The sequence below is a fragment of the Megalops cyprinoides genome, chromosome 15 (genome assembly GCF_013368585.1).
Source record: "Megalops cyprinoides isolate fMegCyp1 chromosome 15, fMegCyp1.pri, whole genome shotgun sequence".
NCBI lineage: Eukaryota > Metazoa > Chordata > Actinopteri > Elopiformes > Megalopidae > Megalops > Megalops cyprinoides.
This window is the reverse complement of record NC_050597.1, coordinates 23732201-23997133: the sequence shown is the minus strand read 5'-3', so window position 1 is coordinate 23997133 and position 264933 is coordinate 23732201. Positions and strand designations below refer to the sequence as shown.

At 46.6% G+C, this 264933-nt stretch overlaps 8 protein-coding genes across 8 annotated transcripts in view; 5 read left to right on the top strand and 3 right to left on the bottom strand.

Moving 5' to 3' along the window:
• Positions 1-49488: 49488 nt before the first annotated feature.
• LOC118790494 lies at positions 49489-63354 on the bottom strand. The gene is made up of 5 exons (XM_036547428.1): positions 63115-63354; positions 53227-53368; positions 50748-51202; positions 50238-50466; positions 49489-49644 (listed from the first exon to the last, which is right to left on the bottom strand). Exons 1-5 carry the CDS (start codon positions 63211-63213, stop codon positions 49490-49492), a joined length of 1080 nt encoding a protein of 359 aa, XP_036403321.1. The 5' UTR covers positions 63214-63354; the 3' UTR covers position 49489.
• A 289-nt stretch (positions 63355-63643) lies between these two features.
• prkn (parkin RBR E3 ubiquitin protein ligase) lies at positions 63644-124620 on the top strand. The gene is made up of 12 exons (XM_036547107.1): positions 63644-63741; positions 78053-78216; positions 87385-87604; positions 90012-90130; positions 94472-94555; positions 94830-94945; positions 96795-96931; positions 115126-115187; positions 116561-116710; positions 121101-121187; positions 121815-121932; positions 124306-124620. Exons 1-12 carry the CDS (start codon positions 63735-63737, stop codon positions 124413-124415), a joined length of 1374 nt encoding a protein of 457 aa, XP_036403000.1. The 5' UTR covers positions 63644-63734; the 3' UTR covers positions 124416-124620.
• Positions 124621-127785: 3165 nt separating this feature from the next.
• On the top strand, positions 127786-136180 carry LOC118790365 (transient receptor potential channel pyrexia-like). Its single transcript, XM_036547272.1, has 19 exons — positions 127786-127809; positions 128303-128390; positions 128864-129003; positions 129112-129198; positions 129429-129579; positions 129849-130010; positions 130547-130656; positions 130940-131060; positions 131316-131344; positions 131851-131942; positions 132266-132380; positions 132513-132683; positions 132939-132946; positions 133344-133511; positions 134111-134229; positions 134668-134872; positions 135381-135588; positions 135670-135755; positions 135958-136180. Exons 1-19 carry the CDS (start codon positions 127786-127788, stop codon positions 136178-136180), a joined length of 2307 nt encoding a protein of 768 aa, XP_036403165.1.
• A 3053-nt stretch (positions 136181-139233) lies between these two features.
• Positions 139234-171800, top strand: ubr2 (ubiquitin protein ligase E3 component n-recognin 2). Its single transcript, XM_036546477.1, has 47 exons — positions 139234-139329; positions 144804-145063; positions 145976-146054; positions 147672-147782; positions 148665-148795; positions 149405-149543; positions 149963-150025; positions 150667-150787; positions 151113-151220; positions 151539-151627; positions 152600-152698; positions 153307-153470; positions 153779-153878; positions 153967-154095; positions 154818-155001; positions 155309-155370; positions 155933-156043; positions 156202-156267; positions 156363-156485; positions 156771-156834; positions 157185-157309; positions 157609-157661; positions 157753-157855; positions 158032-158080; positions 158946-159100; positions 160001-160103; positions 160429-160538; positions 161373-161453; positions 161806-161987; positions 162395-162594; positions 162801-162894; positions 163220-163378; positions 165568-165659; positions 166013-166091; positions 166566-166714; positions 167241-167296; positions 167750-167846; positions 168087-168154; positions 168471-168606; positions 168800-168896; positions 169013-169143; positions 169254-169362; positions 169586-169642; positions 169769-169846; positions 170031-170201; positions 170356-170457; positions 170706-171800. Exons 1-47 carry the CDS (start codon positions 139246-139248, stop codon positions 170845-170847), a joined length of 5265 nt encoding a protein of 1754 aa, XP_036402370.1. The 5' UTR covers positions 139234-139245; the 3' UTR covers positions 170848-171800.
• A 5373-nt stretch (positions 171801-177173) lies between these two features.
• LOC118790229 (peripherin-2-like) lies at positions 177174-182571 on the bottom strand. The gene is made up of 3 exons (XM_036547123.1): positions 181991-182571; positions 179347-179593; positions 177174-177383 (listed from the first exon to the last, which is right to left on the bottom strand). The coding sequence occupies exons 1-3, from the start codon at positions 182569-182571 to the stop codon at positions 177174-177176; spliced, it is 1038 nt and encodes a 345-aa protein (XP_036403016.1).
• Positions 182572-185512: 2941 nt separating this feature from the next.
• Positions 185513-187112, bottom strand: LOC118790411 (tubulin-specific chaperone C-like). Its single transcript, XM_036547314.1, has one exon. The coding sequence runs from the start codon at positions 187035-187037 to the stop codon at positions 185961-185963; it is 1077 nt and encodes a 358-aa protein (XP_036403207.1). The 5' UTR covers positions 187038-187112; the 3' UTR covers positions 185513-185960.
• Positions 187113-190410: 3298 nt separating this feature from the next.
• On the top strand, positions 190411-203184 carry bicral (BRD4 interacting chromatin remodeling complex associated protein like). The gene is made up of 13 exons (XM_036546112.1): positions 190411-190476; positions 194178-194226; positions 194762-194807; positions 195092-195140; positions 195782-195847; positions 196337-197893; positions 198735-198816; positions 199072-199151; positions 199740-199789; positions 200351-200496; positions 200590-200684; positions 200895-200997; positions 202541-203184. The coding sequence occupies exons 3-13, from the start codon at positions 194767-194769 to the stop codon at positions 203026-203028; spliced, it is 2757 nt and encodes a 918-aa protein (XP_036402005.1). The 5' UTR covers positions 190411-190476; positions 194178-194226; positions 194762-194766; the 3' UTR covers positions 203029-203184.
• Positions 203185-255106: 51922 nt separating this feature from the next.
• Positions 255107-264933, top strand: part of pkdcca (protein kinase domain containing, cytoplasmic a) — a 21594-nt gene continuing 11767 nt past the window's right edge. Inside the window, exons 1-2 of the mRNA XM_036546818.1 lie at positions 255107-256162; positions 264452-264574. Coding sequence (XP_036402711.1) covers positions 255371-256162; positions 264452-264574 — 915 coding nt within the window. The 5' untranslated portion in view covers positions 255107-255370. The remainder of the gene's footprint in view (positions 256163-264451; positions 264575-264933) is intronic.

Here is a 264933-nt window from a genome sequence, read left to right as displayed (position 1 = left end):
ATCAGTACTAATCTAAATTTGAAGTATATGAGATTAGTATTATTTCCAATGTCCGTACTCAGAATACAACCATCAGCAGACTGGTGACTTCAGCCATGACCACCTATTTTGTCTTACTTGTATGTTTACACAGATTTACCCAGCTCAGTCACTTTTTCCTTCACTTCCCACAGATTGCTGTTCCCCAGGATTGGAGCATATTTCAGGTCAATCTCCATGGCAGCTAGTCTGCATGTAAAACAGGCGCAGTAATTCTGCTGCTGGGATGTTGGAATGACAGTGTGATTCTTTGGGCCCGTCTCTCCATTATTAACTGCTGCTGTAATTGAAAAAAGGACCTGGGCTAACAGCTAACAAATAATGCTCCAGGACATTACTGTAACGCTCTAACAATGTTATCGCAGTGGCGCTGTACCTCACTGGCACTGTCTTTGAGGTCATGCTGGGGTTGTGTGGGTCAAAGCTATCAAGCCTGTTTAGAGCTCAAAAAACATATGTTTGTCTCAGTGTTATCTGTGTAGTTATGTCTACATTTTAAAACAAGTTATGTGAGCTCTTTATTCTTTCTTCCATCATATCTATATCGGTAAATATGAATGAGATAAACATTAATTTACTGCATTTGCAAATGTATGATGTGAGAAATGGACAAATAATGTAGAGTTGCAGCGATTGCACTGAGTTGAAGGCTCAGATTGCATTCCTGTATCAACTTGTGGTAAAATCAGTGGTTTTAGCCCGAAACACCATTTGATTTTTTTATCATCACTGAATTAAACATACTTTTTATGATGGCGCTTGCAAAAATGTTCCCATCAAACTTGGAACTTCCCATTTCAATGTGAGTATACAAGGTTCTCAAAAGGCAATTGATTGCAATGGTCAAATGCAGGAATAGCCACAAACAAGATAACTGTATTGTGTGTTTATGAATTGATCGAACAGATGTTTATGAAGATGGGTTCATTTTGAGGAGGAGTGCATGAAAGTGTGCTTCATGCTCCCTGTGTTTAACTCCTAAAACAGTGTTCTTTGGGTTTGCGAGGCTGGTTACTGTGTGCTTCAGCAGCTTCTTTCATCAAATGTGTCTTGCTGGCCCTCACAGACTCTCATATATTTGTCACAGAAACCCTTTCCCGCACAGTACTGAGGTAGCTTCATGAGACCCATCTTTCAATCTGCGGGTATTTTTTACGACAGCAACCACTCTCATATTACATTTGTGAAATGGACCTCTCTGGTCCAAAGTAAAGGATACAGATGATAGTGCCTTCTACAACTGCAGCACACTGCATTTGCTCAGGAAAGGCTCTCATATGGGGGGACTTGCATGCCATTTCTACATGCCCAGTTAAGCAGTGTGGTATTTTCTGAGACAATCTGGGTGGAACTCCTTGCCCAAAGGTACAACAGCAGTGGCCCACCTTGGATTCTAACCAGCCATGCCGTTTAGTACTACACTACATTGCTGGTAGTCGTATTGTTACATGTGGATTTGACTAATATAACAATACAATGTTTTACACATGTATGAAAATTCCTGTCATCTAAACATCTCCGATTTTAAACACCTGGGCATGCGCATACTCAGTCCTCTGAATAGGTGTGCATGCAGGTGAGGAGATTCTCCTGGCGGTGTCTTAAAGATTACTTTCTAATAATTTTATTTGTTTATTCAATTTGTTTTGTTTCATGTGTAACCTACTCCAGCTCTCTCAAATCAGCCCAGCTTGTCATGTTTTTAAATGCAATTTAAATTTTTGGATCAGGTGTCAGTATTTCCAGATCTGTCAGGATGAAAGTGCTCACAAAAGTCAATCAAAAAATCAAAATGCAGAGCTCAAATTTACTCATTTGTGATTTGAAAAAAAAAATGGACATACAGTAGCTAGACAGGGAATTCTGTGCACCTCTGCTCCCCAGGGGAGAAACCAAACGTCAATAATATCCCCTTTTAAAGAGCAGCAAAGTGTGATTGACTAAATGCCAGAGCATATCAGGACGGATAGTGCCATTACACTCGAAGGAAAACAAGACATTTATCTCAATAGTAGCACTTCCCAAAAGGACCACTAAACAAGTGAAGATGAAGTCCTCCTCCTTTTTTTTTTTTTACAAAAGCCATGAACTTTCCTCTGAAATAATTGCTCATGGATTTTTGAAACTTTCAAAATTTAGTTAGGAGTCAAAGATGGGATGGTTCAGATCATTCTGAAGGACTACATACATGGTGTGGTACATGGTGATACAACACGTGATACAATTGTGTATTTGAAATAAAAGATAAAATATGTTTCTTTGTTCATTTTTAATTATTTGCCTCTTATATACAGTGCATTATTAAAAGCTGAAATAGGTTTATACAGCCTGTGGTTGGGATGTGAATCTGGACTATTGAATATAAAATGTTCTAAGTGTCCTATGTCCTAAATAATAAATTCATCCCCATTAAACCTCACTCTAATTATAAGGAATTATAATTATATAATTATATAAATAGGAACATAAGCAATATTTTAATAACATCTTGTGTGTAAAACTAAAGTTTCAACAATGCAAATAAAAGTAATGGTAATTTAAATTTGGTTTCAACTTGTTGGCACCCATTTCAATGATTTCATCATTTTGCCTTTTTGCTTCATCCACAAAGCTGTCTGTGGATACTTTGAAAACGTTCCTTTGCCTTTTGTTTGATGTCAAGTTTCTCGTCGTTTCTTTGAGATGAAGAGAGGAAAAAAAAGAGGCAAAGTTTGGACCAAAAAAGAAAAATTAATAAATAAATAAAACAAAACACCCAAAACAAAGTGCAGAAGAATTTGCGAAAGGGTCCGGGCCGAGGCGCAGCGCTGACAGGAGGGGAAAATAAATGACCTGGGAGAACAGGAAGGGTTTGTCCTCTGTGTTTCCCGCACCTTTTCATCCCTTTGTGGTGGCGGGGCCTATTCTGATGCAGATGGACCTCGACGGGGCCCGCGCCGAGCCTTCCGTACCCCTCGGCTCGGGAGGCAGGAGCGGGGAGGGGAGGGGGGGGGAGCTGTATTTATGAGCGCTCGTCTCCCCCGCTCTGTGACGGCACTCTTGTTTGAAAGTGGCGGAATTACGTTAATGAATGCATGCCTGAACACATGGACTCTGAATCCAGGCAAAGAGAGTGCCCCCATCTTTCTCTCTCTCTCTTTCTCTCTCTGTGTCTCTCTCTTTATCTCTCTCTCTCTCTCTCGCTACCTCTCTCTCTGTCTCTCTCTCTCTCTCTCTCCCTGTCTCTCTGTCTTTCTCCAGTTTCCCCCCTCACAGACATGGCATGTGAGCCCGTGCGCGGCAGAGCCCAAAAATAAAAGCAGACCTATAAACTTATGAAACCGGATCTGAACTGGAAGGGCTTGGGGCTGGAAGGGCGTGAGGTCATGCCCTCACCACGGCAACATGCCCCAAAGGAGTTCGCCCGCAGCACCAGCTCTGTTGGTGAACAAACAAAGATTACAACTGTCGCTGCAATTCATGAATGAAAAGAAGAAACCCTCCCTTTTTATTTTATGTGGGCCTGCCTTTTTAAGAGGCAATAAGGAGCGGGCTGTAACCATTAGAGAGTAGCACTCTGAAGTAATTGCATAATTAAATGCGCAAACAGGAATTACAGCTCAATATACTGAAATATCATCAAGACACCATTTAAATACCATTTAAAAGTAAGTGCCGCAATTAATTATTCAACATGGGACAACATTAAACCATATTAGATGCAGATATCAGATATCACACGCATATAAGAGAGGACCAGCACAATATAAAGTAATACCATATTACAATCGATTAAAACAAAGCATAATTCATTATTTGAATATGTTGTGCAGAAAACTGTCACGAACAATGCATTCCTGCCTTTAAATCTCCACAGTTTAGCTCACAACAAGTATTCCTGTGATGTTGTGCATGTTAAATTTTGATTACCTCCATAAAAAGAGAACTAATTTAGCGTGGACATGAACCCCAGCGTGGCCATGTTTTTCACAGCATTTAGCGCTGTCAGCGCTTGGCCATAGCAGGACCCCGGCCTAGTGCAGCAGAGCTGTTTCCCCAACACGGAGACGCCGCACCACGTTCACCGCCACCACGCGGTCTCCACGTCTCTTTTTTTGTCCTTTCTTTCTTTCTTTTTTTGCTGTAACCAGGTTCTTTGTATCAGGAACCTATTGGGTGCTGATTTGACGCGCCGTTGAGATGAAAGCGGGACTCATGTTAGTTTGGGCATCAGGGGATCGGAATGTAGGCTATTTAACACGGGAGTCAGACAATCCTCTGCCCGAGGACAGCCCCCACCCCGGCAGATCCACTAAATAAATAGAGAAGTAATTAACAGTGCGCTGAGAGGGCAGGCTGCATTTCATTACAGCTCCTGCAAAACAGAGAGGGAGAGAGAGAGAGAGAAAGCGAGGCGGATTCACGCTGTGGCCCGCTGTCTCTGTGCAGACCGAGAGCCCTCCCTCAGACTTGGAAAGCCCCCCCAACCCCATCCTTACATCCCCTCATGTTCTTGTTTAAAACTGAAGGATCAGAGGACCTCAGAGACAGAGTCTCAGAAGCAGAGGCACTGAATTCCCCTCCATTTCATTCTGTTTCTCCTCTTGCTAGTGGGGGATCGTTACGGCCTCGGCACGTCGCCGTCCCGTGATCTAATGTGACCTCTGCACTGCAGCGGGGCAGCGTGTTGTTGTGGTCACATACATTAAACACGAGTCCCACAGCTTGTTAAAGATGCCTTAGGTCAGGCCGGCTCCCTCAGCATCACAGGAAAGCGCACCGCCTGAGGAGTCACGCCGCTCTGAGTTCAGCTGATTTGGACGTCAATCCGTTCCCCGGGCGTCGCAAGTGGATGTCTCGCTCGGCGCTCGTTTGCTTTGGACTTCGCTCCGCTGGTGCTGAACTGCACGCCTGTGTTTCTAATGGTGTAATGAGATTTGTAAGAATTATGAAACAATTGAGCCACTGTTCCTCGCGCTCGTAGTAAGCAGAGAGCCACGCCGCAGATGAAATGCGTGGGTCATATGCCTTTTGACGCTGTTTTTTGCTACTGTTGATGCTGTTTTAATGCATTACTTCACCATCCTGATGAGGAAAGGACACACAGACAAATGACTAGGCATTCAGCTGGGCTCTGGGTTCAGAAGAGCATGAGAAAATTAAGTCATCTTAATTTATAGTGCTCGTTCAAAAAAAGTATACTTGAAAGCAGACACATTAATCCAGCGACGTTTTCTCTGAAATCAGTTTGGCACTTTTGATTGAATCCACATGTCATTTTGTCATAATAAGGGAGGGCTTTTTAAATTATAATAGTGCTTTCCCTCAGGACAACTTGGCTGTTTTGATTGAATCTGAGGGTGTGTCTCCAACAGAGCTCTTGAGATGGGTCTCTCCCATAACGCATTGCTCTCAGATGACAGAATGACTTCATAATGTAAAGGAATGACTTGCTGTGCACCGGGTATGTGGGCACTCATCTTAAAATCCGCACTGACAGGGAGGGAAATAGGATTCCTAACTGATGCCCTGTTCCGTTTCCACCGCTCTCAAATTTCACGAACGTGCTCAACATCAGTATTGGAGGCTGAACATTACCTGCATTACATGAGTTTTATCTGAACTAGTCTTCGTGGTTGATGTTAAAAATTCATTTGCTTCCCTTCCACCGGTTTGGTTAATTTCAGATTCTGATTGTTTGCATCTATAGAGTGCACAGAATTGAATGACCCATTTAGGAGCGTTCTCACCTTGGTCCCGCTTGTCCTGTGATTCGGCGTGTAACATTTTTTAGATAAAAAGGTGAGGTGAGAAGGCTGTGTATCATGCATTGTGGTTGTACTGTGGGTAGATGTATAATCAGATGCAAAAATAAAATAAATACCAGTGAAGGAATCTGAGGTCATGGTCCTAGTCACAGATATATATGTGTGAGATATACAGAAATCGACCCCTGTCTCTGAGTGTAATGGCATAGAAGAGAAAGCTGGGAAGCATTTACATTCACATTTACATTTACATCGGACATGAAAGTGTACCCTTCTGCACCTGCTGCAGTGAGATGAGACAGGCTCTAGTTACTGTGCCTCCTGAGTACTGCTGCAGTAAAACACCTTCAGTGCTGTGGCATTGGTGTGTGCATGCATGTGTGTGTGTGTGTGCGTGTATGCATATGTGGGTGTATGCATGTATGCGTGCTTGCGTGCATGCGTGTGTGTGTGTGTGTGTGTGTGTGCGTGTATGCATATGTGGGTGTATGCATGTATGCGTGCTTGCGTGCATGCATGTGTGTGTGTGTGTGTGTGTGTGTGTGCATGTATGCATATGTGGGTGTATGCATGTGTGCGTGCTTGCGTGCATGCATGCGTGCGTGTGTGTGTGTGTGGGTCTGCATATGCATACATGTGTGTGTATCTGTGTATGTGTGTGTGTGTGTACATATGTAGTCGTGTGCATGTGATCTGGTGTTAGGCGCATGCCGTGATCTGGTGTTGACTGCCTTAGGGTCGCCCTCATGACTATGCCGGTCCCTTGCCTCCCATCCCCTAGGTATACTCCATAATGTTAGCCTGCCGGAGTTTTTTCCTTGTTGCACACTGGTACCTTTTCACTGCCCCTCCTCTCCTGCCTCTCTGTTCTACATCCCTGCCATTCTTATCATCCACTAACCACTGTTTTCTGTTTGCTTCCTATCCCTGCTCCGGGCTCCTGTCCGGAGCTTTAGCCCAAGCGTCTCATCCCGATTTCCAGTCCTGCTACCTCGCTGCCCTGCCCATCAAAGCCAACTGCGTTCCAAGAGCCGGACATCCTAGGAGACATTTTTATAATCACCCTGCTGTTAATTACTACTATCAATTAATACTATCAGTCTATCAATCTTAAATGTCTTAAAGTACACTGTATAACTTGTCTTTAACTCTATCTGCCCAGTGCCAGCCAGAAGCAGATGGGCTCCCCCTCTGAGCTGGGTTCTCCTCAAGGTTTCTTCCTGATAGGGAGCTTTTCCTTGCCACTGTTGCCTTAGGCTTGCTCTCAGGGGGTCTCAGGCCTGGGAACAATGCAAAGCTGCTTTGTGACAACTTGTGTTGTAAAAAGCCCTATACACATACTGTAAAAATGAATTGAATTGAATGTATGTGTGCTTGTTTGCATGTATGAGTGTCCATGTGTGCATGTGTGTGTGTACGTGTGTGTGTGTGTGTGTGTGTGTGTGTGTGTATATATGTAGGCGCGTGCATGTATGTGTGCTTGCGTGCATGTATGTATGCGTGTGCGTGTGTGTGCGTGTGCATGTGTGCACTGCAACCATACAGCCTGAGCTCACGCTGACTCGCGCTGCCGCCGGAGGGAACAGAAAGGGGGATTGTTCCGTGTGGGGAGAACACAGGGTGCCATTGTAGCCCGCAGGAGCAGGGCACAGGGACACAAAGGCAATTAGCGTATTTCCAGAACTGAGGCATCACTACAATGGTTACTTTCAAACAGGGACACAAAGATCCTCGAAAGACCATCCCTGTACCAGGAAAAGAGAGAGCTTTTCTACCAGATCGAACTGCACGATGGCAGGGAGAAATCGACTGAGACTTGGGGTTCATTGTTCACTCTCTCTGACTGTGCCTTGCACTAGACCCCAGCAAAGGAATTCCTCCATGTTTGTGTCCCATTACACATCTGTCATTTGAGACCTATGACATGCTATTTGAGCTGTTTGGTTCATAACTGTTTTGGTGGATGTGGCATTTGCCCCCTCTGATGTCCCCTCAAATTTTCTGACAGAAAATGACATCACACACAAGTAAGATGGTGATGAAAGATGAGCTGGTGCTGTTGATTTGAGAGTGAAATACAGTAATTGTACAATGTCATGCGACCTTTCCATCTGTCTGCTTTCATTTTCTGAGTAAATGACTCACGCTGTATCTCTGGCTCAGATATACTGTATCACTATCCTGTAGTGAACCCACTATCACACACAGTTCCCTCTGTCCTTATATACCTTTACCTCTTTCTGCACACCCTCCATTTCTACATGCCCACCTCCCTTTGTCCCCAGTACACTAATCCTTATTGTCATCAATTCACACAGGGGCATCTGTGTTTCAAAAGTGGTGGTTAATTCTAACCACTAACCACTTCTAACCACCAAATTCTAGCCACTTTTAATTTCATCAAAGTCAAACTACAGACTAGGGATATATACTCTTCATCATGTAAGTTTGGATTTCTTTATGCGTTTGTGTATGCTTCTGTATGCATATGGGTTTATGTGTTAAAGCAGATAAAATTATGGCACTGTGGGTGTAGGAGATTGCGGCCTTTGTTTTCATTGTGGGGTGCTCTGTATCCATGTTTTTGTGAGGTACTTCCGCCATGGCGGTGGAGCACAAGAGATTCGCCCCTTTAGCACCAGCCTCAGGGCAGAGGTGAGGCTTGCAGCACTGGGAATGCTGGGGGCTTGGGTGGTCCAGGGAGTTGGGGGAGGGGGGTGGGGGGTGCAGGGGGCATAAGGGAACAGGGCGGGGAGCACAGCTCCTCCAGCCTTTTCTTCAGGCCTCTCTCCTCCTGGTGTTCCCCCCAGCTGCCACTTCCTCGCTCTCATTCCATCTGATGCCGCTCTTCCTCCTCCTCTTCCTCCGATCCGCCGGTCTCTCCCCGCTCTGGCGCTCTGTGCCTTTAAGTCGGCCCGCTGTTGTCTGCGGCCAGCGGGCTGAGGAACTCAACAGGTGCAGTGGAGCAGAGAGAATACGCTCCCCGCCGCTTGCTGCACATTCTTTCCCTAATCCAGTCAGTGCGGCATTCCGCCGGCAGGTCCTTCCATCAGCAGGCCCGGTGAGTCCCCCCTGCGTCACCGCAACCGGGACCGCCGCCTGTGACACGGCACAGGGGAACAACCACGTGTCTGTTTGTTATTTTATTTTGTTTAATTTTTTTGCACAGATTCCAAGCAGGGCACAGTCTCTGTCTATCCACCACGTTCCCCCATCACCAGGTGTGACCATGTGACCGTGCATCAGACCTGATCTGCTCTGTGAGCGTGGCGATGGTGAGGTGCCAATCAAGATTAGAGCTGCATGTTTCAAAGGATGCAGAGCTGATGTATGTTTCCGCGGTTCTCTGAGGGGATCAGCAGGGGTGATACATACAGATTGTATAATTTCCACTTCCTGTATGGAGGCCTGTTTTCCTTTCCTTTCATCCCCAAACCCTCTCAGCCTGCATATGTTTATTACATATAGCCTTTTATATGGACTCTAAAAGAGCGAAAAATGTTACATTAAGATACATTAATGATAAAGTCTATAAGTACATACACATGTATGTATATGTATGTAAGTAACGGATGTAATATATGTATATTTATAAATGTATTCCTAGATTATGTACTGGAAGGTAAAACCAATATGGGTGCACAGTATATGACGTCTGATAAGCTATTTTCCAGCCAAAGTGCCCACTCTCTTCATTGCGGTGGTCTGTATTGGACTGCATCAGTCTGGTTTAGGACAGGTCGTTTAAGTGCTGGGAAGGCTTAAATGGGTCAGTGTGGGCTGGCCCATGTCTCTCAGCACTGGATTCCTGGAGATGGTGTGGTTCTTCAGTCAAACGAACAATAAAGTCTGATCAATAAGCCATTTTTTCCACTGGGGGAAAGATTTCACACACTGACGTGTTTCAGCAGTGAGCCAGGGAAGACTCTAATTAACAGGAGTGTTTGGTTTCAGAGGGTCTTGTGCTGTACTTTCTTCTGTATACTGTCTGAATACCTTCTACAAATAGTACTACATAAATCTACATGAAGCCTTCGTAGGGACTACATAAACATTCACAGAACCTTGTCACAACTGACAATAACTATCCTAAGGACATTACAAATGATGCAACCATGGTATATTGATTTTGTGTGATATTGTAATTTCCAGCTGCCCAGCTGTATAAATTGATATGTAAGGAAAAACAAAGAAATGTATGTAGGTCATTCTGGATGGGGAAATCACATTTTTAATATAAGGGTAAGTAATGTCATGTAATGTAATGTCACCCATGATATGGATGATGACATAGCACAATCTGTCTATGAATACCCTTTGACAGCTCCTTATTATCTGCCCTTTTCTAGTCATGTAGCCAAGGACAATGGTGGACATGCTCTATTAATTATTGTTCATTCATTTTTCTGTGTGGCTATCTGCATAAGGGGAAATGTCCCTGTGTCCACCACAAAACAAGCCCTTATTGATTTGGCCCGGCGCAAGTGAATTCATTAACCTTGCAGGCGAAAGAGGAAATATTTCAACTGCCGCGCTTCGTTAACGAGGGGGGCCACCAGGCGATGCGTTCGTGCCGTCTGCAGCGACCGGCGGGCGGGGCGCGGCAGTCCTCCGCAGCTGTTGCCAGGCCGACCCATTGTGCTGCTCCTGCCAGATTCCGAGAAGCTCCAGGATTCCGCGGAATGTTCCGTCTGGAGACCCGGCCACGTTTAATTGGGATTAGGCTGATGACACGGCCGTGGAGCCCGTGGTGCCTGTGGCTCCAGAGCTGCAGTGAGCTAAGTCAGCCAATGGGGGGGGGGCTGTGGCTTTGGGGGAGGGGTCAGCATTTCGGTGAGAGATCTGGGATGCGATCGTCATCCAACCCGAACACAAATGACACCAACCCCAGCATATGGCAATGTTGTGAAGTGGCTGTGCTTTTGACTGGATGTTTTGCCCTGTGGCAACACTGTTGCCGTCCTGACTAAGATGTTGTGAGGATGTTGTAAGGATGTTGTCTCAGCAGTCTTGGCCCCTCATCCATTTCTTCAGTTTGTGCACAATAGTAAATAAATAAATAATGTTAGCCATTTTTACAGTTAATCTTTTAAAGTTTTCCCACCCTTTTATGCAGCCCTCTTCCGTGATTAGATATCATATCTCACCACCACAACAACTGTGCTAACGCAGGAGCGCTGGGGCACTGTGAACGGAATCAACCGATCCGCTCACAAGCAAGTCCCCGGCGCTCTACAGTGACCTAAGCGCCAATCGGAGGATGGGCGTGGCTTCACTGACATCATCCGAGCAGCCTGCAGGTGCCTGATGAGTGACAGGGTGAGAGCAGCAGGCCCATTCATTCCGCCGCCGTGAGCTCCCGGTCATCGTTAGCTGATGACACAGCTGGGATTGAACATGGGTCGTAGAGCTTAGCCTGTGGCCACATCGAATGCCTTAACCACAGAGTTACTTGGGAGCCCTTACCGTAGAAAAATGTAGAAAAAAATCTGTGTATAATTGTGGCCACAGTCACAAGGTGCTGTTCTTTCTATAGGTTTTAGCAATTGCAACGAGCTCAAAATAACATTTTCATGTATTCTTCAATGCAAAATGTAATAACCCTAAGCAGCTAATTTGACCAATACACAGTGCTGCACACCATCATTCAGATGCACACCTATTACATTTATTGCCTGGGCTAACAATAGCAAGCTATCTCCCTGCAATAAATTCACACAAGGTCTCTGTCAGCTGGAAGGTGATCAGAACAGCAGTGGTGATGGTAACCTTATTTAGCCATTAAATCCACAAGCAGGCTGCCTTGTGAACGCTTTATCTATTTGTAGCTGCCCATCGCCTGTCGCCGGCTCCGACCGAAAGCAGGTGGACTGCTGGTGGCAGGTGTCAGGTATGGTTGGGCAACGCTGGTATTTTTCACAACCCCCCCCCCCCCCACCCACCCACCCTCCTAACTGTGTGGGCCTCATCCTTACTTTGTCTGGTCCTCTGTTTATCTGTCACTGACAAATAAATAAATTGCCGCGCAGCAAAAAGTGTTGATTTTCTCCTCATTCATTTCACAGCGTAGAAAAAACCTTATCTGCGCTGTCACCTCTCATCTCATCTCTCCACGGAGAGACACACTTCCACAGAGAAATCCGAACAGACAGGAAATCTCACGCCGGACGTGTGACAATCTCAGACAAGGCGGCCTGCGCCTCGCATCTAATGCTAATTTTTTTATCATCTTTTTCTTCGTTTTTTATCCCATAACTTCTCTGTTGTACAGGCTAAGACTCTATGGGATTAGACTGGAGTAGGCCACTTTACTATGCAGTTTTTAGATCTCCCAAAGAACTAATTTTGGGATGGTTCTTCTGGCATTTCCATCCGGATGAAGCTATTCTTATTCAACCCCCAAAAAAAGATGAGGCTGTTAATATGTAGCAATAGTGCACTGGCATTTGAAACTCTGAGCGAGATTATCTCTAGCTAAGAAGCTATCCATACGTTACTGTGCAGCACACAGTTTAAAAACAAACTGGACTTCATGGTTAACCTTGATTGTCAGAGGTATCTTTTCTCAGCTGTTCCGATGTTGATCCAGATGGAATTTTGTAGATCTGGTGTGTGGTGCGTTGGGCAGAATTGTTCTGACAAACTAATAAAAACAACAGACAATAACTATTCAGAGGGTGCACACATATATCTTACATTCTACTGAAGATACCTTTGGAACATTTTTATAGATATTTTTAGTCACTCATTTAATTTAGATACCCATGGCATTGGAAGACCCACTCAGTTCCCCCAACACAAATGAAACAATAAATGAATACCACACAAAAGGGTGCATCAAAGCATCCCTTTTTAGTTTATTAATATTCTGTGTCCCTGTAGCAATATTACTCTTTATTTCATACAAAATTAATTGTTGCTAAATGAAAGCAAGTGCAAGCGCTTAAAAAAGTATTTAAAGAATTACTAATAAGGTAATGTTGGCGGTTATGTAATGTGACATTTGTCTCTAGTTTCGTTTGCCAATCACGCGTGTAATGCGAATAGAATTTGAAACACCCTTCTGAATATTGATCAAGCCGTTCAACAGAAGTCCTCATCAGGGGGTGACTAGGTGCTGTGTTAAGTCGTCCCACGGACAGCACAGCATCGCACACCAAAACTGTGCGTGCAGGAACTAAATAGGTAAAAATGAAGCTGCTGTACTCTTGTAGAAAATTCTTTTTTTCTTTTTTTCAGGGGGGTTGGGGGGTTGCTTTTGCTCTCAGCCACAATGCTTTTTTGGAGGTTTGATTCTACCCTTGTGTTGGCCACATACCATGATGAGACAGATACCCTGTTAAGTGACCTGCCATGTATGTGCCAATGTGATAATGAAACACATTGAAGAAACTGATGATACACTTGTTCTCAGGCATATGATAAAAAGATGACCCCTGATCCCTGCCCATTGTCTGAGCAGACGTCACATTTGCCAGGCTGACAACAGTTCACGTGTGCAAAATGGCTGAATGTCTTAAGAACAATGGTTGCCATTCATGGTCATTATAACACCACCGTGTTATTTCCCTCATTTATAGTAATGGATGAAAGAGGATTGCCCTTGAAATTACCACCGTGCAACAAAAAATACATCAAAGCGTGAGTGCCTCCTGTAACTAGCAGGAGACAATTATATATCCTGTGCGTGGAATGGAAAGCAAGGGATGGATTTTTCCCTCCTCTCTCTTCCTGTCAAATTTAAGTGTGAATTTGCAATTCTTTCGCTCTTCAAACATCCGCGTTTCATCAGATTGCAGATTACCTGAGATTCACCAGAAGCAGAAGCCTTACCTTGTGCTTGGATTGAAAAATAAAACATATGCACACACACACAAACAGCAATGCAATCGTAGACCTTCACTACAAGGGAGTGTGAAGCACCGAGAGCAAACACTGCCTCCTAAATGTGTCCTCAGTTCAATGACTGCTGCGAACAGGTGGCTTCCTCAATCACGTTATTTTCTTGGCACATACCCTTCTCCATGCGGCTTACATAACTTCGCCTGTTTGTATAGCTGGCCCCTTCGCTACAGCAGTGCGAGTTAAAGGAGTGGCCTCGCCCCTTCTGGGGTTCGGACCCGCAACCTTTACGCTTCAGGCGTGATTCCCAAACCTCCACGCCGCGCAGCCAGCCTGCAGTCCCCTCTGTATGTTTACATCTGTAATCGCTCATCATCGCACGCAGATCCTGAACGGTTTGGCCGCTGATCTTTGGCGCCAGACTAGACAAAGGCTGCAGTCAGTGCCGCATTCTTGACAGCTCAGGCTGCCTGCTAAGAATAGGACCTGTCATCCACTGACTCCGGCTCAGCCGAGCACTTCACCTGTCACCTACGGGGACTCGTGGGACACCTGCTCGCTGCACCCTCACATCCTGCCAGGCATTCGTGAGGCTCGCGTTCAAATTAGAGGCTGCCAGAGCGATCCGCGGCGAACGCTGTTTGCTCTGGCGTTGTCGGCGCGGAGCCGCAGCCATGTTACCGCGTTTCGACAACAGCGACTTCGATTTGCGGGCGCGGCCCTCGTTACCTGCTGTCTGGGATCTGAAAAGTGGTGCCATGGAGTCAGAGGAGGGGGCACTCAGTCTAACCGTTATGACACTCAGTCGCTAACTTTGAGTAAAAGAATGTAAGCAAGTTCACTGTATTGCTAGTCTGCACAGCCCACTCTGCATATATCAGTATTATATTCTTTCTCATGGATTATCCTTTTAACTTAAAGTGGGAATCAGGATCCAGTTCCAGGTCAGAATAAATGGTAAAGACGACAAAAGTTTCTCTCTGCAGTGATAACCACTCGCGTTACATCAGTCACAGTTTTCATTACAGCATTACGTTCAAATATAATCAATTAATGTCCCCTCTACAACAGCACGACCCCTCTAGGTAGAATGCATGCTTGATTTGGGGTCCCCTCTTGCATTCAACAGCTTTGTATTACATCAGTGGTGCTTTTATATCCACACAGTGTGTAACACACTCAGCAAGTGAATTACTGTCCCCTGTACCACAGTAGGTGTTTGTTAGCTCAATTTCAACCCTCTCTGACACCGCGCCTGTTTTTAACACAGTTGTATTGATAAGGTGCGAGGTTCTTCCGTTGCCTCATCACACAAAGTGTCAGGCACAATGGCAGTTTCCCTGTCCCCAAGGACACGCAGTGTACTCAGCAGAGCAGCCTTCACAAGTTTGAGCAGTGATGGAAATCAGCCTTGATTACTCCGCAGCATGCAGAGCTTTGCAGCGCTGAAAAAAAAGAAATCTCTGGCACAGGACGGGCATTATGTAATCATGGTGTTTGTTTGTCTTCGCCATGTCAGTTTGCTTTAAGATGCTTCAGACATAATTGCATCTCAATTTTTCAATTCCGATGCTCTCGCATTAATTCCTCCTGCTGGAATTCAGCAGCATGACTCATGGACGACTTACCACTCAGGGTAATCCTAATTGTTGCATTATCATATATTTATGCCACGCAGTGGTTTCAGTACGGGTGGGTGTTGTTTCTTTTAATTAAGCTAGTGAAAGTTGGCTGCATGTGTCACAACATCCCAGGGAGCAACAGAGTCTTACTCAAGGCTGGGCACACTGTAACAAAATGTTATGGTAACATTCCCACGCATGGATGGATTCGGGCACATTTTATTTTAAGGGCCTGCTTATGCTGTCAGGAAACATTTAAAAGACATATTATTACTCATTAAGAGTGAATTGTTGTTTGATACAGCTTATAAACACATCATAAGCAGGTAGTAAATAAGTAATATAAGTAATATTTCCTTATTTTATTACTGGCACTTTTGTCAAAGAAGTGACTCAGCTGTTAGAACCTTAAATTCATAAATTCAAGTAAATAACTGAGAACATATGAGAGGTGCATATTGAAACCAATAACTACTAAATAATTCACACTCTAAAACTGGAGGTTTATTATTCTCTTACTACCTGTTCTACATCTGTTGCTGACCGTGTTAAAAATAAAGCATAATTAATCAACAGGTTGCAATCTACTTGCAAACTTCTCAGAAAAAGTATAAAAAAGGCCTTTAAAATCAGCTTTGACAAATTGGGTTTTATTCATGCACTCTCTCTGTGAGTGACTGACCTGTGGGAAAACTTATAGTCCACATAAGAAATATTCATAGATCAACAAAAGAAAACCTCAGGAAGGTGAATACTGAAATACAGCTGCAAGTGTGAAAGTAAAATTGTGTATTTTATTTATTTTTTTTTTGCAAGCGCAAAAGTCTCTCTCCTTTCCTCACCCTCTCTGAAATGTCTCCTTTATCAACACCCAGTTTGGGATCTGTATGAGCAGGAGCCTATACCATATTTTTCTCCAGAGTCAATGACTGCTGAACTTGTAATGATATATTAAAAAAAAACATAGCACACTTGAACTGGTTACTGTAATTTAATGACAGTATGCCTTGGAGGGTAGATCAAATCTGGGCCTGAGAAACTAGCGGTAAGCATGTACAAGTGATTACGCATTACAGATTCCACATCTGTAAGCAAAAATGACTACCTGATAAATCAGTAAAGAAGAATGACATGAAACCACAATTTTCAGTCCCTTCCCTGAATTGATGCCTGGAGGAATATCACAAAATTTCAGATACTTTCTGAAAACTTTCCGAAAAATGTGCAACGTACAGAAACTGTTATGGAGACAGTTCATGCTGACATTTTTGGTCGCATTTTATTTTACGGGCATGTTTATTACTGGTAATAACAGTTGATATACATACTGTATCTCGTCAATTAAGCAGAACATCACTTTTAAAGTATCTAGTAAATGGGTAATAAACTACCAGACTAACATAGAATGATTCAGAAATTATTGTTAAGTCAGCACACTGAACGTTCACAAAATTAAAGCAAAAACAGCACAAAAATACAGCACTGTGCAAGGACACTTCTGACCAATATAAACTGACAATGCCACGAGGGACCAACTGAACCGCCCCCCCTCCTCGTCCTCCAGCCTGAACCCCAAAAAAGCTCATTAGAAATGGATGAAGTGGGTTCATGAGAACACAACATTGTACCAACATACCGGATGGCATCGCCAGGTGTTTTTGTTTTATATTTTCATTGGTCCTTTTTCTTTCTGCAGGCATGAGATTAGGCAGGTTCAACTGATAACCTGTAGCTGAGCACCTCCCCGACCAATGAGGAGACTTAATGCTTCTGCAATGGTCAACTTCACTCCAGCGTATCACACTCAGTCATGAATGATCAGCTAATTGAACTGACACCACCAGAGATGTAATCAATACTTTAAGCTTGTGTGCCTCACTTTTCTAGAATCCTGCATGGGCATATTAACTATTTGGATCAGCATATAATTCTGTCATCTACTGACTATTGTGATGTTTAATAGTACTAGTATATATATAACAGCTTAAGATAAAACATAATTAAAACATATAGTTGTCTTACATGTTTATTGCAAAAACACATAGGTTATGAGTTAAATTATACAGTATCTATTTATGGTTTCCTAACAAAATGAACAGGCCTGCAAAATACAGTGGGACCACAATCACTATATGGCAGTTGAAGTACTGCCACTGTTATATAATTCTTTATTCAGGCCTGTGTGTGCGCAACATTTTTTGTTACTAAGTGGCTTTGGAAAGTTAAAACTGACTGTTGGTCGATGCTTATTGATTGAAGAAGTGATCTCCTAAACTCAAACACACACTCTACCTTTCTTTCCCTGTCATTCACATCGTTCTTATTACATAACATCACATCAATTCATATTCTCTAATGAAGTAAGGCAGAAACCCCAGAGACAGAGAGATAACACACTGAATGTATCACCTTTCCTGAAATAGATTTATTGCCAATCCATTACGTATTGAGGATAATATGATAAAATATTTTCTGCCGGCTGCATTGTATTACTTTGGCGGGGGAGGTAGACAGGTGTGAACAGAGCAAAGAGAGTGATGAGGAAGAAAGAGAGGGATGATGGAGGAAAGAGAAGGATGAGAATAGGAGACAGGGGATGGGGAAGGAGAGAGAGGCATGGAGCCATGGAGGAAGAAGGCTGAGAAAGTTATGAGGATGAGAGAGAGAGAGAGAGATGATTAAGAATGGGTGAGAGGGATTAAGGAGGAAAAGAGGGAGGGATGAGGATGGAGGAGAAAGAGGGATGAGGGAGAGAGAGTGACAAGAAGGGAAGACAGAGAAAACTGAGAAAGGGAGAATGAAGGGATAACAGGAAGGGAGGGAGACTGCTGAGGACAGACTCAGAATGTAACTGCGCCCAGACGATTAAGAATGGAAATTGTCTGTCCTGCAGGGTTTCTTGGAAGCCATTTTACCTTATCTCCTAATTGTTTAATTGAAGTAATTGTTCAGATCCTAAGCCAATCCAGGCAAGATGGCGCATCTGGCATTTCAGGTGTAAATCTGTGCTCAAGTGAAATTTGATGGGGAAGTGTCCGAGGAGACAGCGTCCCTTCTCTCCAGGGAAAGTACAGAGGTGGGGGTTGGGGGGAGCGGGGGCGCGGGGTGGGTCCTATATTTAGCGGCGGGAAAACATCTCCCCTCACCTCACCTTCGCCGCGTTCCGCGCACATGTTAGCCGCAGCCCCAAGGTCCCGTCGCCCTTGTCAAAAACTCAAATGAGAAACAGATGGTTGTTAATCAAGGGCTGAGAGTGGGTGAAAGCAGAGCGGTGCCAGTGTGTGATCTATTGGACAGTCGTCAGCGGGAATTTACTTCTTGATTACGCGGGCACATTTCAGCCATTTTTAATTTTTTAATTTTTTCCCTTTACTAGAACCACATAAAACTAATGCCAGCTGAAGGCCCTGTCAGCCTGCTCTCCATCCTTTAACTGATGCGGAATCAGTTTTAACTGTGTACTGACGGAGGGTCACAAAAACACTCATATCAAAGGGAACAATACATTCATAACACGCCACGCTCAAAGCTTCAGGTGTCTGATGCTGCCTTTAAGACGGAGTGCGTTCGCCTGAATTTTGATTGGATGCGCCGCAGTATGACAGCGCGGTATTCAAATGTAAACTTGAGTCATTACTGATAAGGCCTTATCAGCAAACAGGTGGGATCAGGCAAGGGGCAGTGGGGGAAAGGGGTGGAGCTTCTCCGTCACAGAGCGGGAATGTAAAAGAGGCAGCTGTCAGGAAGGAAGGACCTGATGGATTGTATGCTTGTATGCTTCATGACCAAAAAGTTTTCAGATGTGATAAATATGATGCTGTTGGTTATTGGACTCAGATATGATTTGTAACTGGTAACATATATGATGGTTATGGTGATTATGTATGTGGTTATGGTGATTATGTATGTGGTTATGGTGATTATGTATAACGGTTTGTCCTGTAGACAAAGTAGACATTTACCCAGTATTTGTTCCAATCACTTGGATTTTCTGACAACATGTTCAGCCAGAAGGGGAACTAATTGGTGAAATCAGCTGGTTCAGTGTATGGGTGGGAGAGAAGCAAGCAGGTACTTCAGCTTTTCAGGACTGGGGTTTGCCACATTTGCACTCTTTGTTTTAAACTTTTTTGGAGGCTGCTTTGAATGCAATGCATAAAAAGTGATATATAAATAAAGTTATTATCATTAGTATTGTCATTATGAATTTGTGAAAACATGCAGCCCCTGCTCAGTGTTTTCCTAGACATTTTTGTCATAAACTTCATCCAGAATTCTTCTGGCGTTCTATCCTGTTTTCCATAGACTCATTGTTATAAGCAGGGCTTCTGTTGCTGAACACATGCGAGACATTCTTCACACAAATAGGATAGATGCATATAGGATCAAATAAAATATTCACAACAAGCCTTTACTATGCACATATTTTACATTTACACAAGACGATGCATGAGGTACAACATCAGTGTTGTGACAGAGAGTTTGACGTTTTGGGTATCACAGGACAATGGGTGCAGTCAGGCACAAATTGCAGTCATTGGACAGATGTTTCTTATAAGGCCAGCAAGCCAGCGCGCAAACTCAAAAGATAAAATAAATACATCTTCGGCTCTCCCTCCGAGGGACAACAAAACAAACAAAAAACCCAGATGGGAAGAAAAAGTCTTTCTTGCATTTTTTTTGCCTTTTTTTCTCACTTGTTTTCTCACTCCTCAGCCGCAATTGTATCGTCTCAGGATTTGTCATAAAATAATTGATGGAAGGGTTTTTTATACATGTCGTAAATGTGGGTTGTTGTAAATGTGGGTTGTTGTAAAATGGAGATTGGCTGTGCAGTTGATGTATATTCGCATGCAGTCTTTTCCCCCCTTTTTTTGAAAGCCATATAAATTACCAGCATTTCAGTCCCCTTATCTGTGCACCTTAAATTCTGAAGCTATTGACATCCAAATAATTCAGGTAATGGCAATAATTCAAGTAAAGTAAAGACACACAATCCTTACATGTCTCTCCCTCTACATGAAGGAGAATGGAGGAAAGGAATGAGGACAGGGAGGAAAGAACAAGAAAGGGCTTATTGGAAGGGGAAACTGTACCACTGTGGGTGGTATTGGTATGGGTCAACTGGGAGGCTGTCAAACATGCCTGCCATTTCCCATGATACCGAACAGCGAGAGTCACACTGGACGTGCATGTTGCTCATGAGAACCTCATGAGTTCATTCAACAGCCCTGGGGTAAAATGTGTCATTGGCATGTTACTGAAACAACCTGTGTGGGTCACACATAGGAGTCTTACAAAATACCCAGCATTGCTATTATGTTTATGTGACATCACTGTAACGTTGAGGGGCTGGCTAACATCTATCCACTGCATCTTACCACCACAGATTAAAGCTAAAAATAATGCATTACATCACTGGTGTGGGTGATGACCTTGTGACTGCAGTAATATATCTGCTGGTGTGATGTTCATCTCGCACCTTTCACAGGGGTTTTAAGAGGTGGGGTTTTTTTCAAGAGCCCCACAAAGACACTCTGTACAGTGCAGGTTCAGGTTTAAGGGTATATCATGTCCTATCACTTAACTGAGGATTGTAGTGTCTGCCAATTACAGCCCATTCCAATGATGTGCAAACACCCACTTCTCTGACGGTTAATGACATGGATGTTAATGAAGGCCTCTTCAGAGGTGCACTGAAGAAGCTTAATGAAGGGCCGTGCCAGAGTTCTCTCTCTCTCTCCCTCTCTCTTTCTCTCTGTCTCTCTCTCATTCTCTCTTCTTCTCTCTCTGTCTCTCTGCAGAAAGAGAAAGTCTCTGCTGTTTTGGGCCCAGCGCTTCTGATCAGATGCATTAAAGTTTAAAACACTTGAACAAATTACTTTGGCCTGCAAAAGTACAACTTTTTTAATTGGAAAAAAGCGGACGGGTACTTTCTCATAGGTTAATTACTGCTAATGACTTTGTTTTGTTTGAACAGTTGGAGATGTCGTTTGAAGGGGTGTCCCTTCAGACCTGCTGTTATAGCTCTCGGAGCACATTAGCAGACATTCAAACTGGCTGCCGGGTTTTCATTAAAATGTATAGATACAGCGTGCTCAGGAATTCAACTCTGCTTTTTCAAGTTTAATTTTTAGCACAAGGAGATTTGACCAAAGGTAACAAAAAACTGCTCAGGATATTATTCTCCTATTTTAAAAAAGTAAGATATTCAGGTATACTCAAAAATGTATTTTCAGTTTGGGGATTTCTGTCTCATGAGAACAGATGGCTCTTCAAGCTTCTGTGCCTTGGATTTAACTTCACCTTAAATTATGGTCCATATGTGTTTCCAAGATGCTTCCTTTAGGCGTTGTGCTATAGGTGTCTCTCTGCCTGGCGATGAGATCAGCGTGTGGCAAGCACATTGCTGGGTTATCAAGCGAGCACCCTCAGCACTTTGTCCACGAGCCCATAATGTCTCAAGGTATGGGTCAAGAGTACAGCATGTGCAGCGCTGGGCCTTTGAGTCCAGTTTCCCTGAATTTGCTACCAATCCTCAGCCCACATGCACCAGGTGAACCAAGACCCTCCATCCTGGTTGCTGCACCTCACACACTCAAACACTCAAAGACTCTTCCTCCCTTGCACCTCACTGAGAGTGCCATCAAAGGGCAGTGTAAGTTTCCACCACATGGATGAAACACTGACTGAGTATGTCTGAACAAAGCGCATAAATCTTGCTCAAGTCCATACCATAGGTGAACAGCCTATGGCGGGTTACAACAAAGGTTTGGAAAGTCAGATCTGTGACTTCAGAATAAGGAATGGTTCTAAAAGCTGGGTCGGAGGTGATGATCTGGGTAGAGACCAACTTCTGCCAGCCTCTTTTCCAGTCTCTGGCAGCTTCTAGGTTCCACAGACTGTATTTATGGTAATAAAATATTTAACAAAATGGCTTTCTCAAATCTACTGCAAAAAGCACTGTGTGAACTATGTGTTTTCATCATAAAAATTCATTTTACTGCAGTCAGAAAAGATTTTAAAGCATTTTCAAATATTAAAACTTTCATAATATACAGAAACTCAGGATGGTCATCACCTACACGCTATGCCATCACAATTCTGCACTATATCTTCATGTGCTATTTATGCATGTAGTTTGCTGTTTAAGTTGAAAATATTTATATTTCTGTCTAAAAACTCGACCAGAAAAGCAGGTTCTACAGCAGGTATTTTGAGTGAACACCAGGGCTTTTTGCCTGGAAGCCTGTGTGCTGGATAACATTAGCCTTTCAGGCTGAAAAACACAGAGCTAATTCTTTAGTCTAGCTGGCAGTCTGACATTCAGGCTACAAGTCTGTGGCAATTCCACAATGTTCAGACCTGATAGTCATCATGTCCTGGTGCTTTGTCTGTATTTTCTTTCTTTTTTTTTTTTCAAGTTGTGATTTATTCAGCTGAATGCTCCAGGTGGTAGGAGCTGGGCCAAGCAATATGGTGGTCACTCTTGTAGAAAAAATAATCAGAATGGTGATACAATAAGAACAACAAATACAGAATTATGTTGAAAACAGCCTCCATATTCTGGACTTGACATGTTTCTGATGTGTGATTATGTATGAATCCGAATGCCCGGCTGACCTCTGTGCTGACAGCATTAACGTGTTGGGCTGTGTTTTGCTTACTCAAGATGGAGGAGTGTTTTAATTAGCCCCCTACAGAGCTGATGAATGGCGTGTCTGTGTCCTGCCACAATGCAGCAGCAGGACTGATCCCTCCCAGGATCTCTGAGACACCGAGAGTCACCCTGCCAGCTCGCCCTCCATGATCACACGGCCCCTCCAACTCAATTCTCCAGCAAATACTCTGGCAGTGTTTTTCTGTTTGACTCTCTGTCCGAGTGTTCCTCGGTGCTCTGGTTTTCAGTGTGTCTCAGTGTTCTGTTTCCCAACTGGTCTCAGTGTTATGTTTCTCAATCGGTCTCAGTGTTCTGTTTTTCAGTGTGTCTCAGTGTTCTGTTTTTTATTGTGTGTCAGTGTTCTGTTTCTCAGTTGGTCTCAGTGTTCTGTTTTTTATTGTGTATCAGTGTTATGTTTCTCAGTGTGTCTCAGTGTTCTGTTTTTCATTGTGTGTCAGTGTTATGTTTCTCAGTGTGTCTCAGTGTTCTGTTTTTCATTGTGTGTCAGTGTTATGTTTCTCAGTGTGTCTCAGTGTTCTGTTTTTTATTGTGTGTCAGTGTTACGTTTCTCAGTCGGTCTCAGTTTTCTGTTTTTGTGTCTGACTCTGTCCTGTATGTCTGTGTCTCTGTCGTTTCTCACTCATCTCAAACACACCGTTTTTCGGTGTGCCATTGTATTCCGTTTCTCAGTCGGTCTCAGTGTGCCGTTTTTCAATGCGTCTCTGTGTTTTTCCTCAGCTGCTCTCACGTTTTTGTTTTTCTCTCTATCTCAGTCTTCTGTTTATTATTGTGCTTCAGTTTTCCGCAGTGCTCCGTTTCTCAAGCCTACTGTGTTTCAGTGTTCTGTTTCGGTGTCAAAGTGCTATGTTACTTACGCCACTCCATAATTTTAATATCAAATATGCCATTCGTTTCTGTTGCTAAGGTGTTACATGTGTAGATGATGACATAACACATTAGAAAAAAGTCAAATGAAATTAATGTCCCCCAGTCCCCAACCCCTGGCCACCCCCCAACCCAGCCCCAGCTAGATAAAACAATTTGAAAGACCAAAGTAACAAAACTCATTTGCAGAATTAATGGACTTTATTTCAGCAATCTGTGTCACAGCGCTTTTCAGTGTACTGTGTGAGTGAGTGTCTGTATTTCTCTGTGTTCTGGCTCAGAGTTGTGTATATTGTTCTGTGGATCCCTGCTCCATGATGTCACAGGTGGCTTGGATGGAGGCTTTACCAGGGGGGGCCTTGTGTGTGATTCACCAACAAAGCACTCAATGACCTTCCATATATGGCAGAGGTTTCAGGTTTGTTGTGAACTCTGTGGTGTTAGTCAGATCCTATATATCACATTATCGCTGATTGTAATCACACAGAGTTGCTGGAGGAATTTGTCCTGATTTTCATGTGGGAAAATTAGAAGCTGGGCACTGTAGCACTACCAGGCAAGGCCCAGGTGTACAAAGAGTAGTATTAGGCCCTGCATTCATCCAGTCAGCATACACCATCAATTTAATCATCAGAAGTGTCAGAAACGAAATCGTTCTGTCTGCGAAAGAACTGGAACCTTTGACCAAGTATCCAATCATTCTGTCACATCTGGAATGACAGGGGAGTGGCACTGTCATCCAAAAGCCACCCCTCACCCACTGCTCTCTCAGAAAAAAAAATCCAATGGAACAAGCATTGCTTTGTGACCGCGTCTTTGTTGATTGTTGAAAATATTTCCTTCTCATTTTCCATGAATTTGGAAAGTCAGCAGAGCCTGTGTGACTCAGTGACTGTCAGGAGGCCCCAGCCTTTGCAGTTAATAGAGAGAGTTCATGGCTGGGCAGCCATCCCCACAGTAATCAGTTAGGACCGGTACCACCTCCCGGTCATCCTAACACACAGCTTTCATACCGGTTGCACAATTCCAGCACATGACTCTCCTATTACCTGTGAAATTAATGTATATGTAATTGGAGCTTGAAACTATTTGAAAAAAAAATCTGAATTAAGATCTCTGGAAATGAATATAGGGGAACACATAAAGCACACAGATAATGTGTGCCTGACCAAGCTGAGCTACTGAAAAGTTGATATGACCTTTTTTGAGGGAAACCTTGAACCAAGACGCCCTTGAACTGGTCAGCGGTATGGCAGGTACAAGTTGGGGAGTACAAGGTCTGCAGAGACGCACATTAATGCCATTTCACGAAGACAGCACCACATGCGGAGAAGTCTGTCCATGAGATTTAGACACTCCCAATGGGGGACCAAGGCACATTCAGCCCTTCTCTCACCATATAGTATCACTTGTGATAAAGACTTCATACATGTTCATTCATGCGTAATGAAACAGACTTATGAGGACAAGAATCTCATTCAAAAATGCATAGACCATGCTCAAGATATCTGTGTCTGCCACTTCAGAGACCTGATTGCTGTGATCGCTTTACTAACGAGGCCCTCGTCAACTTTACCGCTACTCAAAACGTCCCTTCACCCCCACACCGCCCTCAATCTCAGGCCGGCGGGGCTACTGAAGGAGTCTAATTGAACCGGCGCTTTGAAAGCTCCGCTTGACTCCTGCTCCGGCCTCCACGTGAGCGGCGCTCCGAGGATACCAGAATACCCACTCACAGAGCCACAGCTGCCATTACGAATTCCAGCCTCATTATTTCAGCCTGAGGAAGGATTCATGAAATTACAATGACCATTCAAAGAAGAGAAGTATTGCAGCATTTGAGACGCTGATCCATGTATCATGGATGAACGTTTTGTGGCTTCCCAGTCCCAGGGAACAACCGTGCCATGCTAGTTTTTGTGCCAGTTGAGCTAGTGAAACTTGATTGAGCTGTTTGCTGCTATCTGCCAGAAGTCCTCTTTTCAAAAAAGTTGTTTTTTTGAGACAGAAATAAATGTAAAAAGATGAAAGTAAATTTTTATTCAGAACATGTTTTCGCAAACGTATGTCTTCAACAAAATGGCAAGAGATATTAGAGTTCAGCTAAATTTTTAATTAACAGTTTGAGTGCCTAACGAATGTTTTAAAAGCAGCCGAAAAACAATTAACTTGACAAATGTAAAAAAATACGTGTCTTTTCATGAACACACACAAACTGCAGATTTCTGGGCCATGGTTTTACAGCAGATCAGAAACAATCCAGATCAGTGTTCAATGAATGATTTAACCCAGCATATTGACCGAGAGAGGGCTGAGTGAAAACCACCGTGCAGCACACACAGAGACTCCGGGACCGGCATCGGGACACGCCAGTCTTCAGGGGGGCTCCTACGTCTTCCCCTCCGTGCCGTGCAGCCGCGTTCCAGGAGACGAGGAGGGGAAGTGTGACCGCAGGCGAGAGGAGATTCGCATTACATCATAACCCAGGAATACCCGGCGCAATGTGTTGGCCTGGTGCGAGTATTCCATTGAGCCTGGGGGCATATGAAGAGGGGCACGTCCGAGCCCCAGCGCCTCGGGACTGTCTCAGGCATCTGTTCGAAACCGCGCTCTTCGCACACAGCCTCATGAATATCACAGCTGTGCTCAAATTCAATTACGGTCAACTCAGGAATGTCACACACAGCCTATGTCTGAGCACGTGAGATGATCTGGACTTTTATATACATACGCAAGTATATATACATAGATGTACATACAACCACTTACAAGGGTTGAGTCTGGGAACTTTGATTTGGGGCTCAGGAACAGCTTAAGGTTCAAGCATGGGGTCAAAATCAAGGTACTTCTTCGCTCCTGTCAGCTAAACTCGGCCAGCGCTGGCAAAAGAAAAAAAAAGTGAAGGCTGTCAGTGAATGAGAATCTCTCCCTTCTTCCTCAGTCACCCTCTATTTATAGTGATGGAAGTCTGATCCCTCTGCGAGTGGCTGTCAGGGAGAGTGTCGGCCCAATACGTGGACCTGCGATCGATCAACACCAATCTGGAAGGAAATCTGATAGCGGGCAACATGAATAAACTCTTCCTCCAGGCAGGCCTGACATCAATTGCTGCCTTATGAATGCGAATGGCAACGCGATAGGCTCGGGCTGTGTAAATAGAAATGACTGTATTGTCGTGATTTTCACGGGGCCCGCTGTTAAAAAATGAAACATGGCAGCAACGGAGCCGTCACCAAAACAAGAATCTGGAGTCAAGACTCACAAGGCTGTAATGGAGTACTGGGGAGTTCGGGGGGAGGAGGGATGGGAAAGTGTCAAAAAAGGGGGTATGAGGACAGGAGCTAGAGAAAAGACAAAAAAGAGGGCAAAAAAACTGACTGAGACAGAGGAAGTAAAAAAAAAAAAACCCACTGGGACATTGGCGTAGAGATAAATGTATTCATTCAGAATAACAGAGCTGTGCTCATTGATCATGTTCCTCTATTACAAAAAAAAAGTTTACTATGTTTATTTTTTCCTGCACAGGAATTTTTCTATCAGCTTTTTTATGAGCTAATTGCAATTGGAGGGACACCGTTTGTAATACTCAGGTCTGGAATATCAGAAGGCTCAATTTCCCTGAGGTTACAAGATAAATAAATGAAGCAAAGTTGAACAAAGTAAAAGAATAAATCAATTTTTTTTTCTTCATCTTTTCGCAAAGTTGAGCCAATTAAATTTCAGCGAGCGTGGCTCATTTTGTGCATCTGAGGTTTATGGCACAGGTCTCCTGTTCAACCCTGGTGGCTATTAATTATATAAAACATGATTTTTTAAAAAGAGCAAATGTCGTAGCTCATGATTATCAACCATAATTGAGGTATGGAGTGAGACAGAGAAAGAGAGTGTACACATATCATTTTCACATACAAAACATAAACAATCAATGTAATTAATTATCATTACAATATGCAGTATTCTATTCTTTTAATTCCCTCTTTCATTGTTAACTGTACTATGAACAAGAATATACATGTTATGACTATGAGTTGTGATAAACACTTCTACAGTTCTTACTTTGCAGGCCTGTAAGTTGGCTGGTCATTGCACCTATATTCAGTTGTTTGTTGTCTCCTGTCACTTTGACAACACTGTCTTGTGATAACTGTAACTGAAAGAGAGAGAGAGAGAAATGCATATCCGGAACCACACTGCCGGTGGTGGCATTAACACAGAGGTAACACAGTTGTGAAGCAAAGAATTCATGTGTTGGAGATTTAGGTTAGAAATGACCAAGACCAGTCCAGTCAGCACTGCCTTACAGTGACAAATATCTGCTACTGTGATGCTTAAAACAGCATTTATACTTTTACCCAGTATTTCTTGGATTGTTGCTACACCCCACTGTGCTGGTAAACGTAACACTGCAAGATGAAACCTACTTTGCAGTGGCAGTGACGAGGTACATATTAAAAGCCCATGCTCAAATTGCCAGAAACAGTCAATGTGGAAAAAGGGGGGAGGGGACAACAAAAAAAAAACAGGAACGGTGCTTTCGGTCGGTTTGTTCCGTTTTCGGCGGCAGCGCGAGGGAGAGGAGCACGCGCCTCCGTCGCCTCACCTCGGGAGAGGGGCTGCTGTTTACCGGAGACGCTGCCGGCGCCGGGACGCGGCACGGCTCGCATTCCGTCAGGGCTCCGCAGTTCTAATTGAAGTGGTTAATTAACTGAAAAAAACACATTAACACCTTTCCAGGCCATTAGGAGATGTGAGGAGGGTGTGTGAAAGCTGCCATAAAGCTGTCTGAAGTGCGTTATGTTTCTCTCCTCGCAGTCAGACGAGAGCAGGAGTGAGGTGGGGGGGGGGGGGGGGGGGGGGCTGGGGGGAGTGGCGGGGAGACTGGGGTGCAGGTGTGAGGCTAGACTCTGTGATTCACACCACTTCAGTCTGTTTTATGATCCTGCAGCGTTACACAGGGGAAACAGAGAATGGTTTAAAATATATCATCTAAATAAAACCCTTAAAGATGTAAAGCAATATGTAACTAAATGCTTACATGTCTCATTATATTATATTATATTATATTATATTATATTATGTGTAATATGCAGGGTTTGCACACCAGAAGATACAAAATATAGATTCAAATACACAACATCAAAAACATTACAGTATATCTGTTTTGTATGTATTTAGAGGGATGTTATATCTGTTGAGATATGTAGAGAACTGTTGAGAACCCCCACTGAACAGGCACACAGAAACACACACACACACAGACATATAGACAAACACACAAAGTACATACACACGCATACACGAGCACACACACACACACACACACACACACACACACACATACACACACACACACACACACACACACACACACACACACGTACACTCATGTACTTACACACACACTCACACATACACACAGGCACGCACATACAGATACGCACACTGCACACAGACATCGCTGGGTAATTCACAGCAGGTGAGGGAGACAGAGAAAGATGGCAGGAAAGAGAGAGAGAGAGACGAGAGGGGGGTACGAGATCTTCCTCTGTCTGCTGATCCCGCTGCAGATAAATACCCCTTTTGAGAAGCGGAGCACGGAGAGACAGAGGAGCTGTAAACCCGGGCCCTGTGAGTGGCCTGTTTGTGTCAGCGTGCTGGACCTGCAGTCCCCCGGCCCATCGATCCCCCCTACGGGCCCCGCCGCAGCCTCCATTCAAGCCGGCCAAGTTGGTACCAGCGCACCAGTGGAACCGAGAGGGACAAGACATACGTCCCTACGTGCGGACAATCATCCGTCTATGCGTGCTGGCCGCCCCGCTCTGGGGGTCAGAACAAGCCCGCTATTCTCTGTCAGGTCACAATGGTTCACGTGAAACAGAAAACGTGACAGAGAGAGAAATATAGAGTGATAGAGGGACAGGAAGTGTATGTTTGTGTGTATGTGTGTATGATGATGGGGAAAGGTGTTTTTCTTTTTTCTTTTAAACGTAAACAGCCTTGCACCCCCTCCCCTCTGTTGCCTTTTGAAACCCCTCACGCGGTCTGAGGGACAAAAACACACCATTCTCCCATGTTTTTAATGCTAATACGCTGTTAACATTTGCTGTGTGCGTTTATTTATTGAGGGACTGTCCGGCCTTTGACGTGCCAGCCCGAACAAACTATGAGTTCTTTTGTAGCGGCTAAGAAAAATATGTGCGCTGGAGTGAATATCCATTCTGCAAGCTACACCTCCAGCGCAGCGCCTCCCACACCATTCTCCTGAGAGGGAACAATCACTCCATGATTCCACGCGACGGACAAAGGGACAATCGCCGTCTTATCCGTCCGGTGGCCGAGGAGGGGGGTTAAGCATTATTATCAGCTGGAGAGAGCGCCCGGCTGGCATTGTGTGGGCATCGGTGGGTGGAGCGGCCATTGTCCTCTCATTCCACCCAACAATGGCGCATTTTTGTAGAGATACATTCTCCAGGAACAAGTCACGGACTGTACCGGAGGCTGACCGTGCGCGCACAAGGTCAGGAGACAAAAACGACGTTTCACGGGCAGCATCAGAGGACAGGGCCTGTTTGGATAAAGGTCTTTATCCGTAGTCTCTCTCTCTCTCTCTTTGTCTGAGACAAAGCGCATGATATTCCAGCCTGGTACCACATATGTGCCAGGGCTCATGTTTTAGCGCTAAAGAGTCATTCCTTACTTTTTAATAATCTGTCTCTGCCCTGATCCCAAATCAATGGGTACATTTAAGGCTGGATACCCAGGACCAACAATATGTGAGCAGAGCCACCTTTCCTCACCCTGCATGCATCAGCAAAGACCCTTTAACCATTGAGCCAACCAGAGAGCAGGAGGGTGTGGCTTGTGGAAGTGTAGTGTAAACAGCATAAACAGTGTAGCTAGCAGAAGCAGCACTGGCTGCACTCTCAGCGTTCGCCGTTTAAAAATGCAGGGAAGCAAGCATGAAACATTCTAAAAATCAAAGGATGGCAGTAGTGAATTTGCAGGGTATGTCACTTTACCCTCTACTATGGCTGACGCATATTCTGCCAGTCAAGCATGAAGCATTGACCTGAATGTGATTACATATCTTAGGTAGCAAGTATCATGAGGGAATCTTATCTCCATCTGTGGTAATGGAATCTTCACGCACACATTCAGATAGGATTGATTGATTGATGACTCGGCGGTGGCGTGACCGTTGACATCATGGCCGCTATTGTGATGTCACAATGGGTTATGCGCTTGTTTCTCCCGGCAGAAGGCATAGGGTTAAACTGTGGGATGTATGATATTTCTCCCTGTACCCCCCCCCCCCCCCCCCCACCCCACCCCACCCCACCCCACCAAACACCCCTCTCACTGTAACTTTCCTTGAGACAAATCTGCACGCTGTGTGGCGTGTGCCGCAGACGACGGTTACACAAACGCTCTTTAAACGTTACAGCGTGTTTCCGAGAGCCAACAGTTCTGGACCATTTAAAGAAGCAGAGAAATCAATATTTCTTATTAGGAATCCCTGTTGATGTGCCTGAGGCCACCTATTTTTAAAGCTTTTCTTCTTTGTGCGGTTTGAGGAAAACTCAGAGGGATGGCTTCCTACGGTCGTGTTCATTATGTGCTTCAAATAGTCTCACATATATAGAGGGGGCTGATAACAGTTTTTATAGATGTATTCCCTGGGCCACATGCTCTCAGCTGGGCTCCCCCCTGCAGTGTATCGTACAGTGCAGGAAAATTACACTGCAGGCAGCATTGTGGGGTAGGGGTTAGGGGACTTGGCGTGTAACCAGGAGGCTGTAGATTTGAATCCTGGGACTGTTTTGCCGTTGAGCGAGGTAATTACCCTGAACTGATTCAGTTAAAATCTGGCTGTACAAATGGATGATGTGTAAGCATGTAATCTATGTAATTCGCCCTGGAAAAGGTCATCTACTAAGCAAATAGGTCATGTAATGTAATTGCCCAATCTATAGCGGCAGAGACTTGGTGATCACCCGACGAAGAGGCTTGGCAGGTCTTGATGGAAAATCAGAGGTAAAGTAGTCTTGGGAAGGACCATGATGAGACATCAAAAGACAACCACTATTGCCAAAGAGATGATGGGAAATTAGAGGCACTGCACTCTGAGGAAGGGGATGGTGGGAAATTAGAAACACGGCACTCTGAGAAAGGGGATGATGGGATATTAGAAGCATGGCACTCTGGGAAAGGACACAATGGGATATCAGGAGCACAGCGATCTTGGACAGGGGCATGATGGAAAAACGGACAGCGTGACACATAAGGGGGGAAAAAAATGCCACAGAAATAGACAGAGGTGTCGTCCTTGCCAGGGATAATTGGGTTGTTTCTCTGTTTCCTCCTGGGTCGTTCTGCTCGCTCTCTCCATTTGCTTGGCAAAAGAAAATTGTTTACTGGGGAGAAGGTTGTGGGGGGGGGGGGGGGTATGGGCTTTCATTGTGATTGATTGAGAGGGCCATGGGAAGGGGCCGTTGGGATGAGCCACACAGCGCTTGGTTTTCGGTGCCTGCTTGCAAGTCTGCACAGGTTTCTCACGGAACGACGTCGTAAAAGTTGGCACACAGCAGCATTTTGGGGCTGAAATTGGACAGAAGCACACCGTCGTCTGCACTGTTGAAAATTTACACTATAAATACTGGCAAATAAGATGCAAGCGGAAAGCCAATCAAATGCATTGGCTTACTGGGTACCTGCTCCCCAACACAGAGGCACTCCGTGACTATGTGCAGAATGCTAGTGCTCTTTTGGACTGAGCAGACATGCTGATCAGTGCACTACTGGACTAAGGCCAAATCCACACTTCAAACAGAAGAGTGTTTTCCTCAAAAGGATGAAATGAAGGCTACTTATGATCAAAGGGGGGTGGGGTGTGGTGTGCAAGGGGTTGACTCCATTCACCAAATCCTCACTGGACTAATGCCTTCAATGCATGTTATTAGCCCCCCCCCATGCAGGTACGAAATCAGACATGATATTCTTTACTTCCCAAATTATCTGGCTTATATTCATTTATTCAGTGTGTCACGAACTCCATAGTTTTTTTTCTGTGTCATGTTCTCCTTAATACAGTGTGTCATCCTACCTGTTTGTCCAATGTTCTTCATTATACTACAGAACATTTAGGATCACAAGCTTTCCACATTAATGGCCTTTTTTCTGGGTTAAAAAATACAGCTGCATTATTTACGTTCCAAATGAGGATTCAGGAGGAGAATTTGAAAACAATCCCTATGCGATTGACCAAACCTATATGAACCGATAATATCTAATAGTGTAAAAGTCCCATTCATCACTTCCTTCCTGTGTCAGGTGTTCTGTAACCCCCCTTCCATTCCATCTCCACCTCTTTTCCTTTCCTGTAGGATCACCCAGCTTGGTTTTGTTTCTGGCATATTGTTTGCCTATTTCAATACTGGTGTGGCAGGAATCCATTAGTAGCCTCAAGCCTAAGGAATCACATATGCTATGCGGTTCTGGTACAGAAACACCATGGCTATCATGCATGAATTGTTGCAAGTGATTCACAGAGACATTTTCCTATATTTCCTGTTGTATTCCTCATGTATTTTGGTCAGAACAGAAAGTGTGCCTTATTGCCTGCAAGCACTGCCTTTCCGCTTATCTGCCCTAACCCTCTTTGCATGTCACAAAGACATTGATTTACTGAACATTCCACCTGATCATTAAAATGCACTTATTACCCGAGAGGGGTCTTGAAATTTCAGACAGCTGGGCATAAAAACACATTGATTATGAAATATTGATTAGGGAAGAGACCTTAAAAAACATCAGCTGCATGCACGACAAGGTCACCTCGTGGACTGGATGGTTGATGAAAATTAAACCAGAGATATGCAGGTATTTGACCTCTGTTGTCATGCTGACGGCTTTCCCTGTGAATTCACGGACGATTGCTTTGAATCCTTGGGAATTCATGGACTTGAGCGAGGCCGCGTGCCTCCAGACGTGTCCCACTTCTGTCCTTCCTCTCGCTTTGAAAGGGAACGCTGGGTTCTCGGGCTTTGATTTTTGGGGGCCTCTGAGAGGGGGGACATGTCCTAAATGTGTCAAGCGTGATGCGGGCGAATGGATGATCATCACATCATACGCCTACCTTGAGAGGAGCAAATGACCACAGGTGGCACCAATCTGTCGACAGCTCCACCCACCGCAAAAGAGACCTCTTATAGAACGCGTGGGTCGCGGCAGAACAGAGTGAGATCGACTTGGCAGCTCCAGCACGGATTGCGCCTGGTCTGCCACAGATCCAGGTCAGATACACGGATCACCTGATCCCATCCTGCGAACAGACTGTGAAACAAAACAAAACAAAAAACCCGGGCCGAGTTTACCCAAACACAGCCTTATCCTAAATACAACTGTTGGATTTGAGAGAACGAACATAAGCCTCGACAGGAAGGGTGGCATTATTCCAAGTTAATATTGTATGAGAAACACACGGCGGAAGGGAGAATGCCGGTGGCATTAAAAAAAAAAAGAAAGAAAAGAAAGAAAGAAAATTGATCAGCACGACGGAGATGCGGGTCCTCTTCCGCCACTTGGCATATCACGCAGCGCGCGTCTGATGCCGCTCGATATTGTCACGGAGACGTGAGGCAGCGAATCCAGTCGCTTTCCCCCCTCGGGCCCGTCTCCTGTCCTGTCTCCGCTCCGTCTGTCTCGTCACCGCTCTCCTCTACCGCGATGTTGCACCCGTCTCTCTTTCTCACTCCCCTCCTCCCCCGAGGCCGCCCCCCCCTCCCGAAAATGAGCTCTTTCAGAAGGCCCGTGGTCTACGTACATGCCTGAACGCGGCGGCGCGACAGCCTCGGAGTGACTAACGTCTAATTATTCTCCTGGATGTTTGGGGTTAGACGATTCTTACAAACAAAAAAAAAATAAGGCCCTGGGAGAAGTAATCGTATTGAGCGATTTCATTCCACTTAACTGGGGTTCGGTCTACCTGCTCAGTGCAGCGGCGGGTAGCCGCGCTCTTCCCTCACAATAGCGTTAGCATTAGACATGACAGCAGATCATTATGCAGCACCGCTGCATAGTGATTATGAAGGGACGCCTATGGAAGGCGAAAAAAAACACAGAGCTGTTGTTGTGTCAGCAGCACTCAGTCCTTTATTTGCACTCTACTAAATAGCAGACATTAAGAGGACTCAAGAAGAGGCCTTTAAAAGCACAACAGACATGTTCGGTCCTCGCATCGCTTCAAAATGCAAGTCGTGTTTATGTATATGTTTTGGTCCTTCGGTTCCTGGTGCTACTCTATCATCTACTGTATTGCCTGCTATTATCTGTGTCTCAACACCTGTGTCCTTCCGTAACCACTGCCTAACTCCCGCGCCCCGCTGCTCAGTCTCTCCAGCCCGTGGGACACACAGCGCAATCAGCACAATCCTAACCCTGGTGAGATCCTACAGACCAGATTAGACTGTGTGTGTATGTGTGTGTGTGTGCATGGGCATGTATATATGCTTAAGCAGCATGTGAGAAAAACTGCGTGTGTCAGAGAAATGGTGTGCATGCATGCGTGTGTGTGTGTGCGTGTATGTATCTGTGTATGTGTGTGAGACAGAGAGCTGATGTGTATGCATATGTGTGTGGGAATGTGTACGTCTGTGTGTGTGTGCACTCACCTCCAGTCCTGAGACTTTGAGGGTTGGATGGGAGCTTAGAAGTCTGCTCTTCCTGACAAAAAAACATTAATTATCATACCAGGATATTAGCAGAGTGCCATGTGTGGTGAGTGGAGTTTACCTGATGATGTCATGCTGGCTTGGTCAGGGAGAAACTTGTCTGAACAGAATGAGGGCGCCACCCAACCAACGACAATATATAGGGGGTGGGGGGGGGGGGGGTTGGGTGGGTGGTAAGGGAATGATCTCACGGGATCTTCAGATGAACAAAACCAAAAAACCAGCACCATGAAAAGATGTCAGTCAGTGCTACTGTGCAATTTTGGACACAGTCAGTCAATTCTGCTGAATGCATGGTCTATCCAGTGGCACTGCTTTAGGCAATTGTGCCAGCTTCTACTATCAAGCATTAGCGTTTGCAATTTTGGCCCCTCTGTGAATATGGGGAATGTTGCATTTCTTATATGTACATTTTTGGCAGAAAAAAACCTTATAATTGGGCCCATATGGTATTTGGCCAATATCCTCACTTCATTTTTTTTCAGAAATGAAATTCTACTTCATTGATGCAAGGCAATCCTATCTATATACCATCCAGTCTCCCAACAAGAAGTGGCAAGCGTATGACATTGTTACGTATTAAAAAGGCATGAGCAGAGTGACATGATCACTGTTATATTTAGGGCTGATGCTATGTGACTGTTCCACAAGACCCCTCCCCTCCCTACCATGCTCTGTATGTCCCAACCGAGGAGGCTGGGTCCCAACCGAAGTCCCACTCAAAGCCCCCCGAAAACCTAGAGCTTGCCCTGCTACTAAAATAATGCAGATGGAAATGATTGCTGAAATGACCTGTACTACAGGAAATCATTTCAAATTCTATTTGCATGTCAAACAGCTCACCTGAACAAACTCTGATATCTCTCTCATTTTTTTACAACCACCAAGAGAATACTGATTGATTTGCCCTTTTCTCCTGTTATTATCAGTAGCAACTGTGTGTGTGTGTGTGTGTGTGTGTGTGTGTGTGTGTGTGTGTGTGTGTGTGACCAGGGCTGAACGAAAGGCTTTTTACAAGCCCCCAGGGAAACTTGTTTACTTGCAGTCAGTACGGCAATATATATAGATCATTGTCATTTAAATGAGCAGCAACAACAATCAAACAAAAATGTAATTACATTTTTACCTCTCTAAGAGATAGAATTGATTTGGTTAGCTCGGAACATCAGAGAGAATCAGAATGCCTCTTTAGGATTCCATGATGAAGCTCTTCGCTAATGCACTCTGACAGGTGAATGGATTCTGAACAGAACAACATGGCCCACACAGGGTTTACAGATTGATTAAATTGAGGCCTGAGAAATATCAAAAAAAAAATCCCATCCTCCCCCCTAATCTGTTCTTCAGCTGTTCTCCGTAATTGGGTTAGAACATGGGAGTCCATTCTTACAAACAACCTCTCTTCAAACCTCACACTGACAAAATGTCACGTCGGTATGGGGTCTTCTGTAAGCACACATAACAATTACACTTTGGACCTCTTAGCTCCCCCAGCCATTTTTCACAATTTTTGCTCGTTCTCTCTATCCTCCAAAGAACAGTGTATAACTCTCAGATACTGCATGGGAATACACATGGGAAAATTTAAAAAAAATTTTTAGAGCAGTTTTGCTTACTGCACATATCAAAGTCGCAGTGTGCTAGATGCTTTGTTTTTGCTTTCAATGATTCCCTCAGGTGTCAAAAAACTGGATCTGATTGAGTGAAAAAAGAAATGATATTTTAATCTGGAAAAATCTATGTACAACAATGTACAATGACACAGAGTATAGTTTTACTATTTATGTACAGTTTTGAAAAATGATGAAAATGTTGATCCTCCCCCATACTCTGGGGGGAGGGGGTGTTGTGGATGGATGGGGTGCTGCTTTTATTCTGATTTAATTTTGGGCTCTCAAAAATAATAAGAAGTAATGTACAAGTTGTAAGTGTCAACTTCCTAGCGCTGCGCGACAAGGGTCATGTAATCATGTACTTAGTGCGGCGGAGGCCCTCGAGTCATTCAAGAGAGATACAAGCTACATACCTATGAAATGACATAGCGGGACTCACAGCCCTTCATTAACATTCAGAGGACTACTGAATGGCATTCACAACTGTTTATAAACATTCACAGCTGCTTATTATAACTGACATAAACTGCCTTTGACCGTGACATGTTTTCACCAGGGGAGAGGATGCCGTATGACCCTGGGTGTCCGTGGTGGTGAGCGGCTGAGGGAAAGCTCGCGAAGGATGACGAACGGAGCTACGCTAGCCCGAGGAGCGCTAATAACCGGTTTACGAATGACGCAGCAAGATCTTGATGCGGAGCCCGGCAAACGCGGTCCGCGGAGACGTCCCGAATTAAAAGTTTCCCCCCCTCCCTCCATTACGCTGGGGCGAGGAGAGGCTCCTGCTGTCCCGCCGGTGCACGGTTGAACGGAGGCGAGCGCTCCTTCGCTAAGTGCTACTTTGTGTAATCAGCTGTGCGTCAGCAGAACGGCGCTTGGCCCGGGCCGTGGGTTTCAGCTGTAAATCAAGCGCTCCCTTAAAGTCCTCCGCTGGAGCAGCGCTCTCCCAGGGCCCTGCTGCTGCATTCTCTCCCCGCGCCCCCACGGGCTCGCAGTTGTGCACCTGCTCACTAAAAAGCAAATGTCCTCCCTGTTTTGTGCTTTTGGCATTTGTCTCCCGGTCACGTAGAATGAGAACACCGCAAAGCTCTGGCCAAGCAGCAGTAGAGTTGGGTTTGGAGCCAGATAACTAACCCCCCCGCCCCTCCTCCTCCTCCTCCTCCTTCTTTCGCTCATTCTCTCTCTCCCTTCTCTCTATCCCCCTGCCTCTCATTTCTCATACCCCAAATGTTTCCCTCCCACACTGTCCTTAGCCAGGACAGCCTGGAACCCAGAGCCATTTTGGTGAATATTCAGAGCGCTCCTTTGTGGAAAATAACATGGACTACATATTGATTTGTCTTTCAGATTGTATTGAGGCCTGGCCCTAGACACTTAGCCACCCAGAGAAGCCAGGATCCAACACACAGAGGTAAATCACTAACACAAATGCTGCTGTCACCGTGAGCGCAGTTTTGTAATGTGCTGATTAAAAAAGACACTTTGTCACCGGCTGTAAACCTCATTGATTGATTGAACCAGCTCTACCAATTCTCCATGAAATTGAAAAGTTTCCCATAAACCACTAAAGCAAGGCTGAAATTCATCTTTAACCGCTTTGTTCTTGTCTGTAAAAAACATTACTGCACTACTCATGAGGAATAGGAGATAAGAGCTCCAATAGGAAGTACAAACCTTTGTGCCAGTCAGGAGAGTTGAGACTGTGGGGTGGCCTGAAAGGAGATTAAACATGAGGTATCTACACAGATACAAAACATCCAAAGGGGCACCAGAGTTAGTACCCAGCTAACACATAATAGTGTGACAACATCGATGAAACATTGTAACAATGTTGTGTCACAGCAACATCATCATGCATGAAAACATCATGTGCTGGCTGGGTAACAACTGCCAAGCTCAGCTTACTCTTTTAGGACAGCTAGATCTTTTATATATGCATATATAGATTTATAATATAGATGTTTTACATATATGAAACATTACTGAGGGTAACACAAAAAAACCATTCAAGTTTTTTTTTCCCATTTTGGTCCTCTAAGGACAGAAATCAACCAGCAGATAAAACCATACTAATTGTTTACACATCAAATTTTTTACATTAAGTATTTTTTTATATCAAGTATTTTTTTGAAAGAAGTTATCTCCAGCTTGTTTAATATTTAGGGCCAGTTCAAATATCTGGTACCAAAATATTTTTTTCTTGGACTAACATAGGTAAAAAGATTACCTCTTGTTTGATGGTTGTGTCTGCCGTAAGTACATTAAAGTTAAAGTTACATTTAACGTTATCATGAGAGCAAGCATTGCAGATTTTATATGTCATTTAGTATGAACTGGTCAAGCAGTGTTGCCAACGCTACAGCCAAGAAGCAAAGAAGCATTACTATTACAATGCTCTCTTATGAAATTCTGTTTGCTAAGTTTGGAAAGGAATTCACATCAACAGGGGGTCTATTTCCCAATACCCTCATCTCTCCCCTTCCAAAAACAGCCCAAAACATTGATTTGATTATTTATATGCTCAGTGACTGCCCTTATTCTCTGACGGCTTCCATGGGGGTACATATTCTGTACCAGTAATGCATAATTACAGAAGCACTTCAGATATGCTATCTTGCACAAGGACAAAAAAACAAATACCCAATCAAAATCTGAACTAGCATCTTTGTAATTACAAATACATGTGCCTAACCATACCTCCACAGTGCTGTGCTGGGACTCTTTCGTCATTATTGGAGAGGACTGAGAAACCTGGTTGCCAACAAATCCTTTCTGATGATGATGATAATGATGATGATGATGATGATGACGATGACGATGATGATGATAATGATGGTGACACGATTATAGTGATGCAAACATTACATAGGCTCATTCCACACCTTCAGGCCATTAGTGGCCGTTGGACGTTGGTCTGGGCTGTAAGAAAGGTAAGCGGAACAGATCAGGAGAAAATAGTAGCCAAATGTTATTGTGGTCATGGAGCATCTTAAGTGCCCACCCAAACCTCTCTTCATTCCCTCAGCACCTCAGTATGACTTCTTTGTTGCTGACGTGCTGATCCTGACACATGCCTCTTGTCGGGTTTATCTGCCCGATCTCACAGCGATAACTTAATCCCGTCTCTGGGCACCGCAAGCCCCAAGCACTCCCGGGCCTGGCAAACAAATCCATATCTGAAAAAAAAGAGAGGAAACGGTAGATGTTTTCTCTGCCAGTGGCACCTACCCCATCTCCCTTCCTTTCAGAAGGCCTTATGAGTGAGAGAGGAAAGGGAAGACGAGGGAGGCAAGCATGTGGAGCCTCTCACAACATGGGGCCGGCACACTGCTGCTGCCCCCTGCAGGCCAGTCACGTCCAGAACCCACGGGCATCCCCCACAGAGATCAACAGGTGCCTTCACATCTACGGAGCTTTTGGCATTCTGTTAACAGAGCGTCTGAGTCGGGTTTTACTGCAAAAATAAATGCGGGTTTTGGTGCGATCCGGTGGTATATGGCTTCATTTCGATTCTAGAGGCATGCCGTGGAATGAAAGATGGCCACACACGGCAGTCGGTTAAGCACCAGAGATTCAGCGGGCGGGCCCATTCCTCTGAGCTAACACTGCTTTCTCTCTCTCTCTCTCTCTCTCTGTCTCCCCCCCCCCACTTTCTCTTGCCCCAGGTGATCCAGGTTTCTCTGCTGATACCATCTCCAGCCTGTGTTTTGGCTGCCAGCTCCTGTTGTCTCTGTACATTTCTCCTTATCTCTCCGCTGTTCTGTGTAGGGAGGCAAAGCCAGGAGACGGTAGGTAGCCTGGAGTCATGTCCCTTGAAGAACTATGATCCAATATTAGGAGGAGTGTAATGTAATATTACGATATATATGTACAGCACCCAAACTGTTTTTTTGCGTTTGAATTAGATCATAAAGGAGTGGCAAATGTAGGAGGACAGTCTTTACAGTTGACCATCTATGGACTTGAAGTAATTAATTAGCTTAAACAAAGACATATGCGGAGCCCTTCAGTGTGAGGGATACTCCCAGGGGTTAAGGTGGAGCAGATAAAGGAGAGATAGTGGGGAAGGGAGAGGCTGGAAACAAAGATGTTTTGCTTTAACAAAGATATTTGAGCTGTTTCGATTTGTCATGAATTTCTATTCATTCATAAACTTAAAATAATAAAGCAACAGATCTTCATGTACCAGTCTCTGCAACTAGACCAAAAGAAAGCATTTCTTAACAGTGTTTTGCTTTGATGATGAATATACACAGCATCAGAAGCTGGATATGTCACATTATAGGTACCGTGCCGGCTCCAACATATGACTTTTCACACGAAACAGACGTACAGATTACGTAAATGTATGTGCTCTGGAAGCGTGTCCTCAAAAGCTACGTTTCTGTGAGGAGCCGAGGCGGTTCACAGCTCGTCAACAGTGCTGTCGTCGCATCGCTGTGGTGAGATACCATCCTTCTGGGAACGAAGACGAGGCGCGATGAAAGTAGCGATCCAAGGGATCAAACACGGGCCGCCGGGGGGGGGGGGGGGGGGGGGGGGGGGCACCGGGCCGAGCGTTCGTTCACAGGCGTCACTTCAAAGAGGGTTGCCACGCGGACGCCCTATATTTCGTCACGACCAACTGATCGTGGACACAGATTAGCATACTGCTAAACATGCGTGTGTGGAGTTGCACAGCGCCTGCTTCAAACTGATGCCTGTGAACATGCAGCATGTCTGTGCAAGAGAGCAAAAAACTCTAGTCCACACACACATTCCTGCCTGGAACTTTTTTTTTTTCATTCTGGAACCTTCTTTCAGAAAAGGGACACCTTAAGTGACTTTTGGGGCACAGGAAATCTCTTGAGAATGCGGCTCATTTAGTCAAGTTTTACTTGTACGGGATTTGTACAAATATCATGCTTCCCAACTGCCAGATCCCTGACCTAGTAACAAGATTAGACTCTGGGATATTGAGGTGCAGTGGGGGGGGGCCCTGTCTTTGCCCAATCATTGTGCAGCAGCCCAGTCAGTGGTCACTGGGAATGGCCAGCAGTAGAAATCTTTACAATGTTGACTTCACTGAAGAGTTCATTTCATTCTACATATATCAAAACCTCAAAGACCCCTCTACCCCCACAAGCGGAAGGAACGGCTGACAGACACAGGGCCCTGAGTAAACACAATGGCACTGGGGGTCAGATGAGGCTGCCCCTAGTATTGTCGCTCTTATTATTACTGACAGTTTTATTATCAATCCCTATTGTAATGACCGAATCCCTCAGGGGCAGATAGCGCTGAGGCGCATACGAAGAAAGGAACGCCGCCATAAACCACAAGATGCCATTTTGAGTCTGTCACACTGCGATCCTTATTTCAGCCCCAGATAAAAATCATGGGAAGTAGCTTGTGCAAGTGCATGGGCACCATGCAATACAGAGCGTCAAATTCATCTTTCCCGACTAGATGCGTATCGCACGGCAACGGAACATGTATTCATCCGGAGACTGTTATTTTTTTCAATTTATTCCTTGATTTATTTATTCAATTACTTCTGAGTGTACCACAGCCAGGCAGGGCTTCTCTCGAAAAAACGCCTGCTCTCACCGCTTGCCTGTCTGTGACATCAACAGATGCCAAAAGGACAATTCATCCTCAGAGACAAAAGACACGCTCAAGGTCTTTCCCATTACTAACAACCTTCCTGGAAGAAGTACTCACCTTATTATTAGTATTATTATTATTTTTGAAGGCCCGGAAGCTGACCTCATGGATAATTTTCTGTATTGCCATGATTTGTGAATGTACCCATTGTCCTTTGACATAAAATGGAATCACAAACGAGCTGACTTGAGTGGCTGGGCCTTCATCCACCGTATTGCCTCCAGTTGGATTTTAAGTCAAAGATAATCCTGTCTAATAGAGGAAACGGTGAGGACCTGTCCTCTTCTGAGGAGCAGTGCAATGCTCACAGCGCAGTCACGGGGTTGCACCCTCACACGATGTTAAGGAGCAACTTCCAGTCCTAATTCCCTTTGTGACTGATCGCTATGATCTACAGCAAAGGTAAAGGTGGAGTCTACCAAGACTTACTGTATTTCTATCTCTGGTAGGACCGCTAAGTGCATACACAGTAGCCGCAGTAGCCTGAGGTACCTGAAAGGGTTCAGTGTCTTGCCACTTGTCCGCGCTGCACTGATGCAGTGGCAACTGCTTGAGACATCTTGAAAGAACCTTGCACCTTCCTTAGGGAGTCCATTAATGTCGTAGGATCCAGGGATGAGGGGAGAGGGGGCGGTAAGGCCCACACCAGCGACGCCTGTGAACCAGCAGTGTGCGGTGATTAATTGGAGCTCATTTTGGCGACCGCTGCACTTACCCAGCCCAACCCCTGCCCCCCCTGCTCTCCACCCCCCCAAAAAGCGCTGGCATTCTTCACAGTCCCCCCCCAAAAAAAACCTTGCACCTCCGCTGGCAGGCCCACGCAGCTTCATGCATGAGCGGCAATGTGATTGAGACGGCTTTTTTCGGGATTTCATTCGTCATTGTAATTAGCTATAATCACGGGCGTCCGGGGTGCCTGAGAACGTGTGAACGGCCGATTCACAACCCCGGCCCATTTGAATATGAATCTCCACAGTAACTAACCATAAAACGGGGGGAAACAAAGAGCCTCTCACTGGAAGATTCTGTGCAGTCCCCCCTCATCTGCCAGCCCCTCTCACCCCCCTGCCACCCCCCTCCCAACCCTGGCCCTCCCCCCCAACCAGCATCTCTGCCCTCTTCTCAGGGCCCAGGCTTCCTAAAACAAGGGCCGCTTAATGAAGACAATATCGTATTCTTTCTCCTTGAATGACACAGAAGGGACTGAGGCTCTTTGCAGCTCTGCCAAGGACAGCGGACAAAGAAGCGAGGGAGCAAGCGAGAACACTGCTCCCTTCTGAAGACCGGGCATGGAACTGCATGGAAACCCAGGACACAGGCTTTTCCATCTTTCAAAAAAAAAAATCCCCACAGTGTCACACACACTTGCTCTGTCGGTTTGTCCCCTTCTCTCACACGCACTCTTTCCACTTACCCCCCCCTCAAAACCCAGCCCCCCCAACCCCATCTTCTTTCTGGAGCCTGCCACAGAGGAAGAGGAACGGCTCTGACGTGAATTAAAACCTCTCTGCTTGCACCAAAAGAAACAGGAAAAGGGGACCAAAAGGGTCTTTTCCGAAAACGTGTGATTCTTCTCACCCGTCTTTTTCTTTTTTTTATTTTAAATCATGGTCCACAATTGCCAAGCTCTACTCATTTTCTTTGTGGTTCTACTTCCTTAAATCCCTCCAGTAAAACGGTCCCAGAGGACCATAATCCCATGATAAACTGGCCCATTTTATGGCAAATTGACAAATTTAGTAAACTGACCGATTCCACAGGACAGAGAGACTCTGATCCACAGGCTCCTTATTCTTAATTATTTTGCATGAAGTGATTAGGCAGTCTTGACAAGCTCTTTTCCCATCCAGCTGTGATTAATGGAGATCCCCTGGACCTTGTATTTGAAAAATTAATGAGAGAAAGCAATAATTGCGGTGAATACGTTAATACTATTACACTTGCAAATGAGGTCGCCACATGTAAAAAAGGACACGTTAACTAAATTCCTGCTAAAATAAATTACCGCCGTTTGTTTTAAATAGTCCCTGCATAATTCATGGAATTATGAAGAGTCTAACTGAAATACTGATGGATTAACTGAGGGAATAACCGGTGAGCTGCATGTTAAAATGGAAGAGGCAGAACAATGCAGTGCTCTAAGTTTGGTCACCCTTTTCATAACAGGGCTGGTTATTACACTTTCAAGCCATGTCATCTCAGAGCCCATCCATTGTTTGTCCAAAAAAATATGTATTTTCTTCTGGAAAAAAAACAAAAACAAATTTTAATGGGCTTACCAGTTGTACATTAGTTAGTATGTTAACTAATGTTGTCCTTATTGACATTTGTTATCCTTATGAGCAAAACATCTGCATTCATTGAGAACAGCATGAACTTTAATTTATAAAAACATACCTAGATAAAAACGACATCCAGGCAAGGAAACAGAAAACCAAATAATTGTTAATTATTATCTACTGTTAATAATTATTGTGTGCCGGTCTGTGTGGTCAGCTATGCATGTGTGTGTCTCTACTCTTTCCCTCTCTCAGCCCAATCTCCCTGTCTGCCCCAGGGAAGCACCAGACTTAGTCTGCCACCTACTGGTGAGAGGGGTTTGCTTCCCCAAACTTTAAGAGAGGAGCACTTAGAACAAACAGGCCAGAAAAGGCAGACACCAGTCATCCACTGTGCCAACAGGAAGGCCAGAATATTCATGAAAAGAGAAGACAAGCCCACACACGTGGGCCTTTTTTTGCTCTCCATTTAACAAGTATATTACATCAGGTCATGGTCTAACAGAGCGTTTGCATCTGGGCCTACAGGTCATGGGTTTGGATCCCGGGTGAACCTGTTGATCGAGAGTAAGACTTACAGCAACTGTTATTTTATGTTGTGTCTAGATTACCGCGTGCTGTACCCAATGTCAGCGTCACATTGAGTTGTTCCACACACTGAGATAGTTGCAGCGTGATGCACCTCACGCCAACGTGATGTTTTGTGCCGTACCCTACGACAGCGTATTTCTGCCGATCTCCGTACGTCACACCAGACAGCCTCTCGCTGTGCGATGTCTGCTCCAGTTCTCTCTCACTCTCGGGAAGCAGTGCCATTATTTCCACCCATTTATTATTTCATCCATTTTTTTTTTTTTTTTGCTGACATTCAATGATTATTGACGACGTCTCCCGGCTCGCTGTGTGTCCACCTTTGACCGGGGGGGGACACATCTTGTTTCACGCAGATAAATGAAAACATCAGGACTCGTATCGATCGCGTGGCGAAAGGCCAGACGCGTTGGATTGTTTTCTCTCCTGTCTGAAACAGCTGCCTGTGCTGAGACAGCAGGAGATGGGGGGCGGGGGGAGGATGGACAGGAATACAACGAAATAACTCATTAAATTATTAATTGGACCAAGGTGATGCTGGGCCCTCCTGAGTCTGAGGATCAATACCGAGCTCCCTGGGACTGTGCGGAATTCTCCCTCTCCGAGAGACAGCTCGACTATCTCTGCCTCCAGAGACGGACGCAAGGTGCGCGTGGAAGGTTACAGGTTGGGGGTCTCCGCACCTTGGTGGGGCGGGGTGCGGTGGGGGGAGCGCACCTCTCCTTGGGGTCAAGAACGGGCTAAGAGACAGGATCATCATCCGCATCCCTTTTTCAGAGTCGAGAGGTTGAGTTTATCCCCCCCGATAGGTCACCAGGCTCGCGTGACTTCTGGTGCTCAACACAGACAACCTCCTGCGGTTCTCCAGCTAGCACGGCGTCCCTCCCGGAGCCGAACGTCTTTATCCCGGAGCGCAACAAATCAAGGATCCAGTCCCCGGCTCTCTGCTCTCCTGGTGATAAATCGCGGGCTCCGGGGCTGGGGACAGTGGCACACTCCTGGGACAGAGAAGCAGATGGGAGGCTCGGGGGAAGATTGTTTCTGGAGCTCGGCTACAGGCGGCCGAGGCTCTGCAGTGGGGAGGCGTCGGCGTTGACTCCCACATCAATTACGTGGACAGGGAGCGCAAACCCATTTCTCCGAAAATTTCTCCTTTCCATCCCAGAGGTCACGCGGCAAATCTGAGCAATTGGCTCTCTTCAACGAGCGACCACGCTTTGGAGCAATGTCATTGGTCGGCCATGTTCAATATTAAAATATCACAACTGATCTGTGGCTACTTTGCATCTCTTCAAGTTCTTTAAATTGATTATTTACTCAATGCTTTCCAGTGAGGAATGATGACTGAAAAGAAGAAACTTGCCCCCAGACCTGGCGAATCTATCAAAATGGTGAAACCCATTTTTCTTTCTGTGAGATGAGAGTAAGATCTGTACTTCCCTTAGGGTCCCTGTCTGTGTACTGGGCCCTGTGTGTATTAATCTGGTGTCACAGGGACAGACTACTCCAAGACTTTTTCATTCCTACCAACAGAAATACATTTTTCCAAGTAAATAATCACCTTAATCCCTGTGATCTATTGATAGAAAAATCAGACACTATGCTCTTTTTCACATGTGCAACCAATAAGGGACAAGATACCGGGTCATAATGTCAGAACAGAAAGTCCTTGGGGAATTCTCAACAAATTCAATATGGATGTTATATAACTATACCAACCACACCGGGAACATCCAGCACATTAAAGTAACTTATAGCAGGGTCTTTTCCATAAATGTCAGTTACCTCAGAGGGTCACAGAATAGGACAGAGAGAAACAGACCTTCAAAGATTCATTACTCTCTTTTATTGACACGTTTTTCATCACACATGCAAAGGTAGAAACGTTTCTGACATGTGGCGCATGTATGCCGAGGCGACCCCTGCTGTCTCCCTGAAGGGGAGCTGTGGGGGGGATGAGGCCCGGGCAGTGGGGTGCGGGGAGGCAGCCGCACACCAAAGTGCGAGAGAGAACACTGCACGCCCCTCCAGCCAGCGTGGCGTGGCCAGTAGCTGCCTCTGTTTCAGGGCTGCGGAGTGATGGTTGCGAGCTGAATCTTGGTCGCCTGTTGTCAGGAGAGTGCTGGTGACACATTGTCTGTCGCCCCGCTGTCACGGCTGTACTGGTCCCTCCGGAGTGTGTGACAGCGATAGTGTCAAAGTCTCTTTGTGTTCGGGAATGCGTCAACAGAAGCGCAGCCTCCATTACCCCCCAAAGCCACACAGACTATTACCTCACTGACACCCCCACCGCCCCCCTGCCCCCCCTCCACGCCATGACAACAATCAACTTAATCACTAAACCCCCCCCCCCCCCCTTCCCCCCCAAACCCCTTTCCCATTACAACATCAGAGCCCCTCTCGGCACAGTTCGCTAGAGAAATCTCATACCGTTTAAGCGTATTAAGATAAATTAATTTCCCCTTCTCCCTCCTCGAGGCGTTTCGCGCCTGGAGATCCATTAGGCGGGGGAGCGATGACACCTCCGGGGCAGGATTGATGCTCATTCTGCTCTGTGGGTGAAGGAGGATCAGGGATGGTAATGGAGCGCCCGCCGCACCTCTCTGTGGGTAACGCCGGGGATCGCAGAAATCGATGGAGAAAATATCATCTGGCCGCCATCCAAACCTCTCCGCTTTCCGAGGGGCCCTATAAGAGGAGGCGGCTGGCCTTCTCCCACGGCTGGTGGACTCCTTCCACATCGGCGAGTTATGTCCAGGTGCCTTTGGGAAGCTCCCCCAGCTGCTGTTCCTGTTGTCTTTCAATCAGTTTTGTCCTTTTGTTTCCCCAATGGTTTCCTATAAGATTTCTGACTTTTTATGAAACGGTCCCGGGCATCACCATCTCCCTGGAGAACAACACCATGATACCCTGTCCACCCAACCCTCTTAGACCAGCAAAACCTTGGTTGCATTACTCCTCCAAGGACATCACAACCCTGACCTGTACCTGCTGCTTCTTTATGGAAAACATCAGGAGAAACCACCCTTTCTTATTACCAGTCCACTCAGCAGCTGATCCAGGCCTTGGTGTTATCCCAGCTTGATTACTGCACCTGCCTCCTGGATACCTCCGTGGCCAGACTGGTCTTATCTACCCACATCTATAATAGGGACACCCCTCTCTTCATCTCACCCCCACTGTTTGGCATAGTCAGTATCCATCTGAAACTCTACCGGCATAGCATGCCTTCGGCTACACTGCCCCCTCTCTCATTTCTCCCTGCGGGTTATAAGGTGCTCCTTACTGCTCCACCACTGTTTTCCCCTGTCACTCCACTATGATATTCCATACTGAGGGCCCACTCAGCCTTGGCCCCCTAGTGGTGGAACGGGCCCACCTCTCTCCACCAGCACAGCAGGGCAACTCAATCTTTAGATGGCTTCCGAGGACTAACAGCTTCAGACTGCACATGGGGTGTTCCAACTTGGATCTTCCCTAATCTGCTGGTTGAACTAAGACCTGTAGCGCATAAGCCTGCCATTTTTTTAGCTGTACTGACAGTCAACAGCTACCTGTGGCCAAAATCCACATTGAAGTTCTTTTACTCCTCAGGATTTTTGATGCATTTAGATAAGATGAGTCTGTGTGAACTTTTAGGTAGTTCTGTGCTTCAGGCCACATTGTACTTGCTTAGTGACAATTTGTTTTCTGCACTGCACTTTCCAATGATCCACAGGTCACATTGGTTAAAGATATGTTTCAAATACATAAAAAATAATAAAATTAAATAAATAATTTAAAAAAATACAAAAAGAAATCAATAAATAACAGGATAACCATGAGGTGGCCTCTGTTCACAATTTTCTCACATCTAAATCCTCACAAGTGTATAATCCTCTCCTTTCCCGGCTGGCTCGCCTGGATTTGAATCTGATCTCCGACAGCTTGGAGTTGATCCCGGTGCCTATCTGTCCCTTCCTGGCCAGCGGGAACTTCGCCAGGGTGGCATCTGGAAGAACAGCCACAACAACAGTTGGTGAAGGAGACGAGCAAGCCAATGGCGAAAAGTAGCCATTTTCCGGCGCCGCCAAACGCTGTCAGAGCACCTCGACAAATGATGATGAATGGGGATGGATTATTGGATCGGAAATGCCCCCCGCGGCGGCGTTAACCTTCTCAGCGCTCGTTTGGCATGCACATGTTACAGCCTGTTCTGCATTAATTGAAAAGGATCGATCGCCTTGACGTGAATTGCACTGACGCTGCAACTTGACACGTTTGATACATGCAAGCAGCACCAAACTCTGCAGGAATATACAGTTCCTCCCCATAATGCATTAATCCACTCTGGTTCATCCAAGGCAGTGGGACAACCTCCCACGTTATTAGTTTACGTGGAGATAGTGCAGTAAAGAGACAGGAATGACAGTGTGAGTATGAGAGTGAGTGAGTAAATGAGTTAGTTAACATGGATATGAATGGGTTAGGGAGTGAAAATGTGAGTGCATACATGGCTGAGAATGAGAAGATAAGAACGCATGACGAATGCATGAATGAGCATGAGAAGCACATGGGACAGTGAATGCAGTGGGGCAAGTGTACTGTAGATGGCGTCCAGCTTATGGGGGTCAAGGCCTGCGCGGTGATTTGGGAAGGTGGGCCTCCTGCTCCGCCCTCCCCTCAGGTTGCTGTGCAGCAGGGTGTCCATGTCGAAAACGCCGAGGAGCAGGGTCCGCGCCATCGCCGTGGGAGACTGTGCCTGAATCGCTGCGTGCCACGCCCGTGCCTCGCAGAACACGCTGGAGCCCGGGTACACCTCCACCTGCCTCACCTACAGAAACAGTGACCGAGAGTTAATGTGTGTGCGTGTGCTTTTGAGTGAGAAAGAAAGGAATGTTGCTGCAGAAATACGGACAAAAAGTCACCATATATGCATATTGTATGAGTCCACCATGGATAATTGCATTGACACCATCCAGCTGCCTGTTAAGATGCCTGTTAAGATATGCGGACAAAGGACTACAATCTGCTGAAGCTGAGTAGCCAGAAAAAACAGCAGATCTGCCAACCCCATGTTTGTCCTTTCCCTCCAAGGAGTATTACCGGACTTACATGGGCGCGGTCACGCCCTGACACGTGCAGATGCTCCATCTCCGAGCAGTCCCTGGCCGGAGGGAGGTCTGGTGAGCTGCAGGCCGAGCTGGGGCACGTGTGACAGTCCTCGTCGGTGATGACCACGGGGCAGACCACGCCGCCATCTTCGTCGGTCACCACGTACTCGCCGTCATCCTCCATGTTGGCCGGCACCGTCTGCATGTATTCCACCCCTTCTGGCCTCCTGCCGCTGTTTGACACCTGCATGAATTCCGCGTGCTCCGCCTTCCGGGCGCAGGCCGAGACCGTGTGGACGAACTCCGCGCTGTCCACTCTCCCCATACCAGCTGACATCGGCTGGGTAAAGGCAGCGCCGTCCACCACAGAGTGTGGCTGTGCGAAGTCCAAGCTGTTCCCTTTTGTTGCGCAAATAGACATGGTCTGCTTCATCGAGGAAAGAAGAGACGGAATCTCTGGAACAATCAAGGAAGGAAAAAGGAAATGAAAAATCAAGGAGAGGTCGCGAGCACACACAACCCAAGAGGATGAAGAGTTAATCATATCACTCCATAACAACTTGCGCAGTGTGTACACTCATACTGACATGCTCACAAATAGGCTGGTGGGGTCAGCCATTTTGTGGCGAAAGGCCAGGCACGTCTGATTGTTTTCTCTCATTCACTGTGGCATTTGGGCTTAGGGGCAGCATCTCCCAGTTTCACTCTCGCCCAATAAAACGCTTTCAGGCCCACTCACACAGCCAAAAACCTCCAATTGGCTCTGATTGTTTTGGCCCAGTTACACAGCGAGGTTGCCTGCTGGATTTGGCCCTTTGTGCAGATCCATCGATTTTTACATTATCTGGATGGCCACATACTGGGTACAGATGATTAGATAAACCACCCATAAAACACAGAGATTAATGGATCTGCCCTTGCATGCAGTGAACTTGTGGCACGAAAACAAACAATAAGTGATGTGATCGTTCTGAGGTCTGACGTCTCCATTTACGCAGTACTTCTAAGGGCTGATTGCTGTCATCACAGTGGGAGGAAGGATGCAAAAGTAGGAAGTTGAGGTAGCTAGCTAGGTCAAAGAAATTAAAAGTTAGCTGGACCATTTGTTTCTAATCACTATACAATTTTTTGCTTTTAATGTGAAATAATGAAACACGCCATTACAGGTCTTCACCTTCGCTGTGGCCAGCCAGTTTCCCCAGGAGATATTTAGCTAACTCAGACAAAATTAGCTAGCTGTTAGCAGATATTAGTGGCAGACTACTGCCAGCTGTCTATTGTGTTAGTGCAAAACCTAAATAAATCAGTAAGTTTTGTGAAATATTTCAAAGTACAAAACAGTGAGATGGAAAGGTGATGATGCAGGAGAATGCCAGGGAGAGATGCGCTCAGCAGTAAGGGAAATACTTCTGTCAGGTAGCAAACTGGAGAGGTACAAAGAGGACAACACTGCCCATGACACTATGATTCTAGCTAGAGGTCTACAGATATAACAGTTTAATTTGTGTTAAATAGGACTTTAATGGTTAATGAGAGGCAAGGTGACAACACTGTCAGTTGATGTGAATGATCAGTGATTAATAAACCATTGCAAACTACCATCTTATTGATGGGAGCATCTGTCTTTGTTATTATTTGAAACAATATTTTAAAGGAAGAGCATCATATCATATTAATGAATTGATTACTAGTGGAGACAGTGAGAGAAGCAGATGAACATCAGGTAATCACATCCTGAAGCGGTTGAGTAAAAACTACAGAAATACAGCTAAATCAGCTGTATTCAGTACATTTTAAACTTCCTAGACCTCATCACTAACATTAAGTTAAGCCTGGAAAAGTAAATATCAGAATTTTCCTGATAGTAAAAAAAAAGTATCCAAAAAAGTTTAGCAGCTTCTTAAATGACACAGCTTGACCATATTTACACATATTTTAAATCAAAGGTTTGAATGCACTAAGAAAATATGGCATCTTCACCAATAGTTTGTCCTCCTCACTGGAATCCATGCCAACATTATACAGAATTTTAATGGAGTCATTTTATGGACGATATAATCTTAAACATTGATCAAATGGACACATGCCTCTAAGTCAAATCTTTTTTAAATTAGTGTCATTATCCTTTTCTGACTTTCAAAGTCTGTGACCAATGATTGTAGAGTCAAGTCTCACTCCCAGTTATTTGTGATAGCGTAACCCTAGCAGAAACGAGACACAAAAGTCATAATAAAAAAAGAACTTTTGTGCAGATAAATTTCCCACAAAATACACTTCCATGCATGAATCTGTCAGTAGAAAAAAAGGAACTATTGATATGAAAGAATAGATAATGTGTTTCTCAAAATCTAGGTCTTCAGTTTGCACACAGCACTCCCACATTGATTCTTCTGTAGAGCGCACGTAATATCTTAACAACATGGACACTCTGACAGCATCCCTATAGCACAGGCTGGCCCCCCTGCTCAACACCCCCTCACCGTTCACAAGCATGTCTTTCAGCCGCTGATTCTCCGCAGCCATTTCGGCCTTTTCCCTCTCCAGCTCCTGAACACGCGACCTCAGGAACGCCAGCTCCTCTGTGGGGGACAGGTTCACGTAGTCTGGCTCCACTTTCATTCCCTGCATGAGACAGTGGGGGAGGGGACAGCAGATTGAGACCTTTCACCAGTGCTCCTCCAAGGGGCCAATCTTAAGGTAGACTCTGGACCCACTGACATCATGTCTATCATTATTGACATCATGGAAACAAACAGAAGAAAGGCCACATCCATACCTTCCCTACTACATATATTAGGTGCACACCAATACAAGAGCTACTGTAAGACTCATTTCACATGCCCAGCCATGTTTCAGGTAGTATGCTTGCTTACTAGTGTATTCTATGTGCCTTTAAAAAGAACTACGTAACACCTTCATTAAACCTACAAAACACTTTCAAGAGTACTACTTAAGCATTTAAAAACACTTATGCCAACCAACATAGGCACCCAATGTGCAACATCAACACCCACATAAAACATGGTTTTTCCATCCAATCGTAATGGTAAAATCACTTAGGACATGGCTGGTTAAAATGGACATGTGGTGAAGGCAGCAGGTGAAGACTGGCGTGTTTATGCAGCACTTATAAAGATGCTGCGTAATTCTTATGTCACACTGCTGCCATTAGCATTGGTGCAGAATATTAACATTCACTGATAGCTGTGCTTCACGCTCTTCCCTGCAACAGTCCCCAAACCGAAGGTGGTAAACAGTGCAAGAAGTAATTCAAGAAAGATACCGCGTACAAGAAATTTAATTAAGCTTCAAATGAAAACATTTGTAAAACTGAAAATTCCAGCTCCCTAATTATTTCATTACTAGCAGATTAAATTGGATCCAACTGCACAGCGGAAGCAGGCAGATATCAAACAAAAGCTAATTTAGACTAACCCTGTAACATAAAATAATAATGACTACATTGGCGCATTAATCTTAAACAATAGCCATCGTAGAATCCCACGCATTCTCCTCATAATTTAGGTTTGACTGCGTTGATCACGGAAAAAGCTTGATGGTTACAACACTTGGATTGTTCATATTTCAGGCCTGTTGTGAAATGTGACAGAAATGGCTCTGACTGTATGCAACCTCTGTACAACCCTGCAGAAGGCCAAACATGAATGGTATGACCAGTGGGTGATTTGTTCATTTTTAACAGGGGGGATGGCAGATGCACACGCAGCACTCTCTCTGCTACTAACTAGCGGATGGAGAAGGGGGGGGGGGGGGGTGGCAGGTTAACAAGGGAGATGCATTTTGGTCATTTTGCTAACAAGGGGGTAGTATCCCCCCTCATCCCCCCTCAAATCGCCTACTGGGTATGACCCTTCCCATATGGAAGTGTCTTGTCACATGATGTCAGTGAGGCAGGCTACTGTTGAACTCCTGAGCACATAAAACTATTTGTTGCAACCCAGAATCCAAGGCATTCCACCTGCTGTTAGACTTAAAATGGACATAGAAGACAGGTCTGATGTCCAAAAGCCTGTTGTCACCACTGAAATATTACATATACATGAATGCATGTACACGGTGACAATATTTTACAGATGCTTACGTAAAGTGTGGCAGATTTCAATGGATTTGATCAGGCAGCAAAATCCCAAATCCTCGACCACAGAAAAAAACTGGCGCGAGGCATTTGGCCCTTTGGGTTATTTCTAATGCAGTCTGAAATGACTGCTGCACAGACTGTTGTGGTTTTTCTGTGTACAGACAACAGAAAATTTTCCAGCCATGTCTATGAAGTCAAGGCTAAGTGGGCTGATGTTCCGTCAGATATCTAACCACGTTTGTATCTCATGCTCACGCTGCTTTATTAATCAAGGTGTGCTGTTAATCAGTACGCTCACGCCTATTGATTACCGACACTGTTACTCCTGCGCAAAATATTTCCCACCGCAAACACTGTCTACTTAAGACAATAACGGCAATATATCCATGAAAACATTTATAAGCCTACCTAAAATTGACCACAGTTCCAGACTGCAACCCTTTATCGGTCACTTACAGAGCTTGAGATTAAAATGCCATGTGAAAGGTTTACATAAGAGAGAAAGCTGTGAATTGCCTTTGGAACTGAGGACTCCAGCTGTGCAGAGGTCCATATCTAAAAACCCCACACAGGTGAATGGCAAATGTACTGTATAACAGGAGCATAAAGAGGCTTTAAAATACCTCATGTGGGATCGTTCTGTGGTCTTTTTCACAAAGAATCCATATGTCGTGCACAATATAAAAAACCTCCTTCAAGACGAATATCCCATAAAACACATTCAGCTTATTTCCGAGCTGCTAACTATAAGACACTGCTGCTTTCTGCAATGAAGGAAGGAAATCCTTTTTTTATCCTCCGTTGAAGCAAGCGCCCACCTATACTTATTGTGTCAAACCTACGCAAGGGCCATGGACAGGACAGCTGGCAGTGACTGCTGTTAACAAAGTATGCTGTTCTATTTCAGATCCTGAACAATTGCAAGGCACCAGTGTTAACAGGGCCTCCAAAGCACCATTTTGGGTGCATGCAGAGGAGCTTTGATGTGATCAGATCCCCTCCTAGGGACCTCAGGTCAGATAAAAGGTCTTCACGGTCTGATCAGATCAACATAGTCCCCTTACAATCTGAACTCTGGCATTGTTTGTGAAACGTGATATTACTCTCTGTACCATAGTTAGTATTAAACTGATTGTGTACTTGCATATTTTTTCTAGTCATTTTCGTTACACTTTGTTACACTTTCACCATTCCATATGTTTCATATTCCATATTTCACCACCATATAATTGAAAGATAAAAAAACTTCAGAGATAGTCTTTCCTGTTCACATCATGCGTCAAGCCACTTGTTTGAAAAGGATCTCTCACACTGTTGCCACTCTGTACTTGTATTCAACATGAGGTGTTTGATTGGACCCTGGCCCAGAAAAGGCATTCTGTCACATGTAAGCAATGCACTGAGGCTGAACCATTAAACCACCTAAACTGAATCTGGGGATTCCTTGCACATTGAGAAATTACTTACTCTGCATGCTTTGCGGCTGGAGTGGCTGCTTCAGGGAAATATTCAGCTAAATTAACCCTCTGCAAAACGTTATAAGTAATGGGTAGCAGACTTCAGTGTGCTTCTTTTGCCAAACTGTTCTTTGTATGTTTGTTCCCCCTTTTTCACTCATAACATTTGTAATCACCATTTATATAGTAGGTATCACCCACAAAAATGCTGAGATATAGCAAATACAGTCCTCCCATACACATACAAAACTACCATATCTGTTTTTTCAGACTACAAGTCCCACAGTGCACCAAGACAGCAAACACTAAACAGAGGGTAGGTGCATCTCTCTCGCATTTGTGTGATTCACCTGTCAGGGTGTAGAGAGAGGTGCGACAGGGAAAACCTTCCTGACAAAACCCACCCTGCCCCAGAAGAACAAAGCCAATTGTATTTTGCCACTATGGATTCCCAACCATGCCAACTCAGACACGAGCCTTGCTCTGATGTGTAGAACTCAGCCTGTGCTTTGAACGAGTGTCTTAACGGTCTGCGCCACTCTGAGGCCCCTTTTTAACAAACTGTTGAAAAGAAGAAGCTCCAAGACTTTGCCGTCGGCACATGTAGTGGAAGGAGAGCAAATAACAACTGTACTCGCAAACACTAGCCAGAGGAGGGCATACAAAATTCTGTCTGGACCAGTGTTGAAACAGCTTGGAAAAGATGATTGCAGATCCCTGAAAATCGAATTTAACATTGAAGTCCCTGTAAATACGGGACCATTCTAATGTGGAAAAAAAATGCATAGCAAACTTAAAAATCTGAACTTTGGATGGTTTTCAATTGCTCAAATTCTAACACATTACAACTAGAGAAACTTTTCAGTGTTAACTTTCTACAGTAAAACAAGTGAAATGTAGAAGAGTATAATATTTCATCCGTTCTGTATCCAGGGTGACTTCATATGTGCTATATGTTGTATGGCCACAAAACAACAGCACAATTATGACTTTAAATAAAATTTATTTTTAATTCAATTACAGGTTAAAAGACTACACATTCATCAGAACCCAAGCATTTATTTCATGCTGTGTGATATGAATCACTCTATGATATGTAAAGTTTATATCTGATGACAATGTAAAAAGATCATGGTAACAGAGCTTTTTATGGGAGCTCATTCACACCATTTTCAAAAGTCGAGTCATACAGACACCGTGAGAGGAGAAAATTAAAGAGAGAAAGTGGACCAAAGAAAGGTCATGACAAATCAAAAATAACACAGAGAAAATATCCAGAAAATAACTTACACAAGATCAAAGAAAAACATTAGATTTAAGATCTGTTTCTTTGTTCCAAAACATAAAACACCGCGCACCTTTATTGCATGAAAGGAAAAAATCATGCCACTTGAACTGCAGAGTAACCCACTTAATATCCCCTCTGCCATGCACAGCAAATATTTTATACTGGGCGTATGATTTTAACAGGGTTTTAGCATGATGCAACGTCACTGCCATTAAGGAGAACAAATAATGTTATTTTAATCATACGTAGAAATGCATTCCACAGTAAGATAAATTTAGGTTAGACGGCATTGAGTATGCTGAGTATATTTTATTTACCACAATTACAGAATTCCAATATATATTCATTACTCTTAATATATCTTGGGGTGCTGAATTTATGAAAACTCACTTTTCTTTCTAGCCAGAGCACTGTCATTCTACATCGACTGCAGAGACTGCACTCAGGGACCACTGGTGGAAACATATCCAGTGATGCAGGCAGCAGAAAGGTTGTAGAATAGCAAGCTAACATTGTTGGTACAGTTTTGAAGTGCTTGCTGACCAGTGTTAGATTAGCTGATGATATCTCTGGGGTGTTTCGCCAAATCATCACAAAGACTTTGATTAGCTGTTCACAATATTTCAGCTAAGCTAAGCATAAGCTAAGCATGGCATTATTGTTTAAATCGATTATTTTGAAACTATACATTTACGACACCTATACTCTGAATGTCAGCGGGTACGCATTTCTTAGCTGCAAGAAAAAAATCATTAATGTAATTGTTTTAGTACCAGTCCCAAGTGTCCCATTTTCTGTTTTTTAATGGCCGCAGATGGAGGGGAAAAAAGACCTATTTATAAGTACACGCCATGACAAAGTAAAAATCGCAGGCTGAATCTGACCCAGGACATTTCTATTCTACTCACGCTGGAAGGAAAATGTCACTATACAGCTTTGATGAACATAAGATTAAATCAAGTTTCATTGTTCTTTAAGTTATTGGTTAGTTTTTTTTAAAGGAAAAAAAAACAATCATCCACTCCATGAAAATAAATGTCTGAAATTATGGTTGCTCCCTAAAGGGATGGGGGGGAAAGGGCAAATATTATAATCTGTCATCTTACTCATTAATATGCAAATTGAATCGTGCTTAGTCAATCATTTTACCATGCAAGTTTGGTTGTAATATGCCACATCATATTTGAAGAGATGGAGAAAACATTACATTGATGCATTTTCAATTTGAATATTAATGAAGTTTGCATCATTTACTGGTCCCGGGATTTTAACAGGTCTGTGCGTTTAATACAGTGTACACAACAAACATTTCCACACAGCACTGCTTCAGACAGGGCACACCAACACCTATGGGGTAATGGATTTTTAAAAGTGTGTCCAGCCTCTTTTGTTAATCTTTTGCAGGATTGTGAAAGCTAATGTTAAATACATCTAAAATTCATGTAATTGAGGCAATACTAATATCTTAAAAAACATACAATAATTACAAATACAAATAGTGACCGCAACTGATTACTCCATACATGTATATTTGAAAATAGTCACTAGGCTTTCAAGCCAGCTTTACCAAATGCTCATTTATTAATTTTTTTCTTTCCCGTTTCATCTTGCTCTGATGTTGCTACTTTGCGAATAGATTTTGCACACTTTTAGGTCATAGCTCATACATGCATACAGATCTAGAGTCATGCACAATTGGGCAGGAAATTTTTCACATACACTAGCGGTCAAAAGTTTTAGAACACCCCCAATTTCTGTAAAGGAAAGACCTACACTTTTAAGGGTTATAATGTTCTGTCTTTCTTCCTTTGTTAATTGCCTTTTTCTCACCATTATGACAGCAATATACTACTTCCTGCAGTGCAACATTGTGCAAATAATGCTTCAGAGAGTGTAGTAACATAGTCTGTTCTAACACTGCTTTTATACAGAGGGTTTGTAAGTAATCAACAAAAGTCAGGACACCTGTAGGAACTGTTTGCATCAACTTTCAAGCCTTAATTTACTTCCATTGCTGCAGAAAAGCTGTAAGTTGTTAACCCATTACTTGTTCCCTGAAAAAGGATAGTTATAAAGTATAAAGTTATAAAGTTATAAAGCCTTTTTTATAACTGAAATTTTTCAATTTTTGGTAACATAAACTTTTTTTTAACCTCTGGCAGTTTACCACTTCCTTTCCTTCCATTTCAGGTCATTCACCGGACTTGAACCGCTTAAATTTCAATAAACTGGAAAAATAGAGGTGTTCTAAAACTTTTGACTGGTAGTGTATATCAATCAGATTTGACCTCAATTTAGTCATTCATTTTGCATTTGGCACATTTATACAGCATGATCTTTAGATTCTTTTGATCTTTTAGATAATTACACATGCTTGTTGGCAGAGCGCTTGGTCCCAGGCCACACCCTACACTGTTTTTGTATAGATTTTCACACGCAGCATGATGTGCTTCAATGTTGCTCCCTTATTGCCCAGCTTTCATACACATTCAGCTGTTCAGCTAATATTGGTCATATTTCTCTATCACTATTTTGACACCACACCATGGTTAAAAGTCAACCACCATTTGGCTTGAAAACCTTGTGGTTGTCTTCAGTCTTTAGTCAGCAGTTACTGCACAGTGTTAGCATTATAATGTACTAAAATACTCTAACTGTAATTTGCATTCTTATATTATGTATATATTATAAAGTACACTGTATTACACACTTATTTTAAAGTAATGCTCTGTACATTGTCTGTCTTAATATTACTAGTATTAGTAGTGGTACCAGAAGTAGAAGTAATAGCTATTTTATTCAAGATTTAAGTGTATCCAAAACTGTAAATAACATCAAACACTTTATTTGCATTTGTTGTATATTGGGATTATAAGTATACCGTCTGGACACGATATGGGTTATGGGGGTGGCACACTACATTAAACAGAACAGAGTTAAGGTCTTTTCAGTGTTTCCTATAGAAATGACAACAACGAACCTGAGGTCTGAGTCTTTACAAACCTGTATGTCTGCACCATCTAACCTCATTTAAACACACAGAATTGAGGTACATCTTCATAAAGACACATAACAAATGGCCAAACCTTGGCCATTTTACACTCTATTTTCTTCTTGTGCTTCTTCTTCTCCATCTTAATTGTCCTAGTTTTTCTGCCCAATACATTGTTGTCAATCCTTATCAACACTTTTCACCATTACTCTGTCCTAGACAGCCTGAACTTCATAACATTCAGCCTTTGGCAACCTCAGTTCACTGAAGCCAATTGAAGCCAACCCAAGTTTGCCTGTGCAAAGCATCATGGGTGACATTACACGTACAGGTTCCCGTTGATCATTTTTTGGGGGAAACAATCTGATTGGAGAGTTATGCTTTTAGTGGAACAGAGGGAAAACAGTTTTTGCAGAGGCCTGGAGAGTAGTCATACAAACTTCTTTATGGGACATTATGTGTAAAATGGGGCCAGATTTGGCCTCACTCTATCAGATCAAACACACTGTAGGCATAAAACCAATGTTATAAATAATTTCTGAGATGTTTACTGTCTGAACTGCCAGAAGCACAGGCAGTCTCTGCTTCATGACGATCTAGTCAACACACATCTTAGTTTACAACATTTATGAAAGTGCCACATTAATGGCTTTATGACACAAAATCCTGATTTATTATGATAGAGGGGCTGGGAGTGACAAAAAGAGGTTGGGGAAAAAAAGAAAAAAAATAAAAAGTAAAAAAAGGGATTTTATTTGTTATTATTATATTTCTGTTCACTTGATGAGGGGGAACTGAAAGTCTTATTTTGGTCTTTGAGTGTGCCGTCTCCCTTGCCCTGTAGCTCAGCTACACCTGGTGCACCTGGCCAAAGACTGATTTGCATCTTGCATGCTCACAAAGTGCATGACACCACAATGACCTTTTGTACTAAACTTCAGGAAAATTCAAATGTATAAGTATTCATTCATTATAATATGCTGTAAATATTTGACAGAATCCCATATTTAGCCTTTTTTTGTGGAAAATCCAATTTCGTGTCTATGTTGAGGGATATAACCCTGATTGTAACACTGGGACATTGCGAAAATTGGACACAATTTCTGACGATCTGTTTTACCACAGGGTTTCCAGGAACGCATCTGGTTGTAAAAGCAGGGACGGACTATAATGAGTTTTTGCCGTTTTATGCCTTCCCAGGCCTCCTTCAAAAGTGTGCTGACATCTGCAGGTCCAAGATGCATTCAACATTCAACATTACAGTCAGTGTGGTTTTAGCTTTTGAACCTCATTTGCACAAACAGTAACTAAAGTTTAATGACAAATAACCTATCCATTATATGTCATTTATGTTTATATAATTATTCTGCTGTCGAAGGAAGTGAGTTGTTGAAGAATACAGTTTACCACGAAGGAAGACGAAATTGGCCACATTGACTACAAACAAATGGCTTTAAAATGTTACTAATTTAAGAATCAGGTATGTCCAATAAATTCAGGCTTCTATACATTATATACAGCATACGTAGCAAACAAAAGGCGCCCGAATTTGAGTTAATTGAATAGAGCCTACGCGTCAAATGAATGACTGAGGAATGTGTGCAAACAACGTTAAGAGAATCTGAGACCAATGTGCGTGAGGCATGGGTTGATTTGGGATGAAGTGCACCAAACCCTTCTCTCCAAGTCACACCAACACTTCTACACGTGCAGGTAGAGAGTAGGTTACACGTTACACACGCAAACCGTATATTCAGCATGTCGGTACATGAGCGTTTTTTTTGTTTCAATATACCTCTGCCTCTCTAAACTACTGGCATCAAAACTAACAATTTTGGGCGCACGCAAACTGAAGAGGCACCATTCTCAACACATGCTACCCAATGTTTCCTTTCCCTCTAATTGTAAGTCATAGACATACCATCTGTAAATCGAGTGTATACGATTCCTCCTCCTCCTGCTCCTACTACCACTACTACTACTACTACTACTAATAATAATAATAATGATAATAAAAATAAATATTTCGGTGCATCGACATCTAAGAAAAAACATACCCATATCTACTGCGGTCAATCATTTAGTTAGCGAATTTGACAGCCCGTACGAACGCAAAAACATGCGCACCCGTCTGGTCTCCGTTCATGGTCCTGAACCCGAAGTCAAACGTTTCTTACTAGCTATCTTGCCAAGTTGTGGAGGGGACAGTTACAGATATAATTTCTCACTACACACCACACGTAACGCTATCAATATCTACAGCTGCACTGATGTTACGTACAGAGCTACGCGATGCACACATACACACGCGAAAGAACAGTGCCTCACTTCTGAAGCTACCTCGCTGGCTTGTTTGCTTTTTGTTCATCAGCAGCTGACCAGCTGGCTAGACTGTCTGTTAACTGGAGAAGCCGACTGATTACTCCTAGCCTACAGATAGTAATGAACGTATACGAAACCGGTTAGCTAGCTGGCTACTTATTATGAAATGCTAAACCCAGCATTATTCGTAAGGAAATATAAACCGCTTACTCTACTTGCAGTTGCATTCCTCTTTTGTCCTATGATGCACTCATTGTTCCTCCGATCTGCTTCAGGTTTTGGCAGTTGTGTCTCTGGAATTTCCTGCATAACGTGAAAGTGAATTGCTGGTTATTTGAATGAAATAAGATAACAATAGAACTGTTTTGTTTTCTTTTTTTAATGGTTCACTAATTTATTAGGGGTCTGGCCTGTCTGTCAACACTGAGCATTCAATCGCAACATGTAAAGCATGCTGCTGGGAGTTGCTAAACTAGCTACACAATATCCGTCGGTCTGCAAATCGGTTTCCGGTATGACGTAGTTTTAAACTAACCAAATGTAATTCTAAATCGGAGATGTGTTTTTATTTCTTTATCATTATTTTTGTTCACCTAAAAACGTGCCTAACGCATTACATCTCTACATTTATATACCTGGCTCCCTGCTCGCTGACACGTTGAAATTAAGAGAACAGAGAGACTACATTTCCCAGAAACCACCATTTTTACAAAACGAGCCCAGTTCACTCACGCGCGCTGCAAACGTAAGGCACAGAAGTAGCAACAAACATTCAATGTCATGAAGTTCTGTGATGTTAGCTAGGGACAGACGACAGAAATCTTCAAAACATGATAGGTACGTGCCCGTGCGTTGTGTCTAGCCACTATTCCTAAGCCATTAACTTTGTGTTGGCAATTACAGTTTGCGGCAAGCTCTGTGTAGACTGACATTTTGACATTGGGTATTTCTTCGGTATGGTATGGTAGCAGTAACAAATTTTAATGCACTAAAGCACAAGATGTCTTGAATGTAATATCAGGACAGTGAGACCACTTGTAAGGTCAACAATTAAAACAACAACTACCTAATCGAAGTTGCACAACAAACTGTAAATGCAAACCCGCATGTATTGAGGACGAGAATAGTTATCCACCTAGTCCAGGCGAAGAACGTTAGCTGCACCTGACCATTCAAGAGGAACCCGTGACATTTCCACACGACACCTCTACACTGGTGTTGCCTGTCGCCGTGGTGTATCTTGCGCGCACTCTCCAAGGATCTGCAAATTCACTCACTTGTCAATGGGAATTGGTGTGGTAGCGTTTTCTTAACAGTGTTACAGCTATTATAATGCTGTCAAAATGCCATCACATTATCAATGTGGATTGTGCCAAATGGGATTTTCTTTGATTCCGGCTGTGTTATCTGAATCCGAGCTGTAATTTGAGCGCGAAATGTCAAAACAGCCCGTTCTGATGTTCCCGAAACGCTGTCACAGACACATAACTGTTTGCATGCATGGAAAAAAAAAAAAAACATATTCATGGGAGGTTTTTAAGACATGAAGTCTGTCCTTCCCTCATCTTCACCAGTTTGACACCTTGAGCGGTGTAGGTGCATTTGAAAGGGTATTAAGTAGGCGTACTGTTTACGAATACGATAGTAATTGCATGCAGACTAGCGGTGAATCTGAATGCAGCGCTTTCTCCTGTTAGAACTTGCGTGTCTGGTGTCATCAACTTGGTTGCCTGTACAGTGACGCAATAACATTATCACAACCAACCAGGGAAGATTGCTCTACACTATTTACCAAAACCTAGCTGCGACTAGGCTTTGGCCTTCCTCATAGGTACCTTTTTAATTACAATTTAAGATTGCAAGAGAGATGTTATTTGTCAAGCGTGTCATTCAGACGTCAGTGGAAGGTGCCAGTGTAACAGATGTCCCCAGGGAAAAAATCTTTTGGTCACATTCCAACCCTTAGGAAATATTTATTGTCACTCAAGAAATGGGTGTGAGCAAACTTACCCTAGTAACACAAGGTGGGACTGTATGCAAAATATGTGCACCCGTGTTCATTCCAGATGAATATTATATATATATTAACTGGCATCAGTTGGTTAAGCTCTATTATTCACTGCCATCATATTAATTAAATGTTGTCTTAAAACAACAAGGATTATGTTTCCATAGTCTTTGACAGGGCATATTGAACGCCCTTAAACTTAAACTTTTGTCTTAGAAGTTTTCAGTTTTTCAGTGATAGTCTATGGCATACTCTCCGGGCCTAAGACGCCATGTTGGTTTTGTGGCCGTAAGGAATAGGACAGACAGTCAAGATAATGTATATTCTCATTCACACCTGCCTGGATTCAAATAATTGGTGTGCTGTTTTACTAAGGTCACCAGGTCCACACTAAAATAGGTGAGGAGCAAAGAGCATCTAATTTAGGATGCTCTCGCCAGTGTCTGTACTACCACATTCATCATCAGGAAAGGCCTCTGCCACAGAGCTCTTTACTCAGACTGCGGAGATGGTCGGAGCAGCAGCTCGTATGTTGATTGTACCTGGATAACAAGCTATATGCGTAGCTGTTGGCTTTTGTTGTAATGTGGAACCTTTTGGTAAAGTCCATTAACCTCTAAGGTAGTACCTAATGTTCCACAATCACTGAACGTTTGTTTGTAAGGTAACTGTCTGAATAGTTTTCATAATAGCCTTAAAATAAGCTCTTTCTGTTAACTATGGACGCAAACAGATCTCTCAAAACCTTTTTCAAGATAGAATTTCAACCATCTGGAAGAAAACAACATTTTCGATCAATATTACTTTGCTCTGTGCAGTGAACGGTAAGGATAAAAGATTTTTTCAGTACGTGTGTTTCTTGCAGAGTTTTTGTATATTCTTTTCTCATAGTGAGATAATCAGGGCTATGAATAAATGTGGTGGGCACTGTGTATTTATGTGAATATATTTACATACATAATTATACTCACGCACACACATATCGGATAGCATTGCAGATTTTGTATTCTTGCAATGTATTAAGTGAAGCAGCTGTGTTGCAGCAGCTAAAGCAGTGTTATTAGGGAACCATCCTGACTCCAGCTCAATTTGCACCAGTATTTATGTGTTACTTAATATGGAGGGAGAGAGGGGGAGGCATGTTAAGTGCATTTATGAAGGAAAATAAAGTGTCAGTTAATGGGCCAGTGCACCTCTGGGACCGACTTAATAGGCATGGTGAAATGAGATGTACTGTCTTTCAAGGATCATTCAGGAAGATGTTAATGGGGAAGGGCAACTTTTTATTTATTAGTACGATTCAGCAGCTCACAAGGTCTCCAAATGTTTTTTTATTTTTTTTATTTTGGTTTTATTGTTTTGATCACCGTTAAAATGTGTTTGCTACAGATCTCTGCATTGTCCTTCAAAGCAGCAATTAAGCAAAATTCGCAAGTGGCTGTTTGTGTTGACTAATGAGTTCACGGCTTATAAGAAAAAACACCTGGTTGGATTTGACAGATCTAGAAGTGAGAAAGCGGTGTTGTCAAACCAGCCTTTTGCAGGCGCACCTGCTGACCCCGGATGCATCGTAAGAGTAAACTTAGAGGTGTCCTAGATGAGGGCGCTGGAACTGCCCGAGCCAGCCTCTGTCCCTGTGCCAGGAGGTTCCCGCTTTTCCGCAGCAGTAGGGTCATGTGCAGTGGCGTCACTCAAAGGTTTTGCACCAGTCAGGGTCACACCCAGTTCCGAGCGCCGCTGGAGTTGCAATGGCAGTGTGAGGTAATGGTAAAGAAACTGGACTTTTATCTAAAGTGTTGCATGTTCACATCCTTGTTTGGGACATGTTGCTGTATCCTCAAGCAAGGTGAAAGACTTAACCTGAGTTGCTGGATGAATTTAAAAAGACAATCTATGTATGTTTTGTCGGATATCGCTGCTAAGCAAATAGCTACTGAAGTGTGCAGTGTGTGGAAAGAGGATTTTGCAGGAGTATGAGTGCACGTTTCCCAAAGTTGAGTAGCAACTTTTCGGATGGGGTCAGAGAGGACTGAGGCGGGCTGTACAGAGAGAGCGACGCCAGTGTGCTTCTGGGGACAGTATTATTTACTCGCTCTGTTTGGAGCCCAAGGAGAGAATAAATTGCTATTGATTTTTGGTACATTGCAGTTAAGTGTCTTTCCTGCCTTTGGAGTGACTGGGAGCTAAGAATAATTTTCTTTAATATTTATCCACATTCATCTTCTCCCGCGTTTTTTTTTAAATCTCTGTCCATTAGAATTTTTTGTTTTGATCCCTGTATGACATGTTTTGTGCAGAAGTCAATATTCTTGATATGAGCCAGAGCTCAGAGACAGTAGATGGGAGAGGACTGAGGTCAAGGCTCAGAGGCAGTAGGATGGGTTAGTATACAGACAGAGGGTGTCACAGCAGTTAGTATGCGGACAGGGGGTGTAGGAGGGCTTAGTATATGGACAGGGTGTAGGAGGGGTTAGTATATGGACAGAGGATGTAGGAGGGCTTAGTATATGGACTGGACAGACGGTGTAGAAACTCAATATACGGACAGAGGGTGTGGGAACAGTTAGTAAATGGACATAGGGTGTAGAAGCTGTTAATATATGGACAGAGGTTGTAGGAGGGGTTAGTGTATGAACAGATGGTGTAGAATCTCAATATATGGACAGAGGGTGTAGTCCAGTTGGTATGTAGACATAGGGTGTAGAAGCTGTTAATATATGGACAGAGGTTGTAGGAGGGGTTAGTGTAAAGCTTGAGTGGAGGAGGGGTACATATATGGGCAGGAGGAATAGGAAGTGTAGCCTCTCACGCATCATAAGAGAGCAATTGCTTGCATGATGGATGCAAGTAACACCGATCCGGCCATTCTACAGTCCTGTATGAGCACCACATTTGTACACAAAATACACCAGTAGCCGGCGGAGGAGGCCACCTGTCCAGCACAGAGCCCGCAGTTAAACAGTTTAAGGAGCAGAGAGATGAGGAGCAGATGGATGAAACGGAATGAAATGAAAGCCCCTGGAGGACGGCGATTGCCTCTCCTCGTCCGCGCCCTCCTCCTTCGCGAGGATTGCTGAGGTGTCTCAGGCCCCTTGTGCTAATCTGCGACCTCCCCGGTTCCATGCTGGCGGGTTCGTGAGAGCGCCGGAGAACAAATGCCACTTGGGGTGGCGGCTAATGACGACGTTAAGTCTGCTAATCGCTCTTCGGCACATTCTCTACGTGTCGCTGAAGGAGGCTCCCCAGTAATTGAATCTGCACTCATGTTGATGGAGCAGCCAAGGGAAGTTACTGCACCCCTTCTACTCTCCATTAGAACCATAAAATTAAAATTCCTGCCAGAATGTGACCATTTAGTCCGGTATTGTTCGCACTTTATTAAATATGATACTCTAATTATATGAGGGCTGGCTTCCCTGCTAAGCTCTCAGGGACCAGTTTTATGTTGAAGTGCTGGAGAACTTTATTGCAATGCACATGCTGGTATTCAGCACATATCAGGGTATCCAATCTGTAAATTAATTATGGTACATTACATTTAGTCCACATTTACTCCCCACTAAGCCTTCTTTTCAGTACTGCATTGTATGTAGTTTCATTTAAATAATAGAGGACTTCCATCTAGGAAATGTAATTTCATATCTTATTTCTTTGCTATGAAACAAGTATTGTGCTGCTCTCTTGTGCCCTGTTTTGAATTGATTCAGATGCCTCAGAATCGTATCAAATTGTGCCAGAATCAACCTGGGAGTTATCCTTAGCCCGGTGCCTTACGTCAAAGGAAGAGTTAGCTTTTCCCCCATTAACAAAGGACTTAATGATACCTTTGGGGCTCTGATCGCTGACTCTCGCCTTCTGTATAGACCAATCGATTGAGCAGAGATCAGTCAGTTTGTCTGTAAAACGCTTTCATCATTTTACCCATCTGCTGCATAGACACCATTTCCCGGTGAAATCACACAGGCCTTCAAAAAAACAAGACCTTTAAGATATATCATTTTGATTGTCGATCCCAATGTGTATAACAGTGTAATAGTGGTCACGGTTGTGAAAAAATTCCAGAGGAATCTTCTTTTTTGGTGGAATGCTGCTTTAAATATGGTGCAGGCTGGAGTGGAGAAGCGCAGCTGCTTGGTGTATTCTTTCTTCAGTGATTGAATACACCCTCATTCATTCCTCTTTTCATATCAAGCATTGGTATTCCTGAGTAAAACTTGGGTGTTCCAGAGAAGGCACCAATTTAGTGTTTGTTGGAAGAGAGAGCGGCTTTAACGTGCTACTGTGTGTCTGTTTGTGGTGTGTGTGTGTGTGCTGTGGGAGACATTACCACCAGTGATGATAGTAGCTATTCAGTATGTGTACCACATCAGAGTGAGGGTACTAATATCGAAACTAATCTCAAGCAGTACCAGTCAGTTGGTAAGATAAGTCAGAAGCTTGGGTGAAACAGGTGTCCTTGCTTACAGGTGTACTTATGTATAATAATAGCCAACATCCTGTGCTGCACCATCCCTCTCAGCCCCTCCCCCTACCAGCTTATCAGCCTATCAATACATAAAACTCTCCAGGCACTCAAACCTCACACGTCTCTCTCTAATTGCCGAAAGTCATATTACCGCGGTAAAACTCTGTCTCACTGGCTTGACTCGCTCTTGCTTTAAATGAGGAGATGAAAGGACATGTGGTAACCTGGGACCCCTCTCAGCTATCTGGAAGGGAGCCGATAGTTTTCTACTTTGTAGCCAGTCTTATTTGACATTACACACTGCAGTCAAACTATGACCCCACGACTTCATCACCATTTTACCAAAAGAAAGTAAGTGCGCTGTTAAATTTCATTTATCTCTGTCAGCCAGCTTCTCCACAGTCTCCATGGAGTCTCCTCCCCTCTTGTGAAAAAATTATTATTTTGGTTTTTTGTTATGGTCATATATAATCAGTCTGTTTTCAATTCTTTTGTGTCTCATACTGTTCTTCTTCATTTTATAATACATAAATATGTAGAAAAAAGAAGCAAGAAAAAAAATCAAAGATGTTAATAATATAATGATATATAATGGACACAGAATGCACTTCCACTGTCTCCAGAAGAGTACAGTCTGCTCCCCCTCTGCCTTTCAGAGGAGTTGCTTTCACTGCCAATAAAACCCACTTATTTCTTTATTCCAGTGATATCGACCCTTTTTTGACATTTGTAAAGACTTTCTGCTCAAGCGTAGCTTGACGGACTGATCAGGATATCACAGCTTTAGCATTGCTGGGCTTACATCGCAAATAGATTACACAGAGAGGCCTTTTCCTTGCTGTAAAACAACACCCAGTGATTAGCTGGAAAATGGAATGCAACAGTCTCTCTCAACAGTCAAAACTGTCAGGCTAGTTTTGTATTTACCTATAAATGGCATATATCTAATTAACTATCAAAAATTTAATTTACCATATAATAGGCAGTTAAATTGATACAGTCTGAACAAATAGACTTTGTTACGTCTGTGTATTTTGCTCTGTGAAGGTGAGTGTGAAAGAGCTTCGTGGCATCGGTTATGGTCACACATTGATATTCAGTGCCTGTTGGAGTACTTTATCTGTATTTCAAAATCTTTTTATTCATACTTTTGTTTATTGGGTCCACAGAGGCACCGAATAAGCTGAGACCTTGAGAAGTCCGAGCTGTGGCGTTCTGGCAGGAAGGAAATTGGCATGTCAATCATAAGTATTCATATCTCCGAGCGAACTGTCACGAGAGAGAGTGAGAGTGAGAGGGAGAGGGAGAGAAAGGAGGGGAGCTGTGAAAAGAGAGGGAAAGGAAGGGAGTGAAAGGGACAGATATTTAGATAAAGCTGACTAAGTCATGGTGCCTAATTGCCTCAGGATATGTTAGCATCCTCTCTGAAATCCAAGAGGATAATGACAGCATTACTGTCAATCAATAAAAGTTTGCGTAAGGTAAATATTTCCTATTGGGGCAGGCATGGTGGGGCAGGGGAGGAGGCAAGGTAAGTGCAGGTCCTAAACAAACCTTAAATCTTTACAGACCATATGCTGCAAATATCTGCCCTACATAGAGAGTAAATAAACTGGTAACCTCATAACTGTGTGTATGTGTATGTGCGTGTGTGTGTGTGTGTGTGTGTGTGTGTGTGTGTGCGTGGTTGGGTAGGTTGTGTGTATTTGTATGGATGCATGTATAGGTGTGTGTGTGTGGGTAGGTGTGTGTATTTGTATGGATGCGTGTATAGGTGTGTGTGTGTGTGTGTGTGTGTTAGACTGTTAATGCGGCCCAACACCAGTCTCTTTTCTTTTATTACCCCCTGGGACACCAGTACCATTCACAAAGCACCGCTCTCTGTGATCCATTTTCACTGAATTAATGTTTCATTGTTTAGCAAATGATTAGCCTGGAATAATTTTACGGTTCAGTTCCACCGACACGCAGGTAGCCACCTGCACTGTGCTCAGCGCCTTTACCGAACGCGGCACTTTATAATTAAAACCTAAAGGGGGGACAGAAAACATATCCTGTCTCAAATTGGAGCTGGCTACAGTGGCGGTACACTCATGCAATGTGTGTCACCAGCAGCTCTAACGGAGAGGAAGAGATGAGGGCTTAAGTGATGAAAAAAAAAACGAAATGAAGAACTGGTGCTGCCGACGAACAGGAGAAACAGAAACATCAGCCTGTAATCTTCAGCCTATAGGAGAGAGCACAGTTACCGCCTTCGTCATCCTCACAGCTGATCTCGGCTTATTTCATTCTGTGCTCACCTGAATTGCGAGTTTTAAACCTCCTCCCCTCCATAGGTCAGCTGTCTCTGAAATGGCGGGGAGGACGAGATTCTCATGACAGAGGGTTTCTCTCATGTGTCAGTAGAGAGGGAACAGTTCATTTATTGTCATCTGTCTGTTTGTAAAAAACAGTTCCATTTTTATCATCCATCCATAGATATATGCTTTAGTTGTTGTCACCTGTTTGTGGAGAGAAGAGTTATTTTGTTCTTACCTGTCTTCTGTAGGGAGAGAGTTCGGTTGTCATCTGTCGGTAGGGAAAGAGCAGTTTTGGCTTCTCTTGTCTGTCTGTAGTAAGACAGCAGGCCAGTCTATGGGAAAGAACAGTTCAGTGGCCAGTTCCTCTCTTTAGAAAGTGAACAGTGCAGGTTTTCTCACCTCTCTGGGGGGAGAACAATTCAGCTGTTTCCTCTCTTTAGAGACTGAATGGTTTAACTGTCTGCAGAGGCAGAGTAGCGTGCTAGCATTCATTTCCTACATGTGGAGAGTGACTGCAGACGAAGGAGCGTTTTAGCAACGAGAGCATCGTGTTTGCACCTCCACTGCATCGAAACCCCCCCCCCCCTTCCCCGCACACACACAGCTGAGCCTTCTCGCCGCTCCCTCATCAAGAATCCCATTAACAAACTGGCAGGTAGCACACCGCCATCCGGACACATGTTGCCCGGGCTCCCTCAGGTGCAGCTGGCGCCAGGCGCGGGCTAATCGTTGATTACCTCCTTAATTACCCCCGCTGTCTCAACTTCCAGTCCTCTCCGAGATGGAGCTATAACAGGCAGCAGGTGTGGCGGCCTGGCGGAGAGGGATGGAAAGGCCGTGTCGCTGTCAGGGCTGTCCCCCGTCCCCTTCGTCCTCCTCGCGCCCCGTCTGTTCAGCACGTGCACGGATCTGCGCCCCACAAACGGCAGACTTTCTTTACGCACTCCCACGCTTCACAGTGGCCACCTCTGCAGTGCTATTGTTCATAGCGCAAAATTAGCATACAGACAGGAAAAGTGAAAGGGGAGTGCAACCTAACAGAGTGATGTCACTGGTTAGCATTTTCCAGGGCCGTGGGTGCAACCTTATGTGCCAGTGCTGGACACAAAGAAGGTCTGGTGTGTATATGCAGGTAAAATGCATACCTGTTTTTGGAATAAAATACATAAACAGATTTATTTTGCAAATATTAAAAGGCGTGGTGTGCCCATGGTCAGTATCATTAGAGGGTATAGGCAGAGTTATAGATTTATTCCAAATATGAACGGTGCTGTTTGCATCCTACTAAGGCTGTGCTTGCTCTGAGCACACTGTGTTCCTCCCATGTTCTCCCCTTTGCTCAGCAGTAGACACAAGACGCAGAGCCGCGGAACTTACAGAACATTACCTGGGTAATGGAAGACCTCTCCCTGCCGGATTACGCTTGTTGTGTAAAATTGCTCAGCAGGTCCAGTAATGCGGTCGGTTTTTCAATAACATGACAGATAGTCCCACATTTGTGTCTGCTCCGGCTGACAGCGTGTAAATTCTCTTACCACCCCGCGCCACGGCGTAGAGTTGTCCCTGATGATATTTTATGGAGGAGTAATTTCCCTCTCCGCTGGGGGACCTTTTTTGTCACGTTTCGTCGGGGAGGGGGGGGATACAGGGCACCCGTTCCCGCGCGTTCCCTCCGCCGCCGAGCGCCGCCTTTGTCAGATTAATAAGAAAGGACAGATTGAGGAAATATATTACCGCCTTTTCCGTGGTTTCGCCGCCGGCTGATAAATAGCGCGGACCGGAATCAATTTCGCCATTGATTTGTAAGATAATCCTCTCCAGGACACCGGGGCCCGCAGCCCGGTCCTGTCCGACTCGAAAATGAACGACGGGCCCCGGCCCCTGCCTCGGGAACCGCACGGAGCCCGGCCGCCTGTCAAGCCCGTAAGAACGCTGCTTGACCTGCGATTTCACTGACAAAATGAGGACAGTGACAAGAAAGGAAACAAACAAAAAATACAACCACAAAAGCCCACCTTCGACGGGGCGGAAGGGTCTTTTACTCTCTTGATTGCTCAAAGAGAGCTCTGGAATTGAGGGATCAATCTTCTTTATTGTAATGTGCGGGGAAATTAGGACGGCGGAGCTGGCGGTGTTTTAGGACAGGTTTGCCAGGCTGTTTATCGCTAATCGATGGGAGGCGGACTGCGCTTGCGTGGGGTGCTCGGAGGATCCGGAGGCGTGTAATCCTGGCTAACGCGGAGCGGCCTCGCGGCGGCACGGCGGCGTGTGTATCCCGCCGTCACGGCCGCCGGGGAGGTTAGTGCGCTGATTGCGGTTTGCCTCCCATGTGGAAGACACTGTCTGCCCGCTCTCTGATCAGAGGGACTGGAGTAGCTGTCAATCACGCATTTATTATGATGAATGAGGTCCTCAGACACAGACAAATCTTTAGTTGCACCCCCCCGTCTCTCTCCCCTCTCCCTTTTTCCCCCCGTGTCTGTACATTTTTCCCTCTTTCTCCGCCCCATTTCTCGCTGTCTTTCTCCATCTTTGTACCATGCCCCCCCTTCTGTCTACCCTTCTCTCACACCATCCCTCTCCGTACCCCATTTCTTCTTTCTTTTTCCTTTCCCATTTCTGTCTGTCTTCCTTTTCCCCTCTCTTCCCTAGCTCTAGATTTTCCCTCTTTTTCTGACCTACCTCTCTCTCTTTCTTTCTGCCCTCTCTCCCCCTCTGCCCCCCTCCACTCCCACCCTCTGTCTCCTCACCTCTCTCTCTCTCTGCCACCTCTCCTGCTCCCCCTCTCCGTCTCCCTGCCCCCACCCCCCAGTCTGGCTCCTGCACTAAAGAGTCCCCAGACCTCCTTTCCTCTGACGGTGCAGTTCAGAATTAAGCCAATCTGTCTTCATATTACCTCTCCTGTGTGCCTCACATTGATCTGGCAGCCCGCCTCTCCACCCAGACAGGAATCATTGGCTGCCCACCATCCTGTGCCTCCCTAATTTGATTGACAGAACAAGTCTTGTCTCTGCCTCTTCCACGCCCCCCCCCCCCCACACCCAACCTCTTAGAATCACTGTCGCAGGGTTTTATCAGTAAATAACACACATTTCATTATTCTGAGTGGGGGGTTCAAACTGGCGGCTAGATTTCCCGTCTTCTTATTAATGTCCTACTTCTCCTCCTTGGTTCAAGCACTGGGGAGCCCAGCTCCTCTAGGGGAATCTGAATGATGCCAATGACAGGAGAATCATATACATACATACACACATATACATACCACACACACACACACAGACGCTCACAAATACCCTGTAGGTGTAGGTGCTGTAGGTGCTGATAGAGAGGAAGAAGCTGGGGCACTGTTGCTGTACCCTTGGGCAAGGTACTTAACCCACAATTGCCTCAGTAAATATCCAGCTGTATAAATGGATCTCATTGTAAAGAACTGTAACCTATGTAAATCGCTTTGGATGAAAGCGTCTGCCAAATGAATAAATGTAAATGTCAATATATTTTGTGTGAAGGAACAGTAGGCACAGAGCGAGCTAGAATGCTAGACTGTAGTCTCAAGGGGATGGGTTTTGTTAAAGTATCAATGGATTTTACAATGTTTTAGATAGTACCAAATGAACAAAACACAGTAAAGGCTAAAGTATTAAATACTAACATTGATATTTTACTTGGGAAAGGGTATCTGCTGGGCAGGAAAGCCTGGATTCCTTGAGTAGAGGGATACAGTGAATCCACTTAACATGGACACACGGGATTAGAGTATACTGACATTGCCATTCAGAAGACTCCGCATCATTAAGGTGAACTAATGCCTTCTCCATGGCCGCGTCTCCGGACCTTATTGTGCTGCGCTTTTGAACCTGTGGGCCCCCGAACGCGGGGGGGGAAGATAGATATTTATCCTTGAAATATTTATTTTCTTCTCCACTCCAGCAAAATCTTCTAATATGTCTGGGGTTTGAAGCTGTCAAGAATGCGTTTCTCTGCCGGGGTAATCCAGTCTGGCAGACTTAAATGATTGCATTCTGTCATTCTTTCCCCAGAAAGGACTCGGGGAATCCAGGCACGTAGAAATTCCCTCAGAAAACTGGCTGCTCTTGTAATGGAACATGACAAAAGAGGAATTTACTCATTTGTTATCCACTTGGATGGGATACAAACAATGAGGGAGATTATGGAGATCACAGAGGGGCAAATCATGTCCCCTCTCGACGCGGGGCTGCTTCAGAAGTCCGGGGGGCCTTCTCGTTGCTGGGATTCTAATTTTCACCGTGGCGACCGAGGGCGTGTTTGCTTCGCTGGTTAAAACGACACAAGAGAGCGTGTGATTTACATGTGAAGGCAAACATACGAAGCCCGTATGGTTTTTAGAGCCTATACCAGGGTTTAGGGCTACAGCAGACGGGCCACAGGAAAGTGGTGCTGCATCTTAATTCACAAGCGTGTCTTCTTTGTGTGCTTAAATGTGCGAACACTCCGGCACCTGACAATCGTTTGCATTTTGTAAGTTGTAGCCGTCCTGGTCTTGCAATCATCATTTCCTTTCTGCGGAGGGAAGCTTGAGAACGCTAGAAATGCTCTCTCACTTTTCGAGCTACTCTCCTATCACTCGCAGTTGGGGTTGTTATGAACTCGGAGGAGTTCATTTTCAGGGTAGACGGCCCGGCTTTCCTCAGGCCATATCGGCTTTAATCCGAGGAGTTCAGCCGGGCTCACTCCACTCACAGGCATCAGCTCAGCGCAGGCTTTCGCCCTGTATAGTTTCTGGATGGGCTGATAGTGGACGCTGATGATTAGATTGGGATATCCATGTGAAATAAAGATTAGTGGATCTACGCAGCGCCAGTACTGAGCTGGTGCCCTTGAGTAAAGCAGCCTGGACTCCTACGGTGTGCTCCATACTGAGTCAGTCAAAGTGATTCACCCACATCCTTCATGGTTTGGTGCAGTTTCCACGATAAAGAAAATTTCATACTCACATACTTTCTGTTATGCTCTAAAAGAAAACAGATTTATTCAAACACTTTATCAATAAAGCAGTTTCTTTTACAGCATACAGTAAGTGTGCAAGTTTTATTTTATTCAGCATACCACTGTATTATGTGGAGTATATATGCCTTTTTCCTGTTTTCTCATGACTAGGAATTTACAGGTTTGTTTTAGTTTTGCCAACCCCCCCACCTTTGATTCAAGTGTCAGTCTGTCTCAGAGTAATTCGGAAAAAAAACCTTTTTATTGGAGAATGTCACACATTGGTAAGGTGCAATCACTCAGAGCCCTCTTAAGGGCTGAACTGAGAACTTTCTGCTTCTGTCATTTATCAGCAATCAGTGTTTTTATTTCTCTCTCAGTGCTTAAGTCAACAGCATCTGTAGATGCAATTTTCCTGGTAGGGTTGTGCTTGACTGAAGCCACGGTCCCCATGTGCATGGTGCATGCTCTTTGTGTGTGTCTGTATGTGATTATCTCTTTGTGGTGTGTGTGTGTGTGTGTGTGCGTGTGCGTGTGTGTGTCAGAGAGTGAGGTTATGTCTCTTTGTGGTGTGTGTGTTTATGTGTGTCTATGTGAGTGTGTGGGTCTGTGTCAGGATGTGCTCTAGTCAAATAAAGAAGTGAGCATGTCAGAAGACAAGGTAGATACACACGTATAGTTTAATAGAATGTTAGAATTTGATTTCAGATGGCTCAGGGGCTTTACTGTAACAAATCTGCCATTTACAATTTTTGGACTTATCTAAAACCCTAGAAGGGTTCTGTAAAGGTTGTCTCATTTCAATTAAAATAAGAAGCAGAAAAGATAACAGAAAAAAAAGCTCTTGGGCTCAGTGTAAATTCTTCCAAATGCTTCCATCACTTGTGGGTAGCCACTTTTACTTTCTCCTCTCTCGCTCTCGCTCTCGCTCTCGCTCTCGCTCTCTCTCTCTCTCTCTCTCTCTCTCTCGACTTCAATCTCAAGTTCAAATCCAAATTCAAATATAACATAGTATTTATTGCCAGAGTATTAACAAAACATTAGCAATTACAAAATGAAATGTACAACTCTTTCTCTCTTTCTCTCTTTTGCTGTCTCCTGCTCTTTCATTCTCTCCTTCTCATACCTGTTCCTGCTCCTCCCTATATATCCCTCACCTGTGTCCCGCTTTCTTTTCTTCTTGCATGCTTTTCTTCTCTCACACACATCTGGCACCTTCTCTGTTACACCCTGTCCCCTTTCTCACCACACACTTGTACCCTCTCTCGTGCACCTGTGTCTTCTCTCCACACGCCCCTTTTACCCTTTCCTTACAGGTTTGTCCCTTCTCCGGCCCTCGCGCGTGTCCCCTCTCCTACCCGTGCGCCCTCTCTCTGACAGTCTCTCTGTGCTGTGTGTGTGTTTTAGTGTTTGTCAGGTTTAACTCCAGCCATGGCTTCCCGGTGGAGCTGGAGGAGGTGGCGAGCGTGGCCGAGTTAAAGGAGGTGGTGGGGCGGCAGCAGGGGGTGCGGCCGGAGAGGCTGAGGGTCATCTTTGCTGGAAGGGAGCTGCGCAGCGACTGCACCCTCCAGGTAAACTCCAGGGCCCGAGCGTCCACGCCAAACAGGGCTGGGGGGGCGTCACATCTGCGCTGCCCTGTTTGACCGCGCTCCTCCGCACGTGCTTTTTGCTCGTCTACGTCTGCCTCTTTGCTTTGCACCACGGCCCGCCGGCGTCTGCCGTTTACTCCTAACTTTTAATCTGCGTACGTCTACCCAGGTCTGGAGGTGTGCCTGCCCGCCTGCCCGCCTTCTCTCCTGTCTGCCCTCTCCCCCCGCACCCGCCGCCCCAGGTCTCCAGCCAGGCTGCACTTGACATTCTTTTCCTCCAGAGCTGATGGCGTAAACAGAGCCTGGGGATTCCGTGAACTTTACTCCACATCGCTTCATTAATTTTGACCTTCTTAATTATGCATTAAAACAGCCAGAGCTACGAGGAGAGGCGGAGGTGGCGGTGGGGGTGTTGCGGGGGGGGGGGGGGGGGGGGGGGGGGGGGGGGGGGGCACGGGGGGTGGAGGGGCTCAGGAGCCGAGCGAACAAACGCTCCCTGACTCCAGCAGCCAGTTTTGCTCTCTCTGCACATTTACCTCAGCGCCGTGCTCAATTTCCCCCTGACAAATCGCACTTGAGATTGTGGGGGTAAGTGCAGGACTGAGCCGTTAGCGCTGCGGCTGCCTGCGCGCGCGCGGGGCGCGACTCGACGCTGACCCCTAGAGCGGAAGCGCAGAACTGCAGGTGCCGCTCCACTGCGGACCGGCGGGCGGGGGCCCTGACAGAAACAAATGAGCACCGGGAGTGTCTCCCCAGAGGGAAAAGGGCTTGTTTTTTGCATCAGAGACTTTCCCAGGTGCGCGGCGCGGGCCGAATGCATGGAGTAATTTAGAAGGACAAGGCAGCCCACATATTTCTCTCTCCGGTGCTCCGTTGGACTTGGTGAGCCGTGAAGCTCGGCGGACATGGAGGTGACCCCAGTGCGCGTCGGCCCTGTGCCACGAGGCCTTTCAATGCCACGGAGGCAGAGGGACGAAGTCGAGCTCCTTTTCCACTCAAAATCTATCGGTTCCCTCTTTTTAGTCAGATCAATGCAGGGATAGATAAAGGAATTAAATACTTATTCCTTTTTACTTAATACTTAGCCAAATCTGCCAGACCCAAATCAATCAATCAAGTCTCTATCTTTGGTTAAGTCGATAGCTATATATATCACACACACACACACACACACACACACACTCAAACTGCTGTGCAAGTATGACATGCATTCACAACATGAGAGGTGACAGAAAAGAGGTAACAAAATAGATTGACGATAGAGTTAAAATGGAATGTGTTGTTACTTAGAGGCAGCTTTCATCTCACCCATAAAAACACACAGAAGATGCTGTTCTTACATTATTAATTGGCCAAAAGCTTGGTTTGGGGATTCTGGAAGAATTACCTGTTACAATGAATTTTAAAAGCCACCGCACAGCTGAATGTTTCCATCACTTGTGGAAACGTGTCTCTTCTACATGCTCTTCTCTCTGTCCCTCAAACTCAAATTTAAATCCAAATTCAAATACAACACTGTACATATCGCCAGCTTAGAGTCAGTAGGTCGAACTCGATTCCACTGTGCCATTTATTAAGTACCAATACTTCATTTCATGCACATTTCATTAATGCATATTTACTTTTGAAATATCAGAGCCAGTTTTGTGGTTACTGAAACATTGCCATTCCTCTAAATATGGAATATTTTCTCTAAGGAAATGTGAATTAATAGCAACTTGATGAGGTAATCAGTGGTATACAACTTGAGAGTGACAGGGTACAGCAGCTACGGAATTGTGGTTACTCCATTAAATTTCCCCAAATCTAAATTCAGTCATTTGCAGCAACATGTTTTTTGGGAAGGCGTTTAACTGTTTTAAAGGGGTCAAGGAGGGAGTGTATTTTACTGAGAAGTACATTGTAAGAGCTCTGCAAAATGTATAGGAGACGTTGATACACAATAAAATAATAGCAATTTGTGTGTATGTGTGGTGGGGGTGTTGCTAAGGTCACTGAATAAAGTCGCACATATATTTTTAAGAAACTGTGCCTCTAAATGTAGCTACAGTTAGCACAGTTAGCTGTTTTATAGAGGCCAGTGTATGTTAAGTAGCTCATAAGCTAGAGGTGAGCCATCTGTCTGCAATGAGAGGCAATGACAGCTGCATCACTTGTCCGGCTCAATGCTGTTCTTTCAGATGGCACAGTGAGGCTAGAGCAAGTCCTTAAATGCTGCACCTACATCAGCCTTGTAGTTCAATAGCATATTATTAAGGTGAAGATTACATAGATAAATCCTAGCCCAGTGCATGGGGACTCTTCGATTTACACAGCGCCCCTCTGGTCAGACGCGTGCATTACAGTAAATCAAGTCTCGTACAGCAATAATTTATAAAGGCAATTTAAAGTAATGACAGAATTATGGGACCTCCATGTCATTTTTGTCAATTTTCTGAGCTGGCAGTATGAAAAAAAACACGCAGGCAGGCCGCCTGGTATTTAGATGGGATAGGGGATCTTGTATATGTATTCAACTTAATCACCAGATAAGTGAATTCAACATTTGCTCCTGCTTATTGAGGGGCAGCGTTTCCGGGGGTGAAACTGAACGGCGTTTATGTTCCCGTGTTCTCCACATGTCGGCTCTGAGCCGTCCCCTTTTTCGGGATTGAATTTGCTCGTTATCCCACCCGGCGCGTTGTACGACAGGTTCCCGAGAGCGAGCAGGAAGTCCTCGGGTCTCAGAAGTAAGGCGGTGGAGATGTGGGAGTGGAGACGGCAGCCAGGAGATACAGTTCGGCGCGCCCCTCCGCAGCCAAAAGGAGCGCAGGCGCGAGGGAGAGCTAATGGGTCATTAGAGAGGTGTTTAGCGGCACTCAAGCTGTTTGTGTTGAAGCTGCAAAATCCTCACAGTGTGATGCTGTAATCAACAAACCCCTAACGCGCTCATCGAGTTATTCACTTACACACTGAATTATAGCGCAATATTGTTTTTTTTAATTTCGATTAAATTATATTAGCCTCCTCTCTATACTCACAGACATTTGTAAGATCCCCCCAACACACACACACACACACACACACACACACACACACACAAACACAGACCCCACCTTCTGTGGTTTTCTGAATGTCTCATCAAGCTAGCAGGACATTGTGTTAAATCATCCAGCACCATCATCCTTATGAAGCAGTGAACTCTGGGAAAGAATGGAATTGCTGATGTTCTGATACCCCCCCCCCCCCCCCCCCCCCCCCCCCCCCTTCATCAGATCTTCTTGCCATTGAGCATTTACTGTTTTTACTGTTGTGGAAAATCTTCTGTATAGACAAGGCTGAAAATTGTTGTTGTTTTTTTCCCCCTGTTTCACGCTGATTTTGGAATTACCAGTTGTGCATTAGGTTTGCCTCACTGCATCACATCCTCTACGCTCAGGCAGGGGTGCTAAAGCGCGATAGATGCAATGCTCTAATACACCTGCATGCCACCAGTATTTTTCACCCTACAAGTCCCAGGCAGCGCGGAGGGTGAGCACAGCTCTCTCTGACATCACCTGAGGAAGTCATAGGTGCTGAGCAGCACATCGAGGGGATGCTGGCCGACGTAACCCAGCCCACCTCAATCGAATGAACCAGTTATGTTCTGCCATTGCAGACGCGAAGTCATTATTGTCTAATGACATAGACTCTTGCGATGTCTTGGGAACTGCCACCACTGACTGAGCCACTCCAGAACCCTACACGAAAGGTGTCGTTTAGCCATTAAAAACTACCTCGCCTCTTCGTTATACCCATGGATATTTCCTCACTTTTCTTTTTCGACTGTGAAGTTGATGTCTAATTAGCCTGTGTAGGCTTCACACAGGGGCACTGCAGATAACGTAATGATGATATCCATGGCACACATGCAGTGTTTGCAGAAGTGCGAGTGTGTTATAGGCGCCAGTTCAGTAACTGGGTTAATGCTGGTGAACTCAGCATATGTAAACACAGAACCCATGGGATGTAAAGCCACTGCTGCGTCACGCTTGATGATTTCACTGTCCTTCCTCCTGAGGGCCATCACTGAGATGCCTGGCATGTTCACAGACATACTCACAGACATTCTCACAGACATACTCACAGACATACTCACAGACATTCTTACGGACATTCTCACAGACATTCTCACACACATTCTCACAGACATACTCACAGACATACTCACACACATTCTCACAGACATACTCACAGACATTCTCACAGGCATTCTCACAGACATTCTCACAGACATTCTCACAGACATACTCACAGACATTCTCACAGGCATTCTCACACACATTCTCACAGACATACTCACAGACATACTCACAGGCATTCTCACAGACATACTCAGTCATTCTCACACACATTCTCACAGATATTCTCACAGACATGTTCACAGGTACTAAACAGGCATATCAGAGGCATGAACTCTGTCATAATGGTGTTTGGATAATGAATGTGTAGTTTATCAATGCCTTTACCCCAGGCGTTTTGAACAGAAGTAAGTGAGGTGGGGTAATGAAATGATGTTGAAACATGTGGGTCTGATCTGAGTGCCTGTAGCCCTGTATTAGACTATGGAGCATTTTACTCTGATGCCAGATTTCATGTAGCAGGTACCGTACCCAGAGCTTCCACAGCCAAACTGCAGCAGCACAAGTGTTTTACCAACCATACGTGATGATCAATACATCTCTTCTTTTAGAGAGAGAAACAGAGGCGCTCGTCATTGTCGAGTCCCCTCACGTCTCTGATCCCCCCAAACAGCTCAGGGCCCCAGTATCTCGCCGCTCGGAGACTCGCTGGTGTTTATATATGTCACAGTCTCGGGAACGAGCGTGACATTTGTAGCGATGAGAGAAGCCTTCACCGTAATGTGTTCCATTAGTCCCCGCGTCCCCGAGGACCGGCAGCGCCTGTGCCGTCCCCGTCCTCCCGCGCCAGGCAGCGCTGATGGAGCAGACCTCCCTCGTGGGAGGAAACGGGCCTCGCCTTCACAGGAAGGTCTCAGCGTTGGGGGCGGGGACTCGTGTAGACCCTCGTGCGACTCTCTGGTGTCGTCTCTCCGCCTGGATAGTGTCTCTCGCTGTATGCCACACCCCGGTCTCAGTGTCTCAGGTGCATCTCCCAATATGTTATGTGTCTCGTTGTCTCAGGCCCTTGCGTAGGTATAGGCTTTTTCTGGACGGCCCAGTTTACAGGTGCATGTGTGTTTTTCAAGTGCATCCAATGTGTCATGCATGTCTCTCACCTTCTCAGACGTGTTCAATTATTCGAGTGTATGCAAACTGAGGTGTTTCTTACGATCACTGGTGCATCTAGCCTCTGTGGTGTCTCTACCTCAAGTGTGCCTAACTTGTTTGGCATGTCACGCAGTCTCAGATGTGTCCCACTGTCTTGAATGTGTCTGTTCTCTGTATGGGTTTATTTCACTCTCTCAGATCCATGTCACTGACTGCATCAGGCACAGCTTTTGATTAGTTTTTTTTGTAATTATGTAAAAATGATGCTTGAAATTACATTTAAGCCTCTTCACTTTCGTGAGAAGATATGCCACTGGTGTTGGCGGTTCACTTTATCAGTGTGGCTCCCTCATCCTGTGCTTGAGCCATCAGCAGCATTCCCACAATTCACTTTGGTTACGTTATGTTTATTGGCCTTTTTGTGTAATTAATCAAATTAGCCCGCAACATAGTCTATTCATCACGCGCTGTATTTTTTGTGACGATAGAAGCCGAGTGTGGCTTTGAAGGGTGAGTTTTAATTTGCAGGCACATTTCTCAGCAGTGTCTGCGCGTCTATACAAGAGCTCTGGGGAGAGGAACGGTTTGGACCGACAAAGCATTCATAAACCAGCCCGGCGAAGGCCAATTTGCTCAGTGTGTGCTTGCTATGTTCAGCTCTCCCTACCTCTCCCCGGGGATCATTTCCAAACGCTTATTGACTTTTTTTTCCCCGAAAACTTAAAATTAATCTCATGCTCCATTTAGATATACATGTTAAGCGATAACTCCGAGGTGAACTGTTGCTCATTTTTCAGAGAATAGCCCCCGCGGGTGGCATTTAGCTGTGGATGCCGCATTTACATGAAGAACTTTTGGTTCCCGTACTCGTTTTCTCAGCTTTTGCGAACCGTTTTTTTCGCCAAGCATTTTTGATGTGTTCTCACCCCCTCCGCTCTCGGTACATTTATGACCTCTGGTGGGAATTTAATCTGGCGCGCTTCCTGGTTTGGATACCCCATAGCCGTCGTCAAAAGAGGCGACACTGTAGCCACTCGCATATTTGCGATTTGCTTCTGTTGTTACTTATGTGATAACTTGCAACAAAGTGCCAGTTAATGTTATATTCATATCATCACAGCAACCGCTCTGATTAAAAAAAAATATGTTATATTTATGAACGGGCCAGGAATTCCGCCGTGACATCTTACGCGGACGGTGTTCAGTCCCTTCTTGTGCTGGCTATTCATGCGTTATTCCGGCCAGCGTTCCCGCTGTTATCGTCTTTTAAACGCCCGCGTGTGGCCTTTACGCTGAATGTAAATAATTGTATGAATAATTGATTGCTTCCCCCTCCCTCTTATTGAAATTCCGCCATGGTACGCCTCTTGTTAAAGAGCCGGTTCATTACTAATGCAGGTCAGATCTGTCTGGAGAATACAGACTTGTTGATCAAGCTCTTCAAAGCTCAGACCATAAGCTGAAAAGACATGAGTATGCAGCTTGAATACAGCAGTCCCCCCCCCCCCCCCCCCCCCCCGTGGGTCCCCCAATGTATCAAATTAGAGTCTGCCTGAAAAACCAGAGACAGAAACCCTTCCTGAAGAAGACCTGCTGGTAAGAACGATTTCCAAACGCGGGAGGCCGGTCAGGGTCAGATTCACCTTAGGTCACACCTGTCGGGTATCTTTCATTATTTTTGCATAATTTAATCTCAGAGTTGACATCCTTAACCAGGGCGGCTCAGGCAGCCTGCATTAAAACGATTACATTCCGACTGCTATGTACATCCTGCCTCAAAGTAGTACTTTGCTCAGGAGTACAAAAACTCACCTGGGAAATACCTACAAATACCTAATGTTATTTGAAACTGCGGCCTTCTGGATGGTGACGGAAGCACTGCTCCACACTTCTTATGCCACTCTCCCCAGTGTTGTCACTGTCACTTCCTGCTTTACTTATCCAGCTGTGCATATGCGTCAGCATCGCTCTTTGCATGTAGTAATGTACTGTTTTTATGCAGATTTTGTATGTTAATGGTTATAACATCAGTCAGGGTGGCATGGGCAGAAACGTACGTGTGTGTGTGTGTGTGTGGGGGGGGGGTTGGTGCACATCTACAATTTAGTTGGGTTATTGAGTGTGTGTCAATTATTTGTATATGTTTTGTTGCTGAATATTGTAGTGTGTGGGTGCTCACACATGTTTGCACATGCATATTTGCATGCAGAAGTAGCTTAGTATTCACACATATGTATTTGTGTAATTTTTGTACATACTCAAGAGTGTATGGTTATAGTATGAAAGTGAATTGCGTATTGTATGTGTATTTATATATTTGTATGCAAGTGCACAAGTGTGTGTGTGCGTATGTGTCTTTTTGTGTGTGTACACGTGTGCGCCTGTGTGTGTGTGTGTGCGTGTGCGCACATGTGTGTGTGTGTCTTTGTGTGCATGTACGTGTGTGTGTCTTTGATGAGTGTGTACACGTGTGTGTGTGTGTGTGTGTGTGTGTGTGTGTGTGTGTGTGTGTGTGTGTGTGTGTGTGCATGTACGCTTGTTTACTCCTATTTTTGCTGCTTCCAGATTAAAGCTGTGCAGGGAGAGGGCTGTCAAACGCCAGGGTTGCAGCTAAACGCTGATAAGACCGCAGCTTTCAGCAGCAAAGTCTGTGAAACATGAAAGTAACCCTGATGTTATCTCCGCTGATAGACGGGCAGCACGTAACATGAGTGTGAGCCGGCGCTCCATTTCCAGCAGGAAGGAATAACAGAACTGACCAAAATGACAGCAAAGTCAAAACACCGAAACTACATTGCGGCCGGATTGATATCGACCTTGGTGCTTAATTAAGCCCATTGTTGAGGTGTAGTGTAACGGCTCAGATATTTGAAATCTACAGCGTTAGTGTCGCATCACCGGTAGATCAGTGTTGGTATTTGCGTATACAGTTTCTGCTGCATTAGCCCACAGTTTGTGGCAAGTCATTTTCTTTGCTCATTTTTATCACTGTCGTTCAATTTGTCCGGAAGACAGCAGCGGAATTCATGACTTTGATTTATGGTCATGACGTAAGGCGTTCCCGGCACTGTGTAAACTGTGAGGCACTCTGTCTCGGCGTGTTCCCTCACTGAACGGTAAGTCCCCCCCCCCCGCGAAGAAGAGATCATTAAAATTGCATTTCCCAGCAGCCTGTTGTGCAGAGAAAATGAACCAAATCGAATTAATTCCGTTTTATTGAGACGTCTTTTGTTCATTCCTTCCCCGAGTCACGGCTAGTTGCACAAACTAGGACCTTCCTTTAATGAAGACCCTTCCGCAATAAGGCCGCCGCTAACGAGGGCCCGTTAACGCCGGTGACTTTGTTTGCATCGCAAATTCCCCTCTCCATTCTCGGAGAGAAATCAACAGCAAATGAAAAAAACAGCAGTACATTAAGATCACAGGATCAATAGGAGAAGCTTTAGAGGCCAGGATGGGAACCGAGTGGTATACTCAGGAAGGAATTCATTAGGAAAGCAAACCAACTACGGGGAAGACTCTGAATTCTGGTCACAATTGTTTGGCTAACTCACAATCCATATCATCACTGGGAGGTATGAATTTTAAAACTTGCTCCACATTCCACTGGTGTGAAAAAAATTGCGTAGCTTTACCTGAGGGAGCACAATGTGAACATTTTAGTCATTAGTTCAGGTATCAGTGCTGCTAGGTGGTATTCATTGCTGCTGGTGTAATATTGGTGTTCAAGCACTGTTAATTTAATGTTCATGCAATCTTGAATTCCACTGCTTGTGTAATGTTTGTGCAGTGTTAGTATAATGTTTGTGTAACGTTGACATAATGGTTACATTTGTGCAATGTTGGATATTTGTGTGTTGTGTGGGACAGCATGTCACAGTTGTCCATCTGATTTCGGCAGGGGTGCGACCTCCCTGAACAGAGCACGGTCCACGTGGTGCTGCCCCGCCCCGGATCGGCCAGCGGGTCGGATTCGGTCCTGCGGACCCGGCTGGCCCGGGGAGTGGACAGCCTGACCCGTCTGGACCTCAGCGCCTCCCGGCTGCCCACGTCTTCAGATGGCCTGGCCGTCATCCTGGAGACGGATGAGCGCAGGCAGGGGGACGCAGCCGCACAAACAGGTACAGGGACACCGTGTGTGTGTGTGTGTGTGTGTGTGTGAGAGAGAGAGAGAGAGAGATGGAGATGGAGAGAATATTTTTCAAGCATGGACATAAACTCCAAAACCATAACTGTTCAGCTCGACAGTCACAGAAGGACAGTTTGCTTTTCTTAAGCGTGGCTATATCCAAACACCCGCTCTCAGGTGGGGCTTGACAACCCCATGGCGAGAAGAGGGTGACGGCTGTTTAATGCAGCCATTGTGGCGGCAGAATGTAATTCAGAGAGCTGCGTCCAAGGCTTCCGCGCGGAGTTGGTTTCGGTGCCGGAGCTGTCGCCCCTCACAATGACATACCTTTTTAAATCCGTCCTCCGTCCGCCCTTTCAGACTCACCTCCGCCAGCCACCGTCCCGCTCCCCGCCACGGAGCCCAATCATAAAGTATCCTTTATCTAACCCCCCCTCCCCGCCTCGCTCTCCGTGTCTTCTCCTCTCCCTCCAGAGGCATTAGCATAATGGAACCCTTTCACAGAAATGATAAATTAGACAGAGTTCGGGTTATAAAATCCACTCTGCTGGATTTATTGTGAATTGTGTCAAAGTATCACGCTTCTCTCGTCCGTCCCAGGCTTTTAGCTCTAATGAGAACGCCGTCCTTCCTTCCCCAACCCCCCCCCCCCCCCCCCCCCAAACCCCCATTCCCCTTTCCCCAGAGTTCCTGCTGCACTGTGAGCATGCGTGTGTGTGTGTGTGTGTGTGTGTGTGTGCGTGTGAAGCTGCAGAGAGGCTGGACGCATCTGCACTTGACTTAATTATCTGTCATGAAGACATCCCATTACCCTGTTGTCTCAGGCTCGGCTTTGCTAATTGGATCCAGTGTCTGTGTCTGTAGGGTTTACCCGTCTGTGGGGTTGTAAGTGATCCCCGTCCTTGTCCTCCTCTTGTCTGGACCCGAGCAGTCACCGGCCCTCTCCTTGTACCTCCCAAGTTCAGCCAGTGATGCGTTTCTTGCCGGGGATCCTCTAAGACGGGAGTAGCCCAGTTTACCTGGAGTCTGAATGTCCTTATAGCATTCCACCAGCAGCGTTTTGCTCCCTGTTAGGGCTCTCATGCTTCTGAGGTTTAGGTTTATGTGTCACTGTAAGTTTGAGCAGGCGAGTATTGCTGTAGTAAGCAATGGCTCAGCAGTCATGTGTTTGTAGCATGGTAGTAACGTAGTGCTGTGTTGTATAGTAGTAGTGTCTCCCCATGCAGTTCCACAGTAATGTCTCTGTTACACAGGTCAGTAATAAGTTCTCCATGTGCAGTTCAGTGATTTAGGAGGTCCCTGCTCGAATGACATAAAATGTTCCTGTAAACCCCATTGTAAATCAGATGTTCAGGAATTGAATGCTGGAATTGAATTGAATGCAATATTATAAGTACACAGGGGTTGCATTCCTGAACATGACCTAGACATTTAATTATTCACTAAGACTAAGATAGATAGATATGGGAAAAAGTCAAATAGTAATAAGCTATTAGTGCTATATAAGTATTCCTATATTTGAATGCATGGTACTATGACACACGGTACCGATGCTCAGTATTGTGACACATGACAGTTCGGGAATGACAAGACACAGAGAACGCAAGACGCAAATCATAGTCTTCAGACAGGTGTTTATTACAGGCGAGTGAGATACACCCGGAGGACCAGATAAATAACCTTCCTCAGCTTCCCCTGAAGAAGCTTTCGCTGAATGGGGACAACAGGCTAGAATCGTAAGGGCACCACGGCTAAGTGAGACGAAGGGCCCCCGACCGGAGAAATTGTCAACTGTTGTGACTCTCACCGGCTCTTTTTCTCGATCGTGTTCTCGCTCCCGACTTCGCCGCTTCTCTCTCCTTGAAAATCTGGATTTTTGTTGTAAAGCAATTAGGCCAAATTCCTGTCATAAACGCAGATGGTTATTAAACGGGGACTGCATGCAATGCCTCTATGCGCGGGTCAGTAGCACTGCATCTGCGGTCAGTAGTAGTAACGGCACAGAGACAAGCAGCAATAGAAATTCCAGTGGCTGTGGGAGGGGGAGAACACCTTAAAATAAGCCACGCAAGGGGAACTGCTAACAGAGTGAGGTCCCAGCGTGACCTGCTTCTCTATTTTCCTTATCAGATGAAAAGATAGCAGGACCGGGGAGTGCAGATGAGCTCTCAGATGAGGGGTCATACGCACTGCCACGCGAATGCATTTGCGGTATCGCTGTCGCTAATGTTGGCGAATGTGTCGAGTCGCTGCTGTAAGCCGCGCGCTGGCGTGTGAGGGCATGCAGCGTGTAGCTGTGAAATGTCACAGGGAAGCCTTAATGCGCCGAGGCTTTTTCGAGCGAATGCGATTGCTCCGTTATCTCTGACGGGCTTTGTTGTGTGTGGTTCTGTGCGCAGAGTCTAGACCCCGCAGCAGCTTCTACGTGTTCTGTAAGACCGTGTGCAAAGCCATCCGGCCGGGGAAGCTGAGAGTCCGCTGCAAAAACTGCAAGCAAGGAACGCTGACGCTGAGTCGGGTAAGAAACACTGACACGGCGCCGAGTAAGTAACACTGTATGTGGTAAGAAAGACTGATACTGTATGGGGTAAGCAACACTAACACTGAACTGGTCTAATAAACATTGCCACTATATGTGGTAAGGAGCACTGGCACTGTATGAGGTAAGCAATGCTAAAAATATACTGGATTAGGGTGATTAGGTCCAGATAAAGAATACTGACACAGAAAGTGCGCCATTTTACAACAAATTAAAACAGGATACTTAATTAAGAAGATGGAGGCATCCAAACATAACTGAGTTTTGCTTGAGGAAGGGCCATTCAGATTAGCCAAATTTTAATTAGGTTTCCAAGAGGAAAATAAAATTAGATTGTATCCTGTGCTGGTAAGCGGTGCCCGGAGATGCTGGAAGAGAGCTCTCTTGGCACCGGCTCAGGAGGAGCTGCGGGCAGCCTCTGTAGAGTGCGGAGCAGCCGCAGTCTGCCTGAAGTCCCCCCTCTCTGTGGAGTTTCCTCTCAGGGCCCATCAGGTGCAATGTCTCCTGCAGGGCACTGTGGGATTCACAAGGGTGAGCATCCTGGGATTCTTCTGAAATGCTGAATGACAAGTTATAAAATTGAATGGCTGCCTTTTACCGCCCTGGGCTGTCTCCGCATTAATGCGGCCCGTCGGCGTGCTGGCATCATACTGCCGGCGCGGCGGCGCTGTGCCGCGTGTAGCGATTACCTTCCTGTGGCTTGGAGGCAGTCCCAGAGCCACCGTCACCCTCTGCCCACCGTCCCCCCCTGTCCCCAGTGAGACAGGGCTGGTTTTCAGCATAGAGCAGGAGGGACGGTGTGAATGCTTACCTGACTGTTCCCCCGGCCTCCTGCCTGGTCACATCTGACCCGCCAACTGCCACTCAGTCGCTATCTGGCGCCGCACAAGTGTCCCTCCGGTGCCGGCGAGCGGCTCTGCCGAAGCCCCACCCGCCTGTGAGCCGGGAGCCGGTCTGCTCACACACATCCTGATCTCAGCCCCCCCGAAGCTGACCTGTCCGTTGTGGCAGGAGCGGGGCAGCTGCTCCGCTCTGAAATGTGACGGGGGGGACGCGGGCGGGGGAATAGAATCCACAGCCTGCTGTCGCCCCAAACACCCCCCCCCCCCCCCCCCCCCAAGATTATTTGAGGTGCCTACTGATCTGCTGAGAGCGAGTGCTGAGATTGCCTCATTCCCTTATCAGTGGAAGTTATGGCGGGAGGCTGCGTGTGTGGAGTGTCAAAGTGGCATTCCTGCGGACTGAGCGTGTGTGTGTGTGTGTGTGTGTGCGTGCGTGTCTCTCTGCAACAGCTCACACTCCACACTCACATATCTGCTCACACACACAAACACACACACACTGTGACAAATGCCTGCCTGAGATAGTTTACCTGAGTTAGATTAAATAATAGTATTTAAGGTTCATGAATGAGGAATTTATTTGAAAAAACATCTTCAAACCATTTCAATGTATTTGAAAACACATTCAGGTATAGTTTTTAAATATTTGAAAGACTATTTCTGCAGATATGAAGGGGATATGTGATACGTTATGTGCAATCGCACAGGTTAAACATCTATACATCTGAGTTTATAGAAAACATGAAGAAACTTTTACCCTCATTTGTATTTATCAGAGATTGTCTGAGAGTGAGGTGTGATTTGTTGTTTCTATTGTGTGAAAGTTACATGTGAAAAATAGCTGTGGCACCTTTTAAATGTAATGCATATGTATGAAACTTATTTGATAAAGGAAGTAAAATGTATTTGGAGAAGCATTTAGTTTTGTTGAGAAGGTATACCCTAAGCCTAACCTTTACCCTAAACCCTAGCCCTAGCCCTAACCCTAACCCTAGCCATAGCTCTAACCCTAACCCTAGCCTTAGTCGCAACTCCATCCCTAGCCCTAGCCCTAACCCTAACCCTAACCCTTACCATGATGCTTATTCTTTCCCTTACTTTTACCTTTTCCTTGCACTTACCCATCTGTACAATGCTGATATTTTCTGTCAGCATTGTACTTGAAATTGCCTTTGGTAAACCTTAAATGTCCTTTCAAATAGAACACACACACATGCTTGCACACACACTCGCAAAAACCACTGATCCTTGTGATCTCATGTATCTCAGCATCACACAGTTACTGTCAGGCCAGTGCTCTGTTCAATAGGCTTCATGGTTGAAAGCTCTCAAATATTCAGAGAAAGCGACCTAATCATACATCACTAGAAACAAGTTCCTTAATGTCATCCTGCGTCCAGAACGAGGTCGATTAGATGAGGTTCCCCTCATCTCCTTGCTCACTATCGATCAATCCTACCGACACCCTCTATCAACACAGCTCTCAACCAGTCAAGATGCAGCTCAGCAATGTCTTTTGCTTTACCGAATTCTGTCTTTGTTAAACAAGGCTACTCAATACGTGTTTATTATTGAGGAATCCTAGGCAATATTAGATTATATTTGATTTTTTTTCTCAATTCCTTGGGGCAGGGGGGCTCATCAATAAATATATCACTTCATAAAGATTTTTTTTATTTTCTCATGTACTATCTGTGATCGCATTGGCTGGTACGGTGCAATGGCCAGAAAGAAGAAAATAAATCTGAAATTGATAAGTCACCATTTGCTGTCCGGTTGTCGCTGTTGATCATGTTTGAAACTGCACGCGCGAGGAGTGTTCATCAGTTCACCGAGCGAGCACATCAGCCAGCACGACTTCCCTACGCGGAGCCGCACCTGTCAGCCCTGCCTCTGATCCTCCCCCACCGATACGTTTCCGTCCCGCCCCGGAGAATGTTAACGCTGCTTTAATTGGCTCGTGCAAGCCCCCAGCATGCTGCTCGGCGTCGATTTTTATTTGCCGTTTTATTGAATCAGCGCGACTGTAATTGCTCGGGCTTGGCGAAGGAGCCTCTCCCGACCGAGACCTCTGGCGGACCCTCGGCAGACCTCTCGCGGGGGCGCCCCCCGAGCCGCCCCAAGACCGCCAGCAGTCGGCTCGGAGACAGACCGTGTTTGTTAAACAGTAATCTAATTAAGGCTTTGGAGATCAAGACGTTGATTTGGAATTTTTAAAATAAATAAAGAAAGGGGGGGGGGGGGGGGGGGGAGCGAGGACTAAATTAACAGTGGGGAAGGCGCGGCGTGAATTATTCATGACGGGCCCTCATTAATCATTTACATTCAGGGGAGGCGTTTTTGTGTCGAACAGAATGCCGGGGGTCCGTGTGACCTTTCCGCGCCTGTCTCCGAGCAGGTGTCTGCGTGTAATCTCTGGGCCCCGCCGCGGCGCGCCGGATCCGGCCCCACCGAATTAGCACTCGCCCACGCTCCTCCCCGTATGGGGGGGGAAGGTAATGATTTTGCTAACCTTTCAGGGGCTTATTAAGGCTCCTGTCAGAATGTTTAAATGCTTATGTTAATCAGGGGCAGCTAAACTGGAACGCCGGGGGAGGAGGTGTTGCGGGGGGGGGGGGGGGGGGGGGGGGGGGTGTCGTCCGAAGACAGTTTGCTGCTGGCGAGTGTCTTAATCTGGCCTCACGGGGGAGGGAGAAGCGACCGAGTGTCCGTGGGGGAAATGGGACCAGGATCCAGAGAGAAGGGGAAAGGATTGATGGAGGACATAGGGCAGGATCGAGGAGGGAGTAAGTTTGGTAGCATTTATGGGGGTGTTTGGGTAGTTTTTAGGGGAGATGGGGCAGTGTCTTTGGGGTAATTGTAGTTATCCCCATGGAGAGCCATGGTGGGGCTAGTTGGGGAGTTGGGGTTAGGTTTAAGGGGGCAGTTGGGTTGTGGTTTATGGGGGACTTAGGGTTAGGTTTTGTGGATGGGGTGGGGTTGGGTGAATGGGGGAACTGAGGGAGGCTAAAGCAGGCAATATGTTGTATGGTACATCAGCTGGCCTCAATCCCATCACTCCTCACATCCTCAGAAGGAGCTTCAGCTTCCTCCTGTTTTTCCCTCTGTTTTCCTCTCTCTTGCTCTCGTTTTTTACCCGCTCTGACTCTCTTTCTCCCCCTCTGATTTCCACTCTTCACAGAAAGACTTTCCCTGTGGTAGCAGAGTTGGAGCCACCTGCTCCCTCTCTCTTTGCCTCTCAAACCTGCCCTCTCTACCTTACTGTGCGGGGCCTTTAATCTCTTCATGAGGGTCTGTTGTAATGGTGGTGAGAGTGGATTTGAGTCTGCGTTGCTACTCTTTACAACCCACATACAGTATCGGAGAGGAACTTTACCAGCATCGTTCAGCACCGAGAGAGAACAAGTCACTCTTGTGGTGATGAGAGGCAGCGAGGCATGCTGGGATTTCATGGTTCTTCTTTCTGGCGTTTCTCTAGGGGCCATCTTGCTGGGATGATGTCCTCCTTCCTGACAGGATTCCCGGACTCTGTCAGTCCCAGGACTGCGAAGGCAGAGTGGCAGTAAGAGACTCTCACCCAGAAAGATACCCTTTCGCCTAGAACTATGCCCAAAACTCACCCTCTCACCCAGAACTATCCCCAAACCTCACCTTCTCACATTGAACAATCCACAGACCTCATTCTGTCACCCAGAACCATGCCCAAACCTCACTCATTCATCCATAACTGTCCACAAACTTCAATTTCTGGAGTAAATGTAAACTTCTGTTGGGCCAGAGAGGTGGAGAGGGTTGCTGAGGGTTGACCTGTCTTACCTCTCCTGTCCCCTCTGTAGGAATTCTACTTGAAATGTGCTGCCCATCCCACCTGTGACGATGACACCTCCGTGGCCCTGGACCTGATCACCCCCAACGTCCGGGGCATCCCCTGTATCGCTTGCACCGACGTTGTGTAAGTGTCCCCTTCTCACAGGCAGCTGACCCAATAACACAGCACACCCTGCGGACACATACCCATTCAGAATGTAGCATCCGCTGTGAAACATGCGCGTTGATACCAAAAAAAAGCAGTGACCTCCGCACAGCGTGGATGAAGGTCTGGACTGCTGTGGATAAAAGGGCCGTGTGGACTCTCCTGCGTTTTCCCATCCCCTCTACCTGCGCCACGCACACAGAGGACGAGGGGAGGAGTCACAATCACCGCGGAAACAATGGAGCCAAATCACTGACACCCCGCACTCAAATCAAGGACTCCGTGGAGCGTGATTGGAGTGGGTCGAAAAGGCAGCGCAATTACCTCCTTAAGTGGGCTCCCTGAAGCCCCGGCTCCCTTCTCCCGTCTCCTTGGAGCGACTCCTTGGTTTGTTTAAAAGGGCGCCGCCAAGGACGCGGCCGTGCGCTCTTTGAGGGTCCGGGGTCAAACTGCAATTGAGTCCCAGCCAGGCGGAAGGAGCCGACTTCATTACCGTAATGGGTTTGCCTGCAGGAAGCTCTCCCTGGCAGCCCCAGCGGAAGGCATGTCTGCTCTATTTCGACTGGACTGTAACTGTAAGACAATGTAGCGTGGAGGGGGTGGGAGCACAGTTAGCTTAAACAGGAGGGGAAACAGAGTGAAATTGTGGGGTTTGAAAACAAGGGGCGCCTTAAATAAAGCATAACTCGGAGAGTGCAAGTTACCGAAAGCCGTAACGAGCTGGGAACTCTCTGCAGGGGAGGTGAGGGGAGGGGGAGAATCACATTTTGTAACCTCTTAAATTCTGCGCTTTTATCAGAAAAGAGGGATGGGAAAGGGAGTGGGGAGAAGGAGGGAGGGGAGGGAGGAGAGGCAGCAATGGCGGCGTGCGGTGCTTTGCCCTTCAGAAACGATCAATAAAATCTGTATCCACCCCCCCCCCCCCCCCCCACCAGCAGGACTGCCTCCTCGAGTCCACCTTACCCCCCTCCCGTGCCTCGACCTCGCTCCCCCCTCCTCGCCCCCTTCTCCGTATCTAAACAAGATCAGCCTTCATGGCCGGCTCTTCTAGGACTCTCACGTTCTCATCACAGTTTTTCTTCCAGGATCTAATCCGTCTTCCTCTGCCTTCCCAGGAAGTCATTTCCGTATGTCTGTAGCAATGTCAAACACACACGCACACACACACACACACGCACGTTATAATGCCAAGCACACAACACAGCTGTGTCACAGTAATAACAACACACCGCACTAAAGATAGGGATGCTGCCGCTGCCGCTACCGCCGTTGTTATTGTCAATTGTAGCAATAGTACCAGCAGTAGCAGGAGCAGTAAAAACTGTAGAACTTGTCAAAGCAATATTGAGGTGTAACTCTTTAATGTCTGACAGACCATTCTATGTAACCGCAGGGGTAACGGTGTGTCCCAGCCGGTGTGGGCAGCGTGAACGCAGGGGTGCTGATGTGCCCCAATTTTGGATTTAGGCAGCAAGAGGCCTCATTCAGAAGAAACCATGCCACTTTCTTTACAAGCTCCCCAGCTCCTCAGCTCGTCTGTAGTCTCACTCTTCCCTCACACTAACCCACTTTATCCTTATCTTTAAACTCATTTTAACTTACCTGTTAGCTTCTCTGCAGGGTTTTCCCCACATGCCCAAGCCTTTGTGATGTCATGTTACCTTATGTTTTCAGTTTTCAGTATTTGCGCATGTCTGTGTTGCTGTCCAGCTACAGTTAAGTGCAGGGACTCTGAGGGACGTTACTTTATGGGGTTGACAGTGAGTATTGTCGTTAGCTCTCCATAGCCCTCTCTGATGCGGTGTGTCTGTGTGTCTCTGGTGTCCAGGAGTCCAGTGCTGGTGTCACAGTGTCCAGACCGCCATGTCATCTGTCTGGATTGCTTCCACTTGTACTGTGTAACCCGACTGAACGAGCGGCAGTTTATCCACGACTCAGACATTGGCTACTCCCTACCCTGTGCAGGTCAGCCTGTAAGCGTGTGAGTGTGTGTGTGTGTGTTAGTGTATAGTATGTTGAATGTGTGTGTGCATGTATATGTGTGTTTGTGTATGTTGAGCATGTGTGTGTGTGCAAGCGTGTGTGTGCACTGCACGAGCATGCCTGGTTGTGTGTTTTTGGGTATGTTGTGTGTGTGTGTGTGTGTGTGTGTGTGTGTGTGTGTGTACAAGCATGCATGTGTGCGTCTTTTGTGTAAGTTGAGCATATGTTTGTGTGTTTTTTTGTGTGTGGGTGCGCATGTGCACATATGTTTGTGTGTTTTTTGTGTGTGTATATGTGTGTGTGTGTGTCTGTGTGTGAGTGAGCGTGCCTGTCTGCAGACAGAGAGAGATTGTGGTGCTCAGAGCAGCCCCGGCCGTCAGTGATTGATTGTGGCAGCTCACACACTGTAGTGAGGCAGAGATGGTATCAGAGTTCTCTCCCCCGAGAGCAGCTCTGTGTGCCCCCCTCAGGCACCCCCTCCATGCCCCCGCTGGCCTGGGACATCCGTAACTGCCAGAGCATAATGGGGCTCAGGAGGAGGGCTGTGGCCCCTCTGTCTCTGACAGCAGTCTCCTGCACTCAACTCCTCCACTCCCTCTCTTTGTAAGAGGAAAGGCTGGAGACGTAGTTACATCAGAGTCTGTCATCTGGCCTCTGATACACACACTTTCACAGCAGTTACCTTCCGCTGTGTTCAGTGAGGCTGTGTGTACAGTGTGTACTGTGTGTTTGTGTGTTACGTTACATTACGTTTCATCACATTACATTGACTTAGCAGACAGGTTTATCCAGAGCGACTTCCAGCACAGAAGAACATAAGTGTAACCATTCGAGTTAAATGAGCAATAGTGTCCGACCAAGCTAACAACACTCCCAGACCAATGAGTATGAGCATGACACTGTTTAAGCCCTACCCTAAGTTAACTTGTACAGTCTACACTGTTGACCGAAGTGTCTGTGTGTTTACTGTGGATGTGTTTGTAGGCTGTATGTGTGTGTGTGTATGTGTATGTGTGTGTGTGTGTGTGTGTGTGTGTGTGTGTGTGTGCGTGCGTGTGCGAGATTCATGTGTCTAAACAGTGAGTGTCTATATATTGTGTGCTTGGTGCACATGCTTGCAGCATATTCGGTAGATCAGTGTGTGAATCTGTATTCATATCGTCAGTGTGCCTGTTTGTGTACGTGTGTGTGTGTGTGTGTGTGTGTGTGTGTGTGTGTGTGTGTGTCTGTGTGTATGTGTGTATGTCTGTGTCTTTGGTCATTTTTCAGTGTGCCTGTGTGTGTGTGTGTGTGTGTGTGTGTGTCTGTCTGTGCATATGTGTAATCTGTGTACGCGTGTGAGATGTGTGTCTCTAGCCATTGTTCAGGGTGCCTGTGTGTGCGTGTATGTATGTGTGTGTTGTGTGTACGCGTGTGAGATGTGTGTGTCTAGTCATTCTGCAGCATGCCTGTGTGTGCGTGTATGTATGTGTGTGTTGTGTGTACGCGTGTGAGATGTGTGTCTGTAGCCATTGTTCAGGGTGCCTGTGTGTGCGTGTATGTATGTGTGTGTTGTGTGTACGCATGTGAGATGTGTGTGTCTGTAGCCATTCTTCAGCATGCCTGTGTGTGCGTGCAGTGTGTTCAGGCGGTCAGCGTTCACAGTGTGCTCAGAGTTAGACATTCTGCCTCCGTGTGTTGAGGCGATCCATCACTGTTTGTAAGATTGCAGAAGGGAGATTGTACAGAAAGGTCAAACTTCACCGCCAAATGCCATTTCCGCTTTTAAATAACTTTTAACCGCCTTGCAGGAACGTGCTTGTCTAAAAGGCTTGGATTAAAGCAGAAAACACAAGTCTACAGAATCCTAAATAAAGATGGGCCGCACTGATAGATAGACGCTGCCAGTCGCGCGCGGCTGACTCAAACCGATTTCTCACCGAAAGTGCTGAGTTTGAACCAGCAGAGATGCCACATGACCTTTCTTTGAAACGAGCGTTCGCACTAAGCCTTATTGCAAGCCCAAAGTCAACTATTTGACAGCATATCTCCATTTAGCATTTACACAGAGGGCATACACTCTCCTTTAGAAAGAGTTTTGCTATACTATATGTATATATGCTTGGGCTGTATCTCTCTCAAGTCTCAGTCTCTGACTCTCTCTCTCTCTCTCTCTCTCTCTCGCTCAGTTCAATTCAGTTCCATTCAGTTCATTTTAATTCAACTTGTTTTATGGAATATACCTATATCTATGTATATATCCATATATGTCTGTATATTTATATAGAGACAGATAGTTTTAGTACTAACTATATATCTATGTATGTGTCTATCTATCTGTCTGTCTATCTATCTGTCTATCTAAACTATACTACAACTATATAAAAATGTATCTCTCACTGTGGTAGGCATTTTGAGCCACAGTTGCATAATTTCTCTCTTTTCCAAGGATAGGAAATATTCTGATGTTTGAATTGCTTGTGTAGTGGGCAGATCTTGTTATTTTTAGGTAAATAATTTTGTCACATTTTCACATGTGGCTCCGTCTCCACCACTTGGATTTTGCAGTGTGGCCACTGTGCGTCTTATTTGGGCAGCCATGTCTGCTTGTGTGCTTACAGAGTGTGTCCATTGTTAGTGTTTTTCTCTGTTTTAAATCTTTTGCTATGGCTGGTCTTGTTTACCACATGTTATTCTCCTTTCCGGGCCAGATAACACTGCATTTTGTGCTTTTGTGCGTAGTATTTAAGCTCTTTGGTGGGTGTGTTATAATTTGGTTGACTCTAATTGCTTGTATTCAGATGTTGTGGTCCTGTGTTTTCAGGGGGTCATCGTTTTTTAAGTTTCTCCCAAATCAGATAAGATTTCCCATTAGATCTCCCTTTTTGGATTTTGTTAATAATTCATAATGGATAATAGTAATAATTGATAATAGATAATAAATAATGGATCTCTCTCTTTCTGTCTCTCTGCCTCCATCTCCCTCTGTCTCTCCACTTCTGTCTGTGACACTCTCTCTCTCTGGTAATCCCTGACTCCCTGGTCAGACTCAGTCACAGGCATGAGTGACAGGGATGATTTGAAACAAACGTCTTTGTTTTCCCTTCCTCAGGAAGGGGCACAGGTCTGGAGTGGATAGAGTGTGTATCAAATAGAAATTGTAAGCTGGAATACCGGATGCGGCCTTGATTTGACCGATGGAGCACTTGCAAGCGGAAAAACCGAATTTAAAATTGTGAGTGGGTGGAGGAGGGTGAGGTGGGGGTCAGATTCTTCCTCGAAGACCACAGATCACCCTTAGCGTTCTGAATCCTGAGGGGATTGGTTGGTCGTTTCTTTTTTTTTTCTGAAGGCAACAAACCAATCCATCTGAACTGGACAGGATGGCCCTGTGTACCAAGCAGACAGGTTGGAGATTGTGTTTCCTTGGATGTACGTTTCAAGGGCACGTTAATGTGGTTCATTGCATTGCGTTGTTGTCATTTAGCAGACAGAGAAACTTACGTAGGTGATAGTTGTATCCATCTACACAGCTGGATATTTTCTGAGGTAATTGTGGGTTAAATACCTTGCCCAAAGGTACAGCAGCAGTGCTCCAGCAGGGAGTTAAACTAGAAACCTTTTGATCACTAGCTCTGCTCCTTGGGAAGACAACATTCCTAACAATGAGTAGGAACATTTATCCATAAGGACCCTTATCTGCAAACATTAATAATCCTGTAAGAACCTGTATCAGTTGCAGATTGATAATGATGTGAGAAGCTGTAACGGTACGGATTAATAACCCAACTGTAACTAATCGTACAGAATTGACCGGCGGGTTATTGATGAGATTGCTTTCACTACCCCAGCACCTGTGTCAGTAATGGAACATTCATATCCAGAGAGGGATGGAGAGGAGAATCAGAGAGAGGGAGATGGGGAGGAGAGAGACGGAGAAAGCAGGATTAAATAGAAAGAGCGTGGTGACTGGGGTGGGGGGGGGGGGGGGGGCGTTGGCGATGGAGGGAAGGAGTAAAAGCAGAGAGAGGTAGAGAGGGAGTGGGCTAAACACGGCTGCGAAGAGAATGCACTCGATGTTGTCATAAAGGGGTGCCACGGTTCAGCGTGCTTTTGTGCGGCTCTTACTCAAACCTTGTCGAAGGGGGCGGGGAGCAGGGTGATTCAGTTACATTGAGCCAAATAAAGGCGATAACTGCAGCGGGGAGTCGGGAGCGGACGGGCCCGTCGGCAGACGCGATCCGGCTTTGTCTGCGCGGTGCGTGGGAGGCGGCGCGGCTCTGGTGTCTTTTGCGGAGCGAGCGGGTAGCGCTTCCTGAAAAGGAGCCCCCTAATAGCGCCAGCGGGGAGCGAGAGGAGATGTCGCGCGAAAACAGCGTTTTGCGGAACAAAGTGCGCGCCTGCCGCGGAACGGGGCCTTTCTTGTACTGCCGCGCTTTCAAAACGTACCCGTCACAGCAGGGCACCCGCGGAGATGAGCGCGGCTGGAAATCACCGGGGGGGGGGGGGGTGCGTGTGGGGGAGGGGGAGTCGTGTGTGCGCAAGGAAGACTTGGTATCAGGGTATCTCGCTCCAGAATGGCGGCCTGTGTTTGGCGACACCTGGGAGCGAGCTCTGTGCTTCATACCCCCCTGCCCCCTCTGGCCCTCTCCTTAAGAACCACCCCCACCTATTCTCGCTTCCCAATACTTCAGATACCCCCACAGAATACCCAGCCCCCAATACCTCAATATAACCCCATAACCCAGGAGACCCTCCGTTAATATTCCCTCATTTCCGAATTACATACCCTTACACATCCTCTATCTCAACGCCACTTTTATAAGTCTGCAAGCGATCACATAAAACCTCTGGCTTCCGATCCCTATTACTTTTAATGGAAATGGAGGAGTATAAAGTTTGCCTCTGAAGCCTTCCTTTGCAGAGATACAGTCTAATATTCCAGGGATAGTCCTCCATCCCCCTCCGCGAAAACGGGCTTCTCTGTGAACTAGCCGCCTTTGAACTGGGAAACCTCAAAGCGGAGATTCTCCACCACTCAGTTCCTGCTCTTTTTTTCATTGTGCGTGTTACATGATAAAACAGCTGGATTGCAGGGGAGGGGAAATTTTAAATAATAGAATAAAAAAAAAACACTTACAATCTCTGAAATACATGCATATGAATGATGGATGAAATGGTATGCATGTTTCAGAGATCAAGCCGAGGTTCGAGGCTCAGTATCAGTAACACTGGTATTTTAACACTGCAGAAGTAACACTGGAGGGGTAAGACTGAAAAGAGTGAAGTGCCTTTGTTGCTTGAGCTTCTTAAGAGTGACTTGTGAGCGGGGAAATATTTAAGATTCGGCAGCCCCCTTCGCAGTGTTTGGTGCTCCTCCTGCCGCCCGGCTTGGCTCCATCCCTTCTGCTAAGGGCTCCCGTTGTGGTTTCCACTTGACGGGGTGCAGGGTATTGCTTGCGAACGCTGTCGCTTGATCGTTAACCCCAGGAAGAGTCAGCGCTCAGGGGCCTCACCTGCGTGATCACCCCTCTCCCTGTAGTGACAACTCTTACCTGTTCAGGGGTACCCCCTCTCGCTCGCACGGTAAGGTTTTTCACCCTCGCGACGGGCTCCCCTCACCTGTACGCCGACCCGCCGGCGTCCGCGTGACGGGACCGCCCCACCTGCGCGGCGACCCGCTCACCTGCTCGCGCACCTGCCCGCTGCACAGCTGCCACCGGAGCGATTAATTGGGCCGTCCTGTCAGCGCGCCGGAGGAAGCGGGGGCCCATTAATCCTCATCAACGTGGCCGTCACTGCCAGGAGGGAGAGGGCCGCACGCTCCTTAATCAAAGAGATAATTAGGAGATAATTAGCAGGTTGGAAATTTGGACTGGGGAAAAAAAAAAAAAAACAAAAAAAAACAATTTCGCTTCTATCATCTGAGCCAGATTGATGTGTGACGTGCGCCTGGCGTTTGGGCATGGCTGGCAGGGAGGCTTGGGGAGAGAGGGAGAAGGGGACGGGCAGAATCAACTGGGGAACGGGGTGTGGGGGGGAGCACTTGCCCGCTGAAGAGGGTAGGTGGGGAATCGGAGCCATGCGGGTCCCTGGGGTCTCCTTCTCCACTGAATGCCCCTCCGGTTCCGCCCACCACACTCCTTCTCATCCCCCCCCCCCCCCCCCCCCCCCCCCGGATGAGAGCAGACGGAGTCGGCAGGCCCACGGGAGAATTGGAGGCTGCGCTAACAGTACATCAGAGAGAGAGATAGAGACAGAGAGAAGATGAGACTTGCAGAGCACCAGGCATCGCAGAAGCACTTTGTTGGGAAACTCCTGGGCGTTTTACAGTGCATACGGGTACTTTACATTATCATGAGAGCAAAAGAGAGGAAGGCAGAAATGAAATATTTAACCCCCCTATTCCCACAACAGTTAGCACCGTCCCAGCCTAATCTGTAGATATGGATGCGGGAATGAAATATTTAGCCTCCTTTTTGTGAATCAGTCAGAGGCTCCTCGTTCAGATCGATGAGCACACTCCCTCCCTTCATCAATGCACAGGTAACAACAGTCCAGCGATTGCAGCTCTGCTCAAAGCAGGAAAGGAGGATGAATTTAAGGGGTAATAGATGGTGCACTGAAAGCCGATGGGGGCATTGATTGGTAAAATAGCAGTGTGTCGGTGGAGGGAATATGACTCCATCGCATTCGAGGGGGAGTTTGTGTGCCGAAGTGATCTCATCTCGCGTGCTGAGAAGGTGTTGACCAGTTTTGTCTGATACTCGAGGGGAGCGCCAGTGAACATGCAACACATTATAATACATTGTATATGCAATATATGTGTATGTAGCTATGCGAAGAGCCAATATACGCACACAAGCAGGTGCGTTTCCTTTTGCCTTGTTATTGTATAGGGTGCATTTCTGGGGAGAATGCAGTCGTCTCTCCAGCCCCCTATGTCCGCCCAGCTGCCCTTCATGGGCTACAAGGACATTAAAAATGAGATTTGGAAACCTTCAATCCCCGTTTATCAGCTGCCGGGGGCCTGAGGCGAAGGCAGAGGGTGAAATATGGCACATATTTATATCTGCTGAGGAGACACTAACCGCGCTTTTATATGAGTATTGATTCAGTGCTCCTCTCTTTATGAAAAAGGCACTTTTTTGTTATCTATTTCAGCTAGTTATTAAAGTGGAAATTGAGTTATAATTCTGATGGATTTTTCCAACACGTTTGGGTCACGGTCGTAGTATTTTTCTCCGTGGCTCACCGTGAACTTGACCTGCTTTTGTTTGGTCAACCCCCCTCAATCACCCACCTGTTATTCTCTCTCCCTCCACCTTTGCTGGGCTATCACGGAACTTAGTTCAGAGTTGAGTTGGAACTGGTCTTGGTTGCTTTTGGAGGATATATTATATAATAGTACTAGATAATAGAATACTATCCTACGTCCACACATGTGGACGATGCTTAATATTAGAGTTGATTAAAATCTTTACTCTCCTGCTGGCCACATTTTTTCCTATTGAAAAGCAATGACTTAGTCATCTGTAATCACAGTAGCTGACATACTGGAGCACGCTGGCTTGGTGAAGCTCTCCCATTGGCTAACCACTTGGAGGAGGGTGTGGTGTGGGGTCACAGGCCATCCTGGAATTTCACATTGGTCCAGTCAGGATTCAGGTCAGGAAATTACCCATAATCCCAGCTGTTGGGATTTTACAGGTTCAGGAGTTTCACACAGGGATGCAAGTATTCTACACCTCACAGAGTTTTTTTTTTCTCTCAGTAGCATGCAATCCAGGTATACTTTGATCTCTCCATGCTTACTGTCTGTTGTGATACTGAACCTGGCAAAGAGGGCTGAACAGAAGTGGGAGTGTTTATTGGGATGCTGTGACATGAGGAATCCCTTTTATAATTAAGCAGCGGAGCCGGTGGGGTTCCCCCCTCCCATCCCATCTGTCCTCCACCCCTCTGCCCCCACCCTTTTATGTGTCTCTTGCTCAAATCTTTTTTTTTTTTTTGCTGAAAATCTGACAGCACCACAGAGAATCGGCAACCCAAGACCATTTTATTCTAAGAGGGTTTAGCGCAACAATAGGAACCCTGAGAACAGGAGTTAAATATAGCAGCCTTAAGATATTACCAGGAGGGAACTTGCCGTCAGCCTCTGTTTTGCACCACTACAGCAGTCACAAAAATAGGCGCGTGAAACCCCGGCATCCTACGGAGTCCACGAACACCGTGTGGTCATCATGAATAGAAGAACATGCGGGAATCGTGCTTTAATTGTGCTGAGGATAAAATCGGAACAGCGGAGAGATATGTCCATGACAACGGAAACTGAGAGGATGAAGAATGTGCGTATGAGCCGCCTTGAGCGCCAAGTTAAACCTGGCGCTGTCGCCGCAGAGGTGACTGGAGCAATGTCTGGCAGGCTTCCATTATCCATGAAGGAGGCAGGGGAATGTTATCTGGAGCTTCCTGGAGCTCTGGATATTGGCCTGTCCATATGATGGGAACACAGTGACTTTCTGTCCCACACTGAAACCAACACAGGAGGGATGCAAAGTTCAGAAGTAACAGACCTTGAGTACGTACTCCAATCTGTGAGAGACTTCAGTTGTTTTCAAGAAACAGTATATTCTTCCTTTTGCTCTTTCGTCTGCTGCATAGAGGACCATCAATTGTCACCACAGGCAGTTGTGAGAGGCCTTCTAATGCAACGTTAGTGCGCGCGCTGTTTCATCAAAGTCATTATTTTCCGTCGCTTTAAAAACGAGTGCTGTGTAAAAACAGTCCACCGGTCTCAAGGCGAACAGTAGACTCGGCGCTGCTGAGGACGCAGCAGCAACAACCGCGAAATTTACCTCAGCGTTTCACCTAAGGAGGTCGGGTACGTGGATGACACTGTCGAGTTTAAGTGACGTAAAGCGCAGGACAGTGCCTGGCTGAGAGTGGAAGACTGCGCAGCGCTCGGTGTTTGAAAGAGAAGCAAGCTCCAACACAAAGTCAGAGCTATCCATTACCCAGAGAGCGCACAGCGGCGTGCTCATTGGTTACTATGTCATTTTCATGCAGTGTTATTTAAGTGCAGCCAGTTACATTGAAAATCTACACTCAGTAACACATGACTCATTTATTTACGCCAGACCATCACCTGATCTTCACTCTCCACCGGATTAAAACCACACCAAGCCGAACGTTATTTTTTAATGCTAATACAATGTCCTTTTAGCCATCATTTTATTGACAAATATCAGCAGGAGAAATGTTTCGTCAGTGTTACTCTCTGTAATGGCACATGCCAAAGCATCCGGAAAACCTCCTGATACACATATTTAGGTATCCCTAAACAATGATATCTGCTTTTCCCACTGGTTCTGCATTGTATTAAATTCTTAAGCTTTCAGCCAATGTCTTCAGGGGAGGACGGGTGGATCTTGCAGATAAGGGGATAGGGCTAACTCATAGAGAAATAGTTTGGGGTGTTCAGCACTTCCTGTTTGTAAACGCATACCTGCATGCACTGCATTCTGAGTTTTTTATATTTATTTTTCTTATTAAGGAATAAAATCTGTTTTTGAAATGAACCTGCTCTGAAAGTAATGCTCGGTAAAGAGCTTTGCCATCAGGAGCAGAGATAAGGTGCACTTTGCTGTAGTGCTTTTAAGTCCCTGAGCCTTTGAAGTGAGGCAATTGGTTTTCACTTCTTGTATCGCCATGGAAACCATTGGATTCCGTCCATGAAGGGTTCCGTAATGTGAGTGCGTGAATAGAGAGGTGTCAGTTTCTCTCATCGTCTCCAGCATGTCAGCTTCTTCTGATCTCTCCCAGGAAAAACTCTGAAAACTCTCTTTCAGCTGTGGGAGCGTGCCATTCTTTCTGTGTCAGGTGTGGGAGTGGGAGGGTGTCACTTTCTCTGTCAGGTGTGGGAGTGGAAGTGTTTCACTCTCTGAAATGTAAGAGTGAGAATGTGTTACTTTCTCTCAGGTGAGGGAGTGGGAAGGTGTCACTTTCTCTGTCAGATGTCAGAGTGGAAGTGGTTCACTCTCTCAAGTGTGGGAGTGTCAGTGTGTCCCTGTCTCATGTGTGAGAGTAGAAGGATGTAACTACCTTTCAGGTGTAATAGTGGGAGTGTGTCAGTCTCTAACATTTCTGGGTTGGAGTATATCAGTCTCTAAAGCATCTGGGTTGGAGTGTGTCAGTCTATAACGTGTCAGGGTGGGAGTGTGTAAGTCTCTAACGTGTCTGGGTTGGAGTGTGTCTCTTTCAAGTGTGGAAGTAGGTCACTCTCTCAGGTGTGGGAGTGGGAAATTGTCACTATTTAAGGAGTGTGTGTGTGTGCCTGCACAAGTGTGACAGTTTCTCCTTGAGTTGCAGAACTAATCCAACTCTTTAACAGCATGCTTTTTCCAGCGTGGCATTATCACTGGAGACATTCAGCTTTGCATGTGTCCTGGCTGTTGAAGGCTTTTTGTTTTGATTATGCGGTGTTGTTTTCCTGTTTCCAGTTTATCTTATTGTGCATTCAAGACTTCAAAGAGAACAGACGTTGCCATTTTCAGGGAAATAGAATATACGATCTCATGTAGATAGCTGGGTCTTTTTTTTGGTATTTGCTTTTTTTGCTCGCAGGGGTAGGAGAGTGTGTAATTTGTCATGTGTGCCGATTATAAATGTATAAACCACGCTTCTCTGAGCTTTAGCAGACAGGCGATGTGGTACCTTTGATTTTAAAGGGAAAGGTGAAACTCGATAATGGAACTCATTTGTCAAAACCCTGACCTTGTCCAAAATTGCTTCTGTCTTTAATAAGAATGTAAAAAAACTATAATATAACGGATACAGACCTCCAATTCCTTACCCACTTCCTCTTGTATTTGGGTCCGAATCGTGAATGAGATTTGGCATGAAATGTCTTGCAGTATTCCATGAGAAATAAGGATATTTCATACACCAAACTCTCCTAAAACTGTCCCGATTCGCTTGAGAATCCACAGAGCATGTCAGATGATGTAAACAGATGGTTGTTTTTGTGAAAAGTTACCGACACAGGCTTCCCAGACCGCATTTCAGTAGAGCTTTGTCATCAGGACAATCCGTCCCACAATGCATCTCACGGGAACGGCCTCCATGTTGTAACTGCTTGCTCCTCATTTGGCAAGCTGCTGCAGCAGTGCCGAATCTCATCAGCCGTCTAGATGTAGATTAGATATTCAGCGAGCCTCCGTCCGCAGCTTTGGTCACTTAAAAATGCTCCCCGGCAGTATAGTTATTAACTGGGCGATTAGATTTACATGGCCTTCAGCCGGCTCGACCTCGTTAATAACCACCAGATTCCTCAAGTATTCATGAATCACCGGTACTGACAGGGAAGCGCAGTGCCTTTCCCCAACAATCAGACCTCACTCGGCCCCAGGGCCTCGTCTCTTCCCCGGGTTATCTCTGTTAAACATCAGTAGGGTGGAGTTTTGTGCTGTGACTGGTGGGTCTGTGAAGTCTCTGTCCCAGTGGAACCTGCAGAGCATGGCACCTTATCTCATGGGAGATTTTTTTGAAGCGTCATTCTCGAAAGTTAATCCTCGCACTGAGGTGCCTGTGGTTTAGCAGTACAGGTGACGTCTACATCCAACAGTTTTGCGTTCTTCAGCTCTGTAGATGAGGGCTAAACCACCTTTTGAGCACGGAAGAGAATCAGATATCAGGTGGTGGCATGCGGTTTCCTTCGAGTGTTCATGGGATTCCTCAAATAGGTTGATAATCCACAGCTTAGAACGACCTCAGGGAAATTGTTACAGAGCGCAGTCTAAAATTGATTAAATGAAAACAAGGGAAAAGACTGACTTTCATTTCAAATCTGTCATCATCTTTTGAAGATACGATTGCTGAACTGTTAGTATTCGTAGCAGGAGCTTGCATGCAATTTGGATTCTGCACAAAATTCAGCATTCTTTCAGTGCATTTCTTTTGATTGTGCTTTCAAATGCTAACCCAGAACGTAAATGACTAATCTGCAATCACAGCTTGATATGTTAACCAATAAAAACAAAGCTTTAAAAAGCCAGACAAACTCCACTGACTCGTATATGGACTCTTCTGTACAAGTGGACCATAGAAAAACGTAACACAGGCATGGGAGACCGTAAGAGAAGACAGATAACCTTCAGCAGTATATGGACTGTCGAATTACCGGAAACCTTCCTGATGTCTCGGTTGGATCTCCTTGAGGTGTGAATCGCAGAAGTCCAGAGAAAACACTTCGGGGACCAGGGCAGACAGTAATACAGATCTGTGAACTTCAGCAGACACTTGTTGTCTTGTTAAACTCACTGAGTGTTCGTATGAGTGATACCGTTGGATGCTTCTATTCAACTAGTAGCGCTGGTTTGTGTCTTCTGTGTTGGATTCCCACTCAGAGCATCCTTCCATTTTACTTTGTGAACCACATTTGGGAGCATTACAGTGGGTGGACACGCGTCATTTCTCTGGGGCACGGTGTATTTTTGTACCCAGCACCTGCAAAGCTCTTTGATGTGTGCGTGCTGTTCTCATCTCTGCTTTTCTATTGGCTGTTAGTGAGGAGGACATACAGTTCATCTCTAAGCCTCCTACCATTGCCAGTCACTTTCAATCTCTACATCTTCTGCCATAGTGGCTTCATGCGATCCTTTTGTGGTGTTAACACAATGCCAGAATGCATCCTACACTGATAATGATGAGAGTAGACTGGCAGAACTCTGCTGATAATGATGGGACCATAGCTGTAACCAGGGTCTGAAAAATAGTGAGGGGGGTGGGGGGATGGTGTTTAGGTTTCGTCAGTGTTTTTGACGAAAACAATTTTTATTGAATAATAAATCATAAGAACATTATCTCTAGAGCATCAAAATACATAGGTCTACAGTATGAAGCATGATAATTAAGCTAAGGTTATTTGTAACCTTAGCTAGCTATAAAAATAAAAGAAAAATGCTTGACATTACAAGCTAATGTTATTATACGCTTATATTCATTCCCAAATTTGGCTTTGAAATGTTTTGTAGGCCTACTATTATTGATACCATCGCCTACATAAGCTGTTTTTTAATCAGTGGCGTTGTGTGAAACATTAGCTAGCCTACTAATATGAAAGAAATAGCCTAGCCTATGGCCAGAGTACACATGTTTAACGTTTCATACAATTGCCTTTACTCCAGACACTGTACCAGGTTACTGTTTTGAACGTTTCTTACAGATGATGGCATAACGATCATTGCTTTGTCGTATTCATAATTCAGATAACAGTCACATTCTGACCTGTGTCTGACGAGACAAACCTGTGTTTTTTTAGTCCTTAAAATGATTTCTCCAAGTGAAATGGAATGGCTTAGAAAAACAAGAAATATTAAGGAACAGATTATATAAGCGATAGCATTATCAAGAACATTGTTAATCCTGTTTTGACCCCTGCCTCTACTACGCAAAGTGCAAAGGACAATAAACAACATGAGCATGTTATCTCATCCAGTGGTAACAAACTCTCTTGGTAAGTGGTAGACAGCGGTAGACTGGCATTTTCAGTTTCACAGTTCAGTTCAGAAACTAGACCTACAAAAGGGAAGGCGTGGGCATTTGGGAGTTGGTAGGGATGGGGTCAATAAATTATAAATGACAGACTTCCTGATGGAGGGTTGTGCTCTTTTGGTGAATATGCTCTAAGGGTGTGTTTGCTGCTTTAGAATTTAGCAGTTTAGCAGCAATTTAGCCCAGGTGTGATTTTTTGCATTTAGATTTGGGTGTACAAATCCTAGCCAAAGGTGGATTTGCGGCCAGCGTTCCTGGCGTAGCTTCCCTATATAAAGTGTGTCTGCCTAAAACCCAGGAGACAAACAGGAGGGTAGATCAGCAAGAGATGAAAAGAGAATAGTGAGAGTGACTGGCTGTCTGTCAGTCAGTTATTGAATGCTTCAGACAATGTGTGTTGCAGCTGAATGTGATACACTCAAATGCAGTACACTTGTTCTGGCTCGATCTATGATGATAACGTGAGCCCTCAATCCCTTTTGTGCTGAAGGAAAAAAGGCGCGTTGATGCAATGGTGGCTAGCATTCCAGGTAGGGAGTATATAGAAACACAACCAAATGAGGGTTTACTGTACTTAGCCGACTAGCTAATAAGCTAACTAGCTAACCTGGCCTTTAGTAACAAACTGCAGCTGCTGGCCAGCCTGTGAGCAGGGCCGGCATTGTCCATGGGCTTGCAGCAGCTCTTGGTCTGTTGGGGTGCCCAAAGCGGTCAACAAACAGTGACCAGTGTGGCTCACACACAGGAGCGGCCATCTGCACCCCCATGCCACCCCACAGGCAGACTAAAGAGGTGACGGAAACAAGATCTTGCTACCGCCGTCCCTGTTTACGCCACGCCCGGTGCGGATTATCGAGCTGTTTTTTTCCCCTCCCGAGGTGACGTTCCCGTGGCGGGGGTCGTTTCGGATGCGGAGGGCGAGTCCCGAAGTTAATGTCCCGCGGAACACGCAGGAGCGAGACGGAGACGACGAGAGACGTCGGCGGGGTGCCACTCGAAGCCCGCCGTCCTCTCTCTTTAACTCATTACACAAAACATTTCACAAACGTCAAAACCGCTGAGCGCCCTGGCAGGAGGCCCCATAAATCAGCCCTCCGCTCGTGCCAGCCATGCACGGAATTTTAATTAATAGCCTAAAATTCTGCCAAATGACGCTTTAACGATCATTCAGAGCTGTTCATTATCTTTTCTGTGTGTGTGTGTGCGCGCGCATGCGCTTTTGTGTCTGTGTGCGTGTGTGTTTGTACAGTACATTAGCAGAACAATGTGGTGGGGGAATTAATGCTTCCCTTTGCCATATTGCCCAAAGACACAACCCCAACGGCTTGATGCTTGATAGTGAGCTTGCCCATGATGCAGAGCACAGAATTACGCACGGCTCGTTTGTAGGCCAGGATTGCATTCTGTACTTTGCAAATAAGTAATGATGACTGTAATGACCGAGGTACTTCACACCTGGGTCAGGTTGGCCCCTGCCGCTCATTCGTGATTGTCGGTGGAGGAGAAGCTCAACGCGAGCAGGCTTCCACTGCTGTGCGTATTCAGTGCGGCAGCGTTAAGACAATTTTACACATTGTTACAGCATGACCAATAAACACCACTGAGCACAGCGGTTAAACAGTATTCTTTTAAGAAGCGCTGAGTGATTTGATTTGATGCTGGCTGAGTTTGCTCGATTCACGCTGGCTGCTCAGCCAGGCGTGCCGCGCCGGCGTCAATCACCAATCAGCCGAACGTGCCCGAGCAGCGGCCTGCCGCGGAGTCCTGCGACAGCACACGCCCGCGCCAGATGAACGTGGCAGACACGGCCGTGACCCACAGTGACCTGTAAGTGCTTGACTGTCACCTTCGGCGTGCCCCCAGGGGCCCCAGGGTTCATCCGCCCTTGGTGGCCGTCACTTGCCTGTCTGACAGCAGTTCTGTGTGTCTGTCTGTGGCCGTGTCTCTGTTCATCTCTGTCATTGGTGCCTGAGCATGTCCATCCAACTTTGTCTATCTGTTACATGTTTGTCTTCCTCTGATTGATTCTCCTCTGTCTCTGTCCATCGCTCCGTCCACCTGCCCGTCTGGGTGTCTTGGCAGGTTCATTCCCGGCAGGTTTCTGTTCACTGCCACCGCGTCGCCATGGCAACGTCAAGTCACGCACCCCCCCCCCCCCCCCCCCAATATCTTTAATTACATTTTGACAAAAGTGAGACGTTTCCCTCTAAAATGTCCCCGCTCGTCTGTCTGATTAGCATTCGTCAGGAGCATTTGCATAATAGGAGTGAAGCGACTGGGGCCCGGGAGAGATTATTGCATTAGCATGCAGGGCCCGGAAGCTGCAGCGTGCCGGATTCTCTCCCCGCACTGAGGCCGTCAGAGCTAGGAAGGGGCTCAAGGCTGCAGTCGCCCACCTCGTCTGAATTGCCTGTGCTGACTACCCCGATGTAAGTCATGACACTGAACTAGCCTGTGGCATGGCTAGGCTGGGCAGAACCCGAGAGTCCTGGCCTGGGCGAGAGCTGCCTGTATTGGGCCCTGCAGTGGATGGCAGTGGTGTGAGCCAGACTGGATTGTGTGCTGGACTGGACTGAACACCAGGACTGGGGCGGATTCCTTGTTGGTGGCCTCGTCACTGTTCCTTTCCATTCACTCTTAACCCTGCTGTCATGTTCATTCACATCAGTATGCTCTTCACAGTGACAGTTCCAATCCCCCTTCATACAAGGATATGATTCATTTTCTATTCTTGAGATAGAACTGACAATTTACTCCAGGCAAACAAATCCCTTTTAGTAGCACTTCAGAAAAAGAGAGGCGCGGTGTGCTCCCTCTAGCGTGTGTGTCTGCGTCTTGAATGTGTGGTCTAGTTCTGTAATGAACATTAGGGTAGGTGCAATGCACTCTGGGAAGTACTGTCTACTGACACGCAGAGTTAACTCAAAATAACAAGAAATGACAGCTAAGAAACATCATTATTTGGTGGAGTCCTGTTTTATGCTGGTGACCGACCTCCTCCTCATGCTTGTGCTGGATAAAAAAAAGCCGCAGAAGTCCTGTGTACAGTCACTCAGAGGAGGGAAAACTAACTCTCCCCACGGTCCCACTCGGCAGATTGAACTTCTTTCGCACAGTGCATCAGCCCCATTCCCGGCGTCTCCTCAAATAAGCACCCTGTCCCGCTTCCCTCCCGAAAAAAGCTTTTAGCTATCATCACGCTCCTGTCAGGACTCCGCCGTGGGGGTAGGGGGGGTGGGGGGAACCGTACCTACAAACATCTGGTGGAGTTTCGCTGACACCACATCTGAGGGGGGTAATGCATCACCGAGAAGCTCCCGAAGCAGGGGCCGGCGGAATCATCCGGGGAAATCAGGTGGACACGCTGTCCGTCTCCCTCAGAGGGCCAGGAGAGCGGCGTGGCCCGGCGGGGGAGGGGTGGGAGAGGGGGCGTTATCGGCGAGGCGCAGAAAGAGTCCGGCAGGCCGGTGCCCGTGGAGCCGGGAAGAAGGCGCTTCTTCTGCTTCGGTGAGGTCTGCCGCTTCCCCGTCTCGTAATGATAGGCCGTGTTATTTTGAAAGTGCTTTTCGTCCATTCTAAAGGGTGTCAACATGCTTAACAGCATACTGTGGGCACATGAGGCGCTGGGGGTTGAGGTTAAGGTCTTCCGGAGTGATGGGCAGCAGCCACTTTGAGCCAGAACACTCACCACACATCATTTGAGTGAAAGAGGCAAGGATTTGTTACGCCAGTTGGACTAAGGGCCAGACTGGGAGAAGTTTGAGAAGTTTGGCCAGACCACCTGGCTGTTTTTGAGTGACCATGTTAGATTGTCTCATTCTAAATCTTTATCTTTCTGTCTGTCACAATCTGTCTATTCCACATTTTGGGTGGTAGGGTGCTCCAGCGCCCCCTTTCTGTGCCAGAGTGTAAGAGCGTCCACCGTGTCTCCTGAAAGAGAAGCATAGGTGGTCTGTGGATGAAAGCACGCACACCATCAGATGCAGATGAGAGAAGTCATTAGTTGCCGCTGCGATAATTGGTGTGTCATTCTGAGGAGCGCCCTTTGGTTCAAAGCAGCCAATTTACCTGCGGAGGTACCACCTCGTTAAACAGAGCTCGTTAAAAGAGAAGGGGGAGTTGACCTGACAAGAAGGTTACACTAACGTACATACATTTATTTGTTGTCTTTTTTCTCTGTGTAATTATTGTATTGAACTACTTTTTAAAGGTAAAACTCAAGAAGTGCGAAAGTCATTCAGGTTCCAAGGATTTGAAATGTCAAAAGCCAAAATTACTACTCATAATTTCTCTGTAAGAAAATTTCTAAGAATTAATCAAGAACCTCAAGCTAATATTGTTGGGCATCAAGTGGTTTATGCACACCATTCACCTTGCAGCCAACATAGTATGAATATGTGTGAATGTGTGTGTGTCTGTGTGTCTGTGTGTGGGTGAGTGTGCGCGCGCGAATGTAAGGCTGTTTATTTGTGGCCCTGGATTTCTCTGTTTTCCCAGGTGTGCTTTTTCCCCCATTGAGTGTATTTGTCTGTTTTACCTCTCTCTCTTGCTCTCTGCTGTTCTCTCCCTCTTTCTCTCTCTCTCTGTAGAGTTAAAGCTGTATCTGATCATGTCTTCTCTCTCCGTCTGTCTTCTGTCTCCAGCCGGCTGTCCCAACTCCCTAATTAAAGAGGTCCATCATTTCCGGGCCCTTGGTGAGGAGCAGGTGGGTCGCGGACTCGGCGCCGAGCTGCCGGGCCATAGGGACTCCTCAGTGATGAGACGCTGCACGATTCTGACCCCCTGACCCTCCACCTCATCTCACTCGGGACTCCTGGGAAACGGGGTTTTGTTCTTCCTGTCAGATTGTCACTTCTGACAGACTCTTAATTGCTACATCTGCCTCTCAACTGGAGCCCCTCCATACAGGCGCACACACACACACACACACACACACACACACATATACAACCCCACATACAACCTCACCTTCAGACAGCACGCACACACACCTTCAACCTTCACACCGTCATCTCCAGAGACACAAACCTTCAGCACACAAGCACACACACACACACACCCTCATTGTCTGTCTGCCTCACTCACATGGTTATCCGTCCTCTACCTTCAGTCGATCCACTTGTATGTCAGACAAGTACAGAGAAACATCGTCTAAGGATGAAAACTCCTGGAAGACAAACCCAGGAAGACTGGGGGAGGGAGTTTTGGAGTGGGGGCTCTTCCCCTCTTTTGGCGTCTTACTCTCCTAACTCTGGCCAGTCACCCTGAGGCCTCGAGACTAGCAATTACAAAAATTTAATTATAAACCTGTCCTGATGCTAAAAGCAAAAACAAATCTCTCAGAATATGTTGCCTGTAACCATCCCTCTTGACAGGTGTTTTGAGTGGGCAAGCTGTCAGAATGACAGTGCCCAAACTGAGCAGGAAACACACCAGAAAGTGGTCCCACACACCTCCCCACGATCATCACCGAACGACAGGGGCGTATTCACACAAACGCAGTAAACCAGGAGAGAGGAGACAAGGCTGATGCACAACCTGTGAAATGTTGTAACGCTGTAGCGATGATTATGAAACGTTACAAAAAAGCTTCTGTGGTCTCAGGGGTCGGTCAGAATCACATAACCACAGCTGTCTGGGTCTGCCTCTCCTATCTGTGTGAGCCAGTGGCCCAAACTTCCTGTCTGTAAACTCCAGCGCCATTCTTCATGCAGCAGTGTTATTATTATTAATTAGTGCAATTAGGGATCATTAGGGAGGGAATGTCTGCGTAAATATTTTTCAGTACTTTATTGCAGCAGTTTTAAGTTATCTCTTCTGTCTTGTTTTTTTGCCAGCCAAGACTCTAATGCAACATCTTGAGAGCTGTCTTTTACGGAGAACGTTGTCTAGAGATTACAGCAAACAGTTTGGTGTCTGTAATTGTGCAGTGAGGTGTTGGTGAGGGTGTTGGTAATTGCGCAGTGAGGTGTAGGTGAGAGTGTTGGAGGTGCTAGGTTCAGCCAAGCGCTGAACACTGAACCCCGGTCTGTGTGTGTGTGTGTGTGTGTGTGTGTGTGTGTGTGTCTCTCTCTTCAGTACGAGCGGTACCAGCGCTACGCGGCAGAGGAGTGCGTGCTGCAGATGGGCGGGGTCCTGTGCCCCGCCCCAGGCTGCGGGGCGGGGCTTCTCCCTGACAACGGCCAGCGGAGGATACAGTGTCAGAACGGTGGTGGACTGGGCTGCGGGGTGAGAGTGCTACCTACCTGGACTCACCTGCATGGGGGTAACACCAAACAGAGGCACTTGTACACACACCTGTACAGATCTCTGTGGATAACGTCACCACAGGCACTCATATACATACACCTTTATACTTTATTATAGGGTAACAACACCGTATATGTACATACTCACCTGTTGTATACACTTCTGTAGGATAATACCACCCCAGACACACTTGCACACATGCCGCTCTCTTATGAACACATTCACAAGCAAACACACCTGCAGACTTTCACCGGTAACACCATTTGGCACACACACACACACACACACACACACACACACACACATAGCCAAGCGCACACAGACTTTCACAGGGTTATGCTACCTGGCAGATGGGCGCGCACGAATATGCACACACGCTCACACACCCCTTCATCGGTATGGATCACAACCTTAGTCTTAGAGCAGCACACATGGAGTGAGGAACGCAGTTATGCTCAGGTCTACAAATGGCTGCCCTTGTTATCAATATTCCAGCTGGGCAGGTGAGTGTAAAGGAGACAGGTATGGAAGAAGAGTACGAGTGAGGGTGATGAGGGTGGCAGGCGGTGTCGACTTCTGTTTCTGCACCTAGTCCTCTCTGTTGCGAGGCAGTGAAACTGCTGTGGAACTTTCTGGAAACTCTGAGCGTCCTCCCGTTTCAGTGCAGGGAGCACAGCACAGCTTCTGACCTGTGACCACTCCCCTCCCACAAGATTGCTGCTGCTACTGGCAACGCCTTTTGCCCCACCCCGGTCCTCCGTCATTTCGTTTGGACTGAACGCAATCACAGTGCAATTAAGATGTAATTATGACACAATTTGCATGATGTTCCCTAATTACCCAGTCGATTAAAGATTAGGGTGTAGTTCACCATCCATTAGCGCTGACTGATTGCATGTTTGCAAACATTGTCATCCCAGAGAAGCAGGATAACCTCGCAGAGAGCACATTTCTCATCTCCTGTTGCCATTGACGGGAGGTGCCAGCTCATATCGTGGAAGAGGATGTTACGGTTTGGGTTTCGGTGTTAGTATAGCCGTTCCTACTCCAGACCTCCAGTCATCTGTTCCCCTCTTCCTCTCCCCTTTTATTGTCTTTGCTCTTTTTCCCTTCACTTCTTGGCCCCTCTCTGCTCTGTCTTGGTTGTCCCCTCCCCTCCCCTCTCCTCTCCTCTCCTCTCCTCTCCTCTCCTCTCCTCTCCTCTCCTCTCCTTTCTTCTCCACCCCCTTCTACCTTCCACCTCTCCACTCATATGTAATCTCCTCCAGAGATCCCCGCTGCTTCAATGGGTGGTTACTGTCGCTGTATAAAATGAGACCTTATGTTTCCCATGCGGCAGACCTGCTTAATTCATGGCTGTGACGTTACTTTACACATGGTGTGTTTGTCTGCGCGCGTGTGGGTGAGGGCGTCGTCCTCTCCCTGCTCGCTGTCAGTCAGAAATAATTGCATCACGGCGGTCAAAAATTATTTATGCGGGACGGCGGGAAGCAGATGTCCGATCGGTAAACTGCGCAGCGAGAAACCGAGGGGGGGGGGGGTTTGGCTGCCTCCGAGGGCTACTGTACCTTTCTGCCTCCCACTCTCTCACCATCCCCGCGCAGCACTCTGGCTCTCCGCAGTGTGCAGTGTGCAGTGTGCAGTGCTTTCTCTGAGGCCCCTCTCTTTATTGCTCTTCTCTGTAGTGCTGGGTCTGGCTAGAGTTTGCAGGGGGTTTGAGGGAGAGGCTGCGGCATTCCTTCGTCGGTGCGATTCGAGAGCGTCCAGGCAGGCGGGGGTGAAATTCGGCTCCCTCCCAGGGTCTGGGGAGGCGCAGATAAAGAGTTTATTGGTGTCCCACCGGTGGAATTAGAGGGTCTCGTATCGCCAGCGTCCTGATGAGTTTTCGGTGGCTTTAAATCTGGTCTGGGGCTCCACGCTCTTCCACTCGGTTCTGTTACAGACTCCACTCTCGCAGAAATCAATACCCCCGTCTCCCCGATCCATCCGTGTTTTTTTTTTTATATGAGATAGGTTTAGGTGCTCCTGCTGCAGAGATAGCCAGAATAACGGCAGAGATCAACGTCAGCGCTGTCAGCTGAAATGAGGGACATCTGGCCGCGGGAACGGCTGGCTTTAACCGTGTGAAGGAGCCGCTGTTATCTCTGTCCGTCAGAGCGGGGGACTTGTGTTGCGAGGTCAGAGCCTGGGATCTGAACTCAGACTGTCCGCCTGGGAGGGATAGCGAGAACTGCGGGAGGAGTGTGTGTGTGTGTGTGTGTGTCTGAATCAGCTTTTAGTGGAAGCCATGAAGAGAACTTCTCAGTAGAGCGGTATAAGGTACTCTCTGAAATAAAATGAAAAAACATGAAAAAACATTCAGCAATGTTGTTCTAACCACAAAGAATCAAATGGAGAAAGTACATGCATTACTCTAGTAGTGAGCAAGCATGACATGAAGAAGCACAGTGTACACATTGGTTTTGCTCTGTATTGAGATTTTTACTGTCTGTTTAAGGTGCGAATACAGTGCAGGAGAGTTATACCTTCCCATAGCCTTCTTGCTACAAAGGCTGCGGTCCAGCAAGTTTAGTACCTGTTCTTTGTTTCAGCCTTTTAAAGAACGAGGAAGAGGGCCCACCTCACTGCCAGTCGATTTAATTCGGGCTCAGGTGCAATTAGACCCTGTCACCTTCTGACCCTGTGCCCCAGAGGTCAGATTTCCCTCTGTAGTTCACATTAGATGATATTTTATATATCATATTACAGCGCCTTGTTTTCTCCCTGAGTGCAGTTATTTGGAGTCCTGCGGGTACTTTAGCCCGCAGAAGGTGACACTGTGCGTGGCAGTGGGGGGGTGGTGGGGGGGGGGGGCGGAGCGGCGTTTCGTTTCCGGCTGCTCACTGGAGAGAAACGAGGGGAAATGGGTTTATCAGCCAGCGCGACCCCGCCGCGCCCCCGAGCCCAACCCGCTCATGCGTCTTCCACAGTCCGGCGGGCCGCCCCCATTCCGGAGTCGGGCGCCGCTTCGGTCCGCCGGGCCGCCGCCGTTGGAGCCTGACCGATCCCCCCGGGCAACAGCTCATCGCTCACCCGAGCGCCACGCCGAGCTCCAGCGCTCTCCGCGGCCGTAGGATAATGTAAATATGATAATGTAAATATGATAATGCCCGCTGCTCGTGTTGACCACCTCTCAGGAGGGTGTCGTGGAGCGGGGCGGGGCGCTCTTCCGAGGGCTCGCTGTGCGCCTTCACTCAAATTGCCTCCTCTCCCCTCTAATAAGCCATCGCAGTAACAAGGCGCTGCCGCCGTCGCCGCGGCTCGGGGGAGCGGTGCTCACACTTTTGTTTTGGCAGCGGAAGAGATGTGACCGCGGCAGGATGATGCGGCGGTACGCGCTGAGCACGCAGGGGGTCTGCCGGGGTGGGAGGGGGGAGGGTGGAGACGGCGTGTCAGAAAGCCGCTCCTCACGCCTCTTTTGTTTCATCACAGCAGACGCGAGCCGGGAGTTCGACAAAACAAGGACGTCTCTGTAACAGAGCCTTTCTAGAGACGGCGCCGTCGTTCTCGCATAAAAGATTTAAAAAAAAAAAAAACAAAAAGAGAACACCCCGCTCTCAAACTGCGGCCTTTTGATGAAGTGAGACATCACTGTTGCTCTTCAAAGATGCCACTGAGCTAAAAATACAAATGAGCTCCTAATCCCTACAGAGGCGGACTTCGGCGAGGAGCGGCTGCCTCGCTCTGAAGGTTCTGTACCGGAAAGCGTAGGGGGAGGGAGCCCCCTAGTGGAACTAAGGGGGAAAGGTCAGGGGCCGACCATACTGGAGAGTGGCTCTCGGAGCTCATAGCGGTGTGTCTGGAGACATGCGTCGGCCTAGTTGTTTTTTGTTTTCAATTTCACATTGTATCAGAAAGTCCCCTCAGTTCTGTCAAATGTTTTTTTTTTAATCCCCTGAATCAAAATGAATGAGAAAAGCACCCCATACTCCCATGTTATCTAAAATATGTGTTCGCTAGTTATTGCTAAAATTCACGGCTTCCTCATTATTTCATACTTTGCATTTTATACATTGCCGAGCATAATTTATCAATTGAATTAAAATGCAACAGTTGACACATTTCTGGTGTATCATGGACCTTTTGATATATTGAGTGATATGTTCTCTTATGTCTACATATGACTTTTTCTACACTCTTTTGTCTTTTTTTCCATACTGTTGCCTTTTTGGCTAGTGACCCATAAATGACTTGTACCTTCAAAATATGACCCCATTCAAATCTACTATCTGAAATGACATCACACTGTTGGTCCGATGGGCGCTGTGTGCGTCCTGTACACGGATGTAAGATGAAGATGCTGATGAAGAATTTGTTTTCCTGTCTGCAGTTTGTGTTCTGCCGGGACTGTAAGGAGGAGTTCCACGAGGGGCCGTGTCAAATGAGGTCACCTCCAGGGACGGGTGCAGCGCTCCAGGTAGGCCGCTGCTTCAGATACTCTGTACCCTACTGCTGATCCAGGATCATCTCATTCAACCCTTGTCCTAACATGCCAATACATGCAACAAGATCAAACTGAGTCAGGGTCAGTGGGTGGGGTAGAATCTGCATTAAAAAAAATCACTGCTGAAGTATCCCTCTGTAGGGAATTTAGAAACAATACAATATAATATAAACTCCTTGAAGTACAGAAAGCAGATGTGCATGCTAATATCAATATAAGATCATTGCTGGCTGCTCCCCCTCCTCTCCTCCAACATATCAGTATGACACGCTGATGATAGCTTTACATTAAGGGATTCGATGTTTGTAGGAAATAGGTGCCGTGGTGTTAAATGTTGTCATCGTTAAGATGCATTTCCCAAGTGACCCACTAGGTGGTGCCACTAATCAGTTAAAGCTTGCGTTCCTTGTCAGTCATCTCTGTACTGGCGAGAGTACTGCTCCAATGCCTCATGTGAGAGCACAGATAAATGATGTGCTTGAGGTGTAAACTCATGAACACTTTCAGGGGACGTTTGTGTCAGGGAGTCATTGTGTGTTGACGCCTCCCCGGGTCTTTTCGGGCCTGTCTCGTCTGCGTTCCCCCCCCCCCCCCCCCCAGGGCTACGTCGTGGATGAGGAGGCGGCGCGACGTGCTCGCTGGGAGCAGGCCTCCCGGGAGACCATAGACGAGACGACCCGGCCGTGCCCGCAGTGCCGCGTTCCTGTGGAGAAGAACGGTGCGACTCTCCTCCCCGCATACCATCCTGCGCTCTCCTGCACTCTCCCGGACTTTCCTCTCTGCCTCTCCTATGCTCTCCATATTCCCCCTGTCTCCTGTATCCCCCTTCCCCATTTCCTACATACTCCCTTCTTCCCCCGTCTCCTACACTCTCTCTCTTCTCTACTCTTCCACTGTACCTCTCTACTCACCTTGTCTCCTACACTGTCCCTACTCCCCCTCTCTCCTACACTGTCCCCACTGTCCCCACCCTCCCTCTCTCCTACACTGTCCCCACCCTCCCTCTCTCCTACACTCTCCCTACTCCCCCTCTCTCCTACACTGTCCCCACTCTCCCTCTCTCCTACACTGTCCCCACTCTCCCTCTGGCCTACACTTTCCCTACTCCCCCTCTCTCCTACACTGTCCCCACCCTCCCTCTCTCCTACACTGTCCCCACCCTCCCTCTCTCCTACACTCTCCCTACTCCCCCTCTCTCCTACACTGTCCCCACTCTCCCTCTCTCCTACACTGTCCCCACTGTCCCCACCCTCCCTCTCTCCTACACTGTCCCCACTCTCCCTCTGGCCTACACTTTCCCTACTCCCCCTCTCTCCTACACTGTCCCCACCCTCCCTCTCTCCTACACTGTCCCCACTCTCCCTCTCTCCTACACTTTCCCTACTCCCCCTCTCTCCTACACTGTCCCCACCCTCCCTCTCTCCTACACTGTCCCCACTCTCCCTCTCTCCTACACTGTCCCCACTCTCCCTCTCTCCTACACTGTCCCCACTGTCCCCACCCTCCCTCTCTCCTACACTGTCCCCACCCTCCCTCTCTCCTACACTGTCCCCACTGTCCCCACCCTCCCTCTCTCCTACACTGTCCCCACCCTCCCTCTCTCCTACACTGTCCCCACTCTCCCTCTCTCCTACACTGTCCCCACCCTCCCTCTCTCCTACACTCTCCCTACTCCCCCTCTCTCCTACACTGTCCCCACTCTCCCTCTCTCCTACACTGTCCCCACTGTCCCCACCCTCCCTCTCTCCTACACTGTCCCCACCCTCCCTCTCTCCTACACTGTCCCCACTCTCCCTCTCTCCTACACTTTCCCTACTCCCCCTCTCTCCTACACTGTCCCCACTCTCCCTCTCTCCTACACTGTCCCCACCCTCCCTCTCTCCTACACTCTCCCTACTCCCCCTCTCTCCTACACTGTCCCCACTCTCCCTCTCTCCTACACTGTCCCCACTGTCCCCACCCTCCCTCTCTCCTACACTGTCCCCACTCTCCCTCTCTCCTACACTGTCCCCACTGTCCCCACCCTCCCTCTCTCCTACACTGTCCCCACTCTCCCTCTCTCCTACACTGTCCCCACCCTCCCTCTCTCCTACACTGTCCCCACCCTCCCTCTCTCCTACACTGTCCCCACCCTCCCTCTCTCCTACACTGTCCCCACTCTCCCTCTCTCCTACACTGTCCCCACTCTCCCTCTCTCCTACACTGTCCCCACCCTCCCTCTCTCCTACACTGTCCCCACCCTCCCTCTCTCCTACACTGTCCCCACCCTCCCTCTCTCCTACACTGTCCCCACCCTCCCTCTCTCCTACACTGTCCCCACTCTCCCTCTCTCCTACACTGTCCCCACCCTCCCTCTCTCCTACACTCTCCCTACTCCCCCTCTCTCCTACACTGTCCCCACTCTCCTTCTCTCCTACACTGTCCCCACTGTCCCCACCCTCCCTCTCTCCTACACTGTCCCCACCCTCCCTCTCTCCTACACTGTCCCCACTCTCCCTCTCTCCTACACTGTCCCCACTCTCCCTCTCTCCTACACTGTCCCCACTGTCCCCACCCTCCCTCTCTCCTACACTGTCCCCACCCTCCCTCTCTCCTACACTGTCCCCACTGTCCCCACCCTCCCTCTCTCCTACACTGTCCCCACCCTCCCTCTCTCCTACACTGTCCCCACTCTCCCTCTCTCCTACACTGTCCCCACTCTCCCTCTGGCCTACACTTTCCCTACTCCCCCTCTCTCCTACACTGTCCCCACTCTCCCTCTGGCCTACACTTTCCCTACTCCCCCTCTCTCCTACAGAAGCCCTACACCCTGTTTCCTATACTCTCTACTCTACTGCTGCACTCTCCCAGCCTTCATATTCTCTCTCTCCTCTATGCTTCTCCGTCGTCTTCATCCCCCTCATCCCCCGTTCTCCGGCCTGCTCTCTCCCCCAGCCCTCATGGCTGTACCCATCCCCCCCTGTCCTCTCACTCCCTTGTCCCCGCACGTCCCCCGCTCATGCCGGATCGCAGCGCCATGCCCACACACCTGGGCTCAGAGTCCGTTGCCGTGGTGACAGCGCTCTAACGGTCGCTCTGCGCGTTTCCGCAGGCGGCTGCATGCACATGGTGTGCCCACGAGCCCAGTGCCGCTACGAGTGGTGCTGGCTGTGCCGCGTCGAGTGGAACCGCGAGTGCATGGGAAACCACTGGTTCGGCTGAACCGGGCCCGTCCCGCGCCAGGACGCCGCCCGGCCCGAAGACCCGACCTGCCCAGGGGGACACCAGAGCATGCTGGGACTCAGGGAACCGGAACAAGGAGATTTTTACAGCAAACTCCTGTCTCCTTGTAACGGGAGACACCTTGGACAGTGACGTTTCAATGTAACGCAAACAACTGCGTCTTCACAGAACTCATAAATTTTACTCAGCCATCTCTTGCAATCATGACGGTTTAATGACCGCTACAGCAGTACAATCATGTTTGGATGCGCATATATATGTGTAAATTATCATCATATATCATGTGTTTCGTTGTTTTTAGGGTTGGGCCTGTTTTTTATCTTGTATGTGTGTTGCACAATATATAGATTGTGGCTTGTGGCTGAACGCGCTTCAATCCCATAGACTTCAGTGGCGGTTACAGTGATGAATCCTGTCAGGAGCCTCACAGGTTGCATAATATAAAGTAGCTGGACTCATACCAGCACGCATGCATCTGTGCGCACGCAGCACAGTTGGAGTCCATTTCAAACACGCCGCTTCAAACGCGGTTGGCTTGGAACCGATGCAAACAGAATGCTGACACGGTGTTTCATTTGGATCTGGCTCCTTGTTGAAAAGACGTCGCGAATGTTGATTTGATTTCATTTCCTGCCAGCGCGTTCTCCTTTTCCCTCGGCTGTCTGCGGCACTGAACCGAGTGAGCTGTTAACGAGAGAGGATGAGAACCTCGTGGTTATCCTCAACCCGGTTTTTGATCGTTTTCTGCCCGTTATCGAGCTCGCCAAGTTTACTAAGCGTCACCTCGAAGCAGCTGCCCATTATTTCTTACCAAGCTGTGTCTTGCCTTGTCACGGCGCACGTTATGAAAATGGGTTCGAAAATATCAGACCCTCTGCATTTTACATCTGCTTGAGATCAAAACAGCGTTCCAAAGTGGAATTTTGTTTTTTCATTGTGTGTTTAGCTGAGCAGTCCATCAACCTTTGTAACCCCTTCATTCACAATTACTATTCCTTCTATTACTGTTCATTTACTATTCAATTTATTCATTTCGCAGGTACTTTTGTCCAGAGAGACTATCAAAAAGAGCATCCAGTTTGGCCAGCAGGTGTATAGACACTGAATCATTAGTGCCATCCACGAAAAATAGTGCCATTGAAGGAAACATTTCCACAAAGGGAATACGTGCGGTCAGAAGGAGCATAACCTTAAACTGCTAGTGCCAATTTCACATTGAGGAGAAGAATCTAAGCAAACACAAAATCATCTTAATAAATAATTTACCTGGAGAACTGGCATATAGTTGATATGTTGAACAAAACAAGCCATAAAATACATTTGTAAGGGTTTAAAGAATACAAAGATGGGGAAAATGTATTATTCCAAAGCTTTTAAGGTTGTGAAAATTATTTATTACCCGTACACAGCTGTAGCCCTAGGTAAGATTGGTACAGGCTAGGAGTCTTTATTGTAGCACTGTAAATTCTTTGAATGTGTTGCTTGGTAGCCTGTTCCTGTTTTAATGTTGATTTTTATACTCACTCTGATGGCCACTGGATGTAGTCTAATTTGTAAGTCGCTTTAGGTAACAGCATCTGTGAAATGAATAGATCTAAATGATGAATGATAATTATTTTAAATGGCAAGCTTGTTAATTCTAAACATCAAAAACGGTTTCAGTAGAATTATATGCTTAAAGGTACATCGTATGCCTCCTTGATTTAACTGCTAAAAGCCTGCCACTGCTTGTTGGAAACATACGGCGTGAGTGCAATAATTTGTTAACGGCAGTAATTGTCAGGTAAAGTTTAAAACTTTTATTTTCGTTTGAACAGCTGTCATTGTAATTGGGAATACACTCGAAGCAGTGAGGAGTAGGTGAGGTAACGATACACTTCTGATATTGATATGGACTTGAACTGAGAACACTGAATTTGGAAATTAGTATCAATTGGAAGTGACATGTCAAAGGAAACCTGTTTGGAACCTGTGAATCTGCTGTCTCTGCTTTCCTCATATTTTTTTACTCTGTTCTTGCCCAACTCTTGTCACCCCTGCTCTGGAACCACTGCAATAAAGACCACAGCCTGCTCTGATCTGAGACTGTTTGTCTGTTGTGCTGGACTTTTGATTACCCAGACTCCACCCAGGAGGTATATGGCCTGCAGTAACCAAGGAGCCAGCTGTCAGTAACGGTGCTGGAGTAGTCACCCCCCCCCATGTCAATCAAACTTTTTAACCGCTTGCACCCCGGAAGAACTACCACGTTTGTTATCTGAAGGGCGTGTCCCAGCGCCCCAGTTTCATGTTGGAAGATGTGACACATTTCTGAGGTTTCTGATTGGGCAATGGACCATTCTGCAGGTGGGCTTATCGGTTGTCATCATTGCCTGAAGTGGGCTGTCATGCAGGGAAATTATCCATCACTTTGCTTTCACATCATTTGTTTGGTATATCTTACCGGTGTACCTTTTAAGGTCAGCATGACTGACATTATCCATTAAAAAAAGATGAAAAAGAAAATAAAAGTGTTCTTCCTAACAATTATCCCTAACATATCATAATAAAGTGAATACAGAGTCTGTGAATAATGACCTATAAAAGCAAGATTATCTTAAATCACCGTGTTTCTGTGTGTGCTTGTGGGTGTCTGTCTGTCTGTCTGTCTCTGCCCATGTGATTACATGTGTGATAAAAGGCCTTGATCCATCACCACCAATGTATACGTGTTAGCAGATAAGGAAAGCCATAAACCAGGTTTTCCGTTTCTGTTTTCTCTCCTGACAGATACCTTGAACCTCAAGGCTGTTCTGAGTAATAAGATAATGCCAGCATGTTGTGTAATGTGCGCATGTGCACTTGTTTATGGCCTGTTGCCCTGGTACGTTGGGAAGCCTAATCACCGCCAAACACAGTGCTCCCGTACAAAAGTGTCTAGATAGCGCATTGCTCTTTACAACAACTGTGGAGCCCTGTGTTGGGTAGGTCTGTATAAGGTCAGTCTAGTTTGGCCATGCGTTTGGTAGTTGTATACAGGGAAATTGTGCTTCATTTTTGTTAGCTGATCTGGATGAAAACATGGTGAAATGTAATGTAGTTGATCAGCTGTAATGGTTTGCTGTGTGCTAGGTAACTGTCAGCCCTGGACTGGATAGCTGTAGTGGTTAGTTCTATACTGGGTAACTGCTGGTTACCTCAGAACTGCATACCTGTGTTGGCTGTCTCTGTATTGGACAGTTGTGGTGGTTACCTCTGTAGTGGGTAACTGTTGCAGATAGCTGTGTGAAGGCTGCCAAGGTGGCTCTGGATCAAGATGGTGAGGTCGAACCAGGTCAGTCCCGCTGGCCATGAGAATGCAGCATTCGAAATGACCGATGGAGTCTTCAGCCAGGTGAGAGAAACTTGCCCTCAGGAGCTGGTTCATTCTTTAATTTTTTACTATTTTTATTGCTTCAGACTGCCTTTTTTATTTCTTTTTGTGTAAATGTTGGCTCAGTGATCTGACTGCCACTGCAGTAGACACTAAGGGAGATCCGCTCATTTTGATACTGTATATTAGAGTTCAAAAATGGTGAAATCATTTACTGTGTGAAGAGTATAATGTAATATACGTTATTGTATATCATAAAGCAATAACAAGACCTCGTTAACTGGAGGTTTGGAACAGTGAGAATAATGAATAATGGGAAAGACGCCTTTAGTGTGTAATGTCTAAGTGTAAATGTAAGCGTAGATGTGTCTTATTGTTCCAGTCCCTGTGTGTGCCATATTTCTGTGGAACATGTTAGAGCTTGTTTGCGGTGTGCAGCATGTCAATGCATCTTGAGCGAGGCATGTTTTGGGGGGGGAATGGTGTGTTGAGTAAGGTGTGTTTGTCACCGCAGGCAGATACACAGCCCATGGGCTCTCGGGTTTCCATGACATCCATCACCAGCGCGGTGCGGGCAGCAGCTCATTGGGCTTCCTATACCTGTAGCCGCTGGAGACGGACTGTGTGTGCACGGAGGAATCCAACTGGTGAGCACCAGCGCCCACCTGCACAATGAGCAACCAACCTCCTGCTCCAGCTACCTGTCCAAATAACTACCCCAACTCTTAAATATCTTAATAACTCATAAATATGTAACTAACTGCCTGAACAGAACTACCTGATTAACTCACTGATTAACTACTTACTATTCAAGTAATTAACTACGTTCTCAGAGATCTTTCTTGCTCATGGATCTGAATAATTTCTCTCAGTTTACTCATTTTTTTCTAGTTTCGGGCATGCATTAATATCTGTTTCTGGGTTGCTATGGTTTCAGGTGCAGAGATTTTGCTCTGATCTCTGAAGATTGATAGAGTTCATTATTAGAGCTCAAGCATTAATTAAGCTTGTGGCTTGCTGCAAGACTGGTTTTTACCTTGCCAGACACTGTTATTAAACTCTGCATGTCTTAAAGGGAAGTCGTCCAAGGTCAAATACCAGGGACTAGCCCGGGATGATGACATCACTGACAGTCTCAGCAAAAACTATGACCTCAACAAAAGGCTTCTGGATCACTTCAGGGCGCTCGCCGACAGTAACCAAGACACAGACGAAGTGAGGAGGGGTGGGCTGGGGGGGAGGGTTGGCTTTGTGACGGAGGTGAATTCGGAGGGTGTGGAGAGTGAGGGCACTGACCCCTGTCTGTGCCGTGCATCTCCTCAGGTGGACCTTCAGTACCTGCACAACACCATCAAGGACGGAGCTGACGTCAACTCCGCAGACAAATATGGACAGACAGCCCTGCATGAGGTGGGGTCCACATCTGATACCCCCCAACAAACACACACACACACACTCCAACCTCAACCACCCTCCACCACCCAGCATATATGGCATCTCCTTCTCTGGGTCCTTCCTCTTATCTGACTCAATGTGTTTGGTTCTACGTGAGTGTAGACTTGAACCTTGTCATTGGTTGGCTTTGTGAGTTTTCCCAGCAGGCTGGGGGTTTGATTGTGTGCCCCATGTCATGTGACCAGATCTCGCGGGCTTGGAACGCGGACGTGATGCACTTCTTCCTGGAGAGGGGGGCGGATGTGCAGCGGGCCGATTCGTATGGGGTCACGCCCCTCCACGTGGCCGCAGCGCTGGACTACGAAGAGATGATACAGTTCCTGCTGGAGAGACAAGGTCAGAAACGTGTGTGCAAGTGCATGTGTGTGTGTAGTACATAACATTATTCATTTGCCTGGCAAATGGTCTGTCCACAGTAATGGAAGTAGCCTACGTGTTTACACATTGTCCATATTTACTGCTGCATATTGGCTGAGGCAATTCAGGTAAAATACTGCGGTACCCCACTTGGGAATTGACCCCGCAAACCTCTGGTTACCACTACACAGCATTACTACCAGCACATCTTGTGTGAAGTCTCTCCTTCCTGTCTTTTTCCTGTAAAGCGGACATTGGGGCTCGTACCCACAAGGACCTGCAGACCCCCTTGCACTTTGCAGCGAAGAACGATGCCGTGGGCGCCCTCCGGATCCTCCTGCAGCACGGGGCTGACATCGCCGCCCGCGACTACAAACAGAGAACCCCTCTCCAGCTGGCTGCCAACCTGGGTACTGCCCGGCCTTAACGTGCAGCAGGCTGGCTGTGGTCTGTCTCACAACTGTGCCTGTGCTGGTGTATCGAGCACGTGGAGTTCTCTCTGTGTTGACGCAGTTTTTTCTTAACATTGTGTTCTGTGTGTGGTGTTTCAGATGTGCGGTAAAGGGTACGATGTGTGCTGTGTAACTTGCCCTGTGTGTGTAACTGTAGTGTGTGGTTTCCCATGTTGGGTGTGTAATGTACACTGCAGTCAGTGCATGATGTGGAATATCGGTGTGATGTGTTGAGCGTAACCTGTTCTGCGTGTGCTGTGTGTGTTTTCAGTATTCCATATCTGGTGTGTACTGTACGTTTTGCTCAGCGCGTGCTGTGGAACGGGTGTGTTGTTGGTTGTGTAACGTGGTGTGTTTTGTGTGTGTGTGAGACTGTAGTGTGCGGGGTTCCATGTGTGGTCTTGTGTAAAGTTGCTCTCACAGCTCTTGCTGTGGCGTAGACAGGGCGTGGGGTGTAGCGTTTAACGCGCTCCGCGTGTGCGCTCTGACTGCAGACCGCAGCGAGGCCGCGCGCACGCTGCTGGAGCTCGGGGCGGACGCCGGGGTCCGGGACTCTGACGGACAGCTCTGCATCACCGCCATGATCGGCCGAATGCCCCCGGTGGTGAGTGCCGCTGTGGCTGATTCCAAGGACGCCCGCCTGCAGCGCTTCTCCCCTGATCTTTCGTAATTGAAGCTGATGCTTACTAAAATATTAACATTTAGCATTCTCCCTCAGTCCTGTACATCTTTCCCTTGCTGACAGTGAAACTACAGGCGGTTTCATTAATGCAGTCTGGCCTTACTTATCTGATCTTACTGAAAGCCTGCTCTTTCCACACTGTCCTCTTCCTCTGTCTGTCTCACATTCGTTTTGAGTATTTGAACGCCCGTCCTCGTATCTCTAGGCCCAGCTGGCGCTGAACCAGTTCCACGTGACGGACCGAATGACCCGGCAGCAGTTCTACTACCTCCACCTCCTGGAGCCAGAGCCACCCTGCAAGAGTCTCCAGAAGACAAGCTCACGAGGTACCGGGCCAGCTTGGTCAGAATGAATGCGATGTGTGCAGTAGAGACCGAGAGGTGCCCTCCCCCTGTCTGACTAAAACCACTTATCCTTCTAACCAGAACCTGACCACATTCTCACTCCGGGAGGCTCACCATGAGCACTCAGTCCAACAGACTTTCACAAAATTTAATGTGGCGTGTCTGGCAAGGTAAATCATGTTGTGTAAGTTTCTTCAGTTGTTCTTGTTTGTGCTTTTTTTTTGTTCGTTTTTTCAGCACGGAATGCAAATGAACCCACATCACCGGTAAGCCGTTTCTAACGACGGGCTCTGTAATGACACACGCTGTAATGAGACGGGCCGTGATTGATGGGTGACAGCAGATGGTTCTCGGATGATGGCAAATTGAGGATGATTAAGGCACAGTCGTTGAATCATGATTGACAGCGGATGATATATGATGCATTTATATGGATGGGTGACAGCATGGGACGTGATGAGTTTAGGTTGATGATTGACAAGCAATGATATGTCATTCCAGTTGGTTGATGATTGACATCTGTTACATGATGTACATAATAAATAATGCTTAAGTTCATCGGCAGCATACGATGGCAGGAGATATGTGACGGCTTTAATCAACAACTGTTATGTGTTTGTGTGGGTTGAAGATCAGCAGCCGATATGTGTTTAGGTTGATGATTGACATCCGACAGCACGCAGATCACCAAGCACACGGTGATTGGTGATCTGTGGTGGCTGGTGATTGGCAGCCGATGACCGGGGCGTGACGGGGGCGTTTCTCTCGACAGCTGGAGTTCATTGTGCGCCAGGGCAGGCTGGACCTCATCATGCACCCTGTGGTCCTGAAGTTGATCGCGGTGAAGTGGAACCTGTACGGCAGGTGGGCACCACTCAGGCGGGGCACCAGGAATCGCAACGTGAGGCGACGCCCGATCTGAGCCTAAAAAACAGAACGGTCCCAGCAAGCTCTGCTGTTACAGGCTGCTATCCTTAACCAGACTGGACCCACTGATCCCCTCCCTGCATGGTGTTTGAGGGGGTTAGCACAATGAGTGTTAGAAACAGCTAAGGAGACTGGTCCCTGGGTCCAGCTCTTGCTGTTGCCGGGCTTCATTGCTTTGGTGGTGATGTAGGACTGGGAGGGGGCCGGGATGAGGTTTGGCCTGGCCTTTCAGATGCATCGAATGTCATCTGTCTTCGCAGAGCGGGGGCCTGGATACTTTTACTCCTCAACTTCTTCTTCATCGTTTCCTGGACGACGGTCGCCATCTCCGTGTCCGTGACCCGAGCGGAAGAGAAGCCGTACGTCTTCCCCGCGGTGAGAGAAAGGAAACACAGCTGACAGAGGGAGGAGAGGAGGGACGGAGGATGGAAAACATTCGATAACAGGTGGGAGCGTTCTCTCTTTTTACCCTCTTGTCTGACCCTCCTTCCCCCTCTCTCTCTGTAGGACTGGTGGCGGGTGTTGGTGGTGGTCTTGGCTCTGGGCTTCACTGTGATGGAGATCTGTCAGGAGGTGGCAGAGATGCTGCGGTCCCGCAGGAAGCTGCTAGGCTGGCAAAGCTGGTGTGAGCGCAGGATCAGCGATGACTTACGCTGCGCTCACCCAATGTGGCCCGAGGTACACAGCGCCCCCTGCTGGACAATATGCACATCACAGTTTTAATGGATCTTGGATGTACCGAAACAGTTAGAGCTGTGTGTTCTGGCAGAATTTTCATTTATTTCATGTTGCCTACAGTGTTATCCTATGTTGATAGTAGAGTACACTGGCAATATGATCATTAAAGTAAGAATATAGTAACACCTTAGCCAATATTAATAGATGATGTTCTATTCTCAATTGCATTCTCAGTTGACCTTCTTGGTCAAATAGAGGTTAAAGTAAACTGTATCATAGTTAATTAATTCATTGTATGTATTATTCATTGTATGGGAATGTGTAATGATGTTATTGAAAGTGAGGGGATTTATTGTGTTCTGTTCTGAAGGAAAGACATTTTTTGGAGGAACAGATGAAATTCATCAGAAAAATGAAGCCCGCATACCTCCAAGATCTTTGGTAAATGTCCTTTCATTTATATATAAATTTACAGATATATTTCATGCTTCATTTGTACACATATTCCCCAGTTAAAAGATGTATGTTAAAATGCTGTGTTAGTGTAATACTTTCTAACCACCCTATAAACAGGATTTAGTAATATATTTTTTACAGGATGCGTTAACAGTTGATTAGCGGAATAGTGTTGATGTGTCCTATTTGCTGATGTCTTTGCAGGAATGTATTTGATTGGTTGGTCTATGTGCTGCTGATAGCAGTGTTTGGGGTCCACGTGGCAGACATCTTCATCATTGAAAGCACGCTGCGGACATACAGCCTGCGCCTCTTTGCGGTGACCGTCATCTTCCTCTGGCTGAGACTGATGAAGCATGTCAGAGCCTTTAGGTATTGTTTGCAGAATGATGACAGCCTTCATTCAGTTACCATGGTAACACCTGGATAGAATGCTCAGGTTTCATGGGTAACACCTGGTCAGTGTCTTTGGCGAGCCATAATGGGAACACCTGGCCAGTGCCTGAATGTAACCATGCCAACACTCAAATAAAGCTCCGCTACCATAGCGACATCCACTCAGAGCTTTGGGCTCACCGTGAGAACGCTGTTTTGTGCATTCCATAGGCCAGCTCTGGGGTGGGGTGAGCTAATAAGACAGAGAGCTTTGGTCATACTAATAGCAGAAATAACAATCAGACATTTTATTTATAATGCAACACTCAAAATATGTCTCTTCCTGAAAATCAGTCATCAGAATTTCTAATTTAATGGATTGTAAATGGTTTCTCATGGTTTCCCCAAATCTAATAATATTAGAATACAGTTGAAAAGTAATATAGTAGAGAATATTGGCATGCATAAACTCTGTTCTTGTGACAAACCTCCATGTTTCAACACACTTTGTGTGAAACTAAGTATTACACATTTGCTTGCCCAGTAAGATGTTATATTGTACTGCATAATGATACTGTGTTGTGTTGTAAATTTAGGGTGATGGGCCCGTTCATTGTGATGTTGGGGAAGATCGTGGGGGATGTTCTGCGGTTCCTCTTCCTCTACATAGAGATCTACATCCCCTACGCCTGTGCCTTCTGGATCATTTTCGGAGGTGAGGAGAATAGGGGAGTTGGTCCTCTCCCTCAAACCCAGAGGGACCTTGTGCAGCTGAGGCCTTGCATCTCATTATGAAAAATCAACTAACTGTGTCAGAGCAGACTTCCCTTATCACTTCATTGCCCTTCAAAGAGTAATTCTACCCTTCAGCTTCAATTAGAGTCACTCACATAAAAACGCAGGCACAGAGTCGATGACCTATACAGACTGACAGAGAGAAACATAAAACATACATCTCAAATTTATGTGCTTTACAATTACCAGACATGCATGGTGAGTGTCCGTTCGAGGGTGTGATGTTTGGATGGCCAAAAGAACAGGAGCACAGAAGGCAGCACTCTGTGGGTACCTAAAGAGGGTGGTCTCAATATTTGGGTTGTATTTGTCCCTGCCTCTCCATCCCCCCCCCCCCCCCCCCCCCGCCCCGCTGCAGGCACGGCGGCAGTGCCCAGCATGGAGACCGTCCCGAAGCTGCTGTACAGCCTGTACCGGCTCACGCTGGTGGACGAGTACGAGTTCGACGCCATGGTGGCCGAGGACTCCATCATGGCCCACCTGCTGTGCGGCACCTTCCTGGCGCTGTCGGCCATCCTGTGCGTCAACCTGCTGATCGCCCTCCTGTCGGACACCTTCCAGAGGTGCGTCGGTGCGCGCTACCACTTTTGGGGGCGTTTCGCACGCACCCGTGAGAGTGCTGTATCAGTGTGGGGGGATGTGTGTATCTCTGTGATAGTGAGTGTGTTTCTGAGTATGTGTGCGCGTTCTCTCTGTGACAGTGAATGTATTTCTATGTGTGTGCATGTTTTCTCTGTGATAGTGAATGTGTTTCTGTTTGTGTGTGTGTGCGCGCCCGCGTATTCTATCTGTGAGAGTGAATGTGTTTCTCTGTGTGTGTGTGTGTGTGTGTGCGCCCGCGTGTTCTCTCTGTGATAGTGAATGTGTTTTGTGAGTGTGCATGTTCTCTCTGTGATAGTGAATGTGTTTCTGTTTGTGTGTGTGTGTGTGTGCGCGCCCGCGTGTTCTCTCTGTGATAGTGAATGTGTTTTGTGTGTGTGCATGTTTTCTCTGTAATAGTGAATGTGTGTTTGTGCGTGTGAGCTCTTTGTGTGACAGTGGATGTCAGTGTGTGCTCTTTGTGTCCTGCAGGGTGTACGATAATGCCTTTGCGAACGCGGTGATGCAGCAGGCCTCCGTCATCCTGCAGGTGGAGGAGTCTATGCCTCGTCTGCGGCGTTTCTGCGACGACCAGCACATCCACCGTCACTGCGCCCCCTTGGCAGAATTCTACGATGAGGACATTGAGACTGACCCGGACCAGCACGCCGAGATGGCAAAGCTTACCACACAGATCAAGGTAACAGAAGAAAGCAGCTGTGTGTATGTGTGTATTTGTGCGTGTGAGTCCTGTCTGTAACAACTGAATTTGTTCCTACAGGAGACTCTGGATGAGTTTTTGGAGATTAGCAAGCAGGCCAGCCCCCTGGACCCAAGGAAACCAGATGATGCGGACAGAGGTGCAGGGTGGGTAGTGAACTCCAGAGCACCCCGTCACTGTTCACTTATGACCCAGCCCTTTTCATTCACAATGTTCCTGAGGACCATCTGCTCAACAGAGCCACGTATCCCAGAATGCATCAGGACTATGACTTTTCCTTCTTCCTACCTTTTCTGTCTCTGTCTCTCTCTCTGTCTCACCCTTTCTGTCTGTCTCTCTGTCTTTCAGGCATAGACGGCCCTCAAGTCCAACATCCCCACTGGGTCAGGGAGACTGTCTTAGGACTCTACAGAAGCTGCAGAGGGACCAGAACCAGCAGACCCAGGACCTAAGCGCCCTGAGGAGGGATGTGAGGGAGCTGCAAGCTCTGCTGCAACAGCTGATCCAGAGTGGGCCCAGCTCACGTCAGTACCACCACCATCACTGCAGCCAGTCTGGGTCAGAACCATAGAGGGAGTTTAGCACAGCCAGGCTGGGTTACAATCAGAGAGAAACACAGAGAGAGGTGAACATACTCAGCCTTGAACATAAACTCACACTTGAAAAGGGAAGAAGGCCCAGCAGAGCTGAAGCTCTGTCCCATATGCTGAAATTTGACCTTGAGAACACCTGTCAGCGGGGGTTGTGTGCTAACTGTACCTGTCTCTCTGCAGGGGCGGTCTGTGAGACTCAGCCTGCAGAGCCCACAGTGATGGAGGACATTCTGCCTCAAAGGTGCATACCCATCTCTCTGGAGTCTACAATGAGACTCCAGAGAGTCTCATTGTAGTAACTAGTATACAACCCACACAAAACAAATGCAAATGTGTTTGCAATACATTCATGGGCTTAACAACATATTTCTCATTATATTACGTTGCATTTCCATATGGGAAGGGTGTGCAGGTCTTTTACTAATTCTTTGTCAGCTTCAGTGAGCATATCATTTTAATCTTTTGAGGAGACAAAACAAAAAGACAAAGACGCAGATCCATGACTACCTGACTGCTTAAATAATACAAACCCATCACGGATGGGTTTTTTTACTTGAGGTTTTGAATTTTTAAACAGATTGCAGTGCAAGGTTGGTGTTCAATGGGCAAAATAGCACACTGTCCTATGGTTCAGGACTACACATATGCCATAGTATATCCTTGTCATAATCAGGGCTGTAAAACAGTGAGCAGCTATATGACAGTCATAATAGATAAGAGTTGACCTTGTTGCTGAGGTTGTGTCATCACAGGGATTCTTCCTACTACAGATCCATGGGACCTCAGCAGGACACTGAAACTCCCAGGCTGAAGAGTGACACCCTGACAACTTTACAGACTGAGACAACCTCACACACAGGGCCTATCCATGAAAAGCATGCCTTCTAATGCTGGGCTTGTGTGTGTGCGTCTCATGCACGGTATCACTAATCTTTGTAGCACATTGAATAGCTGATATAATAGGCTCAGTAAATATGTTGAGCCATCTGCTCAATTTAAAGGTGAATGAATTTGTGGAGCGTGATAATGACTGGTTAAAAAAACCACACACCCACATGCTCACACAGCATATCCATAACTAGCGAAGGAAAAAAAATGCTGTGTTACCCGCATTAACAAGAGTTGTGTCTCAAAAACCCATAAAATCACCATATTAGATTTTACGCCACTTTGAAAAGCACTTAAATGTCAATTCTTCATGAACATGCTGGGCTTTTCAGCACTTGGTTAGTTATTTGCAATCCATTTTAGTGAAAATGTCATCTCATAAACTGACCCATTTTACAATCATTCTGCCATTTTTAAATCTTCTCATGAACTCATACTGTCTGAAGTAAAATATGTGAAACCCTTTTTGCGATCTATATCTACATTGTAAAGGAAAAATTGATTCATCCAACATGCCAATGGGCAAGCACTAGAAACTGATTTCTGTGTGGAAATCTGAGTAAACCATGTTTGAACTTGATGGAATTTGGCACGCTTATACAGATCTGGGATATGTCACCACACCGGATTTGACGGTTATTGATCACATCATTTTGTACTTTGTCCCCGGTCAAATATAGCTTGCAGCAATATGTCAAACCATTTTCATTTAGTCCTTCTGACATAAGTGATTGTATTCTTGTCACTTCAGAGATTGTGATGAGTTAATACAAGATGAACATCACTGATTGTATTGACTGTTAAGGATCTCATTTATATGTTCACAACCAGATTAATATATATATATATATATATATATATATATATATATATATATATATAAATAACTCATTGGTTCTTGTACCTTGTAAAGTGTAAATAAAAATGTATTTAAATAGCTTTTATTGCTGAGTTTTACATATCTAGAGTAATAATACCTTATGCATATACTTATTGTTTTTCCAAAGTTATATATATATATATATATATATATACACACACACACACACATACATATATATACACACACACACACACACACATTTCTATTCTAATTTTAACAAGCAAGGCTTTTGTGGAGGCAGTAGGTGGAAACTCCTGTTCTTCAACTTCACACCACAGCAACATTTCCATATGACTAATAGAAACTTCTTCAAAGTGGGGCAGGTTTACCCAGCTGCAAAGCACTGTGGCTGACAGGGGTGAACTCTCTGCTGTCCTCCCCTTTAACTGAGCATGTCCCTATTGCCCTCCCCTCTAACTGGACACATGCCCATTCTCCTAACCTAAATGGGCACATCCCAAATCTGATGCCAACGTGGCAAGCAGAGTTCTTTTTTTTTTTTTTGACAATTTCACCATCCTACTTGATGGGGCTGGGGATCAAACCTTGGTCTCTCACTCATACTCCATACCAAAGCAATATTATCACATTCCTAGAAGACATGGAGGGCATGCTACTGCTGAACAGTTCCAAAACCGCTGCTGGCAACAATATTGTTTTCAAAAGTCAGCTATTTCAAATACTCATTTGATTTTGTCTTGAGCTTTTTACCTTGAGTGCTTGTAACCCTTTTTGAACAAGCAGACGCATTTTAATGGAAAAGTATGTAGAAACCAAAACTAGTTGGTATGTTGCTCATCATTTTGAATAATGACATCCAAAACTCAATGGGGCAGCTTGAAATGCCACAATTAACAATTACTTCCTTACATAAAACATTGCTCTTGATAAATAAACCAATCATTGTAAGGCAATATGCCCATCAAATTGGTGTACAGTATTTCAAAACTCCTATAAACGGCATCATTTCATTGGAGAGCCACTGGAAAACATTTAGCGACTTGAATATTCATAATATGGAGTCACTGTGTAGGAATGCCGATAGCATTAAAGAAGTTGAAGCCAAATGTACATTGAGATGAAAGACAACGTAGCAAAATCTATAAATTACGGCTCTCGGAAACGAGCCCAGCGCGACATCGATGGGTTCGTTTTTAAAGCAACAGTTAAAACGCTTTCCATTACTCAGCCCAAAAGTTTCCTCGCTTTGACGGAAGTCGGGAAAACGGCTGATTTCCGCTTCCTGAGCCTCATCTGCGATAGCGAGCGAAGATGGCGGCGGCCGAGTCCGATCGCGAAGTACCGTCCGCTCTCTGCAGCGAATTCCTCGATTTCTCAGCCAAGGACACCGCTCTGGTAGGCGACAGCATTCACACTCGTGCCGCGGGGGTCCGATGCGCGACACCGAGGGCAGAGAAAAATAACAGACGTCCCCAGCACGATGAATATTCATCATTTGTCAGTTCGACTTGTTTTCGCATTTGCGGCCCTTCTGCTACCTTGAAAAAAAAATTAGCTGGCTAACGATGGGTAGCTAGTCAAATAGCCTGCGCGCTAAGTCGGTTAGCTACATAGCGAGTGTTGACAATTTAACGGTACGTAAAAATGAGCCAGCGTAGTCAGTCTTTTCGTGCATGACAGTACGCCGTCAACTGTTAATGTGCTTATCAGCCCGTTAGACTGCAAGCTAGCTCGGTAAAATATTCGGCTAACTGACATTAGCCAGCTACGTGGCTCAGCTGGGTAGCCAAATTGGCTACTGTTGGCACTTGGGAAGAAAATTGTTTTGTCACAGATTGTAGGCTAAAAAGTCTCGTCGCCAAGTCGACAGCACAGCAACAGTGACCTGTTACGACGACACGGTAGCTAAACGTTGGAATCACGATACTGGCCTGTTTACATTTGCGAAAATATACATTGTGGGTAGATAGTGTAGATGTTTTGTGGCATCTAGACCAGTTCAACTATATAACCACCGTAACACAGATGCAACTGGTTATCTGGCCCATTAAATTAGCGAACACACCAGTTGGCAAGCATTAAAGTAACTTGATTACTAATTTACACGCGTAGTTTGTTGCCGTGTGTGTGGGGGTAACGTAACAAAAACATCTGACTGATGTTTATCTAATTAGCTAATAAGGTCAGCTGGGAAAAACAAAAGGCGTTGTGGCTAGCTAGCTGTTTACATACAAAGGCGTGTTTACGGTCTATCTTAAAATGTATCTAACGTTAGGTAAGTAAACGGTTGAACTCCCTGACCATTGGTTTGTAGCTCTCTAGCTAACTTTGATTTAGACGTTAATTGCAAACGTTGATTTAGCTATATTATGAGGGTGAAACTGGTTGTGATGGTGAATCCATTTCATACTGCAAATTGCAACACCTTCAATTTGACATATTGAGCTTTTGGAATGAAACGAACTATATATGTCAGCTGTATAATTAATCGGCCGGGTATTATTATATGTGAATATGTCAGGCCACACTTATATATATAGCCGCGTCATGAAAAGTGAAGTCATGCTTTCGATAAGAAAATACAGTATCACAATTCTTTGTTCGGTATGTTAAAAATGAGAACCTTTGTTGGCAGCTAGCGAGCTCGCTGGCTAACGCCATGGTTCTTGCTCAATAGTGGCTCAGCAGCCTGCTACAGCGAAAGATTGAACGGCTAAAACCAATTTAAAGGTTCAGGGATTAAATCCAGGTCAGTAGGTCGTTTGCCAGTGTGTGTGTTTTTTTCCGGGGTTTATTTGCTAGCTGTATACAGTCAAAGTAGATAATTTGATTTTGTTGTAGATGTGTACCGTGTGGCTTGGATAGGAACTGATGTTATAGCTGCAGCAGCCTGTCTGCTGTACAGGTGTGTGCGGTAGAGCAGGTCTCTGCATTTTACAGACGCATCTGTGTAAAGCCACTGTGTGCCTGGGGCACCAGTTTGTGTTCTGCTTGGGTAGATTTATACACAGATTGTCCGTGGCATTGGATTTAGATGCATTTAAAACCTTTGACCCCTTCACTAATCCACCTCTGTTTATGTGGTGTAGAAGGATGTTGGGGGTACAGCCTGCATTTCTGCCATTCAGCTTGCTACTTGAATTCATTGCACAGAGTCTTTGTGTGTAGCACCTATTGCTTACTTGCCCGTAGGTCTGACAAGCAAGTATGTGTCCTGTTTAGGAGGTCTGAGGGATGACCAGGCCTGAGTGAATTCCTCCTTTCGGCACGTGAGATGAGTATGTCTGAAATGTGTGCGGGCAGGAAAGCAGCTGCCACTGGCTTGAAACACAGCCCATGAGAGAGCTGGTTTCACCTGAGAAGGAACTGCTCTGTGACCAATAAAATGGGAGTTAGGGGTGACCAGAAGTATTTATTGATATTTATTGCACAGCTCTGACAAGCAGAACCACTTTTCACTTCAAAAACAGCGCTCTGGTATAAAGCATAAGTCATCGCACAAAAGGTGTCCCAGCATTTTGCAACACAAAAGGTTGCTCTGTTTTTTTCTTTTGGTCTATGCTATTCCTCCTTGTTGAGAGGCCCCCCCCGCCCCCCCACTATCTGGCCTTTGTCTGCCCGCCATTTCTGTTCGTCACACCTGTAACAGTGGAAGGGAGAAGCATATGTCTGAGAGAAAAGGGGGAGAGTCTCTAGAGCTGGTCTCTAGAGCTGGCCGCAGAACAGTCCACACACACTGCCCGTGCAGTAATCAGCTGGGCGCTTGTTATTAAGGTCAGTTGGAAATTAGGAATTAGAAAAGGAGAGCAGGCCATTATCAGGTACGGCAGCAACTAAGTCTGTAAAGTGGAAATGTTTCGCTAGTGAGATATGGCTGTGCATTCCGCGTGGCAAACATTCTGTAGCCCCCTCCCCCACCCGCACCATTGTTTGCGCGCTACTTGTCGCCATATGTTACACCTGTATCAGTGGAGTGCGGAAAGGTGTGTGACTGAGGGGGGGCCCTGAGGGGGGTGGCGGACACAAGGAGCGGGTGGGCTGTCGGGGTTGGGGTTGGGGGGGGGGGGGGGGGTGTGGTTGGATCCTGCCTATGGCTGAAAATACTCCTGAAATCTGATGCCTCCCAATGCTAGGCTCGCGTGCATGCAGAAGTGGCGCCGAGCGAGAGCCACCCGTAATGCGCACACTGTTGTGAGGCTTATTTATCTCCGCACGACAGCTTTGCAGTTAAGTAATAGAATTCCAATGAGGTAATTAGATATCAGTCCTACAAGGGCCAGCCAGTGACCTCACTCTGTCTGATTTCCAAGTATAAATGTTTGCCTATGGAAAAAAACGGTCATCTAATGGATTTTGGACCCAAAATGAGCTGCATGTTTTTGACATATAGTCCCAAATGACCTATTTAGCATCAAATTCCCAACCTAAATGTGGTTGAAGTTTACTCTCAGTTTAGCATAAACAGGTCACGTCTCAGGCACAGGCATTTTAAAGCTAACAAATTGTCTTTTTAGGACCGTAAAAAAAACAGCATTGTGGTTTAATGCTGTGTGTTTGCATGAAAAGACACTTACCTAGTATTTTTTGGCTTGTTGGGTTTGCGCCTCGCATCATTTATTGCGAAGGATATCTCAGCTTTCAGTACAGCATGACTGGTGAATTGCGTAATATTTTAGTAATTTTTAAGAACTAAAGATAATGGTATTTTCATGACAGATTGACTGAGTTGACCTAATGTCAGAGGTTCTCTAAGAGCATTCAGAGTAGCCATGGAATTGCAGCCAGTGGCCATGTGGAAGGGTAGAACACCAGTATGCCTTAGAATAACGTGAATGAACAGGAGCCATGATTGATGCCTTCAGACAATGGGCGTTTTGTGGGAGTGTCACAAAATCAATACGGTTTAGACACTTACTGAGCCGCGGGGACAAAGTGAATGATTGTTTTACGTGCAGACCAACGTTGTGTGAAAGTGTCGCAAGGCGAAGCAGCCCTATCTTGATTTCTCATTATTATTATTTTAATTGGCGGGCCCCCTTGTCTAGAGCAGCCCGCAAGGTCATAATTCTGAGGCGCTGGTGTTTATTGTGATTGTTTCTGTATGCAATATGACACGGCCCCTTCTGTTATAATATTTCAGCAGTGTAAAACTCAGATGTTTAAAAGGTTTTATTAAAGCTGCCAGCCAGCTGGAAGAGGCCATCTGGAACCGTGCTTAAAGTGGTGGGACGTGTAGTACCGGACTCCCTGGATCAGTAGCTGCTGTATTAGCAGCTGCACAAGCCCCACTTTGGCAATGTACTCTCTTGGTTTTCTTGAAAGTCAGCACATTCGTTAGCTGTGTGGAGATGTGAACGTAGACAAAATGTCTGGTCAATTTTGAGATTTGAATAAATGAAGAAGTCATTCATTTTTGTGGTTAATCTGGCATACTTTAGCGTGTTGTCATTTTTTAATCTATGCAAGGTGAGGGCACACTCTTGATGTGATATGGTGTGCCCATTGAAGTTTGTTTAGTTGACATAGATTCGTTCAATTGTGAATATTTTTAACATGTGGTATGGTATTCTTTTGCTGTTCACTTCTCTTTGATTCTGTTGCATGAGCACACTGACTGTCAGAGTAGGGCATTCTTTCTCTGATATATTTAGAGATAATGTCCGTGTAGCGGTGGGGTCCTTGTGTGATGCTTTACCCATGATGTCCTTTTCAAACATATTGGAAGTTCTCCCCTTTTGGTGTTAAAGATGTCTGTGACTTGATTTCCGTTGCAGTTAGGCCAATAGTCAGTCATAACAGTTATTGTGGTAATTGAAAATATCATTGGCATGGTTTTAATCACAAACTGTCTGATATCACAAACTGCGCTTTAATGTATATAAGTTAATTTATCATGGTAAATAGTTGTCTGGTACTCGACTTGTGTACAGGTAGCTACATGAAACTCAGCTAGTGTTAAAAGTAATATTCTTTTTGTTTCTGTTACGTTGACCTGCACTGACCAGGTTTAAAGCAGTGTACATATTCTGTCCATGCATTCAGCAACTGCGGAAGTGAACATTGCTGGTTTATCAACAGTGGTAATCACTTGCTGTTCTGTCATAACAGAGGGAGGGAGTGTGAAGGGTGTAACTGGTGGGGTGTTGTATGTGACGCGGACTGGATGAAAATGAGTATAGACTGAATTGAAAGTGGGTGAAAGAACGATCTCATCCCAAAAAAGTAGTGGCAGTTTGGCAGTCTTTTGGGATGAGAACCAATGAAAACGATAGGGAGGCTGGTAGGCTTGTAAAAATCCTTTCTCCAGCCTGCTATGATAATATCGTGTAACGGTGTGTCCCCAGGACAGTGCTGCAGTAGTTGAATTTGGATATCAGCCAATGCTCCCATACACCGCAAGAATATCTTAAGTTGCACGTTGTGTAAGACAGACTGACAGTACAGGCAGGCTAAGCCTTTCTTCCTTGTGCCATGTGTCCTTTCACAAAATTGAATTAAAGTCAGTTCATAACTTTTTCAGTCCTCCTTCACACAGACAGCAGTGATCACATAACCGTTACTCCTACAGGAGAGGGTGGAGATAACATGCCATCCATACCAATCTGCTCTTTGCTCTTATTAAAAAAGTATTAGTATTCTCATTAGCATTGGTATCTTCTACTCCACCCTCACTGTGCAGTTATTTAACGTGCATTTTTTGTTGTCAGTTGAGATCTCCCTACCCTATGAGCGCTATGCTATGTGCTATGGGATTGCAGTGTGACAGTTGCTGTCATAAACAAATCGGTTTGGCTAGTAGCCTTCCCGCGCAGAACCTGGAGAGAAACACGATCCTCGCTCTAATAGATCCCTTTCCTCTGCTGTTCCAGAAATGGCTCCAAATGTCCGACCTCTCCAAGGAGGTGTACCAGCACCTGGCCCGTTACGTTCCCAAAATCTACTGCCTGGGGCCCAACCTGAACCCCCAGAGCGAGGACCTCCTGGCCCAGCTCCTCCTGCAGGCCCCGCTGGAGTGGTACCTGTGTGGAGAGGACCCGTCCACAGGCCTGGCCAAGCTGGAGCAGAACAACCAGCCCTCCCAGCTCTGTGGGCACGTCTTCAAGGTGGGGGAGCCCACCTACTCCTGCAGGTACGGCACCCCGAAACACCGCCCTCACGCAGGGCCTGAGCATCGGCATGCTCCTTCAGATGTGGCGTGTGTCACGACGCGCTGCATATTGCAACACCTCGCATATTGTGACACATTGCATTTCACAGCAAAACATATTGCAGCACAACGCATATTACACATTCCACTTTGTCACACAAAAAATAAGTGCCTAAACCTTTGCATAACCTGTGGTCAAGATGTAATTTGCAGTGTGTAATTACAGTTAAAACCTGCAATTGACAGAGTATCTTGGTAGTCTGGTCTTCACGCAAAAGGAGAAAAAATACCTTGCAATGGTTTAGTCTGACACGATGATATATAACCGTGAGCTGTAGTGTTCACATGTAATTTTAGAAAGGCTTATGCAAATCATTGTTTAGGATAATAAAGTGTTGAAGAATGGCCACAGTCATCTCTCACCCCTTGGGCTCTTCAAGACTGTTGAGAGCCACATGATTCAGCCACCACAACAACCGCATGTTCACACACGCACATTCTACCCGGGCCCAGCTGGCCGTGCTGCATGCAGCTCTCTCAGGGAGCGGGTCTGCATGAGGTGTCCCTGTAAGACCCGCCCCCAGACCGGTGTCAGAGCAAGAGCGCGGCGCGCAGCTGCGCTGCCGGAAGCTGAGGATTATGGGAACGGGGTCAGTAGGAGCAGATCTGTTCCGGAGCCTTGGGGAGGATAAGGGCACCACTGCGACGGGGAGCTTAGAGCCCGCCGCGCGGGCCGTCGGGGGACACCGCGGCGCTGTCATGGCAACGGGACCTGCCGCCGCGGCCGGGAGCGGCGGTGCGTGCGTTTATCCGCTATAGCTCCCGCTGGGCTGCGCTGCGTTTGTGTTATGCACTCACGGTCTCTTTGTGTCTCTCTCTCATCTCCACCTGCAGGGAGTGCGCGGCAGACCCAACCTGTGTTCTCTGCATGCAGTGTTTCCTGGGAAGCGTGCACAAAGAACACCGCTACAGGGTAGGAGGACCTGATAACACACGCACACACACACACACCTGCACACACACGCACGCACACACACACACCTGCACACACGCACACATGCGCGCACACACACACACACACACACGCGCGCACACACACACACACACACACACACACACCCCGTCCTGTTGTGCCTGCTGACTGGGAAACACGCAGACCGATGCCCTCAGAGCGGGGGTATGAAAGGGCCCTGTTGTCCTTTTGCATGTGTTCAGTCCAGCCGCGCTGAAAGGAAGAGGGAGGGAGAGGCGACCGTGGGTAAACCCGGGCGCATTCTCAAACCACAGGTGTGTGTCCGCCCCATAGCCTTCGGGGGGGGGGGGGGGGGGGCACAGGACGCACAGGACGCACAGCATACGGGCCTCCAGCTGCTGCTCAGGATCCCAGCTGGATCGGGCTAATCCAGCCTTGAGCTGACCCCCGTACCTGGCCCTGTAGAGGAGCACAGGAGGTCACGCTGAAACCGCAGGGTCCCACGGGCGCACCTTCTGTTTTCTGAGGAGACTCTCACATCCGCTGCAGCGAGGCTCACAACTGTGGAAAAGTATTACCGGGTCAAACCGGGCTGATAGTATTACAGAATTATTTTCTAAGTCATTTACAATGTACCTTTACCCTGAGTGGCTTATTATGCATGAAATAAGATTAAATTTAGTGTAACAAATGACTTTGGGGGATGAACAAATTTGAGAACACACCGTCTTACACGTACTGCATATCAAGATACAGTGAAGTCTGCTTCTGAGACCCAATTTCTTCCATCCTGCATGATTTCCTTCTTATAAGCAGTCAATTCTTAAATGCAGGGGTACAAATTATTATATAAAATGGATGTTTATGTTTTCTCCTTTAACTGAAATGTGTCCCCAGCTAAATTCTTCAATCAAGAGACAACACACAAAATACATTATTTTACTTTTTACTATTTGTATTTTATACAATCTTTTAATAAACAAAACAATAGTGTACCTTATGTTAATTGTTTGAATGTCACCATGCACATGTATGGTGCTGTAGGCTACAATGCTGTGGCACAGTTACCGTTTTGAAATAATTGATGAAAGCAGGCAGATCACAGAGCTGGCCAGTGTGAACTGCTGCCTCAACCATATATATCTTGCTGGATTGTATTCAGTTTCAGTTTCCCTAAAGGGCATACGTGTGTGTGTGTGTGTGTGTGTGTGTGTGTGTGTGTGTGTGTGTGAGAGAGAGAGAGAGAGAGAGAGAAAGGAGAGAAGACAATAGAATTTTCTGGTTTGTCTTACAGATTGACAACTTGTTTTGTGTGTGTGGTAGATAATTCACATCCTGACTCTCTGTGTTGGAGGCATGTATATATGGGATAGAATATTCTGGTTCTGACACTGTGTGTGTGTGTGTGTGTGTGTGTGAGAGAGAGAGAGAGAGCGAGAGAGACAATGTGGTAGAATATTCTGGTCCTGTGTGTGTGTGCGTGCGTGTGTGAGAGAGAGAGAGAGAGAGAGAGTGTGTGACAGAGAGACGCTGTGGTAGAACATTCTGGTCTGGGCTGGTGTGTGTGTGAGAGACAGCGGAAGAATATTCTAGTCCTGACTGCTGGCTCTCTTGCAGATGACGACCTCTGGGGGAGGAGGCTTCTGTGACTGCGGCGACACGGAGGCCTGGAAGAAGGGCCCTTACTGTCAGAAACACGAACCCAACATCAGTGACGCCTCCCAGGAGGTGAGGCAGAGGGAGCCCGGGCCTCAGACCTGCCCTCTCGCACCTACTGTTCACCATCACAGCGCACTCTTCCACACTCACAACTGGGCGCCTGCAGTTACTGCTCAATTGTCATTTGTTACTTGGGGCAGGACATAATTGCTGATTGGAACAGTGACTGCAGCAGGGATGGGGGGGGGGGGGGGGGGGCTAACAAGCTTTAGTACTGATAACCCAAAAGTAGCAGAACAAGGGAGAGCTGTGGTCGCTGAGCGTGACTCAGTTCAGCTTTTTCATGCAACCTAGCGTACACACACACACACTGTCAATAGCAACTTATTCAGATATTCCTACATCAGGAATGAGTGGTGGCTTCTGTCTTTTGGGCTGTAGCTAACCCGAGTAGGAGCTAGCTGTCACGCCAGATTAATAGGGATCAATAACAGCAATAGTTTGCTTCATTTATGATTTTATTTGATGCTGAATTAATTTCCTTAATTGAAAGTATTTTGGTCCGCCCTGTGAAATTAGTTTTCAGAAAAGCAGTGCAGGGGCCTAATGTGTAGGCTGAAATAATGTGGTCTGAATACACTGGCAGTCTGTGCTGAAACGTTTTGTTTACCAGCTCACTTTATACTCATTAAAACTCTGAAAGCATGAAGACTCCCCTTTCATGCAGCGGTTTCAGTTCCCAGAATTCACTTGTTATAGCGGGAATTGGCCTTTCTGAATCAGATTATTCACAGCATCATATAAAAGGTCTTGAGACTCGTTTTCACTGTGACTGGTTTGATATCATTTGAGACCATGTCATGATTGGGTGGTGGTACACCTCTGAGAGCAGCTTCTTATTGTGATTGGTTGGTGACATACCTGGAGACTGACCGGGGCGTCCTGTTGCAGGACCCGCTGGCTCACCTCTCCGCAGACATGATCGGGCGCGCCTATAACGTGTTCTCCATCGTGCTGAAGTACGCCGTCGACATGCTCACCTGGGAGAAGGAGGACGAGCTGCCGCTAGGCCTGGAGCCGCCGTATGTGCCCCACCGCACACCAGGAACACACCAAACGCATGCCACCCATATGCTTTAAAGCCTTTAAATATGACCTCTTACTCTACAGTGAGAGGCAGCATTTATCCCAGAATTTACAATTTTATGACCGTGATGGTGAAAATTGGAAGTTGTTAAAATTGACCAAACATAAGCTCTTCCGGTTGGCTTGGTCACTGTAAATTGAGCTCTGAGGGTATGTTTGAATATTTTTTCCAGTTAGGCCTCTTACACAGCATTATCAGTTGTCTAAATGGGACGTCCATCCAAAAAAAGCAAAGGTAGCATCTAGAGCATCTCCTAAATGAAGTGGGCATGGACGTGCAGAAAGCAAAGAGACTGATCGTGTTATTGTAATTAGCGTTTGTTATTAATGTCTGTTATTGTTGTGAATGCTAATTTGGGCAGCTGACACCTTTGATCAGGCCAGCTCCATAGTTTTAAGCTGCTGGGAGTGTACTGCAGCTCAGCAGGATGAGAGTCTTCAGCAGCATAAGATAAGAGTAGAACAGCCCACCCGGGATTTGAACCTGTTGAACTCACTGACTGTAGGCCATAGCTCATTCCTGTCCCGTGTATCGCCATTTTCAGGGAGCGAGGGGACACTTACTACTGCATGCTGTTCAACGACGAGGTGCACACCTACGAGCAGGTCATCTACACGCTGCAGAAGGCCGTCAACTGCACCCAGAAAGAGGCGGTCAGCTTCGCCACCACAGTGGACAGAGATGTGAGTCTGCGTGTGTGTGTGTGTGTGTGTGTGTGTGCGCGTGCGTGCGCGCGCGCATTGTCTGAGCTGCAGGGGTCTGTGACAATATTTGTTTACTCCTTCAAGGTGCTAGCCACACCACTTGTGGAGATGAGCATATACAGCCTTCCCTCAAAAGGCACAGCTTTACTTGTATGAACTACATGCAGAATATCATAACAAATCGTTTGCTGTTGTGAGTCTGTATGTGTTTCCTAGTAACCAGCATTAGGCCCTGAATGTATAGCAGTATGATCTCTGCATTTGTGTTTAACATCTGCTGCTTCAAGATGCCAGTGAAAGCTACATGTTCAGCACAGAAGGAAGCCGACGTATGGTGAAATGATGTAAACAGTGAAGGAAACGTGCTAACAGCCCTACCGCGTCTTCTGCCCCCGCAGGGTCGGAAATCCGTGCGGTACGGGGACTTTCAGTTCTGCGAGCAGGCCAAATCCGTTATTGTGGTGAGTGCACCGCGGCGACGCGTTCGTCACAAATGTGGTCCTCTCAGCGGCTGCCAAAGCGGACAGCTTGATAATGCCTCACCCCTGACGTAATCTACCGCTGCAGGCGCGGCGGAGTCGCGGATGTAGGGCAAATGAAAATGAATCGTCCGCGCAACTTCATTGCCTGTTGATAATTGTTGGTATTTTTGGGTACATGTCTGGCAGCTATATGTCGAAGTGCTGTAATTTCCCAGTCTTCAATTTGATCTTAACGTAAAAGCTCCGTTGCCTTGTGTATCGATCTCTGTGGGTACGTGTGTACATCTTCACATGTTAATGTGTCACTCTGGAGCCATGCCAGCCAGTCAATTCTATGCTTTTTGCTCATGTTTTTTCAGTATGTTGAAAGGAAAAGTGATTGGTTGGACACCCTTGGTGTTTCCAGTATCAGCCAGCTTTGTAATAACCATCTGCTTAGTGTTTGCGCATTACATACGATAAGACTGTTTCCCTGGGTGTATGTTTTCAAATACTCTCGTTACCCCAGAACATTCCATTCCTAGCTCTGATTGGATACATAAGATACATGTCTCAGAGTGGCCGTAGGGCTGCTTTGAGGTGCATGTTATTGTAACTGGTCTGTCTGTCTGTCTCTGCAGAGGAATACCAGCCGCCAGTCCAAGCCGCTGCGTGTGCAGGTGATGCACTCCTCGGTGGTGGCTCACCAGTGCTTCGCGCTCAAGGCCCTGGCCTGGCTGGGCCACATCATCGGATACTCAGGTCAGCCTTCCTGTCCCCCGTTCCGTGGCTCCTCCCAGCCTTGATCGTGTACCTGCGTTCATCAGCTGTAGGAATTCAGATATCGCTGCAGGCAAATACCCATGCGAAAATTCTTAGAAGTACACGGTGATACATGGAGGAATTTGCAGTATGTAATTAACACTAAACACTTAGTTTGATTGTGTGTGTGTGTGCGCACGTATGTGAGCATGCAAGTGTGTGTGTGCGTGTGTGTATGAGAGAGTATGCACATATGTGTGTGTGTGTGTGTGTGTGTGTGTGTGTGTGTGTGTATCTCCAGTGAATAAGAGCATCTTTCTCACAGACGCACTGCGGAGAATCCTGTGTCAGGTGGGGCTCCAGAACGCACCGGAAGGGGAGAACACCTCGCTTGTCGACACCCTCATGCTCTGCGACTCCAAGATGTGGAAAGGTGAGAACGCTTGGCCTTGATCCTCAGACCATCTCAGATCCTCAGGCAGATCAGGCGCAGGCCACCTTTATGACATCATCACTGACATCATTGCTATGGGGCTAATGAGGGACAATTAAAAGTCAGAAAACATGACCGAGAACTCCCAGACAATTCCAGAACCTTTCATGGCATAAAAATTCTGAACTGAGGACCTGATAGTGACATGATATGCCACTGTACACCAACCTCTTTCATGAATTTGATTATATGTATCACCCTAAGCTGGCTGCTCTGTAGTGTCGCCAGTTGAAAAGTGATCCCCTGTGTCTTCCCAAGGTGCCAGGAACGTCTACCACCAGCTGTTCATGAGCAGTCTCCTCATGGACCTGAAGTACAAGAAGCTTTTCGCCATCCAGTTTGCAAAAGTAAGCTTCCTCCTGGTTAAATATTGCAGGTGGTTACATGAGACGTGCAAAATTCAGACTGAAAATCGACCAGAGCTCCCCTCCCTACAGATCAAAGCTCTGTTGTTTGATTATGTTGAAATTATAGATTTTCCTTTCAGAGTAAAACAAACAGCTATCAATGTAGATGGATATTCAGGGTAGGAGGCTATGCCGATAAAAAGAGGGTTTGAAGTGTCACCGGCATTTAAAATGATTTCCGAGAAGAGTGGAAACTTGCATTTATTTGCAATCGCCGAGCAGCGTATTGCGACGTTGAACATTCTGTCAGACTCATTTGCATGCTTTAGCTTTACTGTTCAAATGAGCCGTATCAAAAAAGCAGGCGCCGAATTGGTGAAGCCTTTGAGGCTGTCTGAATGGGTCACCTCAGGTGACCTCAGAGCTGCCGGTCGCTGCCGCGGTGAAGGGAAGCATCAGGTGGGGGGGGGGGGGGGGGTGAAGTGAAGTGCGTCAGCCCTGCAGCATGCTCGCTGACACACCGCCTGGCCTCAGCATTAGACCTCTCACTCCCCCGCTTGCTGGCACTTACCTGATTTGCTGTGGTACAAGAGGGGTGAGGTAGTGTAGGAAGTTCCTCTCAGCAGTGTCTGACCGACTGACTGCGTGAAATGGGTTGTTCTTCTCTGAAGAGTTTTTCAGAAGGAGATGGGGCATGGGAGATGGGGGTGGGGTCAGGGATCGTAGGGCAGGAGGTGCAGGGGCTGGGGGGAGGGATCAGGGCGGCGGCCGGCCTTTGACCAGGAGGTGAATGTCCCCCTTGTCGTTTAGAATTACCGGCGCCTTCAGACAGATTTTATGGAGGATGATCACGAGCGTGTAGTGTCAGTGACATCCCTGTCTGTGCAGCTCTTCACCGTCCCCACCGTGGTGAGTACCCCACGCACACACACGCACACACACTCTCTGCCCTCTTCTCTTCCCCTCCATTAGAACTATGAGCGCTTGCAGAGCGACTATGTGAAAGACGACCACGACAGAGAGTACTCCATCACAGACCTCTCCGTGCAAATGTTCACCGTGCCTTCCCTGGTGAGTACGGGGGCACACGCGGGTCAACGGGGGGAGGGGGGGGCGCAAAGACAGCGCCTGACGGAGAAGCAAGTGGGTACCGAGAACCTTGAGACAGATGGAGCTCATCTCAGGCGTGAATGAAAACGATGCCTCTGGGTGAGTGAACCTGAGGCGTTGGGGATAAAATCGGTCATGAGGCAAACCTCATCTTAGCTGTCTCCTCCAATGCTAGAAAAAGGGAGGGAAGAAAATAATGGGGGTGAATGTGAGGGGCATGTCTGAAATTCTCTTGACAATAATGCAGTGTTCACTTGACCCAATAATGCTGTGCTGTGATTCTGCAAACAGGCCTTCCCCTTGCAAACTTCATACTGTGGCCTATTTTTATATCTTTCATAACCAGCTTTCTCAATCATTTTTTCTAAATAAATGTCTGTAGAATGACCTCTGCTTGGCTCCTCTGATCTGCTCCAGCCTTGAGTTTTTTAAACTCAACATACATATATATATACATATATATATTTTTGAGAGTCATCTGTACAGTCACACCTCGGGATACGTACGGTTACGCCTTCCCTGACCTCACCGTGAGGCTGACCTCTGACCTCTGACCTCCCCCCTCTCAGGCTCGCATGCTGATCACAGAGGAGAACCTGATGACCACCATCATCCGCACCTTCGTGGACCACTTGCGGCACCGTGACCTGCAGGGCCGCTTCCAGTTCGAGCGCTACACCGCCCAGCAGGCCTTCAAGTTCCGCCGCGTCCAGAGCCTCATCGGGGACCTCAAGTAAGAGCGGGCCGCCGTACGGGCTGCTCATCCGTCTGCTCATTTCAGCGAATGCGTTTCGTTTATAGAACTTATAGACATTTCAGGCCTTTAAATGATCTATGAGCGCCTGGTGCCTTTAATGCCTTTGAAGGATCACGAAGCACCACATGGATTTATCTAGCCAAAGTGGGAGGTGGTTTAACAGCAAGGGCTATGGTCCCGTAAGAAAAATAGTTTAGTCATTGTGGACAAGTGAGAAACATTTTCAGCAAAGAAAGTGTGTGTTTGTAGGTTTGAGTAGAGAATGTGTGTGTGTGTTCCTGCAGGTACGTCCTGATCAGCCGGCCCACGGACTGGACTGATAAACTCAGGGAGAAGTTCCTGGAGGGGCTGGACACATTCTTGGAGCTGCTTAAGTGCATGCAGGTGAGTGTGCGCGCCTTACTCCCCCAGTGTGTGAGCACTCAGCGTGCATGTCTGGACTCTGGAGCGGTTCTGGCCCGTCTCTCCTCAGGGCATGGACCCGGTGGTGCGCCAGGTGGGCCAGCACATCGAGATGGAGCCGGAGTGGGAGGCAGCCTTCACCCTGCAGATGAAGCTCACGCACATCATCTCCATGATGCAGGAGTGGTGCGCGACAGACGTGAGTTTCACTCTCTCTCACACACACACACACACACACACGCACTCTCTTCATCCCTGCACACACCACTCAAACCACCATTCTCCAAACAACACAAAGCACATTCACCTAAATCCACACCCTCTCCCAGAACAAAAAGCCAGAGGAAGAAATTGGTTTTGGAGCTTTACCTGTAGCCATGAGGCTGTGGTTTTATTCCCAAAACAGAGGTCAGCAATCTAAGTGGAGAATACTTATAATATAATCTAACACATTTAATAGTATACCTAGTGTAATGTAAGATTCACATCATTACTCTCACCCATAAAATTAGTCTCTCCAGTCACCCAAACGCAATGACAACATTGTGTCACTTTTGCGCATTTTCACCTCTATCCACAGTGACCTAAACTGTCACTTAAACTGTCATCCAGACCCAAAATGAGACGCTCTGAACCACAGTCACCGTTAACCGCAACCCTTATCTCTACCCTCCACCCTTCACACTCACATGTGGCAGGCCACCAGTGTAATTTCTGCATCCACGGTCCCAAATTAGCCCTAACCCTAACCAGCATTCTCGCCCAAACCCAGTGTTTACCTCCTGCCCTGTACCAAAACATTTTAACCCAGCCAAATCCGCCGTCCCGGAGAACTAAGCCCAAGCCTAGCCGCCGCTCTGTAGGCCGCAGCGCTCGCTGTAACCCTGTGCCCCGTGTTTGTGTTGTGATGTGCGTGTGCAGGAGAAGGTGCTGATCGAGGCCTACAGGAAGTGCCTGATGGCGCTGACGCACTGCCACAGCGGCTTCACCGACGGGGAGCAGCCCATCACGCTCAGCATGTGCGGCCACTCGGTGGACACCATCCGCTACTGCGTGTCCCAGGAGAAAGTCAGCATTCACCTGCCCGTGTCGCGCCTGCTCGCAGGTAAGGCCCCCTCGCCCGGGCTCTGAGACTGAAGACTCTGATGATCGTTCTTATCTTATGCGACCAATTAGTCAGTTGGCATACGCTCTCATCCTGGGGTCCAACCTGAAAACGGGACATATGACATGCTGGTTATACACCCAGTTTATGCACATGCCCTCGTCTGCCCTTTATATGCAACCAGAGCTCCAGCAGCGGTGTTGCTCGCAGTGGTCTTGTGATGTTGGAGCTGTTGCCCTGTTTCGATAGGACTGTACTGTGTGGCTGAATCAGTGGGCTGTTGATAAACCTGTACGTCTTTCCTCAGGCCTGCATGTTCTCCTCAGTAAGACCGAGGTTGCCTACAGATTCCCCGAGCAGCTGCCCCTGGTGAGGACACATCTGCACACGCCCGCTCTGTGTCTCCTTGTCCTTGTCCTCCCTGTCACCTGCCCCCACTTAGAACGCCCGCGGGACATTTCTGTCACCTCCTCCGAATCTGGGCAGCAGCAGCAGCTGGTCCCGCGCTGGAAGAGCCCTTTTTATTCCAGCTCTGGGGCTGATTGTGATAACATCTCTCCGTCTCTGTGTGTGCCTGTGTGTTGACGCGTGACCGCGTGTGGTGACTTCACTCTGTCTGTGGGGCTGGATTCCTATCTGTGTCAATGGTCGTGCTTGTCTGTATTTCAGTGTTGCTCTGTATCTCTCTCTAGGTCACTCTGTGTCTTTGTGTTTTGTGACTGTGTTTGTGTGTGTGTGTGTGTGTGTGTGTGTGTGTGTGTGTGTGTGTGTGTGTGTGTGTGTGTGTGTGCGCGCGACATATAAAGACTTGTTTTTGCTATGTCATTGTATGTGTTGGTGTTGCTCTGTCTCTGTCTGAAGCTGTCTGTGTGTCTGTCCTGGACTCTTGGCCTTTGCGTCACAGTAAAACTCTCCCTCCTGTCCTCCACAGAGTGAGCTGAGCCCCCCGATGTTGATAGAGCACCCCTTGCGCTGTCTGGTGCTCTGTGCCCAGGTGCATGCTGGGATGTGGAGGAGAAACGGCTTCTCATTGGTCAATCAGGTGAGCGTGGATGACCGTCCACAAGTATGTGCATTTTCCTTCAGAACTGTGAGGACACTGAAAGAGTATCAGTGAGTGAGTGTGAGTGAGACAGGTGTTGGTCTGACCCTCTAAAGCTGTATCGTCTCTGACTCTCCTCTTTCCTACGTGTGCTGCAGATATACTACTACCACAACGTGAAGTGCAGGGTGGAGATGTTTGACAAAGACCTCATCATGCTGCAGGTGGGTTCCTCAGGGCCTTGGCTGCATCCTCACGCAGAGGACGAGCTCAGGGTTTCTCAGCCGTTCTCACAGCGCTCTCCTCCCTGTCTCTCCAGGCCGGGGCGTCCATGATGGATCCCAACCACTTCCTGATGATCGTCCTGAGCCGCTTCGAGCTCTACCACATCTTCAGCTCGGCCGACTGCAGGAAGAGATACAACCGAGAGAGCGCCAACAAGGTCCTCCTCCCCTCCTATTGGCTGGCTGTCCGTTTCTGCGCTCACAGTATAGAGCGTAAAGTTTGATGGAAACCGTCTCCGGTGGTGGTGCTGTCTCTTTCCTGTCTCTTTGTAGTACTGGTCTATATGCACTACTGTTGTGTATCCAGGTAGCCTTGTTGTGCTGTGTGTCTGCGTGGCTCTTAGTTCAGTGGTAGTAGGCATTTTGGTTTGCTAGAGCTGTGTACATTGGTGTTGTGTGTGTGTGTGTGTGTGTGTGTTTCTGACTGGATGCTTCTCTCTCAGGATGTGGTCCAGCAGAATAACACTCTGATCGAGGAGATGCTGCACCTGGTCATGATGGTTGTAGGTAAGTCTGCCGCACCGTTTGCATATGTGTAACTGTGCTTCATGTGTGTTCTTATGTGGGGACATGGGTGGATACTATATAATTCGGGTTGTGTGCGTGCATGCCTGCGCGTGCGTGCGTGTGTGTGCAGGCTTTCCAGGTGAAGGGACGTGTGTGTGTGTGTGGGTACATATGTTTTATAGGTCAGGTCTTTGTGTGTGTGTGTGTGTGTGTGTGTGTGTGTGTGTGTGTGTGTGTCTGTCCGTAAGTGTGAGTGGATGAGTCTGTGTTTGTGCCTCACAGGTGAGGACACGCGTGAGTGTCCAGGCTTTCAAGGTAAGGTGACCCGTGTGTGTGTGGGTGTGTTTCAGGTGAGCGGTTCACTCCTGGGATCGGCCAGGTGCAGCCGTCTGAGGAGATCGAGCGCGAGATTATTCACCAGCTGTGCATCCGGCCCATGGCCCACAGTGAGCTGGTCAAGGCCCTGCCTGAGAACGTGAGTGCTTGACCCTTTACTAACAGTCAGTATGCTGATATTTTTAATGCATTAGGTGGGCAATCTTTTTCACTAGCATACTCTTTAGCAAGCTGCCTGTTCATCTATATTATGTTATATAAGCCCTGCCTTATAACAGCATCATTTGGACAGCATGTACTGAAGGCTCACAAAACAAAAAAAAAGACAAAGCAGCATATCATTGAGTAATTTCCTATGTGACCAGTCTGCCATCTGTTGGTGAGCTGTAGTAGTGCGGCTTATGCCTGTCTGACTCTGGTTCTCTGCTTTCCCTCCAGGAGAATAAGGAGACCGGGATGGAGACAGTGATCGACTCCGTTGCTTCATTCAAGTAGGTTTCCTCCCCTAAGTGTTTGACGGAGGTTTTTCCTGTCGTGACGTCTTGGCGTTGGCACTCAGCTTTGTCCCGTGTGCTGCCACAGGAAACCAGGAGTGACAGGCAGAGGGCTTTACGAGCTGCGGCCGGAGTGCGCCAAGCAGTTCAACCTGTACTTCTACCATTACTCTCGTGCCGACCAGTCCAAGGTGCGCAGCCCAGCCCGGCAGCTCAGACCGAATCTCACCGTTTTAGCCTTCTGTTTTAACGCTGATCTTCATGACTAAATAGTTTACAGCTTAGCTTTTAAAATAATGACGTTCTCGATTACCGATCACATGTGAGCTTCCCCTTGATGTTCAGACGACGTGTCTCTCCTTTGCAGGCAGAGGAGGCCCAGAGGAAACTGAAGAGACAGAATGGAGAAGATTCAGGTACAGATATGTATACCCATCATTCCTGCTCGTAGCTGTCACAGGGAGGAAAGGAATTGCTCTGTGATACGAGGATATCAGAGGGAGCCTCATATTATGTAGTCAGCCAGGATAAATGTGTCACACCCCAGAAGAGTCAGTTGACAAATATATTTTAGTCTTTATTTTACTGTGCAGGGTTAATTAACTAGTTCTCTTTTCTGATGATGATAACCTGCAGGAGAGAATTACTTGAGCAGTTAAGCTGGCATATTATTATTAGATGGCCAGATTGAAAGAGCTTGATTGGGAATTTAGCCAGGAGACTGGGCAACCCCTTGCTGTTTGTGAGAAGTGCCATGGGGCCCTCTTTAATGACAACTGAGAGGTTGCACCTCACACTAATGTATCATCAGAAAGATGGATCATATGTCTGCATGTTGGGTCAGTTGGGTGTTTAGATATAACTCAAGGTGACAGATGGGTCTTGGGTTGATTGTGGGTTTGTTGTGTCTCAACTATACATGTGTTGTTACTTACAGTGTGTAAGCTTTGTATTGTAAAGATATAACTCGTAGTGAGTTAGTTGAGCAGGTGTAGTGTAGCCACCTCAGCTGTGTCTCATTGTGGTGTGGCTGTCTCAGCTGTGTCTCACTGTAGCGTAGCCGTCTCAGCTGTGTCTCACTGTAGCGTAGCCGTCTCAGCTGTAACTCACTGTAGCGTAGCCGTCTCAGCTGTATTTCACTGTAGCGTAGCTGTCTCAGCTGTGTGTCACTGTAGCGTAGCTGTCTCAGCTGTGTGTCACTGTAGCGTAGCCGTCTCAGCTGTAACTCACTGTAGCGTAGCCGTCTCAGCTGTAACTCACTGTGCCATGTGTCTGTTGCAGCTCTGCCCCCGCCCGTCCTGCCCCCCTTCTGCCCGCTCTTCGCCAGCCTGGTCAACCTGCTGCAGTGCGACGTGCTGCTCGGCATGCTGGGAGCCGTGCTGCAGTGGGCGGTGGAGCCCAGCGGGGGGCACTGGTCCGAGTCCATGCTACAGAGGGTGAGTGCCCGACTGGTGTTGGGAACGTGTTTGTGCTGGAGACGAGGACAGCGAGGGTGTGCGCACAAGTCTTCGATTGAGAAACAAAGGGCTCTCTTAGGCCCGGTTGGTTCGGCTGTGCAATTCTAACTGAAGCGTGCTTTGGTCCATGCGGAGCTGTCTGTGAGTCTTCTGAGAGTGAACCAGGATGCTCTCAAAAGGGTGGCCTCAGACACTCTGTGGTCTCTCATCCACCAGTTTTTCTCTTCTGAATTGGACTAAAATGAGTTGTTTTCATAATCCAGACAGAAAGTACACAGACTCCTCTTGAAACTGTGCAGCGTCTGCAGAATTGCACAGCGTAAAAGCAGGCGCGTTTAGTTTTGTTTGGACGTGAAGCGCTCAGAAAGGGCCCCAGACTTCAGGCCTGATGTCTGTGAAGTGACATATTTGCCCTTGGCCACCTTTTGTCCTCCAGATGAGTCCTCCTGATAAGCTGTTTCCTAAAGGACTGTGTGTTCCGCAGATAGTCTTTCGGTATGGATAGTCTTTCAGTGTGTTCTGTTCCTCCTGTAGGTAATGGGTGGGAGCACTGAGTAAAACAGGAAAAGCAGGAGCACAGCACACAGGATGTCTGTATTCTCCATCATGCCTGTGCAGTCTCCAGAGAACCTGTACTGCGGGTTAACAGTAGACTAGCAGACCGTAAATGAAGAAATGGCTGTGTGAAACCAGCTGAGTTCACAGCAGCAAGAGGACATGAAAGAGTTTTAATGTTCATTAATGTTACTTAGGCTTAATTTTCCTGTGCTGAAGTGAAGCCTGAACTGGTCAGGAGCTGTTCTGAGTTCAGTGGACGCACACGGCTGGCGAGCGAAAGGTGTGAGAGCTCCCTGACCCTCGGTCTCTCTCTGTGTCCAGGTGCTGCACCTGATAGGCATGGCCCTGCTGGAGGAGCAGCAGCAGCTGGAGAGCAGCAGCGAGGACAACGACGTCACCTTCAACTTCACGCTCAAGATCTCCCGTGAGTCCCGCGCGCGGCTCCTGCTCTGTGTGTGTGTCCGTGTGTGTGTCTGTGTGTGTGTCCGTGTGTGCGTGCGTGTGTGCGTGCGTGTGTGCGTGCGTGTGTGTGTGCGTGTGTGTGTGCGTGTGTGTGTGCGCGTGTGTGTGCGCGTGTGTGCGCGTGTGTGTGCGCGTGTGCGTGTGTGTGCGTGCGTGTGTGTGCGTGCGTGCGTGTGCGTGCGTGCGTGCGTGTGTGTGCGTATGCGTGCATGTGCGTGTACACGCATATGCCTGAGTCCAGCCTTGTCTGCACCTGTGTGAATATTAAACTCTCATGGTATTGCCAGGACCAGGAGAGGCCCCGAGTAACACCCCCAGCATCCTTGCTCTCCTGGAGACCCTGCAGAACGCACCCCACCTGGAGGTGCACAAAGACATGATCCGCTGGATCCTCAGGGTACGCCCCGCCTCCCTCGCTGACATCATCATCAACATCAGCTACGGGAATTCAGACTGAAAATCATTTTCATGTACATGTCTATAACTACTTGTTAGACAGAACTGCATTGCTTATCCACACAGTAAGCATGTGCTGCAGTATTCTCTGATAAACCCTCAGAGAATACTGCAGTACCTGATGCAGACACCAGAGGGCAGCAAAGGTTGCAGCAGGATCAGCACTCGTGAATGTATTGACATATGCAGTTGAAACCACAGAAATGCAGTGTATTGGCGAGTTTTGCCTTAGGAGGCTGAAATGCAAACAGTGTTTTTGAACAAGGGGGGTTATTATTGTGGAGCTGTTTATAATCTGCCTCTGGAGGCACATCTTGTGTGAAACAGAAGCGGAACATTACGTTACATTTGGTTATCAGTCATTCCAACACCAGTGGAACTTACAGAGCTTACAGTTTTTACACGTTATTACATTACATTGCGCTACATTATTGTCATTTAGCAGATGCTCTTATCCAAAGCGACTTACATAGGTTACAGTTTCATCTCTTTATACAATGGGAAATATCTGGTACAACAGCAGTGTCCCTTTGGTGAATCAAACAGCAATCTTTTGGTCACAAGTCCTGCTCCTTACCACTATTCCACACCATGTATGTACCAATAAATACACACATAGAAAGCAGTAAGTAGAATCCGCTAGTAAATTTCATATTCATGTTGCTGTGCGATCCCTTTTCTGTAGTAAGGGTAACATTATTTTGCATTTAACTCATGCTTATGTTGTATGGTTTACTGCGGTGTTGTTGAGGTTACTCTCTGTCGCCCCCTGCAGACGGTGGCCAGCATTAAGACGATGCGGGAGCGCACCACCACCAGCCCGGTGACAGACAGCGGAGGACAGAGCCAGGAGGAGGTGAGAGACAGGACAGTGATGACATCCTGTGTCAGGACCCCGAAAGCCCATGAGGGCTCTGTTGGACCTGGTGTTTTACTGTTTTGTGTGACCCTACAGAGACATGTCAGAATATAGACTGTAATATCAAGTAGTGCTTCCTTCATTTGCATTTAAAACATATAAAATTGTCACCTCTGCGTACATGCTGGAAAGACTTGGACAAAAACAAATTTTTCCAGTTTCATGCAGCCCCCCCAGTGTGTACGGTAATCCATGCAGCAGTCTCACATCAGTCCTCTAAAAGGTCACAGGCTGCAGTTGTGGCAGCGTGTTACTGTATGGTATGTGAATGTGATGGCGCCCCCTGCAGACTCTCCGTGATAAGGACAAGGCGGAGCGGAAGAGGAAGGCGGAGATGGCCCGTCTGAGGAGGGAGAAGATCATGGCGCAGATGTCCGAGATGCAGCGCCACTTCATCAACGAGAACAAGGAGCTCTTCCAGCAGAGCCTGGAGGAGCTGGAGGCGTCCACATCCACCTCGCTGGAGCACAGGTATCCACACACCTGAACGCCTGGCTTCCATTCGCCCTTTACACCTGGCATCCACTCACCCACAGGGCTGCCGTCCACACACCTGCAGACCTGGCATTCAGACACTTGTATGCTTGGTGTCATGAAAGTTAGCAGGATTAAGTGGTGTATGTCCTATACAGTTCTGCACTTGCTGCTTAGTATTCATATTCTTTTATACAGTTGCAGACTAGGATGCATATACCTTTATGTTCCTGCTGCCTTGTGTTTATATACCTTTTCCTTTTACAATCTCATGCTTGTATATCTGAATAGACTTCTAACCCTGTAGTTATGTCTCTATATATCTATGTAATGTATGCTTTGCTCCGCCTTACCTCCACCCTGATTGGCCGGGCGCCTGTCTCCCCTCCCCTCCCCTCCCCCAGCCCCACCTCTCCGGACGCGGCTCTGGTGTGCCTGGGCCCGCGCCGGACCCGGCTGAACGAGAAGCGGCAGGTGGTCACCTGCATCCTGTGCCAGGAGGAGCAGGAGGTGCGGGCGGACGGGCGCGCCATGGTGCTGGCCGCATTCGTCCAACGCTCCACCGTCATGTCCAAAAACCGCCGCAGGCCCCCGCACGACCCCGGTGAGCCACCCGCCGTGGACCCACGCCTGTCTCGCGCTCGCCTTTGGGTGACAGCTCCAGAGTACAGGAGTCACCATGGTTTATATGCTTCCCGCCTTAAAACACTATAAAGCGCTTTTATTTATATAATCGTTCGTTTTTACTGTCTTTGCCGTGTTGAAGCTGTAGTCTGGTGCAGCTCTGTTCATGTTCATCTTCTCTTTCAGAGAACTACGACCCTCTCTTCATGCACCCTGACCTGTCCTTTGGGACGCACACCGGCAGCTGTGGCCACATCATGCACTCACACTGCTGGCAGAGGTGGGCGAGGCCATAGTTATGGGGTCTGGAGGTAGTAGGAGTGGGCGGGGGGGGGGCATGAGGCGGATGGAACTTTTGAAACGGCGCACTAACAACTAACACAGTACACTGGGGAATAGACACAATTACAAAAGGCTTGATGCTACAGCGTAAAGACTGAAGAATGGTGCATGGATGAAACTTACATTTCTAATACAGAGTTCAATCATATGACAGATGGCAGAATATGGGCCAATTTTTGGTGTCACATCAGCTTCAGCTCACATCTTCTGGGTATTAACAGCTTGCCGTTTGTGACCTGCCGCATTGCATTGTGGGTCCTCAGGTATTTCGAGGCGGTCCAGGCCAAGGAGCAGCGTCGGCAGCAGCGCCTGCGCGTGCACACCAGCTACGACGTGGAGAACGGCGAGTTCCTGTGTCCCCTGTGCGAGTGCCTCAGCAACACCGTCATCCCCCTGCTGCCCCTCGCCAAAGCGCCCAGCAGGTACACCTGACACCCCCGTAACCCCGGTCAAAGGGGGGGGAGGGAGGCCCTGTGGGGCCGTGCAGTGCAGACTCTCTTCCTGGAGGGCTCCCGCGTATGGCCTTTTGCGTCATTCTCTGCTTTTAATTTCTTCACCAGTCCAGTGGCTTGGTCTGGAATTTTCTTTTGAAATGGTACATTCCAGGCAAAACTACGCTCTATATTTAAAATAGCTTACTTTACCGTACATATATATATACAGTTGATTAACTGCTGGATCAGTTGGGGGGGAATTGGCTGGAGTGAAAGCAAACATGCACGCTAGCCTGCCATAGATTGAGTTTGACACCCCTGCTGTAATGGGAGGAACCAGACTGTGATCGCATAGTCTGGTTTCCACCAATCAAAACGGATAAGTGCTTTGAATCATTGATTGACAGCACATGGTAGCTCCACACATTTTGTGCTTCACAGGGCCTTGTGACCCGCTCGAACCTGTGCTGCGGTGTTAAAATCCGCATTGGCACAAACTGTTGTTCAGAAAGTTAGCTATATATTCATGTAGATAATGGGGGCAACATCTGCGTGCCATGATGTTCTCAGGTTTTACGAATTGATGACAGGAACCTGGCTGACCGACACACCCCACCCCCGGTGGAACAAAGCCAGTTTTTTTTTATTCCAGTATGGCTTCCTGCTCATTGTCTGCAAATTGATGTTTGGTTTTGAACACTGATCATGGAGCTTCTCTGCCATGACATTTCTGATAAAATGGCTTGCTAATTTAACTGTCGAACTGTATTTTCCTTTATACCTTTGAACAGTGTTTCAGAAAGGTGTTTTTGAGTGTTCTGTCATCTGGAGTGTGCGTTAGGTCACTGATAAAATAGAGGCTAACCGTGCCTGCTCTGCTCTCACAACACGTGTGCGAAACAAGCAGCTCCGCCGATCAAGATCGTGTGACGTGGAACCCCAGCGGGGTGCTTATTGAACCACTCCTCTTAATAGCGCAATCCTCCCTCGACCCCTCGGCAACCCCGGGAAACTGTCTCCCAGTTACACCACTGTAATCCTACGCTGGAGCCACTAGCCGCTAAAAAAGCTTCCCCTTTCTCCTGCAGATAAACATAATACCAGACTTGGGTTTATACTGATCGGGGAGTGTTACCAGAAAGCCTTAATGTCACCTTTAATTTAATCCTGTTCCGGGGAATGTCCAGTACATGCTGAGTTTAGTGCTTCATTAATTCCTTATTCTGTAACTGTTAGGTGAACACTGATCTGGATTTGAAATTTCTAGACAGTTTGTTCTGTATGCAGGACAGGTGTCATTGGGGGTGTGTTTGTGCTACTGAAAAGGTCAAAGGAACATCCTTGTAGTTTTTGCTCATATGTGTCTCTTAAATAAATAAATCAGAGATTAGGAATAGATTAATTACTTAAAATTAGATTAATTGCTATTTAGAAAGTCATGGCTAGTGGCCTTATAACAGTTAATCGAGTTACAAATTTATTTAATTCTATTTAAGCTGTTTAAAGCCGTTTAATACACTAATTTGCATAATTAGTCTAATGTAAGTATTTTGAGAAAGACATATTCGTTTGAGATGCAGTTGGGCAAAAAAAAATTGAGAAAATGCCGGTTTTATCTTTTAGTAGTTTTATTCTTGTTTTGAAACCAAATTTGAACTAAATTGAGTTGGAAACTGAGAGTCAGCATTTACAGTGGGTTGTAAATGTGTCTGCAGACAATTTTGTATAATTATCATTTTGATGGATGAAGCTAGCTGGAAGCTAATTTATGAGCTGGATGAAAGAAAATGACTTGAACCAACAAATCAATTTTTCATTTTGTTGTCTGAGCTTATTTTCCCCTAGAAAAGTTATGTTTGAGATGTATGTTTTCTGTTGTAGTATTTAAACCTTGTCCTTGTTTAAACTACAGTTGTGACACAGTGGTATTCCCCTGGTACCATTTATCTAGCCACGTCACTGCATAAATACCAGGGTTCTTTCTGAGATGCTTACTTTTTTGCATATTTTCTTAAGTATGAGATTTCAACCAGTGTGGTCAATTGCGTGTTAGTGGTATCAGAGAGGGTATCAGTTACCAAGGGGACACAAGGACAGACGCTGCGTTGAAGGCCTCTTCTCAGAAGACAGTAGTGGTTAATATCCCTCCATCTCTCGGTCTCTCTCTCCCTCCCCAGCTGTGAGCAGCCAGGCTTGGGTCAGTGGCTGAAGACGATAGGCCAGCAGGTGAAGGCCCTTCACTCTGCCCACAAGAAGCTCAAGCCAACCAGTGAGTGCCTGCACACCCCCTGCCCCCCATTAGAAGATGATAGCTTGTGCTCATTTTCCATTTCAGAGTTGCTGTCACAGTAAAGTTGCACAGTAGCTCATGCTCATATGATAGTCATTAACAAAAAAAAAAAAGCGGGCCTGTATGTCTTGCATGTGAAAATGGGTCCATGTGTGTAGTTACGCCTGATAGCGGTAGTTCTGTGTAATTCCAGGTGTGTGTGTGTGTGAGAGAGAGAGAGTGTGAGAGTGTGTGTTCATGTGTGAAAGTATGTACTTGTGTGTGTCCATTTGTGAGAATGTGTGTCCGTGTGTGTAGCTTGTCATGATAGCGGCGGTTCTGTGTAATTGCAGGTGCTGGAGCTGTTGATGATGCTGATAGGATGGAAGAGTGCGCTCCCCCAGAGGGCTTCACACCTGACCAAATTCCCAAGTGAGCACAGACCCAGCCAGCCGAGCAGCTGGAGGCCGCTTTAACTCAGAATTAGCGGGACAGAGAGGAAAAGGAGCAAAGTGTGGGAAAAGGGAGAGATGATGTGGCTATGAATGGCGTATCAGGAGGTAGAAAGGGGGTGGATTTCAGATGGGAAAAAGACAGGGTGTGAAAAGTAGGGTTTTATTGTGGCAAAACAAAGCTCTGCACTCTGTGGGTGTGTTCCAGTAATCCTTAGTCTTTCCCTGTCTCCAGGAGAAAGTGGGAATTATCTGGTGTCGTGGATTGTCAGGGGATTCGAGCAGGGACCTGTGGCAGAAGGACAGGAAGTTGGGGTTGAGAATGGAAATGCTGTAACTGGTCAGATATTGCAGCTGGTGATGTGGAAAGTGGCTGTGCCGTAAGGAGAGGGAGTTACGTTATTGGGTTTTAAGGCTGTGGGTTCTTAGTTGTTGTCCTCTCTCTGTCCTTCAGGAACCCATATTCCAGCACCATAAAGGAGATGCTCACCACGTTCGGGACGGCGACGTACAAAGTTGGCCTTAAGGTCCACCCCAACGAGGAGGACCCCCGAGTCCCCATCATGTGCTGGGGCAGCTGTGCCTATACCATCCAGTCCATCGGTCAGTTCCCAAAACCGCCACCCCTCAAATCGGTTATGCAACCTCCTTCCAGAGAGAAAATTCCCATTACCTTCTTCATCCTTTGTCCAATGTCAGAGGCATTACGTGTTCCCATATTTGTTACATTGCATTATTGGCATTTAGCAGATGCTCTTATCCAGAGCAACTTGCATCGGTTACACTTCTTACACGTCCATTTATACAGCTGGGTATTTTGGGTTAAGTACCTTGGCCAAGTGTACAACAGCAGTAACCCAAGCGGGTCACTGAACAGGCAACCTTTCGGTTCCGAGTCCTGATCCTTAACATTATGCTACGCTGTCATCCGGTGTTACTATTACACTCACTTAGTACAGCAGAATTTCAAAAATAGCTTAAGGACTGCATTTTTGTTGACAGGCATTCAAATTCCCAGCTGAAGTCACAGCATGCTTCGTACACATCATACAGTCAGTGGGACAGTGTTGTCGTCAGGGATGTCTGCGCTGTATCGTTCTGAGTTCTGCCTCTTTTTTTCTCCGTTCAGAGCGACTGCTGGTGGACGAGGAGAAGCCATTATTTGGGAGTTTACCTTGCAGACAGGTAATGCCCACCTCACTTTCGTTTGGGAGTGTACTCACAGGGGTGGGGTCACAGAGAGCGGGGAGGGGAGGATAGACAGCAGGAGAAGGAAGAAAGGAGACAGGGCGAGATGTATGAGGGAGGCAGAGAAGGGAGGAAGAGAGAGAGAGGGAAGGCAGAAGCACGAGAAGGGGGTCTCTGTGTGTGGATTTCTGCACTGCTGTATTAGGCTAAGCAGACACTCCTATCCAGAGCACTAACGTAGCTAATGACATTTACATGTTATCCATTGAAAAAGCTTGATAATTTGTTTATTCAGGTTTAGTACTTTGCCCAGGAATACAACAGTGGCCCACCTGTGAATCTAGTCATTAACCGTTTGGGTTACAAACCCTACTCCTTACCACTGCACCACAGTGTTGCCCCTGAATGTTAAAGACTGCAGCTCTGACGGTGATGTTTCCTTTTGTGCAGGACGACTGCCTGAGGTCATTGACCAGGTTCGGCTCGGCTTGCTGGACCGTCTCGTCTCTGCCCTCCGTGCAGGCCCATTTCATCAGACTGTTAGCAGGTGAGTCCTGTAGCCCGGGAAACCCGGAACCCCCCCCCCCCCCCCCCCCCTGCTGGACAGGGGACTACGTGCGACAGGATTGCTGAGTTGTGCATTCTGCTGGACTTCAGAAACAGGTCCAGCATAACAGCAGATTCCTTGGGGGCTTTGAGTTGTTGTTAGGTATGCGTGTGTGTGCGCGTGCGTGCGTGTGTATACTGCTGTAGAAAGGTGTACTGATGAGGTTCTTTATTCCCACAGTGCTGGTTCCAGACCCGCAGGTGGAGAGCTCCCACTGTATCCTGGAAGTAGACATGTTCCACCTGCTGGTGAGTGCCTCCCCTTCTGTAGCTCCAGTCCTACAGTTCCTTTAACTGTGCAGCCTTTCAGAGCCAAAGGGACATCATGGTCTCTCTGTCACCCTGTGAAAAATCTCTTTCCCTCCTCTCATCCTCCTCCATTCCTCACATCTCCCCTGTCACTCCTCCTTTCTCCCTCTTTCTGTCTCTGTCTCTCTTTTACTCTGTTGTTCTTTTCCTCTTTTCCAACTCAAGATCAATTTAGTCAGCTTTATTTCCGGAGAAAGTATACGCTTGTGTTGCTAGAGGATGTGTTGCAGTAAGTAACCCTCTCTCTGTCTCTCAGGTGAGTTTGGTCCTGTCCTACCCCTCAGTTCACTGCCAGGACTCCTCAGGTCTCAGTGTGGACGGGGCCCAGCTGCACCTGTTCCACCTGGTCACCGTGGCGCACATCGTCCAGATCCTGCTAACCTCTGTGCCAGGTGAGCAGAGCTCCTCCTGCCGTTGGTCGAGCTGTGGCTTTTCTGATGGCCTCTGATTGGCCCACATTGGTTCTAGATGCAGTGAGTTCAGGGAGGAGCTCATTGCCTATGCTGCCTGTGTGAGTGGAGGTGTGGGCCGGCGGTGTGTCGTGTCAGAGCTGGAGAGTGACATGTGACGTGTGTGCGCCCACAGCGGAGATGACGATGGAGCAGGAGAGCGGGGGCGGAGATGAGGAGGAGGAGGAGGGCATCTGCCACCTCTACAGCCTTCTCGGGACACACCTGGGCAGGTAAGAGAAGCTAGAAGGGCCAGCCGCACGTGGTCCCCAGCGGCCCAATAGGAACACTGCCCAGCCGATGCTCAGCAGTGTAACTGATGAGAGGTTCCGGCTCTGTTTGGTTTCAGCACCTTGCGTGAGGTGGGCTCGGGCTGGCACCTCTGGCGCTGCGTGAAGGCGGGGATCCTCCCCTACCTGAGGGGCGCGGCGCTCTTCTTCCACCACCTCAACGGGGTGCCCACCCCACCGGAGCTGCATGGTGAGCACACCCGCACGACATGGACGTAGCAATCAGCAGCACACAGTACGGCCAGACACACAGCTGCACAGTAAGCGTACGTGCTTAAACTCCTCTCTCTCTGTCTCTAGCTCTGGGCCCAGGTCAGTGGGAGCAGTTGTGCGCGTACCTCTGTCTGCCCTCCAACCTGCTGCAGCTCTACCACAGTCACAGGGACCTGCTGGACCCCCTGCTGGAAGGGTACTCACCCCTACACCATGTCTCTTCTCTCCCTTCTCCCCTCCCTCTCTCCACACCCCACATTATCCTGTCTCCTCCCCTCCTGTCTCCCCCTCTCTGTCGTGCCCATTCCCTGACTGCTTGATGTGTGCACTGTGATTGGTAAATATGAGAGATTCGCATGCCTGTTGTGCGTTCAGCTTTTTTTGGGCAGATGTGTTCATCGTGTCCTCCTCTCCTGCAGGTGGTGCTCTCACCCGTACGTGCGGGAGTACCTCCAGGCCGGCGGCCCCCTCATCAGGTTAGTTCTGCTCCCTCCGCCCCTCGGTCCCCAGGGGTCCAGCTCTGGAGAGGCTACAGATGGAAAACGGTGGTCAGGTGGCTTTTGGGTTGAAGGTTGACCAGGTTCTTTTCTCATCACACTCAGCTTCCCTCGGGAGTCCAACCGACTGATTGACCTCCCAGATGACTACAGCGCCCTCATCAACCAAGCCTCGAGCTTCACGTAAGTTTTTTTTGCTTGCCTTGGCGTTGGTAATTTTATTTGCCATTCTTCCACGTGCAAAGACATTCCGTGCAGCATGAAACCAGGATTTTATAAATGTGCATGGCAACAGTGACTTTGTGAACATTTAAAGTCTTGCTGCATTGACTTTGATGAGTGACTTGAGGTGTACTCCCTCACCCAGGTGCCCCAAATCTGGCGGGGACAAGTCGCGGGCACCCACCCTGTGCCTGGTGTGCGGCACCATGCTGTGCTCCCAGAGCTATTGCTGCCAGACGGAGCTGGAGAGCGAGGACGTGGGGGCCTGCACCGCACACACCTTCAGCTGCGGAGCCGGCGTCGGCATCTTCCTCAGGTAAGCCTCCGACAGCTCGCCTTGCTCCACTGGCCCACGTGGGGTATGGAAACGCTCCTGTGGAATCGGCCTGTCTCTCGGGGGGGATGGAGTTGCCGTTGTTGTGGGTGTCTATGCATGTGTGATTTAAACGGAGTCTGGTGCTCTGCTGCAGGGTCAGAGAGAGCCAGGTGCTGTTCCTGGCTGGAAAGACGAAGGGCTGCTTCTACGCTCCGCCCTACCTGGACGACTACGGCGAGACAGACCAGGGCCTCAGGTGAGAGCCAGACTGTTATTAGCGCTGCTCAGCCCTACCTCTTTTTCATGCTTTTTCTCTGTCTTGGTCTCTCTCTCTCGCTCCCCTCTCCCTCCCGTCTCCCTCTTTTCTCTCTTCTCTGTGTTCGACAGTATTCAGCTCTCCTCTTTCATTCTTTCCGTACCACTGTGTTCAGCTTTTCTACAGCGTTCAGCTGTCCTCCTTCATTCTCTGTGTATTCAGCTTTCCTCTCTCCCCTCTGTGTTCAGACGGGGGAACCCGCTGCACCTGTGCAGGGAGAGGTATCGGAAGATCCAGAAGCTCTGGCGCCAGCACAGCATCACGGAGGAGATTGGCCACGCCCAAGAGGCCAACCAGACACTGGTGGGCATCGACTGGCAGCACTTGTGATGTCACACATGGTCAACCCTTGAGCCACACCCACCAGGCATGTCCAGGCCCACGGTCGGACAGTCTTGTTCTCAGACCCAGGGGTTCTGCACACAGGACGGGGGTCGCTGTGGCAAAGAGGCCCCGCCTCTGTGCCCCTCTCTCCCTCCCTCACTCACTCTGTCTGAGAGAGGATGAATGCATGTAGTTTACCTATTCTTTTGCTATTCTATCCGGCAAGATTGCGTCTCTTTTCTTTGTCATTTAAATATATAAGACATTTAGCCATGCGTTGAGCAGCAAGTGACTGGCTCTGAAGCGCAATGAATACTCGAGAGTAACACTTTAGGAATGGCATTTCATTTCTGTTTATTCATACATACATACATACATACATACATTTTATGTTTTGTGTATATCTATATACATATACATAAAACATAAAATACTTAAGTTATTTTTAGGATAGATGGCTCAAGTATTGATTTATTAACCGCTGTTTTGCTTTAAATGAAACAATTCTGGTAATTTTGAGCAAGCACAATTTTGTCTCTGCGCAGAAGCAGCATTTCAGATAAGTCAACAGTAGCTCATTGCAGGACGTTCTCCACACCATGGCAGTGCCCTCTTGAGGTTGGCCCATGTCTCTGCCCTCCGCAGATGTGTGTTTTATATCCGGTGACTTCAGTATTGGGGGCGCAGGGGTGTCTGGGGGGCATACCCCTATCCCCTCCTTCACACTTGTGTTCACTTTAACAAATTGAACTGCGTATGTTTAAAGAAACCCCCAACACATAAATGTGCAGTGAATACAAGCTAATACTGAGAAGTGTGTGTCCTAGTGACGTGTGCATGTTGGCATATGTGTGTTTGCGCGTCTGCCTTCTGGATGTGTGTTTGATGTCTGTTTTTCCCAGGAATATGTGTGTGTGTGTGTGTGTGTGTGTGTGTGTGTGTGTGTGTGTGTGTGTGTATGTGTGTGTGTGTATGTGTGTTTGTGTGTTTGTTTGTGTGTGTGTGTGTGTGTATGTGTGTTTGTGTGTGTGTGTGTGTGTGTGTGTGTGTGTGTGTGTGTGTGTGTGTGTGTGTATGTGTATGTGTGTGTGTGTGTGTGTGGTTTGCGTTGGCAGTGAGGGTAGTCTTTGGGAGAGGTGGTTCAGACTGTATGTCTTGGTGCAGAAGAATGTTTTCATAGCCCCCACACACACACAGGAAGTGAAGCTGTGACCAATAAGTGGGTGGAGCGCGGTTTACGCTCTGTCCCCCCCCCCCCCCCCCAAACCCCCAACTCTCACCCCCTCATGGAGACCGTTTTCTGATACACAGAACTGCTCTCAGAGAACTCTGAACGGAGCTGGGTGAAAGCAGACATCTGTGGTCTCTCAGTATCATTTCCTCTGATCTATGGAGTGTGTTTGTCTTACTCTGAATGTATTTAGACTTCAGCGCTTCGTGTTTCTGGGTTGTTGTCATTTCTTTGTATGTTTTATAATGCTTGGTATTTAAGTGAATTCTTACCCTGCACAGAAATTTGGGGAGGGTGGGCAGTCTCCAGGTGGGAAACGCAGATTAATTAAGTGCTCCTGTTCAGTTGCGCATTTGTTTTCTGGTTTCGTTTTTTTTTTTTTTTTTTGGTAAATGTGGAGTTCTCAGTGCGTGGACTTTTTTTTTTTTTATTTAATTCAGTACTCAAAGCTCTGGGTGGCTTTTCACAGAAATTACATTTACGTGTCACTATTTTCGTGCAACCGTTGCTTGATCCTCGGCTCCCCTGGAGCTGTGACAGCAGTCGAACCGCAGCGCCAGGAATAACGGACCGCATGGTGCGGAGGAGCTGCTCGTGTGAGGAAGGGCCCTCATAAACCGAGCAGGACGAGTAAAAACGTGACACGCTCTCTGTGGAAGGATAACGAACCCATGTTCTCGTCTTCTTTTGATCCGGTCCCTACCCATTACATAAGTTCTCATGGTAACCTTCCCCCCCGCCCATTCTATGACATGCTTCCAGTATTGAGGAGACATCATCACATGTAATGAACAGACTTGTTAATATGTGAATTCTTGTATAAATGGGTACATTGTACTATATTGTAAAACAATAATGAAATAAATGCATTAAAAAAATGTGGCTTGGATTGGAGGTCTGGGTTTTGGGGCGTGAGATGCGGCGCGTGCGTGCGCGTGCGTGCGCGTGTGTGTACACGCGCATGCTGATCTGTGTGTGACCTGGTTATGGCAGTAATGACCCAGGTGCTGCGAGCGGCAGCCCCGCCCTGCTTTTGGTATTGCCCCAGTTCTGTCGGAACGCCCCAGGCCGAGTCCTTCTAGTGCACCGGTCAGCACGCTCAGGAGAGTCACCTGAGCCGGGAAAGAGGATTAGGACAGTGGCCTGGACTGGACCCCCCCACCCAACGACCCCAAGACCATCCACCGACCCAACCCCCCCCCTTCCCACCACCACCGCTTCAGGCTGAAGGACAGTACAAACAGTGATAGTATTCAGATTTGGGAGGTTGCTGATTTGGACCCAGTGCGCTGATACTGCTGACACTTTGCCACGATTGTGGCCAAAAGACTTGCCTGTATAAATGGGTAAGTGAATATGCACATGTAAGGTATCGCATATGGGCATCAGCAGAGACAGGTAAAGATGAAGGAAGCCCTGCTCCTTTTCCCTTCAAACCAGCCGTCTTGCCCTGTGCAGGTGTGCACTGAGCAGTTTCTTTCCACCTGGCTACCTGCTTGGGTTCTCCTGCTGTATAGGAGATATGTTTAACACTACAGGTAAAGACAGGAGTGTCCTACAGAACGTACCCGTCCCTGCATCCAGGTGCTTTGAACATTTCCCTGCGTCACCTGACAGGAGGCTAATCTGAGCATCAAAGCGGCTTACGGCCCTTATCTCCTCAGACGCTGTTTATATGCTTTGGGCCAGAGAATGTACTAGAAGAAAGTCGTCCTCGTTACCCTCTGCTGCGTGTCTTTGCCAGCTGAGATTATCTGTACTGTTTGTCCCCATTCACTGTCCCACATTCACCTCTAAACTTTAGTAAGTTTTTACTCTCCCTTTCTTCGTCCAAACAGAAGCTGTCCAACACCTCCCGCTGTTTCCTATAGTACTAGTGTCCCAAACCCTACCTTCTTTCTTATGGGTTAAGGAACTGGGTCTGTAACATGGAAGTTGCCAGTCTGAACCCCAAGTGAGGTACTGTTGTAGCCATGTGCAAAGTATTGAGAGCACTGTTCAGTAAGACTACATGTACAACTGAACAAATGAGGAAAATACCAACTTTCGTCTGTTACCCTGCGCAAGGACATTTGTTCATGAGTCTCTTGTACCAGAAATTTGTTGATATCCTCTGGTGGTCTCAGCACTGCAGTTAAACTGATTGGGAATCTCCTGTGAATGTGGTGTGGACATCTCTTTGAGGTGCTTCAGGTCCTTCCAACAAATCCACCACTGCACATGGTCCTAATTTGTATTATTACTTCAACATAATATCCACATGTAAAGTGCAAAAACTAAGCTGAAGTGTGAAACGTCTTATTGCTGCCCGTATCAGTGAGAAAATGCACAGGCTTTAAGGATATTTAGAAATGTGTAAAGCAGGGTGGCCATTTTGTGTCTGGTAGAGAATCCTCAGTTGTGCGTGTGTTTCACTGAAGTAAAAAAAGACTTATCCCTCCTTTAGATGGTGCTCTGTTATGCGTGTGTATTGGTATTAGCAGACAAAAGTCCACACGCCACCTGTGTCCCGAATAGTACCGGGCCCCTGGTGAGAGGAATCCTCATGTTAAACTTATTGATCCCATCAGGCAAAGCAGACCTCCCTCTAAGTTCTTAACATCTTCCTTGGCTGCCCTCCACATCCCATTTCCTGTGCCCCCTTCAACCCGTGCCTCAACCTAACCTGCTACCTTCTGTTTGCAGCATGACAAAGCAGATATTTATGCTGCGGGATTTATTCTAAACTCATACTACTGCTGATGCTGTCTTTGAATTGAAGCGTAATGAAAGTCAGGCCACTGGGAATCCCGCATTGGTCGTTGAGGTTTGGTGGAAATTCCAACCCTTTGACTTGGACTCAAAGTGGTGCCCAATCTGAACTCAACAACCAAAGCTCCCCACAACATATTTAAACAGACCAGAGATGCATAATGGACACCACACACTGCTAAACTTTATTCAGAGTCACAAGAAAAACAGCTATGTCAGACACAAACAAAAAACTTGATTAGATTGTAACCTATTTACATATTTGAAGAGTAGCTATGACATTAAAAAATTACCTATTGATGGTAAGTTGTTTACATTCACCAGTTCTCAGTTGGTTTACCAGTTTTCCAGTAGTCTCAGCTCTTAGTTTGTGATAAGGAGGCATCTCTGACTGCTGGCTCGGTGTATTACATGGAAGTGCTAAGTGCACGTGAACCACTAGCCCTGACCCTCACCCCTAAGGAGACCCCAGTGAACACCCAGCCCTGCTCGGCATTGGGTGTAGGGGGTGAGGTGGAGCAGTCGGTGAGATCTCACCCCACTAGTCTTGAGGAAGTGTAGCTGCCAATACCAATGTCTTCCTCCCTCAATCCTCGGACACACCTCCAGGTCACCCTTGGATTAGGCCCCCCCCATCCCCATGTAGCTTGGATGCTGGAAGCCCCCCCCCCCCCACCTTTTGTAACTTGTAAGAGGTTTGGGGGCAGGGGAAGGGTGTGGGGGGCGGTGGCGGCACATAGGACCCCACCATCCAACCTTTCCGACTCGTCTTCCTCCGTCTGACGGAGTCGGCCGCAGGACGTCGCCGTCCCGTTCCAAAGGTTTCCTCGCAGACAGTTTCTGTTTGCACAGAAGTGTCTTCGTGTTGCATTGTGCAGGACAGATGCTTTTTATGCGAAGCCTATGTGGAAGCAGCAGACAGCCTAACAGCAAACTCGCTCAGATCGCGCGGGACAGACATGCTCGGTCTCATTACATACATCCTTTATCTGATAGGGCAGACAGCCCATCTACTCTGCCAGACCCCACAAGACAGATTACACTGCTGACCAAAGTCAAAAATTTACAGGAGAGGGTTACCTGTCAACATTACGAAGGAAGAAAAGAAAAAAGGTTAACATTACAACTTGTCATTTTCAAGACTTAGCGACATTAAAATCGTTTGTTTCTTATTTGTACAATCAAACTGGGAAAAAAAAAATCAAACTGTCAGCATCTAAGTACTCACGCAGGGGTGATGTTTAACTGCAATGCTGTCAACTTCCTTTCTCTACCTGCCCACAGATTCTTTCATCTTCTAGCACGTTGGCAGGAAAGAGCTGTCTTTCTAACATCAGCCCCTTAACAGTGTGCCAACCATGCGTTAACTTGCTTCTTAAGACCTGCAGATATCTACCCCGATAGCAGCACAGTGTGTGTGTATGTGTGTGTATGAGAGGTGGGTATGTTAGAGTGTGTGTAAGAATATAGAAGTGGATCTGTAATTGCTTGTAAGCTCCTGGGTTTGGTTCAGTCGTTGGTCAAAGCAGGGACGTGCAGGCTGGGACTGTGGAAAGTAGCCAGTGCGACAACTACTCGATATAATACACCAGGAGAAAGTGTGTTTCTGACACTGCAGCCCCCACCCTCCCTCTGAAATGGTTTAGCCTAGGACTGTAGATTGTTGGTAGCATTTTTAAACAGACTTAAGCATGAAATAGCAATAAGGTCAGGGTCACTGACCCTATCCCAACAGCAATGGGTCAGGGGTGAGGGGGAGCAGAGCGCTGACAAATGGTATTGCCTCGCCGTTGCAAGACCAATCAAAACTGTGGCCTCAGCGTGCATCATTACACAGACACAAACACACACACTTAGAACACGTGGCCATCGGGTTATATATCCACCTACCAAAGACTTGTTTTAGGATACAGAATTTAAAAAAAAAAATTTGAATGAAAACATTTTAAGGAGGGTGGAATGAGGGTAATTTTTGGGCATGTACTCTGATCTGGCCCTATTTTGCAAAGCAGGAGGAGCTGTGGGGAGAGGCAGGGTTTCTTTTTTCATCTCAAGATCTAGTCACATTATTTTACAGAATTGATTTCACCGGGTGACGAATAAATTTGTGAATTTTTTTTAGACATACTCTTTAAAAAAATCATTCAATATATACACAATTATATGGACAAATGTATTCACATATATATGCTCACATTCTATCTTTGTTCTCCATGTGAGGAATTTTTTGGGTACCATTTTGTTTTTTTTTTGGTATTCGGAGTGGTGCGTGTGTCAATGAGAGAATTTCTCTCTCTGGCTCTCTCTCCTATGGGAGGGAGTGGTCTCATTTCCAGTGGGTGGGACCCACTCAGCTCACTGTGGCAACCGCCTGCGCCTCCCCACCCTCCTGCACCTGATTTCCCTTGGTGAGAGCCTTGATCTTCTCCATGTACTCAGCCATGGTCTCCTTCACAGTCTTCTCTAGTACCCAGCCCTCACTCTCACACTCTGGGTCTTCGGGGTTGGAGATGGTCTCCAAGGAAGTCTTCATGTACTGCAGCCCCACCAACACTCCCACCTGTAGGCCCACAAGAGTAAACTGCATTACTGACTGCAATGATACAAAGTGTTCAGCTCATGCATTTGTGGGATAATTATCCTCAGCCAGATACTCAACCTGATTTTACTAAATATTACAATTGTATATTAAATGGTTGAACCACTGAAGCAAAATTACATGAATTTGCATGTGAATTTGGTTCTTTGTGACAGTGAGATCCATGGAGTTTCTCAAGAATGTTTGCACAGATACATCAAAACTGTTCCATTATCTCACACACTTGAAAAGTGAAACTCTCCAAGCCTCTCTTTACTCTGCTGCTCATTGTAAAACCATAACTCCCTTGACGTTTTAAGTTGTCCAAAGGTTACTGATATCCATGTATACTGGGTTGTTACATGGTTGTTTAATTTGTCCTGGCTGACACACTTTCCCTCTCCAAAGACTGCATCTAAAATATACTCAAGTCTTAACGCTTCATCAATGAGACCAAAAACACAGCTGCACTTTTTAAATCGCTCTGATTTCTCAGTAGTTTTAAAGATCAACACTAATGTCCTTGAAAACCAGGGTTTGAGGTTCAAAAATACCCAGGTTTAAGATCCTGTCTCCAGGAAGATGGCCTGTTGACAATCATCAAGATTACCTCTTCAGGGAAACTCTGATCCTTGGAGTCACAGCACAGTCACAGCTCTGATACTCCGTGCCACATTGATGCCCCACTTACGTAAGCACAACTATTTCTAGGTTCCTTTAATTGTTGCATACACTGTAATCAGGAGAGATTAATCCGAGAAAGCCCTTATACCAGTTTATTGATGGTGTTTGCTCACTATGAGAATTCCTCAGACTCAGCAGATGGCCAAATCCAGTGTGTGACCTGCTCACAAGTCTGCTCTCTTTCATAAAGCAGTGAATGTGAGAGTGTGTGGCCTGCTCACTCTCTCATATGAAGGTGTGAATGTGTTTCTCACAGGGGTTATTCTGAGAATACAGGCAAGCCTGGAAAGTAATGACATGACTGCTACTACACTAACTGTAGGAGGTCAATAATGTGTGACCAGTGCATGAGGCTAAACATGAGTGCATCTGATTCCAGTTGGCAGATGAGGGAATATGGGGTAGCTGGCAGTGGGTTAGTTGTTTGTGTCCAGACTGAATCAAGACAAGCAGGCACTCAAGTAAAGCTACAACAGTGGCAGTACTGGTTACCTCACTTATGTATGATGCTCAGATGTTTATTGATGTATCCTGTCTTCTTAGGCTAATGATAACAGTAGACTTGAGAGGACAGTAAAATTGTCCCAATTGAGGCCAGACCCATTCACACTGTTCCACAGGGGGAGCGGGAGTACTGAGGCTGAATCTGACTCATAGCTACAGCTGGCCTCATGGTTCATAATGGCAGTGCTCAGAGGCCTGATCTTACAGTGCTGCACACAGACCAGACTCAGCGCTCATCTGCCCCACAAATGGAGCCCAGAGACCCCACACTGCCTTATAGCCCTGAGATTCAGATCTTTTTGAAGCCCAGAGGTCAGAGGTCAAACCTGTAGAGAGCTGTCTGTGAGGCCAAAATGCTATGACCCAGAGACCTCCAGTTCATAAGACAGCTCACACTCAAATGGAGTGCCTAAAACATTAACTGGATCTCCTCTACCCTTTCTTTCAAGCTGTGCTGGTGATGATCTCTCGTTAAGGAGAGATACCAGAAAGCAGAAACCATGGGCAGCCATCTTGTTCAGTCTCTTTCAGGTTTGGAGACCGGGCTGTTGAGTCGTCTTGCGCTCATGACGCTGACCACTAAAGCTCTTGATTGGGTCAATCAATTAAAGACTTCATTGGTCTTATGTGAGAGGCTAACTGTTCTACGTCTGAAGGGTCAAGCCATCAGGACCATCACAAGCTTAAGAGTGCGGTGAGGCAAGCAGTCACCCTGCTTCCTTTTACTTCCCACAACCACTTGCTGTTTGCCACTCACCTCCAGGATGGTGAACAGCAGCACCATGGCCCCAATGCTGTTCATCATGCCCCCATAGTAGGAGAGCAGGGCGTCACGGCAGCCGTGCGTGAAGATGTTGAGCTCCTCGGTGTGGTGGTCGTAGTCGTAGTGGGCAGAGTTGTTGGTGAGCTGGAACTGGATGCAGGGCCTGGGGGAGCTGGGGTTGCAGCAGCTGAAGGGGACGCCGTCCATCAGGTACTTCCCTTCCACGTTGCTCAGGACACGACTGCACAGAGACAGAGAGAGCGACAGAAGCATGAGGAGACGAAATGCTCAATGCAGCCGTGATGCTGAACACGCCATGGAGATAACCCTTTGGGCCGTTTAACACGGGAAACTGGGCACGAGGGAGATGAGTTCCACCGTGACAGCAGTCAAAACATCGTTTTGCTGTCTGTAGACCGTGCAGGTTGATCGATTCCACCATATCCCACAAGCGCCACATTGGAATGCAAAAGTGTGTGATGCATGTTTTAAAAGATCACTATCAGGTCAATGAAAGAACTAAAGTCATTGCAAAGCTATACAGAGGCTGAGGTACGTGAGGTGGTTGTGTTGGACTTATCAAGTCAGTGGTTGTTAGGGCATGTTAGGGTATTCCTCAGGAATAATACTGTACTTGTCTGAGACAGGTGAACAGGCAACATAGGGACGAGGGCACATTCTATACCTTGGAGTTAACACAAATGTCAATTGGGTCAAACTTGCTAATCTGGCATGTGATTGGTTTATCTCAGTATCGATAATGAATAAAGTTTTGATGCCCCTCCTTGCTAAACTAGAGGGGCAGAACAGCTTGTGAGGTGCTGTGCTGTGACCAAAAATGTTGATAATGAATTGTACCCATAATAAAACGGGTTTGGTGGAATTGCCGGTTGGACTGTCGCTAAGGGAGACCTGTATGAGTGACAGGAATGGGGCAGCGCTAAAGCTGGTTTATGAGCATATCCATCTTGACGGGATCGCCCGTGAGCGAGAGTGACAGGGGCACGGATTGGCGGTCATGATCTGTTGTCCTCTGCAATTATCGATATCCGTGACCGTGGCGGTCGCCCCTCTCTCCGCCCCTCACGCACACACATTCCCCTCCGTTTGAACCCCTCCACACAAACTCGCACGCACACGCATAAGCATACAAACACACGCACATGCACACAATGCACGCACACGCATTCACTCTGTACCCTCTCTCTGATCCGTTTGGACTGCATAAACGGACACAAACACAGAAATGCTTTCTCTGCTGCAACTGCTATGAGGTTTAAAAAGTGGAATGTGGCATGTTGGATATTTGAAATCGATGATATTGCCGCCACAATGACACGGCATTCTGGCTTTGACTGCCTTTAGTGTCGGTATCTATTACTGGCAACTCACTCAGGTCTTGTTATGATTGGTTGGGACAGTAAGCTGTGAAGGACATGGAAATGGGATCCCAAAGGATTATCCACTAATCAGAACCTGGCTCACGGACCTGATTCTACCCCCAAACCCAATTACACTGTTCCTGCTCCCCTACCACAACTATCAGTTCAATCCCCCCATCCCAATTACTCACTGTCCCCTTCTACTGCTATAACCCCTGCCTCATAACCCAACTATACAGCTATGACCCAAAACCAACTTAAAATGCTGCCCTCTCTCTATCACTGTTTTAAATAAGAATAACATACAGTATATAGAGATATCAGGACCCCCGACCCTATCCCCTCTCACTCACATCCACTGAACCACTGAGTTTGTGCGTGTGTGTTTTTCATCTGTGTATCAGTTCATGTATGACACTACACAAAGAAGCAACCAAAGTAACATAATGGTCATTTCAGTGGCATGGCCAGGGACTGTACCTATGGAATGCATTAACAGAGGCCCTAGTTTATTTTGGGTTTCTGTTGTTCCTAATGACCCTGGCTTTTAATCACGACGCCATCTGATTACCTGTGAAAGTATTTAGTGAGAACTGGCCCCCGTCCAGCTCTCTGGTGCTTTCCTCCATCCAGTCAAGGGTGGTTTACGGCTTTACAGCAGGTAATCGTGTAACACTTTCATGAAATTGAGTAAATGACGCTGCAGATATGGCAACAGCCATGATTAGCATTCTGTCACCTGTGTGTTTAGTACATATACTCTGAAATCTTGTATTTGCTAAAACCAGACACACTCCCCAGTGGTACATCTGTCTTTCTCCTCTGAGCCACCCCCCAGATCCCTCAGTCCTGTTAGAGCCATTGGAACTGGAGCATTGGTAGTGGATTCAACCTTTCCAGTTTTGTGTCAGAGCTGAGCTTATAATACTTCCCATCCACACTGCTGTGTCCATTTATATGACTGATACACTACCTCTCATCATCAGCTCAATATATACTTTGACTCCACATATATCTACCACATGTCTCCGTATAATAGTTCAATTTATATCAGTACAAGGCTATCCTAAAATGTTCCCACAGTACAATCCAAAGGTTACTGTGGTATCAAGCCAAAACCCACATCAGGACAGACACCTAGCAGGAGCCACTTTATAAACCACTTTTCTGCTGCCTACTTCTGTGCTTCAAAAACAAATTAGAGCCGTCTGTTGCCCAGCAATTCAAGCCATCAAAGCGGAGAGAGGAATACTCACTCTTTGACCTCAGCAGAGCTGAAGTCCAGGTATCGGTTGCTGATCCACTGGATCTCGAACCAGTCCCTGTAGTTGTTGTTGCCGCAGCACCGGAACTCGATCTGCATCATGTCCAGGGTCTTCTTCATGAAGCAGCGGCCAGGCGTGTCCGTGTCCTTGTAGTACTTCATGCCATTCTTGAGGCCCTCGGCCAGCGTGGACTGCAATGAGAGGCGCAGGGAGAAGCAGAGGAGCGCCGTGAGGAAGAGCAGCACGTTGAAGAAGATGCAGCCGCACTGGTAGTGCTTGAGCATGGGCTTCCACTTGGCGAACTTGGCCGGGTCCAGGGAGTCGTGGCAGACCTTGCCGCCGAAGGCGTTGACGCCGCACGCCACCACGCCCACCAGGATGAGCAGGTTGGGGACGAAGTGGCTCTCGTTGTTGTCCATCATCTCGCTCCGCTTGCGCAGCTCGATCTTAAAGAAGAGCCCCATGCTGAAGACCAGCACGCCGGCCATGACGGCCAGCCAGTACATCACCCACAGTCCCTGGGCCAACTTCACCCGCTTCTGGAGGTTGAATTTCACTTTCATGAGCGCCATTCTCTCTCCAAATGTCTCCTACCCAAATCACAAAAAAACCTAAAGATTTACAGATAAAGTTTCCAGGCAGAAATAAGATTTTAGTTTTAGTTTTCAGTTTTCAGTTTTCAATTTTCAATTGTCAATTTTTCAGTTTTCAATTGTCTTTTTCAGTGAAAATTTAAAAATCAAAAAATGCACAACTCTGAACGACAGCGCTGAGGAGGAGGTTTAGAAAGAAATTTGTAATCCATTCCAGAAGGGAGCAGCAGAAGGCGCTTTTGTGAGGTTCTTCCTCTGCATACCCGTCCAGACCACCCGCATGCCAGGAAAGCCCATTGTAGGCGACGGGGGTCTCCGTCACCGAAAATCGCGATTTTTTTCCACAGAAATTAACGCGAAATGACAGGATCGCAGGCAGCTGAGGTATTTTCTGGTTGTTCTTTTCCTGCAAAAGGAGGTGGCTTGCCGACGATCCCGATGATCAAACTCAAAGTTGCAGTACGTCATCCTAAACCCGCTAATCGGCCCTGATCCCATTTGCAGAAATCCCCAGCAGGAGCTGAGCCCCCTGGCTCTAATCTCCTGTCTTACAATATAATTGGTTTGGTGCTTCAGCGTCAACCTTGCCTCTGCTGAAGGGGCCAGGTGAGGGTTCCCAAAGATGGACTTAAGACCAGGGCTTCCGTTCACACATCAGAGGAACGCGAAAGGTAAAGAGAGCAGGAAAAATGCATGGTGGGGAGAGGAACCAATGTCCACTGCAGGAAGGGGTGGTATTGCTGCTCTGCCACAGGGTAGAGGAATTTGCTCAAGGATCCAGTGGTCCATTCATCCTCTAATTCAGTACAAAACAATATTTTGTGAAGTGGGGGTAGCCCAAAGTCCAAACTGCTTGTCTCTGACAGCTAACGCGTTGAATTCAACTAATTAGAGTTCCATTTATTTTTTGTACCAACTCACACCCAGACCATATCTGTGGATTCTTCAAAGTGCACCCCCTGTTGGAGGATGGGAGGAGATTCACAAAAGATCAATGTAAAGGTTCAGTTATCTTCAGTAGTTCAACACTAGTGCTGCCAACTTCTCACAATACTGATGTCCTCTTCTTCAGCGCTTACCATGATATAACATTAGACGCAACAGTTGCTCATCTGCTTCTCAAAGTTGTTTCATTTGGGAGATTTTCCAAGCTGGTGATGCTGTACCACTAACACAACAGACTAATGAAACAGATTTCAAAAGAATAATCACACCCCAAACTCAATCTCCCGAATCAGATGTTTTTATTTAGTAGTCTTGCTATAGATATCTCTGAATAGGTTATTTACTATCAATATTCTCCCTCTCCCTATTCACCAATGTGTATTTTGCCATCTGCTGCTCTTCTGAAAAGACTGACCACCAGAATGGATGATGTAAATAAATGTCATGTTTAAACTGTCACAGATTAAAGTGCAATTTGTAATTTGTGAACAATGACAATAAAGCATTCATGTCTTATGTCTCTTATGTCTTGTGGGGGCGGCAGTGTAGCATAGTGGTTAAGGAGCAGGACTTGTAACCAAAAGATGGCCAGCTGGGACGCTGCTGGGACGCTGCTGCTGTACCCTTGGGCAAGGTTCCCAACCTGCAATTGCTCAGTAAATACCCAGCTGCGTAAATGGGTAAAATTGTGAAAAACCGTGGCCAATGTAAGTCACTCTGGATAAGAGCACCTGCTAAATGCCAGTAATGTAATGTTAGACCACATGCCAGAAAATTCAGAAGTTAGCATTCCTGTGTCTCTTTACCTGGGTAACAACATAGTGCTTTTTTGTTTGTTTCTCTATGATAAGGCTTTCATTAGACACAGTGCACCCCAGAGCATACAAATTCTTGGTGATAAGGGTTTTATTTCAAGAGCTCAGTGGGAAGGGTGACTATTGAGAAATAGACTTGAATTGAGTTGAATGTTCCGCTGCAGTATGTGTAATCTGTACACATTAAAGGGTAATGTTCTCTTGATCAACAGAACCGATATGAGCAGCACTGCTGCGTATGCTTGGGTGTCTTCACATACCCCTCTGAAGTATATAAATACCTGCTACCCACACTGTTGTTGTGAAAAACCAGACAACAGGAAGCAAAAGAGCATGTACTCAGTACCAAAGATTCCACAATCAGGGGGAGCAGCTTGAGCAAAAAAAATCATGTGGCAAGAATTTAATTGAAACTGTGGATTTAACACTTGCCCTGGTTCCAGTATACTACGTAAAATGAACATTTTAGGCCTAACGCATGCAATTTCAATAATCCACATGCATTCCATTCAAAGAGCTAAGCTTAAGATGGTGAGCACTCATGAAAGGTATAGCGTTATTTATTTCAGCTTAAGTCATTTTTATTTGTGTTGACTATGTTTTTATTGTTTGATTGCCACCATTTATTTTTAGACATGTGTGACTCATTATAAATGTATTTTTGAGGTTTTTTTTTTTTAGTGTGTCTCTTCAGGGGGTGCGGTGAGAGTGGCCTTTCATGGTTGCTGGCACAACTGGCAAATTATTCAGCAGGCACTATGAGAAGGGTAGCCTAAAATACCTCCAATAATGAAGGGAGGGATACAAGGTATTAAAATTGTAAGCCTATTTGACACAGCCCAGGACATTTATAAAGGGGGTTAACCTATGTTTTCTTCAAATGGATTTCATGTCTTTCCAACAGAACAATTCCAAAAGTGATTCTAGAATAATGGTACCTCACTACATGTTCACTTTACTGACAGTCTGAACAAAGGCCAAATATTTCAACAGCACTTAGGAACATTTTAATGAACTGCAGAACATTATGCTTACATATGCTCAGCATTTATATAAAAAACTGATACATTCCTTTTGGGAATAAAAACAAATGTATCAGCCTTAACAGTCATCAGACATTTCAGTTGTAATGTGTCTTGGCACTTTCAGACGCAGGAATTTAATTTAAATTAATTTAAAGGGAATGTGTGCCTCATGGTGATACCACATGTGATGTATGGGCATATAATAAGCTATCACATATTAATTAATCCCAGGCATCATGATGTTTTTGTTTATTTGGATTCCAGTAATTCTGTAATTTCATGCACTCTTCTTTGGGCTGGAGCCTGGTGAATGAGCTGATTAACCACTATGGGCATATGTTGTGCATGTATTGATATGCATTAAGACTGAACAGAAGCTGTTTCTTGTTCAAAACAAGCATAATCAAGCTCTGAATGTCTTGTTGACTCATTTGTGGTTCACACAGTGCAGTGATATTCTTTCCCTGCCATGTTGTGCATGCAGGCAGTGGGGTTATTGGTGGTACATCATATTAATGTTTCATATGCTGGAATCTTAAAGCTTGATTACTGAAAGACCAGAACCCTTTTCTCTGTGTATCTCTCAGTCCCAGTTAGATCTTCTCTCTGCCTCCGGAATGAGAGTCCAGTTCGGTGAAGGAGTGTCTGCTGCAAGCCAATTAAAATCATCTATGAGAGACCAGTTGTTTCTGTCTCTGTCCAGTCCGGACACCTCGAAATCTGTGTCCATTCCCGGGTAACTCCAGCTGAACGGGGCGAAGCGCACCCTGCTACAGTCCTCGATGATCGCTCGGCTCGTGACGTGAAGGTACACGTCTGTGTCGGTGGTGTTGTGGGTTCGCAGCTGCTGACAGGGAAAGGCGAGGTTGCAGCCCGAGACCTGGTCAACGAAAACGGAACTGGACACAGGCCCGCACAGTATCTGCGAGTTCCGGACGTGTTTGATGTGCAGAGTGCTCGGGCAGCCGAGAAGTCTCACTTTGCAATTTGACAGGTGAGTTAGTAGGACGTCCCTCTGTCGAATCTCCTCCTCCCCCTTGGTCAAAATCTTAGAGTCGACGTTGGAAAACCCACATTGCTCACCGCCCGTGTACCCATTTATGGCCGTATGGCCACTACCTCTGGCATCGTGGCTGTCATTCTCCATTTTGGAGCACTGAGAACCGCTTGTACTGGAAACCTGAGTGACATCACTTTTGGTCGTGACTGTAGGGCGCGATCGGAAGGTAAATTTCTTCTTGGGGAGAGCCTGGTCTCTCATCTCGGCCAAGGTGCACTGCAGTCTCTGTACCGCAGCCTGCGCTTGCCTTAACTCATACTGGGTCAGAAAAACCACACTGTCATTAAGAAATTTTTGCAGCGTTTGTATCTTGGACGTTACCGTTTCTAAAACGTGAACAGCCTTGTCGCGATCTAGCTCAGAACAACCAGACAGCATCTCCTCAATAGCTGCTTTCTCAGCGTTGAAGCTGCAGGTAAAGAAATCGCTTTTTTCCTCCGTGACAGCCTGACTCTCTTTTGCCTCTTTGCGCCGTTCCACTGCCTCTAGTCTCTCCTGTTCCCTCTTCAGCAGTCTGTCTGGTATTTTAACTGCAACGGTCTGACCCACGTTCCCATTCTGGTGGCATGCACCAATGTCCAAAGTAACTGGTGCGTCCATTGAAGCGTACTCCTGAAGATATGTTTCTCTCACTCGTTTTTCCTATAAGCTCTCCCCAGCTCGTGTTTACAGGAAGCTAACTGTCGTTCTCCAAAGGCTTCTAAACAAACTGCTTTTTGATTGGATACGTGGTTTACGTTGCTTTGAACATGCTAGTTTTCTATTGGTTTTCCGGGACCAAATCCCTATATCGGGGTGTCTGTGTCCTAAAACGTTTAAAGAAGCAGATTTTTTTTCAGTTCATGAGAAGGGCGTAGGCATTCTGAATGCGAATTGTACACCTCCGTTGAATACCAATTGCAACTTTGACAGCAGATTAGTATCTTGTAGTTTACACGGAGTGAAAAGGGAGATTAGCATCCAGTATTTTTTCTAATCGCTGTTTAAGACATAAAGTTAGTTGTTACACACCAGCCACTCCTTTCTGAAAAAGCCCCAAGATTAAAGAGGGGCATGTCCAGGGCATGCGTGATGGTAACTTTTCAATGTTGAACTTGAGCTAGAAGATTCTATGACGCAAATTACAAAATGAATCACACATTTCATTTTTAATCACAAACCTCTGTAGAAGATCACAAAGTTTGCATAGTTTAGTACATCTTAATATGGTAAAAATACAAGAAAGTGAAAAAAATCTGACGGCTGCAAGTAGAGAGAAAGTGTTGACTTACTGGTGTGAACATTTGACACTTACGGTGTGGAAGTTTGCACTAACCGCTAATTGCACACTGTCCAACCCACTGTTTGAGTCTCTACTTCCTTCTAATCCTTTAAGTTGCTTTGCATTAACACATTTAAAGAGGCTAAACAGTACAAGAAACCCCCTGTTTTCTATTATGTTTATAAAAAATACCACAATTAATTGTTGTACAACAAAAAATCCAGGTTTATGATGAGGGAGAGATTAGAGAATGAGGGCAAGAACAAGAAAAAGAGCATCAGAAAGGTTTTTCCAGGGGGGTCTTTGAGTTTATCATGTTTATTTTACTTTGCACTTTTCATTCAGGGAACTTGTGAGAGAAAGCTGAAGAACATTTATCATCCACAGAGTGCGTCTGTCTTGCCAGCCCTGTAGCCAAATAAACACCTCTCCAAAGACAATGATTTGAGTCTGACTTTTCTGTCATGTCCTGTTATTCCTGAATAGTCATACAGTGTGTATCATGATGCTGAATATTTATGCTCAAACAATACTTGAATGTACAAATATTTAAACTTGATTAAATCTTATGAATAATCTAAGTAATTTTATATTTACCCAGCCATAAAAACATCTAGCCTCTGTCCTGGAATGTAACTCCCACATACAACATCTGCCTCTATGGGAAGATAAGAGTCAATTCCTGATGGAAACTCTACAGCGGGGTTTCCAAGAATGCATGTCACTAAAGTGCCTGTGGTTTGTTTTGACCATCAATAAGACCAGAGATGAACTGCTATTATTCGGTTGACCAAATTCACAGGGAGGTTTAAAGTCAAAATACACAGTATATTAGACCAAGCAGGCACAACAAATGGCCTTGCTGATGCAAACAATTGTATGCAATGTACAGCCCCATTCCACATGCACATACTCAAGTGGTGAGGGGCGTGTGTCAGTGCTGGGTTGTGATATTTCACGAATACGTGGCCAATATCTTTTGTACAGGTAATGTAGGAAGAGAAACATCACCAATGTGCTTTGGCTCGGAACACCAATAAGGAGGACCTTTAATGCTGTCAGAGTATCATGTATTCTGTAATGTCTTTCATTCGACTTGACTATTGGTGAAGCAGCTCAGCTGACACCCCTTACTCCAGGGTACAACAACTGTGCTAGATAACATTTGATTCCTACAGCTTCCTGGCCAAGGGTCAAGTAACAAATCCATTGCTCTACACTGCTGCACAGGGACATATTTGTCCCACAGTCCTCTTTTTTCATTTGTGACTACGTGCTTAACTGTAATTTTAAACTACAGATAAAGGAAGCCTTCAAAGATCACAGCTCTTTAATATGATTGAAGAGATAAACAGGTGTTACAGAACCTACCTGAAGGGCTGTTTTCTGCCTGCCACATCCTCCCCCAACCCCCTGTTGTACAGCTGCTAATGGGCCCTGAAAACTTCTCAGTCTCTGTGTAAAAAACTGAGAGCTCTGTTTCTACAAGACATTACCTGTCTCTCAGTCCAGAATGCTTCCATTGTGAACATTCTTCTGGGCCTGACTGTCATTACCGGATGAGATGAAGTGCAAAGAGAGTCATTAAGCTATGCGTGAGAGAAAAAGCAATCAGGAAGATAATGAGAACAAAATGACTACCCCCTATCAGTCAAAATGTTATTATCTTGTGAACATCTAACTCAAATGTGTTAGGAAAATGGTTCACTGCACATCTTCAGTATACATCAAAATCTTTTGATCAATATATTATATAATATATAAAATATAACACTATAAAGTGGATCTGCTGTATCATAATAAAATAAATTATACTGTAATAAAGCAATTTTTAAGTACATTTTTCTGTAGTTTATTAGTGCTAAATGATCAACAAAGTAAACCAACACAAACTAATCAACCACAATGTTACTATGATGTATTTTTACAGCTATAAATACACTGACATTATAATATGTATTTATTTTTTACAAAATCTAGTGACACAATCTACCAATATCTGTAGCTAAATGCCCTGCGCACACATTCTATACAGTATTTGCCATGGAAAACTTTCATTATCTATAAATAATATGATTTAAAGAAAAGAAATAATCACAACACTTTCCTAGATTGCCGTGAGAATTCAGTTCAGTGTGTATCCCATAATGTTGTATCAGTTCCTTTTTGAGGTTTAAGTTTGGGTTGACATTGGTGAGATGCTTTTGTATGAATAGTGTACTGGGTACTGTCATAGTGTGGATGGAGGCCTTGTGGTGTCATAGGAATGGGTGGAGGCCTGAGTGATGTCATGGTATGTATGGGGAGTCATACATGATCACAGCTCATGCTGAGGCCCACGTGCTTGAAATGACATATAGTGTGGCTATTATGTCTATTTCAATAATGAACAGTGGTTTACACCCCTGCTTTAGGTTGCTGTGTTATGGTTAACACAGTAAACCATTTCTCAGCACCTCCACCCCTTCATGTTTCAGTTGATCCAAGTTTTCATGTTGTGCAATTTAGCACTGCTACTTTTGCCAACGACACAATTTGTTACTAATTGGGAAAATATGCATTTATTTATTTATGAATACTCCTTCCAGTGTGCATAGCTTTAACAATTTCCCTTCGTTCTTTATGTGCACGGTACACTATGTGTGTGCAATGCTAGTGGTAGTTTCCTCGGGGCTGTATGCTTGCAGTTGCTGCTTTCTGCAGGAGCGGCACTGCCCCGCTGGCCCCTGATGTGATGGCGAGGAAACCCCGTTGACAAGGCACTGCTTTTTCATGACGGTGAGTTTCCCCTTTGAGTGTATTATAATTTTGTGATAAAAATTTCAAGGAAAAAAACACACAACCTCCTTCCTCCCCTTCCTTCGGGGAGGGAAGAGAGTGAGCGAGGGTAAAATCTATCTGAGAGAAAAAGGAGAGAGAGAAAAATATATAGCTAGCTATAAGAGTGAGCAAGGGAGAGGAGGAGGAGGAGGAGGGGGAGCAAATTAAAAGTTGCCAAACGGAGATATTAGGTTTCAAGGAGAGGGGTGAGACAGGAACAAGGGCTTGCCTCTTCTTTAATCGTCTTGATGTTATGCAAATTTAAATAAATATTTATGGCTTGCCATTATTTAAGTCTATTTAGGGACGATAAGAGAAACCCGATGGTTCCAAATAAATCACGCGACAGAATACATTACATTAGCTTCGTTTAAGGGCCAGGGAGCAGACAAAGAGGACGAGCTAACCGGCTAGCTAGCTAGGCGCTTTCGATCGGATGCTTGGATTGCTTCTTTTTTAAAACCCTCGCAATTACCGGGGCTTAAAATACGGCAAATCGAGACAAAAGACCGAAGCGTTGTTCGCGCGTAGTAGCGGTGCAAGGAAATGCACAGAAAAGAGCGAATTGAAGCCCGCAGGTCCGACTTGGGGGAAGGCAGCCGAGCGAGTGAGGCAGAAAGGCGTTTTGCAGCCGAGTTCCATTATCTGTCATTCAGTCTATTTTTGGACATTAAAAATGGTATATACATTAGGACTGCTATACGCTGCGAAGACACCGTAATAGGTTTTCGATCTAGCTTAGCTTTGTCTGGAAAGAGCCGGGGAAGAGACTAAGGAGAGCGAGTTTCTGCTGACGCGAAGCAACTGACCAACAAAAATATTTCAATGACTCAGTGTGATTGAACTGGTTTAAAATTAGTTGTTTTTTCCCCTCTCCTGTGTGTATTTTCCGCCCCCTCCCTGGTAGCTTACTTGCTAGCTATCTGATATTGAGCGAGGAAGGAACAAATGTATTTCTTTTCATCTCCCACCCGTTTCGTTTTTTTTTCTCTCTCTCGACTAACGTTAGTTAGCTACTTCGCTTCATAGCCTGCTATGAAATCGCATAGTCTTTCGTGTCTGTTTGCGCATGGAAATATTTGCTACTTTTTTAGTTAATAGGGTTGTTTTTGTCTGTATTAGCTGCTCAGCTTTAGCTAGCTAACTGTTTGGTTTCATGCTGGAGTATGTAGTTGGGTAGTTCAGTTAGCTACAAACGCTTGTGCTCTAGAGACCAGTTCATAATATTTTAATGGGGCTCTTTCTGCTATCGCCAGCTTTGTGGAATTACGAACTAGCCAAAACGCTGTCAGCTACCTTTTTGATGTTAGATTTGTGAAAGTAATTTTGTATTTGTTTTTATTTTTGTTTAATAAAAAGGAAAAAGAATGTGTTTGACTTTTCTTTTTCAACCATGTATAATAGTGTTCAAGGGAGGCAGGGAAAGCGCTATGAATAATATCTGCAAATTTTTATCGATTATATTTTAGATATGTGTGTCCTTGATGGATTGCACACATTTTCGGTAATGAGCTATTTCAGTACTAACTAGCTAGTCACTGCACTTGTGTTTTAGAAACGAAAGTGAATACTGTTCTTGTCGCTAATTATCATTGTTAGCTGTGTCCTTGATAACTTCGCTTTTTATCGTATTTGCTGCTATTGCTATAGCCATTGTAAATTAAATGAAACGAGAATGTACCCATTCATGGCTACAGACCTGAAATGTGGAAATTAGCAAGAGTGGGCTGCCATTTTCACGTTCAAGGTTACAGCGGAATCGGGCCCTCTTTCATTTTAATTGTAATCTAAAAAGACACCAGTTTGCATTTAAACTGCCGTTTATGTTAGAATACAGAAACACAAATAATATCGCACTTCACTGCAATACTGAGAGTGGTTGTCGAAAGAGGAAACCAGCGTGTAGAGTACTAATTCAGAGAGGGTTTTTTTTTTTTTTTGGTCTGGCACAGCGCCAAGGAGTGTGGCGCAGTTGTGTGTGCGAGCCGCCATTTTAACACTAACGATTAGTCTCTACATTGAACTGCTTCTGCCTTGTAAGGCTTTAGATAGGGCGTGTTTCAAATTTTGAGAGAAGCTCTCCTCAGTTGTTAAGCACTGCTGTGCGTTATTTTAGATAAATATGGAGTGCAACACTGCATGCATGTTTTGCAGGATACTTTATACTATGTTTCGATCGCGTTATTATGCACACACTTGTAATAAGCGCCTCTGTTAATTATGGATATACAAAAATGAATTCTCCCTGCAATTGTACATACCTTGCCTCAAGGGTCCCTTTTAGTACCACACCTACCATGGATCCATAGCCAATTCTTTGATGAGTTGGCAAATACATACAAGAAACATGGTGTGTTCAAACACAGAATCTTTTGGAGGAGGGCTTTTGTGGAGCCTGTTAGACCCACTGTTCTTGTGTATTGTACTTTTGTAAGCTGGTGGTAGAGTGTGTTTGAGGCCTCTGACTACAGAATACATCCGCATGTTTAGGCGGTTCCATCAGCTGCAGCGGCAGTTCATGCTGTTCTGCAGAGAAAGTCCATCTCCACTACAGTCATTCCTACCTTCCCCTGTCTAAGGGGATATTTCACCGTGCCACTTCTCAATCCGGCTTGACTGGAGTTACATTCAAAAACAAAAACAAATGGGCCTAGCACACACCCTAGTAATAACTACACTCCAGCTGTTAATAATTTACACACACACCTACATATCCCATGACCCTCTAGTGCTGTACCCAGATCTGCCATCCACTACTTGGCACTACTAGACAATTTTACCCTGACCTCTGTTCCTCTTAGCTCCCCTGTCTATTAATCAGTGTTGCTTCTGCAGAAAAATAAGGTGTTGTTGGCCTACAGTTTAGCAACTGTAAGAAAAATACACCTTAACAAGTCTTTCATATGTGTAAACCCTCAGCTCTCAACTCAGTCCACGTTGCAGGCTGAAGCATGAAATTGGGTCATTGATTTCCGTTTTCACAGCTTTGTCAAAATACAAAAGTCACCTGCTTGAGAGCTGCACAGACATCAGTTTCCCTGTGTGTTTTGGAAAAGGTGAACGTTGTCCTAATAAACCAACCAAACCAGCTCAACCTGCCTTCTGCTCACAAACTGGAACGCAGCATTGTGTAACAGATTATAGGCCACATCATTTGAATACGGAGCATTTTCATACTGAAGAGAGGGACAAAATGGTGGCGGTATGCAAACAGAATGAGCAATTGCACTTCATGGTGTGTGTTATATCAGAGGTGTCTGTGGCCCCTGCCACATACTCTGCTGGCTAAGGACCGAATGACACTCAGCCCTAAGATGTGTTCTATTTAAGTTTAAAGTGAAACATATCTTGTTTATGTGAGAACATCCCTATACTACTGTTTTGTACAGATCCACAAGAGGGTGGTGGTGTGGTCAAAGGCCACCTTGTGCCAGTCTTAAAAAAAAAAAAAGTTCAAAGGTTCAAATTATGTGCGAGATCTTGTCTTTTGACATTTTAGGGTACCCGTATTTGTCACATTGCTTTACATGTGGACTGTCAGTTTTGTCGAGTTTGATCGTGGTGCAAGAATCCAGATCAATCTTTCATACGGTTGCAGCAGCAGTGACCAGATTGCATCAGTGACTCCTATTCATCGCGCCCCCTTTCTCTCCATACAGGAATTCAAAGGTGTTAAATGACCGACCCCATGATCACTACCAGAAATCTGTGAGTGCCCCTGGCTTTGCGTCGGTGGATTTGATGTTATTTTGATGTCGTCTTTGTAACCCGAGGGTCAGTTATTGAAACCCCATACTGAAGGAGAGACAAAATAAGAGACACTGCTATGTCTGCTGATATCAAGCAAGGTTTTCTTCACAGGATGTCATTAACCCCTCAGCACATTTTAGAGAGCTTGAGTATTAATTATACAAGTGTTTGGCAAAAGTAAAAAAAATTCCACAGGAGAATGATCATATTTTCACAGATGGAAGGGGATCACCCAGAAAAGCAATAAACATGGAACCAATAAGTCATTGTAGTCTATGGGAAAGTTTCGCATGAGGAACTTCAAACATGAGAATAATAAATAGAGACATTATTTTTTGAGCAAAAAAAGTTATGTTTTAGGTGGTTTTGTAAATGTGTATTGTGTTAAGTTAGGGACAGACTTACATAACACTTGGTTTACAAAACTGAGAATGATAATTCCTATCCAATCTCTCTTCTAACCTCTTTTTGTTTCCCTTCCCCCTTTGTGAAGTGGTCATGGACGATGAAGATGATCGCCGTCTTCTAGATATTATAGGGTGAGCGCTGCACTGCTTCCTATTGAATTTCCTGGAAATTACTGTCACTGCCCTGATAGATACATACGCTTCAGTATTCCACAGTGAATAGGCCTGTTTTTTTGTAAGGGCTGGGATTTGGTTCGAAACGGGGGCAGGAGTGATTTAGCTCCTCTTCGGTCTCACTCCCCAACCTCTCCCTGTCCCTTAATCAGCCTATTATTGTAGTTCTAATCAGCTGCCACCTTTAACTGCACTCTAAACTCGAAAGACCCTGGCTTAATCTCCTGATCTCTCTCACATAGAGACGTGCAGGCATTGAACGATTATCTTCATGGCTCCAGCAGCAAATCAGTAAGTCTTTTATTTGTTTACCCTGTTGTCCCCGCGCAACATCGCCGGTTCTGCACGCTATGCCCTCCGTAATGATTTTAGCTGGAGATTTTTTTAACGAGACGAAGTGCCTCGCCTGGTGGCCATCTGGGACGTTGGCCCACGACCCCCGGGGGCTGTCCGCACTGCCTTCTGCCTTCTGTCACCTGTCCACCTTCACTGCACTCCTGTCCATTCAAAAGTGAACATGTCACATTCAAGCATGGAGTTTTTTTTGACAAACTTGATGATAATTAACGCTAATAACAGAAAAATCATTTGTAAAAATGTTATGGGCAAAATACATTTGGTATCCATCGCTGTCATCGCAAGCCATGGAAGCTGTGTACAATATTTGTAGCCCTCAGGCTTGAAAGAAAAATCAAACAGACACTCTTACCTGCAGTTCTGATGCAGATACCAAGGTCAGAACAGACTGAACACTGGAAACAACTGAAATAGACTGTGCTGCCAATTTAATGAATGCTGTTGTTCTTTTCATTACTGTTGCTTAGACATGAAGCAAACCTCATCAGGCCAACTGGCACAGGAAGAAACAGTTTGATTTTACTCTGTGCTGACTCTCAGGTAGATCAATGCTGATTGTAGACTGGTCTTTACAGATCGATGAAGATGACGTGACCAATGCAGCCTTCGGCTCTGCCAACTCCTTCTTCACCAGCAGCGCCGTGAGTATCCAACCCCTTCCCTTCACTGTGGACATTTCCTTTCTCTCTCTCGACACTGAGTATTGTAACCCTCAGTATTACTTTTTTTAAAAACACTTTGAATACTCAACTTCATCACTACATTGACTGGTTTAACTCCTGTAATATGTAGTGAGTATTTAGCCCCTTTGCTGCATTGTGAGTGCTTGGCTTTCTTATTGATCTGTTGTCAGTGAATCACACTGTAAGCGCATTCAGACCTGAAACCATTCCTTTAGTTTATATGTTTCTTAGGTACCCTCTGCTCAGACCTTGATCAAAAAATATTATATTGTAACAGTGTTTCAGTCATAGATCTGGGCTACGTCTGGTCTCTGAAATATCCCTTATCTGTAAACTATCTGTATCTAGGTAAACCTACAGTGGGACACAGTGTGTGTGAGATCAGAGCGCTCTTTAGGGGAACAAATGTGGACAGGTGTGTTCTCTGCTTGTTTCTGGGCTGTGCAGGGTGACCCCGGCTCCGCCCTGAAGGATGGCAGCAATCACCTGGGCGAGCCTGGAGGGGCGGCGCTCCCCAGCAGCCTCCAGTTCATCGAGGCGGAGCTGGGCGGGACATCGCCCGCAGGGGTGGAGCTAGGGGAGGAGCAGCCCTTCGACATCCTCCAAAAGTCCCTGCAGGAGGCGGACATCACGGAGCAGACGCTGGCCCAGGAGGCCCTGCTGGAGTCCGCGCCCCCCTCGGCCCCCTTCCCCCAGCAGCTGGTCTCCGGGGGGTTCGGGGGTGTGGGGCTGTCGCAGCTGCCCGTTCTGCAGGCTCAAGCGGGCGGGCACTTCGCCGGGGTACAGCCGCAGGGCTTCCTCCAGCAGGCCCCAGGCCAGCCCCTGCAGAACGGCTCCGCCGGGCACATCCAGCTGCTGGGCTCCTTCAATGGCCCGCCGTCCATGATGACCATCAACAGCCTGGAGCGGCCCCAGATCCTGCTGAGGCCGGGGGATGCCGCCTCGCCCGGGCTGGGGGGAGGCGTGCTGGTGCAGAGGCAGGCAGGCCACGCCGGGACGGCGCAGGGTGCCATATTTAACCCCGCCACAGGGGGGCAAGTGTCCATGCCCTTCAAGGGCTGCGGGACGCCCGTTCCGCTCCAGAACATCATCATCCAGAGAGGCCCCTCCCCACAGATGCTGATCAAGTCCATCCAGCCCAAGCCCCTTCAGGTCGGGGGGCAAACGGTGTATAACATCAGCGGTCTGGGCCTGCAGCCCCAGAGCGGTCCCCCTTCCAGCAGCCCCTATACCACCGGCAGCTCCACACAGGCCCCCCAGCAGATGACTGTTAACATTGTGAACCAGCCTGGCCTGCACAAGCCCACCTCCGGCCCCCAGGTGGTCAACCACTCTGGCAGCATCGTGATACACTCTCCCTTGGGGCAGCAGCAGCAGCAGCAGCAGCAACAACAGCAGCAGACCAGTCTGCCCCCGGGACAGTACCTACTGCCCTCCTCCCTGGCCCTCACCCCCGGCACCACAACGCACGGCCTCCAAGCTCTGAACGGTCAGGTCCTGCAGACGCAGCTCCAGGTACCCAACGACCCCAACTCCACCAGCAACGCCTACTCTGGGTCCTTCCTGACCAACCAGAACACGGCCGTGCAGCTTGTCGCCAGGCAGAACTTTCCGGCCGGGGGCCAGCTGATTGTGAACCAGGCCGTAGTGAGCAGCCAGCTAGGACAGGCCTCCCCGGCCTTGGTGCAGGTGTCCCAGGCAGTGGTGGGAACACCCAAAAACCAGCCTGGCTTCTCCACAAGCGCGCCGCTGGCCCCGGCCCCGGTCCAAGGCGCGCCCATCCAGAGCGGCTACGCCGTGGTGAATTCCTCAGACCCTGGCGTCAGGGCGTACACCCCACAGGAGGCCCAGGGAGGAGGGATGCAGGCGCTTCAAGGCAGACAGCAGGTCTCTGTCAGCCTGGGGCACCACTTCCTGGTCCCCGTGGCACAGGATGGCTCATGCACGGGGACACAAGGGACATCGGAACAGCAGTTTGAGACGCAGTCATTCCATCAGACCCAGGTGGGCCCCCATTTACCAATGGTCGCTCCTAGAAAAGGTCAGACCCTGGAGTTTGCAGTGCCTCTGCATCTGATTCAACCATTAGCATTCTATTACCAGGGAGAAGTTGGAGTTTCCACATATTTTAGACCTTCTGCTTTGGGTTATCTTGATATGAGCTTCAGCTTTTTGTTTCTGCCATGTTGGCTAGCTTGCCAGCTAGTTAGCTGAGTCTAAAATAACTTGCCATGGTATTGGTTACTAGCTGTATAGCCGCTAAGTGGCTATCAAAGCATTAATCAATTTAAATTAAGCTTACCATAATGTTTCTTCCAAGTAAGCTGGTACCTGGCCATCTGCTGTCAAAGTACCTGTATAGTGTATAGTGGGAGTACAGACATGGTTAAAAATAAAAAGAATAATTTGGAGCAGAATACCAGCATTAGTGTTATAAAACAACATATATATTGCAACTGACTAGTTAACTTTCCTTAAAATAGGGCTTTACCTTCATCTAATTAGGCTAGTTTTGTTTAGTCACCACACCATCTTACTAAAACACGCCAGTTTACTCAGAAAGAAAGGAAGATACACATGTGTCCTGTTCACTCAAATCTATAGTAACAGCTCTCCTGACAGAAAACTTGACTGCAAGCACCAGATTGGTTGAACATGTCAGGTGCAATTTGGGACCTCTTAGGATATGATGCTTTCTAGACACGGCTCTCACTTATCCTCTGTGGCATTACATTCTGCCAAGCAAATGGTGGCAGGTCGGGTTAGCAGTGGCTGGAAGTTGATCAGCCTCCTCAGTCTCCTTAGTCTGTTGTAATGTTCCCTTTTCCTCATCTCCACCTCACAGGTCTCCCACTCTTCAACGGCAGCCCCCAAACTGCAGGATGGAGTCCGGCAACCACAGTTGGTTAACCTGCTGGGCAACAAGGGTAGGATAGCCAGGATAGTTTCTGTGTGTGTGTGTAACTGCAGTTTGTTAATGCGTCTGTGTTTGTGTCTGTAACATTGTTGTGTGTTATACTCTGTGTGTGCTCTTTTCATATGAGTTAATAGTGTGGTGCTTGAATGCTGTATGGTTACTGCTGTGATGTGTGTGGAATTGACCCTGAATCGATTTCAATCTCTTGCAAAGCTTCACTCCGGTTTTGTAAATTAACTTGCATTTTCCCTGATTTGCGTAACAGCTGGGAAACCCTCAACAGCCCTGGAGACTGTTGTTTGCCTGCCAAATCAGGTGGGGTCCCCACATGCGCCAAACACACAGGTAACCGTCTTGCAAAAACACCTACCACGGATAAGTGCCACAGATACTCTGGGAAAATCTGGGTTCTTAGGCGAAACGTCCATGACCGTTCTCACTGATTATGGAAAATGAAGGAAGTTACCATTTGAAAGCGTTAAAGTACTTGTTTTTCATTCTCAATTCATAGCTAGTTATCCATTTCAAGTTTTGAATTGAGCGAACTTGTTTCTGATTACACTTTTCTTCAAAAATGATTCATCGTGTTTACAGATTCCCTCTGTTCTCCTTTGTGAATCATTGGCGTGCATCGGTTACAGACAGGAGAGCAGATAATGGATATTTTGTTTGTTGCTGGTGCAGACAATTGAGTCACAGCTTGCTGTTATTATGTAGCCTGTACACACTGTCATCAGACACAAAACTGGAAGAAAAACTGGCAGTAAATCTGTGGATGTGGTTTTGGTGTTTTGTCTAATTTGCCTACTTGACTATTCATATATTAATCTCCTTTGACCACTTTTGTCTGCTTAAGGAAAGATAAAGCAGAAAATCTGAACAGTATTGTATGAAGGGTGATGTGGTGATCCTGGTCTCCTCCCCTTGCTACAGCTCACCAAACTGAAGAGACCTGCCCCTCAGCAGCTCACTAAGGGAGGAATGTAAGTGTCTGTCACCCAAGATCCTGTCATGCACATCCGTGGCTAGATCACCTGTCTTTCATGTACACAGACCTTGGTCCTGCTGCTTCATCTGTCCGCCATCGGTCTTTCCCACCTTCTCTCCCAAATGTGGCAAGACTAGATGACGCTGAGACTGTCTGCTCAGCACTCTAAGAGGAGTGTTGGGCTTTACCCCACTCCCCCTGAACCTCACTCCACCCTGAGCCGCAATAGCCCACTCTACATGTATTTACTTGATTCAGTTTGACTCATCAGCTCAGTTCTAGGTGGCTTCTGGTTACATCATCTCAGTTTGATTCAGCCAGATTCAGTTTGGTTCAACTGGACGTGTGCTTCACTCATTTTGACAGTGCCTATCTGACTCATTCTCCATCTGTGCGTTTCTACCTGACTAATCTGACATAGTCTGACTCTGCCCTGCTTGACTGATTTTCGCTCGGTGATTTTGTTTAGCTCAGTTTGGCTTGCAGTCATTCCGTTTTATGCAGTATGATGCAGCTTGGTGTAGGTGGGGCCTGAGTGTGTGGTGCGCTGTTATAGGATCCTCCAGCAGCTGAGGCGAGATCAGGCCGGGGCTTTGGTGGCCAACAGGTCGCCCTTCTCCTCGCTGGAGGACGCCGTCCACAGGTTGCTGCCGTACCACGTGTTCCAGGGAGCCCTGCCCTCCAATGACGACTTCCACAGAGGTGACATCCCATGAGCCTCCTCTTTACCTCCCATCATCCCACGAGCGGGCCTCAGTGGGGAATGGGCTCTCATGTGCTTTTTCTGCCCTGCAGTGGACGAGGAGTTCGAGGCAGTGGCCACACAGGTTCTGAAGCGAACGCAAGCCATGCTGAACAAGTACCGGCGCCTCCTGCTGGTGGAGGCTGAGGTGAGTCCTGCACGCTTTGAAGCATGCACAGGTCACCAAGACAACACATAATGCGTGTCTAGGTCAGAACAGTGCCCATGCCAGAAACACAAATAATGCATTGCTTCTCTCCGTTCACACTAAAGTGAAGGTTTACATCCTCTCTAACACACACTCTCTCTGATTAAATGGCTGCGACACCTCTTGAACCTCCCCATTCGTCTCCCCCAGCGCACCAGCCCCTCCTCAGAGATGGTGATGATTGACAGGACGTTCAACCAAGAGGAGCGGAGCAACCTGACCCAGGACAAACGGCTGGCGCTGGTGGACCCAGGTGAGGAACAGGGAGGGGCGGAACAGGGTGTCGCTCCTCCCATTAGCAGTGAATAAATACATGTATAATGTCTTAGCGGCATTATCAGTTTGTTGTAAAACAGGTGCGGATGATAAGTTCCGAAGGGGATCAGGGCAAAGGCTTGCTTTGTTGGCATGTTGAACAGAGATAGGTGTCTTGGCACACAATGATACCAAACTGGCAGAGCTATTGAGCACACAGACAACAGCAACAGGTAGTGACATCAACTTATAACCCCATGCTACTAGGTTCCTAACGTCCTTGAAAAATATTTTCACCCTTAGATAGACAAGGGAAGTGGGGAGGTATCGAGGTGTCTTCACAAAGTCATGGGAAATCACCCAAGTCTTAACACAAATTGATGTCTTTCATTGTTCTTTTAAATTGAACACACAGTATGTTCTTTCTGTGTACTTCACTAGTTGAAGTTGAAGTCGGTGTGCTGGTGTTTCCAAGCAGGCTGGCTTGCTTGCTTCTACATTAAGCCTGTTACGCATTAAGCCTCTTCCAAAAGTCACTGAAGACTGGTGTTCGCTGCCAAGAGCATCTGCAAACAGCTGTCCATGCAAGACGCAAATTATTTTGAAAATGACGCATCTCAAAAAGTATTTCCACGCAGATCCATCTTCAAAGTAGCCCGCTTTCACAGCAAATTATCTTTGGCAGCATTTAAACAAACTCTTAGAAGTTGCTATTCACCCTTGAAGTGTTTCTGAAAAGTCGTAGAAAACGCGCAGCCGATGTGACTGATTTCTGGAATCTGCGAGAGAACTCTCAGGCAGTCAGGGCTCAGCTGGCTGCAGGTTCCCAGAAAGTTGCGTGACCCTCGCCTTCCGAGTCCTTTTTTTGGATTCCAGTCAAAGCCAATAAGTCAGAATAAGCTGTAACGAGATCTCCCCGCGGGCGGGCCTCTCCCCCCCCCCCCCCCTCCCGCCCATGCGGAAAACACTGGTGGGCCGCATGACAGTGGACACTCAGTGGCCTGATGTTCCCACTCCATTTCCTTTATGCGAAGTGATGGTTATCTTTTTTTGGTCAAGTCCTTTCGTGGGCTGTCTGCTGTTAATTGCACCCCTGGTTTTGCCATTATTCTCATAGTCTCCAGCATACAGGAAGATGATAATGCTTTACATGCACTCTGATAGCATTTTAAGTGTGATGTTTTGAAGGGCATGATTGTGCCATAATAGCTGCCTTAAAGATTGTGATTGCTCTGTAAGTGTGATGTTTGAAGACGTTGTTTGTGCTGGAATCTAAATGTAACGATATCAAGATGGCTTCCTAAGTGTTGTGTTTGCAAAGACGTGATTGTGTTGTAATAGCAGTCTTTACAGACAGTGATTGCTCTGTAAGTCTGATGTTTTTTAAAGAGATTGTTGAGATGCAAGGCAAAGATATTAAAAATGTTGTGTCCTTTGTGGGTTATTATAAAGACGGCAGTTGTAACCTGAGATGTGCTGAAGGGGGGAGTGATTGTGCTGGAATTGGGACGCAGCCAAGGTGTCATTTGCTCCCCTTGCAGAGGGATTCCTGGAGGATTTCTGCTGTCTGCCGAAGCCCGTGGACATCAGCCCGGGACAAGGGGAGCAGGGCGCCCCCGATCAGCCGGGGGCGCCGGCCGGAAGGGACCGGCACCGCGGCGACGCGGCGCACACGGGGAGAGGGTGGGAAGGCAGGGCGAGGGGCGGGGCCGACCCCGCCCTGAGGACAGAGTCGCAGCCCGGCTGCAAGGACCCCGGCGGGGAGCAGCCCGAGGTGTCCCTCAGTGAGCACCTGGAGACGGCCATCAAGAGCATCCTGGACCTGAAGAGGACGCAGAGGTGCTCCCACAGCGCCGGCGCCGGCGGCAGCCCTGCCCCGGGGGCCACGTCGCCGGGCGGCGGCCCCGGCAGCCCCCCCGTCCCGGGCCAGGGCCCCGCGAGGCCCCTGCCGACGGACCCCGGCCAGCCGCTGATGGCAGACAGAGACTCCGCTCTCGAGGCAGCTGTGAATAGCATTCTGGAATGTTAGGTGGTGCCATGTATTTTCTTTCCTCTCTTTTGTTTCTCGTTCAGCTCTCGTTTTTCGTCTCGCCGCGCTCACCAGCATGTCCGAGGGGTTGGTAGGACGGCGACAGAGGGCGGGGCAAACCACCCCCCCCCTTTCCCCCCACCAGGTTTCATCACACCTGCCCCCTGCGACCCCTCTGCGAAGGGCGATGCAGGGAGATGGTTCTTAGCCAGGGTCGCTGTCACAGAGCCGTAATCCCTTAACCGGTTTAGCACATCCTCTGACGTATCCCATTGGACACAGCCAGCGTCTCTCTCTCTCACACACACACACGAGCGTACAGGAGCGTTCTATGCATCCGGAGAATCAGTGCCTGAGAACATGTGGGTGTGTCCGGCCTGCCTGCCATCTCACTCAGAGATCATTTCAGCACCCTGCCTGTGTCTGTCTGTCTGTCTGTCCGTACCTGTCTGACAGGACTCAGCCTGACCTAGTCAGCCACACACAGGAGCGCTCGCATTTACTTATTTTTATAGTGTTTTTTTTATAATGTTTTATAGAATTTTTTGTTTTTCTTTTTGTTGAATAATTTTTAATGTCTTTTTGTTGCTTTTTTAAAAATGGTTTTGTTTTGTACCTTACAGGTATGTGACACCCCCCCACCCCCACCCCACCCCCCTCGCACACAGACACACTCACCAGAGTGCTTTGGTATGGGGGGAATTAAACTCTCAGATTGAGGTGTGATATTGCACATTCTTGTTAATGTATGGTCATTAGATTAATTTCTCTCATTTTTAATGTTCTTTAAACGTTGTGTTTATGTTTGGTTGTGTATGCGGCTACGGGGCCTAGAAACGGTTACTCTGTGGGACCGCGGGTGGTGTGGGCTCCCGCCACGTGTGTCTGTGTTGAGGAGACACGCGGTGAGTTCTTGCTTAGCGTGTGAAATGCACACGCTGTCATGTGCCGGTGGTCAGTCCCTGGTCATTCTCCTTCAGCCTCTGCGCCCGCACAGGTCAATCAACGTGGCTGTCCGATTGTGTTAAATGTTGGATCAGAAACCTGTAACACTACATGTACACTTCCCCGGGCCTCCTGCAGGGGGCGGAGCTGAGACACAGGAGTAGGAAATGTAGGCATGAAGGCTTGCATTGTTGCCCCATCTCTCATATCTGATACAAGTACAGGCTCATCACAAAACTGCCAGCACTCTGCCTTGAAACCGATATGGTAATTTTGGACTAGATTAATAAAAACGAGGTAATTTTAATGTACCAGTGCTTTAAACGAAAACAAGGTAATCATGCAAACTTAAGCTTTACACAGCACAGATGTTCATATGATCTCTGAGGCCCTCTCCCTTTCTTGATGGGAAATACATACCAGTCTGTTTTTTTTGTGTTTTAAAGACGCCGCCTCATAAAGCGCTTGCTGTTTTTAGGACTGTGAGTCAAATACACACAGCACTGCCAGTTACGTGTTCTCATGTCATTGGCACACATTAGGGAGCTGTTGAGTGACTCTCTACAGATACGCTCCGTTAAAGAGACTGGAGATATCAATAGTAAGACACTCTGTCAGACTAATTGGGGGTAACATTAGTGAAATACTCTGTTAGAAACTCTGAGGGTGTCAGTGGCGATAAGTGCTGTCACAGAGGGCTTTGAAGGTATCAGCAGTGATCCGCTATCAAACAGGATTGGGGGCTATCGTGCTGTCAGTGGATTTGGAGGTATCAGTAGTAATACCAGCTATCAAAGAGAAAGCGGGGTATCAGTAGTGGTGCAAGCTCACGCTGTCAGAGCTGTGCGTTGGAGTGGAGTAGGGATAGAACGCATAGAATACAATTTGCAGTCGACGTAGGCAGCAGATTATAAGTAATTTGTACCTCTGTGTGTGCGTGCGCGTGGTGTGTATACATGTGTGAGCATTCATTGTTACTCCTCCTTAGCCTGCTCAATTTTTCAAAAAAAAAATCCTTCTTTTTTTGTCATGAAGTACACTACATACATGCCTTTCCGCAGTCCAACCAAAAAAATGGCGGAAGAGAAAAAGTCCATTTGTGACTGTGATCCATGCCGGAGACAAACCCCCCCACTCCCCCACCCCTCTCGAAGGCCCACAGTTTCAAGGGCTACTTTGCCTTAGGAGTGAAACACGTGAGAAGACACCCATTGCTTTCCTTTCCTCCACTTTGTTGCCGATTTTTTTGTTGTACTTTGAACGAGCGTGGCCTTATCAGACTGCCTACCGCGGTGAGAAGCTCCATCGCTTTCCCCCAGATATCCCAGCGTAGTTCTGGTTTCAGTTGACTTTATGTTCAGTTCTCTTGTTTCATTTGTATAGTATCAGTCTCGCGCAAAAACTTGATTTGTATAGTTTTTTTTTGTATATTCATGGAGAAAAGAAAATGAACACAAAATATTTATAATTTTTTGTAGAAAAAGAAAAGGAAAACAGAAAAAGGCAGTTATTTTTATTATGTTGTTTATGAAGTGTTGCAAAAACAAAACAAAAAAAATTGTTGAGGTATATTGTCAATTCTTTGTTTCTATTTTGATTTGTGCAGGTGTTCAGCAAAGACAACAACCGATACAAAGACAAAAAAATGACAAAAGATTAAAATGATTTTGAAATACAGCCAAAGACTTGCAGAATCCTGTGTTCTCTGTGTTTTTCCCTGTCTGCGCAGTTCCTGCGCCGCTGCCTGCGCAGTGAGAGGTGTGGCTGCGCAGGTGTCCGAGTTCCATTGTGCGTTTCCTGTGTGTTTCTTAGTGTCTGCTGTTGACCACGTGATCCTGTTAATAAAAAAAGGAACATGACTTTGGAAGAAACTGAACACTCTTTTGTTACACAATTAACAAGAAACTAAGAGGATACCGGTGTTTATATGGACGGTGAAGTCTTGATAGGTTGAGAATCAGAGCTATGGTGGTTCCATGGCAATGGGCAGATTGATAGCAGGGCTGACCTCCCACAAGCCCCTGGTGCCACCCTTTGTGGAAGAAGGGCATTTCTTCCCCTTATTTTTACAACCAAAATGAAAGATGAACCAAACCTTATTTAGAGTGTGGATTATTGCGTTTTCATTTCTGCCCCCTACAGGCCAGAAATGGAATGGAAACCATCTTAACATATAATTTTCTTTCACCCTATTTTAAAAAAAGTGACCCTTGTTTGTAAAAATAAAATAAAAATACCTTATTACTTTTGTTATTGCAGGAGGGGTCATGAACTAGCTGCTATTTCAAGGCAATGACAGAGTTGATCTCTAACAAAGTTATCCATTCTGGTGTGTTTTTTAACCAGTGCTGTTCCCAACTTGTTTGAGTTGTGTCTACTAAAATTCGGTTGAAGCCATATTAACCTCTGTCGAAATAGCATGCTGACATTGACTCTAACATATTTTCAGTCCTCATAAGTAACTAATACAACACACAGTGCTGTATTAGTGTAAGTACCCATTCCCAAAGAGCAGACCAGAGCCAATTTTAACATAGAGCATTAACACTGTCCATAGTTGGCCACCACAGTGAACTGTATCAGGTATCTCTAATATAACTCCTCAATATAAAATTCCGGCATGACCATAACTGTATATGAATGAAATAGGTAATTTCAACCCCTTTAATTAGACCTAGGCTTTTAGATTTCAGAGGCAATACATTTCATTTGGATCCAGCTGTATCTGTAGATTGGAAGGAAGTGTTTTCAGGTGAGAAATTCCCGGGGCAGCAGAGACATGGAACATGAGGCACTAAATTGGGCTAAAGAAGAGCCGATCATCCCTTGCCCTGTGCCTTGACACGTCGGGCGGAGCAAACTGGGGCCGACGGGGACAGGGGGGGGGGGGGGGGGGGGGGGGTGGGGGTTTAGAGAGGGGAACGCCGGAAGGCAACCTCTCGGTAAGGTGGCGGAGGGGTGTGTGCGGGGCCGGCACAAGATGCCCCGACCATCTCCACCGTCTCTATTATTAGTTGTGCCAGGGATCACGTGACCGGATTAAGGTGACCGAGGGATTGGCCGGCATTAACGTCCCAACTGTTTAGAGAGCCGGTGGGTGACGCCCAGCCCAGTGGCACGCTATCGTTTTGCCCGGCAACAGGGTAGGTGACGGGGTACGCGGCAAAGCGGGTCTCACCTGGGCTGCACTGCCTCCATATGACTTGGCCCAGGTGTGAAAAGGCTGGCAGGCAGATGCCGAAGGGCAGCTAATTAAGGGACAGAAACAGACCCATAGACTATAGCAAGGCTTCCTGGTTCTGTTCAGGACAGAAGTATTGTTTTTATGATGTTTATTAACATGTTGTTAATGTAGGATGACATACACAATGGCACTTGGTTTGATTATGTAGATAAAATAAGATGTATTTCATGTTTAGTGGTTTCACTGACAAACATTAATTTTCTGCAATGGTGAGCATGCACAGAAATATCATGTATTTTTCTTACTGTGGAGTGTCTTAAAAAGTGTCATTTCAAATACAGGCAGCAGACACAGTAAACTGTTCTGAAGTTCTGTGTTAAGGATTGCTGGTGCCATCTGGTGGTTGTATTATGAAATGACATAGTTATAACGCCGTTGCTGTCTGGTGACGTAAAATAAGTACAAAATTGCAATTAATCAAAAAACAGTTGCTGCTGAGGTAAATAAGCTGTGTAAGCATATTTGTAATCGTTGACCATGAAATCATGAAGAAAATGACACAAGCTGCAAATTATGTGTAATGGTTAGCTTTTATATTATTGCTTGTTACTTGTGTGAGTATTGTACTACTGCTCTTTGCTGCCTGAAATGAATAGTCCTGTCTCCTTTTATGTCCTCAGTTCACCAGGTACTAGATACATTCTGATGACACCTGTGAAATATGACTCATGGCACCAGCAGGAGCTGGGCAGAGTGGATATAGATGCAGTCACGTTATTCAAGACAACTGCTTATGCCAAAAGGTGGGTCTTAAATGAGGAAGGTTGGAAAATCCAGAGAAAATAATTCTCAGATTGCTCCTGTTTTTTTATTTTCTAAAGTAGTGAGACCTGATACTCTGAGAATTTTTACAAGCAATGGCTGAGAAATGGCATTTGCAACAAGTCTCCTGGAAGGGAAACAGTTTCCTGTTTTTCCCTATAATTGTCCACGTTTGTTGACTTTAGACTTTCAGGGTAAGGTAGCCCGTGTGACACAGTGACATGGCAAAAAGACTCTAGAATGACTCTAGAATGGGCACCTGGGTCGACCCCAGGTGACAAAGGGCACCCAGGACTTGAGTCCCGGGCCCCATGGCTGACACCGTCATTCTACGCTCCGTTAGGTAGGTCCTGAACGCTGATGCCCACACGGGAACTCCCGGGGTCCGGCCGGGGAGCGGATTTTGCTGGCAGGCGGAGCGCTCGCTCTGAGCGCTGTGGGACAGGGGTAGTTTGAGTTCACTGTGACGGAAACGTGTTTGGTTCCACATGGCCGAGCTCAAAGCAAGCCCCTGGCTAGTCCTACCTTTGGCACCCGGACCCTCACCCCCCCCCACCCTCACAAATAAACAGTAGATTGCAATTGTCTGTGGCTAATTAAGACTTTCAGTTGGATCTGCGCACACTTCAAAGACGCCAGCCTCCCTCTATTCTCTTATTTGTTTCAGTTTGATGGCTTTTTAACTCGAACCACATGCGAGCATTGCGCTCCAAGCCAGTGGTGAGTGTGTGTGTGTGTGTGCGTGTGTGTGTGTGTGTGTGTGATGGTGGGGGTTACCAAGCACTGAGGAATGTGTTTATTCATAATCGTCTTTTATTCATAATCATCCGTCTTACTTCCTGAGAATTATAGGCCTGAGGCCTCTGCTCAGCTCAACCCCCTGCCGGTAACCTCTCTCCTCTCTCTCTCTCAAGAGCAAATCACTTACATGATACCTAGCTATATGTGACTGGCTGTTCCACTAGAATGTCTCTCCTCCTTAGATCAAACGTAGTTCGATCACGTCTTGTTTTTTTCCCTACTAATGTCACCCCAGGTGCCATAATTTCTGTTGCCAAAGCATCGTTTGTCATCCTTTCAAGTTTGCTATGACTAATTGGCTCCTAGGAAACACTCCATGTGGATTGTGCTCGGTGACATTTTCTTTGCCGAGAACACTACAGTATATCAAATGACATTTGAGTTTGATGATGATTTTGATTTGTACGTAGAGTCACGCAAAGTGCAGATGGGGCTCTGCTCTTATTTAAGCAAAAGAACCCAGCAGTACTGGATGGAATGGGAAGGGAAGAAAAACAACTTACGTTAAATGTTTTTAAGTGTGTGACATGATTGAGCTATAGGTGGAAAAAAAAAATCACAAAAAGGACAATTTCTCTTTAAATATATGTGGAATGAAGCTTTCCTGGAAGGAGCTTGCATGTCAGTCCGGTTCAACGGAACCAAAGGGAGGAGGGTGCTAATGTCGACCAACTGGGGTGGATGGGGGCCATGCCTCTGAGTTTGCGGGGGTCCAGCCTGCACCCCGAGGCACAGATGTCCGGTCTGCTACCACGTGGCTGTTCTGACCGAGCGCACGCTGCGGCTTCAGAGGACCGCTCACCTGATTTATGGCTTAAGAATTGGCACGGAGCTCACGCTTATCAAATGAAAAACAGCTTCGTGGAGTGGGATATTTATGTGGGGATTGAGGCGTGCTTTTTCTTATTCGGAGAGAAAGAAATATGAACACATTCACAAAATGGGATCATTAGGGAGCTTTAAGTCCCATTCATCTTGCAGCGCCGCGGAGGAATGCTCTGCGTGGCGGGAATATAGCCCTGCAGGGCCGCGAGGTGCGCTGCTTTTCATTCCGCCTCTGTTCTTAATTGTTTAATTGAAAACAGTATTCAGGGAGGAAATTGCCTCACCTGCTGTTCCTGGTGTAAATCAGCCGCTCTTTGAAGGGAGAGCTCTGGCCCTGGCCCTCAGCGTCTGGAGCGGCCCACCGCGGTGGTGTTGTGTGCTGAATCTGTGCTAGACCCTGTGCTGAGATGCTGCGTTAGACCTTGGTGCCGGGAATCTGTGCCAGACCAAAGATGCTGTGTTAGATTCTGTGCTGGGACTCTGTGTTAGACCAAAGATTCTATGTAAGATCCTGGGATGCTGGGATTCTGTGCTAAGCCAAGCAATAGACCCTGTGCTGGGCAACTGTGCTAGACCCTGTGGTAGAACGTTGTGTTAGACCCTATGCTAAGATGCCGTGCTAGGTTTTAAGGCTGTGCCATGAGTTGGGTCGTGGGTCTGGGTTCTGGTGTGGGCAGGGCCCCTGGTTTCGAGGTGGTGACCCCTGTGACTACATGAGGTGACTGTTTTTCAGTGGCCATTTTTTCAATGCAAGTTTGCACGATTTGGGAAGTATGTACTGAATCACAACAAATGCAAATACAGCCATAACATTAATTATACATTTAACATACATTAAACCTAAACTTGGAAAGGGAAGGACTTAGAGGGAGGGAGGGAGATACAGGGAGAGTGGGAGAGAGAAAGGGAGAAATAACTCTGTATTGATAAAGTGAGTGTGTGTGAGAAGGCAAGAATTATCAGGTAAGAGAGATAAAGAGGGACAGAGAGAGAGATGGAAGGAGGCATGGTTGAGGGATGAAAGCAGGGTAGAGGACAATCCAGGCCAGTCGGCAGTGGGGGCTTGTGAACACCCCCTCAGATTTCAAGGTGGGGGAGGGGGAAGGGGGTTACATTACAAGAATTTCATAACAAGCATAAAAGCATTAATATGTCAGGCCCTCATTGGAAACAGATGTGTGATTTATTTTTACAAGCTGGTAGTCGAGGTCACTGCCGAATGCCTCCTCCTTCTCCTCCTCCTCCCCCCGCCTCCACTGCGGGTCTCCTTCAGGTCCTCTCTCAAGAGCCGTCAACCTGCACGTGGCACTTCAGTCTTTGGTGCATCATGGCACAGAAACAGCCTACATACAACTGCGCTCTAACCTCTCAACCCAAGGAAAGAGGAAGTTACAGCAAATGAAACATGATCTGGGGGTGGGGTTTTTACATCTATGACATCAATCGAAGAGCCTGAATTATTTTGCTCAGTCGGGCCAGAACACTAGCCTTAATCCAGACTAATCCTTGGCTCATTTATAAAGATTAGTCAGGGAGATCTAAACAGCCATCCACATTCATCTTGAGTTTATGACTGTGTAAAAGGTTAATGTCATTCTTTGCCAGCATCATCAGTACTGTTTTCATGGATTTACCTCTCCTGTCTTGCTTGTGCTCTACTTTTCTTATGCATATTTTCATTCCTGTACTCTCTAACCTGTGTTGCCTTACTTTAACTATCATACAATGCTACTTTACCTGGTCTGCTTTACCTATGTTGACTTGCCTTGATTTGACTTGATTTGAACTGTTTTATTTGCACTATTACCTGTGCCTCGGTACCTGAACTGTCTTACTTGTACTGTCTAACCTATGCTGCTTTACCTGGGCTGTTTCACCTGTGTTGTCTTACTTGGACTGTTTATTTGTACTGTCTTGTCCGTGCTGTATTGGCTGTGCTGCTTAAACAGTGCCATTCCACCAGTGCTGCTTTTCCTGCTTAGCCTATGTATCAGGCTTGACCTTGTGCTCGACGCTGTCTAGACTACAGACAGAATGATGAGCCTAGCCAGTCTGGATGTCCTGTTCTCCTCATTAAACTTCCTAAAATCACTCACAAGTGAAGGGTACCCCCCCCCCCCCCCACTAATCCGACATACACCATACCATCCCTGCATCTGAAATGCATTTTTAAAAGCCAGGCTGGGAGCGAGGAGAAGAGGTCCAGGCACTGCCATCGCTTGATGCTGGAAGTTGACAAGCTGTCAATTGCTTTGACTGGTCCACTCTCCAGCCTGCACCTCCCAATCCTTTCCGCAGAGACGTCAAAATGCCGGAGTTGCCGGCCAGAGAAACGGCCTGACAGGAGGAAGTCGGCCATTATTTAATCAATAGAATTGCGTCAATTGAGGAAAATTTGTCTCCAGGAAAAACAAACGAAAGGCCTGTGTTCTGTGGAGTAATAGGGCCTTGGGTGTATGTGTCGGGGGTGGGGTGGGTGGTTAGCCTTTTCTAGGTTGTTGAGTTTGGTCAATCACACCTGCTCTGACTCTCTCCAAGAACTTGACACAATGCCCAAAATAGTATTTGAGTGACATCGCCGGGACTCCTCCTGAGGAGCTTGCAAAAACAGATTTCAGGTTGGAGCAATAGGTCTTTTTTATAGAAACTGTACTTTTACAGCACATATAGAGTATCTCTGCCTGCCGTTTAACTGAAAATGCCATTACTGCTTAACTCACGTTTAATGTGCTTTTTTTTAATAGGAACATCAGGCTCAGTAAGTTTTCTGGAAAAAGCCAGTACATATCTGATATGTTTATAACCCCAGGGAGAGTGTTCAGTTGGATGTACTCGGCGCAGCATGTCAATATCTTTTACAGGGCTAATTTATAAATACTTGGCGTGTCAAACTAGACACTTTTCTGGATTTTATTTGCTTGTAGAAGCAACCTGTGTTTTTTACATCCAAACGAAGTTGATTCAAGTGGAGTTCTGATGATTCGTGAGCTTCAGGCAGCTCTCGGTGATTGTTGGTGACGGTGGGGTTCCAGAAAAGAGGCCAAGAAGCTCAAAAAGTGCTCTTCCTCTCTCCCAGCATGCCCTGCAGTGGTTGGCTTGTTGCCTGTCTTTTCCTACAAGAAACAGATAAACATTTTTGAAGCCCTGACCTGATGCTTTCAGGCAGTTGAGCAGCTGGAATGAGTGACAGGAGTTAAACCAAGGGTCAGGGGGTCAAAGAGGACACCACTGAATGGAAAGAACTCGTTTTGTTGCTACAAAGCTGCTCAGTTTTTACCCATAAACCTCCAGGTAACATCATTAGCCATGTCTATATTATTGACAGGAGGGTAAGGCTTCATGAACCCTGAAGTTGTTTGAGCAATCACGCATTATCCGACGTACTGATCTAAACCAATCATAGTGTGCTGCTGTGAAAGAGCAAGGTCTTTTGGTTTATTCTTGAGTCATTGATCCAGTTAATCCAGTTAATATTATTTTATAACTTTTTTTATAATATTGCTATTTTGCATAATGTTGTCAGAATAAGAATAATAGCAAGCTGAAGAATGTTTGTTTTCTTGTTTTGTTTATCAATGTAAATCGAATCATAAGAGGATCTGGACTCAAGCGATGGTGTAATGACAAAGGCACGTGAAGCCGCTCAGGAACAAGACCGGGACCAAAAAAAAGCCTGAAACAGCTCGGGACACCTCTGACAGGGGTGATGAGCTTGGACACTAAGGAACTGATTCCTCGTAATGTTTCAGGCCTTCCCCCACCCCTCCGCGCCTCTGCCAGATACCTCACTGATTGTGGGACTTGGCCAAAATGGGTTAATGTTCTTTTTTATTTGAGGCCAAAGGTGAGTGAATAAAGCCGTTCACATTGACTGCTCAGAGTAATTTTACTGTCCGTGCAGCTTGACAGAGTTTGGGAAACTGCCACATAAAATAACATTTTCCAAAGAGTGAGAGGGGGAAAAAGAGAAAAAGGGGGAGAGAGAGAGAGAGAGAGAGAGAGAGAGAAAGAGAGAGAGAGTGCACATCAGTTCCTGCCAGCATTTCTCTCAAACAAGGCCGTTAAACCGGAGCTCACGCTAAATAAAAGTAAATATCTTTCAGATTTCCATGTCCCATCGCCTTAGCGTCACAGATTTATTAAGATGTAAAACATTCCCCTCCAGGGGTAACAGAGATATCAGGCTAACACTGACATCGCCCGGAGCAGGGCTGCAGAGTTTTGTGGGGTTCTGCGGGGCTCTCTGAGGTACTAAACAGTGGGACTGGAGTGGCCAGCAGGTGTTCTTCTGACCTCTGACCAGAGCTCCGAGGGGCAGTTTGCAGAAAGAGCACGTCAACAGCTTCTGCTTGCCCCGTAGGTTGATCCATATGAGGAAGGAAAAAAACAATCATCAATATGACGTAGTAAAATACTTTTTTAAAAATAAAATCAGAGCTTTCAAGAAGAAAGGGAGGTAGGGGAGGTTTAATGAAATGTGTTTGCCATTGCGTGGTTTAAGTGCTGTCCGGTTTCTCAAGTTTTCCAGCACAATTACTGTCGTGTTGATCTGGGGGCTCCGCTTCTCCGCTGTCTCCTGCTATTCTCCTCCAGCTGCAATAACATCTCTATAGAACATTCCATACTCTCCATACGCGTCCGCTGCAAGGACAGAGCACGCACACACACACACACGCACAGTCTGACCGTGTCTCAGATGGGTTCTCTTCCTGAGCTGACAGTCCCAGCAGTCCCCTGCAGTATCGGGGCAGGGTTCAGACTCGCCCTCGTGTCTGCCGGGGGCTTCAAAGAGCTCCGCTGATGCAGAAACGCCACGCCATGCACCGGGAAGGCTGCCGGAACGTTCAAGAATGTTCCCCCGTGGGATCCTGAGACAATACATTCCCAGTTCATTGTGAAAGTGATCTGTCACTTTGAGTTTCCTTCCAGTAAGCGCATCACATGGTCAGACTAGGGGTGTGTGTGTGTGTGGGGGGGGGGGTTGGTGGGGGTGATTATGGACGGGGACATAAATAACCGAATCTTGCAGCAAAGAGACAGCACAAGGGCAAGAGCAAAAATTAGATTAATCTGCTCATCCTCTTCTCATTTGAAATCAAAAAGATGCTGTTGTTCTTGAGGTGCTGCCAGAAGTTTGTTACATTAGGCTTTTGTGTTTCTGGTAAAAAGCTAAAGGGAGGGAAAAAAATGAGCCTTGTTTTCTGCCAAAAGAGGCCTTGGAAGCCGGTCCACCTATGGGTCCTCACTTATGTTCTTTGTCAACACTCCAACATTCCACCAGTGGTCAGACACCGCTGAATTAAGAAGGTGGAGAAGAGGGGAGGGACGAGTAGAGAGATGAGAGGACTGCGTGGGCAGCATGGTTTTGGTCCAACAGGTCGCTCTCCCTTCCAGCAGACGGTCTGTCTCCCCCTCCAGCAGCCAATTACAACCCGTCTCCTTCAACAGCAGCCAATTACAACCTGTCTCCTTCAGCAGCGGCGAATTACAGTCGACCTCCCCGGTGAGTCGTGCAGTCTGTATCAGGCCTGCAATGCTGAATCCAGTATGATAAGCAGATGAAAATAGTGCTCACTTTATTATGCATTACTTAGAGAAACAATCAGCCATTAGTACTGCAAAAAGCACACATGACTGTGATGGCTAATTTAACTCTTAGGCCAGTTACAGGTTGGGCTCGCTGAATAATTAAATTCATAGGCCATTGTGTGACAGAGGGCAGAAGAGAGTAGTATGGCTCCCTCTGTTGGCAGTATCCTATAATGACACACAGAGGTCTTTCACTGAAGGTTGTGGCACGTTGATGTTATTCCTCATCTAGTCTTTTGTCAGGCAGCGGAGGTGAGATCTCAGGAACGCCATCAGTCCCTAGCCTTAACAGGTATGTGACAGCGGCCTTTGCGGGCTCTCTGTTTCTTTCCCACAGGGGGCAAATCAGTACCCCTGTAGTTCAGGATGTGACCTCTGACCCTTTACCCCCCCAATAGCCATTTATCACCTGTGCTGCGGTGTCTCCGTTGCTCTCCATTAAAGGCCTGCATGTGGGTACCCATACTCCAACCCACAGAAATGTGACCATATATGCTGGAGTGCTTGCCTTTGCAATGACTGTTGATGGTGATTAATGGTGAAACAAAAGGCAATAAATTTTCATGTATGTTCATCTTTCATCAAGAGGAGATGTATGTTAAAGTGTGTGCATGCAAAAGTAAATGTGTGTCTATGTGGGTAGGTGTTTAGGTTTTTAAGAAAAAGGAAGAGACACAGGGTATGTGTAATGGTAGGAAAAAGTGTTTGTGTAATGCATAGCGTGTGTATGTGTGCATATGTGTGCATTTAAAAGAATTGTGTGTGCTCTCTCTGTAATGAATCTGAGGTCTGTGATGTCTCTACCTCTCAGATGGGGTGGTTGTGGGCTGGGGGGGTGGGGGGGGTGCGTTGGGGTCCAGATGAATTCGGTGACAGCCTCTCTGGTGTTTCGGCTTCTGGATATAAAATCCTGCTGAAAGACGGCTCCGTGCTCCACTAAATGACTCTCTTTTTCTTTCTCATTTTAATCAAAGAAAGCTCTGAGGCATGCCATGCCAAGTTCCGTTCGGCTCCGCATATTAAAATAAATCATTTCCACCAACGGTCCTTCTGTGGTGCTTTTTCTGGCTGATCCTCACGGCCCTGTGTCAGCAACGTGATTTCTATCAGTTACACGCACGCAAAGACCTTCCGCCCGTCCTCCACCTCAGACAGCATGTGTGTGCTGATGTCTATGTACGTGTGTCTGTGTTTATATGTATGTGTACGTGTGTGTGTGTGCGCTTGTGCGTGTGTGTGGTAGAGAAACAGATAACTGCAGAACAGCGACACTGTGTGTGCCTGAGGTATTTATCTAAAAATGAAAAGAGCAACACTGGATGTGAGGTTTTTGTGTAAAAATGGTTATCTTTATGAGAGAACAGGGCTGTCTGTGTGTGTATGTCTCTGTTATACGTGAGGGAGAGAGAGTGAGAGGCAGAGTATGTGAGAGTGGGGGGCGTGTGTGTGTGTGTGTCTGTGTCAGGGGCGCTGCGGTGATAAAGGGAAGAAAGGGCTCATTGTGACAGCGCCAGGACAAGGGCGCACTTTGATGATGCATTGCTGACCCCGGGCTGACCTCTGCTCTCCATTAAACAGTAATAACCAGCAGGGGAGAGGTTTCTTATCTCAGCTCTGTACCATTCCTGAGAAAGCCGTGAGCAGTCTTACAGAGCGCTCGTGCGCTCACTCACACACACACACACACACACACACACACACACACACACACACACACACACACACACACACACACACACACACAGACACACACATACACACACACTCAGGAACTAACCAGCAAGCTGATTTTCAAAATAATTATTATTATCTTTGAAAATAATATCTCAGCGATTACATTACAAAACCATTAACATTGTTATGGCTGCACATTTTCCATGCTACTTTTTAAAGTTTATACTTCTTATCACAGTTGATGTTGCAGGAGTTTTTAAAGAAACATTGTTCCTGCCCCTCACCTTGCCCATTAAAAATTGCTTCGGTGTACTTATGAGAAGTTTAATTAATGCAAGGCCTATTTCAGTCTTCACAGCAGTTTGAGTGAAACCCTCATTCAGACACGGAGGTTCAGCCTCATTAATGTCTATACTTTACTGGGTTGCACCTGGTGCAGGTTACAGCTGTACTCCATTACTGCGCCCAGATATGGACCAATGTAATCTTTCAAATGCATTGCAGACAGGTGCGTTTAGCACGAAAACAGAATTTTGTCTATACGTAGTATCCATTGTTTTTATAATATGCCTATAGATTATCTCAGTTGTTTCACGGACATTTTTTTATCCATACAACTGTTCATCTTCCTTATCATTTGCACTGTGTAAAGTTTGGGCAAGGGTGTCAGCGAAATGTCTACATGTATGTATAACTTCAAATAACATTCCAGCTAAGAGTGCTTCAAAAGATAAAACACTATGATTCACAGAATCATGTTACTGTGAATCATTCTAAGGCTGCTGAATGGAGATTTAATAAATGGAAGGCTGTGTTGAACTGTGCATGAGTCTGTGTATGTGTACATGTGTGTGTATATGTGTATATGTGTGTGTCTGAGCTGGATAGTTTCAGATGGTATGAGACAAGTCTTGCTCCAGTCAGTGTGTGTTGGACAGTTGAGGTCAGAACGTGTTGGATCTTGATTTTTCAGGTCATTGTGTCTCTGTGATGGAGATATCTTGTGTCTTGTGCAGCTGCTAAGTAATTGAGTCTGGGCCCTGGTGCAGTGGGGCCACTGTCAGTCCCTCTTCATTAAATCTCCTAACAGAGGGGGTATTCTGAGCAATACAAAGCCCCCATTGGGGTAATCCCTCAACAGGAGAAACGGCATTAAGCTGTCAATCATGCCGAGGAGATGTTATTACGCGCCGCTGGGTCGTTATCTTTATGGGCTCAATAATCACCTCGCTGGCGTCTGGTTAAAGGCCCCATTAGGGGTGACCTTTCATATGCCTGCACCACCGCCATCCTGAGGATGGATGCAACCTCCTTGATTCCGCCCCCTGCTGGGCGTGGCGTGATTAATTCAGGAGAGCACCGGAGGAGCACTGTGCCCTCGCAATTCAGTTCCGCACCTCAAATGCCAAAGCCTGTTTGAATTACGCTAAAAAACGAAAAGCCAGACAGTGCATCCTTTTCACATACATCAAGATTTCAACACCAACAGAGTTCTTACAGGTAGGCTGCCCAGTCAGAGGGATGGTGTAGAGCTGGACGTGAGACTTGGACCTGTCTGCAGGAGAGAAGGTGGATAACTTGTGAGCTTTGGCAATATATATATACAATGTTTTATCTTCAATTGTTGATCAAGCGTTTCAGCTTGACTTTCAATTTGAATTCAGGAGGGGGAAAAGGTGAGGAAGACAGAAGGAGAAGGAGAGGGAGAAAGGGAGGGGTGTGAGGGAAAGAGGGAAGGGAAAAGAGGGAGCGAAACAGAGGAATGGGTAAAAGAGAGACAGAGATGGAGAAAGAGAGATAGATAGATAGATAGAGAGAGAGAGAGAGAGAGAGAGAGAGAGAGAAAGATCCTGACCAATGATCACTCCAATGATTGAAAAAAATCTGTTACAAAAAAATACTGTGTATGTGGTTATTGTGAGACAGGAGAGGCATAGAAAAATGTCCACTTCCCCTTTGAATGTAATATTCTGTATTCAGTATCCAGCATGTACCTGGATCAAGAGGGACGGATTTTATAGCCAAATTGCTGGAAGATGTGGCTAGATTAAGAATTTTTTCAGGACCCTGGGGAATCGCCGCGCTATCTTTAAGAATGCCCCTTGTTGACTCACCAACTCTAGTTCCCCTGAAAGTGAAAACGGATGTCACAACCCGGGCATCTCCAGTGGGTAATGGATAACTGATTATTGGAGTTACCACAGTCAGAGCACAGTGTCACAGAGTTGGCCCTCCTGGACTTTTCATTTTAATACTTCCTAGGCCTGTATCACTGATGGGGGAGAGGAACATGTTAGAATTGCTGGAAGGGCCTGCTGCATAATTGGATGGTGTCGTATTGGGATGAGGTTTTGCTGTGCAGCTCTCAGCGGTGGGTGAGTCCCCATGTGTCAGACAGTTGCTGGACACATACATCTGGACCCCAGCTGTGTTCTGACTGGGACGACCATTCTGGTTCTGAGAGGGACCCTCTGCCACTTCCTATATTGTCTACATGACCCTGTCTAGTGCTGACAGCCTGAGACGGACCCGCGTCACTCGAGCACTGACCCAGCCCGGCCCGGACGCTCACACACTGACCTGCTGGGCTCTGACTCTGCCAGACCAGGTTTGTGTGAGTTAAAAATCTGCTCTCGCTTAAAAACCGCCTGAAAAATCTTCACAGCAGATCACAGCTGAAGTTATGGGTGTAAATCATCTTGCTCTGTGTCCAGACTGTGTGCTGTAGAGGAAGACCAGGGAGAGAAGATGTAACCCTCTGTAACAGCAGGAGCAGGCCTGGATCTTATTTTAGTGGTGCAGAGACAGGAGGGAGAGATAGATCAATAGAGAGAGACAGAGAGAGAGAGAGAGAGAGAGACCTTGTTAAACCTGGAGGGAAGTGCCCCCCAACCCCCCGCCCACTGCCCACAATCCCCCCCCTCCCCGCTGCACCACTGTCCTCCCCTGCTCCCCCGTCTGTATTTAATAAGGAATAATACTCCGGCTCGCCGGGCACTATTTCCTACAGGCCGGCTTAAAAGCTATTTTCTCCTTATTACATGCATGATTTTAACTGATCCCAGAAAAGCAAACACGCCAATTCCCCCGACACCGCTCGGATTTTTACTCAACTGCTGAACTGACAGAAAGTGGAGGGAATAAAGGAGCGAGGCGACAGGATCAACGGGTGGGGGGGTGTGTGTGCGTGTGTGTGTGTGTGTGTGTGTGGGGGGGGGGGGGGTTGGTCAGTCCGGCCCTTCTCGAGCTAGCGCCTGCCGTTCACACTGGCTGCACAATGCTCCCCTTTGTTGGTGGAGGCAAGTGGTGTGAGACCCATACCTCTCTCCCAGCGCAACACATCTCTTGGGACTGAGGATTTCCCATGATTTCCCATTATCTGTTGACAGATGCATGGACACACACACACACAGACATAACAAGCAGTGTTAATGTAAATAGCAGGGACTTCTAATAAATAACCAAAAATTCAATTAACTATTCTGTCCACTTAGGAACACACAAACATATACTTGTGCAGAACACAGACAGTATTTTTACACAGACAAACACACACACACACCTTCACGCACACAAAGTAACAGTGCCAGCTTCACATAATGGTCTGTGCAGCAGTTGCCCAGAACTTCCCAGGTACCAGACTTCTAGCTTACCAAGTAACAGGAGCCAGGTGATAAGCAGCTACCTGTCGGGAAGTAGTTAACAGTGCAGACGTTAACAGTACAGACAGTGCATTTGTCTTGGACACTTAAGGGACTGACTCATCTTTCAAACTGTCTGAAAAGAGACAAAATCCAGGCCTCACAAGCATTTCTTAAACAGTGCAGCGATTATTAAACAATTAAAATGATTAATAGAAGATTGGGTTCAGGAAGGCTGCCCAATTTATGGCGAAATAAATAAATAAATACATTATTTAACATATAAAACTGTTTTCTTTCCTTTCATCTGACTTGGCCACTGTGAGGCGATTAGATCATCATCTGATGTCAAAACTCCTGTCATGTGAGAGCCAAAGAAAATAAAGAGCAATATAAGAGAGGGAGCAGAGGGTGCAGAGGGAGGGACAGGCTGCCTGGCCACGGGGTGATTTAGAGGCAGGGCCTCAGAGCAAGACAGGGCCTCAGAGCCAGTTAGACACAGGGCCTCAGAGCCAGAGACATGGCTTCAGAACCAGAGACAGGGCTTCAGAACCAGTTAGAGATAGGTCCTCAGAACCAGTTAGAGATAGGGCCTCAGAACCAGTTAGAGATTGGGCCTCAGAACCAGAGACAGGGCTTCAGAACCAGAGACAGGGCTTCAGAACCAGTTCGAGATAGGGCCTCAGAACCAGTTAGAGATTGGGCCTCAGAACCAGAGACGGGGCTTCAGAACCAGAGACAGGGCTTCAGAATCAGAGACAGGGCTTCAGAACCAGTTAGAGATAGGTCCTCAGAACCAGTTAGAGATAGGGCCTCAGAACCAGTTAGAGATTGGGCCTCAGAACCAGAGACAGGGCTTCAGAACCAGAGACAGGGCTCCAGAACCAGTTAGAGATAGGGCCTCAGAACCAGTTAGAGATTGGGCTTTAGAACCAGAGACGGGGATTCAGAACCAGAGACAGGGCTTCAGAATCAGAGACAGGGCTTCAGAACCAGAGACAGGGCCTCAGGATCAATTAGAGACAGGGCCTCAGACCCACTTAGAAGCAGAGTCTCTGGGAGAGGGGGCAGGCAGAGACAGGGCCTCAGAACCAGAGATAGGACCTCCGCGCCACTTAGAGACAAAAAGAGACACTGTGCCAGAGTGAACGTGTAGCAGAAGCACAAGGGGTGCCAAGGTGAGGCTGAGTTTGTCCAGTCAGTCAGTTTGTACCACAATAACCTCCTGTGGGCCAAGCAGTGGGTGGGCACAGGAGATGGAGTCTGCAGAGCTTTTACAGACCTCATATACTTCAACCAGCGTCTAATACCGCCCTGTGCGCCAAGGTCTGAGCAACATCCCTTGGACTGAAACCTGCCAGCTCATGTCAAAAACTGCTGTTCTGCCAAAACCACCCAAATGCGAGATCCAGCACACATCTCAACGTCAGAAGGAGGACGGAGAAAAAAAAAAACGCAGAAAAGATCTCTCGGAGATGCTTGGCTTACGCTTCAATTACCTGCAACCAAATCACAGTCTGTCATGTTACAAGCAGGTACGAGATTGGAATTCTTCTGTAATGTATGCACAGCTTTGATCAGTTGATCTTGGGTCATTGGCTGATCTTAACTGGGAGTCTCTTACTGGCAAGGAACAAGGCTGATTGTAACTCGAAGGCTGCTGGTTTGATTCCCGTGTGGGCCTCTGCTATTGTTCCCATGGGCAAGATACATAACCTGAATTGCCTTAATAAATGTCAAGCTGTTTAAACGGATGACATGTAAAAATTGTGATCTGTGCCCTGTCCAGGCTGCTCTGCATTAGAGTCTGCTAAGCAAAGGCAATGTAGAGTTGATCACCAAGCAGCATTTATCAGGATGATGAATGGATTACAGAACACAAGTAGATCACAAGTGAATTGCTTATAAGGAAGATGAGTACAACATAGACCAGAACTCATCAGGGGGATAAAGAGATGACAGAGCCACTCTTTCCACATGAACGAGTGGATCACAGAATGGCTCCCATCAGGCGGACGAGTGGATCACGGAGCAGCCCTTTCCAAGACCCGCTCGGAGGAACGTGCCTGCAAATGAGATCCAGAGCCTTTTTTTGTTTCCCTCCCGGCGAAACGATTACATCAGAGTCATGTGTGTGACACATGTGAGCCAGCGCTGAACTTGCACTTCATAAATCATGAGGGGGGATGCGCCGGAGTCGCCCGGTGGGAGCCCGGGGGGGCGGGGGGGGGGCGGTTCTGGCCGGCCAATTGGACAGCAGCTGGAAGCGGCGCCACGGGTGTGACGTGCTGTGCTGGCGTCTCTCCGGAGGCAGGAGTGGATCCCAGATCCACCGCTCTGCCCGTGAGGGAGCCGCGGGGAGCGATAGATAGAGCCGCTCTGCTGGCGCAGCCAAGCAGAGAGGCATGCTGACAGCTGTCACGCTATAGGTCAACTGCAATACAGGCGTGAGGTCAAACTGAATCACCGTCCCATTGGCAAAAAGTCTAACCACCTCATTATCAGGAACAGAATGTCAGAAAGTAAACGCCCCTGGAATGTCATTTGGGTACTTTGTTAGAATTTTAAAATCAAAAAGCATAGCCTTGGATATCGACACTTGTATTTTATTTTATTGTATTTTATTTTATGGTAAATAATGATATAACTGATGAAGAATGGAAGCTCACAAGCATTTGATTGGACATAAAACTTTGTCTAGAACTTTGCAGAGCTACGGAGCTGCTGTTTTGAGATTTTGACCTCACTGGAATGTCTTTTTAAATGTAAGACTGTTTGCAATGTTCCCCGAGCAATATTATTTTTTCCGCTGGACCAGTGTGTGCCTCAGACCTCCAGTCTGGCCACCTTGTCAAGAGGGTGACCACCAGCGCGGAGGGGTGTGGGACGTGGGGCAAACATTGGTTCCACGGGAATCTTAATTCTTCCCGAAAACATAAATAGGACATAAATCCTTACATAGCTCCACAGAGTTGGACAGGGAGCAAGCTCTGCTTTCATGTGGTGGAGTCCCAGTGAGCAGGACCGAATGCACACTCCGCTTTCATGTGGCGGAGCTGGGGAATAGCTCTCTCTCTCTCTCTCTCTCTCTCTGTGACTGTGAACTTGCTTAAAGCAGCTTTAGCCTCACAGAAGGAAAAAAGGGGGGCAGGGTGAAGGACAGAACAGTGAGAAGGGACTAACATGGAGTGGTTGACTTGATCTGGAGGTCGGCAAGAACTCATCATTTATTTCTGCCGCATAAACCTGAGGAAATGCTTAATGCGCACACACACACACTCACACGCTCACAAACGTGCCTTCGTGCGGCTAACATACGGCCCTACTCAAAAATATTTCTTCCCTGCAGAATCGTACTGTCTTCCCAGATGCTTTTCTCCTCTGACATTGGAAGGGTGTTTTCTTTGGCCGGCGCTGGCCCGTCCAGGTCTCTTCGGGCCACGCTCGTCCTGTGGTTCCCTCATTATATTCAGTTTATTTAGCCAGTCCGCTCCAGGCCGGTAGGGTTGCTGAGAAAGTGGCTGTTGATCCGAAATGGACCAGCCTGTGTTCTGGTGCTGGACTCTCCACAGTACCAGCTGTTAGACAATGGAGCAACAGAGGAGCGACGTACACTGGGCCTGAGCTTCAGCATGTGAGATAAATACAGAATTGACCAGACCTGTATGCTGAGAGGTCCAGATTCAGATCATACTTTAAGCGAAACACCAATTGGACCAGTCCAGTATTTTCAGTACTCTGAGAGAGCTCTGAACTAAACCAAACAAAAAATGACTCTCAGAGAGACAGAGATGAGACCAGACCAGAGCATGTACTGAAAAAGCCTGGTTCAAACCGAAATGCAAGCAAAGACATGAAACTCGATCAGAATGTATAAGCAAACAGACACAGGATGGAGTGAACCATCCACAGAGACCTCCTCCAAATATTCCCTTTCCTCTGTCCCGGTCATTGTCTGCATATGCCCGTCTCCATATGTTCAGACCCTGTGTGTGTTGACGGTTGTGTTTCGTTGAGAGGTTTTCAGAGTTTGTTTTAGTTTTTATTTTCGGAGCTCTGTTTGTTTGGTCTGCCGCATAGTTTTGTTTGGGCTGCCATTTTTCTTTGGGAACTGTGCAACTTTCCCGTGACTCCGCCAGGACTCTGCGCATCGATCATTAATTTCACAGGATTTATGGCTGAGGCTCAACAGCTGTCCGTATGAAATATGCATCGCCACATTTCTGCTGACTCCTAAAGAGCCCCATTGTGACATGATTCGCAACACAGGGCCTGAAGTGGACTTCTGTAGGGTGGAATAAAAGCATCTTTTCATTCAGTGTTCCCCCGCCAAATGACAGCTAAATTTACAGCAACCGTAATGCCGCTTTGCCTATTAATATGGGAACGATGATTACATTTTTCAATGAAAAGTACACTCAGAGACATATACACATATATGTGTGTATATCTGTACATATGTGTGTATATGTATGCATACACATGTATATACATGTAAATTTGTCCTGCTTCTGCTGCTTAATAGTACTAGTTATATAAAGGTAGTACTATGCATGGAGATATATATTGTTACACGCACATAGATGGGTGCTATTGTGGAAATATTAGCTTGGCGTTACGAATGAATGAGACAGAGGAGATTTGGCTGTAATTCTACAGCATTAAGGGACTAGGGGAGACCCCCTGCCCCCCCCCCCCCCCCCTCAGGTTGATTAACACCATGCCTCTCCGTGCCAGCTATGACCTCTGGGCCGTTTCTCATTTGAAAAGCTATTGGGGGGTGGCCACAGGGCACATCGAGAGCTAGGAGGTGGACAGGGGGGTGAGCAGGGAGCGGGGAGGGGAGGGGGGGGGTGAAGGTGGGTGACTGGACGTTCTTGGCAGCATGCCTGCAGCTATGAGCCTAATTATCCCATAAATTAGAGCGGCTTTTTTGCCTCCTTCTTCTTCACCAAACATTCTGGTCTTTAATAAGATTGTTTTTACAACTTGCTGCCAATAAATCACCCGGCGAGGGCTGTCCGGACTGTGGGAGCTGTGGTGCAGCAGGGAGGCCCCTTCTACAAATGCAGTGGGTCAGGGCCCCCAACACCCTGAGGGTCCCCTAAACCCAACACCCTCGCTGCACCACTGTTACACCTACAACATCCAACCACTAACTCCCACTCCATCCCTCTACATCTTTTTCCAAACCCATCCCCCAACCACAACACCAGTGCATCCCCAGAACACCATTATTACACTAGTGATACACCAATATGATCTCACTAGACCCCCACCGCTCCCCACTGCACCCTCCTCTCTATTTGTTTAAACACCACTCTATCCCCCCTACACCCTTAACAACCTTGACTCCCTTGTGAAACCCTCTGGTGGAATGGCTGCACCCCCCACTGCGACCTGGCATGCCCACGACATTGTTAGCGTGCCCCACCATGTACCCCCTGACACGCAGGCCACACCCCCGAGTGCACCCCGCCCAATCCCTCCCTCTCCGCCCAATCCCTCCCTTTCCGCCCCCTCTCCGCCTGACATCTGCGGGCAGCGGCCCTGCGGCTCTCAAATAAACTTTTTTTCGAAATGCGTAACAGGGACGGCAGTTAATATCAGAGCATTCGTTACGTGTCTTGGCAGATGGAGGTGGAAATAACTTGAGCAAACTGCGCTGACCTGGCGAGCGTGTTTATGGAGAGCCGGATCACACTGCCGGGGCTGTGTTACACCTCTCTCTCTCTCTCGGTCTGTTCACACAGGAGCCCTTCTGTGAGCTCAGACACGAGACATAAAGCCCATAAGTAACGGCCCATCCAGGCGATCCTGACACCCCTGTGTTGGGTGTCGGGACCAACAGCAGGGAAACCGTTTCTGTAGTGTTGTGAAAGATGGCTGCGCTCATTGATTACCACCATCTGCAGAGTGTCAGGCTGAGGGGGAGATACCAATGTCCTCCTAGCGGTCAGTGGACCTGATAGCCTCCAGATCCAGGGGAAAAAAAAAGCACCCTTTGTAATCTGACGTGCATGTAAACGCTCCATTCTGAATGGCTCCCCGAAGCCACATGTACAGCTCAGGCCAATCAAAACAATGTACAATGTCAGCGCTCGCCGAGGTAAACGTCACCGCCAGACAGATGTTAACCCCGGGGGCTGCGGTGTCAGACGCCCCCTTTTCACCCCGTCTCTGAGGGGCGACCCCCTCCCGGGAGGTGGCCCTGAGGGAGGACGAGCCTGTTAGCGCGGGGAGGGAGGACCTGCTTGAGTAGAGCTGTAATGAGGGACAGCAGCGATCCGCGCTCCCTAAATCTGCACCGTAAATCTCGCGCTGCCCCCGAGCTCCTTTTAAGAGGAGCATGTGCGATTCATCAAGGTAAAGGTATCAGGAGAGCAGGGCGGCCGCCTGCCGCACATTCACACACTAAATCTAAACCCCAAAGACAAGGTTTAACAGGGCCCTAGGATTACGGCCCCCTTTGTATATCTCAGCGAAAGGAAATTAACTTATTGGAGGAGTCGAGTATATTACCATGATGAAAAATTCAGTAGCGCTGGGAGTCAAAGGAATTCCATAGGATAGCGGTTACTGGACATGAAATCCAATCTCGTTCTGAATTTTAAATACGCAGACCACTACGGCCATCTACGAGGATGTAAGGAATGTCTTGCATTTTGATTTGTGTGAGGAATATAAGTGGTGATTTTGTCAAATGCAGAGGAAGCGGAAGGCTGCAGAGGTGAACGTCAGTACTGGTGTTTACGGCACTGTGGAAAAAGGCTCCCTCACCGTTGGTGGGTTGGAATAAAAACTAATAGGGAGCAACAAAAACCTTGTTTGGCTTTGATTACAGGGCTGGGGAAGAGGAGGGTGCTTTTACTGCTGCACGGCATGGTGGTTCTCTCTCGCTCTCTCTCCGTCCTCTCTCGCTCTCCTCCCCTCTTTTCTTCTCTTTCTCTCTCCTTCTCCACTCCCCCTGTTTTTCTCACCTTCTCTCTCTTTCTGTGGCCCTCTTCCTTTTCTTTTGTTATTTCCTCTTTCACTTCTACCTCCATCGGCATTTTTTATTTTTGTCTGTCTCTCTTCAGCTAAGTACTTCACACACACAGACACACACACACACACACACACACACACACACACTCAGCAACCATATGCTTACATGTATACACACAAACAACTGCACACATGTATATACATACAGAAATACAGATGCACACACACACACACAGATGCAGTCACCCGACTCTGTGGGTAGGTGGGGTTGGGGTGTAGCTTGTTCTCCTCAGGCGGGGGCACATTTGGACTGCAGTGTAGGCAGATGTGGGCTGGTGTTGACGGAGCCGGTATCTCCGGTCTGCTTGATCTTTGCTGCTGCTGAGCCAGGCTGCACGGACCTACCCCCTTATTCCTTTACCCCCACCGTGCTGATACATCCCCTCATTCTGGCATTCACCTCTCCCCCTCTGAGCACAGCCCCTATGCTGAAACTGAACCGATCAGCCCTCCCACTCCACACCCCTCCCAATCTGCCTTCCCCCCATCCTCCTCTCTCTGTTAAAGCCGAGGCTGTGCTCCGCTCCTCCTGGGCCATTATATGAAGCACTCTGTGAACCCCTCTCATAAACCCTGAACCTTAGTGCCGGGCCATTGTCTGTGGGTCCGCGCTGTCTGAGGCTGTGGCGTGACTGAACGCACGAACCACCGTGGCACGGCGGCCATCAGGGGGAAAAACGGAGAGATGGAAAAGAGTGGGAACAGAAGGGGAAGAGACGAGCGCCCGGGCTCTCTCCCCAAGCTCATTAGGCAGCTGAGCCTCCTAAACCTCCTGCCGCAGGGTTACGATAGCCAGGCCTCCCTCCTGGAAACCAGAACCAGCTGAGGCCATCCGCCCGGAAACAGATGCTGCCACCAAGCTCTCTCACCCCCCAATCCCCCCTCACCCTGAGATCAGAGGAACAGGGTTCAGGGGAGGGGTAGGAGATTGGGAGTCTAGGGGCAAAAGTAAGGGTGGGAGGGCAGGGTGGAAGGAGAGCAGGGTTAGGAGCAGGGGATAAAAGGACAAGAGACCGAGGGGTTGGGGGGCTGGTGTCAGAGTGGTAGGAGGAAGCACAGGAGCAAGAGAAAGCACAGGAATGGGAAAGAGTGGGTGCCTGAGAGGGGCAAGAGGCAGGATAGCTGAGTTACAGGACAGTGGCCCGAGAGAGAAGGTAGAAGGTCAAAGGGAGGTGCGGAAAGGCAGGTACGAGGCATATGGGAAAGTAGTAGGGGGTGGCAGGGGTGGGTGTTCGCGGCTACTATGGTGGCAGGAGGGGGATACTGAGATGAATGGCCAGCTAGTGGACAGTCACAAGCCCTGTAATGCCCCTCTGCACCCTCTCACACAAATCCCACTGCACCCTGGCAGCAGCCAGTCCCTGTGTGAGTAGCACCTTTCAGCTGAGGTTCATCTGGGCGTGGCTAAATCATGGCCTGGCAAAACTCACTGGGAGGAATCTATCAGCAGCAAGTGTTGGAGACTTGGACACAGCAGGCAAAAGTATGTGTGCATTTAAGCAATTTAAAAAAATTCCCTTTTTAACTGAGGAAAGCTTCCGGCTTGTCTGATAAGCCATTAAATTAAATATGAAGCTTCATGAACTCCTTGGTTCCTCCTTTTGCTCTTTCTTGTTTTCTGGCTTTTGACTCATACATTTTAGTTTAATGAAGTATTTATTCAGTCATATTCATTGCTCAGAGGCACAGAATGCTAGGTGCATTGCTCTTTTACATCGAAAGCATTGAGCATTGCAAATACATGATCCGATTCACAGCTATCATATATTATCCAAGGATGTACACACCATAACTGTAGTAATCTTTAATAAACTGGCTAATTTTTAAAAGTTCTCAATGTCCATCTGAATGGCTATCTAACTTCCATCTGCATTTCAGCCTGCTTCAAAATAATAATGTTTACATACTTTATGGTATTAGAATTGGGGAGAGTTATTTGAAAAAACGCAGTTATAAACAGCAGACTTTATGCAGAACAGATATTTGCTTGGGGTGTGCATTATGGTGTTGGTGCAGCTGAGGTGCAGCAAATAAAAGAGGGTGCATTTTTTCAAGCATTAGTCACGTTTCTGTCATCATGAAGAGTACAAAAACACAAATATCGTAATTTTATCATCCTTCATCGCCACTTTTTCATGACTGCCAATGATATGTCAACAATGATGTTGGGGTAATGCAAGTGACACTTAACCCCTCAAGGCTGGAACATTTCCTGGGTCAGCCATAGGTTCAGACAGAGACAAGTGAAGTGCAGACAGACGCTTTATAAAATACTTCTCTGTGCGAGGATTTTGTATGGCTAATGGCAACAAGGCAATGAGGCTAATGGCAACAAGGTATAACACACACCTGCTTGCAGCCAAGACAGCTAATGAAACTCAACAAGCTGTTCTCGAGTCTGTAAAATCTTATGCTGAAAGTCAGAGCTGGTGCTGAAGCCAGATAGAGTCAAGCCCAGCAGGAGAGACTGCGGACAGTGCCACACACGCAGACACACTCTGGACAGTGCCAAGTCAAAGCCCTGCCAAATAGAGGTCAGTCCACAAGGGAAAAAAGAGCATCAATCAAGATAGTGCAGACGCACAGACAGACACACTCAAACTGGCGTGTATTCATCCAAAGAGACAGACACATACACACACACTTACACAGCTCTTATGCAACAACAAGCCTTTCCAGCTACAAGGCTCTGTCCAACAGACCACACTCACAGAGGAAGAGACCTGTGGCCCAACACAGAACAAGCTGTTTAGAAATTAGGCAGAGACGAACGGTCACCGACCCCTGTGGCTGCACCCCCTCCTTCCCTCGGGTGGCCCCGAAAAAACCCCACCCCCCCCAATACTCCCTCTTCTTCCTTGGGGCCTGGAGGCCAGAGATTAAAGTGACGCCTGTCCATCACCCACAGAGACAGACTCCTCACAGTCTGAGACAAACAGATCGGCCGACCTGAGGTCAGAGTTCAGTGGCCATGTCAAGTGTTGGCTTAGGAGCAGCAGGGGGCGAGGCGGCATCTGAGGGGACAAGCTCTGAGGAGACAGGAACGCAGCAGAACCCCATTCTCCCAATTCGTCCTCTCCGATACGCTGGCATCTCCTCTCTACGGCCTCGAACCACAGGTGGATACCACAAAATAAAGTGTTTATGAAGTTGTAAAGCGGTGTGGCGTTTGATAATGCCTTGAGCTTTAATAGCTGCAATTAAACTCTTTCAGAGCCTGGTCCCAGCAGGATGGTGGGCCGAGCACAGACTGCACACACACACGTACACACACACACACACACACACACACACACACACACAGGCCACATACACACAGAAGCTAGCACGCACCCACAGACACAGACACAAGCTAGTGTGCACACACAGAAACCCAAACATACACATGGAGATGCATGTGCATACATACAAATATATGCCTGCACACACACACGCACACACACACACACGTGCATGGTTATGCACTCACACAAACACACACACTCATAAATTACATTTATACGGTACCTTCCATTCCTTTTGCTTTGCACTGCAGTGAAGCCCCTACCTGCATGATGCATGGCAACCCTTTTACACCAGCCACTGAGCTCAGATCATACCTCACAGAGACACAAATAAGTGTCAAATGACTGAGTCACAAATTCTGCACCAGCATTTAATGGCAAAGGAGCACGTATGAAGCCAGAATAGCTGTGTGACATAACAGGCTGCGAGAAAATAGAATCCTTTTGTTTTTGTGTTGCTGGCTGTGCATGGCAAGGTCAACACATGTGATTTTGTCACATATCCAGAGGATAACTGAGGCAGCCATAAAAGACGTTCTTTAAATTTGGAAAACAAGTTGCTCTGGTCAAGGGCGCACGCTGAGGTTGGATTGCAGTGAAACCCGATAGCGGGGGGCTCTAAAAATGCCCCGCTATCGATCTGGAACAACTCCGCAGCTCACGTCACGAAGACTGCACTGAGCAGCGTGCCTGGCACTCAGCCCTCTCGCCCTCTGCCTTAAATACTTTTACACTGGGTCAGGATGGCATAAGGCAAGGCTGACCATGCAGAAACACACTCATTCCTCTGTCTCTCTCTCTGTCAGAAACACACAGACATACATACACACACACACACACACACAAACATGGTGTCGATCATGTGTGAGTGAGGCAGGCGGGTCTGTCGGACCACCCGGGACCTGGAAGGATGAGATCGTGTTTCATTACCCTGCTCTCCCAGGAGTGTGGAAACGACACCATTAACCACTCCTGAACCCCCCCCCAATCCCCACCGCCCACAATCCCATCTGCTCCCTGTCCTCCTCCAAACTCAGGCTCCCATCACTGGATCTCCTTCCGAAACCCCCCCCAATGGCTGGAGGTTGGGGGGTGGGGGGGTGGAGGGGCTTGTTGCTCAGGCTGGGGGCGATGAAAGATGGCACAGACCAGAACATAAAAACCCATGGAGAGTGTCTGATTGGACATGTTAAGACTTTATGAACCAGCCTTTTGAGGGTCATTGACTTGCTGCATGCTTGGTAAGTAATCCTCGTGGGAGTGCCATCTGTCACGGGGGGCGGTTCAGGACACAGTGATGGAATGAAGCCTCAGATGATGATCTCAAGCAGGGGAAACAGGACATGTGAATGTGTGGCGGGCTGCAGCGATGAGGCTCAAGAGCTCCTGACCCAAGAATCAACATCAGTGCCAGAACCTCCATGCTGGAAAGGATTGCGAAGGCAGCCAGATGCTTGCGGTCCGAGTATCAGAGGGATGCTTGTGGTGTGGACAGCTAATCATTAAGAGCTGAATGCTTCAGCAGTCTCCTCTATTTTATCCCCCACGGAAGAGGGATGAAGTGTCATGTATTACTATTATCCATACTAGAAGTCTCATTATCACTGTCAGTTACCAGCACTGATGAAGGGGGCAGAGATTGCCACTGCACTGACAATGAATGGAACGAGGAAGCCTGGTACGCCAAAAGAGCAGCCGGTTCATTCACCGCACCCAGCTTCCTGACTGAAGCATGATTCAGTGAGATAAAAATGACCGGTTCATTGACTAAAACCTGATACTGGGAAAAAGGAGTGATCCACTTGCGGATTAACTGTAAAACACTGACAATCTGACCGACTGATTAATCTCTGACACAGCGCTAACTGAGTCATGCATTCTGTTCCACAGCCATCCATTCACCTCTACATGGAAACATAATGTTTCCATCAGGTATTTGACGCTGTAAGTGATATTCAGCGTTGAAAATATTCATTAAAAGCCAACACCATAAACCAAGGCTAAATACCTCTGATGAGACTCATTTGTAACCTTGGCAGGGACGTTTGAAGGCTCGGAGGTTACAGAAACCGCAGAAAAAGAGAGAGAAAATATCCAGATGAGTTTCACAGATGGCGCAGGGGAGCTCGGTTTTGACCGAAGGGGGTGTGAGAGGAGGGTGTGTGCCATTTCCAAAATACCATGTCAAACCAAAGACTCCACCATTTCAAAAGAAGACTGGCTTTTGGAAGTACCTGAGCTTGAACGCTGATCCAAACCCTCTCTAAAGCTCACAAAACCAACAGTCTTTATGCATTAACATAGAACAGGGTAAATGGAGGGTGGATCACGCAGCCCAGACCAAAATTTCTGTGGGAATGTGCGTAGGTTCCAAGAGGACATTTCAATATCTAGCGCTTCTATCTAGCGCTGGGCATCGTGTGGATGTTGTGGGGATTGGCTACTCAAATATATACTGAATCCTTCCCTCAGGGCTTTATTTTAAGAGCTTTGAGAATTTCTGTTAGTATTGCTTGAATGAAATTGTACAGCACTGGGATTTTGTTGGTAATTGGAACCTAACCAGTTACGGCTGACATTACCTGAAGTAATTGGAGTCCACCTCCAGTCCAAACTCCAAACTGAAGTCCATCTCCAGTCAGAAGACGTTAGTTGTAAATTTGTATCCTAGTCTCCTCGTCCCGTCACACATTTTGTGGGTTGAGAGGAGAGTGGATGCCTGTTGGAGAAAGGCAGGGGAACTGCGGTGTGGGAAAGGAATCTGAAAGGACAGCTGAAGGGGTCCTGGCAGAGGTGGCGCTGTGCACCAGATCCCCTCTCATCCCCGTGCTCACCGTGTGGAATCAAACATCAGCTTGCTGACCCCGCAGCTGAGTGAAAACAGCCCCCAGATTTTAGGCGTGGAATCAAACATTAGCCGGCTCTGACCTTGCAACAGAGAGCTAAACAGCCGCGAGGCAGAGCCCGAGATCGGTTGGGGGGGGGGGGGGGGTTTAGGAGTAGGAGTGGGGGTGGCGGGGGTTCAGGGGGAAGTGTTCTGCTTCTTTACTTAACCTCCCAACAGGTGTAATCCAATCAGGAACTGTTGTCTTTTAAAAGCCGGTTAAGAGCCGGTGCTGACCCAGGTCTCTCTCCCCACAGTCCGACCCCGACAGAGAGCGGTCCAAGAGTCTCAGTGAATCATGACTGCATCACCGCTGTCAAGGGCGATGGAAGTGCTGTTGCTACATGTGGGAGCTGCTGCTCTGCTCTTTTCAAAGCATGGGGTAGGAAATGAATACACCACTGTACAATGTATCTGACCCCCACCAGCAAAAAAAAAAAAAAAAAAATTGAAAAGCCAGATTGTGGGAAGACAGAGATCAGGCTGGACCTGGATCTTAGGCGTATGTGCTAAATTTTACAGTACAATTATATATTTTCACAAGAGAAAAAGCTGACTGCCAACAGAACCACAATTCTTATGATTTTTGATCTTTTTTATTGTTTGGTATAACTGCAATTTTAACTGCTGTGAAAAAAATAACATGCTGAAACCATTTCAGAGTGGTGTCCAGCAGTACAACCAAGATTATGTCAAACAGAAGCCAAGGAAAAACAGACAAGGAGGCCGCTGGGTAGAGCCAGGCCAAATTTGACCCTCACAGCCCAATAAAACAACTACACAAATAAGGAACCAAATTCTTTATTCTCACTGTTTAATTGCATAATTGTGACTGATGCACTGATGTCCTTTGATATCATAGTATTTTTCACAGATGAAGGTTACTGCAGATCCAACAGGGCAGGTCATAGTTTCAAATCCATTGGATTACCAGAGTGAAAGGGTCCCACTTGTGGACCGGCGTGCTTGGTGGTGTGGGAGTTGGAAAGAGCAATTCTTTCTCTTCTAATCACACAATCAACATCAGTGCCAGAACCTCCACACTGGAAAGGATTGCGAAGGCAGCCAGATGCTTGTGGTCCGAGTATCAGAGAGATGCTTGTGGTGTGGACAGCTAATCATTAAAGGCAGAATGCTTCAACAGTCTCCTCTGTTCTATCCCCCTAAGGAACAGGGATGAAGTTCCGTTTATTATCGTTATCTGTACTGTAACTCTCATTATCACTGTCAGTTACCAGCACTGATGAAGGGGGCTCAGATTGTTACTATACTGTGTGTACTGGGTGCTGCCCAGAAAGTAATGGCCACCTTCATTCCTTTCTCAGTGAGCATGTATGAGCAGGAGGTGTACATTAGTGTGGATAAAGTTAAACCTCACTGCATTGAATCTTTGACTGCTTTCTTCCTCTGGGTATCACTTTCTGATTGGCCCACTGAAGGGTTTGTGCCCTCTGGTGATATGTTTCATGTTGCATTGGCATGGGGATTTTTTTTCCTGAACCAAAGAGGAAGTTTCTGTGGTTCTGGAGCCCTGGCGGGGTCAGCACTGCAATGTAGGGGTCAGGGGTCAGATGGGTCAAGGGTCGTCACACAGGACAGAAACCTGCTGTGATTGTTCAAACTGGAATCCTACTGTCACACGGGGCTCCCTGACGAATGGGGACAGCAGGTGGACGGTGACGGACGGTGACGCGTGACCGTGAGCACCGTTTACATACCAATCACCACGCTGCACCGCACCACAATGGGGCCGGTAGGTCTGGATCCCAGAAACACGGTCAAATTCGAACCGGAGGAAAAAGCCAGAGCCAAAGGCACATGCACATACAGATCATTTAAGAGTAAAAAAATCCCTTTGTTTCCAAAGGATGGAAAAAAGGGCCAATTTTGCAATGAAAGGGTCTATTTTGCCAGCAAATGAAATTTGCAGAGCGAGGAACCCACTGATTTGGAGCACCATGAGTGGTGAGCAGAGATTCGGACGGAGAAAAGACAACAATCCTGTTCTTTGTTCACGTCAACCTTCAAAGAAAAAAAAAAAAAGAAAGAACATGCTGGAGCTGGGAGCTGGTACAGCACTTCAGTTGCTATGATAGATACGGGAGAAGGAGGGCGCTGTTATCTCTCTCACCCTGCTGTCAGAGAGGAGACGCTGGGGTGTTCGGATCAGAGTCGGGTCCGAAATTCTTTATTCTGATTTGATTTAAAAGGCTTGCGAGCGGAATGTTTGTAGGAGTTCACCACCAGGCCAGAACATCAGCCAGCACTTTCATGATAAATAAGGGTTTCATATGCGTGTAAGATTGAGATGGAATGAAACGGTAATACAATTTACCATCATTCCCTCGTTAGTTTTGACAGGTACGAGATCTAATCGACTGGAAGACCGTAAAACAAGCCTGTTTTTGTCTTGTTTTGAACAGTTACCAAGTTACCCATTACAAGGGGGGGTAACGCAGTGCTAAGTTGAGTGTGATGTCTTACATGCACCATTTCTGCCCAAAAAGCTGTTAGCGGGTCTCAGCTACGGGCCGATCCAGGGATGACTCCACAATCGGAGCATGTCCTCCAGATGTCCAGGGGATTTAGGCAGACCAGCGAGTCGAACTCCGAACCCTGATTGTCCCATCTGGACTAAAGCTGCGGGGATCAACCAAATCTCAGTTTGGCATCTGAGCAGAACTATTTGCGGAGAGGAGAGAAAAAAAACGAGATGATTATATTTTTTGAGGAAAGGGTTTTAACCTCTCCTCATTGTTTTCTCAATGTGTGTGTCAGTCCTTGGTTACCAGGGTAGCAGGCAGGGGTGTCAGGCACGGAGCAGACAGACGCTAATTTAATAATGTTTTAATAACGGGGGGATTTTCCACAGGAAGATGGTCTTTAGAGAGGAAGGGGAGAAAGACTGTCGAAAAACACTACTGACCCATTGACACTAAACAACCTACCACTTCGCCTAGATATACAACTCGCACGCATGTGGGCCGGTATGCTTACCCAAGCAGGCACACTCTCTCAACCATACATACGTACATGCACACACTCACACATAGACACACACACATTTATACTCATGCACAAATATTCTTTCTCTGTCTCTCCTCACTCACAAACACATGTACACTGACAAAGCTCCACTTTCTTCTCAGGACACTCTCATTGGATCTTGTGTGTCACCTCATCTGTTTGGTTGCTAAAAACTCTGCAGGCCTGTGTGACTAAACTCTCAGATGTTATTGATGAGAAGATAATGCACCACACCAATTTAGGGGAAGATACTTCATTGAAATAAATAATGAAAAACTTGCTTGGGCTCACAAGATGAGTAATCACTTCATTTCAACCGCAAGGATACAAGGGCTCAGTTGCGCTGTACACTCGGTATCCCCTTTAATCTCACTATCTCATTAAATACAAGCAAATGTTTATAACTCTCTTAAAATACAGGTCATTTTGAACCAGGCTCCTAATAACAGCCTGAAATAACGGACTGTTTGTCCATTACTAAGCACCTACATCTTTACAACCAATTAAAAGCACACATTTCCTGAGCATCTTTCACGCACTGGTAATTAACGGCAAGTAATTAACGAGAACTAGTTCCCTACACCCAATGAACCCCGTAATTAATAGGGGGAGGGATTTAACATTGTTAGGTCTGTTTGTACGGACAACAAATGGCGGTACTTCTATCTACACTTTCATGTGGTCTGCCTGTAACCCCCTACCCCGAACTCCCCAAAATCCATTAACAGGCAGTTTGGGACTCCGCCCCCCTCAGTATCTCCGATGTCACATTCTGGGTGAAAATTGTTATCTGACCGTTTGTTACGGCTCCCTTGAGCGGTCTGCAGGGGTGCTTTACTGTCCTGCCATCTGGAGAAGGGGGGGGGTCGCAGTGACCGGAGACCTCCGATTGGGTTACCCCGCGACAGACGGCCCAGGCAGATGATAAGCAGAAGAAAAAGCATTCTGTCTCCGGGGGTCACGAGCTCGCGCTTTGAAGTGTAACGAATGAGGAGCTATGAAAGGATACGTGGCTAACTGAATTACCGACCGCATCTTCGGTCACCGTGAATGCGCCGCTCAGAAAGCCATGGAGGAGGCCTGGAGGGGCTGGGCTGGACAGAACTCAGGATGACAGGACTCTGGACTGGACAAAGCTGTGTGAGGATCTGTGTGAGGAATATCCAGGTGTGTGAGCATGTGTGTTTGGAGACTGACTGTGAGACTGCGAAACTGAGTGTGGGCTCAGATTCTGTATTCTATTGTGAGAGAAGTATGTGTGTGTGTGTGTGTGTACGTGTGTGTGTGTGTGTATTCAGAAACTTCATTATTGTGTGACCAGTGCAAATGAGTGTCATCTGGTAACTGTGTGACAGTGTGTGAGTATGTGTTCAGACGCTGTGAGAGGTGTATGCGTGTGTATATGTGTGTTTTTCAGAAGTTGTGTGACAGTGTGTGTGGAGAGAGGGCCTGTGTATGAGTGTATTTGATGACTGTATGACACAATGACGAGGGTGTGAGTTCAGAGACTGTGTGACACTGTAAGCAGGGCGCGAGCATAACACCGAGAGAGCGGCGCTGTGCTGTGGCCTGGTCAGGGAGGGGTGTCGGGTTACTCCTGTCGCTCTCATATTTATGGCCGTCCAGTTAGCAGGAGGACCCCGTGCCAGCGCTCGCAGTGATCGCTTTACCAGGGTTTCCAGGCATTAAGCAAAACGCTTTGCTGGCGAGTTCCACGGGAGCCACAGTCATTAAAGAGCGCTGTGCTGTGAGACTTCCAGGAGCTGCGCTTGAGAACCAATCGGCTGCAGGGGTTAGATCCCTACACTATCCCTGTCTCAGCTACTGTCTATACTGTCCTACTGTCCACACACACGCGCACACACACACACACACACATATGCACGCACGCACGCACACACACACACACACACACACACACACACACACACACACAGCCTCTGCCTGCCTGCAGACCGATCAGAGAGAGACAGGAAGTGCTGATGGATGTTTTAGAGCCTCTGTGCTGGCCTGTTTGTGTGTATTACAAGAGGCTCTTAGTAGCTGTCAGTCAGAGCTGAGTGCCTTCCTGTTGTGGTGCGCGCGCACTTTGACCCTGCCAGCCCAAACAAACGGCAGGGATGGAGGTGCTCCTCCGAGGCCCACTTCCTGGCAGCCCGACCCTGGAGAGACGCTGGCCTGACCCCCAGCAACCCCTCCCCAAAACACCCTCCAGAAGAGACACAGGGTTTTGTGCTCCATTGGGGGGAGGGGTGTGTATGAGCAGTGGCTGAGAAAGCAGAACCGTTTTGACTGGAACAGTCTCCAAGTTTGGACACAATCAGAGCCCAAAGACCCACATACCCCCCATCACCAAAAATACACTCACACACATGATCAGCTGATTACATGCTTACCCTCTATTTCTAACCCAACCCCAACCCCCTGCCCCCGTCTAATGACCACACTACTAAAAGGTGTACACGTTTTTCGGTGAGCTTCTACATGTCTCATAGCCCCTCTCTCAGTCCCCTAACCTTTATGCTCACACCAAGCTTGACTTTGACAGGCATGCTTTTCAGTGATGGTGACTTGAGTCACCCACATATGTGGGCGAGCACACGTGCAGACGCACACACACTCCAGACTCTGTCCCCCATTTCCCCTCCGCCTTGTCAATTGCTTTGGACATGGTATCAGCAGGGTGCACACATGAGACAGGAGTGTGACACGCTAACCATCCCCAGCACGTGTGAGGGGAAGGCTTCGGCGGGCGTGCCCTGCTCTGGATCTCATTGTGACCTGTCACTTCTGTGGGGTCCATGGCAGAGATTAAAGAGGGGAGAATCCAACCGAGGTGCTTCCCTCCCGAGCAGCTGTGTGTATGTGTGTGTGTGTGTGTGTGTGTGTGTGTGTGTGTGTGTGTGCACGCAAAGAATGGCCTCTGTATAACAGACATGCACTGTGTATTCTCTCAGATGTAGACTGGACTGGCGACTGTGTGAGTGTGTGTGTGTGTGTGTGTTCGTGTGTGTGGGTATGTATCTGTGTGTGTGTGTGTACTCGCGTGTGTGTTGTTGGGTGGATGTCCATGTGAGCTTGAATGTGTGTGTGTGTGTGTGTGTGTGTGTGTGTGTGTGTGTGTGTGTGTGTGTGTGTAAAGTATGGCTTTTGTATAACACTTGCTGTTATCGTTCTCTCACATGTACACTGGACTGAGAGCTGCGTGTGTGTTTGTGTGTGTGCATGTGTGTGTGTGTGTGTGTGTGTTTGTGTGTGTGTGTGTGTGTGTGTGTGTGTGTGTGTGAGTCAGCGCGTAAAGCATGGCTTCTGTATCACAGACATGCGTTATTATCATATTCTCTGTGCTGGCAACTGAGAGAGAGAGATTGATGTCTGTTTGTTTTCAGTTGTCTTGTCTGTTTGCTTGTCACAGCTGAAGTGTTTTCAGTGCTAATAAAAATGACGAAGAGCGTGTATATGTGTTTGTGTGTGTTTGTGTGTGAGAGAGGGAGAGCACATGAGTGTACTCCATAAATTTGAGCCTCTCCTAAGTACCAGTGGGACCCCCGTGCAGGTAAATAGCATACATCAAGTCCATACTGGCACGGTTTCCCACACTGTGGAGTTAAGGGGTGAAAAGACACTTTAACGAGTGTGCCCCGGCCCACCCTGGGTGCCGGGCGGCATCGAGGCGAGAAACGGGACGGAAGCTGTGTGGGGGCACTCGCTTTGCCACTAAATTATTCTCCGGTGTTTACACAGCGAGAGCGCCGTTCCCCCTAGCATCTGAGGAATGTTCCCGTTCTGTCCCGCCGCTCTGGGAATTCCACGGCAGGGGCTCTCTACCAGGGTGTTCCTGCGTCCACTGCTCTCTGACACTAAGTCTGTTAGACAGCATAGCACTGTACCGTTATAGCACCTTAGCACCTTTTATTTTACATGTAGTATTGTGATGTGTTTACGACTCTGTGATCTAGTGACTGATGTGTGGTAGTCTACTTGGCTTCCCATGTCTAGTCAGGTTGCACAAGTTAACTTGTGGTAGGGCTTGAATAGTGTTATGCTCACACTCACTGCTCTGGGAGTGGTGTTAGCCTGGTCTTACATTGATGCTCATTCAACTTGAATGGATACACTTCTGTTCTTTTGTGCTAAAGTCACTCTGGATGAGAGCATCTGCTAAATGAATGTGAATGTAATGTAATGTAATGTAATGTGATACACCCTCCCTGGCACCTAGACCACCAGACCCCTAAACACCCCCCAGAACTTTCATATGCTCATATTACTCTATAAATCCTCATATCTGCTCGTGTGAATGCTGAGTTGCTGCATTTGTTAAAAAAAGAATGTTCCACTGCAATAACAAAAGTCAATGTACTGTTACAAAAATGTAACTAACAGCTCAGACTGTAGACAGCAGCATAATGTTACCAGTCAGAAGACTTATTAAGCCCAGTGGGCTGTTTACATGAAAATTTAAGGGTAAGTACTGCTCTCGGACAATAAATAAGCAATTAAGTTACAAAGAGCTGAATAAGGATAAATAAAATGGAACACAGACATGTTCGTATTTGCATATTTCAAGTGGAGAACATTTTATAAAACAGCTCAATCATCCAGACCTAAATATCTGCCACAGCCTGTTATGAATCAGTGACTAATGTTGGCCTCTCTGATTGCCCAGTTTGTGTACCACTCGGTCCTTTGACCCGAGAGCGGTGACCTCCATCTTCCCCATTATGAGCGATTATAAACTAAATTAAAAAATGCAATGAGACCATATTTCACTGGGAACGGCGCTTGACAACCTGTTTGTTTAGCTTCCTCTGAGCTCTCAGGTCTCGCCACATGTGTCCGGCCGCTGAAAGAACGTTCCCAAACTTCCTCCTTCCTCCAAACCTTGGAGGGGTACCCCGCATATGTCTGTGCACCAGAACAGCATGGAGGGGAACTCCAGGCACCCCGACTCTGCAGAATGAAAGATCGGGTTGTAAAGAAAACACCACATGAAAAATGACCCTCCAACGGGGTCTGCTCAATGCCAAAGTTACAGGGAGAGCATGTTTCTGTGCAATGGCCGCAACAGGATGGGTAAAACTTTGGTCATTGTTTTTGGTTCCCCATTGAATATCTTTTTACCTGGTTATGCTGTGCTTCTATTATGGTCACGGCATATGAATGCCCTCCAAGCCCCTACTGTCTTACTGAAAGGAGCTGTCAGAGTGTCTCTACTGTTTGCATCCGCTCCTCAATGGATCAGTATTTCTGTATTAGTCTCCCACAGAGATACGTCACACAGATGGACTGGAGCAGGGTACACAGCTTGTGTTCATACTGAGCAACCACTCTTGGAATAGATGTTCCATACACCACGTCATAGATTGGCACCACAAATAAAATCAAGCATATTCATGCGCTATCAGTGTACCGGCACCGATTCCATTCAGAAAATAACAGGCCTGCGCTCGGATGATTTGCGGCTGTCTGGCAGCACAGTGCGCTAACAGTGCGGCTGAGTGGGATTCAAGGGAGGCTGCCACGAGACTGCCACAACAGTCTCCGAGAGAGTGCCATGCTGCTGCCAGCGCCTGTCACAGTTTCCGACCACCGCACGGTTCCTTCTGGGACCGTTACGCCACTCGACGGCTGCACGACTTGTGGGGACAGCCACACTGCACCCAGAGTGACCGCCACAGACCACCAAAATTGCTGTCAGAGCAACAGCCAAACCGCTCAGAGAGAGAGACCACCACACTTAACACACTCCATCCCCTCTGAGACTGGTAAAGAGTAATGAGAACAAGAGCCTCGTCATCCACTTGGGTGGCTGTCCCCCCCCCCATAACCAGGAAGGACTGCATTTGCCATCACGGACACATTCCGGAAAACAGGTATGTTAAACTCTCTCACATGTTTGTGTGTCCGTGTTGAAACACATGCACAGATATGCCTCACACATGCATGCACACATGCTGACAAGATGACACGCTCAAGCGGAGCTGCATGCACACGCCTCACACACGTGTGTGTACGCACACAGCCCGCACACATGTGCACACACATGCACTCTCACACGTATGCGTATGCACGCACTCAGCCATGCACATTTTGCCTGTCTCCGAGGGTCACTCAGAATTCAGAAGGATTTAGAAACCGTGCCGGGACTCTCGCAGAGATACTTCATCTGTCATTACATCCTGGGACGAAGTTAAGGGGAACTGAAGCGGCAATCAGACTCATAATCCAGAACACAGGCAGAAAGAATCACATAATTCCTTAAAGGTGTATGAGACTCTTTTTTAACTCGAGAAAGCTCTAAAACGACTGATCAAAGATGAAGCTCCGGAGCTGGACTTCCTGTCAGCTCGGTGTAATAGCTTTCGCATTGAATCAGGGGAGATATAAGGAGAGAACTGGCCCATAATTTGGCTCAGAAGTCCTTGATTGTGCCTCTGTATTAGAGGATTTCCAAACTGTCATTTCCATGACCAGACAAGTGAATAGATATGTTTCTGTGATCAATTATGAGCAGAACTGATGCACTCTAGAAAAAGCAGAAATATAAATAAATTAATGAAAGAATAAATAAAAATTAAATATTGTAAGCACAGAGACAGGGCAAAACACTTCTGATGATGTACAAACAGTGATGGATGACAGATGTAAAAAGGCAAAATTGTAAATGTATAAAATATATCTATGCAAAAAGCTAAATTTACTTAAGCTAAAATGACTTAAGATGTATGCATTGCACGGTTCCCCTGCATTCTGTCACCTTGCTCCCTCCCTGGCCACTGATCCAGGATCATTTATGACATCACAATGTAATCGTAACGAGCGCTGAGCTGGGAGCTGGGAGTGAGGGCGGGAGGAGTGGTTTTGGAAAGGAGCTCTGCGCTCTCCAGCCCGAGCGTTCCTGGGGCCTCCGAGCCCCCCATGAGGACGGGCTGCGGTCGGAGCAGCCGGCGGTCAATGCTTAAAAGCGCTCCTTGTTTTGACGAGCCTGAAGGACTGGCTAATGAACGCATCACACGGGACCCCTCTCTGCAATCAGCGCGAGCGGTCTCTCCAGTTCCTCTCTGCGCCGCGGCCGAGCGTGTGAAATTTCCTGAGTGTGTGTGTATGTGTGTGCGCTGCCGCTGCCTCCACGGTCGCCTGGCGGGCGAGACTCCCTGCGGTGCTGGTGCATCCATCACGCTGCCCGCCAGCCCGAGAGGCTGCTCTCAGACAGGGCGTGTAATTTCACTCCCCGGTGGGCCGGGTGTGGGCGACGGCGAGCAGCCGGCTCTCTCTCCGAGCCTCTCAGGAGCCTCCGGCCCTCCCGCCCCAGCTGTGATCATTCATCTCTGTCCCTCTGGCCGTTTTACACAGGGCCAGGCTCTTGCCTTCGCTCTGCGCTCCTCTCAGCCCCCTGTTTCGCTCCCTCTCTTTCTCTGAACCTCTGTCCCGCTCCCTCCTTCCTCTCTCCCCATTCCTCTCTCCCCTCCTTCCGTTCTCTGCCTTTCTCTCCCTTCCAGATCTCTCTCTCCATCCTGCCCATGTCTTTCTCTCCCAACTCTCCTGTCTCATCCTCTCTGTCTCTCTGTCTCCCTCCTCTCTGCCATTTTGTCACTCTCTAGTTCTCTCTTTGCCACTACCTGCCCCACGCTTTCCTCCTCTCCCTGCCTCTACATCTTCCACCCCACACACCCCCTTTCTCTCTGCTGAGACGTCATGCTTTTTCTTCATCATGTTATCCACAAGCAAAACAAGCACCCATGTCTGCACAAGACAGCAGTTGATGATGGGTGCCCATGGTACTTCAGAGATTCGGGGGAAATTTCATCCACAGAGATGAAAGCTCACATGAGCTGGTGTGCTGGGAGCTCGCCCCTGTGAGGCAGCCGTGTTTTTCCAGAGAAGTTTTAATCAGTGATTTTAATAAGCAGGCCAAGGCCCCTGGAGACGGCAGTGCAGAGGAAGAGGGAAGCGAGGTGGAGCCGAGATCCACCCCCACCTCCCCCTCACCAGCACCTGTGTAATCCAGCTGACCTCCCAAACACAGAGCCCCCCTCTGTCTCCCTGCTCTGCGCCGAGGGATCCTTCCTTCCTGCTGAATCTGCTCCATCCACAGAGTGGTCTAAAGGCCCACTGTCCATAGCGTAAAGACATGGACCGCCCTCTCTTTTACCTGTAGCTCCATTTTCCGTGAACATGCATCCTCACTCTCTTTCTCTGTGCTATGGTTTTATCTTTCTGTTATAGCTGCAGTCTCCATTCCTCCCTCTCTGGTCTTGTCTGTGTATCTGTGGACCCCCTTCCCCCTGTGCCTGCAACCTTAGCCTCTCTTTTCCGATGTTCACTCCTATACCTACGTCCTCCTTCTCTCTGTACCTGTGTTCACTCCTATATGTAAATACTCCATCTCTGTGTACTTGTGTGTTTATTACTTGCAGACCTGCAAGCTCACTGTCTCTATACCTGCCCCCTTTCTGCTCCTGTGCCTGCACCCTCAGTCTCTCTGTTGCTGTGTTCTCCTATACCTGCGCTTCCACCTTCTGTCTTTACCTGTGTTCCATCTCTACCCTTATGCCTATGTCCTCCCTTTCCAGTCCTCCCTGTCTCTGTTCGGGTGCCCCCACTCCTTCTCTCCATAACTGCGTGAGTGACAATGGCCCTCTCTCTCTCTGCGCCCTCAGGTGGAACGGCCCCACTCCGCGCTGAAGCGCCGCATTGTAAGCGACCCCATCCAGACGCCCGCCCCAGCAGTCCCGGCTCAGAGCATCCCCGACCGACCGGATCGGGTTTCCCATCCCCGTCCCGTTCTCGCAGTCTCCCCCCTCGCCTCGGCGCTGCCGACGCCGCCCGGCGGGCACGGGGTCCGGCCAGCGTTAAGTGCAGGCACGAACGTCACTCATCGCCGGGGGCAGTATCGCTTTCTGGAGACGAGATGATGAGATGGGGGGGGGGGGATGAGGTTTCTCCGCGTAAATTACTTTTCGGGGCTTGCAGGCCTGGGGAGCTATTCCTGTTGAGGTCGGGTGGTTATAAGCCTGTTTACTCCTGTACTTAACTCCTGCCACGACGCTGTTCTCCTCCTCTTCCACCCCGTTTACACTCCTGACTGACCCGTTACAGCCCTGCTCCTGTTTACCCTTCTGCTTACCCACTGCCACTCAGCCTCCGTTTGCTCTTCTGACTCACAGCCCAGCCCTCGTTTGCCTTCCTCCTTACCCTCTGCTCCCCTTTGCACCCATTTATTCTCGTTAGCATGGTGGAGATAAGAGAAGCGTTTTGATTGGCCATGTAGCGGCCCCCCCACCTGGGTGCCACGCAGGTCTCACTCCAGGGAACGGCCGTCTGTCAATGGTGGGTATGCGCCTGTAACCGTGGCGTGGGTGATGGATTCACGCTAGGCCATGTTGTTTACAAGCCTATGAAAACACTCTGCGCTGAAGTACAACAGAACTCCTCCACACACACACGCACACACACTCATGAAGAGAAAAAAACATCTAGAAAAAAAAATGTTTGAAAAATGTTGCATGCCATGCATTTTTCAGTTGATATCTAATAAGGACTTAAATGTCAGAGAGCACCACTGCCTACATGTTATGCTCACTGGTGCCTGAGTTTCTCCTTGCCAATTGCCATTATCTACTTCTCTGCTATCTACATGCAGGCTCTGAAAAATGAAAGCAAATACGAACTTAATATCCAGGTCTAGCTTTTGACATGGATGTGAGCCTGGGTGCTAATTTAATGCTAGACTGTTATTGCATTATCACGTTGGAATTTAAATCTTATCTATAATGTTCTTAGTATCTACTTTATGCTTATAATATTGTTTTTACTTAATGTTTTCACTTTGTTATAATAATGCCTTTCACCTCACTTGCTTTATTTTTATGTTCATTGTGCATGACTCTGAATGGTTAACTCTCACATTTTCACATATTATTGTCATTTATTTGTCAAACTGGGGGTCAAACTTCAGAACCTCTAGTCTGTCATTTTGCTACAAATTTTATGAAAGTCCATCTGTTTAGTTCCTTTTTCTTATGTTTTTTTCTCAACCTGTTTCTTCCTGATGATATTAATTGAATGTCTTATTGTGAAATCTGTTTAAGATCATTTACATTTACATTTATTCATTTGGCAGACGCTTTTATCCAAAGCGACTTACATAGGTTACAGTTCTTTACAATGTTTATCCATTTATACAGCTGGATATTTACTGAGGCAATTGTGGGTTAAGTACCTTGCCCAAGGGTACAGCAGCAGGGTCCCAGCGGGGATCGATCCGGCAACCTTTCAGTTACGAGACCTGCTCCTTAACCACTATGCTACACTGCCGCCCCCATTATACCTTTTCCATCTTTCATTTAAATCTATAACATAGCAATGAATACTCTTTTATGTGCTTTGTGGCAATGTGACTCTAAGGCTGAATTATGAAATTGAATCTCCCTGACTGGCCACTGCCCTGCACTTACTTCGAGATGTCCTAGCGTCCCACGCACACACTGCAGGACTGTACTCCCAGACCTTTTACACACTGGCAAAAACATTGGGACCTACACATGACATGCGTATGAAGGGTTCCAGCAGGTTTGCCCTGGGAGACACATTCTCACACGTCAGCCAAACCAAAGTTTGCCTGTGACAATTCATTTAAGGTGGCTGTGATTGTGTCATCATGCACCCGTACCAGAGGCGAGGCGGGTCTGTGGATACTGACATCGGCAATCAGAAGTCAAGCCAAGGCCGTATAACATGCAGCAGGGAGAAAACACACAGTAACAGCAGTAGTGCTGTGGGAAGACACCATTGGCAGCAATGGAATTTGACTGAAATCAGCCCTTTATGTGGAAGGCGTGTCAGATAGCGCACCCCTTTACTGCCAAGTACATCCCCTGTTGGACTGTTAGCGGGGGTTGGGGGGGACGCAAGGCTACCCAGAGGCAGGTCGAGAGAGATCAGGGATGGAGGAGGGAAAAGGGGGGAGGGAGGTGGGAGGAGAAATGGGGGGAACCAAGAGGAGGGATTTAAAGAAGGATTGAAAAGAAGCTGTGGGGCGGGGGGTGGGGGTAGATGGAGAGAGTCTTGCGCTTTGCAGATGATTGATTCATCAAACAAGCAAGCAATCAGTCCGTCACATAGAATTAGGCACGGGGTGTGGATAGGGATGACAGCTCTCATTTAGCAGGGGGGCACTGAGGGCAGAGACGGCCGGGGCCCAGGAGTGACAGTATCACTACCAGGCATCTCCAGCAATCACAGCTTCTCCGGCGATGTTTTCTGAGCCGCACAAACTGACAGGAAAGGCCCGATAAAACAGGGAACTGTGGGGAGGATCTGATTTTCTGCCTGACTGCCAGTATGAAATGATATCGTGTATAGATACAGTGATCTCTGCCGACCTTCAGGCGGCGTTTATTAGACACCACTGATTGGAAACATCTGTGCCCCCCACCCCCAACCCTCTACCTCGGCTCGGAGGAGAGGGCTTCCAATCTGCGCGGCGTGCCAGACAGTTTCCTCCAGTGTTCAGATGTGCGTGGCATTCAAGTCGCTCTGCGCTCCAGCCTCTTCCCCCTTCCTCAGGTCTCCCCCGTGTTCAGAGTCCTCCAGAGTTCAGGCCCTTCTGGTATATCAGCTCCTCGGGTTGCTCGGTCACTCGGGCTGAGCGGAGATGTTTGATGGAAATCTATGCTGTTGTGTTGACACGGGATGGCCTGTTTCTCATCACCTTCACCATGGAACGAGACTCTTAGTACTACATTTCAACGGGACGTTGGCAAATCTCGCAGAATGCTTTCCATTTAAGTTCAGCCGAAGCCAAATATTTCTCTAAAAGAGAGATTGATCAGATTACAACATGACCCAATTTACTATTATTTTATCATTATTGCAGGGTCACTTCGTTGACACCCTTATCCAGAAGTGAAAAGAGAAACCGTTGGCCTAACAGAATGAAATATCTCCTGGCTTGCAACATGAGCATTCAGCCCACAAAAACAGGATTGGGGACGACAGCTACTTTCAACCATGTGCAACTGAAACAAGTGTATTTCTGTGAGTACACAGCCAAATGTGAGATTGGGCACATGATAAAGCTGGCAATCAGGGCTCAGCATGAGCCTGCCATCAGCTTCAATGACAGGGACTGGGGTTAGCCACTCAACTGGGCCAGTCAGGCTTTCAGGCCATGTCTCGTTTGTTAGCAGCGAAATGCCTCTCCTTGACCTCTGACCTCCCGTCCAGAGTAAATAGCACCGACTGGGGCGGAACAGCACTCACATTCTCTCAGAGCAGCTCTGAATGCTGGGGTATGACAAGATGCTGATGTCACAAGGATGTGGAACGCTGGGGGAGACTGCCCAACAGTGATGTCAATGACCAAAAGCATGAACAGTATGCCGTTGCTTAGCAACGTGGCAAAGGTGTCGAGCGTCCGAGTTCACAGGTCAAGGGAGCTTCTGCACTGCAAACAGTTAACATAACAGACAAACAGACTCTGTCTGAAATGTAGGAAAACCAATTGTCAGGAACAGCCCTGGTTCAAAACACAAAACACAAAATGTCACCTCAAAAGAAAAAAAGGAGCATGGGAGTAGTCCATTTCCACCGGTGAGAGTGGCTACATTTTGAAGATATTATTCAGCGAAGAGGGGAACTCCATAGCCATATACTCAGTGTGAGAGATCACTGGAGAACATCCAGGTGACTCCTAGTTATTGCTATTTAGTTAAATGCTTCTTCAGCTGAATCGAGGTGATTTAGGAGAGTGTAAGTGTTATGCACAGAACAAAGTATAAATTACAAGTGCAAGCACAGCAACGAAATAGGCTGGGCCGTTGGACTTTTAGACGGTTTGGAGGGATTGGATTACATTGGCAGGGAAGTCTGCCAGAAGGGTGTTGCTGTAGTCCAGGTGGGAGAGTACCAGGGCCAGGATTAGTAGCTGGGTGGGGCAGATGGCAAGAAACAAGTGAATTCCTCAACTGTTGGACAAGAAGAGTTGGCAGGCGCTGGTCATCAGCCAATAATCTGGGCGAGGGTGGTGTCAGTGCACTGGTGAGCGTTACTTCAAGGTTTCTGATGGTTCTGGAGCAGTACAGTGTTTTCTAGGTGTGACGACGAGCTTCTGGACTTTCAAGGCCCTGAAAACACAGTCAGCATGAGACAGCATGCTCACTGAGTTTAGACAGACAGACTCCCACCCATCTCAAAGATCCGTCTCTGCAGTTCCACCCTCACTTTGACAAGACTCTTCCCAACTTATGTGAGGACAGGAGAAAACCCTCTTTCCATTTAATTACAGGATAATGATATTAAAGTAATGGATGAATATTTATGATTAATGACTGGCAGAACAGAAACCTCTTTCTTATTCAGTAGACAGCAGGCTAAAGCTCCCAGGGTCCACCCACATTGTGCCCACACTCATTTATTAATTTTGTTTCCTGTGACTGTCAAGGTGCCGTGTTTGTAGTTCACATACTTCTGTGCACCCTGAGATAAGCGACGGCCATTACAGCCTTGTTTAACAGGAGACCGATAACGCTGCACGAGCTGTTAACTGGCAAGCAAACATGCAGGTCCTCCAGCTAGAACCGAGACACGGACACAACAGTAAAGTCTCCCACCAAAGCGCCTGCTTGTTTCAAGGTCACATTCACACTGTAGTCTGAGGCTCATAAACTCACAAAGTGTGACCGAGAGCTGGCCGACTGTGGCCGCCCCCTTCTCCCTGCCTCCCTCTCTTCCCCCCTCCCTCCCTCCCTCACTCCTTCTCTATTTTTCTTTGTGTCCGACCCTCTGGACGCCACCACCCTCCACTCAACTTTGCAACATCAACATCATAATAAACATTACACTTCACCCTCCACAGCAATGTTCTATTACCGTAAATAGTATTGGGTCACAAGACCGAAAAAGACAACTGAAATGTTCTCTGAGTGAGGGGGGTAGAGAACACAGTATCATAAAATCAAGTACAGTTGCAGCTGGAAACAGAGTTTATTTCGACAGTTGTGCACCATAAAAAGCTCAGCGCCAAAAGTATTGCAGATATAAAATGGAGCAAATTTCTGAAAACAAGACTCAGAATAGAGATGTACAACAAGTTCAGCCAGAAACATTTTGTTTTTGGACAATCACAAGACAACTCCACAAAAAAAAGGTTCATTTTAGTTCCATTGCCAGAAAACACAGTTTCCGCCACTGGTGGGGTCCAAGAAGCTGTCAAGGCCTCTCTTTATTTTACAAATAAATTTATATCAGGTATTATCTATCAGATTCTTGCAACATATACGCAAAACACCACTCAATGTAAACACCTTTCTCTATTTCAGTCAACAGGTCAGGAGGTCACAAAAAATGTGCTTTTTTCAGGTCTGGAAGAGAGAGAGAGCAGAACAAGAGGTAGAGCAAGATGGCAAGAGATAGAAGGCATGCGTTTTTAAAACCTGAAAATCTTAATTCCTCTGCGTATTTTATGGTGGAATACTATATTTAATTATCCATTTCAAACTCTAATAAATTAGTTTTTCCTAAATGAATAATTCAACAAATCTGGATCTGAAATACTCAGATGGCAAGGTAGGACCCTCTGGGCCACATCTCACTTCAACCTCTCCCTCCTTCCCGGGATGGGTTCTGACCCAGCATAGGGTAGGTCAATAAGAGGGTTGTGGTGTGGTTGAACCCATTTCAAGACACAGCAAATGCAGAAGCTTTACTGTGTATTGCCTCCTTTCCAGCATTTGCTTGACACATGGGTCTCTTGAAACATGGCCCAACACAGAAAAACAACAGGAAAGTCATGTTTCTCCGGTGAGTCACATGTTTTCATAAACCTTGCGTGCAGTCTTTACATTTCATTCACCCCATATTACAGGAATTGGTTGATATTTATTTTTTTCAAATGTAATTTGGATTGAGCAATATCCTAAGGGTGGCTTACAGAGAGCGCGCGCTAAATGTGCACAAAATGCATTACAGTTAACATTTAATAAAGGTGCTGTTTGAAATGGTTGAAAAGAGTTAATACTTATAAAATCGTATGGAAGAGGATTAATTAAGTACGGCTGTGAGCCGCGCCAATCACAATGGGACAGTGAAGGCCGAACATTCCTGCGCTGCTGCGCGCTAATCCTTCGGTCTCTCCTCGAGGCTCCTACAGAACCGATTCTCATGTAAAACGTGCATTTAAAGGGAACCAGGGGCTTCCATCACAGTGCTTTAAAGAACACAATGTTTACCTCATTGTCAAATGAAATGCCCGAGAAAATTAACTTATTTAACGAGGATTAATGCGTGTTTGTTCCCCCGAGGCGTTCTGTCCGCCCCCTCCCTCGCGCTGCCCACCCCAAGCTGGGTGATGCAAACGACCTTTCAACTTCTAAGGAACATTTACATTTATATTTGGAAATACGACAAACGAGGAAAATACAATGTCCGACATATCAAATGACTATGGTTGGTAAACATTTCCTCAACCACGTTTGGGTTCTTCCGTCGAGGTAGCTCCATTTAAGTCGCACTATGCCTGCTGTTACGCTCATTAAGAGGAAATGCAGTATCGGACATATCTTCTATTAAATTAGCATCTAACAAGTCGTGGACAGTTTTATGAGTGTAAAATAATCTTTTAATTTATATGGGTCCGATGCTATAAACACCCACGACAGTAATCCAGACGGTTTGCTTGGTCGGCAGGGTATTAATTTACGCAGTGAAGTAAACACAAATATATGATAAAATAAATTACATCAGCCTGTTTTCATTCATGCAGGAATTTAACTTGTTTGAATAAACACTTATACTAAAAGTCTTTTGTTGATTGGGAGACTCGGTAAATGACCATTATGCATGCAGAATAAACGATGCTCCCGTTCGCTCTCATTTGCCATTGTAATGTAAAAGGACACTTATCCATTATCCTCGTGATACCTGAGGTTAGTAAAACGCTAGCAATTTGAGGGGGGAAAAAACTCTGAAGTTCTGGAGTTTTTACGAAACCGGGTACTATTAAAACCTGAAAATAAATGTGATACACCTCACACTATGGACTAAAATAATCGAGAATAAATCACGAACACACCACGTCCGAGAAACCGGTGTCGACGAGATGAAGCCGAGCGTGTCCTCGTACATATTGCTCTCACAGACTTTGCTTGGATACGTGCTGCTGATTGTGACATTTAAGAGGCCGTAAAGTAATTCTGAAAGTGACAGAAACCTGTGCAGATATGATAACAGTGTGTTTAGACGCCGAGTACGCTTCTTTCCGTTTCCAAAATCCAGTGAGGTCTATATTAGGGTTTAAGGAATCTGTCGTGTCATTTTAATTATTTGAGGATAGTATTTACCCCACGCTGCTAAAAAGATTTTCGAAGTCATGGAATTCTACTTAGTGGTGGTAGTGGGTAACTTGTCTATGTGAACAGCTAAGACATTATCACATAGGCTAGGTTAATATATAACATAATATATCAAAAATGTAGCCTTCTGTCGTAGAATTGGGGATAATATATAACGGAAATATAATACAAATAATGCCGCCTAAATTATAAAACTGTAAAACATATATAAACATATATAAGTAGACCAAAATGATCATTTTGTTACAAATCAGTCGGTCGGATATATACAGTATGGCCTTGCGTTGTGGGACACAATGGTCAAAGTTAGACATCCTATGTCACTTATTCTGTTATTTCAACCCAAGGAATCAAGACCGGTGAGAAACCAGCGCATAATGTCGTGGCGTCGTCTCTGCAGGCTGTATATGCATAAAAAGCTGTAAACTTCAATTTCGACACCGCACTGTTTGTTTCACCAAAACTCATCCCCGCCTTAATTAACGCTGTTAAGAAAGTGTTGGTGCGTGCTGCCTTATATAAATCCATCTCAGCGCCTTCTCTTCCCACCCCCGACCACCTCGCGGCTGCGTCCCGCTGTCTCGGCTTTGTTTGTTCAGTTTCCAGGTTGATTGTATTTGTTAATTAGTTGCTAACAGCATGGTAATGCGGGCTTGATGGATAGCCATGTCATTGGCATTTAGCCCCACAATTCACAGCTCCAGCAGGATTTGAGGCTCCCCGCGTCAGCCTCGTGATTTGTTGGCTAATGAATCGAGAGGCCGCTTGCCCTTGCCTCTGTTAAATGAAATAATTAATATATCATTATCCCAAAGTATAAAGAATGAGAACATTAATAACATCGCGTGCATGATTTTTTTCTAATCCCTGTGCATCGAGAACGGCATGACCCTCCCGTGAACTCTTTAATAAGCAAACAAAGGTTCGCAGAGGTTTATTCTGTAACACTGCTGACAGTGTTATACTGTATTTACAGTAGACAAACGCGGTGGGACTAATATTGGGAGGGGGTGGCGGAGATTCCAGGCGGGTAATGCCTTATCTCGACCCAGCTTAACAAAGCTTTACTGGAGCCATTATTTAATTCTTTTTGGAATGTCTGCTTTTAATTTAAAGTTTTACTTCGCCGACCCCAGAGACATAATTATACACATTTTTTCTTTCCAAGAAACCGAACAGCTTGCAGAACTTTAGCCTGAAACAAATCACGACTGCTCTATCAATAGTAAATATGAGTTGAAGGTTTAAAGAAATTCTTAAGTGTAAGAATTGTTGAAAGCCTAAACTGTCAACATGTTTTCTATGGTATTAATTATCTCCTCACGCTTTGAGTTTTTATTCAAGTAAGTACATCTGGGATATTTCAAGCAACCTTCGCGAACCATTTATTGTGTTGTAGGCCTTAATGTACCTTGTAACAAATATATGCCAAATATAATTTTGTTAGATCATTTTGTTTAAATTAGGGTGAAACGTGGTTACACATATTCGGTACAATAAGATTGCTTATTTAATGCATTTACTGCATTTTTATTTTTTATTTTAAAGGCTTTAAGTGCTGTCCCCAAAAGTAGAAAATTGCCAGTCCAGGTTATATAATGTGGCCATTACCGCGACACAGTCACAATTCCATGTATCGATAAAAAGACTCAGCTGCTGGAGACATTTTCGTTTTAAAAGCGCTTGTTGTATCGAACAGCAAGCGCGTGCCAGGACAAGAAATGCCAGGTCCAAGAAACCTCAGGAACCGCCCGCCACTGATAGTTAGCTCAACTCCTGTGCCTGAATAAACTGGTGTCATACTTTGGACGACGGGAAATGTGGTTCTTTTGAGAGCACCTCTGAATTAACCAGTAGAGGGAAAGACTAAGGTGAGGAACTACAGCATTCGCAGCCACGAGGGGCGTCTTTAAATGTCAATCAACTGACGTCACCCTTGTTTCGTGCTCTCTGTGCGAGTGGAGCCCCGCTTGATGTGCACAATCTCAAGTAGTAGTGGGGTTCGCAATCCGCGGAGGCAAGTGTCACCATGATCAGCCTTATATGGGTGGATCCTAAACCTGCGTGGTGGCTTCAATCATAGCTACAAGATGAAGACGTGAACACAGCGCATTCCGCATCATTCAGTGCGTCGGGATACCGTATTGCTGTCAAAAAGCGTTTTGGATTGCACGGCACAGCTCCTCGTAGCTATAGAGTTCCTATACAGCTGCAGAGGTGGTTGGTGGCGGCTTGAAGAGAAGACAAAGCTATTTCTGCTGTTAATGATACCGATTACGATGAAGCGGAGAAAGATCGCAGTCGCGGCCGGATTCTGCCTCTCTTTCTTTTTGGGCACGCTGATGAATTTGCTTTTTATTCCCGGGTTCGAGCACCACCAGAACCACGCAGACAGAGTGCATCGATTCTACCACGAACAGCAGCAGCGCGTCGTGGACGGCACGAAGCTTCATGTCAGGGACTCGGACGCTGCAGCGGCAGTCGATGTGAACGGCGAGCCGACAACCAGCAGTCGCCAGCGCCTCGACCTACAGCTGCAGATCCGAGAAAGATACGACGAGGTGCTCCGGTACCGCCAGCAGCAGTCGCCCTGGTCCGGGACTGGGAACCCAGTTCGGCCGTTGGAGAGGAGAAGGCTTATGGACCTTGCGCAGCGCAACAACTGGGAGCTAAATAAAGGAACGGAGAAAACCAGCAACCAGTATACGGATTCTCACCACCGGCTCTCGCCTGCAGCATCCCTGTACACGAAATCTCGGAGGGATTTTGCCGTGAATACAAGGATCGTTAACGGTACACCGATGCTGGGCTGCAGCAGCATAGACAATGTGACCGATGTGCAGTATCTCGGCTCCGGCTACACCAAGGCAGTGTACAAGGCGGCTTTGAACAACAGCTTGTCGGTGGCTCTGAAATCCGTGGATTTCGGGGGACACGACATGGAAAATTGTGTGAAGAAATACGGCTCAACTGGAGACTGCTATAGGCTCGCGTCTTTCAAGATTGTCAAAGAAATGACACTGATGGAACGACTGCAGCACCCCAACATTTTGAAGGTAAACTGGGTTTAGCTAGCATGTCTGCGGCATTAATTCCAGCTTTACACAATACCTCTGTAACACAAAAATATCTCCTTAGAATGTTATAGCCTGCTTAAATATGCAGGTTTAGGTAAATTTCTATCTGGGCATCAGCCATAGAAGATTTCTCACTGCTTCGCTGTTGTATATTTAACAAAGCAACCCCCGCACCCCAAGATATTAAATTAACAATACCTTTAATTTCAATAGTTCACTCATTAATCCATTAGCAGCCTTTAGGCGTTTTAATGATGAACTAAATGCAGCTACCACGTTGACAAGTGTACCAAATGTAGCGCATTGCTAGACAGAGGTGATTTCCAGTTTTGTTATTCACTTGAAAATGTCAAAACAAAATTCCCTATCATAAATCAGAGTTGGTCTAATGATAGAATAGGTGTTCGCTCGGTGTGAAAATTTACCCACTGAGTGTCAAAATGAACACAAAGGTTTAACACTTAGGACCGAGGTGTGTATTCAAGAGTCTGTGAAAAACAGTGGGAAAATCAACCGTGAAAGATGTAGAATAACACGGACAGCTATCTACATATGATATTGTTTAAGTGCAAAAATAATATTCTTTTCTTTACACAGTTTGAATACCTCGGTTTATTGTATGATACGCTCCCTGTCCTTTGTTTTCTCGCCGTTGCAATTCAGATTTTAGGCAGATCAGCAGAGGCTTCCAGGATGGCTAGCAGGAGCTGCTATGCAGCCCCCGGGCAAAGCCCTGCTCTGTCTCGTGTTTATTTGCTTGGGGGAAGTTCTGTAGCGGCCCGATCCTTGGGGAACTCGTAATCAACTCTTGTAAACAACTGGGGAACGCGTTTCTCAAAGTCTAACAAGTTTTCTTTTCTTTCTAAGTTTTTTTGTCAATCAATCTTAATAAAGCGCGCAACTGTAAAGATAGAAGAAATCGCCAAAAGCTCAAAAATAGCATTCGATTCCATATCATGACGGGGTTTGTGAAGAAATAAAATAAAGTAAAATATGTATCTGCAAAATATTATATGCTTTGAATTCACACGGATTTCATTGTGTGATTAAAACAAACAATATCAACCCAAAACATTAAAGACACAACTTCACGAACTATTGGTTTTCTCCAAAAAGTCTAATCAGTAAGACGGACAGACAGGCCGTGTTCTCTTTTCTAAACAAAATGTCTGTTTTAATTTGGGGACCTGGTCATATTTTGAACAGGGGTCACTCGAGAAAAACACAGACTCAAAGTGACCGTTAAACCGAAGTGGCAGTTCGAGGCCGGGGTGAATTCGTGCGATATCTGCACAGTTTGAGCCCAACATAACAGGAACCCAATTAAGATGTTCAAACAAAAGCAAACCAGGCGACATCATTTTGAAAACGCGGACGTATGAAACTAAACCACCCCGTATGCAATTAAGGAATGGACAAGCGAGCGACCAGTCCGTGTTAACTATCTGCTCAGTGAACCCTTGTAAAATGTCTGTTCCAAGTGTTAAAATAGTTGGACTACAAGCCTTCAGAAACAAAAGAAAGAGAACAATACTGATTTGAAATAACAATAACTGCCATTTGATAACACGCACGATTCTTTTGTTCACGTATTTTAATGAGAGAGATGCACAATCAACAGACTGACTTTAAAGTAGCCCACTTTTAAAAGAGAAATCTAAAAAACTATTAAATTTCCTTGGCTTTACAAAGATTCATTGTACAAAGACTCATTGTTTAACATGTCTACTAAAAGCAATTAATGAAATTTTATAAGGTCTATCTTAAAAATGAGATCCCAAGGAAATTATATGTCCTATTATTTTGTCATTCATTTTTCATATTTATGATTTGAAATTCAGGTAATTAATATGGAATACATCAAACGCTTCTTTAAATAACACATTATTAAATCATTTTATAAATCAAAGTTAATTGAAATTGCAATCCTTGTAATAACCGCCTCGAGTGATAGGTGGCTAACTTATTATTATTTTTTAGGGAGCATCGTGACAATTTTTACAGTTGTAATTTTAGTCAGGAGAGCGTAGGGTTTGAATGACGGTTGAGTCCTAAATATAGACTGCTTATAATAATTGGAATTTATGCGTTTTAAAAACTATTTACATCGCACTTTAAATTTCAAATCTATATAAAAGTTTTAATTTTTATTTAGTGGCCTCTAATTAAGAATTGCCAAACTATATGGACTGTATGTATAACCTTAATATAATCACAACTTTGTGAAATGTAGGCTTACTGAAAAGGTGTTCATGGAATTATAATTGGTACTGTAATTTTTTAATAAGGCTAAGACTTGTAATTACGTCTCAAATAATATGTCCACCCTCTTCGCCTTCAAAGTAAAAAAGGCGCGACCACTTTTCAAAATGCGAATACGCCTCTAAATTTAGATTTAAAATGCGACTCAATGGAAATATACATATTTTTTTATGCACTTAAGATAAAAATATTATTAAAGGTGTTTACAGACTAATTTCTATGCGTTATGTGGCTCTAGGTAACAGGTTTCCATTAATTACTGGCTGTATGTCTGTTTTTTTTTTGTTAAAAAGTTATTATTATTTATTGTATTCATAACTAGGTAACTAGAATGTAGAAAGATTAGATATAAATATTAATGGAAGGCTGCCTATATTTCGCCATAAACGTTTTCGTACCAGTGAAAAATAGTTTCTTTCTCGTTGATATTGGCTACCGTGGTAATCGAGAACCGAAAGCTTTGCGTTTTGGATTGAAGGGGACCATGTTTGGGGAATATATCTGTCAGCGACATATGTAACCCATGTATATCGTCAGTGTTGTCCAGTCTTGTTCCCGTGGTTTCTGTTTGTTCTGCAAACGGTTCTCTTTACAGTTCTGCTGCACGTTGGCTGGGGGTTTGTTGTTCTTAGCTGCTTTCACAAAGAAAACAAAGCTTGACAAAAATACTCATCACTGCACAGTTGTGTGGGAGCAGACTGACCGGGGGTCAGTCGTGTCAACCACGTTACCTCCAAATAGAAACGCTCCTCTAACCTTTAGTCTATTACGAATGCGGTCACGTACAACAAAATAATTAAACATAGAAATATTGTGCGTGCGGACACACCAATACACACACGCACGAACAGGGGTGATGCCTGTGTTTGTCTGGGCTCCTTTTCATTTGTAGTTTTCATTACCATGAAATGCTGTGATAAATGAAATCACGGGGAACATTTTTCTGTGAGGGGAAAAATACCTTTCTGTGAAGGAATAAATTCTTACCCTCTGAGAAATCAGAAAATCAGAAACACACTGATACATGAGGTCCCTGGGCAATTTTCAAAGCCCCAAAAATGCCAAAAAATGGTGGTAATGAGACGAAAATTACAGTAGAATAAAATAAATATTACCACCTGCTCCTCAGCCCCATGGACAGTGTTGTACTGTACAGGTAGCTGGAATGGGTGCCTAGTCTGAGGGGGCCATACAGCAGGCCTTCTGAATGATCTCAGAGTTCTGTACCACATCCTGTACCAAAACCTGTATCTTGTTCTGTCGTACACATGGAGCTTCTGAATAGTCTGGCGAATCGTCTCATAAAACTTTTACAATTTTGACAAGCTACTGAATTCAATCATAATATACATATACGTTGAATTCATTAGCCAACTGTTTAACAAGAAAAAAAATGTTTTTTTTTTTTCACCAAAAAAAGTTTCCTAGATTGATTCATCAAAGATGAAACGTTAGTGAGAAGCGGGGTGATCGCGGCGCGATAAGCGCGCTGTCGGGAAGGCAGATGATGATGCTGAGCTCTGATTTAGCTTTATTTTACGGGTGACTGGGAACCACCAGCCTTGGAAGGGCTGCTGCGGAGGGTAGTGTTACAGGCCGGCGGAGTCCTGTCTCTGCAGTCAGAGCGAGGGGCACACCTGTTGTATAAATAGCCATGATTGATACTGGTGGTCTGGGGGTCCCGGGGCTCCGGGCGAGTCGGGGGGCGCGAACACGTGTCTTGACACCACTCACGCATTGATATGCACTCCCTGCCCTCCTCTCTGGTAGCCTGAGTGCGAACAAGATGAATTTGAGTAGATCAGAGAGTGAGATAGAGGGAGCTTTCCTGACCGTACCCAGAGTGTTCGGGGGTAGAGGGGGGCCAGGGCCTTCCTGGTGGTGTCGGGATGGGGGGGGGGGGGGGTAGAGACGGCCATGAGCAATCGCAGTGCACCAGGGGGTACACACGTGGTGCGGCAGAAATGGCTGTTGGATTATGACCATATATTTGAACTGTGTTTGCGTTAACGAACGTCATCCCTTGGGCAGTTTCCTATTTTTCCTGGGCCCCACAGCAGATTCCCACCAGCAAATCTGGAAATCAGTGACCAGCTTGTGTTAATGAGAAACTAGGTGCCATAGCTGCAGGGATTTTGAGGTCATTCTGGGGATCTTGGAAGGGAGGGTTTTTTTTTGGGGGGTGGGGGGGGGGTTAGTTGGAGTCCATCCATAGTTGCAATTAAGGCAGGGTTAACGCTTTAACCCCCGACTTCCACGGGAAGGAAGTAGAAAAAAAAGAAATTCAGAGAAATGTGGGATTCTTCCCTCTCCACCCTGCGACCCGGTTCCTGATTAAACCTGACTCTGTTTCTGCGGGACCCGGAGCTGTGTGCCCCCTCTCCCCCAGGGTCTGGGTGATTCCCCAGGCCTTCTCCTGCATACTGAGGGATCACACAACTGCACCCCCTCCACACACACTCACACGCAGAGAAATGACATATTTACACCTTAATTTACATTATTTCTTTACGTCATCTTTGCCTCAGTTCTTGCCTTTGCCTCTTTTCCTTTGACTGACTCCAACAACTGTCTGTCAACTTACATTAAATAATTAATCATATGTATGTATGTTTTGGTAAAACATATTAACAACTTACAGTTGTACATTCCTGTGTCATTATATTCTGTTGTGGATTAAATGAGGGAATATGAAGACAATTAGAGCATCACCCCTGAGGACAGATATTAATGTCTCCACACAGCGCAGTGTGTTCTGTGACCTGTGCCCCCCACCCCCGTCCAATGCAGTCGTATTTATTTTAGTTAGAGCGACGGTGGCAGGATCAGGTTAATGTGAGATCTGCCCCCTTCTCCCTCTCCCCCGTCTCTCTCTCTTCCCCTTTCTCTCTCTCTTTCTTTCCGTCTCTTGCGGAAGAAATCTTGCTTCTGTTTCCAACATTCCCACCTCAGCTACAAACTCTCACTGAAGAATGAAACAGAAACGCACTGAAACAGAGAAAACACTGTCAGGTGATGAGACATTATTCACAGTAGCCGCTGTCTCTCACCAGCGGCCCCGGAGCCTGCGCTTTCACAGCCTGCTCATAGTCTCGCACGCTGCAGGCATTCCAGTCATAAAAACAATGCGGGATAATGCCATAAATGAAGTGTGTAATTACGGAATTTTCTTTACAGTCAGTTCAGATTTAAAGGGTTTGTTTTTTCAGTTTTTAACTGTAAAATGTTTAGATGTATCTATCTGATCTTTTAAGTGTTCCGCTAGCAAGGTCGACGGAGAAAATTTTTGAAAAAGACATTGAAAGGTATTTGGCATAGAGAAAGACACTGCTCTAAATAAACAACAAGCCCGAGAAACTTTACTTGCTTGATGATGGAGGACTCTGCAGTCGTCAGCAGCTGCGTGGCTCGCGCAGTGACCTCACGTGTGCGACTACAGAAACTTAGGTGAGAGCACGCAGAACGCTAACTTGGGAACTGCGTAGTGATTATTCTACGCCACTGTCAACCATGGCAAAACTAATGAAACCCATATGTTTATCTTACAGATAAGCTTTTATTTAGCCTTGCGGTCAGTCCCACCATGACCCTAACACTCCAACACCCACACGCCTCACCCCCACCTCCCCTGCCTCAGGGCCAGTGTACTCAGTCCAGCAGCAGAGGGTTTTTTTTTTTTTTTTTTGAACAAGCACGTCCGTTTCTCTGGCAATTTTGATTTTAGGCCAGGACGCCCTCATTAAAAAAGTGCGGCGGGGTAACAGCCAGCGCTGGTTGGCCCCGGGGTTTATTTACACATTAATAATGATGGACGCAGAAATGGCCTTGTACAGTGCTGGTTTGTTAGTGTTTTAGACACACACTGCAGATGTTGGGGAAGATATCATTGAGGTGACTGCCTTGTCTGTGAAACCAAAGTTTCTGCTCTAGCCTCTATCAGCAGTCTGCTCTCTATAGTCTCTACCCCCTTCTCTGGTCTCTCTCAACTCTTGTATCTTTGTACTCTTTCTTCTCTTGGCTTCAGTCTCTCAGTACTCTGGTCTCTCTTAGTTCTGGTATCTCTATACTCTAGTCTCTCTCAGCTCTAGTTTCTCGTTACCATGGTGTCTCTGTACTCTGATCTCTCTGTGCTCCAGTCTCTCTCTGCTCCGGTATTTCTGCGTTCTCTCAGTTCTCCGGTCTCTCTTAGCTCTGGCCTCACTCCGGCCCGTTCCAGCTCCTGTCTCTCCTCCCTGTGGCTGGGGCTACCCTGCTGACTCAGTCTTTCCTTCTTTCCCTCTCCCCAAGAAAAGGGAAAGCTGCCAGTGGATCGTCCTTTAGGGTTGATTTGCTTCATGAAAAGTTCGTTTTCACACTTACCTCACCTCCTGGTGTTATTCACTCCTGGCTGAAATGCTTTTTTTTTTGCTACCTCTCTCTAAACAGACGTATGAATACACCTTTATTTATAGTGCATTTTTGTGCTAATTCCTCACCTTTTATGTTTGGAACCTGCCAAATCAATTTAATATGATCAAGAAATAACCACATTTGGCTAATGCAAAAGTAAATATGACAAAAGTCAGACAAAATGGCATCAGATTCAAAGCAGAGAAATATTGTCCTGGAACCTGTGCCGGTTTTATCTTGCCGATTAAGCTCTGTGAGTTTAGTAAGTGAAGGAACGGCAAGTGTTGACACAGTCATGTTCATACAAGAATACACATACTGCACAATGTACAGAGACTCTTGCAGGCTTGTTTGGAGTGAAAAATCTACAGGCAATGTACACATACATACGCACATACCAGAGACACAACTCACTCATTGCTCAGTCAAGCCTGTGACGCGTTGCGCCTCAGTTGCCTTCTGAGGTGCTCTGTTGGTGGCTGTGTATGCCGCGGAGCGTCCCTCAGCACCATGCCAGCCCCTGCTCTCGTACGCAGGGCTCTTTTCCTCCGCCCACGCTCCTGGCAGCCCCGTTCGACAAAAACTGTCCCGGGTGGCTGCCACGGGCAGCGTTCACGCGCTCTTCCTAAAATCCTCTATGTGCTGCAGCGAAAATCCTTCAGCTGCTCTCCAAGCCCCCGCAGTCAGAAAAAGACCTTGGGTCTCAGCTCAAGCCAAGTGACCTGTTCATACAAAAAACACAGGTACCTTCAGTTTTTAAAAAACGGTTCCTTCTTTTTATTGTTAGACTACTCATTCCGGTTTTTGATATCGACTTTATATGTGTTTATGTATGCCAGAACATTTAGTAGCTTACACAATAATACTACACCAACTAATAGTAATGACAATGGTGATAAACTGTGCTTTTAAAAACTGATTTATTATATCTAATTATGAAAAATGTAGTTATTCTAATTACTCTCACTCACTTCTTAAATTTAAATAAGTCGATTGCTGGATATTAGAGAGTGCGGCACATGGCCAAGACATTGCAGTATTCCGTGCAGAACTACTGCTACTATAAAAATACATGTGTGTGCATGGCCTGAAATGCTTTCTTTCAGAGGGAGAATGAAGAAACGCTCTCCTCTCTGGTTCTGACCTCTGAGAGGTAGTGTACGGTGTCTGTGTTTTATTTCGGTTCCTCTGGGTTCTGGATTTATGGTTTGCCAAGCCCTATGTTACAGATTGCTCTTTGTTTTTCTTTCCGCTTTAATTTCATGCCGTTTTCATCCCGACTCGCCGCTTTGGAAGAAAATTAGCTTAAGAAAATGTTTCTGAAAGCAGAGGGCCAGGCCTGGCGCGGGGGTCTGGGGGGGTTCAGAGAGGCGACACGCTGAAAAAAAAAACACCTCGAGGGAATCGTCATCGCAGAGGGCTTCAAAAAATCGTGACAAAATATATGTATAAAAAATGTAATTTGAAGGTATACATTCCCTCGCGACCATTTCAAAGCAGCGAGTAGCAAAGTCTGAGAAGGGGGAGTTTGAGTTGCCGGTAGAGATCAGCGTTTTTGAATCACGTTAACAAATTGAATAAGCTGCCCTAACAAGCTGTCCCCCTGTTGACCTGCAGCTGTTCGGCTACTGCTACCAGGACAGCAACGACATCCGGGACACGGTCACCGCCATCACAGAGCTCGGCAGCCCGCTGGAGATGATTCAGCTGCTGCAGACGTCCTGGGAGGAGCGGTTCCGGGTGAGTACGGTTCGCCTCGTCCGTTTCCCCGGCGATGAAGGCGGGGGCTGTCAATTCGAGGCCAGAGTAATCAGCTCGGAGACGCCAAGTGTGGAATTACGATGAGGGTTAGAATCACGCTTGTGCATTGAGCAGGCCTGCTCCGTCCTTCTCTTTGAAATGCACTTTTAATATTGTTTTCATCTGTCGTTGTTGCGTTTTACACTGACGCATTCCCTGGCCTGTGTTGATCGTAAATGTGACTGTTTCCAAACTGTGCTGGCAGCTACAGTGAGCCAACAGTGGCTCTGTAAATATTATTTAATTTCACTCCCTGATTTAGTGACCCTGTGAAACCCCCCCCCCCCACCTCCCCCAAA

Excerpts from the sequence above, each read along its gene's own strand:
- LOC118790365 (XM_036547272.1), top strand. The coding sequence starts at position 127,786 with ATGACCGATGGAGTCTTCAGCCAG. Across the intron at positions 133,512-134,110 it reads AAGCATGTCAGAGCCTTTAG|GGTGATGGGCCCGTTCATTG; the intron begins GTATTGTTTGCA and ends TTGTAAATTTAG. Across the intron at positions 134,230-134,667 it reads CTTCTGGATCATTTTCGGAG|GCACGGCGGCAGTGCCCAGC; the intron begins GTGAGGAGAATA and ends GCCCCGCTGCAG.
- LOC118790411 (XM_036547314.1), bottom strand. The coding sequence starts at position 187,037 with ATGGACGCACCAGTTACTTTGGACATTGGTGCATGCCACCAGAATGGG.
- LOC118790494 (XM_036547428.1), bottom strand. The coding sequence starts at position 63,213 with ATGCAGGAAATTCCAGAGACACAACTGCCAAAACCTGAAGCAGATCGG. Across the intron at positions 51,203-53,226 it reads GAAAGACATGCTTGTGAACG|AGATTCCGTCTCTTCTTTCC; the intron begins GTGAGGGGGTGT and ends TGATTGTTCCAG. Across the intron at positions 50,467-50,747 it reads CAGGGCGTGACCGCGCCCAT|GTGAGGCAGGTGGAGGTGTA; the intron begins GTAAGTCCGGTA and ends CTGTTTCTGTAG.
- ubr2 (XM_036546477.1), top strand. The coding sequence starts at position 139,246 with ATGGCGGCGGCCGAGTCCGATCGCGAAGTACCGTCCGCTCTCTGCAGC. Across the intron at positions 153,471-153,778 it reads AGCCTCATCGGGGACCTCAA|GTACGTCCTGATCAGCCGGC; the intron begins GTAAGAGCGGGC and ends GTGTTCCTGCAG. Across the intron at positions 153,879-153,966 it reads AGCTGCTTAAGTGCATGCAG|GGCATGGACCCGGTGGTGCG; the intron begins GTGAGTGTGCGC and ends GTCTCTCCTCAG.
- LOC118790229 (XM_036547123.1), bottom strand. The coding sequence starts at position 182,571 with ATGGCGCTCATGAAAGTGAAATTCAACCTCCAGAAGCGGGTGAAGTTG. Across the intron at positions 179,594-181,990 it reads AGCTCTGCTGAGGTCAAAGA|TCGTGTCCTGAGCAACGTGG; the intron begins GTGAGTATTCCT and ends GTCTCTGTGCAG. Across the intron at positions 177,384-179,346 it reads TGCTGTTCACCATCCTGGAG|GTGGGAGTGTTGGTGGGGCT; the intron begins GTGAGTGGCAAA and ends GTGGGCCTACAG.
- prkn (XM_036547107.1), top strand. Across the intron at positions 94,556-94,829 it reads ACTGCGAAGGCAGAGTGGCA|GAATTCTACTTGAAATGTGC; the intron begins GTAAGAGACTCT and ends TCCCCTCTGTAG. Across the intron at positions 94,946-96,794 it reads ATCGCTTGCACCGACGTTGT|GAGTCCAGTGCTGGTGTCAC; the intron begins GTAAGTGTCCCC and ends TCTGGTGTCCAG.
- bicral (XM_036546112.1), top strand. The coding sequence starts at position 194,767 with ATGGACGATGAAGATGATCGCCGTCTTCTAGATATTATAGG. Across the intron at positions 194,808-195,091 it reads CGTCTTCTAGATATTATAGG|AGACGTGCAGGCATTGAACG; the intron begins GTGAGCGCTGCA and ends TCTCTCACATAG. Across the intron at positions 195,141-195,781 it reads ATGGCTCCAGCAGCAAATCA|ATCGATGAAGATGACGTGAC; the intron begins GTAAGTCTTTTA and ends TGGTCTTTACAG.